Here is a 254,639-nt window from a genome sequence, read left to right as displayed (position 1 = left end):
TTTTAAACTCCTATTACTAAAAGTTAATGTGTTAAGGTCTGCATGAAATTTTTGAGTATTTATTGTTTTGTATTAAATCATTTTTATGAATAAATATTATTTATAATGTAATGCATGATAATTTAAAATAGTTCTAATATTATTTTTAAAATGATGCAAGTGTTTTAAATAGTAAATAAAAAAATACGTTAAATAAGTTTTATACGTTTTTTTAATCTATTTTATGGAATTTAGGTTTTCCAATACATCTTTGTTGAGAACTTGATATTATATTAATATCTACTTATTTGGATGAAAAAGTATAGTTGTGGTAGTATTTGTATTTATAGTATTTAACCATGTATCAAAATTATTCATAATATAATATATGCTGAATAAAAATATTACATTTATATAACCAATAATATTTAAATATATTGATGGTTTTAATTATTTCATAATAATAAATATTATTACAATCATTATAAATTACAGCAATTTTTACAGTATTTTGAGATGAGATTGATTTTCCTTAAAAAAAAATTGTGCAATTCAATATATATTAAATGTGATCTTGATACATTCTTGAGAGATTTCTTGAGATTCAGCTGAATAATGTTGCAACCACCTGAATATATACAAGTTGCAAATAAAACAAAGATTATTGGAATACATTTTACAAGAAAAAAAGTGTTTCGGTTGTTAACTTAAACACTTCACGTTTTAAATTCAGTGCATTACTTCCAGCTTCTTTGTAATTAATTGTGAAATTAACAAGCAATTTTTGAGTGAAATGTTTTTCTACACCAATTTTGCTGTTGTTGTTGTTGTTGTTGCTGTTGTTTTTTCACTGGAATATACTGTATATGTCTTTGTTTGTGTCAGTTTATGTGTGAGATTTCACTCACCAACAGCCACCAGGTTATTTATGAAGGTGCAGAGAATGAGAAAGAGCAATTTCAGTCTCTCCTGCTCTGACCTCCTCTTGAACACTGCTTTGAAAGACAGCTTGGCGTATTTTAGGACAAACAGCCAGGACTTGTCTGAATGAGAACCTTGCTCAACTGTATTCTCTTCATAGGGAGCTATACAAGTATTTCTTCCCATCGTAGGGTCTCTGAGCCAAAGCACAATATAAAGCACTACCAGGACGTGGCAGCCAATGTAGGCCCCGAATGCTGCCTTGAGTCCAAATTCTTGCTCCAAGAATCCACCCAATAAGAAGCCCACTGAGCCTCCAACGAAGATCATGGACTCGGCCACTGCCATACGTAAAGTGCGACTGGAGCTGGAGCCCATGGTCAGGTCGGCCAGGTAGCTGAATGAGCTGAGGAAAATGGAGACATGGCCACCTGTCAGGCCTGTTAGGGCAGCAGCCATCAGGGTCCAGTAAACGCTGATGTTTTCCAACAAGTCTACAGCCAAGAGCAACCCCCCACTCAACAGGGACAACACAGACGGGAGAGCCATGACCCAGCGACGGCCAGCGCGGTCAGACCAGGAGCCCAGCATTATGGCAGGAGGGATGGAGACCAAGCTGAGGGTGACGTTGAACAGAAGCAGGATGTAGGAGGCTGTAGCCTGAACCTCCTCGTCTCCTTTGTGGTGTTCAGGGTTACTGCAGATAGTAGCATTCTTGAGCAATTGTAGACACACCTACAAAAGACAGAAGTTATTTAAAGAAGTTCACAATAAGTTCAAATATACATTTCAACATTCAAAATAAAGCACCACAGCACTGTTGAGTAAATGCAACAAGAAGTTATATAATTTATTCTATTTATCACTTTATTGCACCAAAAATCAAATCAATTCACATTTATTTATATAGCATTTTTCACATTAAATGAAAGTTTCTACATTACATTCAGGAGTAGTTTATCAGTGGAGTCTACATCAAGGCAGAAATGTACAGTCAAAATCATGCAGTTAGTCAATGACGTATTCAAACAAAAATGTTGATGATGATGAGCAGCAATGATTCAAACTTAAGAAAATTTAGTTGTTTTGTATGTTGGTTCAGGGTTGCTGTCATGTGAGGTCCTCGGAGGTGTAGATGCAATCTCAAAATGGGTTTTATATGGGTTTGAGTAAAATCACATTTGCTTTATTCTGTAAAGGTCTGTTAACATTTCTTCCAAATTTAAAAAAAAAAAATATTGTAATTTAGAGCGTTTTTTTGTGTGTGCATAAAATAAAAAATTGGTCCACGTTTTCATTTGTTGTGATTTAAAAAAAATGGGTCATTCCACCAAATATTGATTTCTTAACACTTCTGAACTTAAAACATTGGTGTTGTGTTGTCTAAAAATGAACATAAACATGTCTGAACTTTACTGAATACAACAAAAATTTCATTTTACACATAATTCACATATTCAACACATCAATAGAACTATAAATATAAACTGAGAATTTTCAAGTGGTCTCTTCATTTTATTCCATAGCTGTAAAGTATTTTGTTGAAATATTACTTACAAGTACAAAAATAATTTTTGCAGATTTGCTAGTAATGATACAGTCCTTCAAAAATAATGTCAAGATGCAGTAGGCTAATATTTGTAGCTCAGTAAGTGGTCAGACTGAGTTCGTTCAGTAAATGATTCATCAGACTGATTTAAACTCTTCAGTTTGTGAGTCGTTTTTAACGAGTCTAGTTGTTTGATTGTTACTATGACTACACAGGGAAGACATTGCTAATGCTAACAATTTAATTTTAATCATTGGGATACTAATTTCTGGGGGACTGGAATGTACAGTATTGTGATTTTCATAAGCCAATACAAAAATGTCCTGTATGACAAAAAAAAAAAAAAAAAAAAAAGCATTGGAGGTTTATAACATTGGCATTAAATTACAGAAAACGGGTCTAGTTATTTATAATAATTTTTCCCCCACCTTAGTAAAGTCCTAGAAACATTATCATGTATTTTGTTATTGGAGCAATTATGATGACTTCTGTTTCTAAGAACCTGGAAATGTGAAAAGGGTTCATGGTCAATAGCACTCCTGCTCATATGATTACATAGATAAGGGAACATGATTGTTCATAACATGTATATGAGAAAACAGCAAAAGCTGGTCTTATAAAATGTTAGACGGTTAGGTCACTGGTATTTTTAAGGTGAGGCTTAACACTTTAGACAAAACTAGACACACTGACATCTTGACATTTAACAGTCCTTTTCTAGTTAGTGGAAATGTTATCAAACGATAGTCGGGTATTGTGTCTTATAGGTCAGCTTTGAAGATTTTATATTTCTCTAAATTTTTAATTTCTCTAGTTTTTTTTATTTAATGTCAGTAATAATGCTCTAAGGCATTATGGGAATGATGCACAACCCGAGCAGTAAGTCATCGCGCTGGGGGACGCCCTCAGTTATTGTAAGAACAAGCCTTGGGGAAGCTCACGAGCTGCCACCTCACAAATATGATGATATCAAGGAGTAAATGGCAGGAATCGAGGCCATTAAGAGTGTCGTAAATGAGCACTTTGCAATAAATGATTGGACCCTCTTTAATCTTTGAACAGTTTTCACTGCGTAGAGTTATGCTCATTCATATGATATATTCATCCACATATTTCTGAAAGCTGTGATGTGTGGAGCCGCAGAGTTCATTGGAAGGGTAAGAGAATTTAAAGGAGAGAGGAAAGCAAGGAGACTCGTTCAGGAAAATAAAATGCAGGAACTACTGTAAAAACTGCTGCATGTTTTGGAAAGCGTCAACCTTAAGGGGTTAGTTCACCCAAATATTAAAATTATGTCATTAATGACTCACCCTCATGTTGTTCCAAACCCGTGAGACCTCCGTTCATCTTCGGAACACAGTTTAAGATATTTTAGATTTAGTCCGAGAGTTTAAGATATTTTAGATTTCTGTCCCTCCATTGAAACTGTGTGAATGGTCTACTGTCCATGTCCAGAAAGGTAATAAAACATCATCAAAGTAGTCCATGTGACATCAGAGGGTCAGTTAGAATTTTTTAGAATTTTCATTTTTGGATGAACTAACCCTTTAAGCACATGCATATATTCACTGTATTATTTATATTAGAAATGTATATAAATATATATATATATATATATATATATATATATATTATTTTTCCTGCATTTTCCATTTTACATTGATGATTTGTATTTATTTTTAGACATTTATTATTCTATTATTAGACAAAAATTATTATTAATGTAAAAAAAAATGTTTTACAAAGAACTGAAAAAAATATATATTTATTTAAACTCTCAAGTCCTCTCTGTTTAAAATTCAACAGGATGTAAATCTATTTAAACAGTAAAAAAAAAAAATAATAATAAAAAAAAAAAAGGATTTTATTCTAAAAGAATATTAAAATGCTACAGTAAAACCTCAGCCTAAAATGACGTACATAATTATATTAGATTTAAGTAGATATGTACTTTTACTTTTAAAAAAATAATTAAAAATTAAATAGAAAATGTGATCAGGGTATTAGCCAGGATGGATTTATTTGCAATTTATTTATCATCTTTTTGCCTTCACTTGTTTGTTTTATAATTGAAAATTAATGAATTTTGAAAGTTGTCCTACAAATATTCCATGTAGTCTCACAATTATTTCAAATATAATATAATATAATATAATATAATATAATATAATATAATATAATATAATATAATATAATATAATATAATATAATATAATATAATATAATATAATATAATATAATAAATTACTGAAAGCCTTTCTTTATTTCTTTCTTCTTTGCTATTGGAGCAGAAATTTTAAATGCATAAATTTCCCATGCAGTCTTCCCATTATTTTAAATTATACTTTAATTTAATTATTCTATTTAATATTCTATTTAATTATTAAGATTTTGATGTTGCATGTCACATGGCAGAACACATGGACATCTTGACATTTAGCAGTCATTTTCTAGTTAGAGCAAATGTTATCAAACGGTAGTCGGGTATTGTGTCTTAGGTCAGCTTTGAAGATTTCTTTTTTTTTTTTTATTCAATGTCAGCAGTGAAGCTCATGAGAGTAAAATTCCATGTTATTGCACAAGGTTGAAACAAAGATACTGAAGTTTCTCAAGCATAGCCAATGTTAAGTTCAGCAACAGAATACAGACTAATAACTGTCAACGATTGTTTAATCTGGTGCATGAGTGATCACAACGCCTGTTGTTTTGCTCTGGGACTGTCATGGCCAGTTCGGCTTGATTAATGCCTGCTGTAGTTTTGGGTTTTGAGTACATCTCGAGCTCCACTGCTATTCTCCCAGCCCCCGTGGCTCTGCTTCCGGCATTTCCGTTTTGTGTACTAAAACTGGACCCTGCTGACCTGTTTTCCAGTTCAAAGAACAAAACTCTGACTCGCCGGACTGACTTGATTAATGTCTCTGCCTTTCACTCTCTCTCTCTCTTTACTTTTCCTGTTTTAAATCACAACAGTAGCAGCTCTCTTACCTTTGTGATAATCATCTGTTGATATGCAGGTGTTAAGATGAAAGTGCTGGTCATGTAGAGGAAAATCACCGGCTCCACTGTAACAACTCTCCTTACTTTCTCTTTCCATGTCGACATATTCGACTGTGCAGTAACACAACAAGGAAGGACAAAGGAAACAGTCTCTTAAAATATTAAAGTCGTATTAGGTAGAGTAAACCCATGTCAAGCGTTCATATGGTCCAAAGGGAATAGTGGACGAAGGGACTCTGTTTTCTTGTTAAAGAACACTCTCTAAACTTAGTCACATGCACGTCAGCTGGAACAGGAGGAAATTGTCTCTCTCAACATTCTGTTATCAGGAATTGTTCTACTTTGTGGTTGTAAAAGCAGTTGGCCTTTATTTGCCCTATGAACACATCCCCCACAGATTCACACTTCCCCAGAAAGAAAGTTGTGAGAATACCATTCTTTTTCTGCAGTATATGCGTTTTCAGAATGTTAAACGTGCAAAGCGAAATGTCCTTTGAACAGTGCAACCATTTCCTCCAAATGGTTTTACTGCAGTGAGTACGGAAGTGCACAATGAAAATATTAATTTGCAGTGCTTCAGTTATAGCCTGCCAAAGGTCACTTTTTTGTAAACTTTTGCAAAAGTGTAGCATAATATTTTTAGTCCAATCGTTTTCAAACTTTTTGATGTCAAGAAATGTTCAAAATATACTGTACGCAAATATTCAAAAGACTTCCTATCTAAGCTGAAATGGACCTAATGTTATATATATGATGTCAGTTTAATGTTGAATTGTTGATATTTTAATATTATACGTATCTGCTGATTTGCTTCATCACTCTATTCTCCTCTCCACCAATAAGTTGGAGTGAGGTGGGCTTTCTGGCGCAATATGGCACCCACCAGATCTTGCAGAGACTGCGAACGTGAACAGGAGCAAATTTTGTTAAGTATTCTGATTAATTATTTTGTCATTTTGCATAGTGTTTATTTATTTAAAAATGTAACGCCAGTACGCCATATTAAGTTACTGCATAATATTAAAAAGTTATGTAAAATTACGATCAATTATATTATATTCATTGTTTTTGTGTGGTGTGGTTGGGTGTTTGTTTTGTTTTTTCTGTATGGCGTTATCCAGATTCCCTGGCTGTTTGGACCGGTTCACTCCTCATTCTCCCAGCTGTTCTAGTCTGTTTATTTAGAATACCCTTGTCTGCTCATTTGAATTTGGGTCCCATTTCTTGCAGATCCCTGACTGGTTTCTATTTAAAGAAAGTGATGTTCTTCCACTCAGCTGATGTTTCGCTGCTGTAGCTTTAACACAGTAAGCCCCTCCCTTTCTGCTATGTAGGGAAGGTTAACTGTGAACTGATAAAATGCCCATTTTCAGGGATGTAAATTTATCTAAAGGTAGCGAGGGGGGGGGGGGCAATAAACACAAAGTTTCACATGAGTGATTTTTGAAGGGGACACAAATAATACTTAATAGTTAAAATTGTACTTATAAGGATATGTATACAAGGAGGAGAGCACATGCACATGTGTACACGGAGGTTCTCTCGCCTATGACCATTCTTTACACTAGCTGCAGTTTATTCATGTCTTGTGATATCCAAACATGTTATGTTATATCCAAACAAGAACAATCAGCATTCCTGTAGGTACAGTATCATGTTATACAATGAGTGACAAATTAACAGAAGTGTTAGCGCTTCCTCATGTCATAACGTCCATTCGATTGTATTCACCTAGCTGTTTTACACAGTATATTACTGTCAAGATACATTACATTAAGCGTTAGTCATACTACTCATTAAATATTGGGGTCAACCTTTAAGTTGAGTCTTAAAAATGTTATTTTTTCCAGTTATAGAAACATCCAGCAAAATAATTTAACTCAAGAAGCAAAACTGCATATTAAGAATATTTTAAGCACAAACCTTTATTATTAGAAGCACCAAAATCTATTATTTGTTATTGCATTACATAACATCATTTGGCAGTGCAGAGAGATCTAAATTTAATTAAGACGTATAACACACAAAAAATACTGCGCAAACTAAAATGCCGGGGTTAAAGTAAAAAAAATGTCATACGGTAAAAACATTTATGTTAAACATTTATGATATGATCCCTCAGAATTTACCCTTTTTTACAACAGTCATATCTGTAATTCAGTAACATACATTTTGCACAGCACCCCCAATGGTTTCATTCTGTTTATACACTTATTATACCTCCAATCCATATACAGAGCGTGAATACACAAGCCGTGGGGATGTGTGGGAATGAACCCTTTCTCACCTGAACTAGTGTCTTTCTCTCCAGAGGCCCTGATATCTGCTGGGTAGAGTTCAAATATTTACACATGCATGCAGGCTGAAGAGTCTTATTTGTGTCTGCGCACTGGCCTGGTCTATCATACAGCACTTTCATAGATCTATCTTCTTCAATACTGCCTCAGTTCCTGTTCAAATGTTTAATGATGTTTATCGTTAAACATTCTCCAGCTTGAAAAACACGATACTCTCAGATGTGAGTGTGCTGTGTCATTTTGTGTACGTACATAAAATATGCTTATACTGTGCATATTACATCTGTTCTGCATTCTACATGTATAACTAGGGATGTCCAGATCCGATCTCGTGATCGGAAATCGGGCCCGATCGCGTGGTTTCAGACTCGATCGGAATCGGATGTTACCTCCCAATCAGGACTCGGATATATATTCTCATTATCTTTTAACACATCTTTAGTTATGCGGTGGCATAGAGTTAGACCCTTTTGACTCCACACAGAAACAGCAACGCGTGCGGCATGACATCACTTTGTTTTCAAGAGATGGTGTGAATAAATATAGATTCAAACTCAAAGAAACAGGATAGTCTGTGCATGACCTGATATTTCATTCGGACCCAGAATACAGCGAGATGAACATCACAGAGTGCTAAACTCTCATGCAGTGTGTGTTTCATTCATAATAGAAGCCGGAGCGCGCTCTCACGCTGATAGTCATATCCTGAAACTCCTAATATGGACAAAAGCGTCCAGCTATCGCTGTGGTTTTCACAGGATAACAGAAACTTATGCAAACATGAAGACATTAATATACGAACAAGACAATAAATTGTTTTTCAAGTCATCTCCAGCAGGTGATAAATAAAGTATATGAACAATGCAGTGCTAATTGCCATAGCATTTATTACAGTATAGAAACTATTCTGCCTTATTATGTGATAAACAGTGTTTGTAGTATATAAACAAATAATTATTATTTGTTATTGTCCAGCATTTATAGATTTCTAAGCCAATTAAAAGCTAGAAAATAAGAGAAAAATTTTAATTGCCTATACTACCAGTCAGAAGTTTTTGAACAGTAAGCTTGTTAATGTTTTTTTTTTTAAAGAAGTCTCTTCTGTTCACCAAGCCTGCATTTATTTGATCAAAAGTACAGCGAAACAGTAAAATTTTGAAATATTTTTACTAGCCTATTTAAAATAGTTTTATATTTGAATATATTTCAAAATGTAATTTATTGAAGATCCTGGATCTGTTTTTTCGCTCTTCTTTATTCTTTTTTTAATGTATTATAGAAGTATCGGATCGGGACTCGGTATCGGCAGATACTCAAAATCAAATGACTCGGACTCGGACTCGAGGGCAAAAAAACCTGATCGGGACATCCCTATGTATAACCATAATCAACACTTTTTTAAAAACCTAGCGTGCATGATGGGTTTCAGCAGCTAGGTAGCATTATTATGTTGTCTTCTGAGATGACAAAATCTAATAGTCACAACTAAGAAATACAGTACGAAGTTGCAATTATGAGTCAAAATCGTCAGAAATAACATTGCAGTTATGAGATATGAAGGCACACTGTGAGATATAAATGTGCAGTCATGAGAAATAAAGTCACAATTACAAGAAACAAGGTATGAAGTTTTAATTATGAGTTGAAATTGTGAAATATTAAGTCGCACTCTGAGATATAAATGTGCAGTCGTGAGAAATAAAGTCATAAATACAGGCAGTAAAGCATATAGTAGAAATTATGGTATAAAGAGATATAAAGTCAAGATTTTGAGAGATTTTGAAACAATTGTGAGACGCTCAATCATGAGAAATAAAGTTACAATAAGTTGCAAGCATGAGAAATTAAATAACAGTTGTGCGATATGAAGTCAGTGAGATAGAAATGTGTAAATCATTAGTCACAATTACAATAAATAAAGTATGACTGCAGTTATGACTTACAGTTATGAGTCATAACTATTAAAAAATAACATTGCTATTGTGAGATATAAAGTCACACTGGGAGGCATAAATCTGCAATCGTGAAAAAAAAAGTGACATTTGGAAGAAAGTATGCCGCTGCAATTATGAGAAATGAACTCAAAATTATGAGATACAAAGTCAAATGAATTAAAAAATAAAGACAAAGCTTTATATTTTATATTTTCTAGACAGCTTACTAGATAAAAAAATTCTGTAGCTGTCCCCACTTTTGGAGAGAGAATCTGTGCCCCTGTCTAAATGTGTCCACCCCCACTTTCAAATTATTTCTACACCATTGCATAGAATGCATACGGTGGTGAGGATCTGACTAGACAGTCATGAATAATGAATGCATATTCTACTAGGTGAAAAACTTAACTGTTTCAGATTACCTCATAAAATAGCAAGCATAAAAGCTCTGTAAAGGGAAATATTTTTCTTTTTTTTTTGGACCTCAGCCACACTATACATTAGGGCCGTGTGCTCACGTGCGAAACGATCTACACTGTAGCTCTTCTGAAGGGTGAGATTAATGGTCTGACCTTCACTGAATGGCCGACATTTAGCACAAAGTTTGTAATAGTGCTAATGCTGCACTTCTGATGAAAATGTCTCGATGCTGTTGGATGAACCAGACCTAAAGATACAAATTTAAGTGCATAAGAGCCACACACAAAATAAAAGAAATAGGAAATACCTCCTTGTAAACAGACCACTAGAAACAGTGACGTATGTACCCTTTATGAGAGAAAATCATTTTTGTTTTAAAACCTCTCTCGCTCATTTTATTCTTTTCAGATGGGCAGTGAATCATCTCCTGGTCTTAGTTCACTAATTTTGTTAAGAATTTATTATGTTTCCCTTTCCACTGAGAAAATGGTGTTCTCAGAAGAACAGGTTTCATATCACGCTACAGCACGTTTTGAATGGTTTTCAGTTATATCGCCAATTCAGTTTTAAAACTTGATCTTGACTCTAACTATATTGCTTTCAATTTATAAGTGATTTAAAAAAAAAAAAAAAACCCTTCGGGTTAGCTTTAAATTTGTTAATCGTATCATATTATATGTGAATTAGATGAGTCCATCAGTTAGGGTCTCTGATCTGGCAATGATCTTTTCTGCTCAAATGCTTTCATACATTATCTCTATTTCTTTTTGCTGTATTAATTCAGACAGGGTGGTGGGGAGGAAACGACTTTTGAAGTGTTGATGTGGTAAGCATTGTACTAGGTCTTTCTCTCTTTTTCATCATAATTCCCTCTGATCTCTCTCGTGGGATTCTGCTTCAAATCTACATAAAACAGTTTTTGGTCTCTCACCTAACTGCATTGACTCTGAGGCTGATGAATCCAAGAGGTTCTGGCTGCAGACTTGCACTTGCCCTCTCAGACTTGCATCTCAGACTTGCACTCTCAGACACTTGCACTTCCGCTAGTGATATCACTTGCAGTCTTTATTTTTTATTTTGTTGAATTTTTTTTCATTACTTTTTGTTTGAATCTCTCAAAATTTTATAACAGTAGCCAGGTGGTGAAGACAAGAAAAAATAAAATAAATTACAATGTCACTTGCAATCGCTACTTGCACTCGCCGCTACCTGTGACGTCACTTGCAATCAACACAAATCTTGTTTGTTGCCAATGGAGACAAGACGCTGTGGTGGTGATTGAACGATTAAACCTAATTTAGTACTATAATGTACAGGGTCCTGCAAGAAAAAGACAAGACCGGCAAATCTGTGGCCAAAACGCCAGAATATGAACGCTTGCGCAAAGTCTCTCGCTAAGCGTAGAAAAACATAAACACTTAACATTGCTTAATGTATTAAGATGCTATTAAAATATCAAATTAAATATACAGTTCATTATTTTAATGAATATGTATATAGTATTTTCCTCACATACCGCAAAATGTGGCATAATGGACTAAGATGATGAAGGCCAAACTCAGTATGCTTCTCTAGGCAAGCAGGTGAGCAGAATAAACGCAACACGCAACGTTTCGCGTTAAGCATTTTTGCATATAGAATAAACTGTCTACAACTCGCTGTTTATATCGCTGTCTTTGTCCATTAAGATACATTATGTGTAAAATTCATTTAAAATGATTTTCTATAGGAGGAAAATGTCCAATTTAACGCACTGCGTTCTGTACTCGTCTGCTTGCCTGTACGGAGTTGATCCTTTTAAAATCATTTAATGCATTTCATAATGCACGTTCATAATTGCTGGTCTGTATATTCGTTGAGTCAACAACAAGACATATAGACTAGGCCTAATGAATTGTCTTTATCATCTTAGTCTGTTATTGGGCCACATTAAGCGTTTTGCTGTATGGGAGGACAAAGTTTGCCCATCTGCTTGCCTTGTAGTACATTAAATAATAACTATATATCGAATTTGGTCTTTTAATTGAACTGAATGTATCTTAATACATTATGCCATATTAAGTGTTTGTTTTTTTCTACAGGAGGAAAACGCTTAACGAAAGACATTGTGCATTGCGTTCATATTCTGGTGTTCTGGCCACGGATTTGCCGTTTAATTAATTTAATCTTTTAATCACCACCACAGCGTCTTATATCCATTGGCAACACGCACGATTTGTGTTGATTGCAAGTGACGTCACAGGTAGCGGAGAGTGCAAGTGGTGATTGCAAGTGACATTGTAATTTAGTTTCTTTTTTCTTGTCTTCACCACCTGGCTACTGTTGTAAAATGTTGAGAGATTCAAACAAAAAGTTATGAATAAATAGAACATAATAAAAAAAATAAAGAAGACTGCAAGTGACGTCGCTAGCGGAAGCACAAGTGTCTGAGAATGCAAGTCTGAGAGTGCAAGTGCAAGTCTGCAGCCAGACCCTTCTCGATGAATCAGGAATTAATGCATGTATGTGTACTCATTTGTAAGTGTGTTTTAGGTTAATACCAATAGGTGATGAATCCCGTGAGATGAGTCTCTGATGGAGCATGAAACTGTTGATTAGATCTGAAAGGCAATGGTAAATAAATCCCATTGTTTGAAACACGAGTGTCATTTTAGATTTTCTATCTATCTATCTATCTATCTATCTATCTATCTATCTATCTATCTATCTATCTATCTATCTGTCTGTCTCTCTTTCTATCTGTCTGTCTGTCTGTCTGTCTATCCATCTGTCTATCTGTCTGTCCATCCACCCGTCCGTCCGTCTGTCGGTTTGTCCATCTGTCTGTCTGTCCATCTGTATATATATTTGTCTGTCCATCCATCTGTCCATCTATGTCTGTCTGTCTGTCCATCCCTCTGTGTCTTATGTTTGTTATTTGTATATATATTTGTCTGTCCATTCTATTCTATGTGTAGCGTGCTTGGAAAAGCAAGAGGACGTCATGCTGCTGACTATGGCTCCCAGAAGAACGGGTCATCCGACCTTCATCTATCTAGTCCATCTGTATGTGTGTCTATCTATCTGTCTGTCTGTCTGTCTATCTACCTATCCGTCTGCCGTCTGTCTGTCTATCCATCCGTCATTGCATCCATGACTGTCTGTCAATCCATCCATCTATATTGTTTATCTCTATCCATCTGTTCCTCCATCCATCCATCTCTACAGTTTATCTTTATCCATCTATCTGTCTGTCCATCTGTCTATCCACTTGTATATATATTTGTCTGTCCATCCATCTGTCCATCTATGACTGTCTGTCAATTCATCCATCGATACTGTTTATCTGTATCCATCTGTCCGTCCATCCATCCATCTCTACAGTTAATCTATATCCATCTGTCTGTCTGTCTGTCTGTCTGTCTGTTAATCTGTCTATCTTTTTGACAGTCTGTCCGTGTAGTTGTAAAGTCATCCATCCATCTAATCATTAATTTTCTCTAGCATTCTAATTAAATTTAAATTTAAATTTAAGTTTATATGACCTCAAAGTGTTCTTTTTCAAACCTATAAAGAGTTTACAGCGACAAATAGATAATGATGAGCTTCAGCAGATGCACTTTGGATCAAGAAGTCTTTGCACTTTGTCTTGATTGTATTACACTATTTTCTAAGTACTTAGTGTTAAACTAAGAAGAAATGTGCCTTAATACCACCAAATTGATGTCTGATGGTTTGGCCTCATCTTCAAAGGCTTTCTACATTTTTATTATGCCATTAGCTTCCACCAGCATATATCACACTGTACCAACTGTAATTACTTTTACAAATGAAAATTTGGTAGATTTCCAAGTACCAGCTATTATTTTCCCTGCATACACTTTCTCAATTTATATCACTTTCTTGGCATGCAAGAAATGTTCAATCCTAGAATACCTAAAGACCGCGGCAGTGCATAAAGATTTGGATGCATTGGATTAAGCTTTATGTTGTTCAAATAAAGAATAATACAGCAAATGAGTGCTATGATAAAAACAACAAAGGATATGAAACAGATCTGCTTAATGTGCTCTAGTTTATTTGCAGCCACAACGACAATGTTGATGCGTTATCTATCAGAGTAATATCCAACAAATAATATGTCTAGTAGCTGTATTGTTTGGTAATGATGTCCAAAAGGACTGTAAGAGGGTGCATTTATGCATGAGCAAAGCCCAAATGCACTGCAAGGTCAGGCACGCAGCAAACAGCTTGCCATAGCAGCTCTTATTACATGTGCATCACGTCTCGACAGGGTTCGAAACCTTATACAAAGACATTATACAAAAAAATTAAAATATCAAAACACATTAGAGACCCACCTGAAAGGGAGAAAATGTGCAAAAAATTGCACTGGAAATTGAGGCTCGAATTATATTTTATAACTGAATGGACTTTACATGTATGAATATCCTAATATAAAAGACAATGATTGCAGAACTAATGGACACAAAGTCCAAGGTTTCTCATTTTCTTGCTGTTAAACGTTAATTAGTGTATGTATGTCAGGGGACCTTTATGCATCATGTGGTGAATACATCACGAACCCTGCTGTGCACACATGAAGGTCGGATGACCCCTTCTTCTGGGAGCCACAGTCAGCAGCATGACGTCCTCTTGCTTTTCCAAGCACGCTACACATAGAGAACATGAGGAGGACCGGTGTCAGGCACCTATTTTGTTTAAGGCCACAGAATAAAAAATAATGTTTGAGGGTGGGAAGATGATGAATGAATTTTTAGTTATAAATCAAATGAAATCTGGAAGTTTCAATTCAAATTTAGATATATTATTGTGAATGTTACACACTTAAAATATAATAATCATGCTGGGCTATTCCCAAAGGTATAGAAGTATGTTTTTCTTGTATGTTTTCTGTTTTTTGGAAATTGCAAAATTTGGCAGTCAACTTAAAATGTGACCCTGGACAACAAAACAAGTCATAAGAGTAAATTTTTCGAAATTGAGATTTATATATCATCTGAATAAACAAGCTTTCCATTGATGTAGGGTTTGTTAGGATCTGACAATATTTGGCTGAGATACAACTATTTGAAAATCTGGAATCTGAGGCTGCAAAAAAATCTAAATACTGAGAAAATCACCTTTAAAGTTGTCTGAACATAAACACTGAACATGATCTTTACTTAAAATCCTAATGATTTTTGGCATAAAAGAAAAATCAATATTTTTAACCCATACAATGTATTTGTATGTATTACTGCAAATGCAACCCAGAGACTGGTTTTGTGGTCCAGGGCCACGAATGTTCTTCATGTGGTCATCTAAGTTAACTAGTGTTATTCAAGTTATTTTATTTGAAACAATATTATGTGATACCAACTGTAAGTATTTCAAATGAAAATGCTTTTATGGGTCATTTTTTGTTATGTGATTTTTAAGACTCTAATCCATCTCACTGCTGAAAGAGACAGAATTATACAAAGACATGATGCTGAATTTATCAGCATTTACAAATGCATTATTAAAATCAAAAGTTGTGCTTGTAAACATTAGTTAATGCACTGTGAATTAACATGAACTAACAATGAAAAACTGTAATTTCATTAACTTACATTAACAAAGATGAATAACTATTGTAATAAATGTATTGTCCGTTGTTTGTACATTACATCAACTAACATTAACTAGTGGAACTTTATTGTAAACTGTTACCCATTATGCGGAATTTAAAATAAATAAATACATAAATACATACATATACTGCCATCATTACACATTTTAAAGTGGCCTCTCTCTTAAAAGCGTGCGTTATTTTATTATTCACTGATTACTTTTGAATGGCCATCTCTATAGCTTGATGGTGTAGTAATGACATCTGTCAGCAGGGGATAACTGCAAACTAATGCATTCAGGATATACATTTTGCTTTATGTGTATGTGAATGTGTGTTACCTGGGGCTTGAGTCTGTGACCTTGGTTGCTAGTTCCATACTTTACCATTTGAGATATGGGAACATTTTAAAATCCATTTTCATGGACGAGAAATAATGTACATTTATCAAGTTTGTTTTATTATTTGTAAGGATTATGCTAGCATAATTAGACATTCTTGGCGAGATGAGCTACTGTTAGTGTAATAGAAATATTAAAATGAACATAAACAAGACTAGAAAAATAGGAACTTAAATCCAAATAATGTCTGCATGTATATACATACATACATACATACATGCATATATATATATATATATATATATATATATATATATATATAGACATAAACCAAGACATGGCATGAAGACAACCCAAAAGAGACACTTTTAAGCTAAGAGACACAAAAGCATAACAAAACTATCCCTGTAAAGCCTGACATATAAAATAATAGTCAGAAAAATCAATATCTGCAGTATATATATTTTTGAACCCACTTTATATTAAGTGTCTTTAACTACTGTTTACTTACATTTAATAATTTGATACAACGTAATTATTGTGTACATGCATGTTTTTACATTGTACTTAATTAGATAAAGACAAAATCAGGTGGGACGAAATTTGTTAAAGGAATCAGTTTATTGAACCTTTTTAATATTAATGTATTTTATATTTTGTTTCATATTTAATACATCATAGCCCATATAGTATGATACAGTAAACATATTGAGGAAAAAAAAGAGCAACAATATACACACTGTAAAAAAAAACTGTAAAAAAACAGAGATTTTCCAACAGTAAAGCACTGTTATTCAAAAATACAGTTGAATACTGTGAATGCAAACCGTTTTTGGAAAAAAAACTTTTAATCGCAAACTGCTGTTTAATTCAACGGTACAGAACAGTATTTTTTAAGTCTAGTCACGTGTCCAAAGCTGTTTCGAATGCTCACAACTCCTCAGAAGAGAAACCTGCAGGTCTAATCTGAGCAAGATCATCAAATCTAGCCTCATCTTTTCACCTGGTGTACGTAAATATTGCAGAACGAAGGATAAAGAGTTTTAGAACACAACAATTTTGAGGTTTGTCCCGAGTCGACTATGAACTGAACGGCTGAAGCTGAACTGGTCGAGATAAACGGCATTCCCGCACTGGGTTTTCCCTCCTTGCTTGAGGTAAATGCAATTTTATCATTTTCAATGTTACACTGTACTAACCTTTATTATATTATTTGCTAATAACAAATCGATTTTTCTGAGTATTATGTACTGAATTAGCAACATGTTAGCTACGTTTGCATTCGACGTAAGTTTAGTTTATTTTAGCTCAAAGAGGGCTTGTGTTAAACTAGCATGGTTATTTTGCCGTTGATATTTGCTGACTGCATTATAAAATGTTAATCTGCAATATTTGCAATAAAACCTGCAGCAATTCCTTTACGCATGTCAGGCACATGCGGATGCATAGTTTTTTGCCTAATGCAACGTTTAAGTGCGGTTTCCCTCAGTGCACAAGAGTTTTTTCAAAATTTTCAGCCTTTAAGTGTCACACATATGGTCATAAATTTGGAAAGAATAAGACTAAACTGCATAAAACTGATGATTTAACGTGTCACGTTGACTTTTGTAGCTCGAAGTGTGAGGATATCCGGGGTCTAATCTTACACCTGAAAAACCACATTACTGAAGGTAAGACTGTTACATGCCCATTCAGAAAATGTAACCAAAAATTTACTGTCAAGTCTACATTCACATCACATGTCTCAAGAAAGCATAAACATTGTTCTAATGAAAGTCTACTTGACTCAGTTGCAAATCCTGCCAGTACTAGTGATGGTAATAATACAAGTTGTGATATGCAAACTGACGATTTCTGTCCTGAAGAAATGGATGTGTTCCCAGAAAAGGAAGATGAAGGAGAATTTATAAGACATTTGGCCTTGTTTTATCTGAAACTTCAATCTAAATTGCTCCTTCCATCTTCTACTATTCAAACCATCATTGAACACTATCAGGAAATACATGACATAAATCAGTCACATCTAATTTCCAAACTTGTGGATAAATTGACATTGCTTGGACTAACTAAAGATGACATAAACACTGTGATTGATACCATGAAAAGTGAGGATCTCCACAGGGCTTGTAATACTCATGCACTTAAATCTGACCATAAGAGAAAAAAATTTTTCAAAAATAACTTTAGTTATGTAGAGCCCGAATCCATTTGTCTTGGTAAAAATGAGTCGGGCAACGAATGTTTTGTGCAATATATTCCTGTGAAAAACACGATTGTGTCCCTTTTGTCCTCAGAGTCAGTGAGAGACCAGCTACAGCAAATACAAACTAGAGTCCAGACTGATAATATTTTTCAGGATTTGTGGGATGGCACAAACATTAAAAAGAACTTACTACTCAAGCACACAACATCTTCAATTGGCATAATCCTTTATCAGGATGCCTTTGAAGTAGTAAACCCCCTAGGGTCAGGGAGGAAAAAGCACAAGATTTTAGCCATGTATCTGACACTTGCAAACATTTTACCACACAACAGATTGAGTCTTGATCAGATGCAACTTGTACTGTTATGTCGAGAACAAGACTATAAGCATTTTGGACAGAATCTAGTGTTTGGCTCTCTGGTGAAAGATTTAAAGGATTTTGAGACAAATGGAGTAATACTGCCAGATGGCCAGCTCTGCAAAGGAACCCTTTATGCAATTTCAGGTGACAATTTGGGTTCACACAATATTGGGGGCTTCACTGAAAATTTTAGCAGAAGCTCATATTTTTGCAGGTATTGTGAGATTAATCGGGAAGCATTTCTGGCAGACCCTCTGGCCAAGGGCCCTGACCGCACACCACAGTCATTTCAGAAACATGTTGAGGATCTGAGTTGTAACGTAGAATCACGTGACTGTGGTGGTGTTAAATTTGACTCCATCTTCAATGAGCTCACATATTTTCATGTATGTCAGCCCGGATTACCTCCTTGCCTTGGTCATGACCTTTTTGAGGGCGTTGTCTCAACTGATTTGGTGTTATACCTCAACCACCTTGTGTCAAAAGATAAAAACTTTACTTATGTTCAGTTGAATCGGCGCATAAATCAATTTAAATATCTAGGCAATGATGCTAACAACAAACCTTCTGAGGTGAACCCAGGGGCTGGAAAACTCTCCGGACATGCAGTTCAAAATTGGTGTTTCCTGCGAATGTTGCCAGTGTTAATTGGTGATAAAATAAAATGTCCTGAAGATAGTGTAGCATGGCAACTTATCTTACAGCTGAGAGAAATTGTAGAGCTTGTTTGTGCACCAGCAATTTCCACAGGTCAGGTAGCCTATTTACGAGTTCTGATAGATGAATATTTGCATACCAGAACACAGAGTTTTGGGGAACATCCACTTAAGCCTAAGCATCACTACCTAAATCATTATCCAGAACTTATCATTCAGTTTGGGCCACTCATCCGTTTATGCACATTAAGGTTTGAAAGTAAGCATACTTACTTCAAACAATGTGCAAGGAAGCTTCATAACTTCAAAAACCTCTGCAAAACTCTTGCTGAAAGACATCAACTTTTACAATCTTTTCTAAGTACTGGGTCACTGTTCCCACCCTCTGTAGTAGTAGAGAAGGGAACTGAATTCATTGCTGGAGACTACAATGCCAAGATAATACAGTCAGTTGGTCATCTGAACTTTGATCCTCTTCATACACTTATAAGTCATAGTGTGACTGTAAAAGGGACAACTTATAAGAGCAACATGTTTGTGGTGATAGGCCATAATGATGACGGACTTATAGTAGGACAAATCAAAAAGGCTATCATTCATAACAATTCAGCTGTGTATTTTATCACTGAGGTATACCAGGCTGTTCGTCAACCTTACAGTAACAGTTATTGCACTACACCAATGCAGGAGGCCTATTACTGTGTCAGTCAATCAGAGCTTCTTGATTATTACCCACTGCCTAAATATTCAGTTTGTGGCATGTCTTTGGTAACTCTTCACCACTCTGTCCCCACATTTTAGATTCCTTTCCTACATGTCAATCCATAACGAGATAAAGGCTATCATCCTCAGGGCTTTGCCCAGTCTGACTGAGGAGATTCGAGAACATGTCATCACTTCACTTGAACGCTCAGGTGTGGAATCTATAGAAGACCTCGTATATGTACAACAGGAAGATCTCAAAGATGTCCTGCCTATTATACAGCAAAGGAAACTTTTGGAGGCATTCAAACTTGGTAAGGTTTTGTTTCTATTTGTAATAATTATTATTATTAATTGTTTTGTTTTACATGTATATGCTTTTTATTGTCAAAGGGATGCTAACCATTGATTTTCTATCATTCAATTTTCATTGTTATATTGAAAAAAAAAAATTAACCTACATCTTGGTAAGAAATTGGATTAGCTTTTAAAAAATTGTATTTTAATTGTATGTGTTTCAGAAACTACAAAAGTCACACTTGATCTCCAAATATTGCCAGATGAGTCAACAGATACAAGTATGTCTTCACTCTCCAGTCCACAGCCTTGCACATCTTCAAGCTCAAGCTCTTCACGAGCATCAACACCTTGTACTTTAAGCAAGGCAAGCCAATCACCCAACATATCCAGTAAGTGGTATGAAAATTTTGAGATTCCTTGGGATAAAATGCCTGTGGAAGTGCAGTCAGCTATTGCCAACAGCAAGCGCCCTGCTCCTGACAAGCGACGCCAGATGATACGTATCCTAGCTGATGAAATCAGGAAATGTGAGAATAACCCCACACGCAATGAATGTCTCATCATCTGCCGCAACATTGTTAAGCATTTCCCCAACAGTTTTGCAGATATGACACCAAGCGGTGTCATCATTGGTAGTGGATGTACTTCACTGCTTTGTCAATTAAAAACAAGAATTGAGAACATGAACCGTGCAGGGACAAAGAACAGACTCCGAACTTCAAAAGTGCCTGGACAACAGCATCAGAGGCCAAGTGATTCTTATGGATGCACACAATTTAACCCTGAACTGCCACCAGAAGAAACATATGAAACACTGGAGCAGAAGAGGCAACAGTTGGAGACCATTTATAGACAAGAAGGTATTCGCAGTGGTGAGAAGGGGGAAGTGATTAACCTTATGAAAACAACATTCTGTCTTCAGCGTAGACACATAAATCAGGCTCCATCACCGTCCATCGAAGATATGAGAATCCAGTGGCCTTACCTTTTTACACAAAGAGGTATCTTCATTCACTTCGAGTTACTAACTGACATTAACGTGTTACGTGTCTTGGACCTATCCATTAAGGAATGTGGACAGGGAATCAGGAAGTACCTGCAGACCAAATCAAAGAACAAAGATGTGCAGTCTATCGTCACCCAGGATGAAGATGGAGAGTTGACTCTAATACAGCTGCTGATGGCCTACTTCGATGAAGGGATAGAGGGACTAATACTCCGTGCTGATGTATGTTTGTTTACATTTACATAATACTTGCTATTACTGGGTTTGTTATTCTGTCATGTATAATTTTTATACAATTGTCTGTGTTCTGCAGATATCTGCCACGGCAGCAGATGTTGAGAGCACTCTGACCATCCCCGCCTCTCCACGACTGATACTGCTGTGTAAGTGTCAGATAAGCAAGGTTCTCACATCAGTCTACCTCATCAACATTGTTTTAGCCATCCCAGGCCATGACAACTTCTGATCTGCAAAAAATGTATTTAATTTACAATGAATAAAGTACTGATGACCATATTAGACACTGTTTTAGCTGCAATTTGTTGTCTTTATCAGTTGCCGGTGATGAAGCCACAATTGGAGGATGGATGATCACCATCGAAAATCATGTAATCTGTGAAGGTGTCGACCAAAGCATCATCACAGGGCTAGCTGCAGTTTTCTCTACTTACTACATCTTTAATCTACAGTACCAAGAAGAAGCTTCAAGGACCCTGGAGTTTGTACAAAGGTAAATATTGTTTTGGTATTGTGCCTTATTTCCCAGATCTGTTAAGAGCTTGTCATTTAAATGGCTAGTTCACTTTGAAATTAAATGTTGATGTGTTTTACCCCAAGGGCATCCAAGATGTAGGTGTCTTTGTTTCCGCAGTAGTTTCAATTTTGATGTTTTTAGGTCCAACCGTTCTTGTCTGTCAGTCATATAATACATGCCTATGGTCACCTCATAAAAGAAAATACACAGATTCAAATTAAACCGTAAGTACACATTTATGAATTAAGACACGAAACGAGCGGTTTGTGTGAGAAAACCAACAGTATTTATATCATTTTTTACCTCTTGAAAAACATAATGTCCATGTTGCAGTGAACGAGCTTCTTTGTGATTTGCGCGTACTGGCTTGTTGATGCGCCGGCGCGACTCCTGGCTGTATGTGCCTCTCGCGCGAGCATACGCAATTCTTTTCTTTTTAAACATCCCTAAACATATATTTTTTTAAAAAACATTTCTTGTTTAAAACATCCCGGATAAGCCGAACGCGCTCACACACCAAGAAGCTCATGCCCTCAACATGGATATGATGTTTTTCAAGAGGTAAAAAACTATATAAATACTGTTGGTTTTCTCACACAAACCGCTCGTTTCATGTCTTAGGTCATCAATGTGTACTTACGATGTGGAATTGTTTAATTTGGACTGTTTAATTTGAACCTGTGTATTTTCTTTTATGAGGTGACCATAGGCATGCATTATATGACTGACAGACAAGAACGGCTGGACCTAAAAACATCCAAATTGAAACTACTGTGGAAACAAAGACACCTACATCTTGGATGCCCTTGGGGTAAGCTAAAACATATCAAAATTTAATTTCAAAGTGAATTAGCCCTTTAATATAAATTGTGCAATGATTTAACAGAAAGCAGAGAACTGTCAATAACATAAACCATGCACCACCATAATTTAATGTTTGTTCTCATACATATTATGTTTGGAAAAAATATATTATCCATATTTAATACAAGTCTCTTTTATTTATGTAGTGCTTTATCAATACACATTGTTACACTCATATGGCAGAAATGTCCAAAATACAAATCATGCAGTTAGTTCATGCACATGTTGTGTGCACTTAATGTAAAATAATAAAGATATTAAATTAGTAGTTACATTACAGTTGAGAAAAAATATGTCAGTTTCATTTGATTCCGAGGTGGCTTTTTACATCCGTCACAGGTGTCAGTCAGGACTCTGAAATGAGATCATTCTTTCATAATGAATATACACAGAGGTTATTATCATGAGTAAACCTCTTCGAATAGTCTTATATAAAATTCATCATGACTTACCAAGCCTAATATATGTTATTTCTACATTGCTTTTTAGGCGCTTCATTGGTTTGAATCCAGAGAGAGGGACAAAGGCCAGCCAGGTGAAGGTGATCTCCAAAAAGACGGGGAAACTTGTCCATAAAAAGACTGCAACTGTGAATGTCCACGTAGCCAACCTGATAAAAAATCTTTTGGACTTTGAGTGGGGTTTTGTGCAGTAATACAAAGCCAGTACAGCTGATGTTCAACATCCTGTTTCAGAGCTGAAGTCGCTGCTGTGCTCTGCAGTTGAGTGTTAATGCAAAGTCAGTACATTGTTCTGCATTTGAGTGTTCAGTTGAAGTCAGTGCAGTATTCTGCGATTGAGTGTTAATGCAAAGTCAGTACATTGTTCTGCATTTGAGTGTTCAGTTGAAGTCAGTGCAGTATTCTGCGATTGAGTGTTAATGCAAAGTCAGTACATTGTTCTGCATTTGAGTGTTCAGTTGAAGTCAGTGCAGTATTCTGCGATTGAGTGTTAATGCAAAGTCAGTGCAGTGTTCTGCTGTTGAATTCTTATGTGAAATCTGAAATGACAGCACTTTTTGCAACAACATATTTAAATTCACAGGATTTCAGTATGCTGCTCTTCAGTGTGCATGTACATTGCAGAAAAAAGTATTGCTGTTTTACAGTACATGTTCAGAGAATTGTATTTTGTCCATTATTTTAATGTCCACATATTTGTTAAGTGGAAACAATGTTAAATGTATTTTATATATTGGCTTTAATAAAAGTCCAAAGTTTTAAGGCCATCTTTTGTGTTTAAGAAATTTTCTTTTTAGAATACAAATTTTAAATCATAAATAACAAACATTTTTAATATAAACTAATACATAAAAAACTGTATAATACCAACCAATAAATTACAGTATTACACTGTACATAATATTTTTTTTACAGTTCAGTACTGTAATATATTTTACAGTAATAAACTGTCATTCCATATTACAGTACATGCACTGTAAAATTACAGCTCAAAGCCGGAAAATTTAGCTGCCAGCTGTTTACTGTAAATTAACAGGATTTTTTTTTTACAGTGCAACTAGGTGCTGATGTTGTTAATTATACTGCAAAAGTAAGATGATATTCTGAGAGTTTGTACAGTAGAAGTTAACCTTAAATTCACTTTATTGATGATTTTACTGCAAAAAGACGTGTGCTACAACCTGAAAGACATTTTTAGAATTATACTCCGTTGTGTACATTTTGGGACTGATATAGACTTGTTCCCCATATCCCACATCACTATATCGAATGCAGAAACTTTGAAGCTCAATATCTCAAAACTGCTCAGAATGCAGATAGAACCTTATAATTCCAAGGTGACAATATGCTACAAAAGGCTTTATGGGATTAAAGACTAACAACTTCACAACCTTGGTTGATTGATAGAAAGAGCCCAAATATTTGAATAGAGACTGGTTTTTAAGCAGCAAAAGCAAATTCTGAGAAGACAAATAAGGTTGATTAGCTAAAGAAAATAGAGGGGCACAGAGCTGCCTCTGGCGCTTTGTTAAAGAGAACATATCTAATTATATCACTTTGACAATACACCATCCACAAAACAGGGAATTCTGTCTTCTGAAATGTGACAAGCAACACGACTTTTCATTATAAATAGCAAAGGATGTATATTACAACAGTATACAAGCTGAATAAAAATGTTATTGCCACAGCAATTCAGCGAGTTTATGAAGGTTTGTGATGTTATGGAGTGCCTTAAAAGACCTGAGATATATTGACTGCCTATCATAAAAGTACATTAGAGTGTAACACAGAAACAAAAATGTGTGATGTACAAATAGCTTTTATTATAGTTCTTTTTTTTTGTGATGGTTATTATAAGGTTATACTATCAGAGAAATAACTAAATAAATTGAGGAGACTTTCTGGTCTCTGTGAAGCAAAAGTCTTTGACTGATGGCACATTTGAATGTATTTTAGAAGGACGGGTGAAGTGAATCAAACTTGATGAAATGATCCTCTCTTTGACTTTACCAGGCCAGAAACAAACATCATCTATGTCCATATTGTTCCGATGTTGTGAAGCTTCACGTCTCCATGCACACGAAAAAGAGAGGGAAAAAGCATCATTACTGCATAGCTGCCCAGTCAAGCTTACTATGAGGTCCCAACACATTAGCAAATTATGGGTTTGTTTTTGGCTACTGTTATTCATTATGTGTCAAGAGAAGAATGAACCTGAGTGACTGTTCTAATAGCATCTCAGAATCTCCAGCGGAATGAGCACTTTGACTTATTTTAATTCTTTCAACTTTCAGAGCTGTTTCAGGATGAATCCGACCTCAAGCTATGAGTAAAGGTGGTGCAGCACTCCAATGTAACAAAGAAAGAAGCGCTGAGTGCTCTGCCTGCATTTCTTTTTTTACTGTCGTTTAAGGCTTTGTTGCTGTGCCGAGAGGTTCGGAGAAGGTTAACCCAGTAGGGCTAGAAAAAAAAAAAAGAGTAGGCATTAGTTCAGCAATTTCTTTATTTTGTTTTTTGCTTTGTTTAGTTTTTCCTGATGTGAAGGCACAGAATTTTATTATACATTAAAACTGCAAATATAAGAGTAAAATAATGCATTTACAATATACTAAATAATGCATACTAATATAATGCATTGTGTACAACATACTAAAGCTAAACCTAGAGAACATAAGTTTTATGAATAACACTGACTAGCTTTTTCAGGAAAATGAATTCAACACAGCGTGAAGGTTAAATAAATATTTATTTTTAATAATTAGATATAGGTAGACACAATATATCATGGCAGCAGTATATTCAGTATATATTCAGGCAAAAAGCTTATTAAAAAATTAACTGTTTTCAGTGCAAGGCTGCCTGAGCCGAAACATGTGGGAACTATATAATTTACTTTACATAAAAAAGTCTAAAATGCTGCACTAGATTGAATGAAGACTGAGGCAATGGTGAAAGATTACCTTTTTGCAAGAAAACACATTTTCCACATGGTGAATTTGAAAAGATCAAATAATGGCAAATATGCGATTTGAATTTTATCTGCACGGAATGTAAAATTCAATTTAATCTTCTTTTAGAGAATCTGAATGAACTGCCATCTATGACCAAGACTGAATGGCATGCATTACCAGAGGGGGAACCTTGGATTCATCACCCTGAACTTCACATAGGATAAAAGGCTGACCTACCCTAAAGCTGTTTATGAAATGGAGACCTTTGTTTGTGTTCCTCCATTTGATCTCAGACTCATTTTCACCCTGCAACATCTTTTGTTTTGGGTTTTAACAGACCACTAACTAATAGACAAATTGACTAAGAATATTGCAATGCTGTTTCTTTCCATAATATCAATTTAAAAATCACACATAAAATAATATGTTCAGTAAAGCATTCTTTTCTACATTTTTTATCATTCAAAATTCTAATAGAGCTCATGTTTTGTTTCAGAATGTGACCTCTATATGCACTTGAAGAAATGATGTCATACAGCTTGATGCTTTTACTGGTCTGATTCATAGACTTTTCCTGTAACTGCATACTTTCAAGTGATGTATACGTCCTGGATTTGGGGATGTGTTTCCCCTCTTCAGTTTTTATGTCTCTTTCCTAATGTCTTTAATCCTGTCTCTTTACAAAGTGAGAGGAGGTTTAGTTTGCCAGTCAGGCTGTGGAATGTACTACTTTATATGGAAAAAAGCAGTAATTTCCCCAAACACAGTAAAGAAAGCCCAGTCTCTAGGCTCAACCCCACCTTCCTCCTCGCAGTTCTCATCGGTCAGTGCTACTGGAAACATTGCTGGCGCCCCGCTCACTGGCATTCCATGCATTCTTTTATCATGTGCTCACAAAAAGACGAGGGAAAAAAGGTATGAGTCATAAGGGGAAAATTACAGTTAGGGTTAACCCATTCTGCTTTACAGTGTGTCAGAGTGTTTGCATGTGGATGGTGTTTCAAAGGAGAACCACATTTGAAATATAACCAAGGATGTGGTCATGTTTTTTAAGCAACCTTGAAATAAATATGTTTATGTTTATTGTACCTTTAAATCTGGGAGCATTTTTATTGTCTTTTATACATGTGAGTCTGCATCTTATCATGGGCTGTGAATAAAGAACAATGTGTTTAACTGTACAGTCTAAAATCATCAGATTCACAGTTATGTCGATAATTATCAGGCCCATTTTGCTTGCATTCCAGTGTATAAACATTGGACCGTTGGGAAATGGTTGAGATGTTTGGAATGCTCTGATGAGTGCAGATGAATGCTGGCTGTCATTTGAATGAAAGCCATTAGCCCAAGCTTTCTGTGCCTCACGGACAATGAGCCTTAAATTCAATTATGAAGTAATTGTTCTGTCATCACAAAACATTTATTCAGCGCAGATGCTTTCAAGACAGTTTCTGCAGGGGTTATTCTTAGTGTACTGCCTCATGGTTCACATGCTTGTGAAAGTGAGTCTAGATAAGAGGAGGCACAGCCATGTTTTGAATTAGTAAAATAGGGGCACAAGTTTACATGTAATATCTACCTTGTCAGGACTGTGAATGTACATGTTAAAAGGGAAACTGGACACAAAAAACAACCTCATGCTGTTCCAGATGTTTGACTTTCTTTTTTTCTGTGGAAGACGAGTTTTAGAATTTGAGAGAATCTATAGACCTTATGCATGAAGGTAAGGTCGTACAAATTCAAAAACCCCACAAAAACAAACACAGTGGTAACCCACACAACCCAATATGACAGCTGTCCAGAAGTGATATTTTATAGTTGAAAGTTTAAAATAGCAATATTTTTCTCTCTCTCTCTCACACACACACACACGAGTCGCTTCAGCAGACTCTGATTCACCAACTAGAAATTTATGGGCTGTCAGGTTTGTTTTGTGTGGTTTTTTTAAGCATCAACTTTGAGGGTGTCCACATAATGGAAGTTTGTGTTAGACAGACAGACAGATAGATAGATATTGTCTTTATTATCATCTAGAGTTCACACAGAACAATTGGAATTACATTTTGAGCCATTGAAATGGAAATATTTAATTGAGGAACTAAGACCATCTGAAGCAGGTTCCAGTACACCTTCCATTTAGAGATAAACACATGTTTTTTTATGCTGCTGTGTATTTGTGTGTGGGGGGGGGGGGGGTGAACAGGCCTGTGTGGATGATTAATGGAGCAGTTAGCCCAGCGGCTGCAGAGACATAGCTCCAGTCACAATGAGTCCACTGGCTGTCATCAGTGCTCCTCTGCACCCTCATGCTGCTCTCTGGCTCAACGTTTACAGCTTATGCATGTCTCAGCAGCCAGGGAATAAAACTGCTTCATGAATTGGAGCCATCACTCCTTTTGTAACATTAATTATTAGTTTTATTCTCTCTCTGTCTTTCATTTTGCCATATTCTGAGCAGATTGCACTTAGCTTTTTTTTATTTAATTTATGTCATTAATCTTAGCCATTGTTGTGATGCACAAGCAGAAAAAGCTAAGAAGTAAATTCCAAAGTAAAACACTTGCTGTGCAGAAAGACCATAGGAGGGGGAAATGAGAATAACAGCTATTAATGTAGTACTTGTCTAATCAACCGAAACATTGTTTGTGCACCTCAAACACACATTTGCACAAATGACACTGAAGGCTGTGCGAGAAAGAACGAGGCTGTTAAATATTTGGAAATGGACCTGATAGTAATAGTGGGATCAGCCACTGATTACACACAAACGGCTGCAAATCTCCATAAAACATCAGACGCTTCATTGCTTTATCCAACACTCCATCTCTCTTCTCCCACTGACCTCCATGAATTTGATACAGGCTTACAAGGTCCACCGCTGGGAGACAATATCAAATCATCTGCTTTAAATACAGAAGCACCAACAAAGGAGATGCCACAGAGATTATAATTAACATATAACACAATACATCCACTGACTGAAAAGCACTGTCCAGGGCATTGTCTGGCGTACAATAGCCAACAGTCATTCACTACCAGGAAACCACAAAGAGGCTGAGAGGTAAAAGAGAAAGCACTTAATGATTACTGAAAGAAGGCTGGTGAGTGCCGAGCCACTGCGTTGGTGAAATTTTGAGGAAGGTGGCGTTAATGGTGTTAGACAATGACGGACGTCTGTATTGCTGGGGGTAAACACTCAGAGTTAAATTTTGACATGACAGCCTAGACAGGTAAACATGTCAGTACTTTGCAGGAAAATTAGTTGAGTCTTGAGTTATGAAAGACAGTTTTATTAGTTTTAATGTAAAATCTAATCTTGTTCCTCAACAGGATTGCCACCTACATATTTGAGCTGTTGATGGCTACAGCTGTTAAATAACTGCTAAATGAGATCGGGTTGGTTTGACTAAAAACTAGCTGTTTCCCCAAGATGTTTGAGAGATTCTTCCCTCATTTGAACACGATACATGGGGGCTGATGACCAAGATTATGCTGAGCGCACAAGGGACCTTTCGATAGGAAGCATTCCTCACCGTCCTTGGCATATATAATGTTGTCAGTTACGAGAGAGGACTTCTGAGGGTCATATTCAGACTAAAAAGGAGATAGCCGATAAGACCTAGCTCATCAGGGCTAATTCAATGGGGTGCAGGAAAACCGGTGGCTGATTCCCTAGGAACTTTCACAACAAACAGTGGAACAGGAACAGTGGGTGTTCAATTAGCCAGCAACTAACATCATTAAACAATTAGACACATCCAAATTAAAACAACCAGGAGCATTGTGCCAGTTAACTCCTTCTAACAATGTCAGTGTCGTTTCCTAAAGAAAATCGTGCCCTAAGAAAACCTGTACAAACAAAACACTTCTTAAAAGTAATCAACAATAATAATAATAAAATTAGTGCTATTTTTCTTTCTAAAAAAGCCTATAAACTCAAACTGAACAAAATGAGTTTAAATTTAGAACCAACATTGTTCATCTGTCTCACTTTGGTTTAAAGAGAAATTGTTATAAGATTTCTCTTATTGTATACACTCTCGCAGTTCTGTGTCCATTGGCTCCAAGAACTGCTACCAATTTTATGCCTTTTGGGAAATAATGTCAAAGGCTAGGCCACATGTGCACGAACTGCGTGTTTAATACAGTTTGTAACATCCCGCCCCATCCCCGCCCATTTTTTAAAAAATACTCACATTGGGTTCTGCTGCATTCAAATAGTCTCTGAAACAAAAGTAAGGATCTTAAATCTCACTGAAAAGATCCAATTTGATTTTATAAGAGGAAGGAAAAAAGGTAAATAAAATTGAAGGTAGCCAAGACTATGGTTTATCGATCAATAAAAACATAATTTCCACATCAAAACGGCTTTTTGTCTTACGTTCAAGCCCCTCTGGAGCATGTCCTGCATAAAAGATAGAACTAACAGAGGCAATGTGTGTGCAATCATATCCATTTTGCAGCAACCAAACAGCCTAAAACTATATCGAAATGACAACTCCAGCCTCTCATCTTGGGCTTGGCGATGATTTTCATAGCTAACTTGTATAAAGGCTATTGCTAATTGGCTACCACCCAAAGCCATGACACCACTGAGGTAAAAAGAGAAGAGATGAAAGAACAGCAAATATAATCCAAAGATATCTGATTTCCTCAGAGATTGCTGTACAAATGGTTTCCCAAGGCAAGAAGAGAGGCCCTGTTCTTGGCTTTTACCACATATATCACTCATCATCTACAGGATTATGACATCTGATAGCACTGATGTAACTCTGCAGAGAAAAGCTTCAGTATGGGGTGTCAAATGTATGATAAAGCATACTGCAGATAACTGCAGTTGCACAATTGTGATTTTAAAATCACCACCAAATCAAAATATGCATTTTTTTTTCTTTAATCAAAAACATTAATGTCCCCCCCTCCTCCTCACAAAGACACGTCTTCTCTGATATTGTGTACACCGGCCGATAATCCATCCCCTCCAGCAACCTGTCATTCACATGAGATCAGCAAATTATCCAATAAGTTCCCGGTGGACAAAATTCCCAAAAAGTCCCACCCTACATTTTTTACTAACAATTTTTTTTTCTTTCTTTCTTTCTTTTTTTTTTTTACAGAGAAAGAGCAAGCTATTACATTTTTCTGAATGATTATGATGAAAACTTTTTTTTTTCTTCTATTTACTTATTTATTTTTTATTAAGAATAATATACACCCATGGATCGTTCCAGTGTTCGAATTGAGTCAAAGCTCTTGGGGGGTCCCCAACCCCCCCAACCCCCCCCCCCCCCCCCCCCCCAAAAAAAAACAACTAATAATATACATATTAGTATTTATTTATTTCATATAATAATATAATTTACTTTACTTTACTTGTGAATTTAATTTACTTTGTGTGTTTCATAACATGTTTTTGCAGCTGAGCATTTACTATGTAAAATTAAATAAAAATCTATGAAATAACAAGATGGCTCTTCTCTTCTTTCCCTTGTCCATATCTGAGAAAATAATGTAAGATGTAAGTTGTAATATTATATTTGTTGTCGTTACTGTGAATATATTTAAGAAAGCACTCCATGTTATTCATGCTACTTATTAAGGTTATTAATGGTGATATACTTTGAACAGTGCACATGTAGGCATTTTATTTCATTAAAAAAACTAATTTATCTTGAATGTAGTTACATAACCCTTTCATATTTTCAAGCAGAAGTTGTCATAGTTGGGTAAACTTCTATAGTGGTGAATGAGAGTATATGTTTAAATATATGTTTTGTCACAATAGTGTTTCTACAAGAGGGAAAAAATAGAAATAATTTGATACGATTACGATGCTGATGACCATTAATCAATTTTGATCTCTTGATTCACTATCAATTCACATGAATAGGCCTACTGTACTTACTTTTCTTGGGTTAAACTCAGTATTTTCTTGCATTAATTAATATTCACTTGTGTGTGCTTATACGAGTATCTTTTTAAAATGTATAATCTAGTGTTTGATCATGTCTAAATATTTATTTAAATGCAAAACCTAAAAATAAGTAAGCAGTTATGACCTGCAATACTCTTTTGAGCAACTAGAGTATGTATATTTATTAGAGTGGGTAAACAATGGCATTGCAAATGGAAATTATTATTTTTCTGGCCACAAAATGACTTTAATTTGCCTCTTTGCATTGAATTTAAAACCCTTTTCTCCACTTAACCTTAAATAATACACTAATTGTATTAGGCTATACATAATAATGGAAAATAGGATACAATTCATAACAAAAACGGTTGATCTGCATGTTTGTCTTCGGCGTAATAATCAATGCATGTGTGTCTCACGCACAATTCGTGAGAGTTAGCAACCCTGCTGTATCATCGTTGACACAAAAAAAGCCTTCACCTGATGAACATTTTCATCAGATTCAGTAATAATGTCCTTAATTAAATTAACACTGTTTTTGAGCAGTTAAGGTTACTAGATTTAAAATGATTTGTTTAATTCAGAATGGGTGCAATGCTAGCTCCAAACAAGATTCTATTTTTCTCAGAATTACGTTAGATGGCTAATTACAACTAACAAGCCGATAGTGAGCTAGCATCATAAGATAAAAAAAAACAACTATTGACAGACCAAGATTATAAGTGATTCTCTGATTCTAAGATAAACACTTATTCAGTAGCAATAAATTAGGTGTACCAAACAATCATAAAACAAAGAAATATTATCTTACCGTTATCGTGAGGTAAAATAATGACGAAGGATCACTCTGTCAGCCAATCACACAGCGACGTCGCGCCCGCAGTCTGTAAATTCCTTCAGAAAACAGCGTGTGGCGCACTTGAGCGTATTTTCAGATGCACATCTAATTTGAAGTAGCTTTTTATGGGAGCGGCACTTTTTACAGTCTATGGAGCGGCAGCGCAATACTTTGGTAAAAAATAGATAGATAGGGCTATGTCAAATATTGTTTCTATTTTAGTTTTAATGAAAAACCAGGGGACCCCCCAAGGTCATTTTTTTGGGCCTTATGGGGGGTCCCTTGATGCTTATGGGGGGTCCCGGACCCCCCCAGCCCCCCCTCAATTCGAACACTGGATCGTTCACAATATGACCAGGAACAAGTAATATTTATGAAAGTATATAAGGACGTTTTGTGTTCATGTTGACTTTAAATATTTACTTAACCATATAAAAATGACAAATTATATAATATTGTTGATGCTTGTTTCTAGTATAAACATGCAGGTTTATGGACACTTAGAGTACATTCAGCTGCCCAGTGTTCAATGAGTCAATGAGTGAGTTCACTGGCCACTACACATGTACAATGCCACATGAAAAAAATGTGCAAATTTTGTACCATTACAGGTACGACAGCTTATCTATGGGACAGTACTCTCAAGGGGACACCTTTGTACCTTCTCTATCCCTAAAGCTTGTATATTAGTACCTTAGAGTAATAATAAGCTATGTACCCTTAAGTTAATAATATATACTCTTATGATACTATAATGAATCCTTTAGGGGTAAAGAAGGTACAAAAACATCCCTTTGAGGGTATACTAGCCCCAAAGGACAGGCTGTTGTTCCCCCGAAGGATGTTTTTGCACTTTATTATTATTATTTATTAAAATAATAATAATGTACTAAGCCAATAAAAATTGCAATGGGCATAATATAGCAAAGGGCTTGTCCAAGACCTTGATAAGATTAAGAATTATTTTAAACCTAGGCTCCAGATTATGATCTCTGATAATATTTTGTCATATTTAGCCTACGTTTATGTTTATGTGAAGATTTGTTTTAGCATGGCTGTCTCACTGATATCATGTTTAAATATAAATACATATGTAAATAAAACTTTGTTTTTGGGAAACAATTGTAATCAAGCCATAACAATCCTTTTCACAAAACCGTACTAAAGGTCGAGATTCTTTCAAAGTTATGCGGGCCCCACATTCCACACGTGCACCTTCACCAGCGGGAACCATATCACAGAGTCCTGCGTCTGACCGCGCGTCGTGTTACTAGCATTTCCTGTGTCTCATATCTGGAAGCTACGAACTCTCCAATGGAGCGAAGTAATGCGAGATGGGAGTGGTTCCGTTATGAGGTCACGGCGAGGGAGCCGTACGCTCAGCAGCGAGCGCAAGCTGTAGACACGAGACGGACGCGATAGCTGGAAACGTTTATTCACACAGCTGAATGAATCTCAGTTGGCAACAGAAAAATAACAGGACCGCGTTTCCTTCGACAGGGAACTATTGAGAAAAATCAGGCGTTGGCTTTATATGCGCAGGACAGGCTTGCATACGAAAGACTCCAAGGAAGAAACGCGTGAGGAAAGTTTTCCTACGCGAAAACAAACTGGACGGAGCAGTGCAGAAATCGTGACGCATAAGCCATGCACTGGTTGTACAGCGTGGGATAGTTCTTCTGGTGTCGTTCGTTTGAAGGCGATGTCTTTTTGGTGGCTTTCATCAACAAAAGTTTGACGCCAGGAACGCTGTATTATTCTGTTCGACAAGAAAACGCGAAACATTTCTCGCGCTCGTCCAGGGTCGCTGTTTTCTTCTGTTATTTGTTGGTTTGGCTGGAGGATCTGTTCCTCGTCATTGTAGTTTGGGGGACAGGGGGTGGTTTGGATAACTATATTTTTTCACTTTTCCTTCATGGCCTCCTCCAGGATGTATCTTATAAAATGCATGCTGATTTCCCAACTTGTGGTGCTGATCGCGAAGAACAGTCGGGCGCTCATTTGTTTGCCCTGTGATAAGTCCAAATGCGAGGAGCCCAAGCACTGTACGGGAACCGTGGTGTTGGGGATCTGCGGCTGTTGCTCGGTTTGTGCCAAGCAGAAGAACGAGAGCTGCGGCGGCGTTTACGGTCTGTACGGGACCTGCGACCGCGGACTCCGGTGCGTGATCAGACCCCCGTTAAACGGCGGCTCCATCACGCAGTACGAGGTTGGAGTTTGTGAAGGTCTGTATACACATTTCATTTACTCTTTGAAAAGTGTTCATCGGTGTTCGTTGCTTTTATGGATCCTTATGATGGTGAAAGGAATTAAATAAATCACATCAGAATTCTGTCTCCGTCTGTATTTACTGGGGTAACTAAACCAAAGCGGATGTGTTATGGCAAGCCATTTTAACACACTGTTTCATAAAGCAGTTACATAAAGCAGTTTACTTATTTTGATTAGATGTAAGAATATGTATTCAAGTATACCTAGTCAATCAAATTCAACACCTAGAAAAGTTTTTAAATTTCATATTATTTCTAGTCATATCCCAATAGTGGCAAGTAGCCACTGTTCCACGTAGGTAGCCTACTGTTACTTCTAACAAATAACAAATCTGTGGTTCAGATATGAACTTTTCACTTCTATTCCCATTGGTGTTTACTAGTAGTAGTATAATCTATTATAGTTAGCTATCAGACATTCAAGTTTTACTATACATTATTTATTAGATGCTAGTACATATTTGTGTGACTTTAGAATAGGTATATCCCAGTTACTTACTAGTTTTGCATTCATCCCACTAGTTACAATTCTTACTAGTAAGATTACAATGTAATTCCAACTGTGTATTCCAATTGCAACAAGTTGGAATGAACGTTTTATCATCTAATTAGTAGTTACTAATAAAATGTAGTGAAATACAACAGTGGAATACATAGAAATACATACAATACACAGCTCCCTATAGAATACAACAAAATAAATTACCAGTAATGGTTAACTTGATGCTCACCTCTATATATATTGTATTTAGTAGATAGTATGTACTAGCGAAACTGAAAATCTTTCATTGTCACTATTGGAGTATTTACTTAATAGGTAGGGCTACTTACTATACACACTGCTCCGGGTGTGTGCTCACAGTGTGTGTGTGTGTTCACTGCTCTGTGTGTGTGCATTTCGGATGGGTTAAATGCAGAGCACAAATTCTGAGTATGGGTCACCATACTTGGCTGAATGTCACTTCACTTACTTGTAACATTTAATAGATTAGCTTTGAAAAAAATAATAATAAGTGTTAAAGCGGCTTGCCACAGTATCTGTCCAAATGGAAAGGAAAATAAAATAGTGTAAAGTAGGCGCTAAATTAGCGACGCAATGAGTTGTTCATGATTTTGACCTGGTTAACAGTACGTTAGCTTATCTTTGAGAGAAGACAAACTCCTGAACATTACGAGTCCACCTATTCTTATACCACCTAATTTGAGTAGAAATGAACCATTAATATGATTGTAAAGCCATTATGGAGGGGGAAGTGTCAGTGCTGTCTAGTGCACAATAACACATTTCTTCAAACATGAAGGTCGTATGGAGTGAACGAGAGGCACAGCATGTCGGTTTTCCTTTTCTAACGGACTCCGTGCTGTTTTTGTACGTGGTGCCAGCCTCGCTCTTTCGCCGAGGCTTGTTGGTTTTTCATCGGAATGTCTGCTATGCAACTTCACTTGCGCCTCAGCCAGTTTATTTGACATCGGGCCATTGAGGGACGTGCGCTTCTAATAGCCTACCTTCAGTCGTGAGGCTTTGCTTCTCATGGTGCGTTTTACTCCCCTCACCTTGATTCAGTTAACTTAATGGTGCTGTCAAGCGTTTGTCTTAGCTCGGGGACTTCTCTGTAGGGGGTTTATCTCTCTCTTAAACATTCTTTTTAAACCTGGCTTAGTATAGCCTAATTCAGTTTGCAAGGGTATTATTAAATCCTGGGTTATGAACCCCTACTCAAATGTATGTTTTCAGTTTGAAACCATATGGTCGTTTATAGATAGATGCACGTTGTTTCGCGTCATTGCCTACCTGATTAAGTATTCATGAGCTCTTGTACTGTCAAATAAACGTTCAATTACTGTTTGGTTCCTGCGTCTGAGATAAATTAATTGCAAAACGCCTTAACTGGAGCGAAGAAAAGATTATATTGTTTGTTCAAGTAGTATTTTTTGGAAACCTAGAAGAGCCAGAGCCGATTTTCCGTGACATTTCACAGATGGACAAACCTGTTTAAATCTATTTGTCCAGTAAATGTTACTGACCTCATAAATAAGCAAATGAAAAAGCAGATATTCTGCAGTAGTTGCTCAAATTTGAAAACTGTTGAAAACTGAAGTCGTTTCTATTTTCACAGTGATGTCAAATATCAGCCAATTTTTCGACCCATCACCATTTTTTAAGTCGTGTTTCTGCTCCTGAAGAAAGAATCAAAGCCATAAATCTTAACTGAAACTTTGCAGACCGTGTAAACTAATAAACCTTGTAAACAACTACCAGAATATGTTATCATCTCAGGACAATTGCCCTAGAGATCTAAAAACTGGCACAGCAATGATCAAAACTGTCATATTAACTATTTAGACAGACTTCGAACAGACAATGTATCAGTGTACTTTTTCTCTGAAGAGTCCCATTGCTTGTTAGGCCTAGTCCAAGTTGGAACAAGACTTGGTCGGAGGACAGAGGACATGCAATGTCATGGGTCAGGTTTCAGCATGGCTGGCTATGAAAATTGAAGAGGTCTCGACCATTTGACATGTAACTGCCGGGTTGACATCTGCTGTAATTCAGCCAAGAAAACATTGCTGCATTGAGTGCCACAGCTACGGCTGTCAGATAAATGAGTCAGATGAGAGAGCACAGAGAATGCCAGTATAGGCCATGTCCTCCTCACCTCCTAACAAACTAAGACCTCAGAGGGTCTTAGCAGTGAATTAGTTTCTAAAGTACATCTGCTGTGGACTGTGTCTGCCATGAGACATCAAAGATTTGTTCCGGCCTTTAAAGGAGAAGTTCACCCAAAAATGAAAATTCTGTCATCATTATTCATCATTGTGTTATTACAAACCTGTATGAATTGCTTCCCTTTTTCTGGGTAACACAAAAGGTACATTTCTGGAGAATATCCTGGCCGTGATTTCAGTTAAATTAGACTGATTGACAACTAGGCTGTCAGCCTTCAAAAAAGACCAGTAATGTGGCTCGTATCAGTTTTCTGAAGCTGAATAGACAAGATTTGAAGTTATATTATCATTATTAGTTATATAATTAATATAATTACTTTTGTGTTTCACAGAAGAAATAAATACATTCATTTAGGTGACACAGTGGGTGAGTAAATAACAAAATTTTCATTTTTGGGTGAACTGTTCCTTTAAATTGAGCACCACAGCACAGTGGTTAGAGGTGAAAACAACAAAAGCCTTTTTCTGTTCGAACTGACCGTACACTTCACATCCAAGTCCATAAATTCCTGTGCATTCCAAAGCATGAGATTACTTTGGACAGGCTGTTTACAGTGAACACATACATTCAATATGATGGTCTTGAAATGCCCTGCAGGCTTCTCTGGAGATGGGCTTACCAGGCACATCACATAGAACACCCAGGGGGTTTAGTGTCAGGACCTTCCAGGTGAGCTTTCCCTGGGAAGTGAAGTATGATGTCTTGCTTCTCTATTCAGAGAAAGCAGTCAGCGGTCCCTGTGTGAAGCTGTTTTACATCCACTGTTATACTTAACATAAATTATTTATTTGTTGGTTTGGCTGGAGGATCCGTTCCCCTAAAAATTATTTTTCAAGAGACATTCCAAATCGCATATGTTTAAAATCTATGAAACGCATTGATTATTTATGGTTTACTGTGGTTTTCTTGTAGAACTGCTTTATAGGTTTTGTTGACATTCATATGTTTTCTGATGATTCTAACCGATTTTACTAGTGTTAGAAAAAAAATGTGCCTTGTAAAGCACAGATTGAACTATTTTTATGAAGCCTGTCAACGGAAGACCTAGTATGGAGCCAGAAATCAACATCTAAATTGAACTTGATGGATCTGGAAATATAAAGACTTTGCATGCTGCTTTTTAGGGATGCTTTATGTATATATATATGTATATATATATGTGTGTGTGTGTGTGTGTGTGTGTGTATATATATGTATATTTTACTAATTAAAAAAGAAATAAAAAAATTCTTACTTTTTCAGATAACATAGTTGGTTCTATAGCAGTTTTAAATATACATCTGTCATATTGTATGCTGTAATATGTTGAAATGTGTGTACAATTTGTTTGTAGAATTTTTACATAAATTTGTGCCTACATATTTACTCTTACAACCAATATATAATCGCCATTGGCTAGTAAATAGTATGTATATATATATATTACATATATATATATATATGATTTCAATCATCTTATCTTTGTAAAATGGAACAGCTTTTTTAAATCTTAGCTTCTTAATCAGTCAGTCAAGCATTGTATTATGGTATTAACACTATTTAATGATATAACTTTAGTGATTAGAACTAAAACTTGAAAACCATGTATGAATGCATATTTGTCATTTTAACTGAACTTTAGACCGGTGGTGATGCTTAAAATATTTTTGGTCATTGAGGGTTTCGGTAAAAAAAAAAAAAAAATAGTAATAGATCATATTAATTATTATTAAAAGATAATACTACTACTAATTCTACTACCTTACTAATTTACAATGCACTATGGATTGATGGGCTGCTGGGTTCATGAATATTAATCACGTTGTCTTTGTTCGGTCGAACTGATTTGCTGAAATCAAAACAGGGACGGTAATAGATGAGCACCAGCCAATGAAATTGCCATTTGTGCATTAGCTCCGCCCACTACCGGAGAAACCGGCATATCTTCTGCTTGTTCGAAAAGGTTGAATAATTCTAATTGAACTCCATTATTTTGACAGGAAAATATATATCTGTGCTAATCTTATAATAGCCTCGAACACACACACTGGCGAGTAAAATCTAAGAATTTATTAGGCAATGGCTAACAATAGACATAATTTAGTCACCCAGAGTAAAATTTAGTCGCATATGCGAGTGATTTACTCGCAATGGAGAGGGTTGTCTTAGTTTTAGTTTTGTTGTTGTTGTTGTTTTAACATTGGAAATTACATTTACCTTGCTCTAGTTCTGTTGTGCTGTAAGAAAATAATTTGTTCATCTCTGCGGCTGACATCCTTCTACATGACAACATGGTTGAAATTTCTGACATACTCGAGTTGACCATTTATGCTGCAATATATTTTCTGAAGCTTCACCTTGTCCACCCATCTGGAATTGGAGCCCTGAGCTTGACAGTGTTAATATAGCACAGGGCTCAAATCATAATCTTCTGGACTAAGAGAAAAGCAGTGGTTTTTATCATTGAAATGGCTTCATACTGGGAAGAATGAAACTTGATTATACACAATCTGTTTGCAAAGAACACCTGGAGAATGAAGCGTGCCTGCCCTTATTAATGTCATCCATACAAACCCTGGACTCTGCCTGCTAACAAAGCAGCTCCACATTGGCCGTAATCACTGTCAGATGGAGTGCTTTTTGTCTAAGGCAATCCTCTGCCAAAACACTAAATGAGCCATCTAAATAAAGGTTATGTGATGATTGGCTAAACATAATACCATTTATGATACAAGTAAACTATGAAGATAATCCGAGTTAGAGAGATAGCAACAGTTCCAAACATTTTAACATGTATATATTTTTTATATAGATTATTTTTCATCAATAGCAGGCAGAGTTTTGTTATTAAAAAAGAAATGAGCTATCCCAGCCCAGATGTCAGAAAGTAACACAAAAGTAACGTAATGAATTACTTTCCATAAATTTAACTACTGTAAGAAGCACAATTAATTATTTTTTATCAAGCATACATTTACATTACATTTACATTTATTCATTTAGCAGACGCTTTTATCCAAAGTGACTTACAGATGAGGACAGTGGAAGCAATCAAAAACAACAAAAAGAGCAATGATATATAAGTGCTATAACAAGTCTCAGTTAGGTTAACACAGTACACCTAGCATGGGATTTTAAATAATATAATAAATAAAAAGAAAACAGATAGAATAGAAAAGAATAGAGCAAGCTAGTGTTAGAGATCTTTACGCACACACACACACACACACACACACACACACACACAATTGCATAATAAATGAAAAGAAAATAGAATACAAAAAGATTAGAAAGGTAGTTGGATTTTAAGTATAAACTGCTAGCAGGTGTACTTAGAATTTGCAGAACAGATTTGACTAGATTTTTTTTATTTATTTTTAAAGACCATTAGGGTGGTGGTGACCTGCAAAGGTTGTAATTATGCTAGGATGGTCGTCAGGGTGTTGCTATTAGGTTGCAAGGATCTTCTACATGGTTCATTCCTTCAAGATGTTCCAAACCTTCTCCTGTTTCATTTGCTAAACCCAAAAGGAGATATTCTGAAGAATGAACCAGTTGTTTCTGCAACAATTGAAGCTTCCAAGCTTTAAAAAGAATGCAAAAGCATTGTAAATATGTCATAATAATGTTTTACATGAAATGTGTGCTATATTCCAAGTTTTCTGAAAAACAGACTGAAATTAAAGTCATTATTTATTGATATTCTTCCCCTCCAGTGAGCTATTAACTGACGGATCGTAGAGTTAGTGAATTGAACAAACTCAATATCTGGATGACCGTTTTGAAGCTCTAGTCCCCATTCTTTGTAATTGCCTGGAATAAAAGACCAGAACAGTAATACAGGTTTAAAGTAACATGGAGAGGCTGAGTAAATTATGAACTAGAGACTAGAGTAGACTAGACTAGAGATCTAAATCAGGTGACTATTTTGAAGCTTTAGTCCCTATTCATTCTGCAATAAAAGTCTTTTATGCTTTCACTTTTCCTTAATCCCTCCCTGTTGTAGCCAGTATTATTCTAAATAATGTCTGAAACTTTGTATGAGTGTTTGGAATAACATGGTGAGGGTGTGTAAATGGTGACAACATTTTTGTTTGAAATATTTCTTCAAAGCAGAGCATTGCTGCCAGTTCACGTCTTTGCCTATGTTTTTCATTTTTTCACAAAAAGGCAGAGTGCAAGCAGGCTGAAATTTGTTGAGAGAAACCGCATGTCTGGTATAGTCAGTGAAGACAAGCAGAAATGTGTGCCCCCGCTTGGCAGCCTCCCTGAAGTCTCTCTTCAGCTCCTCGGAGTAGTAAGTGTCCTCAGGGAGTGCTGCGTAGGGGCCGGCAGGACTTTTCAGGGTTATAATTCAGAGACTGAAAAGTTGGTGTCACAAAGGGAACAATGAACAGATGACACAGATTTTAGTCATTTTTACAAAAAAAACAAAAAGTCCTCTATTGCTGAAGTCAACTCTGAATTGGCTTTGCAGCCCATTCACTTCTATAATGTAACATATTTCTGCTTGAACTGGGATATTCAATGAGGAAAAAGGAGCAGGAATTCACTGGATTGTGAAAGTGGGCAATACGTACATATACAAAAAGAGTTAGCTCTACACCTAATAACTATTTCAGCTCAATGTCATGAGAAAACATAGTTATTTTATATGTTGGTCATTTCTTATGAATGTGTACAACGTGACTCGTACAAAAATTTGGGATAAAATGTAAGCATAAAATTAATTTCAGAATCTCACCTTAAATCAAACCATTATTGGGTTGTAAGCATATCGTAAAAAAAAAATGTATGACTGAGATATATTTTAGTCACCAAATTGCCATGAGAGTTTGTTGGCTATTTTTACTTTTTGTTTTTATCCAGTGCAATAAATGGCTTAAATTGTTTTTATTATTTATACATTTATTATTTTATATCATGAAATAATAGATTATAGAGCTTAGATCGGGCCCAACAAATCAAGCCGGACCCTACCCGAGCCCGAGCACATATATATATGCGTGCCGCATTTAATGCACGAGACAAAGCCAACACATATGTTGTCACTCCCCACCACTAGTTTAAAATGTTTCCATACCTCCGATTTTCCTCCAAACTTGCTCAAAGTTAATTCTCCTGTTTTCATTTTTTTCTTTTCTTCTTCAAGCTCCATGTTGCACTTAAGCTACTGAATAGTACAGCACGCACAGCAGGTGTGATGCGTCACGCATGCGAGACTGCGAGTGGACGAGACGCTGCGCATGACACGTGACGTGCTTTATAAAGGGCCCAACCCGACCCAGCCTGAGGACGGTGGCGGGAAATATGCTGAGCTCAGGCAGAGAATCTAAGCTCTAATACATTATTTGTAATTTGTTATTTAATACATTATTTTAGTGTCTTCTAATATATATCAGTATTATTTGCCTTTTTTCCGACAGAGTAATTAATTGGTTTAGTTGCAAATTAGTAAGCATCTCTTGCTTCAGGAAGGACTCCTGCCTTGATAACAACTAGGTGCCACTGCAAAGTACAGCAGGGAGGCCATGTATCAGCCAGCAGAGGATGAGCAGCGATTTGATATCATGCCTTGATATCAGCAAAACAACACTTTTCACTGTGTTTGTTTATGAAGAACCGCTGTGTTTAATGTAGGCTCATTTTATTCTTCCAGTTTTTGTGATTTCATAAGCTTTTTTTTTGTGAGCTTGTTTTAGCTGCCTCTTCATCTACCAGACAGTCTATATTAGATATTGTGAGAGAATGGTGTTTTCTCTTAGTACAAGGTTATAATACAAATACTGAGTTGAATGGAATTCCGTAGATATTGTAATAAGAGCAGTCACACTTTCTAAAACTGTTATTGCTATAACACATCTCTGACTATATTAATCTTTTGCAGGCTTCGAACAGTGTGAAGATATTTTAAAATTTGCATGAAGTGGAAATTCACTGTCTATTTTCTTAATGATTTAATATAATTATTTTTGAGCTCGTTATTTAATCAAAATATCACAACTCATCCTTCCAGGAAAATTACAGACTTCTCTCTTGTGACTTCCTGTATTGGTCGGTCTTCACCAATAATTTAAGTCTGCTTAAATCCTGCCCTTATTTTACATTCAACCCCAAGCTTTTAATTCAGATCTGCCTTCATGTAATGAGCAAATGATAAATGAAATCAAGCCACTGCATTGCTTTTTTTTTTTTTTGATTACCTATGTGCACAAATGTACGTCATGGTACAGAAAAAAAAAGGTAACGCTTTAGATTAGAGAACACTTTTGCTATTAACTAAGAGTTTTTCCCTCATTAAGCTCATAATTTGCTGCTTATTAATAGTAAGGTAGTTGTTAAGTTTAAGGTTTGGGTTGGGTTAAAGGATCTAGAATATGGTCATGCAGAATAAGCCATTAATATATGACTAATACGTACTAATAAACAGCTTTTAAGACAGTAATATGCATGCTAATAAGCAATTAGTCAATATAGTAAGAACTGGTCCTTAAAGTGTTTTCAAAAAATCTGTCACTACTTCCATTACATCACGACTTAAAAGGATTTTTTGTCTGGTTTTAGTGAATGTAAAGTCTCTAAGATGGTTCTTACAAATCTAAAACAGTTTTAGATTTGTGACTTAAGTATAGTAATCCTGCTGTAAAGTTGTGTCCGACTGATTGTATTTTCAAAACATACATTGACGCCTTCACAATGTTGTAATATCCAGTGGGAAATTACGTTTTATAATGTTTTGGGGCGTGTCAATTACAGACTTATGATAGGGGTAAATTAGTCATGATAGAAGTTATAATTGTCAATCTTTGTTCTATAATTACATTGTAGGTTTATCAACTTAGCATAATAACTGACTGTGATTAATTATATTAAAATGATTGAATATGGAAAAAACTCCAGACTACATCTTTGGTCCTACATGATAAAAACTAAAGCCACAAATGGCGTTTTAAAAAAAAACCTGAACCTGCTTTTAACTGAAAGCATCCGTGATAACTAAGCTTACATTTATTATGAAAATACAACAAACAATATTGTTGTGATGTCGGTTTAATGACTTAGTAATGTCTATTTAATGATTACTATAATTTAATTAGATTAATCAATGAGCATATCGTTTAATTAGTGTGATTAACTTTTTAATTGATTTACACTTGTAGTATGCATTTTGCATACTGAATAAGGCTAAATACTGCTCATGTAGGTGGTTGGATTGGCATTTCTCTCTCAACATCATTGTGCATGGCAGCATAAGAATGATAAAAAAAAACATAGTCAACCAACATGCATTATGCATATTTGCACTTCATTTTGTTGCATTAGCACTAAAAACATTGTGTTTCTCAGAAAGTTAAAAAGAGAAAGAAATATGAAAGTGTGTTAGTTTTTCTCTAACTGAAATCACTTAAATGCACATAACGTCATAATTATGATTTCTAAACTCATAAGTGGGAACTTCCCAGGAGGTCTTCAAGGCGGTGCTGTATGTGAACATGCCAGGCTCAAACCCGGTGTGTGGGTCTGACTGCCACAGCGTGTTTATCATTTGACAGGACACTCAACCCTCCACGCCCAGCTAAACGACCCAGAGCTGGTCTGGAGAGCCATGCTTAGTTACTGAAGAATCAGCTGTTGACAGCAGCTATTTGGGGACTTCACCCCTGTGGATTTGGTGAAAACAACAAGCGTAGGGGCTTTGAAACATCAGCTTCCAGTCCTTGATTGTTACAAGATCACAGGCTTACACATACTCACAGTCCCCTATAGACAGCCATAGTGATAGGTTTGTGTTCTTTCAGGGTGTTGTGCCGTACAGCTGTAATCACACCCATCATATGCAGATGACCGAAACACTGCAACACAAGTGTGCAACTATGCAACAGTAACTAAACACATGACTGACCCTTCAACAAACAGACATGGGTTAGGTGAGAGAAGAGTGACTTGACTTGTTTATCCTCAGAGTATTTAATTTAACACACCAATGGGGCTGAGAAGTTATGGATAAAAAAAAGTCATATTGTAGATTATGTTGTAAGTTTGCTAAATCAAATTGTAGGTTGCTCGGCAGTACAAGGGCAGGATTCTGCAAAAACGGTTCTGGTTTAACAGCCGAATTGCTCATATATGTGCAAGGCCCATTATTTATTGGCAATTCATTCACACAGGCAGCATTTTTCAGAGAACAAAAGACACAAATTACATGCATGCTGATGGTGCTTACTATGCACTAAGGGGTGGTGGATGTATATGGGAATAAATCAGTGTTTTGGACTGATTCATTGAAACTCAGCTTGTCATTTATGTTACTGAGGTCTGTCATAGAAAATTAATGGCCTTAGGAAATGTACTAAAATAATTATCATAGTGTTTTTTATGGGTAAGTATTAATTTAATAATATAATATATAATGAAATTATATATATATGCCTCTGACGTTGTCTGTGGTTCAGCAAATTCCTTGACACGTCTGTGTGTGGTGGCTCTTGATGCCTTGACCCCAGCCTCAGTCCATTCCTTGTGAAGTTCACTCAAATTCTTGAATCAATTTTGCTTGACAATCCTCATAAGGCTGCGGTTCTCTCAATTGGTTGTGCATCTTTTCCTTCCACACTTTTTCCTTCCACTCAACTTTCTGTTAACATGCTTTGATACAGCACTCTGTGAACACCCAGCTTCTTTGGAAATGAATGTTTGTGGCTTGCTCTCCTTGTGAAGGGTGTCAAATGATTGTCTTCTGGACAGATCAGCAGTCTTCCCATGATTGTGTAGCCTAGTGAACCAAACTGAGAAACCATATTGAAGGCTCAGGAAACCTTTGCAGGAGTTTTGAGTTGATTAGCTAATTGGCATGTAGCCATATTCTAATTTGTTGAATTGGTGGGTTTTGGTTAAACGTGACCCAAAATCATCACAATTAAAAGAACCAAAGACTTAAACTACTTCAGTCTGTGTGCATTGAATTCATTGAATTTATTTAATTCATGAATTTCACAATTTGAGTTGAATTACTGAAATAAATTAACTTTTCCACGACATTCTAATTTATTGAAATGCACACGTGTGTGTGTGTGTGTATATATATATATATATATATATATATATATATATATATATATATATATACAGTCATGGCCAAAAATATTGGCACCCTTGGTAAATATGATCAAAAATGGCTGTGAAAATTCATTTGCATTGTTAATCCTTTTGATTTTTTATAAAGAAAATTCACAAAAATGTATCTTTTCATTGGATCATATGAATTTAAAATGAAGGGGAAATATCATTATGAAATGAATGTTTTTTCTCAAATACTTGTCGGACACAATTATTGGCACCCCTAGAAATTCTTATGAGATCTAATATCGAAAATAGAAAATATCTCTTAAGTATATTCCCATTCATATTCACAATTTTGAGCACTCCAGCATGATTATAAACATGAAATCGTCCAGCTCTGGCTTCCTGTTTCACATAAATATAAAGGGGAAGGAAAACAAAGCCCAAATTCCCTTAATCATCCATCACAATGAGAAAAACCAAAGAATATATTTCTGATGTGCAGCAAAAGATAGTTGAGCTTTCCACCATCAGGGCAATAATTAAGAATTTCCAACCAACAGAAAATGTTACGAAACTGCCTGGAAGAGGATGTGTCTCTATATCGTCCTAATGCATGGTTAGGAGGGTAAGTTTGAGTGGCTAAAGACTCTCCAAGGGTCACAGCTGGAGAATTGCAGAAAATAGTTGAGTTTCTGGTTCAGAAAACCTTAAAAAAATGTAAAACGGAACCTACATCAACAAGTGTCTTTTTTTGGAGGGTTACAAGAAAAATACTCCTAGCACATAAAACAAAAAACTCCAGCATATTCAGTTATCAGCCATGACTGTAACTTTAAATGGGAATGACTTCTATGATCAGATGAAACTAAAAAAAATGAGCTTTTTAGCAGCAAACACTCAAGATGGGTTTGGTGAACACAGAGGAAAAAAAGTACCCCATGTGTACAATTAAATATACTGCTGAATTTTTTATGTTGTGGGCCTTTATTTCTGCTGGAGGTCCTGGACATCTTGTTTAAACACATGGCATCTTTGATTCTATCAAATACCAACAGATAAAAAATCAAAAAGTGACTGACTCTGTTAGAAATCTTATAATGGGCCATGTTTGGATCTTCCAACCGCACAATGAGCCAAACACAAACCTCAAAAACGACACAGAAATGGGTCACTGAGCTCAAAACCAAGCTTCTGCTATAGCCATTCCAGTCCTCTGACCTGAACCCTGTAGAAAATGAGAGGAGTGAACTGAAGAGGAGAAGCACCAACATGAAGCTGGGAATCTAAAGGGTCTGGAGTGATTCTGGATGAAGGAATGGTCTCTGATATCTTGTCAGGTGTTCTCTAACCTCATCAGGCATTATAGGAGATAATTTACACCTGTTAAACTGGCAAATGGAGGTTTCAAAAAGTATAGAATAAAAGGGTGCCATTAATTGTGGCCAATGTGTATTAGTGAAAAACATTTATTTCATAATGATATTTCACCCCCATTTTAATTTTTTATTATCTAATGAAAGGATACATTTTTGTGAATTTTTAAAATAAGAAATCAAAAGTATTAACAATGCAAATGAATTTTCACAGCCTTTTTTATCATATTTACCAAGGGTGCCAATCATTTCTTATTTTATATATAAAATTATCAGTTCAATATACGTATTCAATATATCAGCAACCCCTGGTATTCATCCATCTTGAGTGTGTTCATCCTTCCCAAGCACACAAACATGCATGTGCGCAGATAAGGTGAACAAACAGTGGGCTGAAATACCAGCGCTTGTATCAGCAATGTGCATTTGCACTGAAAATAAGACTTCATAATGTTGCTGGCAGATAGAAGCATCTTTGGGGTCAGGTCATTCTTATTTTGAAAATGTGCTGCTCTCTGCCACCATTTATCTTTCGTTTAAGTAGTGAGAGTCTAGGAACGTAGGAACTGTATAATCCTTTATAACAAGACTATATTTCTCTCTTACTTCCGTTATTCCCGATACCCCTTGAACCTCAAATGCACATGTAATTGTCCATGTGCTCCTCTTTAGCATTCAGTAGCCTCATTACTTCGGCATTGCCAGACCTGTTGGCTTTGGGGTACCTGCAGTTTTAATGATACTGTGAAAATGTATCGGGATGATTCTGAAACCTGGTTACTTTGTTTGATATGGTAATTTATTAATATGAATTTCTGTTTCTGTGGTGTCTTCATTGATATGTGTCTCTTTCATTTTCGCTTAGATGAAAACTGGGATGACGACCAGCTCTTGGGCTTTGAGCCATGCAATGAAAACCTGGTTACGGGCTGTAACATCATTGATGGGAAGTGTGAATGTGACAGTGTACGAACATGCAACAACCCATTTGAGTTCGCTAGCCAGGAAGCCTGTCAGACAGCCCTGCAGAAGATTGAAGGTACCTCTTATTTTTCCATTATTATTATTTTTCTCTCTCTGTCTACTTCTAGTATAAAGCTTGTACCTGCCTGCGCATATCTTTCTGTAGTAGACATAATGTCATCATGATGTTTAATGCATTCTTGATGGGTTTCATCTTTAAAATATGTGTTTGAACTCTCGATAGCATGAGTTTGTGAGCATACTAGAAAAAAGGTTTTATGAGTCTCTATATAATTGTTGCAAGGTAAAACTAGCATAGTATTAAATATAGCACAAATTTTATGCATTCTTCTGCCATGCATTCTTTTTAATTATCTATAATTAGCTTTGTTAATAAGATTCCTCATTAGTTTTGAGAGTATCCAAAAATAATCAGTGTTAATTTTTGGCATCATTGAAGGGATGATTTAACCTGTGAACTAATTTAAATGAATGCATATTAATAAAACTGAGAATGTCAGTGACAGTCAATGCAGTTTCTTTTTTTTTGTGCAAATATGCAGTAGGTTATTTCCCAAGCTATTTTTGTGTACTAGTTCAAACTTCACCTTAAGTTAAAACCCCTAACAAATACTTGTTTAGTAATGGTTAGTAACGTAACCTCTGTTCCCTAAAATAAAGGAACGAGCGTTGTGTTTAACATGCTTACAGGCAAACTCCTGTTTACTCTGATACTGAAGCCTGATATGTTCACATTCGTATAACTGCACGAACAAAGGGCGTTTCAACCTGCCAAAAGGGGAGGAGCTGACTGATATAAGTCAGCTCAGAATGCCGTTCGTCAGAATCTTTTCTCCTCAGAAACGAAAAGGTTGTTTTTTGCCAAATGACCGGTTAGCCATAAGAGCAAGATTTGCAGAGATGGCTGCCACATAAACTTTGTGTGTGGAAGGGGTGCACCGCTTATCCAACAGCTCTTGCAGAAAGGTTAACACTCATGACATGCCACAGGAGGACAGGTCTTTTATCTTTGCAGCACAACAGTCAGAAAAGACTGACCATTTAAGGGCATAGAGGAGTCACATAAACAGGGATGTAGCCTCCAAAATTGTATTAGTCACACCTGTGGGGAGCTGTAAAGGTTTCCATTGAGGTGCCAAACATGAAGGCTCCACAGCTCAGGCCGGGCGGGGATGGTAAATCATGCCTCTTGCTTGAGAGAGGAGGTCTGTCCTCAATGGTAGCAGATGAATCATAGCAGATGAATCAACTCTGGAAACCACATCTGATTCCTTTTGAGTGTGGCCACCAGGAGGAAAAAGCATCTGACTTCCCTGACCCATCTAATGTGAGGAAGCAGGGCATCCAGGGGGAAGGCACACAAGAAAGCACTGAGCCATTCGTGGGCCAGGGCATCTCGCTGCTTCTAAAAGTAAATTTGGCAATGAAAGTTGTCTTCTGAGGCAAAGTGGTCTACCTCTGCCCTCCCAAAGACAGACCCTTTTTAGGGCTATAAAAACTGCCATCATCTCGAGGCATTTGATACACAAACTTTTCTCCAGGTTTGACCAGGAGCCAAACGCCAGTCTGCCCCATTACTGCGCTCCCCAACCCTAGTTGGAGGCATCTGTCATGACAACCTTCCTTCTGGAGGTCAGTTCCAGTTGGACACCTGACTAAAAGAGGTGAGCAGTTTCCAAGGGGCCACAGCTCTGATGCAGCTGTGGGTTACCCTGAGATAAAAACAAGCACCAAGAGTGGGACAGTACATGGGCTTTGAGCCAATATTGGAGGGACCACATGTGAAGCAGGCCCAGAAGAATCACAGAAGAAGTGGTTGACATAAGTCCGAGCATCATCTGAAAAAACTCTGAGGAAATTTAAAGTCCTGAGTTTGAATGGCGTTACTAGCCACTGAATTGTCAGGAAGCGTTCTGGCGTGATCCATGCCCGCATATGGGCTGAATCAATAATGGTCCCCAGGAAGATGACTCGCTGGCTATAAAAAAGACAGCTCTTGGATAAGTGATGTTTAGCCCAAGCTGCTCCATTTGGCAGAGTAACAGCATATATATATATATATATATATATATATATATATATATATATATATATATATATATATATATATATATATATATATATATATATATATATATATATTTGGACTATAAGTCGCACCTGAGTATAAGTCGCATCAGTCCAAAACTACGTCATGATGAGGAAAAAAAACATATATAAGTCGCACTGGATTATAAGTCGCATTTATTTAGAACCAAGCACCAAGAGAAAACATTACCGTCTTCAGCCGCGAGAGGGCGCTCTATGCTGCTCATTGGTAGACTACAGGAGCACTGAGAAGTATAGAGCGCCCTCTCGCGGCTGGAGATGGTAATGTTTTCTCTTGGTTCATTTCTCTCGGTTCATGTCAAATTAATTTTGATAAATAAGTCGCTAGGTACCTAGGCGATTCATGATGCAGATTCCCATCTATCTGAATTACAGGATTGCTACGCCACCCCTTCGAATGCAAATCTCAAGCAGTATGTGATAAGGGGCTATTTGTATGAGAAATTAAGGGTCGTTCAGATCCACCAATAAGAATCAGTCCCTGGGGCATATCTGTGCGAGGATCTGTTTCAAAGTAAGCATCTTGAACATCCATTTCATAAGCGCATAATTCAGATCCCTGACATCAAGAATGGGCCTGAGCCCACTATCTTTTTTGATAATAAGGAAGTAGGGGCTGTGAAAGCCTGACTTTCTGTTCGCCAGAGGAACCATTTCCACAGCTCCTTTTGCAAACAGAGTTTGTACTCATATGAGCATCGTTGTCTTCTACCGAAATTTGAATAATACCTCTGATGTGAGGCAGCCTGCAAGACAAATTGTAGTGAGAAACCTCATTCTATGAAGCTGGAGCAGTTAAGCAGGAAGTGGTTCATACCTGTGACAACTTCTGAGATGCAGTAAAGATCTTGCAAATCTGCCAGGCAAATGGTTAGAGGTGCTTGCCATACCCTTTTCTTCAGCACCATCAACAGAGATGAGGGCTACAAATCAGATCACTCTCTGCACTGGCCTGTGATAATTCACTGGGGAGAAGGGTGTCAGGATACTCTACGGAGCATGCCCAGTCCTCCTGTCTGAATCTGTCAGTGATATGAAATCAACATTTACATTTACAAGTCCAGGTTACAACTCTGACCATTAGGCCATGACTGCAGATCCTCATGAGACAAAACACAAACAAGTGGATCAAGGTACTACGAGCAGAGTGAAATCACACAGGACCTGTTTTGTCCTCCAATGCAGCTGGGAACGAAGAAAAGAGAGAGTGGGAGGCAATGAGAGCAGTCTTTATCAGTGTGCGCAGCCTCAGTGTGGATGTGGCCCAGGCTAGCAGCACGCTCACTGTGCCCATGTGAAGCACTTGCGGCATGACATTTGCAACAACGTTGAAGGAAATTTGCTCTTATGCTCACTGGATGGCTACAGGGGAAGGCATGCTTGGTGTTCTTCCTCTCCAAGGGCTCTTCTAAGGCAAGTGGCAGGCTGAGCTTCTTGCTCCAGCTTCTTTCTTCAGAGCCCAGCAAGGAGATGATCTTCAATGGAGAAAAAGTCTGACGAATGCCGCTCTCAGCCAACTTAGCACATTACACAAACATGAACAAATCAGGCTTCAGTATCAGAGTAAACAGGAGTTTCCCTATAACCCCTTATTTACACTGCACGTGTCTGTGGATTGTTACGGCTCAGACGCGGCCACAGGCTGATCGCTGCCACTCTATACAATGTTTGTGTTTACACCAGCTGTGCCACAGCATGTTTCATAAATGTCCCAGAAGTGGCTTTCCACACTGCTTCGCTAAAGATTTTTGATGGACATCAAAAGCCGCACAGTATATACAAAACAAAAGTAAAAAAAAATCTTGTCAATTTCAAAATATACACCCTGTACAGACTCCCTATCTTATTTCACAGCACTATATCCTTGTCAGGATGCTAGAAATGGTATGTGATATAAAGAGACAAGATAATTGATGATGTACAGCTGTGTATCTTTTATCCTTGTTGTTCTTTTAAGTGTATAAACTTAGTCGTAGTCTAAAGCAAAACGGTCGGACATAGCAAAAAACACAACAATAAACACAATTAAAACATTTTGACAACTTACCCATTATAGAACACATAAAATCAAGGAAAACAACGTAGGACAGGAAAATCACATGGTCTCGCGAATCCTGTCACTTCACTTCAGAAATGCTCCTGGTGTGAGTTGGCACTGCTTAGAGGTGGGACAATACCTCGTAAGAGCTGTTACACACTGTTTTTTTTACAAGGTTGTTTGTTCTAATTCCCTTTCTTTTATAAAGGGTAGGGTAGCAAAAGAGGCAATTTGCTTATTTGATAGTTTTTTTTAGAAGCCTGTGATTAAACAAACAAACAAGCTAATTTACAAAAGGCAGATAAGGCTACTTTTAAAGCTATCAGAATGCAAATGCTGCATTAAAAAATGCAATCCCTGATAGATACTTGCTTGCATTCTCTAAACCTTCCTGTGCATTGAATCTGAGCTGGTGGCACACTGGCAATTAAACATAAAAATACATGGTTGTTATCACAACAGTCCTAGCAACAGGTGCAGGGCCTTGTTGTTTTATTGCAGCAGGTGTGCTTTTCGTCATCCTTGAAGCAGGCGGTGGCTATTTTTGAAGGTTTACCCCGTTTTTTTTCACTAATAGGTCCTTGTCATGTTGTTTTGACTAGTGTTTCAGAGTTGTTTCAGTTGTCACTTGTTTATTGTGATGTTGTGTCTAGTCTGGGATGTTGTTTTGCTTGTCTATTTGTAGAGTTGTCAATTTGCTTGAAATGTTTTGTCTAATAGGTACTTATTTCTCTTGATGAGTAGCTTGCTGTTGCTGTCTATAAAACAGGCAAATAATCTCAGACTTACACTCAGCAAAACCCTGCTCAAAAAAAAAAAATATATATATATATATATATATATATATCAAAGAGAGTTGATGGTGTGCTCTTTTGACTTGGACCACCCTGGCAACACATTAAGAGCCACAGAAATGCAACCCCATACCAATTGGAAACAAAATTTCAGCAAAATGATATTACATTTCTCGTTGCAAGTTTTAAAGTGAAATGCCCAGAGAGTGGCACTAAAAATGTGTTCAATGTGACAAGATTCTAGATCAAGTTCAGTGCTGTAACAGGTGCGCTACCAAGCTATTTTACTATGCTATAAAAGCAATATATATGAAGCTGGTTATGTGATGCAAACATCAAAATGTAATAGTTTACAAATCATGCACTATGATAAAAGTGTTTTGAGGTCATAACATAGTATGTCAAAAGTACCGCCCAAAAAATGACTTTATTACTCAATAATTTACCTCATAATCATAAAAAGGAAAAAGGAATAAAAGTTGTTGGTATTTTACTGCCAATAATGTTAATTGCAGCTTGAAACTTTAGTGAATTTTATTTATAGGTATGTTTTTGCTTAAATTATGCCTATGTTGCAGAAATGGCCAAAAAACTACTTGGAACAACTTTTCACCCATTACATTTGCACAGGCAATCAGCACTCAAAATTTTTCTTATTCATTATATATTTATTATACATATATTATGTTTGTTTTAGTGTTTTTAGTGCTTTATATCTGAAGATTTGTCAGTTTTAATGCAATCACGGGAGTCAAAAGTCATTTGTTTTGCTTATGCTAGTCCAATTAAATCAGTTTTTACAGAACGTGTAGAGACACTACCCACCTAGTTGGTGTACATAATACACTTTTTGTTGCTTGAGAACATGATGCAATTTCTGGCTGTTCCGTAAAGTTGTTTTTTTCTCCAATCTCCTCATACATCTGTTTGCGTTCGGTGCTATGAGGAGCGTGGGCCAAAGCACATGTTTTGCAGTGTTGTAATGGTTTGCGCTCAGCAGTTGTCATTTGCATAAGAAAAACATTACTGTCGTTATTCATCAACCAGGCCATCTTTTGTCTCTAGAGTCAGCAGACATTGTAAGATTTTATTGATTTTACATGAAACAATTGGTTCTGTCACACAGAAGTGGAGTCATCATTGTAATATGATTAAATTCTATCTTGTACCTCCAGTTCCACTATTCTCTTTGCTCTGCTGGTGGAGGGAAGAGAAAGAAGTGTATTTAAACAACTGCACGTGCAACCGAATCAGAATCACCTGAAATATGGGCTTGTTCTTCGAGGTCATTCACCCTATTCAGCCCGATGGAAAAATGTCTTCCTCGTGAGGGAATGTTTTGTGTTTACGGGATGCTGGCTGACACAAGGGCGAATGCTAAATAGATAAGTGCTATTGATATTATCAGTAGTGCATCGCAACATGCACAATTTTGAACAGTGCTTTAATCTCTTGGATTTCTTCAGTACTGTGAGGAGTGGGGTCTTTTGAAAGAATAGTAAAGATTGATAATGCCATCACAGTGTCCTCTTCAAGGTTCTCTAATGACATCCATATTCTCTGCTACCGTTGGTACTACAGGAAATCAATCCCCAATAAAACCGTAATAATATGTTGACCTTTGGTGTCAAAGTAGATTTTCTCTCTGGGTAAAAAAAAAATAAATATTCCAGAGCAGTAAATCATCCCCAGACCTGATGGAAAGATGTTAGTTTTTGTATCCTGCTTCATCTGTTATTTTAGTATGATCTGTTTTAAATAAACCAAGTCCTAAATTGCACATAAAAAAGCAAGGGCGGTTCTTAGCAAGAATAATTAAAGAAATGGTAAAACGATTGATCTTTGAGGTTCTGAGACACTGGTCAAGGTTCTCAGAATTAATTAGTCACGTCCATTTGCTTGAGAAGTTAATATTTAAACTATGACATAATTTAGTCCCTCACAGAATATGTGCCCCTTGGTTATTTTCACATTTAAAAATAATAAAATATGATGATATAAAATATGTCACTGACAAATAGATTTTCCCATATTCAAGTAAGTGAAAGTGACATACAGCCAAGTATGGTAACTAGGGCTGAAACGATTCCTCGAGTAACTTGAGTAACTCGATTACAAAAAATTACCGAGGCAAATTCCTCTGCCTCGAAGCCTCTTTATATAATTTATTTTAAATTTCACGTCAGGTTCTTTCGCAATGATTTTTTTTTATGTGACACAACGCGTTTACGTCACCCACAAAGCGGAAGGAGACACAAGCGCTAATCGCATACTGCAAGGACTCAGCAGTGTTTTGATTTGAGGGCGCGGGCAAACGTTAAGAGAACGTCGTGGCATGTGTCCATTGCAAGATAGAGCTGGCATACCACAACTAGGACCCTATGATTTCCGCGATGCAGAAAAAGCGGAGGGAATCGCGGAATCCAGTCATAAAAACGGAATTTACAGTTTAACGTGGAATGGCACGGAATTTGCCAAATTTGAATTAATCAAAAATAGGTCATTGCACTTACATCAAATCACGAAATGGACTAATATCTGTGAATATTAAGCTGGAACAGTCTATTTAAATATGAATCCATGTTCTGCGTGTCTCTGTTAATGAATGGAGCAGAAGCGCTACTTCCTTTATCAGCGCGGTGACACACTGGATGCGTGGCGTAAGGCCGGCGACACACTGGATGCGTGGTGCAAGCGTCTCAGCTGCGTGGCGTGTCCGTTTTTAATTTGGCTCCCATGTTAACAGGTTAGAGCTTGCAGACTGCCTGCGTGAGACGCGCGTCTAAGGGGCGGCACGTGCGGCGCGGAAAACGCATGCATGCTAGAAATAGAACCAACGGCTATTTTTCACGCAACACGCATGCGTGTTGGAAGCATTGCCAGGCAAAATAGAATAGGAAAATATGTTTATATGTCATTTTGTACACAAATACATATTCATTCATGACATTTTGATGTTTAAAAGTCTATAGGTTGACATAAATTCAGATAAATGTAATTTAAAAAATAAATAAATAATTATCGATTTTCAAATATTGCACCTGTCAAACATAGTCAATTTTATCGTCAATATGTTGATAGTGTCCTTTATCAGTAGGCTTTATATTTAAGCTTAACATGAAGGTGTAGGTGTGTAAAAAAAAGTTGTTGTGAAGGCAAGAGCCTGGTCTGTCGGCGGCCTCCCTCTATGTCACCTACTGGTGTGTAAAGACAGAAAACGCGAAGCAGCCGCCACGCAACTGACACGCAGCAGAAACGCCAGGCTCACGCCACGCAGCCAGTGACCGGCACACACTGAAGCACACGTGACGCTCGCGGTAATTTCAGCGTCTGCTGTCTCACTAAATATGGACGTGAACACATGAACAACATCTCCAGAACTGCTCTGACAGTCACTTCATGAGCATTTGACTGTTTGATTTAAGTAAAACTAGCACATCACATGAACTGTAAAGGTATGTCAACCCGTCAAAATAAAAGTCCAGTGTCCTGACATTTTATCCTACCCGTCAGATTTTCCTACCCGTGTTTACTGCGCATGCGCACATCAATATCGCATCAATATAATTAAGCAAAAACACATTTTATCCGATTACTCGATGGAATTTTTGGTAGAATACTCGATTACTGAAATATTCGATAGCTACAGCCCTAATGGTAACCCATACTCAGAATTTGTGCTCTGCGTTTAACCCATCCAAAGTGCACATACACAGCAGTGAACACACACACAGAGCAGTGGACAGCAGTTGGGGGTTCGGTGCCTTGCTCAAGGGCACCTACTGTAAGTCGTGGTAATGCCAACAAGACTCGAACCCACAACCCTAGGGTAAGGAGTCAAACTCTCTTACCACTAGGCCACGACTTCCCTAGACAAGAAGACAGCAGCTGAACTTCCATGCTTGTTGTCAAGATGGCCATCAACTGAAATGAATTTAAAGGGACTTCAGAATGCAAGACAGTTTGTCATTCACATGTATTTGTGGCAGAGAGATACTTCTTCAAAATTATTTGTAAAGTTTTGAAGAAATACAGATGGGGATACTCAGAAGAGTCTAAGTGCTTGTTTCAGGGTATCAAGTGCTTGTTTTAACGGTAGAGTGCTTTTGACCATCAAACTTACAGGCTTCTCTAGATCAACGAGACTTCAGAGGACGCCGGTCCACGTTATTTAAAGCAATTTTACTGTCAGCGTGAAATGACTGGGCTAAACGGTGGTAAGGGAATGTAGTGGACCTCTTTTAGTGAGAGCCTGTATTTGAAATTAACATGGAGGTGAATGGTAGTCTTCCACTGATCCAGTTTAGACCCCTGACCTAGAGGTTGCAGTGGATGAATGCACTACTTTTAGAAACTGTCGCTTGAAAGATATAACTTGAAATTTTTGTGTGTTATAATATAATATAATATAATATACAACCAATAGAGAACAGAAGCAGGTATAAAGAATGAGGGTATGGAAATGCGTGTTCGAGAGAGAAAGTGAGCGTGACCAGGAAGTTTTGTTGTGTGGGACTCTGTTCTGCTGTTACTGTTGGTTTTCTCTGACCCAGCTCAGCTAAAGCACATTGAAGGAAATACCAAGCATTCTTGCAGTAGAGAGCTGTGTCTGTGCTGCCTTGGCAGGATTACAGTGAAGAATATTTGTTCTTGGGAGCCGGCCATGCTAATTGCAGACCCCGTTGTATGCAGGGAAAGAACAGCCTCCCATGCCAAAAGCAACATGTTTCTGTTTTAACAATGTCCTGTTTTCAAAGAGATTGTGGGGGGGGGGGGGGGGGGGGGGGGGGTTCTGCCAACCCCAAGAAAGGAATGCCTGAAAGTACTGTACTTTGACTTTCCCTGTTGTCCTGTGGAGGCAAACAGAAGGGAATCAACTGTTTGATGTGGAACATGGGTAGAGCTCCATGTGTGTGCACCATGGACAAACTGCTACTAATTTCAAATTTGTATTCAGTTCTAAAGATGTCTAGGTCTTGGTAATATTGATGAAAAATTAATAAAATATTTTTTCTCCCTTTGGACCATAATCAACATGCATAATACATATGCACAATATTAAGGCATTCGCTCTGAAATGACTCAGATGAAACATATATATATATATATATATATATATATATATATATATATATATATATATATATATATACATATATATATATAAATGTGTGATTATTTACATATAAATATATAACCTCATTTTTAGTGCTGTAAGCATTAATTCATTATTTGTGGGGTAAGCATTAATTCATTATTTGTGGGGCAGTGTAATTAATCTCTATGGTTTTTCAAAGGTCTTTAAAAATATCTACAGCATTCTTGCTGCATGTTATTTTATCCTCGCCTAACTTTGGCAGTCATAAATGTTTGAGGACAACTGTCTGTTCAGCAGGAATGTGTTCTTCCTCTCTACAGGAGCCAAGATTCAGAAGCAATGCAGTTTTCGAAACTCGCTCAAATCAGTCTGTCCATGGGTTTGGACATGCTAGATGTTGTGAGAACCAGAGTACCGCCACAATGCTAACAGGTGTTAATAGGATGCGACCCTGTCACATCTGCAGGGTCAGCTCTACTGCACAGCATGAGTAGTTTCCCTTCTTTCTCCTGAGGCGGAAAATTAGCTATGTTAATACCATTGATTCCGTTCCCTTTGCCATGTGCAGTTTTCTGCCAGAGACCTGTCTATGGAACTTCCTTTAGAGCTTATTGCCTTTAAAATCAAATCTTTTTAATTTACCTTGAAAATAAATCTTGTTTGGGAGTTCAGTGGCATGTGAGCTGCCGTGGCCTTGCTGGTGACCATGACATCTTATGCTACGGGCGCAGTATAAGCTTTGTAGGACTTAGACATTGACTTAGAACTAATTAATTGATAACAAGGTATCTGCAGTACGGTCACCATTTACTGACTACTGATGGACTGACTAGAAAGGTAAAAGGGTCATTTTGCATAATTTTATGCTAAAGATTTTTCTCCTGAGCAAATGTCAGTGTAATGTCATTTCTTCAAATATTGACATTTTTAATGTTTAGCATATTGATGTTTTATTGAAACTGACAGGCTATAAAGTGAGGTGTGACTCCCTGACTGTATATATATATACAGTACAGACCAAAAGTTTGGACACACCTTCTCATTCAAAGAGTTTTCTTTATTTTCATGACTATGAAAATTGTAGTCACAATGAAGGCATCAAGGGCTATTTGACCAAGAAGGAGAGTGATGGGGTGCTGCGCCAGATGACCTGGCCTCCACAGTCACCGGACCTGAACCCAATCGAGATGGTTTAGGGGTGAGCTGGACCGCAGACTGAAGGCACAAGGGCCAACAAGTGCTAAGTATCTCTCGGGGAACTCCTTCAAGACTGTTGGAAGACCATTATGAAATTTTTAAGGAAGCACAGAAAAAATTTCAGAGCACTATAAAATCAGCCAAATCAAGGTATTTTGTGGAGATAATAGAAAAGAACGCTAACAATCCTAGAACGTTATTTAATATAATAAATACAGTTATAAATCATCCTACATTAATCCTAGATCCGTCTCCATCGATGTGCAAGAATTTTATAGATTCATTTACAACTAAGATTGAGAATCTTAGAAGAATTATCCCACAAATGAGTGGTGACTCTTTGGGCCATGTTACACAAAATACAGTTTTAAATCAGTTTGAACTTATATCATTTCAGCAGCTGCTGGAAACGGTAAGCAGACTGAAACCTACTGGGTTAGCTATAGATATGGTTCCTCCGTGGTTTTTAAAAGAAAACACTTGGACCTAGTATTCTACAGATTGTAAATAAAAGCTTGAACACAGGTACTTTTCCAAGCATGTTGAAGCAGGCCCTGGTGCAACCTATTTTAAAAAACCTAACTTAGATCTAACTGACTTGACCAATTTTAGACCGGTCTCTCATCTTTCATTCATGTCAAAAATTTTAGAAAAAGTAGTGTTTAATCAATTACATGTATACTTAGAACAGAGTAATATTGGTGAAGTTTACCAGTCTGGTTTTAAGAAGCATCATTCCACGTAGACTGCTCTTGTAAAAGTGTTCAATGATTTGCTGATGACAGTGGATGCTGGTGATTCAGCAGTGTTAGTTTTATTGGACTTAACTTTTGACACAATAGATCACACGGTAATGCTTTCACGGCTAGAGGAATATGTAGGGATTCAGGGGAAGGCCCTAAATTGGTTTAAGCCTTACCTGACTGCCAGAACCATGGCAGTGAGACTGGGCCCGTACACATCGAAATCGACATCACTTAAATGTGGTGTGCCACAAGGCTCTATCCTAGCCCTTATGCTTTTTTCTCTTTACATGCTCCCATTAGGAGACATTTTTAAGAAGTACGACATCACATTTCATTGTTATGCAGATGACTTGCAGATATATTTACCATTACAAAATGGAAATAATGTGCAATCTCTAATGTCTGATCTTAAATCATGGCTTGCTTGTAATTTTTTATACCTCAATGAAAAAAAGACAGAGGTTGTAGTGTTTGGCCCTAGAGGAACCAAAGGCGCAGCAGAGTTCAATTTCGGATCACTGTCATTATATGTGAAAGACCGTGTTAAAAACTTGGGTGTTTATATTGATAGCGCACTGAAATTGAATGCACAGGTAAATTATGTGGTCAAGTCAAGTTTTTTTCACTTGAGAAATTTGGCAAAATGAAATCATCTTTGACACATAAGAGCCTTGAAATTGCAATCCATGCTTTTATATCCTCAAGACTTGACTATTTCAATTCTTTATATAAGGGTATTAGTCAAGCATCTATTCAACGGCTACAAAAGGTACAAAATGCTGCAGCGAGATTATTAACTAACACTAAAAAACGTGAACACATCACTCCGTTCTTGGTCCATTTACATTGGCTCCCAGTAGAATATAGAATTGATTTTAAACTCCTTTTATTAGTGTATAAATCTCTTCACGGCCTTGCACTGACTTATTTATCAGATTTGTTAATAGGGTACAAGACACATAGAACCTTGAGATCATCAACTCAAAACCTGTTAAAAGTTCCAAGGACCAAGCTAAGCCAGAAAGGGTATCGTGCCTTTGGGGTTTTTTATTTTTTATTTTTTTTAATCAGTTTGTCCTAATATTGTTGTATTCTTTTATTGAGATGGTGTAAAGCACATTGGTCAACATGTGTTGTTTGAATGGTGCTATACAAATAAAAGTGACATTGCCACTGACATTGACATTTCAGGTGACTACCTCTTGAAGCTCATCAAGAGAATGCCAAGAGTGTGCAAAGCAGTAATCAAAGCAAAAGGTGGCTACTTTGAAGAACCTAGAATATGACATATTTTCAGTTGTTTCACACTTTTTTGTTATGTATATAATTCCATATATAATTCCACATGTGTTAATTCATAGTTTTGATGCCTTCAGTGCGAATCTACAATTTTCATAGTCATGAAAATAAAGAAAACTCTTTGAATGAGAAGGTGTGTCCAAACTTTTGATCTGTACTGTATATATATATATATATATATATATATATATATATATATATATATATATATATATATATATATATAAAAATATAAATAATAAAAAGTAAAAATTCATGATATTCATGAAAAAAGAAAAATATATATATATATATATATAAAATATTATTAGCAAAGTAATATCTAATGTGAATACCTAATTTGTAAAAGGAAAGAAAAAAACAAAAACAAATAAATACTTGAACTTAAATATAATTAATAACTAACAATATGGAATGGAATTTATAAATTAATAACTAATTATGTTTGTAATAAATTAATTAATGAAATTAAAAATAAATAATATAATTAAAAACTTTTGTTAATTCAATTGTATTCAAGTATAAGAATACAAATATTACGTTTTATTTAATGGTTTAACCATGTGACATTTTTACAGTCATTAATTTAAACTAATATTGTTTTTATTTATACAGTAGTATATTTCTTTTCTTTTTAAACCATATTAATCAAACATGAATGCAAAAACTAAATTTCTAATATCTCAAAAGTCAGAAATGTGCACTCAAACAATTCTCATCAGATTCTCCCAAAACCAAATTATTTGAATTATGCTAGCAAAGTTAATTCTTACATTACAGTACATTAACCATTTTAGAATACGCTTGCATCAGCCGACAGTCAGCTGTTCCTGACGTGTACCAATCCAACCTTGACACCTATCACCTGCAGTCTATTTAAATTCCCATTCTTCAGTGTCTCTTCCATCGCATCGCTGCTTGCAATTAACTCCCTCCTCCAACCCCAACTCCACCAACTGAACCTGTAATCCGATCTAACTTTGTTCTTTCTTTACGGTCCCTTCATTGGAAGCAGTCTCTATCACATTTTGTTTACAACTCACATAATTGTGAATTGCAATTATGTATGCTTATAATGGTTCTGTTCTGTACCCCAGGGGGGTTTGTCTTGCTGCTCTCCCCGCTCTGTCCAAGCATGGCTGCATGGACAGGCGTGTGGAGTGTTGCCCAGAACATAACCATACCACCAACACTAACTGTATGCAATTATAATTGTCATAAATATACTTGACGGAAGTGGTCCTGATCGAACTATTAGAAATAAAAGTTTCATTTGGGTATAGTTGAACGTAAGCCACCCCCACAGTGTTGTGACCCAGTGAGAGCTTTGGTGAAGCCCAGTGAACTACATACCTCTACGATCCAACACTGCAAAAAAGGGCCATTGTGCCCTTTATGGTTGGAACAATGACAATCGAATTACATTATCCAAAATCACCATTAGAACAGTGGCCTTATTCCAATAATTAATCTGTTAACACCCTCACAGTCAGTCCCCAGAGGATATTAAACTGCTCTCTACATTCATAGTATTGACAGTTCTGCAGATATGGAAGATTTCAAGCCTCTGACACATGTAGGACAGGTCAGATGTTGACATGGGTCTCCCAGCCTGGTTCATCTCAGCTGATTGAAAGATTCTTGTCACATGCGGATAATCCTATCAACAGAGCTGCACATACATCGGTCAGTGCTGTTACTTCCCACTGATGGATTTCATGGGGCAGTGTTTGGAGTACAGCACAGCTAGGGCTTAACAAAAGTGCCACTTGTTAGAGCGTAACCCATTTGGTATGAAAGCCTATCAAATTCATGTAAAATTTCATGATTAATTTATATAACGTTGGGATTAATGTCTTGTTGGAGTTAAACCACCATAAGTAAAAAGTGTATGTCCACATTTTTAAATGATATTCTTGTGCTGAAAAATAGCAGGGGCCCCTAAGGGCCCACATAGTGCCTTAAGTACAAAGAGCCAACTTCAGTATATCTACCATATTTTAAGTAGGACACATGGACCCCGGGCGGGACTTCACTGTTCCCTGTGGACTTTTTGACTGTGGACACTGTTGAATTTTACAAGACATAAAGTCGCAGTTACCTTGTTATTATTATTATTATTATTATTATTATTATTATTTTAATATATAGTGAAAATGGGCCTCAACTACAGTAAGTCACAGATCAAATTAAAACGCGTTCATGCTGATATTTATGCAGAAATCCAGGTAAATCCAAAGGGGTTCACATACTTTTTCCATTGCATTTTTCATTTTATTTAACCATTTATTAATATTATTGTTATCCGTTATATAATTTATAGTTGTTTTATGTACAGTATTATTGACAATATGATTTGTTTGTTTGTTTTAAAGTGTATAAGTAAGAACGTGTGGCCTCTTGCAGCTCATTGCTTTAATTCCATCGGCAAAAAATTCATAAACTTTCCTTGACAGAAAAGGATAAAATTATGTGCACCTCGAACTGCTCTTTTAAAAGTTAGACATTTACACCGACACATTGCTTCCTTTACAGATAACATATTTAGTTTGGTCAGTTTCTTTCATTTCCTGTAAGAGCTTCAAAACTGCTGCGTTTGTGATAAGCTTATTTCCTCGTGATTTCCGCCTCAGGCCAGCAATTACTCAGTGCTGAGGTGGGATGCAATGGCTATAGACTTGAAATGGTAGATGTGATGATATTTTTGGGGGAAGTGAAGCGTTTTGTTTGTAAGTCAATTGTTGACATTCTGGTGTCCCTGTGGTGTCTGGCAGTAGATGCGTGGACTGAGGGTTTGGTGTGGTTCGCTGATAAAGATGAATCACACTGCGATCCGTTGAAGCATGCCACTCGTTTGTCCTTTAAATTGGTAAAGATAACACATAACCTTTAAAGGGGCTTTTTTTCCCACTCACAGTGGCTCGCAGTGTGGTGCTTGAGTGATTTTTGCTTGCTCTGTGTACTTTGAACATTCGGTCAGATGGTGTGAGGAAAATGTATATTTGGGCCAGAGCAACCATGTCAGTATAACTGAAAGGTTTCTGTATCTGCCTTTTTACAAAGACACTCTAATTGTTGCTTTTGGGAAGAGGCTACATTGTCAAAATGGCAGGAAAGAGGAATCGTGCACATCCTGTTGTCTTGAATCTGACTGGTTATAACAGATGAGACATGCAAGGCTTCAACTAACAATTCATTTTGAGTGCTTTATCAATTATTCTGACAGTTCATCAAATGATCAATTGGGGGGAAATGCAGAAGCTGTACTTTTTCAAATTGTCAAAGGACTGAAAAAATGTTCTATATTTAGTTACAGTCTTTTCTCAGCTTCTGTTGTATTTATAAGGATTACTAAAATATAGTAAATAATAAATCAGCACTGCCAACTTAGTTTCTGGTGGTTTTGAATATGTAGTTTCCTGGTCGTTATAAACAGTATGTATATTAGCAACTGTGAGAATTAATTTGATGTGTTAAAGCTTGTGAATTGTTGTTATCTAATGGTGCTATCATCTGCATGTACTTTGCGTTCCATCCTTGCTGTGAAGTATTGACAGTGGACATTTCCAATGAGCAATATTTTATAATCTAGTTACTGAACTTAAGTCTCAGGCCTGCAGGACTCAAAGTGATTTTTCAGGTGTCATTCTCTCAGAATCACTGAGCTGATCTGATTTGACCGAACATTTGTTTTAATGTGCCTTTTTTCACCGGTCTCAGCTGTTCAAATACTGGTGACTTTTTTGTGGTCTTTGACAGAGGTGACTGTAGATCAGAAAAGTACCTTGAATTGTTGTTCGAGTGTGGCCTCCACTAAACCATTTTAGCTTTAGAGAGGTCAGTGCTGCCTGTTTACAGAGTACACAGAAAACTGTGTGTGTGTGTGTGTGTGTGTGTGCTTGTTTTGACAAAAGTATGTGTGGGTTATGAGGAGAAGATTCAAGTTTTTTTTCTTTAGAGCACATATTTTACAACCAAAGTAGCTCTTAGGGGGGAAAACATGAAATGTGCAAAAACAAGAGCTTATTGTTTGCCAGTTGTGGAAAGATCAGTCTGGCTGAGAGAGAGAGTTTGTTGTGTCACTGTGACAAAAGTGAAAAGTATATCTTTTTCTCAGTGAGCTCATTCTGGAAGGAGGAAGGAAATAAGAGGTTTGAAGGGAAAATTGGGCCCCTGATACAGACGCAGAGTGGAACTTGACATGGTTCTCTTGAGGCTACATTTAGATGTAGCACGAGACAAGCTCAGTTTATCTACGCAGTCATTTACTTACATCAGTTACCCATCTTGGCACAGAGGTGAAGAACAAGATGCACATTACAGTAGGGAAAAACAAGCATAGGTCCTGCTGAAACATCTGAATGCCACATACATTTTGGAACCATGTTTGGAGCACAAATGAGGTTATCTGATAATTTTTTTCTGGCTGCTGTTCATTTCATGCAATTAAATGTGGCACAACAGGCTTGATGCCATTAATGTTAAATATGGCACAGTTTGTCTTGGCGGTCAATATTTTCACATAAACCTATGGCAGATGGGGAAATCTGTTAAAAATGATTTCATTTTGGTTGGCTTAGTCTCTTAAATATAGGACACATGGCATAATGATTACTTTGATGAACATTTATGGTCATTTTGGAGTTTGACAATCTATGTCCCATGGTAAAGAACAAGAACTACTTCCTGTGTTTCTTCTGTGTTCCACATGAGAAAGAAAGTCACACAGGTTTGGAATCACATGATCAGAAATAAATAATATAATATTATTTATAAATGAATTAATTCTTAAAAAGTGGTTTTCCTAATTATAAAAAAAAAATTAACACATTGGTCTTCACGATCTTCTTGTCAGAAGACAACATTAGCAGTCTAATGGTTATGTAAGTTTTTGTAAGCGAATATTTGTTGTGGATTTATCCTAGAAAGCGTGTTACGACTTATCGTTTGGAATGGGTAACATGCCACAGCTTCTTTAATTGAGTTCCTTTTCATCATCTCCTCTCTCTCTCAGTGCCTCAATTCAACTCTCTCTCTGTCCTCTCTTGGCTCATTGCCTCTTTACACAGAGACACACACCCCTCTCTGTATATTAGTATTGGACTTGAGGCTACACTTGAGTCTGGAAAGCCTGAACAGTCTGATGAAGGAATGTCACTGCAGGCCTATGAGAGAATGTCTTGCTTTAGGGAGGAATGGTGACGCTATTAAGAACAGGGAAGTGTGATCTTCACTCCACAAAATAATATTCAGCATCGCTCTGCTTTCTTTTTTTATCCCAACTTAAAAAGTAGCCATTCTTGCATACAGTTTTTTAATTGTTGGTCCCAGCAACTCAGTTTTTAAGCAGGATTTGACATAAACATCACAGAAATCATACTCAAAAATGTAGAACGGTTTATGGCGTCAAATTGGTATATCGCTTACCCCAACCCATACAATTGAAGCAGCCGGTAATTGACAACTGTATTGAATTTAAGACCGTTCTAGAGTTTGGAAAAGAGCCACTGGCTCCCTTAAGCCCTAGTAATGTTCCAAACCACTGTATATAAACCCTGAGGGAAAATAGTCTCCTTGTCTCTTTCAATATTCCAATACTTCTGTCTGTGTGTTTTCAAGCAAATGATGGCTTGGCTTTCAACATGACTGCCATCAGTAAAGGTCAACAATATTGATTCTCCACGAGACAGGCACGAATGCTAGAAATGCCACATAGCTAACTACAGATTTATCTGTCTTTGAAAAGCTTGTACATTAATGAGATCGACTGCTGAGAGACACTTTTTTTTCAGCTGGCATAGTATCCATCTCAAACTCTCCTCGTAACAGGTGAAATACGAGCGCTCTGAGAGTCTCATTTATCCTGGAGATGTTATTTTGTATTGTGAGGGGCCTTTTTGTGATCCTTATCCTTCCACTTAACCAGTGGTCTCCAAGGGAAATGCAAAATGGCTGCCATTCCTTTGCACCAGATTAAGGCACAAAAGGAACACATCAGATACTTTGAATTGAAATGTCAAATGTTTAATTTCATTGCTTTTATCACAAAAAGAAAATGTCAAAAGGCTTTGTGTAAACAGGTGAATGTAATGTCTTTCAGTACGACAGGCGAGGTGTCTATTGATTTATCTACGCAGAATCTAGAATTTTCCAATTGGTTTGCATTTTAAGAAATAGGTCACACATAGATTTGGTCATTATTTAATCACTTTCATCCCATTCCAAACCAAATGACGTTCTTTCTTCTAAAGAACACCAATGGATTTTTTTTTTTTTTTTTGCAATTTCTGTAATCTATATAGCCTACTAGTCTTTACAGTTTTTTAACAGTAAGATTTTTAATGTTTTGAAAGAAGTCTCTTCTGCTCACCAAGCCTGCATTTATTTGATCCAGAGTACAGCAAAATCAGTAATATTGTATAATATTTATACTATTTAAAATAACTGTTTTCTATTTGAATATATTTTAAATGTAATGTATTCCTGTGATCAGAGGTGACTTTTCAGCATCATACCTCCAGTCTTCAGTGTCACATTAATCAGAAATCATTCTTAAAATGCTGATTTGCTGATTATCAATATTTAATACAGATGAGTAATTTTTTTTCATCATTCTTTGATCCACAGAAGGATCCACAGATGAGCATTTATGTGAAAAAAAGCTTTTGCAACATTATAAACTATATCATTCAAAAGCTTAGTCAGTATATATATACTTTTATTTAGCAAGGATTCTTTAAATTGATCAAAAGTGATAATAAAGACATCATTTTACAAGAGGTTTCTATTTCAGATAAATGCTGCTCCTCTGAACTGTCTATTCATCAAAGAAACCTGAAAAAATTATACTCAGCCATTTTCAACATTATCATAATAAGAGTTTTTTTTTCTTTCTTCTTTTTTTAGCAGCAAATCAGTATATCAGAATTATTTCTGAAGGATCGTGTGACTTGAGTAATGATGCAAAAAAATTCAGCTTTGCAATCTCAATAAATTACATTTTGGAATATATTCAAATAGAAAACAGCTATTTTAAATAGGCTAGTAAAAATATTTCAAAATTAAATTTTTGGATGAAGTAAATGCAGGGTTGGTGAACAGAAGAGACTTTAACAAAACATTAACAAGCTTACTGTTCAAAAACTCTTGACTGGTAGTGGATTACTATAGGCAACTTTAATTTTTCTCTAATTTCTAGCTTTTAACTGGCTTAGAAATCTATAACTGCTGGACAATAACAAATAATGAAGATTTGTTTATATACTACAAACACTTTTTATCACATAATAAGGCAGAATAGTTTATATACTGTAATAAATGCTATGTCAATTAGCACTGCATTGTTCATATACTTTATTTATCCCCTGCTGGAGAATTTTTTGAACTTGGAAAAAACAAAACCGAAAACAACTTTTTCATACAGCGATAGCTGGATGCCTTTGCCCATATTAGGAGTTTCCTGATATGTCTTTCTTCGCGAAAGTGCCTCCGGCTTCGAGCATGAATGAAACACACACTGCAGGAGAGTTTATCGCTCCGTGATGTTCATCTCGCCTTCTCGGTCCGAAAAAACATCAGTTTAAACCTATATTTATTCACACCAGCTCTTGAAAACCTCTATACGAACACACTTGCCCGAAAAAGTGCGGGGGACGAATTTCCATGATGATAAAAGTGGGGGGGGGGGGGACACGTCCCCCGCTCCCCCCGCGTAATCTACGCCCCTGGGCTGAAGACATCACTGGACCCTTGCTGGATCCTCTTCAGTTTGCGTACAGAGCAAACAGGTCTGTGGATGATGCAGTCAACATGGAACAGCATTATATTCTGCACCAAATTGATAGACCTGGGACTTTTGCAAGGATTTAGTTTGTATACTTCAGTTTGGCCTTCAGTACCATCATGCCTGCCCATTCTCTCAGACAAACTGACCCAGCTCTCCGTACCCACCTTCATCTGTCAGTGGATCACCAGCTTCCTGTCAGACAGACTGCAGCTAGTGAGGTTGGGGAAACTCACATCCAGGACTCCTGGATCTTACATTCAGCGCTGGTGCCCCTTTACTGATGTGTTCTCTCCCCACCGCTCTTTGCCCTATATATACAAATGAATTCACTGCAAAAGATTCCTCTGACAAGCTCCTGAAATTTGCAGATGATACTATCATCATTGGCCTCATAGACAATGGAGCGGGGTCAGCTTACAGACAGGAGGTTAAAGAGCTTGCTGTCTGGTGCAGTCACAACAACCTGGTGCTCAACACACTCAAAACAGTAGAGCTCACCATTATGAGCAGCACTGTGGCTGCAGTACAGTCCTTCAGGTTCCTGGGCACCCCCATCTCTCAGGACCTGAACTGGGACACTCCCATTGACTCTGTTGCTAAAAAGGCCCAGCAGAGCCTGTACTTCCTTCACCAACTGATGAAATTCAACCTGAGATCAAGAGACTACAACTGTCAGTACTGCTGAGAAGATTATTGGTTCCCCCCTGACCAACTTCCAAGATCTTTACACATGTTGAGTGTTTGGACCCCTCACACTCAGCACACTCTCTCTTTCAACTGTTTCCCTCTGGATGGCGCTACAGAGCACCATCCACTAAAACAGCCAGGCACAAGAACAGTTATTTTTCTCGTAGGCTATATTCAGCCTAAACAATTGAAACGTTCATAACTGTACATTGTTCATTATAACTGACACATTTATAAATAGCATCTGAAAATTTTACATTTACATAAACTGCTCAGTGCACACTTCTAAATAACGCATCTGTACATTCGTAAAACAATAATATGTTTTTCTCTGTATTTCTACTTCTGTATATTGAATTATTGCATTTTCTATTTTTCTTATATTAGTGTAATATTTCATCTCTACTGTGTAATATGTATGTCTGCACTATCAAGTATGTTTGCACAATGTCTGTACTTTGTTCTGCACTGAAAGTTGTTGTCACCAAGACAAACTTCTAGTTTGGGCAAACATACTTGGCAATAAAGCTCTTTCTGACTTCTGTCTTCTAAAAAAAAAAAAAAAAAATTATTCCACAGTACAACAGTAAAATGACTACACATATTTATAGCTGTTTTAATATCTTTATTTTTAAACATTAAACCATTGAGCTTTTATTTTGGCAACCAAAAAGAAACATCATAAAAGTTTCTTAGAAGTGGTCAATATGCCTTATGGACTATTTCCAAGTTTTCTGATATTTTCTGATAAAACCAATTAACAAACTAAATAAAATAATTTTTCACTGAACATGTTGTCCTCTACAGTGGAGTAGCTTTTTTATTACAAGAAACATGAGAACCAGTGACGTTTGGCATCCATGCTGTATGTACATATATATATATGAATGCACAGATGTCCAGTCGTTTGAAAAAACAAACTTTAACATGACGAATAAAGACATGTGATAGATAGACCTGTCAGTGCCACGCTTATCGGCTTGTCAGCTCACTTCTCCTTTCCACCACGTCAGTTCCCGTTGATGTATGCATGCTGTGTTGCTGGCAGGTTTTTGACGACATGGGGCAGTACACGCTGGCTTGGCATGCTCTTGCATTCGCTTCTCTTCAGCCCAGACCTCACATGGACACATCAATCACCCTCCCATCTGCCCTGCCAGCAGAAAGAACACAAATGGAAAAATGAAATCTTTCCTACGTTCTTCCACAAGTGTCCTTCATTTATAATGCAAATCTGACAGGAAGTGGGTGGATTTATGTGGGACGTCAGTGCCTGTCAAGGCTAACGGCTTAAGCTGTAATACACCCAGATACAGGTTGAATGATCACATGGCCAATCGCACCACGTAGCTTCAGATCAGAGCTCCAACAGGCACCATCACAAGTGGAGGGTAAATTTCAGATGAGACAATGGATGAATGCCCAGGCCTAAAATTTGGAAAGGTTTAGTCTGACAGAGCCGGACTTTTGAGTATTGGCCTAAATCTGGTCCACTCTGCTTATTCTTATTATTAAGAACCGCCCACTTGGCCATCTGACCAACCATCTGTAAACTGAACAATCAGTTTGTTTGTTTCTGTCATTTTTGAGATGATATTTGAGGAGTAAATCTGAAATCAGTGTTACCAAAATATTAGTCTGATGCTATTGCACCAATGTGGAAGTTCTTTTACAATAATGGCACAGCAATCTTAGTGTACATTTTTACAGGTTAACGCTTTACAGTAATGTTCAATTAATTAATCTAGGTAAATGTTCATTTATAAATACATTTATTCTTTATTCATGTTCATTCAACATGTTTAAATGTTAAAAATTGATTAGTAAATGTATAAATTAACATGAATAAATACATTATTCCCATGCACAAATGTAACTTATGTTCGCAAACTTGATTTTAAATGAAGCCTTGTAAAGAGTTGAACATTTACAATGTGTAGTTTATAGAAAACAGAAGAAAATAGACATCAGTTATCATAAATAAGCATTACACATTTCTGTGGCAAAAGTAGTTCCATTTTGTGTGTGTGTCATGAAAATAATTGTTGCACTAGAAATTGCAAAACTATATATATATTGTATTGACAATTTACGATATAAAGTTTACAGAAAGTATTATTGTAAAGTGTTGAAAATTTACATTGTGACATTTATAGTAAACAGAAGAAAACAGACCTCAATTATATTAAACAAACAGCAAATTTCAGTGCATAGTAAACTTGTTCTTTTAGTTATAGTAGTGGTGGACTGCAATAATTTATGTAAGAATGGTTTTACAAACAACACATAAATTTACTCCGCCAGTGTATCATTAATTATCTAAAATTGAACCTTATTTTAAAGTGTTAATATTTTAAACTGTAAAATAAACAGAAAACAAATCAAATTGTTGTTCCTGTAGCTCAATTGGTAGAGCATTGCTTTATCAAGCGCAAGGTTGGGGGTTCGATTCCCCAGGAACACATGATAGGTAAGAATTGATAGCCTGAATGCACTGTAAGTCACTTTGGATAGAAGCATCTGCTAAATGCATACATTTCTGCTAAATGCAAACATTAGTATATAAACAGCATATTTCTATGGTAAATCTGTACTTTTTGTTTATATTATTTTACCCACAAATGGCTCTTCTTGTGTTTTATAAATGAGCATGCATAAAATGTGCTTAAACTGTGCAGTCAAAATTACTATTATCGATTTAATAGACAAAAAATAATAATAATAATCAGAATTGTACCACTAACTGTAGCAGTCAGGTAACTTGTAGACAAAACCTTGTTTTCCAGGTGAACTAATAAAAACCTGTGCATCTGTTAAGCAGCAATCAGCCAATCCAATCCGAAATTGATTTTTGTCAAAAGGCATGCCATCAAAAGTTGAGACTAGGAGTGCATAGTATAACATTTCTGTTGCCTTGGATCTGCTAGTCAGAAAGATGTGCTTTTCCTCTGAAGTGATTAGGAGTCTACAGCTGAGCTGTCCAGCTGGTTTAAGTGGGTGATCACATCCTGGACCATCACCTCAAGGGCCATGAGGAACATATCAGCATGGTTTCTTCAGGCAGAGCATCGTGTCTGCTGAGAAACTGATAATGATTGTTAATAATCGTTAATTCAGCTAGATCATTATGGTATGTTCTGCCTGCCCGCTCCGTAATCACCCTTTCAGCACAGCATCACAATCTGCCAAACACATTGATCATTTCACATCTGCAGTAAACTAATGACAAAAGTTTAATTATTGGGTGAACCATTCATTTAAAGCAGTAGATATTGCACTTATGCTGACTTCATTTTTAGTTACCGGGGGTCTAACGTTTTTAAGTTTAAGTTTTAAGTTTGAAACTGCTGGTTCGAAACCATTGCCTCATCAGCAAAGAGTTTTTTTGTTTTTTTGTACGATGGCATCTGTATGTCTTTATTTGAGGAAATGTTCAATTTGGGAGTGGATTTCATTGAACATGCAGAGCATTGAAGAAATATAGGACATTAAAGCAGAGAGTAGCCCCAGCCAGAAGCAAAATTAATTCCCATAGTGCAGTGCTTCTATTTTGTGCACAGCTTGTACAAACTACAACTGGCTAAGCTGTCAGTTGTATGGACTAGCTATATCGTTTACAATTCTCATTTATAATCAATAATAATATGGCTACTTTGGCTAATATGGCTGTTATCAAGATCTTTAGTCGATATGTTGTATTCTGATGATGCGTGAACTTCATATTATTTGTAGTGCGTTGCAGTCCAATAATCGCAATAAGCTTTGTGCTCTGTTACCTTTTAATAAACAATACCTTTTAAAATGTTTGACGCTCTTTAAAGTAAGTTAGCATGAGCGGTTGCTTTAGCGTAGGTCTGTGTGATATGGCCAAAAAATTATCACTACTAAAATTTTCATAGCCTTCTGACTGTATCGTTGTGCACAGCGTTTCTCCTGTTTTTCAGCGCTGTTTTATCTGCCTTTTAAACTAGTTTAAGAGTCATTTGTGTTCTTCGCTGAATTCAAGTGATTTACACTGAAATTCACAACTCTGTTTAGTGCTGCGCGATGCTATCGCAGCCTGTTTCTGCCACTAAATAAAACTTATTAAAAAGTTATCGCAATTTTGACTTTTTTCCCATACAATTCTGACTTTTTTTTCGCAGAAAAAATTGTGAGTTATAAAGACCAATTTTGAAGTGGCAAAAAGACTATATTCTAAGAATTGCGAGTTTAAATTTCACCATTCTGACTCAACTTGGAATTACGTGATATAAAGTCAGAATTGCGAGATATAAACTCACAATTCTGAGAAAAAAAGTCACTATTTTGATATTTAACTCGCAATTCAGAGAAAAAAGTAATTTCTCAGAAGTCAGAAGTATGTATTTGTATAACACAATTATGAGAAAAAAAAAGTCAGAATTGTGAGATAAAAAGTCGCACTTACCTTTTGATTTTATTTTTTATTCAGTGGCAGAAACGGGCTTCCATAGTCAAACTATTAAGTTGCGTTTTTGGAGCATAAACATTATGTCAAACTCTTGTTATATCTTGATAATTGTAAACAATGCTACGTTACAATCCTTTACCTCAGAATAACCATTCAGCATCCATAAGCTCATTAGTGTAATGGCACCTAATTTTGTTTCTTATAGTGATCTTAAGTGATTTATTTATTTATTTTTTCTGGAGCCCTGTTCATACTGGGGTTTAGCCATCTGAACTATTTCTCAACCATAACTATGGAACTTTGCCACACTGTTTATGATGTAGGCGTGATTGATCTGATTTGGTGGCATTACAATTTTTGACTTTAGGAAAAAAAACCCTAAGCTTCTCATTATTAGACTTATTTATAAACTATTTAAATTCAGTATTAGTTATGATAGTTATTTTTAAAGGGGGGGTGAAATGCTATTTCATGTATACTGAGTTTTTTAAACTGTTAAAGAGTTGGATTCCCATGCTAAACATGGACAAAGTTTCAAAAATTAAGTTGTACGTTTGAAGGAGTATTTTTGGAACAAAAATACTCCTTCCGGTTTGTCACAAGTTTCGGAAAGTTTTTTTTCGAGTATGGGTCTGTGTGACGTTAGATGGAGCGGAATTTCCTTATATGGGTCCTAAGGGCACTTCTGCCGGAAGAGCGCACGCTCCCGTAGAGCAGAGCGGAGCAGAGACATTCACTGATCAGAGCGAGAGCATCGCGAAATGTCACAAAAGAAGTGTGTTTTTGGTTGCGAGGGAAAGACAACCCTGCACAGATTACCAAAAAAAAAAAACATTAAGGGACCAGTGGACGGAGTTTATTTTTACAGAGCGTCGACGGAGTTGTGCAAGTGTTTTTGTTTGTTCCCTGCATTTCGAAGATGCTTGTTTTACAAACAAGGCCCAGTTTGACGCCGGATTTGCATATCGTTTATTTAAGGATGATGCAATCCCAACGAAAAAGGGTCACGATCGTGTGTTGGAACCGCAGGCGGTGAGTAAAACTGCTTCAAATATCTCTGTGTTGTTAACTTAGCTATCGGCGCGTAAGCACATCAAGTAAACCTTGTACACCTTTAAAGAAGAAAAAAAAGACGACAAAGTGGAACTTAGTCATTTTCCAAAACCACTAAGCAAATATATACAGTTTCAATACATAACACATAGAGATGTCCTGCTGTAGTCATTGCTGCTGCTGCTCTCGTTCAGTTTCAGCCTCGTGATCTGATTCTGGATCATAAATAAACGGCTGAATCTGACTGTTAGCCATGGTTTGTTTTGGATGATGGGTTTTTTTTTCCTCACGGTAATGTCACAACTTCCAAACGCTCTCAACGCAAAAGGCTACTCGCGCTCGTGATTCTTTAGCTCCGCCCACACGTCACGCCTCCAGACGCTCGTGTTTTTCCGAAAAAAATCGGCACAGACTATTTTTCTCTTATAAATATAATAAAACTAAAGACTTTTTGGAGATATGAAGGATGCAGTACTACTCTATAGGTACTCAAGATTAACAGGAGATTGAGTGAAAATGAGCATTTCACCCCCCCTTTAATATTTATTTATTTATTTATTAGTTAAGGGTTTTTGTCACTAGTTTTTGTTTTAAAGTTTAAAGTTTGTTTAATCTTATTTCACTTCATAATTGTAGTAGCTCTTTTGACTTAAGCCAGTTATCAGCCACCCCATAACACCCTAGCAACTGCACAACAACTCGTTACACTCAGAACACCTTATCAACCACATATGAATGTATTTGCACAGGCAAGCACTACTCAAATGTGTTCACTCACAGAAAATATAAAAAATCTACTTCTATGTTAAGAAATGAGCTTCACATTGTCAGAAAGTTTAGTTCCTTTTCAGGAACTCGAGCTGCGTCGAAACGCTTTTGGGGAACGTCCCTGACGAGACCGACTCTGAATATCGTGTGCAATCAGTCCATCGGAAAGGCGTGACGTCACGGGCGGGGTGACGTAGCGACCAGGAAGCTATAAAAGCACGTGCCGTGCAGCTGGCTTCAGCTTCGAATCTGTCAGCAAGCGCTCTGTGTGTGCATGTGCAAAAGTCTGTCTGTTGGTCCTATTTATTGTTGTCTGTCCCTTAGCTTAAAAAGATCGCTAAAACAGCTACAATATGCCTAAACAAAAGCAAAAGACCAAACATTTGAAGGGCGATTCCAAGCCGCGTTACAGACTGTGTGTTCCTCCCTGCACTCGCTACATTACGAGTGGGGATACACACATGCTGTGCGTGGCTTGCCTGGGATCGAAGCACGCTGAGTCGGCTCTCGAGGGGGCCGACTGCCCGCATTGTGAACGTTTGCCAATGCGGACGCTTCGATCCCGGAGGGCTCTCTTCGAGGAGGGAGCCTTTACCAGCGTTCCTCGCGGTGCTGGCCCCGCTTCTGCCGAGGCAGAGCGGCTGCTGCACTCGTGGGGCTCGCAGGTGGATCTGTCAGAAGGAATGGAGACGGGCCAGTCCTTATCTCCTTCCTCATCTGCCAGATCCGGCGCCCAAACCCTGGGTTCGGAAGCACGCTCGTCGGTTTCTTCCCCCCAGGGTGAGGGATCAGCTCTTCACCTCTCGTCCTCCGAGGAGGTCGATGTGGAGACTGTTGCTGGGGATTCGCCACCCCTGTCGCCCCAGTATGAGGAGCTGTTGGAGGTGGTCACGCGGGCAGTAGATAAATTAAAAATTGACTGGCCTGCTGAAAAACAGACTGAGCCGCAGAGAAGCAAATTAGATGAACGCTTCCTGCGGCCGCAGCAACCACCTCCACGTCGGAGCCTTCCATATTTTCCCGATCTCCATGACGAGTTATCGAGATCGTGGAAACACCCGTATTCGACCCGCCTCTTTGGCCCTGATTCACTATACTATGGCAACGTGATGGGGCTGGGAGAGCGTGGTTATAGAGCGATGCCACGGGCTGAACAGACGCTCGCGAGCTATCTGTCACCCGGTTCGGCCTCGTCTCTAAAGGCTCCGACATTGCCCACTAAGCCGCTTCGAGTTACATCATCGCTAGTGGGCAAAGGTTATGTGGCAGCAGGTCAGGCTGGGGCGTGCCTTCATACTATGGCAGTCCTGCAAGCTTATCAGGCTGACCTGCTGAGAGATGTCGATGAGGGGGAGGGGATTAAGTCTGAGGAGATTGAAGAACTCAGGAAGACCGCTGATCTCTCCCTCCGCGCCACTAAGGAGACCGCTCGCGCAATTGGGCGGTCTATGGCAGCTTTAGTGGCTGCGGAGAGGCATTTGTGGCTGACCCTGTCAGAAATTAAAGAACGGGACAGGGTCTGCCTCCTGGACGCCCCGCTTCAAGCCTCGGGCCTGTTCGGCGACACAGTTAATACTGTCGTCGACAGGTTCCAGGAGGCGCACAAGCAGGTGGCGGCGTTCCAGAGTTTCCTCCCTCGTCGCTCTCGTGGTACATCTGGGCGGGAGATGACCACGCCACATACCGGCTCCTCACACCGGGTAGCGCAAAAACAGAGCGTCGCCACTCGTGCTTCCCCACGTCGGGACCGAGGGCAACGACGCTCTGAGTCGGGGGCTTCTAGGGCGAAAGCCGATTTAAGATCTGTCATCGAAGCCCGGAAGTCCTCGACGAAACGATCCTGACGCCAGGATCCAGAGGGTAGCCCCTGCTGGGGTAGAGCGCGGTTCACCTCATTACACGGTGCCCGTCTCACCTCAGTACCCTCAGGAGGTCGGTCTGCCAACCCTGCCAGAGTTTCAGGGCGCAGCGGCCTCCAGCGAGCACCACTCCCAGTTACTTCCGCCCGTGACCGTAGCGGAGCTGGGATGCTCGCCGCCCCTTCGGGGGCCTCTTACACCAGAGGTCAGTCTCGAGAGACTGATTCCCTTAGTAGATTATTTAGCAGCGTGGAAGCTACTGCCAAATGTATCTCAATGGGTCCTGCGTACAATAGAAAGAGGCTATTGCATTCAGTTCGGTCATCCACCACCGAAGTTCAACGGGGTTACACCGACTGTGGTCGGCCCCCAGCAGGCTCTGGTTATGGAACAAGAAGTGAATACCCTATTAAGGAAGGAGGCCATCGAGGTGGTCCCTCCTCTAGACAGGGAATCCGGATTTTACAGCCGGTATTTCATAGTTCCAAAGAAGGATGGGGGGTTGCGTCCGATCCTGGACTTGCGTCTCCTGAACCGCTCAGTTATGTCACTGAAGTTCAAGATGCTCACTGTCAACCAGGTTGTAGCTCAAATCAGATCCGAGGACTGGTTTGTCACAATAGATCTCAAAGATGCATACTTCCACATATCCATCCTTCCACAACACAGGAAGTTTCTGAGGTTCGCTTTCGGGGGCAAAGCTTATCAATATCGAGTACTTCCCTTTGGCCTCGCACTCTCACCCCGCACGTTCACGAAATGTATGGATGCGGCTCTGGTATCCCTCCGTATGCAGGGCATCCGCATTTTAAATTATATCGACGATTGGTTGATCCTAGCTCAATCAGAGCAGATGGCGGCTCGACATCGAGATGTCGTTCTCGCACACATGGGGGAGCTGGGTTTGAGACTAAACGCCAAGAAGAGTGTACTTTCTCCAGTTCAGAGAACCACCTATCTAGGCGTAGTGTGGAATTCGACCACGATGCAGGCACGCTTGTCTCCTGCTCGGATCGAGTCGATCCTCACATCAGTCGAGAGAGTCAAAGAAGGCCAGTCACTCACTGTCAAACAATTCCAGAGATTGTTAGGGCTGATGGCAGCTGCGTCCAACGTGATACCTTTTGGCCTGCTGTACATGAGACCCCTACAGTGGTGGCTCAAGTCCAAGGGTTTTTCCCCGAGGGGAAATCCACGTCGAGTTATCAAGGTCACGCGGCGGTGCCTTCGTGCCTTAGACATGTGGAGGAAACCTTGGTTCTTGAATCAGGGCCCGGTGCTGGGAGTTCCTTGTCGCCGTGTAACGCTAGCGACAGATGCGTCCCTCACCGGTTGGGGTGCGGTCATGAGTGGCCACCCTGCCCGCGGTCTGTGGAGTGGTCGCCATCTAACATGGCACATCAAATGCCTAGAGATACTAGCGGTCTATCGAGCATTGAAATATTTCCTCCCGGACCTGAGAGGTCACCATGTGTTGGTGCGCACCGACAACACATCAGTGGTCTCTTATATCAATCACCAGGGGGGTCTGCGTTCGCGCCCCTTGTACAAGCTGGCACACCAGATCCTTCTGTGGTCCCATTTTACGATCTTGACATGCGAGCCACGCCGGGCTCTTCTGTCCTCTCGTCTTAGCTGTGCTCTTTTGACTACACACTAGGCAGGGATTTGGAAGTCTGGCAGCGTTGGCACATCGTTCCCCAAAAGCGTTTCGACGCAGCTCGAGTTCCTGAAAAGGAACGTCCCAAGGTTACGTATGTAACCCTAGTTCCTTGAAGGAACGAGACGCTGCGTCGCAGAGCCATACTCCCCTGCCGGCGCTTGCTTCCCTACTCGAAGCTGAAGCCAGCTGCACGGCACGTGCTTTTATAGCTTCCTGGTCGCTACGTCACCCCGCCCGTGACGTCACGCCTTTCCGATGGACTGATTGCACACGATATTCAGAGTCGGTCTCGTCAGGGACGTTCCCCAAAAGCGTTTCGACGCAGCGTCTCGTTCCTTCAAGGAACTAGGGTTACATACGTAACCTTGGGACGTTATTGCACAAGATCTTACGTGTTACCAGGGGACACAAGGAAATCCATTTATGAGAGAAGGGAGATGGAGACCTCATGAATATTTCTTGTCTCCCCTAGTTTTACATATGCTGTTTCATATTCTTACTGTTATTATGCATATATAATGTTCTCATAGTTGTTCTCATAGGGTGAATGTAGGTTGTGTGTTCAGCATTTTTTGATGTTATGAATAGTGATTGAGCAAAGGCACGTGAATAACATATTGTTTGCACAAGCATGTTAGATTAATGGTTTGTCAGAATGTGTTTAGGAACCACATGTGGTTTACAGCATTATGCAAGATTTTTTTTTCATTATGCAGAGTTCCAAACGAAAAGTTGTGTTCCTCTAATCCTGTCAATCATGGTTCAAGGACATGTATGTGGTTCTTACCTCACTTCTGAGACAATTATCCCTGCAATCCTCCACCTCTCCAACTCCAAACTATTTTTAGTAAAGTAAAAACTGACAGAGATCCGTCAATATGAAGGCCAGTGGTGGAGAATCGACTCCAGAATCGTTTAGTGAGCGTTTAGTGAGCAAGTTTATAACAGGCCCCAATTAGTGCCTTTTTCTTCTACTGTAGAATATGATACTGCTGCAGAATGACATACAGCTGTGAATATATGTGATAATGTGATAATCTATGTACATGCCAAAAAGAGACAGGCTGTGTGACTGACTTTACGAGATTAATCTTTTGGAAAGCTTTATAGTTTGTTTTAACGTAACAGCTGTAGTATTACGTGGCAAACAAAATATCCAAATAAATGGATGCCAGTTTTACTTTTCATCGTTAATGTGCATATCTCTCTCGCTCTTTCTCCCCTGTATGCTGTAGGCAATTTGTTTTTGGCTTAAGGGGCATAAGTTTCTCAAATCATTTACATTTCTCTAGTTTCTACTTGAGAATAATTTTTTTTTCCAACACATCCTGTTTACTGTGACTTTTCCCCCTTAAAACTTGGTAAAAGTGGTGAAATACATTTCTTTAAAGGTCTCTTGTGGGAGTTTATGTCTGCCACTCTTAGGCCATGTCCACACGTACATTGGTACTTTTATAAACAGAGTTTTTCCTTCTTCCATTTTAAAAAAAAAATCTCCATCCATATGAAGACACTAACTCATGCTATGAAGCACTGACAATAGCATGCCAAGCCAGCAGGTGGTGATATAATCTCAATCTCAATTTATCGTATTTAATAAAATAAAGTAACAAACAGGTTCATGTTATTGAAATGTTTTTTTTCCAAATCATGCTAAAGTTTTCAGACTATGAGCCATTCACACATTTAAAGACTGATTATGGAAATGAAATTTTTATTACAAACATGATACTTGACTCTTGAACTGCTGTTAATCATTATTCTTTTGTCTATAATATTCTGACCACTGGTAGCCATCTTACACCTAAATACACCATCATTGCATCTTTATTGTGTTTAAGGTATACAAGCGAGCATCGCGACATGTTTACATTAAAAGGGTCATATGATGCTTTTTTAAAGATCATTTATTTTGTGTATTTGGTGTAACAGAATATGTTGACATCCTTTAATGTTTAAAAAACACATTATTTTTCCTATAATGTACATTATTGTAGGTCCTCTATGCCCTTCTATCAAACGCATTGTTTTCTACAAAGTCCCTGCTTCCGACAAGTGCAGTCTGCTCTGATTGGACAACTGTCCCAGTGCATTGTGATTGGCCGAACACCGCAAGCACACATCGGAAATGTAACGCCTCTTTCCATAATAGCAAGCTTCATCTTTCAAAATAAATGTAAAGACAGTTAATAATGTCCTTAGTTTTGCCATCAGTTCAAGCCCGAAATGAGAATAGAGTCATGTGACAGACACGGCGATGAAGCTCATATGTGTTTGCAGTACACAAGCCACAGACAGTTAGGATAGCTGACTCCACTGTGTGACCGTCTCTCTCTCTCTCTCTCTCTCTCTCTCTCTCTCTCTCTCTCTCTCTCTCTCTCTCTTACACACACACACAGACACACACACACAACACGCAAAACTCTGCATTCGAAAATTCAATAGCAAATACTTATAACAAAATATACTTACAGTAGAAACCACGCCTTCTTTCTTTGTGTGAACATTTGGATAGCATTATTTAAATATTTCCACATAGTGACATAGACATGTGGGGGCGGGTTTGAAAGAGCCGTTTTAGGGGAGCATGGCAGAGTCTTAACTTTGATAAAGAATATCTCTTTGGATTTGAGACTTTAGTCTTTGCAACTTTACAAATCTTCTTCATGTACCAAGAGCTAGTAACACTCCAAAGAGAAAGGAAAAATTCAAACCGCATCATATGACCTCTTTAATCTACACCCTGCCTCCAGCAGCATGGAGGTGTTGGAAAGTTCGAAAACAGTATACTGTTGCTCAGCCTTTTCAAACTTCTTTTTGTCCCAAAACGAAGAGCAAAAACAAACTTTGTTTGAAGTATATCAGGGCCTTAACACTGTAACAAGAGTTTTTAAAAATCTTCACCCTTGCAGGAATTTTAAAAAATGTTTAGTTTCAGTGACCTAGTGCTGCGCTTGCATGTGGACGGCCAAACGGCGTCAAAAAAGCTGCGGTTTTAAAAATAACTGCGTTCGTGTGGATACCAACTGCAATCTTGAAGGGATAGTTCACCCAAAAAAATACAATTCTGTCATTTATTTATCCTCATGTCATTCCCAAACCTATTTTTTTTGCTAATTTTATTGTAAACAAAAATAAGAATTTATTAATTTCAACAAATTTACCTCCAATACAGATGCTATGTCCACCATGTTTTCTCACTGACATGCTTCCAACTTGCAAACAGTGGGCACAAATAAAAAAAGAGTTTCCAGCTTGTTATTACCGCTGTGTAGTGCTTCTTATGTTTGTTCGGCTCAAAAATACGCTCTTTCCAACATGACTTGAATGCACCACATACTGCACAATCTCAAGCAGCAATCTAGAAGCTGTATTCTGAAAACAGCTCAGATATTCTTCTGTCTCAAATGGAATTGTGGGGGAAATTATATAATTTGCATAACAGCTGCAGTCTTTAAAAATCCAACAGAATTAGTACAACATCCAAAACCTTTGACATACTATTTTAAGCATACTCTGATTTGGGACACACTTAATCTTAATCTTAAATTCTAATTATAATAGCTAGCATCCTAATTGGGTAACAGCATTGCATGTGTGGTTGTCAGTGATGTAGAGCCCTCGTAACCACAAAACGACTCAAGTTTATCATCCAACACAGCACTGAAAGGGTTAAGTTCACTGGTTATTTGTAGGCTACACTGAATTATGTGTGGCCATATTGGTCTAAACAGGGTGATTGAGAGCAGGTATCTATGCTTGCGCCTTTGTTGGTCATACAGTGATTCAGATCTGACATGGCAATTAGAAGAATATTTTATTAAATAGATTCAATTAGAGAGCCACTGAGGGAGAAAGATTACGAAGGGGCGCCCTGCCAAAAAGCAAGAGGAAAGTGGCAAAGAAAACAGAAAGCCGTCGACGATGACAGTCAGCTGACCTGCCTCCGCTGAGCCATTCACTGGCTTCTTATTGAAATTATTAATTCACTCAGTGTGTTGGTTTGTTTTTTCAGCCACAGCATTTTTTTTTATTTTATATTTTGGTGCGTGTCTGTCTATGTGTGTGTGCAAGAGATCGCATGCTGTGTCTCTGAAAAATTATTTGAGAGGGATTTCTTTCCATGTGACTTTCTGCATGCTGTGATCGCACACATGAGTCAAGGATAAAATAAGATTTGATGAATAGATGAACGCGGGGCATTTATTTTTGATTATTAAGGTTAGCTATTTATTTGTTTATAGTTTGGTGGTTTTTACGCCCCCTACTCTGAAGGAATGCAGTGTCTGCTTTGCTGCACTTAGTATGTCCCTGACAGGAGCAATTTGTATGAATCTGTTGAAATTTATGGCATTATGATAGCTGGAAATTATTTTGGGTAAGGTCAGGCTCAGTTTAAATCTGCAGACTTGTTTTGTATTTTCTGTGCAGGTTCTAGGGGTAAAGTTGGAATAAATTTTGCGGATTAGATTTAAACCAGTTACCATTATCCAAATTCATTATCACAAAAAGAAAAGAAAACATTAAAAAGTTGGGGGATGTGTAGATTTGATTTTGAATGAGATGCATCCCACTTTTCATATTTCTGCTGCTACATATTCCGTATGGTCCGTTCCTGATTTTATACTGTATTATAAATTAGATATTTTCAATATGTTTTGCCTGTGCTTAAAACGTTCCAAAAATAAAGTGAATAGTTTCACATCCATACATCAAGATAAGCTTTTATTTTTTTCTGTAACTGGTAGAACATGGCGATGGGTTTCATGGTATGTAAATAGTGAAAAGCACTGACACTTTAAAATGAATAAATGCACAGTTGTAAACGAATTGAGTCATTAAAATGTTAAAATTCACATTAAAAAAAGACAACTAACTTTTAATAATTATTAGCTACTAAATTCATTCTTATGTTGGTCATTTAAAACTCCTGACGCTTGTCAATATTATACATTCTTCATAACAATGTCATGAAGATGCTGGTGATATTGTGTGCTTCCCAAGGGAAACTGTACTCAGAGAGAACATAAAGGCAGTGAATGAGGGCGAAGGAGGAAAGTGGCTGCGTGTCATTCTTTTTATACTTCTCTTTAGAGGAGCGCCCTGGCCTGAACCTTTAATGTAATAGCATGTGCTAATGGCCCATCAAACTCAGATGGCCACAGCTAGCTGAGTCTTGTTTCCAGAGGCAAGAATGGTGAATAGATCCATGTTGTTGTTGTTTAATGGCAAAGCACTATGCCATATGGTCTTATATTCTTCCAGGGGCATGTCCCCTAATATACAGTAACCCACATTTCCCGTAACACTCATAGGAGGCGAAGATATCACACAACACACACAGATGCTCTTCTGTTCGGGACCTGTTGATTTCCAGTCCGTGTAAGTTTTTTTAGTGCCATTCCTGCCCAGAACTGGGCCTTGCTTCATGCCACCGCATTTATTAATAACCCAGCAGAACACATGTTGGGAAATCATTTGAAAAACACAGAGAGCAATGGGGCCAACAAGTGTCAGAACAGAGTGAAAGAGAGAAAAACGTGTAGGACGGAGTAGACAGCAGAGTCAACTCTCTGTCCTGAAGCATTGTTACAAAGCTGCTAGCAGTGTATTTGTTATCTTCGCAGTGTTTGAGGTTATTGGGGAGTGTTTTGCATCATGTAATACCACTGTCGGAGTATTTGGATGTTCGAGCAGATGGCTTATCAGACAGAGTCGCTCCTTGTAATTGGGTCCTGTATTAAAAGCATCTCTTATCAGCCTATAATAATGTGGAGATGAGATGTCTAGAGCTTGCGGTGTTTCTTTTGTCACTTTGGTAATGAATCATACTTTGCATCACATATTTTTCTGTCAGCTTACAGAATTGTTTCGTTTCCTTCCTTACATGAACTGTTTTATATCAAAGTTTGCATTTCGAAGCATAGGAAGGCTGCCGAGATGTGTGAGAATCATGTAAAAACAGTTTTAAGTTAGCTAACAACTGATTATTTTGCTAATTAAATACTCTGCCATTTACAGCTAGGTCTTTAAAAAAATACGTTTACCTTAATATTTTATGAATTTGTGAATGTTTTTAAAAGTGTCAAAGCCCCTTCATTTTTAAAATATTAACTGTCATTTTTACAGTTGTGGTTTATTTATTTATTTATTTATTTTGTGAGGTGGCTGATACAACTGTCCTGATATCATAATGATGTATCATAATTAATTAAAATTTGAAATTCTTGAAAGAAATGTAGTTTGGAATATTTAACTCAATTTATTTGTTAATTTAATTACTGTATGATTCACTGCACAGTAATACAGTATTTTGTTTTAATTGTCCTTCATCTCAATGTTGTGCAGCCCACAAATTCATGTAGAAACATGATCAAATAAAACAAAACATAACTAGGAAAAATCATAAAGGGGACTTCTTCAGACCTGCATGACATTTTATGACAAGCCACGGTTAGTTTTTGTAAAGATGTCGTGGTAGGACTCTCCAAAAATGCAGTGATATGGCTTGGTCTCTAGGTTTAATGAAATAGAAATACACAAGATTGTTTTTCAACGTTTTATCATCCATCGGGCAAAAAAAAAGGGGAAACAAACACTCAAAAGCTGCTCACATTATAGTGCACCTCTCCTCAAATAAACCACTGGATATAAGATATCATTCTGTTCTTCATTGAGATTAGTTACACACCCAAGTTTGATGTTTAACTTTCTGGGTTTCTTCAAACTCTACGTATGAGCAATGGTAATAGTGATGCTTGCGTTACAAGAAAAAAAGACCAGAAAAAGTAGTTATCCATAATCAAGTTTAATGCACTGGGAGATCTGGGACTCAAGCGACCTGATCATAGAAATTAAGCCATTGCAGCCAAGAAGCTTAAGCTTCACGTTTCATTTTTAACCCAGTGTTGTGCAGCCTCTCAAGTCATTTTCTCACACAGGGTGCCGATTTCATTCTGAACAGAACCTTTTTAAATCAAACTCTCGGCTGAGCTGCTATTCCATCTGAACCACTCATATAATGCTCCAGCTCCCTTTAACCCAAGACGACTCATTCACTTACTCAGTCCTACTTTTGATGAATATTGGTGCAGCAGACCCAAGGACTGACTGGTTACAATGAGTGAAGAGAGTTAGACTGGCATAAACGTGCGTGCGTGCGTTGTCCAAGATGGACTATTAGGTTGACTTTGTGGCCAACCCTGCTAAACCATATGATCGACCGAGCAGATTTTCATTGGTTTGTCAGATGGAAACCCTGTCAACCATATGATGTGATGCACATTTTGTGTCATGTCTAATAATTTATTTAACAGTACATAAAAAATTCAGTTCATACATACACAGATTTAAAACACTTCTTCTAAGTTGAGTGTGTATTTATTTCGGCCATAAAGTCAAAGTATATTGGTATAATTTTTTGAAAATGATTCAGATGTGTACACTACCTGATGGTTAATTTATTACTTTTTTTGTGTCATTAATTTAAAAAAATCTTGAAAATGTATCATAGTTATATCTTTTTTTCATTTTTGACTATATGAAACCTACATGAACACACAGAGTACATTCAATTTGAACAAATATTTGAAAGTTTCCTTTTATTTATTGTGGACACTGTTTGAACACTGTTTGCTACAAACCATGGACTGTAAAGCTACCTTCGATAAAAATCTGATGTTTTAGCTGTGTTTTCCCAGAAGGAAACAGCCTGTAGTATATAAACTGCTGTTTTGCAGCTTCAGTCTTATCCTTTTTTTCGTCTTTTGTAAGAGCGACATCCTATGATTTGTTTCTCTATGAGGTTCATCAATAATCTATCAGTGTACAGGTGTTTGCTGTATTAGACAGTTGTCTGCGAAGTTTCTCTAAATCTGGTGCTGTGACCCGACTGTTGCGATCGATACATATGTAGACTTGACAGTCGAGAAAGCTGTAGAAAATCAATGATGTTTATTAAGATACTCTGTATGCAGTCAGAACAGGCAAAGCAAATGATGAACTGATTTTTAACAATGACTAGCTGCAGTGTTTGAAAAGCTAAGATTCAAGGTTTGCGTGTTCATTTTTAGAGGGACACTTAATCTATGGAGGAATTCGTTTGGGAAATCTCATTTTACATCTCAAAGAACTAACATGGTTAGCCATGTAGCTCAGTGGATGGAGGTTTTTGAAAGGTCTGTTCTTTCCTTTTCGTTGAACTCTTTGCATTTTACTCTTATCTGGTGTCTTAACCTGAAAAACAAAACAAAAAAAACGTGGGGAGGTTTTTGCTATGAAACAAAGGTTCTCTTTTTTCTGGAGGAGTGGAATGTTTGAAACAGTTTTAGGCGATAATGAAATCACTCATTTTGCATTCCAGGCCAAATCCAGTGGCTATGCATTAAAAGTGTTTTTTATATATATAAGAAACATACTAGTCTATCTGGCTCATGAAGTTCTACAGCTTTCAAACACAGACAGAAATACTGACAAACAGACACACTCACTCTCACACACACAGTAAACCTGGCAGGTAGGGAAGGAGAAACTGAGACACTATCTGTGTTTTCCAGGTGTTGTTCTCACTCTTTGGTGCGTTTCACAGAGCAGAAAGCAGATGAGTAGAGTATGTGTACTTTTTGCTACACCTGAGCTCCCAGGTTTTAAGAGACTTAATCTTCTGAAAAAATGTAAAATATGACAAACTTTCTCCTAAGCCAGCTAAACTGTGCTATCACTGTAAATAGCATTGTTTATTTTCTGCACTGAAACATAGCTAAAGGACTGCTATAGTGCACAAAATAGCAGTCTGTTTGAGTAAGAAAAATGTGTGTGTGTTTAGCATTCTTAAATTTATATTAGGTGTTTTTTTATTATTATTATTAATACTTTTAGTTAGCCAGGACACATTAAATTAATGAAAGTGACAATAAAGACATTTATAATGTTACTTAAATCGTATTTCAAATAATGCTGTTCTTTTGAACTCTCTATTCAGTAATAAGTATACATTTTTCCACAAAATTTATATATTAAAATGATTGAAAATACACATCAGCATTAATAGTAACTACTGTATTGTGAATCGCAAAGAAATCCGCTAATTTTATATAAATACATTTTAATTTATGTACATTTTAATAAAAAAGAAAAATCATGGAATCATGGAAATTTGGCTGTGCAAAATATACAATATAATCTCAATGGATTTAAAGACTAAAATTTTTTATGCTGAATATCATTTCACATTGTTTTCGTTTTAAAACAAAGGACATTTCTTTATGAGACAGTTCAGTTTCAGTATCTTTTCTATTTTAATGCACACACAGAAAGAATAAACGGAGAAATGAGAGTTAGCCCTCCTTGTAATTCATCAGTGCCTCATGTCCACGCAGCACGGGGAGCTCAGCCGTCAGGAAATGACTGTGATCTTACGGTGAACTAAAGTAAATAAATAAATGAACAAAGGCCAGCAGTGATTGTGCGGAGCAGCAACCGGGGGGTAAAATTGTTCCCGCTATTCAGATTACAGGCAGGACTACGTTTAGGAATAAGGCTGCATTATTCATAAAGACTTCTGGCAAAGTCAGAGACCGATTACCCTGCCTGGCTATGGGCCAGAGAGCTGCAGATTTATTTCTGTCTGTCTGTCTTCTTTCTCTCTTTTGTGACACCGCACTCCATCTATTTTTCCCTTCTTTTTTCCTTGCTATCTTTGTGGTGTTGTACATCTATCTCGCTCTATCCTCTGCCTCTGTTTTGCTGCAGTTTCCTATCTCCTGCCTCCCACTGTGTCTTGAGTCTTTTCCTTTTTTTTTTTTTAGTCTGTCCACAGCTTGCTCTCTCTTCCACTTGCTATGGTGTCAAGCTCCTAACAGACAATGGTCTGGCTGTCAGTGAGATGATGGTGTTTGCCGGAGGAGTGCTCAGCTTTTACCTGCAATGAAAAGTGCACCACATGCTAGGCCTTCAAGGCACATGCATGCATCTCAAGAGCCGTTCAGCTTTGAATTAGTTACAGACCAGTCAAGTGTATTTAAATCCTGGGGTTGTTCTCAAGTGAAGAGAACAACTGTGTGGACTTTGATTTTAGTACCTTTTAAGTGGTTTTCTTTTTCCCAGGCTTCTGTTTAGATTCTGCCCAGTATGCAACAGTTAGCTAATACAGTGAGATACAAAAGTTTGAGTGAGATTCATCAGAACTTTTATTATTATTATTTTAACCATTAAAATTAATACACTTTTTTTTTATCAATTTACAGTGTAAAACATGTATTTATTTATTTATTTACTTACTTTTTAACATCTTGTGTCATGATTTAAGGCAGCTTGGCACATTAAAATTAGTTCAACATTGAAAAACACATTTGCAGACTGCTGTTCTATTTCATTCCATTGTGCTCACCGAGTATCATTACCATACTATTATAGTTTTTATTGAATTTGTTTTAATTTTTTCTATTTTAAATGTACATATTAGTAAAACAAATGTGTAATATTTTGTGAGTTTGTCATCTTTTTTATGTCAGGTTTTTTAACTTTATTTGTTTTTTAATTTATAAATTTTTAGTGGATATATAAGGGAAATATTTTTCAATTTACAATTTTGAATCCCAGATTTTCAGTATGGTCACATTTTTGCCAGATTCATTGAAACTTTAAAGAGTTTTGTTTCAGTCACATGTGTCTAAGTGGCATTTAAAGTGACCAAAATGTACATTTTTGAAAGTGGCATATCTGAAATTTGATAGAATTTTGAGAGCAAAGTAGAATAAACAGGTGTTCTCTAGGAAATCGAGTTTACTCACTACTTAAGATCTTAAACAAAACTGTTCAAAGATTTAGTACCATGAACCTCACAAACTTTGTCAAATCCAGTCAACATTTCTTCTTTGGAAGCAATTGGTAGTAGCATTTTGTGTGCAGTAAACATAAAATGTTCCATGAATGGTTTGTGGATGGTGACTAACTCATTATTTCTTAGTAAGATTTTCTTTAAATAGCTACTGCACCTTGATAGTATTTGGTCATAAAGAAAAAAATAATGGTAAAGAAATTAAATTTGTATTATTCCCACTGTAGCATCCCTTTGCGGCAATGCTAAAGCTCAAAGTATACATCCTTGTCCAGTTTGCGGACAGTTGTGAGACATCATTCTTGTCATCAGCATAGTGTACTGATACATGCAAACACCATCCGAATGCAGCCGGTTTTTGTTTGCTTGTTTTTTGTTTGTATTGGAGCTATAATATTTAAAGTGTCAGGTAGGCTAGTAATTAGTACATGAACAAAAATCCCATTGGTGATACCAAATAATCCCAATTTGTGCGCCTTGACTGGGTCAAGATCGGTCTTTATTCTAGTTTGTAGGGCATTTGACAACACAGCGTAACGCAGTCACCTCCTAAGACCCAAAATTTTAGCTGCTGATAGGGCTAATGGGAGCTCAGCATTGACAGACATACATGCTGTTGTTTCAGACACTCCCTGCACTGGGCATTATTCGTCAACGGTGACCAGATTGTCACAGAATAGAGCTTGTGTGGAGACGCAAAGACACACCTGGCGGCACTCCCTTATCCTCCTTGTGTCATCGCAGCATTATTCCTCAACACTGCCTGTTCCAAAACAGGATCTATTTTGATGTGCTTTTGGTGTGGCTTTCTTATTTGAACGCTCAGATCCCAAAGAGTAGGTACTTTCAGGATAACCGCAATAATCCTTTCAATGGCACTTAGCTGACTGATTCCCCATCAGTGGACTGTAATGTTGAGCTTATTGTCTGGTAAAGAAGCCTGTATTGTGAGAGAAACCAGGCACTGGGTCAGTGTTTGTGTCATTTAATGGAGAGTAAAGTGCTCACTGGGGTTTGTGGCTTACACAGCGAAGGCAAGTTATCTGGCTGTAAAACCGGTCCCTGAACTCCCCTCGCTCTCACTCTCACCTCGTTTTCTCATTATCTGCTCAACCAAACCATCTTTCAGCCTGCCATAGGGGAACTGAACTATAGCCTTGTAGAAAATTAACTTTTCACCAGACTTGTTATTGAGCGGTAAATTGAGAATTTACTACACATAAACATTTCTTACGAAACTGTATTTAACATTATTCTATTAAGTATTTTTTTTCTTTTTTTTACATTTTAAAAGCATTTGCTTATAAGCACCAAACAAAGCATGTCACCATTGTCAATGGAGGTTTGCTAACAATTGCCAGCTATAATAAATCTGTGGTTGGTACTGTTAAACTGTTGGCATTCATGTTTCTTGTTTACAGCAAAATGCCAAAACGTGTCTGTACAAACACTAAATGATAGTTTAAAGTACTCGTACCACACTGTAAACCCGGATAAGTTGAATTTACTTAAAAAAACTGAGGTAACTCATTGCCTTTAAAAATGTTAAAGGAACACTCCGACTTTTTGGGACTTTAGCTTATTCACAGTATTATTATTTATGTAAGTGTTATTTGACGCACCCATCGCTAGCCTAGCTTAGCACAAAGACTGGATGTAAATGGATAATGGTAGCATAGTAATCCCAATAAGTGACAAAATAATGCAAACATTTTCCTATTTACATGTTGTGATCTGTATAGTCACAGCGTGTACAAATAACAAGGCTATTTGAGACAGAGACCATTTTTATTTGTATAAATACTGGGAACTATATTCTCACTAGGTGTAGGAGCACAGCTAACGTTACTTGGGCGGAGTGATTAGCGCAGCACACGAGACGCCCTGTTGATGGTTCCGTAAACAAAACAAACGTGACTAACTAGCTAGACGGGACTCGTGATCATGGCTGACTTTGAGGAATTGTCAGACTCAGAGGAATTTTACTGTGTATAAAACCAAGAATCAGAACCATATAGTTTTGAGCCAGAATACACAGACGAGGAGTTACAAACTTTGGAAGCTGTAAGACAAGATTCCGAACACTGTTACAGTATGGCTAATGTTAGTCATCTCAAAACATAACGGAACACTTACCGCAGCAACAGGTGATCCAATTTGTCCTGTCTTTATCGATGGGATGGCTGTATCCTTTAGCACACGTTTCACCGCGGCAGAGGATTACGGTGAGGCCGGGAGCCCCGAAGCCATCCTAGGAAAGCCATCTATGCATGCTGCATGATGCTGCGTCGGCACTACACACGATGGCTGCTTCATCGAAGCGCCGCTGTACGAGTTCCGCTGTGGCCGGGCTCTCACCTAAGCGCGCCACTGTTTCAGTTCCAGAGATTGTGACTGTTTCAGCGTTTTTTGCAATGCGCAAGCCTGTACGGTTGCCCGCTTGCCTGCACACAAAAACCGTTATCACGGCTACCCAGATATTTCCCGAGAAAGGTGTAATTTCTTGTGTCCCGGCCACGGCCGATGGTGCTATAAATGTAGTGACGATGCCCACTGCTCAGTGCCCATCTCCACATATAAGCACAGCCCTTCACACAGGGCTCGCGTTCATAAAAGCGACTCAAGTCGATCACGCGCACTACATAGTAGACGTGCCCACCCCTCAGTGCCCACAATTACTATGTCACACGCGTCATGTGGTTTCTGTAAAAACAAAACCCGTGCACGCTCGTCCGGCCACGGCCGATGGTGCTATAAATGCAGTGACGATGCCCACTCCTCAGTGCCCATCTCCACATGTAAGCACAGCCCTGCACACAGGGCTCGCGCACATAAGATCGACACAGATCGGTCGAGCGCGCCGCATAGTAAACGTGCCCACTCCCCAGTGCCCACATACACTATGTCACATACGGCGCGTGGCTTCTGTAAAAACGAGGCCCGTGCACGTACGCTCTGCACAGGCAGACAGCGAGTTGAAAGTGGTAAATGTGCACATATGCAGCCCACAGTTACTCGCAGACATATCGAGTCCCACGGGACCTGCTCAGCCTTCCCCCAGTCGGTTAAGCGCCGGGACGGGGTCGAGGAGGAGCGATCTGCCCGCTGTGATCAGCGCGCTCCCCGCCTCAAATGCGCAGCACACCCGAGCGCCGCCGTTGCCCGGTCAACAGAGCGCGATTCGCATCCAGCCCTTAGCCATTCATGCAGATGCATGGTCAGCGCTTCCAGGGGTGTCGGATTGGGTGCTAGGCATTATAAAGAGAGGCTACTCGCTACAGTTTTTTCGACGCCCTCCGCGCTTTTCAGCGTGCGTCGAAACTACGGTCAAAACAGAAGTAGCACACATACTTCGGGCCGAAATATCAAAACTTTTGAGCAAAGGGGCTGTAGAGCCTGTGTCTCAAGCTCAAAGCGAGGGGGGGGGGCTGTACAGCAGATACTTTCTGGTGCCAAAGAGAGACGGGGGTCTCAGGCCCATACTGAATCTAAGACAGCTGAACAAGGCATTGATGAAACGCAGTTTCAAAATGCTTACGACCAGGAAACTCCTCGCGCAGATTCGCAGAGGGGACTGGTTCATGTCAATAGATCTGAGGGACGCGTATTTTCAAATACAGATGGCGTCAAACCACAGGCGATATTTGAGATTCGCCTTCGAGGGCCAGGCATACCAGTTTACAGTCCTCCGTGGCTCCTCGTACGTTTACGAGGTGCATGGATGCAGCGCTCGCTCCTCTCAGACTCAGAGACATGCGAGTGCTGGATTATTTGGACGACTGGCTGGTTCTGGCCCGATCACGAGCGGAGCTCGTGGACCAGAGGGCCGTTTTACTCGATCACCTCGAGAAGCTCGGCCTCAGTGTCAATTGGGCGAAGAGTTCGCTGAACCCCAGTCAGACGATTCCGTTCTCTGCCGTGCGCACGATTCACTCTGGTTCGCTTCGGGGATGAAATAAATCAGGTGAGTCAGCCTTTTCGAGCTCCTTTTATAGGTTGGGCCACACCCGTTTCGGTCTGATTGGTCTGATGTTGCATCAGCCCGCGCTCGATAGGCTGTGCAGTTGCCGCAGAACAAGCCAATGAGCGAACGAGCCGTCTCGCCTATGGCTGTGTACTGCTGCAAATGCGCTTTACAAAAATACAAAATTAAGGATAATTTTTTGCTTCAGTATTTCGTGAAAAGAGACTCTTCCCGTAGCGTCTTAGCTAAGACGCAGTACTCGTTCGCTCTTCTAGAGAGAACCGAGGTTACGTTTAGTAACCGAGTACGTTTCCTCAGTGATGGCACACAACAAATTTGAAATCGGAAATTTAACACCAATAGTAAAATTTAACACTTTCTCAGTGTATATATGAATACCACCACACGAGTGTTAAATCAACACTTTCAAAAGTGTTGAGACTTGCAACACCAATACAGTGTTAAAATGTAACACTATTGGAGTTAAATAACAACACTGTAATAAGTAGTTGATATTGCCAACACTATTATGGTGTTACAATGTAACACTATTAAGAGTTAAATAACAACACTGTAATAAGTGTTTTAAACACAACAACAACAAAAAAACATTGTGTGTGTATATATATATATATATATATATATATATATATATATATATAATGTATATATGTATATATGTATATATATATATATATATATATATATATATGTATATATGTATATATATATATATATATATATATATATATATATATATGTATATATATGTATATATATATATATATATATATATATATATATATATATATATATGTATATATATACGTATATATATGTATATATATATATATATATATGTATATATATATGTATATATATATATATATATATATGTGTGTGTGTATATATATTATATAACACACACATATATATATATATATAGAGAGAGAGAGAGATACATTAATACACAAAACAATGTATGTTTACACTTATTTATTTATTTTAACTGAAATATTGTAATTCTTTTTCCCTGCACCAAAATGTCTTCACATTCAGTGTTTTCAATTCATATAAAGAACATACTTTACAACAATTAAAACAATGTCAAAGCAAATCAGTGCAAAGGCACAAAAAAACATATTTGGTCCATATGTATTCTCAATTTAATCAGGTTTATAGTGCTTACATTTATCTGCTTAAACCACAGCATCTCAGTCATTACCATTAACTATGAATGCAGGCCCATACTTAGCTGATTTGGGACCCGGTGCGAAGTAGGAAGCATTCCCGGGGGGTGGGGGCTCTCATTCAGTCCGTTTACCCCTCAAGTGTGGAGTCCGGTGCGACCGCATCAGTTGCACCCCCTAAGGACGGCCCTGGCTGAATGTATGTTACTGATCACTGAACAAAGTCTGTGCCAATGGCGTTTGGACCTCCTTGGAGAAAGTAGTCTCTTTCTTTTTTTCAGGATGACAGAATGTGGTTCTCTGCAGTTTCCATCTAAGCAAGAAATCCACTCCCACTTGCAGCATCACAAAAGTGCTTCTGTAAAATTGGGGAGAAAAAAACAATCATTTTACATCCATTTATCAAAAATATTATTAACAGGTGAAATATCAGACAATAATAGTTCACTCAAAGCATTTACCCAAAAATTCTGTCATAATTTTTGTTCATCCTCATGTGGTTCCAAACCTGTATGACATACATGTCTTACATGGTGTCTGTAGAACGGCATGAGTATAAGTGAATAACTCTGTGCATGAATATGTGTTCATGAGAATCTATTAGCAAAGCAATTCAATCCAACTCAACTAGGAAAAGCACACAAGTTGTGAAAAATGAAGATTAATAAAAACAAAGCATGAAATACAACATATGTGCTTTTTTTTCTCTGAGGTAAATACATCTGCTGTGCTCGTTGCAACAGGAAGTTATCACGTTCATCTGTCAGCTGTCATTTTGACAGTCATAACAACCGAAGCTCTGGTCAGGAGTCAGTAAAAAAGATTCAACTCAGTGAAGAAAGTACACAGTGTTTTTTTTTCTTGATTTTTTTTCACAACTTTTGTGCAATTCAGAGTGAACTAAACTAATAGTGTCTCATGAACACACAGTCATGCACAGAGACCAACAATCTAGTCAGGATATTTGTTAAATAATATGAAAAAGTTCAGTATGTTTCTGATTCTTTCTACGATTCCTGAATTCCATGCTGATCTCACTGCGCTGAGGGCTCTATCAAAATGTATGCGCATAAATGGGACAGCACATAAATAAATGACAGTACCAAAAAAATCATATCTAATCTGTAGTTCATGCTACCCATGTGTCATACTCCAAGTCTTGTGAGGGCACAAATTCACTTTGAAGGGTGAACAATTTAACTCAATATACAAATGAACATATATATATATATTCATATGAAATCTGAAACATACACATACATACATATATATAGAAAAAATAACTCAAATAGAATATACTGAAACTCAACATTATGAAAACTCATTAAATTAATGCTTAGTATAATGACAAAAATGACAACATTTGGTCAAGACACATGCAAGAAACAATTAACATTACTGATATTGCTATTTTGACATCAAATTTAATCTGTGAGAAATGTTTCAGATCGTCTAGGCACGTACAGCATACAAATAGCATTAACGTTACTAAATAATATTATTTTATGAAATAACGTACATATAGTAAATGAAGTAAAACACTTACTTTCCGTGTTTTCCTTGTTAAAACCAACTTCCCCGTCTGCTCCGCTTTGTGAGTGAAAGAAAATATCTCTCTGAGGAAAGTGTAGGAGCGCACAACATATTAATGTTATAATGCTGTTATAAAATAGATATTTTAAATGAGGTAAAACGCTTACTTCTGGTCTTTTCCGCGTGTGCACCATCATGGTCTGCCTGCACAGCAGTTCAAATCTGTGAGGAACCGTTAGGCTCGTTTAGGCGCGCAGAGCATTTAAATATCACCATAAAGTAATATCATCTTATAAAATACATGTAAACGAGGTAAATCACTTACTTATGGTGTTTTCCTTTGATAAAAAAAACTAATTCCCCGTCTTCTCCCCATCGCGAGTAGAAGAAACGATCTCTCTTGAGAAAAAGTTTTGGAGTAAAGCACATAAATATCGCTAAAAACCAATATGATGTTATTAAACACATTTTAAATGAGATAAAAACACTTACTTTTTAGATTTCCCATTTATAAATTAAAAGACGTCCTCGTCTGTTCCACATCGTGAGTGAAAGGAAATGTCCTTGAGAAAAGTTTATGTGCACACAACAAATAAATGTCATTATAAAACGATATGATATTACTAACCCCATTTTATGAGTAAGATTATACACTTTATTTCGCCGTATTTCCGTCCTCATACGAGCCGCGTCGGGAGCAAAGAAAATGGCGTCTGTGAAAAGTATTTCAGATGGGTCAGGTGCGTGCACACGAGCAAATGTCCCGGATGTGACTATTAACATTCAAAGGTAACTGATATTTACACCGGCCAGAGGGGGCTGTTTACACTAGCTAAAATTCAACACCACAACTTTAACACTTTACTCTAAAAGTCACCAACACTAGGATTTCAACACTGGATAATTTGCTGTGATGAAAAAAAAAAATCTTCCTCTTTACCTCCAATCATTACAATATTGTACAGCACCTCTTCAAGTTTTCATCAATTTTACGTTAACATCAGGGACACAACAATAAAATCTGGAAATCACAAATTTACCCGTGACTCCATGGAAAATAATTCGCGATTTCATATTTTGTTTTTGACCCTATGAACCGTTGGACACGCTTCGGCATGAGACGGGAAGCGCCAGGCTGCAGCCAGTCTTGTTAGTAACAGGCAAAACCTGATGATATTGAGTTGTTTGAGCTCAAACACATAATTACAATAAGATAGGCCAATAAAAAGTACAGTTTACTCAGAATTCTTAAGTAATGTAAAGAAATGACACGTTTAAGTAATACAAACTCAATGTGTTTGAGTAGAAACTACTGATTGGACTTAAAAAAGTCAACAAGTAAAATAAGATAGGACATGAAAACGTTCAGCTTACTCAGAATTAACAAGTAATGTCAATAAATTAGAAACATTTAAGTAATATGAACTCAATTTCTTGAGTTGAATTAAAATCTGGGTTTACAGTGCACATTTAATGCCAAAATGTTGAAGTTTTTAAGTGAAAGGGTGCCATCTGTTATGAAAACCTTCCATCAAGTTTGTTCCTCAAAAATTGGTTTTGGTGTTGTAATGCCACAAATATGTCAATATTATACATTTTTAGATAAACTTGGTCAAAACAAAGTGACTTCATTTACAAAATTGAGTGTAAACCTTCACAAAAGTCTGGAAAACTGGCTAGAACCTGTTTAATTCACTCGCCATTCTTGTATATTACCCGAACATTAAATGTACAGCCTGCTTTGAAAGCCCAAAGTAAACTTACATTTTGACGCAAACTCTTAAAGGTTTTTTTTTTTCTTTTGACTAGATAAACTTGACAACAGAATGACTAATTTACAACATGCAATGTAAATCAACACATAAATCTTGGAAATTAATTTAACTTACTCGCTTAATCAAACGTTAAATCAAGAGCCTTTTAAAGATCAACAATATGCTACTATTTAATAGCATCCACAAAAACATGTACACTACTTGACAAATACATACTAGAAAGCTTCATCTTTATCGAGTGCGCTTTTTATCTTCAGAGATTATTAGCGATAAAACGTGCTTTTATTCTTGTTTAAACTAGCGTTTAACCAACTCTTCTAACCCCCTTATGCAAGTGCTCGTCAATGCAGGCGTCTATTGTTTTTGTGGTCTCCAGTGGTTTGTTGTTTCATCTCCTCTGTTTCTTCTTTGACTATGAAAGGACTGGTCAGTCCACCTTGTGGACTAACTTATTAGTACAAAGAAAAATTGTAAAGAATTTGCGTATTTAGAAAAATGTGTCTGTGCATGTACAGTATGTGTGTAGCATACTGATGATGAAACTTACATCATGTGCACTGCACATAAGCTAGAAAAACATCTCTCCCTCTTACAGCAACCATTTTAATCCCACCTAATGTTTTTACAGGGTCATATTGAAAATGTGTTAAGATGTTTCTCACCTCACTGTGTGAGGGCTCACCAAACACTCTTGTAAATGGTTGCCAAAGAAACAAGGCACAGGGACAAAGTGTTGCCGTGCCCATATGGATGCTCGATGATGATGATGTGCTAACAACACCTCTGAGCATGGAAATGATTTACACAGCAAATGTGGACCGTGGCACAACGCGTGTGTGTGCTGGTGCATAGTTGCTCTTCAATCACCCTCGCTGCTGGGCATGCACGCTCTACAGATGTGGACCATTACAGGCTCTCCAAAACCAGATGTGTGTAATGGGTTGGTTGGAGTGTGTCAGTGGTGTTCTCCAGGGACAGGGTGTTGTGGAGTGGATAGTTGTTGGACTGTAAAATGCTCTCTCTGACTGTCTCAATTAACCAGTACCCGTAATGAGTCATCGGAGGGCCATATTCATGTATGCTCATTTTGATTCATTTCTCTTTATGTGTACTCTCTGCTGGTTTGGTCTGGATCCAGTTTGAAAATTTGAAGGGGAATGCATTTGAGTGTGTGTCACGGCTGGGAGTAAGGACAGGAAGCAGTTGCGAGTAATGGATATTTATTGAACAGAGTAATGGTAAGTAGATGATGGTGGGTGACGCAGGGACCTCGACGGCAGCACAGACAGGTGAGGAGGTGTTTGAGTGCGCTGGTGGAGATGGTGGTGGTGAGTAATCCATGGCGATGACTGATTAATCCAAGAGTGACTGAACTGGAACAAGACACGATGAAGTAGAGCTGGTGGAAGACAGACATGTAGCACGGAGGACCTCAAACAACGATCTGACAAACAAGAGACGAAAGACCGGGCATTAAATAGGCTGGTGGAATGAGCTGCAGCTGCCGCTGATCAGATGATCAGATGACCAATCAACATGACGTAACATGAGACTAGCAGGAGACGGTGCATTCATGAACTGTGACAGTACCCCTCCTCCTAAGGACGCCTCCTGGCGTCCCCAGATTCCCTTACCTGTCGATTGGAATCATCGATAAGAGAGTGATCCAGGATGTCTCTAGCAGGCACCCAACTTCTGTCCTCCGGACCGTAACCTTCCCAGTCCACCAAGTACTGAAATCCGTGTCCCCTCCGTCTAGAGTCCAGAATACGATTGACCGAATACGTCGGTAATAAAATCTAGTGCGATGTGGGACCAGGGTCTCAAAGGGACCGGCAGCGGTTTAAGTAACCCATCAGGGGGTCGATTGGAAGTCTTACCAGTGGCACAAACCGAGCAAGCCAAAACAAAACTGTGAATGTCGCGAGCCATAAGTGGCCACCAGAATCGTTGCTTGACTAAGAATTTAGTACGGTTAACTCCTGGATGACAAGCCACATTAGAGCAATGCCCCCACTGGATGACGTTGGACCGTAATCCCCCCGGCACAAATAATCGATTCGGTGGGCACCCGGGCGGAGGCGTTACCCCTTCTAAGGCTGTCTTGACCTTCGATTCGATCTCCCATGTGAGTGTGGAGACCACTAATGTCTCAGGTAAAATGCACTCGGGAGTGGACGGGCGTTCGGAACGGTCAAAAATAAGTGACAAAGAATCGGGTTTGATATTCTTGGAACCCGGGCGGTACGAGAGAGTAAAGTCAAAACGTCCGAAAAAAAGTGCCCACCGAGCCTGCCTGGAGTTCAATCTTTTGGCAGTACTAATATATTCTAAATTCTTTTGGTTGGTCCATACTATAAAAGGAACCCCGATCCTTCTAACCAGTGGCGCCATTCCTTCAATGCCATCTTGACTGCCAACAATTCTCGGTTACCAATATCATAATTGCGTTCAGCAGGGGATAATCGATAAGAGAAAAATGCGCATGGGTGCACCTTGTCGTCAGAGGGAGATGTTGATTGGTTCATGTGGGTGTTACCGCTGATCATCTGATCAGCGGTAACACCCACATGAACCAATCAACGTGACTTAACATGAAACGAGCAGGAGACGGTGCATTCATGAACTGTGACAGTGTGTTTATGGGAGCGATTAAAAATAAAGGTTCCAAAAGGAGGTGTTTGCAGTGAATATCAAAGAATGAATGTCATACTATTATGGTTTTCCTAAAAGAACATTTTGATTGTGAAGTGTAAAGAACATTTCGATAACTTAAAGATCCTTTTATCCACTATAATGAACCTTTTTTACAATGGATGTGAAAAGTAGACGCCAATAAAGGAACTTTATTATAAGATTTCATTTGCATTTAAATCCAATATACCCTTCCCTCGCAGTGTTGGGTGTAATGCATTACTAAATAATTCATTACTGTAATTTAATTACATTTGCCTTGAAAAAGTAAAGCAAGGCATTACTCTTTCTGTCATTTAACTTAAAGATTTGACATTTAAATGGAGTTTGACTGATGTTCTGAATACAATTTTTTATGATAAATTGAAATTATTTTTATATTTTTTTGCACTATGATCCATGGATGGAGCTTTTCAAATTGTAATGCATGCACAAGGGAAAACCTGGGTTTGGTTCAGGTTCCAGGTATTGCATTAATCCATATTAAATAAAATTAGTGTAACAAAGTGTTACAACGTGATAGAACATATTTTACTGTTTTCTTGGCATTCTTATTAAGGAAATTAAAGATAAAAGTTGTTTTTTATGTAAGCCTGTCATGTAATGTTGTTGTGGGTTGTCTTAGCTGACATTTGTGATGTAGGTGGAGAGTAATAGAGGTCCACAACAAGATTACAGTTATCACAAATGAAGGCATGAGGCTTTCTGGTTTTAATTCTCTGCTTGTTTACTTGCAGTTTGTTGGGTTTTCCATATTTTCCATGCTTTTCTTTTCTCTGCCACTTTCTCCCTTGTCTCCCTTGCCACGCAGGACTTTGCTGCCTACACTGGCTCTGTGGAATATCAAGTAATGACTTTACAGTGTCAAGCCAACCTGCTTCTCTCAGCCAGAGCCCTGTCTCCATCAATGAAAACTGATTTGATGATATGCTTGAAAGAACAGCTTTTCTATAGGCAATAATAATTATGCACAGTGGGTCTTTTCAGTGGTTGGAATTATGCGCTCCATGTGAACAAGATGTCTAAACTTCATTTCTCTGTGTTTTGGTCATAGATGTGAACCATATAGATTTCCAGCTTGTATTGGACATTACTGTTCTTTTGTGCCCTCGCACCATGCAAGGTGTTTCTGTACTTCATTATGGTGAGAGGCTGGAGATGTGTGTTCCATAGGAACTGTCCTCAGGAGGTGGAAGTATGATAAACCCAGGGGTCGAGGCTGCTCCCAGATTGAATTTATATGTAACAATCTTTTTCCATCTCAGCAGCAGATGCCTGGCAACCACGTCCATGCGATCAGTGGTGAACAGCTGTCATTGTCAAAAGAGAAATCACAGTGAAGACTGTGAAAAAAAAAGTGGTAGCTCTCATCATAGCAAAGGAGGGGGTCATTGTGAAGAAGTGTTTTCCTCACCTTTCGCAGTTAATAAGAGAGCAAACAGTACAGTTCTGCAAACAGATGGGTCATCATGATGGTTGACTACTGACTAGTAGTCAGTAGACTAGTTTGTCTGAATTATTTCTATATATTTTCATAATCGTGGTATCATAAGAAGTTTTGTTTTTGTTAAAATATATATTGGTATCCTATTGTTGATTGGCAAATATGATACTTTTTTTAATTCATATTAGTTGGTACCTTTTTTATATGTATTGGCCACTGTCAAAGGTAATATTTAGCAATCCTTAAAATCAATATTCATTTTTATTATTATTTTTTTCACGTTCCATTTGGATATTTATATTTATATACAGTGTTTTCATACTGTACATTATAATGTTATAACAATTTGGAGAATTAAATACACTTGATTTAGTTTTTTATTAATAATAATAATAATAATATTAATTATGGAGAAATGTGGGTAAAAAAAAATGCTCTACTTGTACCAATACCAATGTCCAATAGAAAAGTGTAATTTAATGTTATATACTGACTTTTTTTTCTGCTTTAAGTAATGGAAGATTTATTTATCATGACACTCCCAATCCTCCACAATTTTATTCCCTATAATACAATGTATGTATTTTGTTTTTAATAACGCAGTATTCATATTTTTTTGTATTTCTAGCAATATCAGGGTATCATACAAATAAGTTATGGTAAATTCATCTCTTTTATAGCTCCTACATATTTAGACAGATGTTTGGTTTACTAAGAAACATAAAGTTTACCAAAACCAGCCCTGTTATACAGTACATTGCTTCCTTAAGTAGTAAATAAGGCACTCTACCAACTCTACTCTACACTCTACTGTAGTGAGTTTTAGATGCGTTTTTTTCACACCGTAGTTGATATCAGTGAGTGTTGATATCAGTGTGTTTTGTGGTTACATTAAGTTCTTAAAAGTTTCAGCACACAACAGTTAGAGGGTATTCAATTGAGGCATTTCCCACAATTCTTTTGCGGTAAAAAATATTCCCAAGTAAGATCTATGTATAGTACACAGCAAAGCTTTTGTGGATCAACACTGGGTTGTGCTCCAAGTATAAAACCAAATTAAAGGCTGTTTATCTACAGCAGTGCACTCTTGAGAGAGAGAGAACACATATACTATAGCTGAAGGATAGATTTGTTGATGTGTCTGGGATTGTTGAATATTTTGAGAGAAGAGAGGAAGTACTGAAGATGAACGGGGATGGAGGAGCTTTCATTTGTGGTGGTTTCTTGGAAAATGTTTAAACTGCAACTTGGAGACCCATATAAACATATGAACTTTAAATGAACTCCTGCAGTTTTATTCACTATGAAGTCATATAGACTATGAAAATGCAAAATTGTTAAGAGCCATAGATGAAACAAATACACATTATTCTGTATGAACTGTAATAACAAGAACAAGTATGTAAAATCATAAGACATAAGTTTCTGTCTCATGTTGCTCAACTGGTAAAGCATTGCTCTAGGAACACCAAGGTCATGGGTTCAATTACCAGTCAGCACACAAAATGATGAAAGTTACTTTCCTTAAAAGTATCTAATACATACATTACATTTTTAAATGAAATGTCAAATCCATCACTGCAAGGTGTTGTGATATTCTTTCTCATTTGGTGACTGCTACATGTCTCATTTGATATTTAATCATGTCACTTATTCACTCTCGTCTCATTTTCACCTATCACATCTTCGTGTATCAAGTCATTTTACATTCAAGTTGCATTTGCTAGCAAACAAAAAATAATGCTGTCATAATTGTCCTTAAGTCCTTGGTGAGAATAAAAAGCCTGGGCGCTTTTATAATGACACATAAACACAGTGCTTAAATATGAGGAGCTTTTTAAAGAGGTATCTATCTTCACTGCTTTTATTGTGAATTCACAAGCATTATGTTCTCTCTCTGTCGATCATTTGAGGTAATTACACCCACTCAAAAGAGGAGTACGTCTATGGAGGACTCTCATTTCCTAACACATCATAATACATCAAAAGGCAATGATAGGCCATGGCCTCTTTGTAAGACATGCATTTCATACATCAGATATCATTTTGCTACATGATCAAACAAAGCAGTGAACAGTGTGTTTAATGGCTTGGGTACATCACCTTTAATAGGTTTAGCAGTTAATTAATCAAGTAATGCTTGCGTAGTATGTAACCTCAGTCAACAAAGTCAGTGGTTTTGCCCTGCAGTGCATTTTTTTCTTGCTATTGATCATTTCAGAGTAATTGTTTGATCCTTATATACTTGCGTCTTTTAAAGGGATAGATCACCTGAAAATGAAAACTGTCATTATTTACTCACACTTATGTTGGTCCAAATATGTATGACTTACTTACTTCCATGGAAGGCAAAAGGAGAAATTTTGAAGACTGTGAAGAGCTCTCTTTTAAATTCACATTGAATGAATTGAATATTGAATACATTGAATATATATATATATATAATGGTGAACTTTTACATTTCAAAATGGGCATTAAACACATAAAAGTGCCATGAAAGTGTCTATGAAGCTCATGTAACATTCTCCAAGTCTTTAGAAACCATAAATCCTCGGCACATTAATAGGTAAAATAGTATTATCCTTAAAGGCCAATCTTTTCAATGATTTGGTTGATAAAACCAAACTTGAATCAGACTGATTTGTTCTGACTCAGTGATTCATTGCAGCATTTAATAGCTCACTGGAAGAAAATGTTTACAGTGAATATATATTGAAATTTCTATATCTTTTCACATAAAACTAAAACTTATTTAATCTACTCACCCTTGTGTCTAAAACAAGCATTTTTGTTTCCAATGTAAGACAAAATTACATAAAAATAAAAAGTTATTTAGCAGAATGGTGACAAGAGTGGATGTAATGCTTCAAAAAGTATTATGAAGTAACCATGCCTTGCATATTAATGCAGAATACATAATATGGCCCAGACCAGTCTACTTTGTTAACATAAACCAGACATTGTGGACGTATTAATATTGACGCCTGTGTTTTAACACTAGTGCCACACAGTTGTTACACACCCCTGCGCCCAGTGTAATCAAACAGCACACATGCAACAGGAGCATTACAGCATGCCAGCCGTTTCTTTCCTGCTGACATTTGCCATTCATTCAAATTCATCAACATGAGTTTTATTTTCTGTGGTTCTTTTTATGTCTCTCACTCTCTTTTCAATTTCCCTGCCTTCCTTCTTTGTTAGCTTGTTCTTTTCTTGTGAAAGGAAACAATGCCTTGAATGATGGAAGGTCAGATAGAGTGTGTTCATAAAACTTTGACCTGCAAGGTCAATATTCGGTTCAAAATATTCGGTGAGTGAAGCAGCCGCTCCTCATCTGTCTGCTAAAGGTAGTGAAATATAAGTCAGCTCTTCTTTTATAATGCCTTTTTAGGAAGAAATTGAGAAAATATATCTACACAGGGTTTATTTACTTTTTTAACGCCTGCTATTACCAAAAGAATGGAGAATTAATTGCCATTAAATAGTATATATATATATATATATATATATATATATATATATATATATATATATATATATATATATATATATATATATATATATATATATATATATATAATGTATACATACAGTACAGACCAAAAGTTTGGAAACATTACTTTTTTTTAATGTTTTTGAAAGAAATTTCTTCTGCTCATCAAGCCTGCATTTATTTGATCAAAAATACAGAAAAAACAGTAATATTGTGAAATATTATTTCAACTTAAAATAATAGTTTTCTATTTGAATGTACTTTAAAAAAAAATTTATTCCTGTGATGCAAAGCTGAATTTTCAGCATCATTACTCCAGCCTTCAGTGTCACATGTAACATCGAGTCTATCACATGATCATTTATAAATCATTCTAATATTCTGATTTATTATGAGTGTTGGAAACAGTTCATGCAGCTGTCTAATATATTTGATGAATAAAAGGTTAAAAAGAACTGCATTTATTAAAAAAAAAATTCTAATAATATATATTCTAATAATATATTTTCTTTACTATAACTTTTTATCAATTTAACACATCCTTGCTGAATAAAAGTATTGATTTTATTTTTAAACAAAAGAAAGAAAAAAAATTACTGACCCCAAATTACTGACCAGTAGTGTATATTGTTATTGCAAAATATTTATATTTTATATAAATCCAAAAAAATATTCAGCAGCACAACTTTTTTCAACTTATAATAATAAATAAGCATATTAGAATTATTTCTGAAGGATCATGTGAAGCCTGGAGTAATGACTGCTAAACATTCAGCTTTGCGTCACATGAATAAATTACAATTTTTAATATATAAAAGTAGAACAGCATTATTTTAAATTGCAATAATATTTCACAATATTTACTGTATTTTTGCTCAAATAAATGCAGCCTTGTTGAGCACAAGAGTCTTTTAGAAATTATTATTGACCATGACATTTTTATTAATTATATTATTTTTGTTCTCATGACAATGGGGTTATTATTATTATTATTAGTATTCATTCATATATGACAAACAGCATGCCAGTGTGTCACAGCTCATATACATGACAAACATGTCTTGTCTCTTGGTGAAACGCTACCTGTCACAAAAAACATGAAGACAAACACCTCATATATTTGATTTGGAGGCTTAATACGAGGAATTCTACGAGGATTCTGCATATGTATAACCACATGGAGTTTTGAGTTAAAAAATGCGTGGTGTGAGTCCTGACAGATGTTTTCTTTAATAGATCATTTTGGTTTGTGATTTGAATTGTGTATGTCACTTACATCAGCAACAGTCTGACTACCGCTCTTACAATTCAATTTAAACCATATTGCAGTTCTTAATAATGTTGCTGGTGAGTAACTCAGAGTATGTTTATTTACTTGCCAATTTTACTCACAAGAAAAGAATAACTATTAAGCATAGCTGAGCATCAGAAATGACAAAAATGTGTTCTTTTTCTCTGTAGAGGAAAGGCCGGACTGCTCCAAGGCGAGATGTGAGGTACAGTTTTCTCCACGCTGCCCTGAGGACTCTATATTGATCGAGGGCTATGCTCCTCCAGGTGAATGTTGCCCCCTGCCCAGCCGCTGCGTGTGTAGCCCAGCCGGGTGTCTGAGGAAAGTTTGCCAGCCCGGGCACCTAAACATCCTTGTATCCAAGAGCTCAGGCAAACCTGGCGAGTGTTGTGATCTCTACGAATGCAAACCAGGTAATAAAGTCCAGCATTATGTTAACTGTGGTGATTCATCATGTAGGTCAACAAGCTCCCTTAGTCTAGTTTTGTTGGAGAACAGCAACCAAACCAGTTTGAACCAGCCTACGCTAGTATGGTATAAAGGAATATCTCACCAAAGCACACCATTTATATCCATCATGTCCATTTTTTACATTCGTAACTGTATGGAAATTACTGTGTAAATGTTCTTTTAAAGAGCTTCAACTTTTGTGTTCTGTGAAAAACAAGCACCATACATATTTGGAATGACATGAGGGTGAGTGTATATTGACAGAATTTTCATTTTTGGGTAAAATATTCCTCTATGTTGGTTTTTCTCAAATAAAAAAGCATGCAGTCAACTTTTATTGCAATATCAGATTCTTTTCCTGCTAAAGCAATAGATGGATTGTTGTAGAGTCTTGGGAATCCACACCAGAAACCGGATAGTGATAGATTTGAATTCTTTGCAGGTTATCTCATGATGCTGTCATAGTGCCTTAATTTGAATATATCTTCTTCTGTCATGCTGTATTTTGCTGCAATATGGCAGCCTTGATCAGAGATAGTCTCTTGGCTTCAACACAACATAAAAAAGCAACTGTAATTCATTTCCCAATACACCAAAGAGAGCGATTTTGGGATTTGGGAGTTTGCCAAAGCCTTTGAGACGCGCTAAAGCCATGGGCTGTTGAAGATGCATGAGCGGTTCTGCTTGCAGAGACAGTTTAGTAGATAGGACACATGTGTTGGGGTTGTTTTTGTAAAAGAGAATTTCTTGAAAAAAAAAAAAGTTTACAAGAATTGGTTTTATTGGGAAGAATTCACCTCTGAAACTGTCTATTGATTGATCTGTTGTTTGATGTTAACCTGCTGTAAATGCCTTTTCATTTGTTTCATTTTTTATATTTAACATTAAACCTTTAAGCAGTTTATAATAACCTTAATTTATAAATCATTAACAAACATCAAAAGTGCTTAACAGACCATTAGTTAATATATATTCACTAGAAATATGTTCTTGTTAATGTTTACTAATGAACTTACTAATGACTAGCATGATTATTAAATGTAAATTGACATGCTTACAAATATGAGTAAACTTCCAGTTCATATGATCTTCACATGTTGGTCTTTGTTTGTTGTGTAGACCTCTATTTACACATCTTAACAAATAATCTATTAATTATTTGTTCATGTGTTTGCAGTACCCAGTCTAAAGTGGGAACTATTCATCATCTGCATATGTTTATAAATGTTTACTAATCATTAGTACCTTTATGAGCCATCTCAATGGAAAAAAGTGTCCCGAAAGACCTTAATTTTCCCCATTTACACATCTTAACAAATAATCTATTAATCATTTGTTCATGAATTTGCAGTAGCCAATCTAAAGTTTAAACTATTCATAATTTGTAAATGATTACTAATCATTTAGTATCTTTATGGGCATTGGACTTTTAGCTAATGTAACAAATTTTGTGTAAAGGATGGCAGTTTAAGTTTAGCTAAAGGCTGGCTAAAGACAATGTTTTCAAATGTTTTTATTGCCTCAACACTCACATTAGTATACTACTCTTCAGTATGTCATTAAACAGGATATTCCTTGAATCATAAATAAACGTGGGGGGGGTCATTTTTTTTTTTAAAGAAAATACTTGTTCATTTATCAAAACAATATAATATAGAAAGATTGAACAATTTGCCCTTGTAATAATCAAATTGATGCTTGTAGATTTTTAATAAGTGCTTCATCGTATGGAATTTAAGGTTAATGACATTTGTAAGTATTTTAACTTACATGAAATAATTATTTGTTTGAATGTTATCTGAGCATTATATAATGTTTAATAATGATTTATTAATTGAAGTAATTATAAAGTGTTACCAAACCTTAGCCTATATTATATAATGGCTTTAGCACTGTAAAAGTTTATAGTGTGATATAACAGGTAAATCATGTGCTTGGATGAGAGTTTGATGAGGTGTGTTAATTACAGGCTTTGATGAGAAGTGATACATGTTTTATGTCTTGTTTTGTGTTCAGTGTTCAGTGTAGACTGCAGCACAGTAGACTGTCCACCGGTGAAGCCCGTCCAGTGTCCGGCGGACAGCTATGAAACTCAGGTCAGACTAACAGCAGATGGTTGCTGCACCCTTCCTACCAGGTTAGATCTTATAACTGTCTCACACACACTCAAGGTTAGATTGTTACATCTGTCTAATGCATACACTTCAAATTAGATGTTACACCTGTCTCATGCTAATAATCCAGGTTAGAGCAAAACAATTGTCATATTTGTCAGTAGTTTAGAACTGGTTCTTAAGTCCCAGTGTGTCTCAGAGTATTCATATTGTATTATTTTAGCACTGAAAGTTAATAACTTCAGCGTGACAGAAGAGACTGTTCTGTCTCCAGCATCGCTTTCTATTTCTCTCTGTTTCTCTCCCTCTTTTACTCAGATGTGAGTGTTTGCCTGGCTTATGTACCTTCCCACAGTGCTCAGCAGGGACTTCCCCACAGGTCGTGTCCCGTAGCGATGGAACACCTGGAAGGTGCTGCGATGTGTTTGAGTGCGTCAACGGTAGGTTCTGTTTTATGTGTGTCTTAGTTAGTGTTTGTGCAGGTGCTTTGGCAAGGTCGTCTAGTCAGTGGGCAGAACCCTGTCGCTGCTGCCATAGTGACTGGCCATTAGCTCAGATAGAACATTACTGGAAATACACACTTTTACTACATCAGTTTCTCTTCTTTTAAAATCAATTTGCAGTGTTTTTTAATGTTAATTGGCTGGCATTTTAATTCATTTTACATTTAATGGTTTGAAAACCCCAAAAAGCCATGCCTTTTTATATTATTGTTGCCCAAATTACTCTTTCTGTGTGTCTGCAAGGCATAAGTGAATGTTGGCTGAGTATTGTAGTTAGAGCTACATTAACAGCAATTTTCTGATCATTTAAGAAAATAGCTTTAGCTATGTTAAATTGTATCATGAAATCATGAAAAATTTCATATTTAAGATAGGATGCCTTTTTATACTATCTTCAAGTTAATATTATTCAGTTTGATATTTGTGGGGGTTTTTTTTAGCTGTTATTTATACTGTATTCTTAAATTCTAGGTTGCAAATCTTTGTTCTGTTATTTATTTATTTATTTATGTATTTATTTATTTATTTGGAGTGCAAACACTCAAAATATAGAAGCACAATCTGGAAAGTATATTTATGTGTGCCCTTTTCAAACAAACTTCCAAGTTTAAGTGTGGAAGGAAAATGGAAACTCTCAAGGCGAGAGACACACGTAAGAGAGGACGATATAACAATAGGTTTAAGACTGATTGCTTTAAGACTGAACAGAAAATGTGTTGCATTTATACAAGTGTGTATATATATTTTTTTTTTAACAATTTCAGTCAATTAATTTTTTTTTATCTACTTCTTATTGCATGAGGTGATGATTAATTAAATTAAAATGGCTGTGAAAATACCCCCAAAAGATAATTTAAAGCCATTATTGTGTTAAATGAGTAAAGTATCAAGTAGACATTACAGCAACTTGCGTTCGAAAAAATATATAATTTGATTTAACATTTATTACACATAAACATTTAGGCTATAACGACGCAACATAAATTATGGAACATAAAAAAATATGAGTTGATAAACATCTCTGTATTTTTTTGTTCACACATTAAAAGCCACTGGAAACCATATCCGCCATATATTCTTGTTTTTCTTCTGGTTACCTTCATTCTTCATTATTTTATTTTATGTTCCATAAAAGAAAGTAAGTTAAACAGGTTTTAAACAACATGGGGGTGAGTAAATGATGACAGAGTTTTTATTTTTAGGTGAAGTATCACTTATACACACACACACACACACACACACTAAAACTGCCAGTAAGTTGGGTTAAATGTCTTTATGAGAAAGTCATTAAGTCATTCATTCATTCGATCAATTCAAACTGCTGATTCATTCAGAAATGAAATAAACTGCTCGCTTTATTAAAGGGTCATTGAATCGTTGTTTCAGTCGATTCAAACAAATCAACGCTACATTTCTTAGAGACCCACATCAGTTCTGCTGTCGCTTAATTGGTTATATTTTCATTGACAGAATTGAGCAAAAACAGACAATAATGTAGCCTTATTGTAATGTAGCCTTATGTATCTAAAATATAACACAACATTTACTTCTTATATATTAAGCTGCTGCATAAATTCACATTTGCAAACCTGCTATTTGGGACACAAAAAGCACTCGTTTAATAACCTATTACAATTGATGCTAGTGTGATGTCACCTGTGAGCAGGATAGGGTTGGTGAGATGGAAAAGGAGAAAAGACAACAGCTTTAAGGGGGAGCTGTAATATTGCCACATATTTATAGCCTAATAAAATATATCAAAAGCTAAATGTACATACTGTTTACATACATATTATTATTATTATAGCCCATAATAATTAATATATAAAAACATTGTTTGTCAGATCTTCCTAATAAGCAACATAAAGGCCTAAAATAAGCCCTTTTCCATATCACCAATCCTATTCTGATAGGATATTGATGATAATAAATATACAAAGTATGTATGTATATATATATATATATATATATATATATATATATATATATATATATATACACACGCATACACACAAATATATTGTTATTCAGAAGTGCTAAGTTGAAAAGCTGAGTTGTGCCTCCTGTGCACAAACATACACATTAAACTGTGCTCCTTAACTAATAAGGCTTGAATTGAGGGTTGGGACAGAAAGAGAGAGTTTAACCCCATAGTCACTGTGGGCAGAGCTGTGTGCAGGTGGTGGAGAACTCTTTTAGATGAAGAGCCACAGGAAATCAGCACCAAATCAAAGCTGTAAACATCAGCGAGCACCAGGCCGTATGTCATGCTTTGGACTTTTTCCATATTTGTGGATAGACAACCACCAAGAGTAAGAACAGAATCAAGGCTCCATCCAAACACAAAGGCTCAAGAGTGGTGATTTGAATAAAGGGACTCATGAAAACAATCCCACTTCCCCTATAGTTGTTTTTTTCCCTTTCTGCTTCAACTATAGCCAGGCCTAGGGCACACAATAGATGAAAGACATACCAACAAAGGGAAAGCGAGTGCAAACCAAGGACTCGCTTTTCCATATTCGTTATTTTGCAAATCACCTTCCTTCCAAGCACGTATGTATATAAACAAGCCAGCATAAATGTCGGTGTGGTGTGAGGTGCCAGGTTGTGTGTCGTCTTCACAGCGGGCAGTAAAATTAGCCTTAGGCTGATTAGAGAACAAAGCGCTGAGGCCGGAGTGCAGTTTGGGGAGCATCAAAGCTCAGAACAGAAATACAGGCTAATTGAACATCTGGCCACTGGTGGGTGTGTACATTGTAGAGGCTGATTTCATATTCCACAGCTGAGGTGGTGGAAGAGAACATGAAGGAGCGACGAAAAGGGAAAATGAACTCATCCCCTTGGATGGACAGAAACTGATTAATATTCAAAAGATATCACACTGACGTCATTAGATGAGTGACCTTCTCGAGACTGTCGTGGCATAAATAAATTGACGCAACAGATGAATACACTGCAGAAGGAGAAAACCACAAATGGTCACGTTTCTCTGTAGAACAAAATGACAAAATTTTAAATGGCTTATTAGTGTGTCTTTTTTGGAATGGAATTGAGTGGAGACAAAAATGCAGTGAGTGGAGAAAAAAACAACAACATGAAAGTATCAAAATTAGAGACAATAGCATTGTGTGATGTACATATCGTATTTTTCGGACTATAAGTCATACCTGAGTATAAGTCGCATCAGTCCAAAAATACGTCATGACGAGGAAAAAAACATATATAAGTCGCACTGGACTATAAGTCGCATTTATTTAGAACAGAGCACCAAGAGACAACATTACCGTTTACAGCCGCGAGAGGGCGCTCTATGCTGCTCAGTGGTAGACTACAGGAGCACTGAGCAGCATAGAGCGCCCTCTCGCGGCTGTAGATGGTAATGTTTTCTCTCGGTTCATTTCTTTCGGTTCATGTCAAATTCATTTTGATAAATAAGTCACACCTGACTTTAAGTCGCAGGACCAGCCAAACTATGAAAAAAAGTGTGACTTATAGTCCGGAAAATACGGTACTGAAATTTAAAGGGATATTTGGCCTAAAAAAAAAAAGCAAATTCTGTCATAATAAAAAAAACTAAGTTGTAACCAGAATCAGAATCAGAAACCGCTTAATTGCCAGGTATGTTTACACATAAGAGAATTTTGTTATGGTGCAGGGGGTTTCTCCTGAAGTCCACTGTCATCTCTACTATTTTGAGCATGTTCAGATCCAGGTCGCTGTGACTGCACCAGACAGCCAGCTCTTGAACCTCTTGTCTGTAAGCAGACTCGTCAGCATCTAGTATGAGGCCAATAAGTGTGGTGTCATCTGCAAACTTCAGGAGCTTGACAGAGAGGTCGTTTGTAGTGCACTGGGTGGTGCCAATGCTAATGGTGCGAGTGGTCTATGAGAATATTCCCAGCCTTACTAGCTGCAGCCTGTCTGTCAGTGATTATCCACAGACAGATGGAGGTGGGCACAGAGAGCTTGATTTATTTGAACAGGAGTAGGTTTGGGATGATAATGTTGAAGGCCGAGCTGAAGTCCACAAACTGGATCCTCACCAAGTCCCTGGTTTGTCCAGATGTTGTAGGATACAATGCAGTCTGTTGACTGCATCATCCACAGACCAGTTTGCTTGTTAAGAAAACTTCAGTGATGTCATTCAGGTGGACCAGTACCAGTCTTTCAAATGACTTCATGACCACAGATGTTAAAACAACAGGTCTGTAATCATTTAGTCCTGTAATTTTGTGTTTCTTTGGAATGGGGATGTTGGTGGAGTGTTTGAAACTGGAAGGGACTTTGCACAGCTCCAGTGAACTGTTAAAAATGTGTGTGAAGAAAGGCCAGCTGGTCAGCAAAGGATTTCAGAAAGTAACACCGTCTGGGCCTGGTGCTTTTCTTGTCTTCTTTTTCTGGGAGACCTGATGCACATCATCACACTAATCTGAAGTGCAGGAGGAGGGTGTGGGGTGAGAGACAGGGTTTTTCAAACCTGCAATAGAACTCATTCGAATTGTCAGCCAGTTGCTGATTCAACACAGCACTGGGGGATAGTGTCTTGTAGTTGGTGATGTCTTTCAGTCCTACCCACACCGAAGAAGGGTAACTGACTGAAAACTGGATTCTCAGCTTTTCGGAGTAGCTTCTATTAGCCACTCTGAACTCCTTTTTTCAGCCCGTTTTTACAGGACTCTGTCCCCATTCCAGTAAGTATCTTCGTTGAGTATTGCAGTGAACGTCTCTAGGTTACGAATGTAACCCTAGTTCCTCGAAGGAACGAGACGCTGCGTCAAGCGCTTTGGGGAAATGCCTTTGGAAAGATCAACTCTGAATATTGTGTGCAGTCTGTTCAATGGAAGGGCGTGACGTCACAGGCAGGGTGACGTAGCGACCAGAAAGCTATAAAGGCACCTGCCACGCAGCTGACTTCAGCTTCGAGTAGGGAAGCAAGCGACGGCAGGGGTGCCGGGAGTATGGCTCTGCGACGCAGCGTCTCGTTCCTTCGAGGAACTAGGGTTACATTCGTAACCTAGAGACTTTCTTCTTCAGGAACTCGAGCTGCGTCAAGCAATTTGGGTAACGATGTGCCAACGCTGCCAGACTACCAATCCCCTGCCTAGTGTGTATCTGAAGAGCACAGCTAAGGCAAGAGGACAGAAGAGCCAGGAGCGACTCGCATATCGAGATTGTTAAATCTGGCAAATGTAGAGGGCGTGGACCATCCCGCAGCGTTGCAGATGTCCAAGAGGGACACACCTGCTAGAAAGGCCTTAGAGGCAGCCATACCCCGAGTAGAATGAGCCTTGGCTCCCAAAGAAAGGGGAAGACCAGAGGACTCATAGGAGACGTTGATAGCCTCGACTATCCAACGACAAAGGGTCTGCTTAAAGGCAGGGGAACCCTTCTTAGGAGGACCGTAGTAAACAAGCAATTGGTCAGATTTTCTCCACAGGGCAGCTCTGTGGACGTATGCGTCCAGTCCTCGAACTGGACACATTCATTTTAGCTTCTCCTGGTCTGGCTCCCGAAAGGGAGGAGGGCAGAAGGCCTGCAGTACTATGGGTTGTGGCGTTACAGAGGGAACTTTAGAAACATAACCCACTTGAGGGTATAAAAATGCTTTGGCCATACCAGGAGCAAAGTCTAAGTAGGTAGGGACCACCGAGGGGGCCTGAAGGTCTCCAACTCTCTTTAGAGAAGTAATAGCCAGTTATAGTCATGAATCGGCTCAAATGGAGCTTTACAAAGAGCCTCTAACACCACAACCAAGTCCAAGGGAGGAACACGGGACCGTACTGAAGGTCTTAGCCTCACTGCACCGTGGAGGAAACGTGTAACTAGGGGGTGTCTACCCACTGACTGACCGTTGAAAGGGACGTGGTAAGCAGCTATGGCCGCCACGTACACCTTTAAGGTGGAGTGAGTTAACTCTGCAGAGAGCCTAGCTTGGAGAAACTCCAGAACTGTACCAACTGGGCAGTTAACAGGGTCAAGCTGGCAGTCTCTGCACCGTGAGGTGAAGAGCTTCCACCTCAGGGCGTACAGTTTCCTCGTAGAGAGAGCTCCGGATTGGAGGAGGGTCTCAACAACCTCGGTTGAAGAGACCGGAAGCTATGAACTGTGCCCCCTCAGGGGCCACACCGACAACTTCCACAACTCCGGGCGAGGGTGAATTATTTTGCCCTGTGCCTGAGAGAGTAGATCTGTCCTGATCAAAATCTCCCATGGAGAGCCGTCGAGGAGAGAGATCAGATCTGCGAGCCATTACGGGCCCGGCCGGAACGGGGCTACTAATAGAAGATGGACCCCGTCCCGGCATACTCTCAACAGAACTCCCGGTAGCAGAGCGATAGTGGGAAAGGCGTACAGATGAAGCCTCAGCCTGGTCTGTAACATAGCGTCCAGTCCCAGAGGAGCTGGATGAACTAGAGAGAAACCGAGGAGACACTGCGATATCTCTTGAGTCGCAAAGAGGTCCAAAAACTCTCCATATCTACTTCACCACCTCGGGGTGAAGCCCCCCTGGGCCTCGGCCCCTGTCTCAACAGTATGTCTGCTCCCACAGTCAATCTCCCAGGAATATACACTGCTCCAACGAGAGGAGTTTCTCCTGGGACCACAGAAGGAACTGGTGTGCCAGCTTGTACAAGGGGCACGAATGCAGATCTCTCTGGTGACTGATATAAGAGATCGCCAATGTATTGTCAGTGCGCACCAACACATGGTGACCTCTCAGGTCTGGTAGGAAATATTTCAATGCTCGATGCACAGCTAGCATCTCTAGACAACTGGTATGCCATGTCAGATGGCGACCGCTCCACAGACCGCGGGCAGGGTGGCCACTCATGACTGCACCCCAACCGGTGAGGGACGCGTCTGTCACTAGCGTTACACGGTGACCAAGAGCTCCCAGCAGCTGGCGCTGATTCAAGAACCAAGGTTTCTTTCACATGTTTAAGGCACGAAGGCATCGCTGCGTGACCTTGATAGTTCGTAATGGATTCCCTCTTGGGGAAAATCCCTTGGTCTTGAGCCACCACTGTAGGGGTCTCATGTGCAGGAGGCCAAAAGGTATCCCATTGGATGCAGCTGCCATAAGCCCTAACAGTCTTTGAAACTGCTTGACAGTGAGTGACTGGCCTTCTCTGACTCTCTTAACTGAGGTAAGGATTGACTCGATCCGAGCAGGAGACAAATGTGCCTGCATCGCGGACGAATCCCACACTACGCCTAGATAGGTGGTTCTCTGAACTGGAGAAAGTACACTCTTCTTGGCGTTCAGTCTCAGACCCAGCTCCCCCATATGTGCGAGAACGACATCTCGATGTTGAACCGCCATTTGCTCTGATTGAGCTTAAATCAACCAATCGTCGATATAGTTCAGAATGCGGATGCCCTGCATACGGAGGGATACCAGAGCCGCATCTACACATTTCGTGAATGTGCGTGGTGAGAGTGCAAGGCCAAAGGGAAGTACTCGATATTGGTAGGCTTTGCCCCCGAAATCGAACCTCAGAAACTTCCTGTGTTGTGGAAGGATGGATATATGGAAGTATACGTCTTTGAGATCTATTGTTACAAACCAGTCCTCGGATCTGATTTGAGCTACAACCGGTTTGACAGTGAGCATTTTGAACTTCAGTAACAATACTGAGAGGTTTAGATGACATAAGTCTAAGATCGGATGCAACCCCCCATCCTTCTTTGGAACTATGGAATACCGGCTGTAAAACCCGGACTCCCTGTCTAGAGGAGGGACCACCTCGATGGCCGCCTTCCTTAATAGGGTATTCACTTCTTGTTCCATCACCAGAGCTTGCTGGGGTCCGACTACTGTCGGTGTAACCCCATTGAATGTTGGCGGTGGATGGCCCACGATAGCCTCTTTCTATTGTGTGCAGGACCCATTGAGATACATTTGGCAGTAGTTTCCACGCTGCTAACTAATGTACTAAGGGAATCAGTCTCTCGAGACTGACCTCTGGTGTAAGAGGCCCCCAAAGGGGCGGCGAGCGTCTCATCTCTGCTACACTCACGGGCGGAAATAACTGAGAGCAGTGCTCGCTGGAAGCCGCTGCACCCTGAAACTCTGGCAGGGTTGGCAGACCCACCTCCTGAGGGCACTGAGGTGAGACGGGCACCATGTAATGAGGTGGACACCGCTCTACCCCAGTAGGGGCCGCCCTCTGTAGTCTTGACCGAAATGCGTCATGACTTCTTGGCCGTGGACCTCCCAGCCTAACACTGTTTATTGTATACTGGTGCTTATGCAACTTTATGTTTGTGCAACTACAAGCTCGCCGACGCCCTCCGTGTCAATCTCTTCTGAGAAAGAAAGGCGGAGCGTCAAGCCCGATGCTCGGGGGGAAGAACCGAAGCTCGGGCTTCTGAACCCAGGAATCGGGCAGATCTGATGGGTAAGGTAGGAGATAAGGACGTGCCTGTCTCCATTCCCTCCATCAGATCGATCTGCGAACCCAACCAATGCCGGCGCCCGCTCCGCCTCGACGAAAGTGGGACCGGTATCGCGAGGAACGCTGGCGAAGGCTCCCTCCTTGAAGAGAGCCTCGATCCCAGGCAAACCACGCATAGATTGTGTGTATCCCCATCCGTGATGTAGCGTGGGCAGGGAGGAACGCACAATCTATAGCGCGATCTGGAATCGCCCTTCAAATGTCGTGTCTTTGCTTTGCTCTTTGGCATTATGTTGTTTATTGGGACAGACAACAATAAACAAGACTCACAAGACAGACTTTAGACATGCACGCACAGAGCGCTTGCTGAAAGACGCGAAGCTGAAGTCAGCTGCGTGGCAGGTGCCTTTATAGCTTCCTGGTCGCTACGTCACCCCGCCCGTGACGTCACACCCTTCCATTGAATAGATTGCACACAATATTCAGAGTTGATCTTGCCAAAGGCGTTTCCCCAAAGCGCTTGACGCAGCTCGAGTTCCTGAAGAGGAACTGTGGTTTGTTATTGTTGTTAGTTAAATGAGTCCAGGTAGGGATTCACATATCCGCACTCAGCAAACACCAAAATCCAGAATGGCATCTGACAAGTTGATACACTTCTTCTCACTGCACAAAGGAACGGTATAGGTCCTTGCACATTGAGTTCTCAGAAATTATTGGCCTTCTTTTTAATACATGGCTGGAGTATCACTAGCAAAGCATAAAATGAGCCACTGACATCCTCAAGAAAACTTTGATTCACCCGGAATAATCCTGCAGCTCCTTGATAATGGAACTCTCTGGGGGGAAGTTGTGGCCTAATGGTTAGAGATTCAGACTCATAATCCAAAGGTTGCAGGTTCGAGTCTCGGGCCGGCAGGAATTGTAGGTGGGGGGTAAATGTACAGCTCACTCTCCACCCTCAATTCTATGACTAAGTTGCCCTTGAGCAAGGCACCAAACCCCCAACTGCTCCCCGTGTACCACAGCATACAAAGCTGTCCACTGCTCCAGGTGTGTGTTCACGGTTTGTGTGTGTGTTCACTGCTGTGTGTGTGCACTTTGGATGGGTTAAATGCAGAGCATTAATTCTATGTATAAGGATGGGTCAACATACTTGGCTGTATGTCACATCACTTTCACTTTTTCACTTTCCTTGGATTGGATCAAAGATCCAATATTTCCTCTTACTTTTTCTCTTTTTAAGAAGAGAGGACAACAAAATCATCCTCTGTTCAAAAAGAAACCTTCTTCCACTCCATTTTGTATTGTTTTGCTATTTTTTCCGCAACAGATTAATTGATACACGTTGGACTCCGTGTGCAAGGTTTCTGTGCATGACAAATTTTTAGGATGACAAATCCGAAAAAAACGCATACGAAAATTTCAGACTCAGTTTGCAAGGACCTTAGGTTAAACTTCAAAACAAATTGAAGTCCAATTCATAAACACATATTTTTTTCACAATAATAAAGATTATTGTGAACTGAATTAAATTATTTACTGTATTAAAAAAGATCTAACTCTAAAGAATTATTACAAATCGGACACCGTTACTGTTCTCAAGAATGTGCCTACAGAGAGCATTTTTAGTAAATAATTAGATTTCTCTGGCCTGTTTCTTCTTTTTTATGAATTTTTAAAAGCTTTTGTATGATTTGAGAAGTATTTGAATATAGTCCTCAAGTTATATTAACCATCATTTTGGAGTGCAACAGCTCAAGTCCTCATTTATTTTCATTATGCTTTAATATAATGAGTGGCCAGGATAGTCTTAATTTGTGTGTGTGTGTGTGTGTGTGTGTGTTTCACTAAAGAAGTAAAGTCATATGGGACTGGAACGACATGAATGTGAACAGATAATGACAGAATATTCATTTTGTGGTGAACTATCCCTTTAATTTGATTTATATAATGCTGGGTTCCTGAAAACTGTCTCTATGAATCTTTAATTGGAAGAAGGAGTCGGCATCTTTCACTTTTGTCCTCTGTAATGTGTGATAAGGTTTATTCAATGTGGCATGCCTTAATGAGGATTTGAAGCTTATTAAATTCAGTTTATACTGCGTTTATTTGAAGTTTTTCCCTGTAGATTTGTCACATTGACACTTCATGGACGTATTGCAAGCTGGTCATTAGCTGGTACAAGATGGTCTAGATTAGGCTTGTGTAGCCAGATGTTTGAATGTAAGCATAAGCTCATGTCCACGTTGCAGCTAAACAAAGAACCTGCCTGTTTAGACAGAAGGAGACCATGTGACTGAAATGTAAATTGACCGACCACAATAAAAGGCTAACATGAAAAAGCTGATCATATATTGATAAGTCTGTTACATACATATTTACATAATACTTCTTTAATGGCATTTCTTTACCAAGTAATATTGAGGTCAGAACTGATCCAGTTATCTGAACGTTTAATAGACCTAAAGTGTAAATTGTCAAACTACTTTTAAGCTTTCGTTTTTCATTCAGTGTTATTCCTGAAACCATCTTGACCACCTAAATCTGTTATTCAGCAGGGCAGTCTAAATACAAGAATCGTTATCTACATAAAGAATCAAAACTTTGAATTTAAGTATATCAGCTGTGCCATTTCTGAACAAATTCATGGCTTGATGATTCTAGAAACAGCAGATGTCAGACCGAAAGAATGCCATCTTTCTCTGCCAGTCACTTACTCGCTCGCTCTACAAGGCGCCCACACACACTTCCAAAGGCAAGTATTTAGGATGGCAAGGGAGTGAGCATTCTCAGACAGTGTTTGTGCACCACATTTTTCTCTCAGACAGTGATGTCACCCTTTTGGGGAGTAGATAAGAAGAAGGTCTGATTAGTGAGTGTATGTGTGCATCTAATCTAGAACATTCCCACCCTGAGCTAATCGCAACTCCTTTCCGAAAGTTTAAAAAATGTGAACTAACGTAGTTTTGTGGTAATCTCGTAATGTACCAAGCAAATTGATCAACAAGTGAATATGCGAACATGTTGTTTGACTGCAGTAAAATGGCAGCCACATTTGCGCATGGTAGATTTGCTTTGTCATTAGCAGTTTTTTTGTTTCATAATTTGTGCATCTTCACACAAGAACTGGCACACCTGTCAGTCCCCATTTACACAGCCCCACTGCTACAAGCCCCATCATTACGTTAATGTTTACCCAGAGGGGGGTTGTCATGGAGAAGGGCACGATTGGCGGTTTGCACAAGTTGTTTAACCTAGGGATTGAAGGGCGATGTATTAAAGTTTATGAGTGCTGATTTTGATCCTCTTCTCGGCGACAAGAAAAAGTGTTTTGTGATTGTGATTGTGTCAACATCTAAGCGGTTAGCATTAGGATAAGTTCTGTACACAGTAGCACATTGTTCTGTCTCAAATGACGTATGAAAGAACAATGCACACTCTTTCAGAGGACAAGTGAGGATTAGGACACATGTCACTTTGAAGTGTGACACTTCAGAGTGACATGCTTAAACAGCTGTTCATTCTTTCAGGAGATTCAAAGTCTTGAAAACTTCATTTTTACAAGTCATCCAGTAAATGACATAACAATTCACAAGTTTAACCGCTAGCGTAAACATAACTCTGTGGCCCGGCGTGAAGCAAAGGCATCTTTTTTTTTTTTTTTTTTGCAGAGAGTCATCAGAAGAGGAAAGTAATTTAAAGGTAGGGCTCGAATATGAGTCACCAAGGGGCCATTCACTTAACATGTGCACTGTGAATCCTACAATGATTGACGGGCCCCGCAGGCACTATGCTCTCCCTTTTATACTCTACTCTTATTTATGTCTGCTCCAACACAGCGACCGCTATCTTTCACTGATAAAAAATAGGAAAACATGCACACAAAGGCGCCGTCTTTTTTTGTTTTGTTTCTCGACAACTTAGCCTTGATTTGCAGGTGTTGTGTGGTTGTAGTGATTTACATGTCCATAGCAGTGGCGGTTCTTGGCAGCACAAGGCACAACTGTGGAGCGGTGCGTTATCACATTATTTAGTCTGCCTCTTAGCAGCTGCAGCCAAAACAAGCTAGCCTGCAGCATGAGGGAGGGCTGAAAAACACCGGGAAGGCAGCTCCTGTTGGGCTGTAGGACAAGAAGAGAAAAGAAATGCTGGACTGAGTCCTTCTAGAGAAGCATTCTTCTACCTAACACAGAAAAAAAGAGGCATCTCAAGCATCTGAGAGGATGATAACTGCAATCTCCTCAGCCTTCAGAAATCCATTTCTTCTTCATGGTTTCAGATTGTTTTCTTCCCTTTCCTTAGGGTGAAACTAACCTTACATCTGAATGTGTCTACTTCCCTGCTCTATAGAAGGTGAAAAACAGTATTCATAAAAGTACTTAAATCTAAAGGTTCTTTATTGGCATATATGGTTCTATGTAAAAACGTATTGTCCATGAAACCTTTCCATTCCACTAAAGGTTCTTTATGAAAAAAGATTCTGTAAAACCTTCTTCACACTAAGAACAAAAGTATATTTTAAGAACCTTTTTTCTACTTTAAAGTAGTTCAGTTACAGTTAAGCTATACCTTAGAAAAAGTATCTATGTTGCAAGCTAATGTTATGTTTTGTTGACTAATTCGTATGAATTAATACAATCTCATTTGTATGTTTTTGTGCGTTTTATGATCTGCTTATGCTAGAGTGATGGTTAGGCTTAGATTTGAGGTTGGGGTGTACCTTCATCAACTTCTTAAAATCATATCCTATTTGGTTGGACTTTCTACTAGAGATCATTTGATATTGCCCCAGCTTCCTCGGTTGCAAGGCTTTGTGTGCAAAATAATGTGACTTAACTTACATTGCTACTTGTTTGGAAAAAATAGCATATTACTAAAGTTGCAACATTTTGAAAACAGCTGTATTTGCTGTGGGTTTTGTATTTATTTATTTATTTTACAATCCATAGCTTTTTTTACGCCATCAGCATATTAGCATGCTAACATTTATACATCAAGCAGTTTGGCCCACCCTGATGAGCAGCACTGTGAACAAGGTCTCATTTCACATGCAAAGAGCAGGTTAGCCAATCATAAAAAGGGTCATTTGCATAAACATCCTTTACCCAAAGACCTCCACAGATGTCCTACCAATAGATGTAATTTCAAAAGATATAAACAACCCCAGCACGCAAAATAGATCACAGGCTAGTTGTCTGGCCAAAAAGCTTGGGCTGTCCCCTTTGACTCGTTTTGTTGTTTACAGAGCCACTGGCAGTCACAGAGACAAGCATGAATGCTCAAGATGCCTATTTCATTGGTATCAATCAGGTAGTAGGGCAGTAATTTATGTGTAGAATTCCAAAACATAACACTTTTAATTCTAAAGGACTGAAATCAAGAGGAAAATGGTCATATAAAACTAAGTTACAACTGTTTTTGGTACATGAAAGCTAAATTAACGATATAAGTGGACTTCAGGGGGAAATATAATATGCTACTAAAGTATACAATATGGCTCCTTTAAAAACCCAAACGACAGTCACGTTTGTGGTTCCTGGATCGACACTGAAAGACTCCCACGCGATTCTTTTGTTATGTTACATTTAGTGCACACCAGTCCGTGTTTAACCATGACCTCAAGCAGGAGAAATCTGAACAAGTGCAAGTTTGCGACTGGAGATAGGTGATTATGTAAATCCTCCACGTTAAGGTTAGCAGCTTTTGAACGGTAATAGATGTTGTTATTTTAGGTCGCACCTCAGTGCTTAGTTCAGGAACTTTGAGACTGAGATGTGGAGGTGTTTTAATCTCCAGATGGAGAATTTCATTACTGCCTCTTCACAATCCTGTCAAACTCTTAGAGTTAAATATAAATGGGGTCTTTTTCCTCCTGCTTCAGATGGCCTTTGTGTAATAAGAAACACTTTGTGAGTATGTGTGTGTGTGTTGTGGTCCCGATGCTATTTCTCTATTTTCAGAAAGCCATATGAGAACACAGGTAGTAGCCATTCTTAATTTGTATTCGTACAGATGTGTGAAGGGTTGGGCATTCATACAGATTACATAGTTGGCTTCTGTCACTTTCCTCAGCTCGAACAGACCCTGCTAGTGCCGTCATACACTCTAATAATTCAGGTGGGGCCAGTTAACAGCTGCTGGCCTCAAAGCCTCAGAGGGGAGGGGACCTGTTGGATCCTGAGGCAGAGAAAACTAGGCTTTGGCGTCTCAGGGTGGTGTTTCCATGGTTACCATTCTCTTCCACTAATTTACACTGAGGTGTGGTGTTTCATACAAGAGGAAGAATCTCCTCCACTCCAAATTTTTGTTTTAATGATGCTTATATATGATGCTGTACATTATAGCATCATATATTATGCTCTGCACTGATTGGAGGAACATCTAAAGAAATCTTGACACATCAATGACAATGTACAGATTTTTTTATTATTTGGTTTTTTTTCTCTGTATATTTTTGCACATTGGTTGTGCCACATGACTTTGCGTGTTGCACCACATGCAACCAAAGACAAACGCTGCTTCACTGCTTGTAATTATGCAAAACTACTTATGGTATTATTTTGATTTTCAATTTAAAATGTGCTAAGAAAAAAATCTTCAGAACAGAACGGAAGAAAAGAAACTGTCAAATCAAGTTTTATTTTTTTACCTTTTCATAGTTCTTCTTGTCTGAATGTGTCGCAGGGAGACAAAAAGAGAGAAATGTTCCCACTTTTGACACAAAAGGCCAAACAGTGTGACTTTTACTAGAGAAGACTACACTGATGTAAAGTAGATTTTAAAGGTGATTTTAATTTTTTTTTGTCATATTTAATTAAATCTGTTCCAGTCAGAAATTGCTAGAGTGGTATTGAACTGCTGTTTTTGGACTGAGTGGGTTTACAACACTGGATCTGAGCGCCTTGGTGACTTTGTTCTCAGTATCATTCATCTTTGTGCTTCTAAAGGTGTCAATAAAGACTTGCGAGGAACTGACACAGATACTAGAGTCTCCAAATGGTATTTAACTAACTGGCATTTTTGTGTTAGTTATACATTTTTCTTGTGCTAATACAACTCCTGCACCCTTCACCTTTTTAGAACACAACAGTATAGCTGTTTGGCAATGAAGAACGTGGAAATGAGCCCCACCCCATGCTAGGACAGCTCTGGCCATCTCCAGATTTTTTTCAAAAAGTTTACTCCGCAGTTTCTTTCCTGACAGAGTCATTACAGGATTACAGCTCTGGGAGGAAATTCCATATATTAAACAGAATTCATTCAAGTGTGTTCTCCCTACATGACGCCCAATCCCTAATGGCAGAGGATTCGGGAATAAGTCCAAGTCAAACCAGCTCTCCATGAGCCTCGGCCAGCTGTTTACGCACTAGCATTTATTGCTTGCCCTTCAAAAACAGAAATGCGACAGGAAAGCCAGATTCCCCCTTTTACAATTTCTCTGCAGGATTTTTTTCTTTTTCTGTAAGGTCATAACAGCTAGCAAAAACAAGTGGGTGCAAGTATGCTATCTGCTCTCCTACAAATCTTTCGTTGCATCCAGACGGCTTAGGTCAGGCTTTATCTTGAAAACTTACGAGATGCAGCAGGAGCTTAAAGCAGCCGTTTTACATAAACACTAACATTCAGTGAGACAAAACAAAGAAACAGGTTGTTCCTTGCTGTTACCATGTCCCCTCTAAAAGACTCGATGCTGAGTCTAACTGTGATGTGGCCACTTGTGTCATTTTTAAAGAATGAGATCCATTTGGGCGAGGCCCCTGCATTGAACAACTGGGTAGGTCAAGATGCTGACATAACTATCACTCATGCTTCCTCTAATTATTCACCTCTGCCACAACTGGTTGTAGTTGTGGCGGCACCATCGTGCCTGTGGGATGAGGCTCATTAGTCATTAAAATAATTGAAAAATGTTAATTGCATTTAAAACAAAAAAAGCGTAAGATGTTGCGTTCCAGGTTGTCTCTTCAAATGGAACTTCTTCCCGCAAAATGCAGCAAACAGTATGTAAGAAGTGTGTTCATATATCCTTGCAATCAGAACACAAAACATATATGAACAGTTGTTTCACTCTTTCCACCTCAGCACTATTTATTTCTATAATTAGGTCCAGAGGGGTGTTTTAGAGCTTGAGTCAATTCTCAAGCGTGAGCCCCTTAATTGCAGAGATCAAGCCAATCCTGTTTACTCTTATTCCTTGCATAGACTGTAGAAATGTGAACTTAAGTATTTTGATTTTTGAATGATATTGTTTGTAAGTCTTAACTAATTGAGTAGGGAATATGTAGGATAGGGGAAATTGGATAGTGAATGGGCAGGATAGAGTGGATAATTGAGTTAGAATTGGGAAAAATAACATTAGTAGGATATGGGTTAAGGGAAAGCGAGTTTGTAGGAAATGAGTAGAACAGGTTAGTGTAGAGAACTGGCTGGGGAATTGATAGTATAGTTTGGAGGAAACTACTTAGGAACTGTAGCTGGCAGATTTACAAGCTACTTAAAGTCTAAAGTAGTTAAAAGGGATGGTTAGATTTAGTTAAATATTTTTTTTTTGACATAATTCTGTTTTTGGTTGAGCTATTCATTTAAACCGCTGTGCTATCCTTAAAAAAGTACAACTAACTATACTAAAGCTATCTAGGAGGGGAATATGTTTTTAAAATATAAAATTTGCATTATTTTTTGGCACAGAATATGTGCAGAATAATTACTAAAAGAATACGTTTTTGGGCTAATTAACTGTTTTATCAAATTCACCATACACAAGAACTTAAAACTATACTTGTTCATTTTTTATTTGGTTCACCATTTGCAAGTACTCAGAAAAGTTTTTCACATTTGGATATTCCATGAACTTATTCACATAAAAATCTTGAACTTCCAAACATATATTTTGGAAGTTCAGATATTTTTTGTGATATTTAACTTGTGTTCAAATACTTATTTGATTATTAGTTTTATTTAGTTGCTTTCCAACACATGTGGGAATATTGATGTATTGCTGTTGCTGGTGTAATAAGTAATTACTCTTCATCATCTTGTATTTCACACTAAAAACTAATGACCTCTTGATGACCTTCTGTTCCTTAGCTAATTGCCCACATAGCACACATCTAATGCCTTCTGTTCCTGAAAATTGTGTGATAAACAATTAAACCTGTTATATTTCAGCTCTGAATCCTTCTGCTCATCCTTCTGGCATACTGTAACATTACAATCATACAACACGGGCTACACTTTAGCACAAGACACTTGACATATTACACTCATAGAGAGCAGTCCTTTAATAGACATCTCAACTCCACCTGTACAACTCCTTTTAGCATCTGAATCCTGTCTAATGGTGGGGTTATTCAGTCACCCAGAGGCTGATGGAACAAAAAAAAAGATGATAAATCTGAGCAAATTCACACAGTCATCTGTGAAACCTGTCTATTATGACAACCTCACAGTTGCCACACCAGATTATTGGGTAATTCACTGAGCCTGTACTAATTGACAAAATGATTCACTGGAATTAAAAACGCTGTGCACCGCATTTGGCTGATCTTTGAACAAGTGTGCAGAGATCAATTCCCACTTGGCTCTGGGTGCTTTTTGTTGGCTCCAGGTTTCTAATAATTCCTCTTTTAATGGATTGCTTTGATATTCTGCCAATGTTCCGTTTGATAGGATTTTATGGAATGTTCCAAGGCCTCTTGTTTGTCACAGGCAGAGTTCCTTCAGATGACTTGGGTACATCGAATATGTTGTGATCAGAGGTTTTCAAGGACGTGTTTGGCGTCATTCAACATAAGCAAATGAGGAAGTGACACAGATTTCCGGAATCAAACATGTCTTGGTGTTGAAAACAAAGAATTATTGTCACTGGTTAAAAAATAAGAAAGAATACAATTTAAATGTAATTTTTTATAAAACTAAGCAATAGTTGTCCATTTTTGTTTGGCTACCTTATATAAAGAAAAAACTAATGATTTAACCCCTAATTTATCATCAGAAGAAATACCTAGAAAAATTTGAATCTTAATTTTTCTTCATAATTTACCTTGTTTGAAGGACAATATGAAGAACAGTCCATTTTTTATTCTTTTTTTTATATGTGTGTGTGTGTGTGGCGGGGGGGAGTATGTATTAACCGTAAATTATGGAAAAAGACAATCTATATGATATTATTCATGTATAAATCAAACTCATGAGTCGTTTGGCAAAAGTATGTCATTTACAATTCTTTTTATATTTTATTTTAAGATGCAATGTAATCATCATCGTAGCTCAACACAACAAAATATCACTGTATGAAACTAAAGTGTGTTGTTTTGGTATTTATTGCAGATTTGCAATGAGGGCTGTGTGTGTTTTTCAGTTCTATTTGTGTACAAAAGCTGTAATTGTTAATTTACCGCGAAAAAAAAAAAAACTGACAGAGATGACAATTTTTTTTGCAGTTCAGTGTTTTTTTTGGAGGTATTAATTCTTTGTTTGGAATTCTCTTTCACAGCCACCATAATTGTTCTTTTATTTTAACTTTTTTTATCTAAATATAACTGCATTAACATAAGTCCTCAGAGTTTGAATACATATAAAGAGACCTTCATTAAGCTTCATTTTGGAACAAAAACAGGTTATTCTTATGTACACAAGTGTGGGCATCGTAATGCATGAGCTGAAAGGGGAATTTGGAACCTGAGGGTTGTCAAACTCGGCTGCTAAAAGCTCTCTCAGATACAAATGCACACCGTTTAGGTCCCTGCATACCCCATAACTAACTACTCTTCCTGGCCCTATCATCAAGACCCTGTTTGTTTTGTCGTGCTGTCAGTCATACACGAGACAGCCTCTAATGCACTGCATCTGGATTACTGTGTTTTTCAGAGACAAAGCTTGCCTGCACTTTCAACGGAGTGGAGTACCATGACGGTGACATGTTCAGGATGGACGCCTGCCGCTTCTGCCGCTGTCAGGGCGGGGTGTCCGTGTGCTTTACTGCCCAGTGTGGCGTCCTCCACTGCGAACGCTACTACGTCCCTGACGGAGAGTGCTGTCCTGTCTGTGAAGGTTAGATGACCCTTGAAGTAGCAGTTCTTCATAAACTGTTTGTCAAGAGTGTAAGCAGGCACATGTGCACCTTTCTCCAAATGATATCAAGCTGTCTTTAGCATTAGCTTTGTGCCTTAGAGCCTGTTTTGCATTTGTTGTTGATGTTCTGCCTGTGAATTTTGTGAATTTTAATGAACAGTGTCATGACATTGTGCATTTTACATTACAAGATGGGGAAGATTCTGTAGATTGGACATAGATTTGCAGGATGAATTCTTTGTGTGCTTGCATCCAATTCAGCGAGCATCCAGGGCTAATTAGTTCAGGGAAACTGTTCATTGTTTTATTTTGTAGACAACCTTTTAATAGGCTGCCAGGGAGCATGTATATTCAATTGCTATGCTTCTCTTGTGGGTAGGTTTTGTTGTCCAATATATTAATGCTTGTAATTACCATGCTACATTTTCTGCTCATGTTATATTTATCAGATTGTGGTCATGTTGAAATTAGTTTGCGAATGATTTTGCTGTTATGTAGTTAATTAAAAAGAAACTCTCTCAGTCCCCTGTAGCTTTCCTCCTGAGAGTTTTACTGCCATGAATTAAACAAATGAAATTGGCCAACTAAAGTTAGATGGCTCACGGTAAATATAAGCCAGTATGACTCTGTATGTTGACTCATAGGCAGTCTTGACTTATGAAGGAGGTAAATCATTTTACTCACCAATATAAACCAGTGGTTCTCAACGTTTTTGGAGGCCTCATTGTCCACAACAGTATTGAAAGCCCCCATGTTATTTCTAGTTGTTCATAATGTTCAGGATAATAGTTTTAAAATATATTTTACACACAATTTTTACCTGATGAAAATGTTTAGACTTTGGCATCTACATGACTTTCCAGTTCTAGAAATCAAAATTTTACAATTAGACTTAAATATATCCATGTTTTCTGGGAATGTGGGAATCCTATTTTTTTTTTTTTAATGAAAATAGTTTTTGAGAAGATTGATTAAAATATGACATATGTTTAATGTTGTTTACACTTATTTTAATGTTGGTTTTGTCTTATCAAATTATTTGATACGTCCCAAATTTGCTGAGTTGGTCAAAATGTGTCCCACCTGGTCATTAGCTGGTCCTAATAAATTATTTCTTGACCTAAATTGGTCATTGGCTGGTAATTAGCTGGTGCAAACTTGTAGACCATCTTGAGCCAGCAACAAACCAGCCACCAGTTGTACAAATTTAAGGTGCTCAGAAACCATCTGTCATGTTCTTAAACGGCTTAAACCAATTTTCTGGTCCTCAAGGTTCACTTTCCTAAAGAGTTTAGCTAAAACCCTAATCAAACACACCTGAACAAGCTAATCATGGACTTCAGGATTGCTAGAATGTTACCAGCAAGTAAGTTTGATCAAGGTTGGAGCTAAACTCTGGAGGAAAGTTGAGAAGCACTGGCTTAAACTGACTTTTCCAGCAGGGTACATTTTGCAGGATGTCAGTACTGATGTGTTTCAGCTTATCTTTCTGTTCTCTTAACTTCTTCCATATAGACCCTATCTACCCAATGCTCAATTTAGCCGGCTGTTATGTGAATGGGCAGATCCTGGCACACGGAGACCATTGGCGTGAAGATGACTGTACCTTCTGCCAGTGTGTGAGTGGAGAGGCCCGCTGTGTGGCAGCGGCCTGCGGCCACAGCTGTCTCAATCCCGTCACTGTGCCCGGAGAGTGCTGCCCTGTGTGTGAGGGTAAGAATAGATGCACTTTATGGATGCGGGTTGGGATTGTATTGGGTTGAGCGTATCATTATTGAACATAAACACACTCTATGCAATATGCAAGCACATGAACACCAATGTTTATGGTTATTTGTAGTTCGCAATCATAACAGTTGTATTATGCATCGCAATTTCAGCATCACACAAACATCACATTTGCATTTAGTCATTTAGCAGACGCTTTTTTCCAAAGTGACTTACAAATGAAGACAATGGAAGCAATCAAAAACAACAAAAGAGCAATGATATGCAAGTGCTCAAGTACAGTCCAACCCTCTCCATCCACTTTCTATTGCAGGAAGCTGCCACCTTGTATTTTCTGACTTATAACAAAAAACAGAGCAATGCCTAAAAGCTGCTATGTGACAAGGTGTACATTAAATAAGTAAAAAAAAAAAAAAAAAAAAAAAAAACATGGCTACAGCCAGTATAAGCTATCTTCTTCCATAGTCAGTTTCACTTTCTGAATTAGCTACTGTCATGGCAAAGTTACACTTTAAATTGAGCAAAATGACATGTTTCATGTTATTTTTACAAAAGTAGATATGTTTACCTAGCTATTGTGATATGATATAACATGACATGATATGACATTTCATAGTGACTAAGGCTAGTTATCCATACACATGGCAGTAAACTTCATTTTTTAATTGCTAGATAACAAACTAGACATTCCACTCGGATGTGATCTTGTACTCAGACTTATCAGTTTCTATTGCAACACTATTAACAGCAAAATACAGTTCTGTTATTGACTCTTCACCGGGAGCTTGATTGACAGGCGATCCAACCAATCACAATTGAAACAAGATCTTCTGATGTTGGTTCATGTTTATTTCATGGTAAAACTAGTGAAGAGGAAGAAATGATCAGTTCACGAGGCCACAAAATGGTATTTATTGTTTGAATGTATGACAAAAATGACAAAGTTTGAAAGTTGAGACTTTGTTTCATACCTAAAATAACCTGCTCTGTCTTGTCTGTCAGCGTGTGGTCAGTTTCCTCTTTACTCCGCGATGTATTTTTTACTATGTGAGAAAATGATGTGTGGTGTGAGGGTGCGATGGCTTATTGGATGTAGCAACAGTTACTAAAGGGGGCGGGTCTTTTTAAAAGGGTCATTTGGAGTAACCAGTAGACAAACCACAATATAACATGTAAAAGTCGTTATGCAAATGCTTTATTAATAAATTAGCTTTTTAGCAGAACGTTAGACATTATTTACCCAAAACTCTCAGAAACTGTTACTTTACAAGTGGTGATTATGAGCTCTACAAGGGCATAAATGCTTTTTACAAGATGGAAACTTAACATTGCTGTAATATCAACATGGCATGAATGCAGTTGCTAGGTTGTTCTGGGTGTTTGCTAGAGTGTTGTACCGTAGGTGGTCAGTAGATTGTAAATTGTTGCTTACTGGCTTAAATCAAGTGGTCTCTATGATATTTGGGCCATTAGAAATGGTTTTGAGTCTTTTAAATGTGATTTTTTTTTTTTGTTACACCCAATTACACAACCAGGCGACAGACCCTTAACGCTAAATATGAGCATGATTCAGTGTTGTAGTCAAAACCAGCTCATTCAAGTCCAAGTCTAGGCTGAGACTAGAGTGGGTTGAGTCCGATATAAGATTGAGTCCAAATGATTCTGAGTTCAAATGGCATATTTTATGTAAATTGATATCTTGTGGCTGATGCATAATCAGCTAATCAGACTTCAGGCTGACTAGAAACGTCAAGGCAAGAGTGTTGGAGCTGGTTGGAGCTCAACTCTGCAGGACGTTGGCCCTCCAGGAGCATACATGCACACCTCTACCGCAGGGTCTCCCATCATCATTTTCGGTTTCAGAAGTGTGCTCATGTGTGCCCCCTTTTTATGCACTATGCTCCCTTGGTGTGCACTTCGCCAGATCTGAGGACAGTTCCATAGCAGACTTCTCCCTGATAGTAAAAGCAGCATTATATCACAAAAGTGTGAAATCATAAGATGGCCACAAGTGGCTTAGGATGCCATTTGGGACAGGGCCTAAATATGCATTTATTTGTCTACAATGATGAGGACATCACCGTGACTTCTTTAATGAAACTAATCACCCTCAGACTAATATAAACTGGAATGCTCAAGACTAGTATCTATGTTTGTGAGTAAATGCGAGTTTCCATTCCATTCACATACTCTATGTGTGAATAATCTGCTAGACTGAGAGCAATGCAGGCAGCTGCTTACCTGGATTCCCCAGCAACCCACTTCTAGCACAACCCAAACATCTCCATGGCCTCAAATCTCAGGTCTATCGTGTCATGTTCTTTACTGTCATGCAACACTGCACCAAAACCCTTCCTGTGGATTTCCCTCCATTAGACCTTGCTCCCTACTCTCACCGGCAGGGGAATATCATATCCCGCCTGCCAGTGTATTTTTCATACTGCTCACAGATCTGTAGCAGTTGCCCCTGGGACTTGCACTCCCACTGCAGCTGGCTGGGTTTCCCCCTCCATGTTTGTTATGAGTGGGAGCTTCACATCATTTTGTATCTCATCATAAGTTTGATTAAGCACCGCGAGGTATGGACGTGCACCTTGGTATGCAGGAGCATGGACTACATTCTTGTAGAGAGGGTTTCTAAAGGTTATTTCACACGAGCGAGTGATAGATGAGTGGCAGGTATGTCGGGTAATGAATTTCTCCCAGGACTGGCTGTGTGTAGACCAATGACATCATCCTTTAAAAAAGAGCTGAAGAATATAGATTTTCTCACATCGCTGCTTGCCGTCCAGATTTTTAAATCACAAAAGCAACATGATGGTTTTTTTTTTCACTCTTCCTGTTACTTGTAGTCTCAGGATCGCCGAGAATGGAAAGCTTGTTCAGAGCAATTAACAATCTTATCAGGCCATCCTAAATGCCAGACTGACAATATGTGTGGAGGAGGATATAAAAAATCATACTAAACAACAACGCTTTTTTGTGGCTTTGGGGGTGGGGGTTGAGGCTCCACCAACTGTCGTGTTGGTTATGATCAATGCTGTTCAGTGGAATTGAGTCACACCGGGGGTAATAGGATTCCTGTCTGTCTCATCTAACCTCTGCACCTTCACCCTCCATCCAATTAAAGATCCAAGCAAATGAAGCATCCTTCTCTTGCTCCGACTCAGTATATTGAGAGAAAACAATGCCTGAAGTGCTTTGTCTCATAATGGTGCTTGATAATAGTGAAGGCAAGCATTACGATTACTATGGCTCTCATTCAGGGTTAGGGATGTCAACAAATGTGCTACGGACATGAGTGATGCCTCAAATTGTGTAGCTTCTTGAGAAGCAATTTCTTAGCAGTAACACTGAATGTGATTTTCAGCTTGACTGCTGGCAGCATTATCTACTATTGTAAGATGGTCATTTACAATATATACAGTGTAATGATATAAATAAAATTGTTTGTGCGGCAGGCTGAAATATGTCTCAAATAAGAAATATTTGTTACATATACAGGTACAGTATGTTACATTCTAAATGATGAAAGCTGACTCCACTGTGATGTGACCCTGTCTCTCTCTCTCTCTCTCTCTCTCTCACACACACACACACACACACGTTCGTGATGCTCTACACGGCGCATTTTCCCTGACATGGAAAAAATTTTAATCGCATTATATGACCCCTTTATGTTTAAAAAAAATCAAATGCATTTCAAATGTAGTGTGTTGTTGTTAGCTTTAGCATGTTCAACTTAGAACGGTTTGCATCCATACATTTTTAAATACAAAATTTTATGCAAATGTGATGACATGCAATTTATTTAATTAAAAAGTATTTCATTATCCAATAAATAGGCCTTAACACATTATTTAATAATAATAATAAAAAACAGTAACACTTTATAATAAGGTTAATTAGTTAACAATAATTAACTACTTTGGTTAACATGAACTAAGCATGAACAGTACTTCTACAGCTTTTAATAATCTTAGCTAATGTAATTTTTTTAACATTTACTAATGCATTTGTAAATTATAAGTTCATTAGTAAAAATCAAAAGTTGTACTTGTTAACATTAGTTAATGCACTGTGAATTAACATGAACTAAGAATGAACAACTGTATTTTCATTAACATTAACAAAGATTAATAAATACTGTAATAAATGTATTATTCATGTCAACTTTAACAAATGGAACCTTAGTGTAAAGTGTTAACAATATATATATATATATATATATATATATATATATATATATATATATATATATATATATATATATATATATATATATATATATATATATATATATATATAATATATTATTTATTTACTTATTTCAATCTAATATCACAACATAAGTTATTTTATAAAATGGTGACAGTATATATTAATAATAATAAGTATTAGTAAATAATAAGATTATGCACACATAGTGATGTAAAATTTTGATAGTACTGCCACCCTCTATAATAGTAATAATTATTATTTTTATAATAATAGTAATAATGATAGTTATTGTTGTTATTATTGTTGTTAGTAGTAGTATAATTTGTATTAGCACAACACTTTATTATTGTGACGTGAGTTTGTGTCAAACAAAAAAAGTTAATGCGGTGCACCTAAATCAAGATGCAAAGATGATTAGACTTGAGGTTGTTTAAGCTAGTTGAGGTAGTGAGGGAGAGAGGAAAAGAGAGAAGTGGATTGACAGAGAGGGACAGCAGCATGTCTGCAGACCTGCTCAGAGCAGCAAGCTCACATTCACCCCTTTTCAATTAATCTTTCATACGCCTTTCGGCCTGTGAAGCAATTAGAGGTGTAGATGGGTCTGCCTGACCGTGGAGAGCACTCACTTCAGTATGGAGGTGAAGTGAGGGGGTTCTGCACTATGGCTTTCCATACAAAGTTCTATATACACAATACCGCTGCTGCATCGCAAACCACATCTCAAATACAGTGCTCTCTCTTTATTTGAATTCTCTCTCTCTCTCTCGCTCTTTCTCCGGGCAGTGCAGAGGTAGATCAAAGGCACCATGTGTGCATGCTTATCATCACGGACTGCAGTGAAAGGTTAAAGCATAGATAGACTATGTAAATGTGAAATTATTCAAATGGTTTCTGAATCCTCCCACTGTGACAGCAAGGTGACTAACCGCTTAGTGTTTCATATGAATTAATTACTCCATATTTTGCCAGTTGGATGGTGCAGCTGAGTGGTTCAAAAGGATTGTTCAAGTGTCATTGAGACCGGTATGGTAATCTTACTTCCAAGGAGCATAATTTCTTAAAAGAAGTTTAGCAGATTGTCTAACATCATAAAAGCAGTCCATGGGCATATTTACACTTTCTACCACAGTGCACAAAAGAGTTATTTGAAGAGTAAAATAATTATTCAACAAAAGAGATATATATATATATATATATATATTAGGGGTGTCCCCGACTAAGGATTTTCATAGTTAAATCGGAATTTTCGAATCTTGCCTATAGTCGACTGATAGTCGAATCATATGTTTGGGGGCGGGGCGAAATACATTAACAAGAGTCAAGTCAGACATTCGACTAACATAATTACTGATGTTAACACAGAGAAAATGTGTAATGAACACCTTGCAGATATAAATGGGGTAAATAATGTTTTATAATTTGATTAACAGCTAACACTTAAAGTGTCGGTCACGGATTATGGAAAGTGAAACATAAATCTATAGGGGTGGTTGGATTTATTCACACACTTTAAAATATTAATTAATTAATTTGAAGCTTCTTTCTTTTCAGATTCTTACTGCTTTATCATAATAGGCTATATATTAACTTATTGGGAGAAAACCGGTAGTTCTATGTGAAATCACACATTTGAGCTCCCCCATATAGTCAAAATGGCATAATCAATAACACCCCGCTAATATTCGACTGTTAGATTGGTAGTCGAATCAGGCTCCTCGAATCAAAGCATCGATTCATCGACTATTCTTGGTCACCCCTAATAAATATATATATATATATATATATATATATATATATATATATATTAGGGGTGACCCCGAATAGTCATAATATATATATTTCGCAGTATAACTCTTTTACTGAGTTTTTGATCAAACAAAAGCAACCATAATGATGTGTATGAGGCAAATTTCACAAAGCTTTTCTTAATTAATTCTACTGGCACTGGCTTTGAAAATTTTATGGTCTAGGCCAGTTAGTACAGTTAGTAAGTACATATTTTTATATTATTTGAATATTATCAGGCCAGAAGTAACTGTTGTGTAACATATTGTATATATTCAGTATAGCCGCAGCACAGGTGCTGGTTTGTTTGTCCTCTTCTGTGAACAGATGTGCCCACTCCAGTGGTGTCTTTTGGCAGTGAAACCATCCCACCGCTACTGGTGTGTGTCCATGTCCCGCCTCAGTCCTGCAACTGTCCTCTGGGCCCTGTTGGACAGAGCCATGACTCTGTCCCCCGGTCCCAGGACAGCTTAATTTAGCTTATTTGCCAGCTGCCCTGCACTCTGTGCATTTCATTTCCTAATTATTATTTGTTAGAACCTCATTTCCTCAAGGTGACATCCTCTGCCTGTCAGAGGCAAGTTATTGTACCGGACACAGCATGTGTAATTAAGCAAATGAAAGCTGTCAGGTTGGGTTGAACCCCCAAAGATCGCACATCACGTTTGGAGCAAACCCCACAGCCATTAGCGTTTTGCACCAAAATTATTCCACATTTAAATATGTGCCTTAATTTTCAGATACAATGCACTTGTTTATTTCTAAAAGTCTCTGAATATGAGCCTGCTCTGTCGTTGTGTGGCCACATAGGAAGAAACAAAATAAGACACCAATGCCAACATGGCTTCAAATGTTACAGCAGTGTTAATAAAACAGCGCTCTTTAATGAATACAGAAAAAAGGATTCGCCTCAGGTTTTGATTTAATTATTGCTGAGAGCTTGTTTTTAATTTAATAACAATATGTCTTTACGTTTGAGAAAAGTTGAGGAGAGAGATGTAGCAAACATCTCACAATTTGCCGCCATTTTGATAAGGTTTAATACAAAATATAGGCTTATGGGAAGCATAGACTACAAATCAAAATCCTTATATCTGGTCCAAACTACATTTATTTGAAATTGTGTAATCATTTATATTTTTTTGTACTTTACTGTTTTATATTTTGGAGTCGAATAAAACTTTTTAGTTTTTTAAAGAAATCTTTCATGTTCACCAGGGCTTCATTTATTTAAACAAACAAAACAAAAAAACACATTAAAAACAGTAATATTGTGACATATTATTACAATTTAAAATACCTATTTTATATTTTAATATATTTAAAACAGATTTAAGTTTCACAATTCAAACCTGTAGCTTTATATTTATATAACTTCATGTAATAAGTATTAAAAGGATAGTTTTCTTAATCATTTTCTTTCTTTCCTTGAAACACAAAAATGGAAGCTTCTTGTTTACACTTACATTTTCCATACAAAAAAATGACACTGTCGAGCTCTACAACCAAATGTACTTCTTAAATGCAGGCCATGACAACTGTATATTCATTCAGTCCGAGTAGTGTGTACTAAACTGAACTGAACAACTAGTTATTAATGCAGTGATGGCACTCTCTTTTGGCCACTGACAGCTCATGTCTCTCTCTTCCCCATGTGTGGTGCAAGCGAATCAAAAGAGGTACGTGTCTTGACTCGTTTGCAAATTCTGACACAAGTCTGTCTCTCTCCACTGCAGTGTCTCCCACCAACCGTGCGGTCTGGGGTCAGCCCACCAGAGACAGCATGCTGTTCAAAAGAGCAGCTTAATGAGCATAAACAAAACACAATGCGTCTGCTCACTAATAATTGCGTACAAGCCGCGCACGCACATTCATCCGTTTTCAACCTTGTTGTCATGTTAATAATTCCCGATTATTCTTCATGAGGAAGCATGCACCCACAGTGCTAATAAGCATAATACACAGCAAACCATCTTCATATAGTTCACTTTGAGAACACACACACTGAAAAATCTTTGTGTAAAGGACATGACAGTAAATTTAAATTTTTGTGTGAATTGTCATTTTAAAGGGTTAGTTCACCCAAAAATCTAAATTATGTCATTAATAACTCACCCTCATGTCGTTCCAAACCCGTGAGACCTCTGTTCATCTTCAGAACACAGTTTAAGATATTTTACATTTAGTCCGAGAGCTCTCAGTCCCTCCATTGAAGCTGTGTGTACGGTATACTGTCCATGTCCATAAAGGTAATAAAAACATCATCAAAGTAGTCTATGTGACATCAGAGGGTCAGTTAGAATTTGTTGAAGCATCAAAAATACATTTTGGTCCAAAAATAGCAAAAACTATGACTTTATTCAGCATTGTCTTCTCTTCCGTGTCTGTTGTGAGAGAGAGTTCAAAACAAAGCAGTCTGGTTATCCGGTTTGCGAACGAATCATTCAGTTCACCAAATCGAACTGAATCGTTTTAAACGGTTCGCGTCTCCAATACGCATTAATCCACAAATGACTTAAGCTGTTAACTTTTTTAATGTGGCTGACACTCCCTCTGAGTTCAAACAAACCAGTATCCTGGAGTAATTCATGTACTCAAACAGTGCACTGACTGAACTGCTGTGAAGAGAGAACTGAAGATGAACGCCGAGCCGAGCCAGATACGAAGAATCGAAAAATTCTAACTGACCCTCTGATGTCACATGGACTACTTTGATGATGTTTTTATCACCTTTCTGGACATGGACAGTATACCGTACACACAGTTTAAACGGAGGTCTCAGGCGTTTGGAACGACATGAGGGTGAGTCATTAATGACATAATTTAGATTTTTGGGTGAACTAACCCTTTAAAGGGACAATTGGTCATTGGGACATTGTTGGTCGAGATAAATTGAAAGCATACTCGTGTTTACTTATGTACTTCATAACGAAATTGATTCCCTGCTGCAGAACAGTACTGCATTCAAAGCTAAATGTGGAGAAAAAGAAAAAACTGAGAAGCAAGAGGGAAGCTTATTGGATGAGCTGTTTGACAGGCACAAACCAATCAATTCAATTGGTAATTTCAGCATGTACTACAAGCATTCAGGTTTTGCAGGGGTGGTGAAATATAGATTTCACTGCTATGATGGTTAATTTTTGGACTGCTGCCATTAACTGTATTTGTAGTCATGAAGACATTCATCCATTTCAGACCTTGACACTTTATCTATCCACCTCTCTATCTTTCTGTCTGTCCATCTGACTATCCATTTCAGACCTTGACACTTTATCTATCCACCTCTCTATCTTTCTGTCTGTCCATCTGACTGTTTCTTATCTTCATCAGAGCGTGGTACAGCATTCGATCGGATCAAATAGAAACTTGTCAGAGGTGTTAAAACCTAAATGAAAAAATGGTTTGCGTGTCATCAATACATGGTGAGATTCAATATTAAGCGGCTCTATAATCTGATAATCGATTCAGCCAAATCAGTTATAACCAATGCAAACAGAGAAATAAGATTTGTTGTTTTTTTCGTTTATTGAAGGGATAGTTCACCCAAAATTCAATTTGATTCAGTGTTTTGGCTAACAAAAATACTTTAAAATTATTATAAAAAAAAAAAATAGATTAAATAGAAAATAGAAAAATTGAATAATAATAATAAAATTCTGGGCAACTAACTGAAATAAAAAAGTTGCAAAGGTAAATAAACTAAGGAAGCATAAATAAAAATGTAAAACCACATAACAAACTTAAAACAAAAGCTCATTTAAAATATAACCAATATTAATAGCGTATAAATAATACTAATATAACACAAGTTATATTATATTGAAAAGAATGGCCAGGGTATTCTTCAAAAATGTCTGATTTTGCCTTCCACAAAACAACATGAGGATGAGTAATTGATGGCAGGATTTTTGTTTTTGTGTGAACAGAAACTTAAAGTCTGTGTAAAATTGTTTGCCTCCTATGACTCATAAGTGTAGTCCCGTTTGAGCCCCAAAGATCCCATATTCTTTCTCTGTCTGTTTAACTATCTGACTTAGTCAGGAATGACTCACATCCTCTGGGGGAATTGTTTTGTTTTTTTAGAGCCCACCTACATCACGATGGCGCCCCCTGCCTGCGGCTCACTGGACAACTGCACACTGGTGGAAAAGAGCTGCCTGTACGGCTTTCGGCAGGACTCCAACGGCTGCAGGACGTGCAGCTGCAAGACACGTAAGTGAGCTGTGACGTCGCTAGAGAAGTGCTTCATCTTCCTCACCCCACACAGACGCTGTCAGGTGGTTTTAATGTCTCCAGACACTGACTGGCTTTAGCAGAGAAGTTTATGAGGATAAACACTGAAGGGCAGATGGATTAGGGGATTGTTTTATACTAAGATAGGCTGAGTGAATTTAAGGCTGACAAATGTCACAGGAAAAGGATAATAATGCTGATTTTAATGATTAAGGATTGGACCATAAGCGTAGTCGTGGATCATAAACTTACTATTTTTAGATATACACTACTTGCCAAATGTTCAGACACACTTTTGATTTGAAAGTATACATCTAAATGTAAATATATACTTACATTTGTTTTTAAGCAAACATAAATTTTGTCTGTGTAAGAATTTCTTCACAAAACACATTTTTTGTATTATTTGCACAGTAAATATAATGCATAAGAAATATTATATAAATTTACAAATATAGTATAATGTTATAATACACAAATATTACACATGTAATATACTGTATAATAAATCTTTAAAACAAATAGGGCACAATACAGGTATTTTACTTATTTTATTTTATTTTTTGCACTTCATTGCTTTGTAATTTAGTGTTTACATTGTTTTTTGTTTGTTTGTTTGTTTTTTATAAAAAATATTATAATATACCAAGTATTTATTGGTATATTATATTGGTATGTAAGATAATATAATTGGCTGCTTCTCAAACTTAAGTAAAATAAAATAAAAATAAATTAATATTAAAACTTTCAATTAAAAACATAACCTAAAACTGAATTTAATTCAATTTAATATGAAAGTTAAAAAATAACGATGGATGACTTGAAGAAAGTTAAGGAAACACAGCATTTATTATATTATATTATATTATATTATATTATATTATATTATATTATATTATATTATATTATATTATATTATATTATATTATATTATATTATTTCTTTATGTGTTAGTGTACGTTGGATATATTTTGTTTTTGCCTCCCTGTCTTTGTGTTGATCTTAAAGGGTTAGTTCACCCAGATAGCAAAATTATGTCATTAATAACTTAACCTCATGTTGTTTCAAACCCGTAAGACCTCCGTTTAGCTTTGGAACACAGTTTAAGATATTTTAGATTTAGTCGGAGAGCTCTCAGTCCCTCCATTGAAACTGTGTGTACGGTCTACTGTCCATGTCCAGAAAGGTAAGAAAAACATCATCAAAGTAGTCCATGTGACATCAGAGGGTCAGTTAGAATTTTTTGAAGCATCGAAAATACATTTTGGTCCAAAAATAGCAAAAACTATGACTTTATTCAGCATTGTCTTCTCTTCCGTGTCTGTTGTGTGAGAGAGTTCAAAACAAAGCAGTCTGGATATCGGGTTCGCGAACGAATCATTCAGTTCACCGAATCGAACTGAATCGTTTTAAACGGTTCGCATCTCTAATACGCATTAATCCACAAATGACTTAAGCTGTTAACTGTCAGACTTAAGCTGTCAGAATCAATCACCAAAAGAATCTGAATCACACATGCGCAGTATCATCAGCTCCTCGGTTCTTCTTATCTGGCTCGGCTCGGTGTTCATCTTCAGTTCTCTCTTCACAGCAGTTCAGTCAGTGCACTGTTTGAGTAAATGAATTACTCCGGGATATTGCTTTGTTTGAACTCATAGGGAGTGTCAGCCACATTAAAAAAGTTAACAGCTTAAGTCATTTGTGGATTAATGCGTATTAGAGATGCGAACCGTTTAAAACGATTCAGTTCGATTCGGTGAACTGAATGATTCGTTCGCGAACCCGATATCCAGACTGCTTTGTTTTGAACTCTCTCACACAACAGACACGGAAGAGAAGACAATGCTGAATAAAGTCGTAGTTTTTGCTATTTTTGGACCAAAATGTATTTTCGATGCTTCAAAAAATTCTAACTGACCCTCTGATGTCACATGGACTACTTTGATGATGTTTTTCTTACCTTTCTGGACATGGACAGTATACCGTACACACAGCTTCAATGGAGGGACTGAGAGCTCTCGGACTAAATCTAAAATATCTTAAACTGTTCCAAAGATAAACGGAGGTCTCACGGGTTTGGAACGACATGAGGTTAAGTTATTAATTACATAATTTTGCTATCTGGGTGAACTAACCCTTTAAAGCGTGTATATGAAGGTAATTAATGTCTAAAGCTGTAATTAATTAGTCTCTTCTGTTTTCTTGTAACCTTCAGAAGAAGAGTTGTGCAGTGCTCTAATTGCCAGCTGCACTCTGAAATGCCCTTTTGGCTTCCAGACTGAGATTCACGGCTGTGATGTTTGCCAGTGTCGCCCACGTCACAAGAAGTGCAAAGCTGTGGCCTGTGCCAAGGACTGCCCATTCGGCTATATGTAAGAAAACAATAATCTGATTCACAGAGGTAACAATAACAAGAAGTGCAGTTTCTGTTAAACGTCCATTGTTAGTGGTACAGTATGTGATCAAATCTCTAATGACTTAATGAAAACCCATAAAGCTCTTCCTGACATTGTTTCCTTGAGCCAGGCTGGTCCAGGGGGACAATAACACTAGTTTCACTTTAAGGCAATTTGGATTTAAGTTCAAATACATGACGTGTTAGTTTTTTTTTAGCTTTAAGGATTAGTAAAATAAGGTCTTTCTTCTCCTCCAGCTTAAGTAGTAATATGGTTCTGAAAAATTCCAGACCATTTTGTCCTTCTTTTTATATCATTCTTACCCCAATGATTTTCTATACTATCAGGAATGGCAGTAGTCTTTAGTTGTCACAAACTGAAGCGAATCCCACACTGTACTGGAGAAATTGTGAATGACAAAATGATCCCCTGCGCTGCGTTGTGCTTAGCTTGTTTGTGCCTGACTGCAAATTTAGAGCTGACAGCTAATTAGGGCCGGCTCAGATCAGTGCTTCTGATTGTGCCGCGTTAAGGATGAGCTGCGATAGTGAAGCTGAACGCCTAATCTACACAACACCATGTGTTGATGCAACTATGAATAAACACTGCTGCTCTACATCTACAAAAAAAAAAAAAAACTGCTGCAATTATGCAGGCAGCTCGCCGAGCCAATTTGTACAAACTTTTGTGGAGCTGTGCAGTCGACAGGTTAAAGAGACACCTTGTGACAAATGTGGAGAAAAGTGCAAGAAAGTACACACGACTACTTTCAGTGACTGATGCCTAATTGTTGGTTGTTGTTTTTTTTTTCACTTTCTATTCATACAAGAGCACAGGGAGATGGGGAACAGGATTGGGAACTTTAATTTGTTGCAAGCCAGATTTAAATCCAAAAAACCCATTTGAGTACCACAAGTCAACGTCTCAATGAGGTGTCGAGCGCTAAACACCAAGTTGTGGCTCCAACGATTATTTTGTCAGTAAACCTTGCTTTGCGGAAGCCTTTTATTTTGGTAAAATGATGAAGGATGTTGTTAAAAAGTTCTGTTGTAAGCAACATAGTTTAATGATTTGGTAATCCCAAAATAGTTCCAGCAAACATTTGACAAAGTTCAACATTTGACAAAGTTCAACAAAGTTTGCAACGGATTCTGGAAACAGTCCTGACAAGCTAGTTAATTTCTGCAACAATGTGTCATACTACGGTGGTTAACAGCTAGTTACAGTGTGGTGAAACACACTCAAGGTCCAACACAAGTTTCCATCATGAAGTCATTTGTCTATCACACTGAGAACAAAACGCTCTGCAATATAATACTATCACATCTGTGGAGTGAGATTTGGACCCAATCTGATTTCACTGTAGGCCAAGCAATCCATCAATTGATTTCTAATTACAGTAAAGCTGATTTTAAGGGTAGCACAACCAATTCCCCTTCAGATCAAATATGGGCAGGGGTGTACATAAATTTTTCAGTCTGGTTCTCATGAGAGCACACAGAGATTTGGTTTGGTGCTCACACTGCAGATAGTGTGACTCATTAAATATAATTATAAAAATAAAACAACAATAGGGAAGATAGTATTATTGTACTTTATTTAGCATTTTTTTATAAAATAATAACAATAATAAAAACAGTGACAATGCTATTATATTTTAAAATAAAAAGTGAATATTAAAAATACAATTATTTTATGGAAAACTTGAAAATACAATGCTAATATTTACATTTTCTTTTTTTCTCTTTATTTTTATATAAATTTTAATCATTTTCAAACCTAAAATAAGCAAGCTTTTATTTTGGCGGGTTGCCAACAAGTCATTATATGCATATTTCTGTTTTAGCTGTGCCAAGTGAAGCACAACATTTTGCTTTAAAACTGGCAGATTTATGCTTTCAGCTGGAATGGATATTTTATACAGTATTACAGTTAGTCGATCTAAAATAGTGATTGTACATTAACAGCTGTCAACCATGTCAGTGTGCAACTGAACAGTCTGAACTTATTTTGGTCACACATGCCCACCTGCGCACCACTTACAGAATGTGCACCCCTGAGTATAGGTCTCTGCAGTACGCTAGAGGTTGTTTCCCAGTCTGTGGGCATATTTGAACTGCTTTACCCAATTTGCTCCATCCCACTGGGTGCTAGATTTCAGGGTGGGGTTACATGTGGACCTTCTTGATTTTATCCAGCTGGATTAAGCAGTTGATACATGTGCACTTATTGGGGAATGCCCTTTTTGTTCTGCAGAGTTTCCCTTTTCCTTTAGGCTCAAGTTGTGATGTAGTAGGTGCAAATATTCTGGACATGTGCTGTGCCACAAATGGGAAATGTAGGTTCGAATTTGGGTCATGACCCAAACCCGTTCCCCCTCATCTGCCCCATGATTGCCTCCTAATACTGTCTCTATATTTAAAAAGTGGAGAAACAACTCCCAAAATGTAAAAGGAAAACTTTGTTATTAGGTGTACTGTTCCTTTAAAATATTATAAAGACTGTTATGACAAGTGCAGAGCATGAGGCAGCAGCTTGCCTGGTCTTGCATCTCTATAGTGTCCTATCTGAGACCCATTCCCTCAGGTGGGATTGAATAAAGAGGAGTCTTTTTTTATCAGACTTTAGGCCCCTGGCCCATCATTGTCTCTTCCCACCTCAATTCTGCCGTCATGAATGAGCACACAAGTGCAAATGCTTGCATCTGAGATTTTAATTTTAGATATCTATTTATGCCCTCTCAAAGTTATGGTCAAGGATCAAGCTTGTGGCTTGAATAATGCATGCAGCTTAGCGCAGACTTCCTCCTCTTGCACAAAGAATATTGATATTCTTTGTTGCTGACATCATAGCTGATAGCTTCTTATCACCAAACCAAATACGCACTGCACATGGCTGCTTCTCAGGACTATTATTCATCCGATAATAGTGGAAAGAGGGATGAGGGATGGAAAGAAGCATGTGTGTGTGTGTATGAGATGGGCAATTGGTGGTTCAAGCCACTGTGCCCTGGATGAGTTTGTTCCCCAAGGAATGTGCCTTAGCCATCAGGGAGCATTTTGATTGGTCGTTTTGGTTAGTCGTCTTTAATGTACCATCTGCTGACAGGACTCCAAGTAAGGTCAACAAAGACTCTCTCTCTCCTCTCTCTCTCCTTCTCGCTCTGTTCCGGTGTTAACAGATGACATTGGACCATCTCTTTGGCACCTGGTGTATAATGCCAAGCTTTGATGTGCCAATGACAAAGTGTGCTGAGAGTGTGCACTGTCTCTGTATTAAGTCCATATGTCTTGAAGAGTTATTTTGAAAAGTGCACTCTATATATATGTGTATACGTACACACAGAGATCTGGCATGGAACTCTGGATGTTGCAGTCTGATAGGTCTAACTCAATCTGACCTAATGACATCATTATCACATGCCACAGCGGATTGGTTCTCTCCTGTGTTGGTAGCCAATGAGCTCGCTGCTCAACCTTCAAATATATGAATAGTCCTTGCCATAGCAGTTGCAGCTTGCTTCAGAAACCCTCCACCTTCCCCAGTGTCCAGTAACCACATGTACATGTAAAGGTGGATAAAGTTTTTGACTGATCATGTGATCTCCGCATGGCAGCCTCCATGAGGCAACCCATTCCAAAACAAATAAGCCTTTTAGGGGCCATTTACACAGGATATTTTTTTTTTTTTTTTAGTTTGACTGTATTTTCATTTTAGATCTGTATTCTTTTTTTTTTTTTTTTTTTGCCATGTCATGCGCATGACGATGCATAAGACATGAGTGCAGAGGTCAAAGACATCCATCTGGTGTCTGTTTACATGATAATCAGTGGAAAAGTAGCTAAGTGCAAAAATGTGTTCTGTGTGAATGGTAACTAATAGTACAGATATGTCTTGAGTCTTCATTTCTACATTGTTTGCATGTTCATCATTTATAAAAAAATATATTTTTGCAAGTATGATGTTATCTAAATGTATTTTTTTGTAAGGAAAAAACTTACTGGAATATGTATGTATTTATGTATGTATGTCTCTTTTAAGATTTCTTGTTCTTTTTCCCATCTGGTTTTCTGTCATCAGTAAGAACAAGCATGGCTGTGACACCTGCCGTTGTAAGAAATGCCCTGAACTGCCATGTGACATGTCCTGTCCAATGGGCTTCCAACATGATGAGTTGGGCTGTCTGATTTGCCAGTGTAAAGGTAAGTCACTTTTTGTCTTTTATAGAGCTAGTGATTTTGTTTTATCCAGTTTAACTACAGCATTACTATTACATTTGTCATACATCTCTTTTTTTTCAGCTTAATTTCAATTAACGAAAACAATTTTTACTAGATTTACTTTTCATTATCAACACCACAAAGAACTATATGAGTGTATTCAAATTAATATAATTTAAAACTATAATTTTTTATTACCGATTGGTGACTTTTTTCATGTTACTGTTGTAATAACTTTATAAATACAATAAGAAGATCAAGGCTATGCGTTATTTTTTTATATAGATCATGGCTTGTTGCTTTAATACATAAGTGAAATCTGTTTTAGAGTCCTTGAAATAGACAGCTAACACAGATCAAATTGTTTTTTTCCCCATTTAAATTTGTCATGGCCAGAGGTGATCTAGTGCTACATTGGCCTCATACAGCTGAATCAATATGCTGAGGTGTTATTCCTTTAATTTCCAAGTGTGAGCCATGTGCACACAGAGGACTGCTGGGTCTCCAATTCAAGAGACCAGGGTCTCCAGCATGACTCATCCCCCCCTCCCCATATTTTCCATTCATTTTGAAGACCACCTGTTGTATATACAAAAGCCAGTCCCACAGTTACTCACAGCCCTCCATTATTTATACGACTCTTGTGTTCTAGTTTGATCTTCAATAATGAAGCTGGCATGTGAAATATTCACAAGCTCGGTTCGTTTAATGTGACGAGAGAGCAAGGAAAAAGACCCTTTTTAATCTCCCTCGCGTTGAATTTTTGAAAGCGTGCATCCTCCACATATCATCCAAACAGGATTTTAATCAATGTGAAATGGTTCTGAGATATTGACTGGGGCCTGGCCGGACCCATGCTGCTGTTATGGGGAGGCAGTGAGAGGTGATGCTCTTGGCAGATAGAATGAGATTTGAGAATGTTTTGTGCTCTGGGGTTTGGGGTGCGCGAGGCATCACTTGCATATTTTGTCATTTCACGCTGTCTGTGGAGAAAATGTTTCACTGAAGAGGTCAAATGTCTGGAATATAAATGTAAATATGATTCAGGGAATCCTCTGGCTTTCACGTTTAGCTATTGATAAGCCAAAAAAATCCATCAGGACCAGACTATATAAACACACTTTTGTTCTGTGTCTTAAATAAAAAACAGTTGGGTCATTTCAAATTGTAGTCTGCTTTTATTACAAAGCAGTTATTTTCTTGTTTTGTTTGAAAAAAAAAAAAAACAGATTTTGCTTCTCATATTGCAATATTGCTTACCGTACAAAAATGTCTTTAAATTGGAACACTTTTTTTTTTTTTTTTTTTAATCACTATGTATTAACTGCATGGGTCCATCAGTATATAAAATACTATGACATAGGACAACTGGCAATTTTGTAAATGCATCAAGAAGAGAAAATGAGTATGCAGTGTTAAATGGCTATTGAATTTCAACGGTTTCACATTCTCAGCAGACAATAATAATTCTAATACTGTTTATTTTCATGGTTTTCATTGTTGGCTGGTTCATTCAAAGTACATCGGTCTTAATACTGCCACTGTGAAGGCAGAAAGTCAGTTGATGCATTATATTGTTAATTCATTTGTTTCTCTGTGCAGATCAGAGCTCATCGTCTGTGGCTCCAGCAGTGAAATTGGGCTCCTGCCTGTCTATGGACGGCCGCAGGCACGAGAACGGGCAGAGCTGGCATGACGGATGCAGAGACTGTTACTGCCATGCCGGGAGAGAAATGTGTGCCCTTATTTCTTGCCCGGTTCCCCCCTGTGATAACCCCACCATCCGACCCGGCCACTGCTGCCCTACCTGTCCAGGTGAGCCAACACTGCAACATGCTTACATAAGATCTCCATTGATACTTCAAGATGGATTTTACATGTTAAAATATTTATTATGTCCCTCAGAAGAGTCCAGTTCCCATAAACCGGAGCTGAGTGAGGCGTCCGTGTGTTTGGCTCCGGGTGGAGAGTACTTTGTGGAGGGAGAGACGTGGAACATTGACTCCTGCACTCAGTGCACCTGCCACAGCGGCCGTGTGCTCTGTGAGACGGAGGTTTGCCCGCCCCTGCTCTGCCACAGTCCAATCAGAACGCAGGATTCCTGCTGCCCTCACTGTCCAGGTGCGCTGTCACGCGAAAACTGCTGTGTTTGAAAAGGATTGACAGGTCTGCTCTAACTCACCAAAACTTTAGTTTTGAAGCTTTTTGCGAACACTTGGAGGTAATGGAGAAGTCAAAGTAGCTGTGATGTTTGGATCTTGTATGAGCAGAGTCAAGGGAGGCGCAAAAGCATCATTTTTTGAAAGATTCATTATTGTAAGGGCTTTTAGAGCGTAGAGGCGTGAGACACCTTTGACGCGAGAAAAGTGAACAAAATGTGAATGTGCATAATGCATGTGTTTGGTGGAAATGATGAATACTGCATAGGCGCAGGAGTACATGATCAACAGTCTGAGCCGAAAGGATGACGGAGGAATAGAGTGGATGCACATTTCAGAGATTTGTTTCAGCAACTCTGCTCTTTAAAATGTTCTTAATGCCGCTGAAATAATTTTCAGCTTTCTAAATGAAAGGGGGAAATGAAGGCTTGTTTTGAGATTGGATTGTTTGAGTTGCTATGAATATTCATGATTTGAGTCATTTGTGTTTTAGTCGAAGCATGCTGACATTTCTTTCTTTAGTTGCAAGAGAAACTGTTTCACTCTCATTATAATATGGAGCAAATACAGCCCCAGAGAAATATGGTGAACTTGTAAATATTAGCAAATTTCAGAGCTTGAATTCAAAGATGTAGTGTCACATGCTTAATTGGAGACTATTAGAAATTTGTAGACTGTCAGTTTCATTTATGGCTTGTAAACTGGATGTCACTGAAGTCGACATCAAAACTGTTTACTTCCTTAATACGTTTCTGGTCTTATTGTGAAGGACCTATAAGGTTTTTATAATTTTTATTTTATATTTATAATCATGCATCACAATAATAATTTCTAAAACAACTTTCATGTTCTACAAATGTCATCTAAGCAGTGTTGTTAAATAAATCTAAATGTATTAAAAATCTTTTTTGCCAAGTGATTGCACAAATTAGATTTAAAAAAAAATTAGATGTTGCATTGGCAACAAAATCAAATTATAAATAAATATAACTAAAACTGATCATTTGTAAAAAGTAAAAATTCAAATAAAATCTGAAAGCTAATTCATAATATTAATAAGTACTAAAATAGTACATAAATAATAATAATGAATAATAATAATAATAACACTGCACCTAAGCTGTGTGGACTGTTGGATAACATTATCAAAACAGACAAATTTATATTTAACTATGATAAAAACTTTGAACTAAAAGACCATATTTTAGCAAAGTCCAGCTCCATTTTTGGTACAGAACGCCGACTTTTCATAGCCAATTCCTAAAGAACAAAATAAAGTTCTAGTTCAGGATATTTCACATTATGTTAAATGACTGCACAGTAAATAAGTCTGTTTATATGTATCTCTTTCTTCAGATGATCCAGTCACCCCTCAGGCGTCCAGTAACGACAGCATGCCCAGCTACTGCAGGAATGAGGATGGTGATATCTTCTTGGCTGCTGAGTCCTGGAAGCCCAATGTCTGCTCCAGCTGTGTGTGTCTAGATGGAGCCATCAGCTGCTTCTCTGAGTCCTGCCCACCGGTCACCTGCGTCCGGCCCATGCTCAGGAAGGGCCAGTGTTGCCCATACTGTCTAGGTATGTAAATCTGTGCACAGTTCAGACAGCCAAGTTTAGTTGCCTTCTGATCATATGTGTGTGTTAATGACACGACTGTGACTGAGATGTTTCTCCCACCTTTTCACCAGATGCCACGCCGAGGGCCGTGTGTTATTTCAATGGGAAGACTTACATGGACGAGGAGCGATGGGACATTGACAGCTGCACTCACTGCTACTGCCTACAAGGCCAGACCCTCTGCTCGACTGTCAGCTGTCCCATCTTACCCTGCCATCAGCCGGTCACCGTGGAGGGCAGCTGCTGCCCCATGTGTCCAGGTCTGGATTTATATGCTGTGGGTTCAGATAGAGATTAGATCAGAGTGAACAAAATGAGGGACAGTAAATCTGCATGGTAAATACATCATACATATGCTATACAGAGCCTCCCAGAAGCAGTTTCATTACATGGATAAAATATTTAGCCAAGTGGCATCACAAACAATGCACAACCTTTCTCAAAACAAGCGTCAATTTTCGTCTGCTAGCAAAAGTGTTTTAGAGAAATATTTAGCTTTTTGTGACATTTTACAATTTGTCTTTCTTTAAAAGAAATCCAAATACTTTTTGGATCTTTATTTGTGTTGGGCAGCAGTTTTAAGCGGACACTGAACTTTAAATGTCCAAATGAGCTTAATAATAATAATAATAAAAATAAATATAAATATTACATGAAAAACAAATGAAAATGAGAAATGTTGCCTTGACAAGCAACTGAAATAAGTACTAGAATTAAAAAAAATACATTTAAACCTTGATGGAAATAAAACACAAAAAATAATAAAAAAAAAATGTCAAAAGTACACAAATTACTAAAACCTGAAAATAAAAAATAAAAGCTCATTTAAAATGTAAATAAATACTATAATAGTATCTAAATAACACTAAAATACTGATGTCTTAAAAAAAGGGAATTTGTCAAATTTGTAATAATTAATTAGCATTATTAGTTAAATATTAGAATTATTATGAGATAATATATTTGTAATAATTAAAAATTTGACTATGCGTGTATTAAAATATATATAATTGTTATTATTAAAAACATCAGTTTGTTTCATGTAAAAGTCAAAATGAAATAAAATGGGTTTGTTTTTGTAAAATGTAAAAAGAAAATGAAGCAGAGAAACTATTTTGTCTGGCCCTAAAACAATTGTACTTCTCTGCTGATGTAATCAAGGCCCCGGGGGCGGGGAAAATAAGCTTAACAAATAAAAGCCCTTTCCCCCTAACCAGTTAATTCCTGATGGATAAAATCAAACTGTGTCCTACTCTTTCCCATTCAATATTCTGTTTAATTCTAATATACAGCACATTACTGGAGTTCAATTCTGCTTCATTTGGAAATTGGTTTGCAAATTTTTTCCCCACATAAATTAAAGTGGATGGAAACGGAGCTATATACTACTTCACAGTGACTAGAATACATGGAAGTACCACTGATCCAAGTACCCTGCAGTTTTCCTTTTTGTAGTTCTGTCACACGTCTCTCTCTCTCTCTCTCTCTCTCTCTCTCTCTCTCTCTTTCACACTCTCTCTTAATCTTGTTGACTCTCTCTCTCTGTCTCGCTCTCATATAGCAATGTTTACTTAGAACCTTCTCTCTAATTGAATGGGTCTTTCGTCTAAATACGCACTCGTTGAGATGAATCATTTAAAAGGATTGATTAAGTCGAAGCCGGACAGAGGCTAAATTGGCTCTCTTTGCAATTGGGAGATAATGTCATTGATCATGGTCCTCTTTATTGCTGTATCACTTGGCTCTGGATCAGTCAGGGGGTTGAGAGTGGTGTTGTGTGCACTCTGGGTAATCACTCACCCTTTGGTGCTTTCCCACTCAAAGACACAGCTCTGAAAATGAGCTTTTAATTAGCCTGCGGCCCACAATTTCACGCTGACCTGAATCTTGTTTGTTCTGAGTGAGCACTTCTTAACTTCTTTTAATGTAGTTACGATTTGTATTATATGCTTTGGTGTGTGTTTTTCCGTAATACACTCTTATTCTCGCTTTGTTTCTTACTTTATGTCCCCATGTCTCTGACGTTTAAATTACAGAGAGTTACGCTCCCACAAACGTGCCCATCGAGAAGACAGACCAACGAGGAGACAAGCTGAGACATCAACCAGCCTGGCCGACTCATAGCGAAAACGATATTATGCCACAGTTCAGAGGTTTGTACAAAAGTACGAGACGATATATACAGTAGACAGCAAGTCTTTGTAGTCTTGTCTTAGCTTGACACACATAAAAGACACAGCACAACCAGTGTAGTCTGATTCATAATCAAATTACTTTTATGAGCCGATTCTTTAAATGAAGTGGTCAAAAAGTCAAATTCCTAATGGCGTATGAATATGTATTGCATGCTTAGCATTGGCACAAGGGGTGCAATAACGAGATTTAGCATAAGCTGTCTTCTTCTACGGTCAGTATTCAGGACTAATAAGCTGCATACGAAATTGCATACACTCTAGTAGGTACTACAGTTGGTTTGAAAATTACTTCACAACCATTAAAAACTATGTTTCAAATAGTGTGAATATGGGTAGTATGAATGAAATCAGTAGTGTCGCTAAACTGCCATTCACAATTCCTCTCCCATGGTCTCAAGGGATAGTAAAGGATCTATTGAATGCACACTCCAGAATCTTGATGGAAGAAGTAGGTCATCAGGATGGTTTTTCGAATACTATGAATTTGGACATACTTCTCTTTTCACATAATGTTTTTTGAATGCTATACTGTATACTATGGAAGTAGGCATATTCAGACACAGCACTAATCTCATGGAAGGGCAACATTTTTAAGATAATTTTCTTGAAAAGTTCCTTAACCTAGTTAGGCTGTTTTAAGATAATAACTTGCAAGCTTAAGCTTAAGTTAAGCTGTTAGCATGTCTATAGCTAACTATGATGTCTCCTGATTTATTTCCATTGAGTAATTTCATGTGCTTGTGCTACAGAGTTAGCAAGAAAATTCTGTAACTTCTGAAGTAATTTAATCAAGCTTCACTCAGAGTTTCACAAAGCTGGCTTTTTGTTTCTTTTTGATTTTCTCTGTTAGCAATCTGTAATTTCTTGATTTTTCATGTTTTGCTTTTGTTACCACTGATGTGAGTGAGTGAGTGAGTGAGTGAGTGAGTGAGTGAGTGAGTGAGTGATTGAGTGAGTGAGTGAGTGAGTGAGTGGGTGTCTGTCTGTCAAGACTCTGGCATTTGCCTTAATTGCTGACATGGATGTCTGACATTACCTGCTTTTACAATCAAGCCGTATTTGCATTTCATACAACATGATTAAATTCTGAATTGTTCTACATCGCCCCAGTCAGTCGTTGCTTAATAAATCACTGCTGTCAAGTGCAAAATGTGACAACAGGTGTGTTGTGGGTTGTTCCAGGTGACTTCGGAAGTCTGCAGTTGCCCTACCTAGACGGCAAGGCACCAATACCCAGTGAGGATGCTGGTCTGCACTGGGCCTGGGTGGCACTGCCCATCCTAATGATGATGCTCACTATCGCCGCCCTGCTGTTGGTCAACCAGCGTAAGCAGTGGATCCCTGTGCCTTGCTACCACACTCCCAATAAGGTGCCTGTCTATATGTCACAGATCACTGCATGGATACAATCTCATTTTGAATTATCGTACCAAATTACAGTACGATAACGCTTTTGTAAGTTTATAATATTTTTTGTCAACTTTATTTTAATTACCAAAAATGGTACTTAAAGTCCCCATGAAATCAAAATTAAATTTCTTCAGCTTTTAGTATTAATATGTTAGCCTTAAGGTTATGAATAAGCTGGTGTGTCGCATTTAAGAGATATAAGCATTCAAAACTTACTGTCTCACTTCCGCTAAAATGGATCAAGGATTTTCATGACATGACATCACATCTTCTCACCGCACCCCACACACTCAATAGCACGGAGTGGATAACATGTGCGCGTCAGTGCAGACCACAAAACTTATCGGACCTATTTGAATTCTACACAGAATGCCATATTTTATAGCAATATGGATGTGATTGTGGCTGTCACACGCTGTCATATGTGGCTTTTCGGAGCTCAACGGCTCTAAACTGTTTAAATAACCAACACTATTGGCTATTTAAAAAAGGGGCGGGGCTGCTTGATTTTACCTTGATTTGTTTCCATTAAAATGATGTCAACACAGAATAACGCTGAGTGTTTCAAAGCATTTCAGGGGACCTTTAAGGCTAGAAAACACTACACAACTTTTAATATAGGAACAGATTTTTAAAGCTCTTGGCATCATACTTTTGCTGAATTTGTAAATTGTTACAGAGAAACACTGGTCTTCTTTCAAGTTGGTCCGAACACAACAAATGAAAAAACATGCTCCTCATTGCCAGTAGACACAATAAATGAAAAAATGTCTGTGCCCTTGATACACTATGTGATTTTGTGATGAATCTGTCACCCAGCATTGACTCCACAAGACTGCAAATCGGAACAAAAATCTGGGCAAACGTTGTGTAGTGTATTCCAGCCTTTAGCTGTATAAGTGTGAGAAAACTTTCACCATTGTCCAAGACTCACTGTGTTTTTTTTGTTTTTTTTTGGCGGGGGGTTATCCTGTATAGCCCACATGTCTCAATAACCAGCTGGTGTATGTGGACTGCCAGAAGGGGACGAAGGTCCAGGTGGACAGCTCCCAACGCATGCTCCGCATTGCAGACCCTGACTCAAGATACAGCGGTTACTACAGCATGCAGAAACACAACAACCTGCAAGCTGACAACTTCTACCAGACTGCGTGAGACACTGGAGAGAGAGATAGAGTGAGTGAACTGGAAAGAGAGAGACTGAGCCCGTGTTCAACTGCCAAACCTTTGCGGCACATGGACACCTACTAAAAAAATTGTAGAGACGGACAAAGCCACCAAACCATGTGGTCAGAGAAGAGACCCTGATACCGAACAACAATTATAATATTCACATAAGTCACTCGGAACAAATCGAAAAAATATATCACGCGTCGACACCCGAAAGTCTCAGCAGGAGATGGAAGCCGTACCTATGTAACCGAACCATTACGGAGTGTGATTGTTAAATTGGAGAGGACTCTTCCAGAATATTTTTGTGAATCAGAGGTATGGTAGGTTGAGCATCTTTTGTGTGTAAGCGTGAGATTTCGTGGATGTTCAGGCACAAGTTGAAAATAGTCAAATGCAAGTTTTTGGGATTAGTACAACTGGGGTGTTGTTTTGGTTTGTTTTCAACAATATTTTTTCCTGCATTCCTAACTTTTTCTGTTGGAAAAGAGAGAAATTATTTTAGGAGTGATAACTTTTGACACAAGTGCTTGTGTGAACACTTAATGCTGAACCAAAGCTCCTCTGTCTACGAAACCAGACCGGGCGAGAGGCCGAGAAAGGGACGTTCACTTCCCTGAGACAGAGGAGATGCTGGACTGTGTATGAAGCACAGCAGAGACAAGGGTAGAGGGAAAAAAGAGGGAAAATCAGATGTTGTTTTTGCAACAAATGCATTTTTGTAGAAGTTGCTACTGTAAGATTGTGATTTCCCCAGTTGCTGTGGGTGAGTTTGTCCGTTTTTGTTTTGTTTGTTCTCTTTAAAAGACAAAAGGAGGAAAACAGAGTAAGCTGCCCTGTGGATATGAGCTCTTCCTGTTAATGGATGTATGGGGTCTATATGTTGTATTTCTGCTTACATGTACAAGCATTTTCCCATTTAATCATACAAACACCATTTGCTTTTTCTCCCACAACTAAGGGCAGATTGACACTCCTAGCAAATCTATATTTTCCTGAAATGAATCAGAAGATTTCAAAATGAGAAGCAGGAACATAGTGATAGTGGATTGGATTTGAGGCTATGCTTTACAAGTGCTGCTTTTTTTGCTTTGATTTTTTTAAACCTCATTTTGTAGGGATGAAAACCAGTAGTGAGGATTGTTTGCGTCTTTTAGAAACATTTACCAAGAAAACAGAATCAAAGGGCCTTATTCCTGAAATCCGAGCAGAATGGATTTTTGTGTAAATCGCTCCAAAAAAAACATTCCTAAGTTAAAAAATGTTGTAATGTTCGTGTACATTTCTAACTGGGGTGTAAGAGTACACATATTCACACCAAAACAAAAACGTTGCTTCAGGACACATTTTAACAACTGCATGTGTGTGTGGAACGCATACAGTATAGAAATCGTAAGGCATATCAATATATTTTCAAATGATATATAGGAGATTTAGGACAGTACTGTTTATATCAATTTACTTTGTTGTGAACACATTTGAAAATTAACGCAGAACAAAAAGTGAGCTGCTGCGGGGGGAAAAAATTCCTAAACATGAGACATGCTTTATACATTAAGAGTTTTAAACTAATTATGCCGTTTTCCCTCTTTTCAGATGTGTGATTCCTAATGCACTTAAGATGTGTTTTCATCAGCACATGGAATCTTAGTTTTATATTTATCTGTTAACGTTAAAAGTCATGTCAGTGTTTCCATTTTGCAAGAAGGCTCGCCCTGACAGTCAATGAGTATCCATCAGACTTAAAGGGATAGTTCACCCAAAAATGAAAATTTGATGTTTATCTGCTTACCCCCAGGGCATCCAAGATGTAGGTGACTTTGTTTCTTCAGTAGGACACAAACAGAGATTTTTAACTGAAACTGTTGTAGTCTTTCAGTCTTATAATATAAGTAGATGTGAATCATGACTAAAACATACAATGAAACATAAACAAAACCAAATTAAACCCTGCGGCTCGTGACGATACATTGATGTGTAAAAATACAAAACGATCAGTCTGTGCAAGAAACTGAACAGTATTTATATAGTTTTTTACCTCTGATTCACGCAATGTCCGACCTGTTAGAACTCTCCTAAGCGCGTCCTCCTGAGCGTGTTCTCAAGCAGGCACGTGAGGAAGCTTCTTCTTCTTGCTCAATTAGGAGTTTCAATGATGCACTTGAGAGATAGATGGTGGTAATGCACTTATAAGTCTGAGAGTTGCCTTAAAGCAAGAAGAAGAAAAAGCCTCCTCTTGCACCTACTGCTGAGAACACGCCCAGGAGGACGCATTTTATTATATGTTTTAGCCGTGATTCCCATCCACTTACATTATAAGACTAATAGACTGCAACGGTTTGACTTAAAAATATCAGTTTGTGTTCTACTCAAGAAACAAGGTCACCTGCATCTTGGATGCACGGGGGGTAAAGCCCAATTTATACTTCTGCCACGAACCTACGCCATAGGCGATGTGTAGTACGCCATAGCCTGACGTGCCCCTCTCCAAAAATCTAACAGACTGCAAACGCTGTGATTGGTCTGCTAGAACCCCTACCTCCTTATGTACTTGACATTTGTGTGTGTTTATGTGCACTTTAATATATTTTAATGTTACATGTTCTTATATAAAATAAAAGAAAGCAAAGATCAAGTGTCTTATCATTTATTATACTACATAGCATTATACATCAGTAGTTGTCCACATCCAACAATGTTGATCTGCCGTAGTACAAGTCCTTGCGCAGTTTGAAAGAATGCCATATTCTCCTGTTCCGTTGTTGTCTCCTTTTGTACTTTTAAATAATGATTTGATATTTATTTTCCACTGTCGCGCCTATAATGCTTCTCTGATGAGCCGCTTCTTCTTTGGCTTTTGTCATAGTCTGCGGGTTACACCAGCAACATGCCCGTGGACACTGCAGACTAGCGGTTTGCATGTTTACTGCATGTAAATGCGGACAATGACGCAGAAATATAAATGAAAACTGAAACGCTAAGAAAAGCTAATTTAAAAAAAATGTAAATTAACATTTTTGGGTGAACTATCCTTTTAACAGACTTTACTGAAGGAGCAGCAATGCATCTATGCACATCAAACAGTCAGAGCACATAAATTTTGAATAAAATATTAAGTTAATATATTTTACATCCAAAAGTGGGAACACTTCAAATCTCTGATGGAAAACTAGTTCTAACTAGTTGTAGTTCTAAAACTGTGTTCTATTTACACAAGTTTTTTTTTTTTACTATCAATTTACACCAATATTAAACTGTCTGAAAATTACATTGGTAATGACCTTACAAATTATTATTAGTAGTTCTATGAAGAATTGACAAAAAGTTGCAATTTGTTTACAGTTTATAATAGAATGGTTCTACGAGCAATTTACACAGAAATTGTGCCAGTGTTTCATTAATGAGGTCCAAAGAATGATCAAATTACTTTTAGTAGGGGAACTGAGAGAAACGCATACTATTTTTGGATAAATGTTTCGCGTTTTCTTAATTTGTACTGTTCACGAAACTGCCTCCATTTCTGGAAGCTTTGAAGCATTACTGAGGCACCTTTGTGTTCTGGTTTTCTAGCTGCGAACGAATTTGGCTTCAAAAATCCAAAGCTATTATAGGAAACATTTATGTACATATTATTGCTAAAGTGAAAAGACCTGAAATATTATGTGAGTGTATATGTATGTGTGTATGTATATGTGTTCGCATGTACGTACGAGTGCGCACACACAAATGCACATGTACGCACACGTGAATTCTCTTCATCGGTAAGGTTCTTTTTCCTAATGAATGTATTTATGATTGAACAAAAAGAGATTTATATAATGGCAAACTGATGATGACAGGCTTTCCATTGCCTTTCTTGTTTAATGGTAATTAAAAAAGCACAGACGATGATGATACAGAAAGAAAGACAAACATCTCATTCTATCTTTATTTTTGTGTGTATTTTTTCCCCTCGTTTTCTCGTAGAGTTTTGCTCAGTTGAACGTTTTAGGGCCCATACTTTGGCTTTGTTTAAACAGGCAAAACTCTAATGTTTTTGCTTATCCAACTTAAAATAGTTTTTGTAGTGTGAAATATAAGACCACAAGAATTCAATTTTTTACTAATTACAGTGTGGACAGATCCAATTCTAAAGATCAAATTCGTAATTCTGAGAATTGTGATCTCACAGCTGACAATGACGCTCTCTTTCCATTGTTTCCTGTCAGGAGTCCCTTCAGGTGTCAGAACTACTGGAATGTTGATGGACATAAGCTGTTGAAGTGAGGGGGCGGGGTCAGGTGAGGGGCGGGGCAGTGGGAGGGGAGAACGGGTGGGGCTGGTTATTTGTGATTGTTTGTCTTGGGGTGTATCTTTATCTGTGTGATATTGTTTGTAGAGCTATACAACTTGGCACTTTTATATAGAGAGAAGTAACCTATGTGTTTATTTCTTATCTTGCTTTTGTTTGATTACTAATCTTTTTAGTATAACGAGTTGCCCTTCTTTTTTTCCCTAAACTCTTGTGGGACCCTGTCAAGCAGTAATCTGGTAAATCTCTTGAAAACACTTCCAAAGCACATTTCACCCTTAAATCAAATATTATATTTTGAAGAAAGAAAGTCAAGGCTTTTTTAAGACAACTGACAATTTGCATTGTGGCATTATTTTTTATAACAATTAAGCACATTTTCTCTGGGGCATTTTTTCCATTTATAATTATTATTTTTTTATTAAATGCAGAGTCGAGTGGATAATTGGTCTGTGGCCTGCTTCAAATGAGTGGCATTGTAACCAATAATCATTTTATCAAACATTTATCGAACTCTTGTTAACGTTTTATCGTTTAAAATTGTATAATGATAATTATCATTATTGATTTATCGCCCAGCCCTAATTACAGTGATAGGAATTTTCTGTATTGCAGTAATGATAGTTGTTATAAAGAATGTGCTTAATTGTCATGAAAACTGTCATGAATTAATCACAATGTAAAAATTTATAATTTTCTTTTATTTAAGAAAATTATTTTACTTTTTTTTTCTTCTTTTTCTTTTGATGATGGGCTGAAATGACCCAGATGTCGGTTTTGTGGGATTCACCCACTTATACATTTGTTTTAGAACTTTTTAATTGCAGCATTCAGTTCTGTCATAAATAATAGCCATGTGTTCACAGTATCACTTACTGTATTATGATCACAATGCTATAAAGTCGCGGTTTAGTCCTAATTCAAGCACATAAATGTGTAGATGTAACCGATATGTACGTTTTAACTCGCAAGGCTTGCTCTTGAGGATTTAAGACTAATTACAAAGATCTGGACCTTCGTTCCTGTTTATTCTTTACCACGTTTCTGTTTTGTGGAAGTTAAACAATTGATTGGTAGTCCTGGCTTCCAGTCATGGCCAATCTAAAAGCATCGGAAAGACAATAAACAAGAATTATTAATGGATCACTGGAGAGAGCGTTGTTCTGGAGGACCCGGCTACCTTTACAAAAATTTCAGCAAGATGTCATCCATATTTAATGAGCCATGTGAAATCTGTGCATAGCCCATTTTCAAGTTGAAATGCAATTTTCAAACACGAAACAACATTTCCTCCTCATTGCCTCTGAACACACTGTGCTTGCGTTCATGGATGAAAGCCAATGAACACTACTGACTGGATTTGATTAGGGCAGACCTGCACATTTATTTGGGTCTTACAGGAGGAGTCTTTTTTTTTAGTGCATTCTCTAAGTATTGTTGTAAATACTTGAGTGTCACTCGCCAAAGCTTACAAAAAAAGTTGAATAAAAAAAAATACAAAAAAGGTTTGGAGAGAATAAAAATGTAATATATAATATACTTTATTGTTGAGCAGAAAAACCGAACTTAGTGGAAGACACAGCTCAAATCACAAATGTTTGTGTTGTGTTGATCTCTCAAAGAGCATTTAAAAGTTCAAGACTTCATAGAGTGTCCGTCTTCTTCTTATTTAGGTTCTTCTGAGAGCACACCAATGTCCGTTTTTCAAAAATATGCTAAGCAAATTTATTTGATCCAAGAAATTGAAGCCCAAGAAGCTTCTAGAAATGTGTGCCCCCCCACCCCGCTGACCCCCACCCTTTCTTGCTTTCTTTCTACATTAAATACCAACCCTTCTTGAGTTTGTATACTACTGGTGTTTAATGTTCATGTAAAAAAAAATTAATGTCAACATGGGTCATGATACTACAGATTTATTAAAAAAAAAAAGGGTAGATGATTCAGAATTCCTGTAGCACAGCAATTATTTCCAGTTTCTCATATAATTTTGTTTCTTTGCAGCACAATAAATACTTTTTAAACAAATTAACAGTCTTGTCATGTTTTTATGAAGATATACAGTTGCTTTGTGATTTGTGTGACAACTATCTAGTATTAATGATTAACAACATAAAAATATACCTAAAATTGACTTTGCAGGCAGCATTTTTGCATGAAGGCACCTCGTGAAACTGATTTCGGACAGGTAGCACAACGGTTTAATGATTTATTACAAAAGATAAAGAGCTTTGGTGATAATAAAGTGGATATTTCATAACTGCAATGTTAGTTTCTCGCTAGAAATGACATCAAGAGTGGAAAACCTTGATCAAAAATGTAAGTTTTCACACAAACTGACCACCGTCCGCAACTTTTTTGAGATTGAGATTTGTACATCATCTGAAAGCTGAATAAATAAGCTTTCCATTGATGTATGGTTTATTAGGATCAGACAATATTTGAAAATCTGGAATCTGAGGGTTCCAAAAAATCTAAATACTGAGAAAATTGCCTTTGAAGTTGTTCAAATGAATTCTTAGTAATGCGTTACTAATCAAAAATTAAGTTTTGATATATTTACAGTAGGAAATTGACAAAATATAATCATGGAAAATTATCTATACTTAATATCCTAATGATTTTTTTTTTGTTTTTGTTTGTTTTTTTGGCTAAAAATATACCCCAGCAACTTAAGACTGGTTTTGTGGTCCAGGGTCACATATGGGGATGATTAGGAGGTCACGGTGGTCAGAGGGCAATGTGGTAATTTGGCCAGGATGGCGAGGTCACACCTCCACTCTTTTCGAAAAACATCCTGGTGTTTTTAATGACCACAGAGAGTCAGGACCTTGGTTTAACATCTCATCTTAAGGACGGTGCTTTTTGATAATATAGTGTCCCTATCGATATACTTGGGGCACTAGGACCCACACAGAGCACAGGGTGAGCACCCCCAGCTGGCCTCACTAACACCTCTTCCAGCAGCAACCTAGATTTCCCAGGAGATGTCCCATCCAGGTACTGACCAGGCTCAGCCCTGCTTAGCTTCAGTGGGCAACCAGATGAGAGCTGCAGAGCAGGACAAGTAAGTAGGGGGAGCTCCAAGGACTCTTGCTGGGTACAGTGATTCCATGATGCAGCATATAGTCAACATCTGTCTGCATGTTCACACGAGTCTGGGGATGAACTCTGTAGGGAGGTTGTTTTATGGGGACAGCATAACCAACATCAATGTAATGAACACACAGTAGTTCTACCTGGCACATCACTAAATAGAGTAATTCCATGGTAATTCAAAGTGCTTTAAATAAAAGAAAATAATAATAGAAAATAATCACAACAATAAAACAAGAAATTTAAAAACGTTGAAAAAGGTTTAAAACTTGATTTAAAATGTTTAAAATGAATTTAAAACAGTTACAAATATAATAAGATTATACATTAAATGAAGTGAACGTTAGTTCGGACATGGCACAGTGCTCATTCAGTAAATGCACAGCTAAACAGTGTCTGCATTTAAATGTGACTAATGTTTTAGCACATCTGATCTCTTCTGGAAGTTGGTTCCAACTGCAGGCGGCATAATAGCTAAAAGCAGACTCCCCTTGTTTTGTGTGAACCCTTGGTATTTCTAACTGACTTGATCCTAATGATCTGAGTGGTCTGTTAGGTTTACATTCAGTAAGCATATCTGCAATGTATTCAGGTCCTAGGCCATTGAGTGATTTATAAATGAGTAAAAGTACTTTAAAATCAATCCTAAATGTAACTGGAAGCCAGTGTAAGGACCTGAGGACTGGTGTGATATGCTCAGATTTTCTGGTTCTAGTCAGAATCCTAGCAGCAGCGTTCTGGATGAGCTGAAGCTGTCTAACGGTCTTTTTGGGAAGGCCGGTGAGGAACCCATTACAATAGTCCACCCAGCTGGTGATAAAGGCATGAACAAGTTTCTCCAAGTCTTGACTGGAAACAAAACATCTCATTCTTGCAATGTTTTTGAGATGATAGTATGCTGATTTAGTTACTGCGTTGACATGACTACTGAAACTAAGGTCTGTCTCCAGAATCACACCAAGATTCCTGACTTGATTTTTAGTTCTTAGACCACTAGAGTCAAGGTATGCATTCATCTTGAAACTCCATCTTTTTTTCCAAATGCAATGACTTCAGTTTTCTCCTTGTTTAACTAAAGAAAGTTCTGGCACATCCAACTGTTAATTTGATGTGCCAGTAAAGGAGTAATTTGCTACTACACCCACAGTGGCAAAGACAAGTTCAGAGAGGCTAAAGCTAAGGGATTCTTGCACTGCTTCTCTTAATGCAAACATCAGGATAGGAAGACCCTAAAACCAGGCTTTCCCAGTTTCCACACAGTAATGACACAGCAGGGTTTTGAGAGTTTGATTGAACCATTCGAGTTCACCTTTGGACTCAGGGAGATATGAAGCGGACATTTTGGTGACATATCAAGCGTTTCTTAAAAACCCTAGAAGTAAAGTTTGACCCTTGGTCACTCTGAATTACTTTATACAATCCAAAAGTGGTACAGAATTTGAGCAGTTATTTTGCAACGACCTTAGTTTTTAATGTGCATAGTGGAACAGCCTCATACATGATGGTCAAAATGTATTGGTGTCCTGAAATAGCTTTGGGCAATGGTCCAACACAATCATCAGTTAAGTGTTCAAACAGGTCATCTACAGCTGGCACAGGGCAGAGGGGATTTTCTGATTGGGTTTACCTGCCAACTGGCATGTATGACATGATTTACAGAATTTAGAAAATGATAACTTAAGACCAGGCCAGAGGGGAAAAAAACTGTAGTAACGAATTGGTAGGTATTTTTTTATACCTACCTGTAGTTTACATGTCCAGACAATGCGTTTTCAGCAGGCAGGACAATATGCTGCACTTCCTGCCAACCTAACTTTTTTTTACTGGGGCTTCCACCTATGTATGTATTAACAATCCACATTCCCAGAAGTAAACCTACCCCGAGTTAGGCGCATGGGTAGAACGTCCTGCAGCTATTATACACTTGGCGAGGGAAGGGTCTGCTTTTTGTGCTGCAGATAAGTGTTCTCTGTCTGTCTTCAGATGGGTTTAAGAGGTTAACTCCTCGAAGGTTACATTAGTGTCAGGAGTTATAGACATGGTACACTCCAGAGTCAGGATTATTAATCAGAAAGGAGTTTGAAAGATCAAATTTCTTTGATTGGGTATGGGTAATTGCACAGGTGGGAAAAGCAAAGGGGAAATTCTCAGCCAGATCAGATTTATGTGTAGCACTAGGTTTATAGGAAAGGACCAGCCTAGGAAAGACTTTTCCACCCGCTAAGTCATTTCCCAGAATCAGATCAACTCCCTCAATAGGTAACTGTGGATGCACAGCTAAACTGACTGGGTAAGTCGTGACTTCTAACCCTAAGTTTGTGGGTTTGAGTCTCGGGCCGGCAATACCACGACTTGCCCTTGAGCAAGGCACTGAACCCCCAACAGCTCCCCGGGCGCCGCAGCATAAATGGCTGCCCACTGCTCCAGGTGTGTGTTCATGGTGTGTGTGTGCACTTGGGATGGGTTAAATGCAGAGCACGAATTCTGAGTATGGGTCACCATATGTCTTTATGTATGTCAACAGTGTGAAATGGCACGTTCACACAGTGCATATCAATTCTACAAATTAACATGTAGTTACTGTTAAGAGTTACTGTTACTGTAGTTACTGTTAAGAGAGTCAGCAAAAAAGCAATACTCTAGCAAGATTAGTTCCTTCAAGTCTTCCAGGGTAGTAACCATAAACTCACAAACCTGCAGATTTAACAATCTCATAGTCTAGAGAGCTTTCTACGGGAAGAGCAGAGCAAATCTCTTGAGCTTTCCCTGTAAAGCTATGGAAAATGATGTTTTTTTAACCTTAAACTGCATAAATGCATTTCATTACACCAAATACACAAAATATTGCCAAATTCTGCTTAAGTGTGCTCTTGTAAGTGTTCCTAAAATGCGTAACTACGCGAGTACAGGTCTGCTCATGTCTGAAAATAATATATGAAAAACTTTATTTTAAGTATTTAAATGAAAACATCATAGCTTTTATGTTTAGTAGGCTACATTTTTTAATTAATGTAAAACTAAAGTGAATTGTAAAACTGAAATTGTTCAACATGGTGGGCTGCATGTGAATTCGTGACGGACCACATGCGGGGTTAAGAACCACTGCTCTAAATGAAGGCACAAGTCTTATATACTTACTGACGTCAAAACGATCATTAGAGGGTGTATGAGAAAAATCCTCTATGACTGTACTGCCAGCAGTGGTTAAGGGTGACGAGGCCATGTAAACAGGATTAGATTGCATCTTTTTAAGTGGAACTGATATTTAAAATCTATCCCAGCCACTGCTACTCTATTACAAGAGTACCCTACTAATCCAGGGACAATAATTTAAAAAATAATTTGAGAATAATATTATAATGTTGTGTAATCTGGAATACTTTAGACAAAGCCAGTTTTACTCATTGAAAGATTTATTTGTTATAAAATGATAACTCCTGAGTCGTGCATTTTGAGTTGTGACAGCGATCATGGGAGTAGCTTGATGGAGTGCAGGAGATGCAGATAACTTGATCTTGACCCTTAAGAAACTTTAATTAATGATGTCACATATATTAAAGGGGTCCTATTATGCTCTTTTACAAAGTCTTGATTTTGTTTTGGAGGTGTACTAGAACATGCTCTTATGCTTGGTGGTTTTTCACATAATTTACATTATTACAATACATTTCTCTTCTCCCTGCCACAAATGACTCGATTAGTTCCGGGTTTGATGAAGAAAAAAAGCTGAAAGTTCCGTCTGCTCTGGTTTAGTTAAGGATGGTGTCAATATATTATCATATCAGTTTGAGCCGGTTTCAGACCCATGAGAATATTGAACAAGAGGATCACGCAGAACTTTTGCACGCACGGATATTGCAAGACATATAAGAGTGGTAACTAGGGTTGGACTGATAGACAATGAATGGCATCATCCATCGCCGATGGCTTATAGGCATCACGATGTTGAGCCAGACACAAACCCCTAAAGGGAATAAATACAAGATGGGAGGAAAATATATATTTCGATACTTTCTCTCACAGTTATATCATTGGGTAATTATACTGAAGGCCTATATAAATGGCGGTCACCGAGGAGCCACTATTATGCCTAGCAATGAAACTGCTTTTGAGTGCATGATCGCTTTTTAGTTTCACTTTAACTTTCGAGATTTGCGATCACACGTACTCTGTTTATACTATGGAGCAGCAGTACTTACAACACATTTTACAAGATTAGATGTTTTGTCCGTGATGCTCAGAATCTACAAATCATTTGCCATCATCCTCAGTCATCTCTCCTACTTACTCTGTTTATGTGGTAAGTGAAATTTTATGTACTGTAGCTAATGTTAAAGGCAACCATTAGCAAATGTTATTTGTTTTCCGTGCCTTTCTGGATACGGATTTACACTTCGGGCACAGCCACTCTCTGAAAAATAACTGCATTTACTATGTACAGATAAATTCAATGGTAATATGTATCATGTTTATTTCAAAAACTCAAAAATTCAAAAGGGACTGTAAATATGCATTGCCGTCAATTTTAATAGTTATTTATGAATACTTTATTTATTACAAAAAGTGAAGCACTTCGAAGTAGTTGTCTTGTCTGATGTACTCAACCAAGCCTTCTAACCACGACCTCGCCCCTCTCCACCCCCACCCATTCGAATTTCAGGGGGAATTATTTTAATGATATTCTATTTGGCCGCTTTGTGACATCACAAAGCCCAGAAAACAACGCTGTAGTCCAAACAAGCCATTCGTTGTACTTCTTGAAGAGTAAATATATTCCTTTGGAGTGGACTGATATTGTATCTTTGTAAATTTATTTTATCCCAAACATACACACTACACACAGACTAAAATTAAAAAAAAAAAAAAATGAAAAAGCATAATAGGACCCCTTTACGACCCCTTTAGTACTTAAGGTACGGCCCCCTGATTTGTGTATGTAAAGACTATGTAACTTTTTCAAAATTTGCTAAATGTATATAATGAGCGAATCCAGCATAAATTCATCTACCAAACCGCCTTTTTGTCTTATCACAAATCACTACGGTACATTTACAATAAATTATTATTTTTGGACTATAGTAGCTTGTTCGGGTCGTCAACGCTGCGGAGTAACACATATCTGCGTGAATCGTCATAGACATAAACTACGTATGTCACTCCTAGGTCTCTAGGAGAAGTAGCTCTGGTTAGAATGTTCTTCCGCGGGATGCGTGCACTTCTGTTTTTTAACCGCTAAAACGACTAAATTTACAGCGTTGCTGAAATGGTTGAGCTTGCTGCCGTTTAAAATTTTGAATGAAGATAAACATAAAAATATACGTGAAATTTAAGTTTGTCCATCTCAAAGAGCTGTTGTGATCACTTCAGACTTGGAAATGAACACACGTGGAACTGCTTTTATAATATTTTATGATACTTTTTTGAAAGAAAAGTTCAACTTTGTTTTCAACGGAAGCAATTTAAAACGAAAAAGGGTGAGTAATGACCACTTTTCAAGTATTTCTTTAACACGTTCAATAAAACATCAACATGCACTAAACATCATGTTAAAGTAGGCTACAGTGATAAATGACCAAACACCTACAGAGAAGATGCTAGCGTTTTAAACTGACTACAGTTACACGATCAAGACCACAGAGGGGCGACAGAGAGCTGCGAAACTATTTCAGTTCTACTGCGCCGTAAAAGATGCTGAGACTGCTTTGTCAACCGCAGTTTTGCTCTGAACAGTCACATGAATGCCACTAAAGCGAAAATAAAAAACAAAAAATGTAGTGGTAAACAGAATTGGAGTATGGTGATGATGGGATGTGACGGCCGTGACAGGATATGTTGTCAGCACTCCCAGTTAGTGGCTGTCCTGTTTTCCACACTATATCACGATTGTCCACAAGCAGAGAATCATCAGGGATGAAATGACTCGCAAGCATTTTAACTTCTGTAGTGCCCTTTGAAGGGCCAGTTCACCTTGAAATCAGTCCCAAAAACCATCCCAAACTATAATGTAGTGTATTATTAATAATAATACAGTTTCTTTATCTTTAATGTTTGACACTTTTGTTATTAAAAACAATATATTATTGTAACAATAATACTGATAAATATTTATTATTTTAATATTTGATAATTTTCAATAAACAACTGCAAAATATTTGTTTGAAAGTATCAAAGGGGAAGTTTTAAAGATTTGCATGCAACTTTTCGCCATTCATTTCTTATTAATAATCATTTAATGTACTCACTCTCATGTCATCCCAAACCCATATGTTATTATTTTTACTGTGGAACACGAAAGAATAAGTTTTGAAGATTTTTATGCACCTTTTTGCTATTTGTTATTTGAACACTTTCAACTGAAGCAGAATGAATGATGATAGAGTTTGAATATTTCCTTTTAAATAATCATTTATGCAATAACAATAACATTTATTTATTTGATAATTATCGATAGACTACTGCAAACAATCTGTCTGATGCCCCTACTGCACACATCAATTACAGTAAACTAATTGTAACTTTCTGACCATGTTTGCCATTACAAAGGATACATTTTGAAGATTTTATGCAGCTTTTTTTTTTTTTTTCATTTACACTGAAACTGTTGAACAATTGTCAATGAAGGTGAATAAATCATGTTCAGATTTTAATCTTTCACATGCTGGCAAAGTTTGCCATTACAAAGTCTAACAGCGTTTATTAAATATTTGCTTTAAGGTCATGAGAATGATCTGTACACTTTTGGAGGCAACACAGACACATGATGTTAATCTGTATCATTTGTGCATGCTATATGGAAGACTTGATTGATTTCAGAGGACGTCAGATGACATTTACCATCGTAATGATCTATAGACATTTATACGGTTATATAATCAAGGTGCATGTTGATAAAAGAAGGGCTGTGTTACAAGACGAAGCTTGACTCCATAAATGCATAACATTTCTGCCGGTGTGCACTAATGTTGATGTTCAGACTTTATTTCATGCTTCATTTCTCACTATTATACTGTGCTGACAGAGGTACGAATACAAGACACAAACAGTTGGCTTCAGGAATGAGAACACAGTACATGACCGAAGAAAAAGAAAACCAAGAAACCACCCTGTCCGAGGAAAACTGATGTACTATGGTTTAGTATGTCACACTCAATCCTTTTTTCCCATGTGGTGGGTGGCCTACAATAACCATCTTTGTTTGCCACCATGTGTGTGTGGGCATTTGCGTAGCGGGGTGAAGAGTTTTTGTGATATGGAGTGTATGTCAACTCTGACCTTTTGTCCATTTTTCATTTTCATAATTGACCAGGCATGGCAGAAATGTCCATCAGCTAATCCTCTTACAGTGACTCTAATGCCAGTTCTGTCAGAGGAGTGGAACAAGCTGCTACAGACCAGCAAGGTGGAGAACGGCCAAGTCCTGATGGTCCCCGCTGGCAAACAGCATGTGGCAAGTGCCGTTCCCTCTATTAAGCCCCATTAAATTAGTATTAATTTTTATATTAATTGTACTCTTTAATTATTGATCATTATAAAATGACTGGATAATATGGATTTATTTCTGATTATTACAGTTCATGCCTGAGGGAACAGTTTGAGGCTGAGGTGCACATGGCAGCTATTTATTATTAGAATAATAATGAACGCTAAGCTATACTGTCCAGACCAGTCATGACCCAAAACGCACCTCATAAGGTTGCAAAAATAATGCAAATTCTCAGTGCAGATGAAAAAATACGACTATATCTATAGAACTGTGCATGCTATTAAAAAGAATAATACGCTTTAAAAAGAAAGGAGAAAATTGTTACAATGTTGTCTGTTGTTATAATTTTCTGAAATGGAATCCGATGACATTTCCTACTTTTATAGTCAAAGTATCATTGAAATATCATTTATGGATATATATATATATAAAAAAAATAATAATAAAAATAAAAAAACGGGGACAAATTTTTTGGTTTGTTTTTTGTGACATAAGCCTGTATTAACAAACGACATAAGCGTTGCTTGTTTAATATAGGCCTGCTATTATTGTAATTAATATTTACTTGAATGTTTACTGATCCTAACTGGACTTAATAAATTCACCAAAAATCACAGTATGAAAAATAATGAATATAGCAAACAGATTAAATCAGTATTGTATTATATTATAACAAAATTATTCATTCACAATACAAAAATAAAACGATAACATTGTATTATATATACATTTTGTATTTAATATTTTTGTATTTAATTATAATTTGATTTAATACTTTCATTTTCACAATCTATGAATATACTGTATGTAATTACAACTTTTAAAATGTTTATGGTTGTGCTTTTGGAAATGGATCTACAGTGGAGATCAAAATTAAAGAACAATCTATAAATACTTTAGATTTTTTCTGAAATATTGTTAATCTTTATCGCTCAAAATTTGAAACAATATTAGCTGTGGGTATATCACTGTTATACTAATACCATTTGACAAAATAAGAAATCAAGGCATTTCAACAAAAAAACTTTATTTTGTGGATCAAAATTAGAGAACAGTTACCACTGTAGCATGAAAGAAGATTTCTACAAAAACTTGGGAGGGTTAAAGCTGTAAGAAATTAGTAGAGAGTGTAGAGGCCCTGGTAATTATGTAGTCAAGGATTTTCCAGCGATTTTCAGTCGGGTTTAGATCAGGACTCTGTGCAGCCATTTCATTATTTCATTGTTCTTAGCTTCAACGGACTGCTTTACCTGTTTTGCATTGTGACAGGAACATTGTCTTGAATGAAAATTGCTGGTTGATTGGGAGATGCTTGCAGGGAAGGAACCGCATATTGCTCAAGGAGTGTGTGTACATGAATGTGTGACATCAGTGGTGAACAGCCAATCACATGCCTTGCAACACAGAGCAAGTATGTTTTACTTCTTGTGAGAGACCAGTCAGATTCAATACTCTTTTGCTAAAGGTTTAGAGATGGAAGAATATGAGGAATTTAAATGAATTTACACTGAAGAAAGTACTTGTCCATAACAGAGGACAAATGAAAGAAATGATCTTGCTCTATCAGTGCAGTCACAAGTGAAACTTGTGAAGTTAGTATACTCTAGTATACTGATAAAGAGCGATAGAGACTCAAACATGTAATGTCACATGTAAGATTCTACAGTTTATTTATACTACATATGATATATGATATATATATATATAATTATCAATAAAACCAGACAATGATGTGGTAATTTTTTTAACTATATAGTGACCTTCACTGGAGTAAGAGAGACTGGGGGAGTGACTTTTCTGTGTCAGACATGTCATTTGCTCACAATTTCAGTTTCAGAGATATCTTACCCAGAATATAACCTGCCCTGGAGCAGGCTAGCTGTGGAGGCTAGCTGTGTAAGCAAGTATGGCAATGAATGCTGCCAAAAGCCAAGCACTTTCATGGTACTAAAAAACCCAGGACTGGCACAACCTAAACTGAAGCTTACCTGGCTAACCAGCTAATCCGGTTTCATGGTACAGGCCCCCAGTCTGTAATTTAGTACATACAAACATTATTTGATTTTATTTGCTTTGATTTAAAGGATCACTTTACCCATTTGCATTTAGCTTTGTATTGTTAGAAACCCAGTCATATATTATAATGATCATGGATTTTTCCTTTGTTTTTCCCTGAGATGGGAGAAATAAGGATTTAAGTGTTTTACTTCCTGCTTATTATGACGTAAAAATCGTCATTTTGCGTCATAATAAGCAGGAAGTCAAAATTCATTGAAAAGTGTAGAGACTACAGACACTAGCTTATTATTATTCCAGGGGATGGGACCCACTCACCCTACAGGCCTATTACAGATCAGTGGGTGGGACTAAACTTACAGAAACGAAAATGAAGTCAGATTTACGAGAATGGCTGGAGGAACAACTCATGATACGGAAGAGGAGGATTTTCAAAGTCTGTTGTTCGAAACAGATGTTCGTGGCTATCTATACGAGCCACAATATAGCGCAGAGCAGCTGAGGCTGATGGAGGAACAGGAGGCGGCTGCTGCAGCCGAGGCCGGAGACCTGCCTGTCGCGTCCGAGGAGCCCGGGCGTGCTCGAGCTGGTGCGGACTGGTGGTGCCTGTGCTCTCGTTGTGCACCTACGGACACAGAGCTCGAGTCCGTCTGCTGCAAGAATTTGAAAGATGCCAATTTCTCCTCGAAGAAATGTCTGAGGCAGACAAGGACACGGATGTTTGCGTTGTGAACCATCCTAGTTTCACCCCGCATATGGACAGAGGTGTCCTGGAGACATACTTCAGAATTCCGAAGGTAAACTGGAAACGCCAGCCGAAGCCTGCAGGGACAAATGGACGTCTAACTGTAAAATAAGTGTTTCAATTTTATTTATTATTCATTTTGTGAAATGTACACAATTTCTTCAAGCATTATTATCACGAAATGATTCCCGGTTAATAAGTTACGTAACGTCAACTGTATACTGTTTGTGCAGTACCTTTTTTAATGCACAAAAAGCTTACTGTGGCATTGTTTACTACTGTGGCACGTAAATACTATACATCGCTAACTGTGTCCTCAATGTCTTGTAGACAATATCGCATAACAGCCTAACAGCGGTGTTCTGGATTAGTGGGAGTGGCTTATGGAGCTGTGCAAATGTGTTGCATTGTGGGAGTTGTGGTTTTACATACAAATGAGCCCTAAAGTTACTTTCTGTAATAACTCGGTCAAAAAGGCACCAAATTCGAAAGTTTTAATAGATTTCGACTACATATATGACCCACTTTCAATGAAGATCAATGTTCCCACGGGTGAAATGCTCCTTTAACATGAATAGTTAGTATGTGCCTACCTTAAAAGTGATAACAGTGTCTCTTTTGGTAACTGACGATAATAATGCTCTGCTCTCGTCCAGGTTCAGTTCTTCATAGGTAAAGTAGGAGCGCGTCGCCAAATAATTACTATTGCTCGCTGCCCCCTCTGTTGTTGAAAAGGACATTTTCATGCAGTACCGGAGAAGACACCAAAAACAAAAAACTTGAGCATTTGGTAACAATATATTATATGGACAATAGTCTGTAATGACACCAACTCAAATGTTGCTTTATTTCTGATATAGGCATCACTAAAAAAGAATTATCAGTTGATGTTCATTTGTTAACTGCTCTGAATAATCATTATTAATTGTATTAATTCATTCTGGAACAAATTCTTAATCCGTAAATGTAATGTGTATGCTCTGTTTCAGTGTGTTTTTGAATCTGTCATGTTTGTCCCTTTGTATAACCTAGTTCCCTTTTGAACATTCATTAAGTAATGTATGGGAAAACTCCTTTTCTCCATTCTGCTGAAGCCAGATTTGTTCACGTTTGTGTAGCTGCACAAACCAATGGCGCTTCAGCCCTCCAGAAGGGGTGGGGCAGACTGCTTTATAAGTCAGCCCGTATCACCATTCATCAGATAATTAAACTGAAGAGACGATCATCGATTCGTGCAGCTTGTAGTGCAGCAAGTGACATAACGCTCATTCTCTTATCTCAGGGAACCAAGATTACGTTAAGTAAATGAAAGCGTTCCCTTTCGAATGTTCACTCTCAATCACAAACACTTATACGAATGTAGATTCCCCGCTTTTACAAGGCAAGCTCTCATTCAAGAAAATAAAACCTTTCACCTCCCATTACACGGCCTGGGCAGCTATTCCGGGAATCTCGAGATGGGTTTTGGAAACAATTCAATGAGGCTACTCGCTACAGCTTGCTCACAGACCGCCCCGCTTCAGAGGTGATGTTCAAACCTGTGTCCCAGTCAACAAAGCTATTGTTCTCCAGCAGGAGGTGCAACCACGGCTTGCAAAGGCACTGTGAAAAGATGCTTACTTTCACATCCACATAGCCCCCCGTCACAGACCGTTCTTGAGATTCACGTTCGAGGGAGTGGCCAATCGGTATGCAGTCCTTCAAATTGGACTGTCCCTGGCACCTCGCACTTTTACAAAGTGCATAGATGCGGCTCTGTCCCCTCACAAGCATATGGGAATCCGCGTATTGAACTAATATTGGCTTGTTCTAGCCAGATCAGAACGGGAACTGACCGCTCACAAAGAGCTTGTAACAATGGCCCCGTGGCCCATCCTGTTGAGGAGCGACCTTCTCTCACAGGTGAAAGGCATGATTTGGCATCCCCGCCCAGAGCTGTGTAGCCTTCATGTCTGGTGCCTCGACGGTAGTCTGTTCCCAGCGAGAGTAAGCAACGCCATTCTTGAGCCAAGGGTGCCATCTACGAGACGGCTCTATGGCCAGAAATGGTCAGTATTCCTCAATTGGTGCTCTGCATGGCAATTGGACCCGTTTTCATGTGATGTGTCCTGCGTGCTGACTTTGCTGCAAGAGCTGCTGGATAAGGGGTGTGCCCCATCCACACTCAAAGAATATGTGGCAGCCATCACAGCAAATCATTCTCTCGAGGCCGGCCATTCAATAGGCAGAAACGACTGAAGAGACTGAATCCTCCTCGCCTTAAAAAGGCCTCCATTTGAGCCACTCAGTTCAGCTGACTTGCAGCCCTTTTCGATAAAAACAGCCCTTCTCCTTGCTTTGGCATTAGATCAGCGTGTGGATGACTTGCAAGTGTTGTCAGTCAGCACTTCATGTCTTGAGTTTAGTCTTAATGAATTCAAGGTCATTTTGAAACCGAGACACGACTATGTTCCTAAAGTGTGCTCTACTCCCTTTAGAGCGCAAGTAATATCCCTATTGGCGCTCCCCACTGCAGACGGCAAGCAGGGACCAAACACTCTCTGCCCTGTTAGAGCTCTGAGAGTCTATGTGGAATGTTCTAATCTGTTCAGGCAGTCTGAACAACTGTTTTTTTGCTTTGGAATCTCAATCTCGCTGGATTGTTGATGCAATAGATTTGGCTTACGCATCGGAAAGACTGCAATGCCTTATTGGTGTGAGAGTCCACTCCACAAGGGGAATGGCATCCTCATGGGCGTGGTCCAGCGGCGTACTGTATCTATCAGTGAGATCTGTGCGGCCACCAGCTGGTCGTCGCCGTCCACCATGCCAGATTCTATAACTTAGACACCCCCGCTCGCAGGTGCAGATTCTATCTCTCTAACCTCCTGTGTAGGTAGTGGTTTCTCATGCCCTCAGCTAAACTTTGGACGAGATAATGCCTAAGTCCCTTAGGGCCCTTATTAGTGCTCTAACACTGGGCTCACAGAGTAGCATGTGATTGTTGCTTGTAGTGCGCGGTGATTGGATTCGTTCCCATAACAAGAGTGAACATTCGAAAGGGAACACTTTTGGTTACTTACTCAGTTCCCTGAGATAAGGGAACTTGCGTTATGTCACTTGCCGCACTACAAGCTGCACGAATCAATGATCATCACTTCAGTCGAATGATCTGATGAATGGTGCTATGGGCTGACCTTCTGGCAGGCTGAAATGCCATTGGTTTGTGCAGCTACACAATCGTGAACAAATCAGGCTTCAGCAGAATAGAAAAAATTAGTTTTCCCATACTTGGTTCCTTATCTCAGGGAACCAAGGTTACGTTAAGTAACTGAAAGCGTTTTCCTTGTGTTTTTCTGATTTGTCATTATGTTCACCTGCCGTCTCATTAATTATCTCATTAGTCCCTGGCTGCATCCGAAAACTTAGGCAGCTGACTTGCTGCCGTATGAGGCAATGACTTTGCAGGCAGCGTTTTGCACGAAGGCATTTCATGAAATGGATTTCGGACAGAATTCTAAAGCAGCATATCGGTTTAATGATCAACAACAAAATAGAACAAGTTTTTGTGATAACTAAATTAATATTTTAATACTATAATATTGATTTCCCTCTAGAACTAACATCAAAAGTGCAAAAAGTTAGTCAGAAATATACATTTACACACAAACTGTCCACCAAATGCAACTTTCAGAAACCATCTTTTTTTTTTAGCTCAACCATCAAGGAGTGGAACGCACATGATTGTGGGATATCAAAGGTAGTGAAAGATACATCTATGCTGCCTTCAAAATTCGATCAGAAGAAGATACATTCAGAGACAGGAAGTAAAACAGAATTTGTATTCCAACGAGCCTGGATGCCTTCCGGCCTTGGAATGCTGCCTCTGAAGGCAGCATTTTAGAGTTTTTGGATGCAGTACTTGTTTTTAAAAGCCCATCAATTCTCAGAGTTGGTTCTGTCATTTTACTTTCATGCCTGCCAGAGTTAGGGTACGTGGGTCTGGCATCACTCGAAAAAAATCCCTGGAGCTCAGCTTTCAACGTTATGGAGAACAGTCAATTCCCAGAGAAGAGGGGATATGTAGGGTCACACCAGGGTGTTGGGTGGTCCTAGCATCACTCGAAAAAAACCCATGGAGTGCAGCTTTTTTTGTTATGGAGAAACAGTGGGGGGGGGCCGTCATCTTACTCTCACGCCCACAAGAGCAAAGGTAAATTAGGTAAATTATGAAGACCTGTCAATTCCGAGTTCTCCTTTTGGTTTCTGTTTGTTTCTCATCTATGTATCATCCTGCAGCTTTTCACTTAAGACATACGTCACTGATAATCAGAATGAAAAACATAGTTCCCCACAGCATTTGAGCCCTCGGCTGACAGTCCTGCCTGGTGCCTCAAACCCCAAATTCACGTCAGCTGACCAGTCCTTAAAGCTTGAGCCTGAGGCGTGCACTCACACACTACTGTATTCAGACCATTCACATGATTGCAGGCAGGAAGGCAACATGACTGCTGAGCTCTACACTAGGACATAATACATAATGCATACAACCTCTGTGTTTACTAAGGATTATAGTCAACTTAAAATCATAATGCACGATATTTTTCTTAGTAAGATTTTCTTGTCACTTTTTTCTTTGTGTATTTGTCTGTGCCACTTATTCTAAAGAAAAAAAAGGTTGTCTTCTTAATCTCCCAGCAAATGTCTTGCTATGTCTTTGAGACTCTTCTGTTGATGTCACTTAGGCTAGAGATATATAAAAATGTTTTTAGAGTGAACTTGACGTCCAGCCCCTATGTGCTGATCAATGCTTAACAATAAAACCACATGGACAGCAGTTACTGATAGTGTAAATATGATTGATTATTGTCACACATGAATAAGAATGAGGTGTAAAGAGGTGTTTACCTCAGAGGGGAAGGTACTGTATACTAATGCATTGGAGAAATAATTTATCTGTGCAAAAGAAAGGTTGGCCGTGGAGGGGGTTTTCTTCTGGGGTAAACAGGCTTACTTGGGGCAGCTGGAACTCTGTTTGAAATGGGGCTATGTGTTTCTGTATGCCAGTGGGGAGCTGCGGCTACCAGAGCAGACATCCCAGGAGCAATTTTGTTCCCTTTTTAATAGCTTGTCAGCTAGCCCTTTGAACTCCTATAGCTGGGAAGTTCAGATGCCATGAAGAAATTTTGAGTTTTAGTTACTGTTTTGGAGCTGGTCTACCAGATTAATTTCATTCAAAAACATTTCAACACTATTAACTTCGGTTTGTACAACCAACAAGTCTATTTAAATGCCTTTAGCGAACAAATAAAAAAAGGAAGTTGTGTTAGATAATTCGCAATATGCATGTAGCAGATTCACTTTTCACCTTTTATTCAACTTGAATAAATTTTACAAATTTATGTGGATTAAATGCAATTAACACTTATCAGCATTTATGGTTCCTTTAACATCCTTGAAACCTGCACAAAAGTTTATTTATAGTGCTAAATGGTTCTTCACACTAAGAAAAATAACTTTCTAGAACTGTTCACTGGGAAACCCATGGAATTGCTGAAAAAGCTTTTGAGTTTTGAAGAAGTTTTGAGTTTGTTGCATGCTAGTGCTTTGTTGTTGGAAGGAATGGGATTCATAGAGGGACCAGGTTCATTCTTGCCTATTTCTTAGGGAAATCTTATTAAAGCCAAAATGTATTAATGGTATTTAGTCAATATATTTTGAATAAAATAGCATTGCATTCATTGACCAGCATATAAACATTACCTGTGTCATTTTATACAGTCTTTCAACATAATCAGCTCGATGAGGATTCTGGAATTTCAGGCAAATAAATGCTGTTTTTGCTTTGTAAAATACATACAATATGCATCAAATGTTTATTTATATGTAAACACATAAGTAAACACACTGTAATGACAAGGGAAAGCAATACAGATGAGGTGGGGGAAACTAATAAAACCTTTTCACCCAATTTATGATAATTAATGAATTTTCAAAGACAGCATAAAGCTGAAAATGCTCAAGAATTGTGTTTGTTTGTGTCTGTTTTGTCAGTGTAGAGCCTTCCACTGCTCAGTCAAAGTCAGGTAGTCGGGTCTACAGTTTGACATGATAGAGTTCAACAAACCGTCATCAAGTTCAAGTTCCTGAATTCTCCTTAAAAGAAGTCTTGATTCTGGATGCTTAACTTCCACAATGAGGTTTGGCTATACTCCAGTTTAATTTACATCTAGAGCACGATTACAGCTGATGTAAACGACTGTGAAGGTTTTGAGTGACAGCATTAAATCTTGCTTAATCATCCCTGCCTAAGGAGTCATCATTATGATCCCTGAGCCAGCAGAGCGGTAAGGAAAATCTCACATTATTTCAGTCCAAGTTGGCTTTAGTCAGAATGGTTTTGCCAGTCTACAACAAATGTATATTTGAAAGTTGACAGTTAACATATAGTACAACAACATTGCTGATTCCTCACCGTTCTGCTCTTAAATGCATTATGTATTTAGCAGACTTTACATAGGAGAGAAACAAATTGCCATGCTCATCACATACTGTAAATATTATATCTCTGAAAAGCACAGGAAGTAGAGAGCTTCTTTAACATCCAAAACACAATACAACATTTGTAACTTCAGCATCTAACCAGTTAGTGTTGGTTAGTTAAACAGACATAGTCTTTCTTCAAGATGGAAAAAGGCTCAAGTCTATTGTCATTATTGTCTAGGGAAGCAAGTCATCTGAACTGAACACATGATTCAATGGAATGAGAGCGCAAGAGAGAGAGAGAGAGGTTGACAGCATGAATCCTTCTTTATACCATTTGGTTACTGGAACACTTTCTGTAGAAAAAAAATGTGCTAGGAAAAAATATATAAATGCAATGTGATTAACAGCCCTACATAATAAATTACATTCTCCTGCTGGAGGACATAATTCTCCTGGGCATACTAAGTAATGACCGTAACCTCACCAAATTCAAACATTGTTTTAGCATCACACAAGTATATGTCATTAAATGATCCATTTAAGGTTAATTACCCTGTTATATAATTGAACATTTCAACTGCATATTTACTGAGAATGAAAATTATGCCAAAGTACTTAGAAGCAGACCAAGGCTGGCTGTCTCACTTTGTACTCCAATGTATTTCTGGGAGTTTTTGGAAAGTTTATTGTATATACACTTACTTTGAAAGACGGTATAGACTCTAGAACTTGTTTTAGAATTTTTTTACACTAACTATATCCTTCCTGTTAGGCCATTACATAATTTATTTTTACAAATATTAACAAAATGTTCTATTAAAAAATATACACACACATTTATCACAAAACGTTTAGGACATTTTTGAATTATCATTAATAACCTGAGAGTCAATGTATAATAATTTTTAATTAACAGTTTTAATGAAAGTTGTGATAAAATGTTGAGATATTCTAGCTTTTTTATATTGGGCTTGAAAACCACTGTCTTAAACAAACATAATACTGTCTCTCAGTATTATAACAAGTCACCAAAGCATCGAGCACCTCACTTCTCAGCTGGAACCTCAATTCTCACTAGTTGACCTTTAAAACTTTAGAGAGTTACACTCATACAGTACACTCTCTCACACACACAAACACACACACGCACACTCATACTTACACACCGCTGGAGAATTCAGACCACATGATTACAAGAAGGCAGCGTGACTTCTGAGCTATTCCACACTGTCTTTTGGCAGACTTACCCACCATGCACTGCAGGGGGCACACCGGTAGCATCGGTGGCCAGTAAATCGTGCTTACCGGTCACACAGTCCTGTTCTTTTAGCCTAAAGAATGGTTCGAAAAAACTGACATTAAAAAGCACTGACATCAGCCAGTGTAGGCTGTAGCTGGTGAAAACAGATTTGCGAGCATATAACCTCCTCTTGCTTCATCTTTTGTGTAGCGATGCATTAAGTTCAGGCAATTGAACGATGGCCCAGAAAAAAGGCCACATTAACACTCAACCCTGAGGCTGATTCGTGGTGTTAAGCGTTAACACGCACAAACTGATGTGCTGCATGGGGTTAGTTGTTACAAATTTGTTTAGCTTTGCACCATAGTTTCACAAAACTTTGTTTAATTTGCTTCATGTTTCTTTGAAATTGTTTGTGAAATTTGCTTGCACCCAAAGTTCACCCAAAAATGAACATTTGTAGAAAATGTACTCACTCTTAGGACATCCAATATGTAGAGTTTGTACCTTGTGATTTGGAGAAATTCAGCATGATAAAAACATCATAATAATCCACACGACTTCAGTTCCTCAAATAATGTTTTGTGAAAGTGAAAAGCTGCATATTTGTAAGAAACAACTCCCTCATCAAGATGTTTTTTACAATATTGCTGTCTCCAGTGAAAATGTTGTGTCATCTGAATCAGGAGAGAAATATGCAGAGATCTAACACCGGTGAGAAGTATAAGTGAGAACTGTCCAAAATATGTTGGTGGATTTTTGATGTGAGTGGACAACAGGGAATGGACCTTTCCTCTGGATGAAGTGGTATAATGGATTGTGGACTTTTGGCCAGAAGTCATGGTCAAAAGTTAAAATGCCTTCATGACAGATTTGATTCTTACAAACATTCAACTTTTCACTTCACAGTATTGCCTGACGGTGACATATTCAGTCAATTTTCATTTTTGTCTGAAGTATTCCTTTAAATGATGTTTGAGTAAAATAAAAACAGGATGACTGCCGCATGAAAACACTTTTCATTGGTCAGTCAGTTGCTGTTTTTGCTGAAATGCTAAGCCCCAGGGAGGCTAATTGCTTTTACTGGGCACACAAAGGGAGGAGGAGAGAGATACAGCAAAGAGAAAGAGAGAAAAACAGATGCAGATCCACTACATCAAATCTCACCCTCTGTGAAGGATCCTTGGTGACTGTCGTGATGATTTTCAGTCCTGACCATCAATTCGACTTACTGCCTCAGACAAGTGTATCAGATTCAGTAAGTAATCCAAAAGACTAATGGGCATAACTTTGCCCTAGATGTTAAGACAGTCAGGAAGTGCAGTAGTCTACCCTGTTGAAAAAAAAACTGCATATGCTGGTTAGGTACTGTATGTTTTGAAGCATGGCTGATGGTTTAAGGTGGTCTTTAGCTGTTCATGAGATGGTTTAAGCTTGACCTGAGGAGGAGCTCAGGACCAGCACATGACCAGCTTAAACCAGCTAAGGACCAGGTTAAACCAAACCAGCACCCATGCGTCAAAACGAAACTAACAGCATATGCTGTTTTTTTCAACAGGGTAACCTTAAACATACTTTTGACTACCTGCATACAGGTTCACCGACTGAGGTTTAGACTATAGGAAGGAAGTTGCTTCTGTTCTCGGAAAAGAATATTGATGCAGTAAAGTGACCCAGACAACAACTAGAAGTCGAGAACAGTATTTTTATCGAAAAGGTAGAAATAAAAACACCCAAACTGCATTTTATGCTGGTGAAAAATCTATAATTCTTGAAAATGTGAATGAATTTGAGGAAAGTCATTAGGTCAAATCTCAGACAGAATTAAAAATGGATATTGAAGACTGAAATTGACAAGATCAGCTATTCAGGCTGATGATTATTTTATTTATTTATAATTTTTTTCTTACCATTGCAGACATATTATTTGGAACTTCATGATGAATAATAGTCGCAAAAAGTAATTACATTTTTATTTCAATATACTGTATATGTGTTACTAGATTATATATCCATAACATTTTTGAGATGTATCTTTTCACAGGAATTAAGTCAGATGAATAAAAAGCTATATTTCAGATGAATAGCTTTGGTTGTCCAGCATCCTCAGGAAAAGGAAAACTTGTGTTGGCAATCAAATATCACACATTTCTCAAGTTTTTATTATTCATTTTAGAGAACATTTGGACCTTAACCTGACATTTTCTAAAATATTATTCCAAAAGGATAAAACATGCATTTCCTCTTCAGGAACTCGAGCTGCGTCAAATGCGCTTTGGGGAACGCGCTTAGCGTGAGCGACTATGAATATCGTGTACGGCTGCTTCGTTCCCGGAGGGCCCTCTTTGAGGAGGGGGCCTTCGCCAGCGTTCCCCACGGTGCTGGTCCCGCTTCTGCCGAGGCAGAACGGCGGCTGCATTCGTGGGGTTCGCAAGTGGATTTGGTGGAGGGAATGGAGACGGGCCAGTCCCTATCTCCTTCCACCTCCGCCAGATCCGGCGCCCAATCTCTGGAGTCGGAAGCACGCTCTGTGGTTCCTTCCACCCAGGGAGAGGGATCGACGCTCCGCCTCTCTTCCTTCGAGGAGGTCGATGTGGAGTCTGTCAACAGGGATTTGCCACCCCATTCGCCGCAATATGAGGAGCTCTTGGAGGTGGTTACTCGCGCGGTGGCCAAACTAAGCATTGAGTGCCCGCCGAAAAAACGACCGAACTGCAGCGAAGCAAGCTCGATGAACGCTTCCTGCGCGCGAGTCAGCCACCTCCCAGCCGGGGCTTTCCATTATTTCCCGACCTGCATGTTGAGATCGCCAGGTCGTGGAAACACCCATTTTCAGCCCGCCTCTACATCCCCTCCTCTGACTACTACGGCAACGTGGTGGGGATGGGAGAGCACAGCTATAGAGCGATGCCCCGGGTGGAACAGATGCTCGCGAGCTATCTGTCTCCCGGTGCGGCATCGTCTCTGAAGGCCCTGGCATTGCCCTCAAAGCCACTCAGAACAACATCGGCTTTGGTGGGCAAAGGGTATGCGTGTCTGCACACCATGGCGGTGTTACAGGCGTACCAAGCCGACCTGCTTAAAGAGCTAGATGAGGGAGAGGAGATCAAGTCCCATGATATTTCAGAGCTAAGAAGGACCGCTGATCCCTCCCTCTGCGCCACCAAGGAGACCGCCCGAGCGATTGGGCGGTCCATGTCAGCTATGGTGGCCGCGGAGAGGCACTTATGGTTGACCCTGTCCGATATGAAAGAGCGGGACAGGGTCTGCCTCATGGACGCCCCGATTCAGCCGACTGGCCTGTTCGGCGACGCAGTCAATTCTGTCGTCAACAGGTTTCAGGAGGCCCGCAAACAAGCGGCGGCGTTCCATAAGTTCCTCCCTCATCGCTCCCTCTGGGCATCTGGGCGGGAGATGCCCCAGCCGCACTCTAGCTCCTCATACCGTGAGGCACAGAAACAGGGTCTTCTAGGCCCAAACAAGATCTCAGGGCAGTCATAGAAGCTAAGAAGTCCTCGGCCAAGAAACCCTGACGCCAGAAGCCCAGGGTTTCAGAGGGCAGCTTCTGCTGGGGTAGAGTGGTACACACCGCAGTACACGGTGCCCGTCTCGCCTCAGCGCCCTCTGGGGGCCGGTCTGCCAACCCTGCTAGTGTTCCAGGGTGCAGCGGTCCCCAGCGAGCATCGGTCTCAGTATCTTCCGCCCGTGCGCGTAGCGGGGCTGAGACGCTCGCCGCCCCTGCAGGGGCCTCTTACACCTGAAGTCAGTCTCGAGAGACTGATTCCCTTAGTAGATTATTTAGCAGCATGGAAACTACTGCCAAATGTATCTCAATGGGTCCTGCACATAGTAGAAAAAGGCTACCATATTCAGTTCGGCTCTGCGCCGCCAATGTTCAACTGGGTCCTCCCGACGATAGTCGGCCCCAGGCAGGGTCTGGTTATGGAACAGGAAGTGAAAACCCTATTAGAGAAGGAGGCCATCGAGGTGGTCTCTCCTCAAGACAGGGAGTCCGGATTTTACAGCCGGTATTTCATAGTTCCAAAGAATGATGGGGGGTTGCGTCCGATTATAGACTTGAGGGTCTTAAATCGTTCAGTTATGAGATTGAAGTTCAGAATGCTCACAATCAAGCATATTGTAGCTCAGATCAGGTCCGAGGACTGGTTTGTCACAATAGATCTCAAAGATGCATACTTCCACATATCCATCCTTCCACAACACAGGAAGTTTCTGAGGTTCGCTTTCAGGGGCGAAGCTTACCAATATCGAGTACTTCCCTTCGGCCTTGCACTCTCACCCCGCACGTTCACAAAATGTGTAGACGCGGCTCTGGTCCCCCTGCGCATGCAGGGCATCCGCATTCTCAACTATATCGACGATTGGTTGATTTTAGCTCAGTCAGAGCAGGTTGCGGCTCGGCATCGAGATGTCGTTCTCGAACATATGGGGGAACTGGGTTTGAGACTGAACGCCAAGAAGAGTGTACTTTCTCCGGTTCAGAGAACCACCTATCTAGGCGTAGTATGGGATTCGACCTCGATGCAGGCACGATTTTCCCCTGCTCGTATCGAGTCGATCCTCATCTCAGTCGAGAGAGTCAGAGAAGGCCAGTCACTTACTGTCAAACAATTTCAGAGATTGTTGGGTCTGATGGCAGCTGCGTCCAACGTGATACCTCTTGGCCTGAGCTTAAGACCAAGGGATTTTCCCCGAGGGGCAATCTACTTTGCACTATCAAGGTCACGCGGCACTGCCTCCGTGCCTTGGACATGTGGAAGAAACCTTGGTTCTTGAATCAGGGCCCGGTGCTGGGAGCTCCTTGTCGCCGTGTAGTACTAGCGACAGACGCATCTCTCACTGGATGGGGTGCAGTCATGAGTGGCCACCCTGCCCGTGGTCTGTGGAGCGGTCGTCATCTATCATGGCATATCAATTGTCTAGAAAATGCTAGCAGTTTATCGTGCACTGAAGCACTTCCTCCCAGACCTAAGGGGTCACCATGTGTTTGTGCGCACCGACAACACATCGGTGGTCTCTTACATCAACCACCAGGGAGGTCTGCGTTCGCGCCCTTTGTACAAGCTGGCGCACCAGATCCTGGTAGAAACTCGTTCCTGAGGTGGAAACTCTTCACCTCATGGTGCAGAGACCGCCAGCTAGACCCAGCAAACTGCCCAGTTGGTACAGTTCTGGAGTTTCTACAGGCTAGGCTCTTTGCAGGGTTGACCCACTCCACGCTGAAGGTCTACGTGGCGGCCATTGCGGCCCACCACGCCCTTCTCGATGGCCAGTCTCTGGGAAGACACCCCCTAGTTACACGTTTCCTCCGCGGTGCGCTGAGGCTGAGACCTCCAGTACGGTCCCGTATTCCCCTGTGGGACTTGGTTGAGGTGTTAGAGGGAATGTGCAAAACCCCGTTTGAACCCATTCAAGATATTTCAGACAGACATCTTACACGTGAGACCTCCTTTCTGTTGGCTATCACCTCTCTGCGGAGAGTAGGAGATCTTCAGGCCCTCTCTGTGGCCCCCACTTATCTTGAGTTTGAACCTGGCATGACCAAAGCGTTCATATACCCTCGAGCGGGATATGTTCCCAAGGTTCCCTCTGTTACACCACGACCCATAGTGCTGCAGGCCTTCTGTCCTCCTCCCTTCCGGGAGCCCGACCAAGTGAAGCTAAAGTGTATGTGTCCAGTTCGAGCGCTGGACGCATACGTCCACAGAGCTGCCCTGTGGAGAAAAACTGACCAATTGCTTGTATGCTACGGTCCCCCCAAGAGGGGTTCTCCTGCTTCTAAGTAGACTATTATTCGTTGGATTGTCGAGGCTATCAATGCCACCTATGGAGTCCTCTGGTCGTCCCCCACTGTCGGGAGCCAAGGCTCACTCTACTCGGGGTATGGCGGCCTCCAAGGCCTTCCTAGCAGGTGTATCCATGCTGGACATCTGCAATGCTGCGGGGTGGTCCACGCCCTCTACGTTTGTTAAATTCTACTCGCAGCTCGAGTTCCTGAAGAGGAACGTCTCTAGGTTACGTATGTAATCCCAAGTTCCTCCAGGGAACGAGACGCTGTGTCTCGGAGCCATACCCCCGGCACCCCTGCCGGCGCTTGCTGGTACTAGAAGTTGATGCCAGCACGTGCTTTTATAGCTTCCTGGTCGCTTACGTCACCCCGCCTGTGTCCATTGTCCATTGGACTGATTACACACGATATTCAGAGTCGCCCACGCTAAGCGCGTTCCCCAAAGCGCATTTGACGCAGCGTCTCGTTCCCTCGAGGAACTAGGGTTACATAGGGTCCCCTTTAGAAAATACAACCATTGCATCCTGTGGTCAATGCATTACTAAGTTTTTCGAACCACTTTTTGTTTGTAATTTGTAAATCTAGGGCCTCACACAATAAGAACCCATGGAAAAAAATTTGCCCAGCCATTCGTCACCATATAAGCTGCTTTCTACCTAAGTCTGTCAAAGGGACTCACCAAGGATTAATTAACAACAACCCATAATTTTTAATGAAGCAATTTTAAAGAAAATGTAAGAAAGAAACTTGAAACAAATGCGCAATTGACAAACAGAAGCAGTCAGTTAAGAAAAACCATCAAACAGAAGACATTACATTAAAATTTTTGTTACACTTGGTCAATGGTATTGAGCTGAAAACATCCATGCAAATCTAAAACTTGGCTATAACTGTCTATTTTAATTTATTTTAAAACTTAATTTGTATTTGTGAAGGCAAAGCTTAATTTCAGACAGCATTACTCCAGTCTAGTCACATGATCCTTCAGAAATCATTTTAATGCTGTTTCGCTGCTCAAGAAACATTATTATTGTTCTCACAGTCAAGCAGCTTAATATTTTTTTTGTGGAAACCATGACACTTTTCCAAGATTATTTGATGAATATGAAGTTCAGAAGAAAGGCATTTGAAATCGAAATCTTTTCTTACACTATTAATGTGTTCACTGTCAATTTAATGCATCCTTAATAAGCATAACATATTTAAAGTATCAATTCTTACTGGACATAGTAGTCTAAATCATAAGAAAATAACACATTGCATGCTATAATTAAACCCCTACCTAAAAATAGAACATTTAAAGAATGATATGATATGATCCCCTGACACCACATGATAAAACGATTATTTCTGAATTTACTATTAATATCATTAGTGTGATATACAGTATTTTACATGACATTGAGTGGCTTTATTAGGAATAGCCTACACTATTTGCATTGTATAAACCATGCATTTTCCAAGGATTATAGTAGTCTAGTAGGCTCAGGGTGCATACTGTACGTCATCAGTGTCACGTGAATGCGCGTAACAGTCTCTCACATGTAGAAGTCACAGCAGCTGCATGAGAGGGAGATGAAACCTTAACTTGAGAGGACTGATCCTACACGGCATAGATCCTTAAGACGTTTACTGACAGGGTCGCTTATATATTTTCTTAAAATAAAAGGACAGCTAGCTCGCATTGTATATTTCTTATGTCAAATATATGAATAGATTTGGGCTTTAGTCTTAGTATAACTAGACAACTGTAAAGCCCGACAGCATACCGTTCAAAATATATCCAGTGATTAATTTCAGCTGATTATAAATAGTTGTATTTATTTTTTATTTTTTATTTTTTCCGGGTTGCTTTAATAATACAAGATCAGAAGGAGCGCGACTGGGACTCACGCTCACATGCACGCCAGGCGCTTCACCGCGCGCTGGACATGAGGAAGACCTCATCCCGAGCCTGATTTCCCGCGGTCCCATTCATCTGTGTGGCTTCAATCCGGAGATGAATTACACTAGCGAAATGACCCAGCCACAGACGAACATGGAGCTGGACCAGAGCTGCAGTATATCTAAAAAGAGCATCATTAACACAATGTTTAAAGTTCGCAAAAGGAGAGAGATGCTGTTCGTGCAGGTGTGCTTCATCTGCAGCGTCCTGTTCTTGGCGTGGTGTATGTCGGCGTTGCTCACGAAAACAGGTGAGTAACGTTAAGTGATTGCCCCATTGTGTTTTACTGGGGCTACACATCGCTATTTACACGTGTGTGTCGTCCTCTTATATTAATAATGCACCGACAAGGCAGCAGTGCTTGTCCTTTTTTGGGACGTCAGACGTTGAATTATACATAGTATAGGGGCTGCTGTGAGAACATCCCTTCTCTCGGGATTCACATGGATAAATACACGAGCGGTTTACAGCATCTTTACAACGTTCGTTATTTTTTGGGGATCATTTGTGTCGGTTGACACGGTTACGTTGTACTGTAATCTCATGTGTTTGTACGTTAAGTCCACAATCAAAAAGAAACGACGATTCCAAGCTATTTATGTCCAAAATATGTCATGTACAGTCTCTGTTTGTTTATCTGTGTACGGTATGATAATTCAATGCACGTTCCATTTTTATTCGAAGATTAAAGGTGCTGTAATTTTTTTTACTATACTAAAGCATAAAAATACCATGTTTGCAGCTATTTAAGAAACATGCCCTGTTAACACGTGTTTATCTGAAAAACAATGCTACAGTCAGTTAGTTATTCTCCTTCGAAAACGTGCGCTGTTGTGCCCAATTTCGACCCCCTGTCGAATTATTACCCACCTTGTTTAAATTGCTACCTGATTGCCTAATCCTAACCCCACCCCTAATCTACTCCTAAACCTACCAACACTAGGGGGGTAATAATTCGGCAGGGGGTCGAAATTGGGCACAACACCTGGAAGAGAATTGATTAGTTCATCTAAATAGTCTTAGGGTTTTTCGAGTCGTTCGTTCATCACGTGACAGACACATACGCTTTAACCTTTGCAGTTTGAGTCGGAGATTTGATAATAATAATAATAATAATAATAACCAACTCTTTATTACCTTTGTTACAACAGTCAGTATATGGAAAATAACCTTGACAGAAATTCACACATTTATAAACTGTAAAAAGTTACAATTTGAGACCAGAAATGGAGTAACTGTAAGATTAAATAATAATTATAATGATTTATATAATTAATGTATTGTTTGTAGTGTGATCAACGTTTGTGTAAGTACTAGTAGACATGTTAGGGAACACGAAACATTTTAATTATATTTTGATAAAAATGAACAAAATTAACTCGAAAAAAAGATTCGTTCATTTTGCTGAACGAGACTCAAAGGTCTGAGGCGGTAAAATGATCTTAACTTCCCATCACTGCTGTTTTGGTAGGTGAAACCCGCCTACTGCCAGTTTACTCAATTGTATTTCGGCACCCGGGTTGTGGTTAAGTCTGAGGAGGAGGGGCCAGATAAAAAAATAAAAAAAACATCTCCAATATTTAGAATTTGGACTGCAATACCTAGTTCAACCACTCGGCCAATCCTACATACAACACCTTTAAAGGGTTAGTTCATCCAAAAATGAAAATTATGTCATTAATAACTTACCCTCATGTCGTTCCAAACCCGTGAGACCTCTGTTCATCTTCGGAACACAGTTTAAGATATTTTAGATTTAGTCCGAGAGCTTTCTGTCCCTCAATTGAAACTGTGTGTACGGTATACTGTCCATGTCCAGAAAGGTAAGTAAAACATCATCAAAGTAGTCAGTTAGAGGGTCAGTTAGAATTTGTTGAAGCATCGAAAATAAATTTTGGTCCAAAAAAATTAACAAAAATTACAACTTTATTCAGCATTGTCTTCTATTCCGGGTCTGTTGTGAGCGCGTTCACGATGCAGCGTTGTACGTCAGCAGCGTCACTGCAGTGTTGTGAACGTGCTCAAAACAGACCCGGAAGAGAAGACAATGCCGAATTGATGGCTTTCTTTTTTTTTCAAATCACAACATACTTTTTTTTCTCGTAAGTAAATTAGCTTTATCTCTACATTTTATTTTGACTGTTTCTCAAAATTCAACGAGTTTAATCTTGCATTATAATGACTTGAATTTCGAGATGGTTTTATTTTTTTATTATCGTTCAGCCATAATCCTCTTCCATACATTTCTCTCTCTCAAAACCCCCCCACGCACAAATTTATTAAACCAATTTTCATAAGAAGTAAATAAATATTTTAATTATCTGTCAAACTTTTTCAAAAATTAATTGTATTGTCATTTATTGGGCAAATAAAATCTGAAACAACTAAATAGTCTATATTCACACATAAAAAAAAGTAGATATTTTTTAAAACCTATATTTTATTTTTATTTTGTATGGCCTCCTTAGGCCTTGATAACAGCTTGCATTTTTGCGTACATTGTTTTTATGTCTCTGTTATTGACTTACAGATAGTTTCTAGTTGTTCCCTTTTTTGATTAAACTTTTGTGCTATCTTATCTTATCCAACAATTATTTTATTTTTTTAGCATTAGAAATACAACTGTGACTAAAGAGCTTAATCTAATCTAACAATCTAATCTTTCATTTTAAGTCACTGTCATCCATTGACTGAAAATAATTTCTTCTCCCTCTTCATCATTCGGATATTTTCTCCTCTGCTAAAGAATCTTTTAAGCCTCTTAAAAGTCCTCCTCTCTACTCCACTAACACTTTTTTACTTTAAGAGCTCTTTTAAGGGTTAAGATGCTTTGTGAATAATACTGCTGTGTTCAATACATTGATACGACAATGGATCATCACAGAGACTTGACAATATGGGTATCTATACAGCTGTCTCTTTATCGATATTGTGGCACGTGTGAAGCAGTGGACTGCACAAGAACAGCATTTACAATGGAGTAGAAAAGTGCGAGGTTTGTAAAAAATAATGAATGGAGCATAATATTTAGGCTAACAAGGTTTAATCTGGCCACAGAGGAACACAACCAGGGTTGCCTGATATAAAGAGACTTAATCCCCGAGACAGAGCTCTCCACTTCCGCAATATAGAAATATCTGCTAAGTGTGCTACTTATCTTTGTCAACCTGGCAACCACGTGCTCGCACTCTCTCTCCAAAACGCGCTGACTTTCTGAAAACACCAGTAAAATTGCAGTTTAGCAATCTCCACTTCAATATTCTATTCTCAAAAAAGTGTAATTCAATCTAGTGTTCATTAATTAGAGAGAGAGAGAGAGAGAGAGAGAGAGAGAGGTGGTGTGTGTATTAATTACCACTGTTTTGCCACTTCAGCTCCTTGAGAAAGATAATGTAGCTCTTAAGCGATTAAGCTATTTTATTGATAAAATTGTGGGGCAGAGCTAAAATGTAAGTTTTGCTGAATGTCTATGTGTGTGTGCATGTGTGCAACATGATCTATTTTAGTGACTGAACATGTTTGAGTGTGAAAGAGAAAGTGTGTTAATTTGTGCAAAGATAACCTACCAGCAATGTTAAGATTATTAGTTTTTATTAAATTAGTAAGAGTACATTACAATATAATTTTATTAGAATGAGTACATTATTATTTATAGGCTTAAAAACAAGATGCAAACAATCAGAATATTGTAGTACCTGATGGGGAGTGCCCAATGTAAACATGAAACATAAGCCATTACCTATATTGTACTGTGGTAGAGTTATGGAAGACCTTTATAATGCAGAGGTCAGCTGCCTGCTCTGTAGGAATGTAACAAGTCAACTCAAGATTCGATTCATGATTTTGATTTCACAATTCGAATCACAATTATTTATTTATTATTATTTATTTTTTTACAAAATAAGATTTAAGACAAATTATAAATGAAATGAGTCATTTTATTATTGCTGGGACAAATGTTGCACATTTCTTTGTGAAATTGAAATATAACACTATAATAATATACCAGTATAGCATTTGCATATTATTGCTCATTTGTTGGTTTTGATTGCTTCGGTTGTCCTCATTTGTAAGTCATTTTGGATTAAAGCATCTGCTAAATGACTAAATTTAAATATAATGTACATTTAAAACAAGCCCTAAATCAAATAAATAACACAAATAAAATAAATCTCTTCATATAATCGAAATAAGGCTTTGTCTGTGCTCTTTCCATTTAAAATTAGAGCCAACCAATGCATTTTAATCATGATCCAAACAAAGATGCTGCATACATGCAACATGAGCAGTTTATATCTAAACGAGACTATGTAATTTCAACATTTGAAGCAAAAACAGAATGGTTTGACTTCAGTTTTGTGAAACTATACATAAAAATATCTGCATAACTGAAAGAGCAGACGAGCTGAATGACACACAGATTCAATCTCTGCCAGCAGGTGGCACTTAAAGCGTTTCCTTGGTTTCCACTGTGAATAAAGCAGCGCTGCACTTATTAAATTTAATATGCATTATACAGGGGCAAGATAAAAAGAAAAAATACCATCTAAACTTTTCTTAACACAGTTCCACTCAGACATACATTCATATAAACTCCTACCCCTAAATGAATCACAATTTGTCTCAACCGATTTGAATCGTCACATATTTGAATAAGTTTTCAACCGTCTTGAGGTTAATCATTACATATCTACTGCTCTGCCAATAGTTAGAAATGGCCCTATATCATGCAGTGTTTAATAAACGGTTGTTTTAGTAAATTCTGCTGAGGTGAAAATCAGTGCAGTACTGTATCATAATACGTATCATATCATGACTTGGCTGGTGATACACAGGCCTAGTGAATTTTTTTTTTTTTTTTTTTTTAAACTAGGATCTTCTCTTTCATTTAAGGGTTGGTGTTTTTTTTTTGGTCACTTTTCTAGAATTTTGTCACTAGGAGCAACTCTGTGCACTAAATGGAGTTAATGAAATGAAGTAAAGTTCCGAAACAAGGCCACGCCTCAACCAATCAGCTCGTCCCCCGTCAGCTATTTATGCTAGACCAACCTTCTCTGAACTGTTGACTCAGTTTCTCGTTGGTCCCACTCGCCATGGATCCGGAACTGCAGATCAACCCCTCCGACGCAGATGACGATCTTTTCAAGGGCAATTCCCCTCCACCCAGCAAATCTTCTCACCGGTCCTCTCGCAGCCAATCTTCCCACCGGTCCTATCTTCTTCCGCCATTCGAATCCCTCGGTCCCGCGAGCCTTCTCGTGCAGGTTCGCCATCTGGGATTTCTCTGGCCCGGGCTCGGTCACGTGTCCGCTCTCCGCCACCCTCGAGGGATTCTGTCCGCGATCGCTATGGATCTCTCGGGCACGGAAGTCGGCGCGACCGCTCGCCTCGCCAACAGCATCGACAACCATCCACAGGTAATCCTCGACCAAACACTCTCGGCAAGTCTGCCGGATCAGAGTTTGATATCAAGCACTGGACCGTAGCTCGCCTCCAGCACGCTCTCAAGGATAAAGGCATTTATTTCAGCCGCACTGATAATAAATTAAGGCTATTTCAACTTTACACTGCACCCACCAACACCGTTCCAAATGCAAACTCGGAGGCCTCAGCTGTTCCGGTATCCTCACGGAATTCCTCCGTCGTCGCTTGTGACGTCACCACACAGCCTCGTGAACGACCTCAAGCCGCAGCCGCGCCACCTAGTGGCGACCAAAGGCAAACTGCATCATCTCCAAGTTTCTCCGCCATCACTCGTGATGTCACCACTCAGTCTCGTCAGCAACCTCAGTAAGCAGCATCGGCGCCACCTAGCGGCGGCCAAATGCAACTGCCACTCACCCCATCTCCTTCTACCTCTGACCTATCTCAGATGATTACATCATTTCTCCCATCTTTGGGTTCACAAACTGCCACAAATCCTAACACTCATTCATCCTCTCATCCCATCATCCATTCCTCTACCCGTTCTTCAGCCGCCACGGCCTCTGTTACTTCTGGTTCCGAATTCATTCCCACCAGTGGACCTTTTCAACCTCCCTTGGTACCTTCTCCTTTTCCAACTAACCTATCCTATTTCTCCTCCCTCACCTACCCTTACTCATCCCTCACTTCCCCTAGCCCCTCCCCTTCCATATACCCTCATATCGTGCCATCTAACAGCAGCACATATACCCTGGCCACAGCAGTACCTCCTCCCCGGCCAGCTTCATCAGTTATTCGGCCTTCCCCCGTCTCCCTAGCCTTACGTCTTTAGATTCTATCTGGTAACTACACTGATCTAGCCCACCTTCTCCAGCCATCGCTCATAAATTTTAGCCAGCCCAGAGAGCTTCAAACCAGCCAAGGGATCATGCAGCTTAGCCATACCTTAAATCATAGTTCAAAAGATCTTACCCCTACCGAATTCTCTTTAGCTTTCTCGATCTTCAGAGACATAATTTGTTCCGTTTACCCGGACCGAAGGTCTGAGCTAGACGATTATCTGTCTATCATTCTAGATATGGCCGTCCGCTTTGGAGGGACAGGCTTCTATAACTACCATGTTTTATTTGCTACCCAAGCAGCAGGTCGGTTACAGCAGTTTTACCAAGGAACATACTGGGGCACTCTCGATGCGGAGCTTTACTGCCGCATCTTCGCAGCCCGTTCTTCACTTTCCTGCGAGATTTGCGGAGCCCCGCCTCCACGTGCACGGTTATAACCCCCTTTAAGTCACAGCTGCCGTCCTCACGCAGAACACCCATATTCATAAGACTGTCTCCAGCTGCTCCACCACCTCCTTTAACCCTCTTGGCGCCACGGTCGAGTTTACTCGACAAGATGCGGCACTGAATAAAACGGCCGATTTTGTCAAATAGGGTGTCAAATTTCATGCAACCTCCCCTTTATCAGATAGCAGACATGTAATACTTCATCTCTGACTCAAAAAAACGTCATGCTCCTATACAAAATCTTCGAGCTAGAGCGCATTGAATCAGTGCGGAAAAAAAGCGGAGCTAGTGTGAGAGTGAGCCATTTTATCTGACCAATATTGTCAACGTCAGCGAGTATTGGCATTAGATTATTATTATTATGATTATTATTATTATCTAATGGCATCAATAAAGCTTCAATAAAGCCGCAATGAGGTGTTGGAACTTCTATTCGCGGACACTGATTCTGAAGGGGAATAGCTGCATTCAGAAGATGCCGGTGATACTGAAAGTGAAAGTATAGCCCTTCACCAAGCACAAACGGTGAATCCTTTGCCTAATGTAAATGGTCCTTTGCCAAATGTCAGAGGTGTGAACAATGTTTGCAGGGGTCGGAGTGTTCATCGCGAAATTAGCAGGCGTGTTAGTGTTGCGGGGACGAGGCGAGAGATTTTTACCGCGCTAGGCATGTATATTTGTCTTCCTGACCATATTCTCCGAAATCGCGGCGACAGTATTGTAGTGGAGACTTTGTCTAATGCCACTGGGTATGTTAGACGAGGTCGAAGTATTCATAGGACAGTTAGGAGGCAAGGTGGGGAGTCGCAATGACACTGACAGTAGTCCGAGCTGTGCACTCTTGGTGCACGCGCGAGGCAGATCTGGCCGCACAGCTCATTGCAGGAGCAGAGGCGATGTGACACGGGGCATAGCTTTTGAACTTAACAGGTCTTGTCTACTTGTGTTTGTGTGTCATATGAATAATATATATGTGCCCCATACATGGAATCAGAGTGCCTGCTGCATGTAGTAAATTGAAAATCCCAACTGCTACATGCATTTGGTTTGTTTCTACCATTTATTAGTAATGATTTACACAGTTTGTTTACTACTTACTATTTACCTGAGCATTCAGTATTTTGCAATATAGCACACAGAAGGTGAGGGACATTTTTTGGGGGAAAGAAGTGCTGCATTTTATTATTTAAACATGTGACTTTTCATGAAAATTCTATAATTCAAGATGGCCACCCCCATATGACGTCATAATATGCAAATTAGATGGGAAAATAAAATCCCTACATAAACATTGGGTCATCCTTAATATTTGTATAATTGACAGAAAGTCTCTATCTTTTATACATTTTAAGATATAGCCTTCTGAAATTAAGATGTCAAAATCGAACATTTTAGGAAAAAAACTCTGGCGCCTAAAGGGTTAATTCCAAAGCCCCTCGACGTGCGTCCCACAGTCAACGTCCCAATTCCCAAAAGTATAGATAAAAGGGGACTACCGGTTCTATACCAAGGAGGCAGAATGATCTGCAATAATTTCAACAACCTCGGCTGTTCGCTCTCCAGCTGCAGACTCCTTCACGTCTGCTCCTTCTGTGTCGGCGCTCATGCCAGGAATTCCTGCCCCCACAGCCCAACCGCCTTACCTCAATGACTACTAAAGTACCTCAGCACTCCGATTAAGGTTAAAGCCCTAACCTCCGCTTTATTAAACCACCCCGATAAAGAGTTTGTAGATTTTCTTACCAATGGCTTACAAAATGGTTTCCATCCAGGTTTAGATATTACGCCAAACACTTCTCATATCTCCAACAACCTTCAGTCCGCTCTCTCCGAGCCAGACACTGTAGATGCACTAATAGCGAAGGAAGTTCAAGAAGGATTTATGATTGGTCCGTTCAAAGAACCTCCTTTCAGAATCAGTCCTATAGGAATCGCCACCAGGAAATACTCTGGGGAAAAAGAGATTAATCATCGACCTTTCTTCCCCTCACGGCTCATTTATTCCTAGCATCAATAGCATCATCCCTGCCCCAGATTTCTCCATGAAATGCAGCTTTTGGTCCTCCTCGGTCACCTCAACTATGCCATCAGAATAAATCCTCAAGGGAAATCTTTTCTCTCCTACCTTCTATCAAAAACAGGTTCAATTCCTTCCCTCCATGACAAAGTCAATCTGGATGAAGGCTGTAAGATGGAGATGCACCTTTGGCAGAAATTCTTGTCTTCTTGGAATGGTATATCCTTCTATAACGACTACATCACTCAACCTGAAGACATCCAGCTGTATACTGATGCAGCACCTTCCACTGGATTTGGCGGGTACAATGGCGGTCGTTGGTTCACTTCCGAATGGCCTCCTAAGTTTAGCCATCTCGTTCAGCAATCAGTCTCGCCCTCATCCACTCTTCATGAAATATATCCAGTCATTATTGCAGCCATCCTTTGGGGGCATGAATGGTCTAAACACACTATACTTATCCACTCTGACAACTCCGCAGTAGTCGAAATCATTAATAAAAGCAGATCTTGTTCCCCAGCCATCATGCAATTCGTCCGCAGACTGACTCTAATATCTGCTCAACACCAGTTCGTAATACGAGCCGCCCACATTCCGGGCTACCGCAATAACATAGCTGATTATTTGTCTCGTCTTTCTTTTCAGAAGTTCAGAATCTTGGCTCCAGAGTCAGACATCCATCCCACGCCAGTCCCACCGTTTTCAGCTACGATCTTCAACTAAATCCACACCTGGAAGACCTTTCACGTGCTTTGCGAGAAGCTATCCTCAACGGTCTCACCCATAGGACTCTCCACCTACCTAACCGGATGGAACTGCTTTAAGGCTTACCACTCATACTACCAACTTCCATTTCCTCTAATAGACGCTTGGTCAATCTGCAACTTTGTCTCGCATGCTAATTTAAATAAAAAAATCAGAACCTCCACCATCAAGTCTTACTTATCAGGAATCAACTTCATCCACAAACTTACGACCGGCGAGCAATGCCACTCAATTTCCCATTCCCACGTTTCCATGTTAATTAAAGGGCTACAGAAACAAGAACCAGCCACCAAAGCTAATCGCTTGCCATTAACTGCCGATCTTCTGAGCCAATGTATCCTCACATTACGCTCCGGCTACTCGAGTCCTTTAATAGACCGAACATTAGAGTGCATGTTTCTTCTCAGATTCTTTGGCTTCTTGAGGTGCTAAGAAATTGCCCCTTCGACTTCTGCTTTCAATCCAGTCATTCATCCCAGCCTCTTCGACATCTCAGCTCACACTCCAGAGTCTCTCATATTCACTCTGAAGAAAAGCAAAACCGACCCATTCTGAGAGTCATTTCCCATCTACATATTTTGCTTCAACTCCTTCATCAGCCCTTTTGAGCCACTTTCGGAGTATGTTGCTTCCAGATATGCCAATAATTTGTCTCCTCAAGAACCTCTCTTTCTTAACGAAAAGGGGAAAATGGCCACAAGATCTTGGTTTAACAAGCACTTTCAAAAGGTTCTCAGCGCCTTAGGCATATCTCCCGAACACTACTCAATACACTCCTTTCGGATCGGAGCAGCCACAACGGCCGCCAGCACAGGCATCTCGGACGAAACCATAAGAATCATGGGCCGCTGGTCATCGGAAGCATATCGTCTTTACATCCGCAACAGTCTCAACGATCTCTATCAAGCCCAAGCCCACATCAGTTCATTCAAACCTTTGGGGGTCTTCTAGTAACCTATCGCATTATCTATAGAGACGAAGCCCCCACTCTGAGTCTCCCTAACAAGACACCCTGGTCAGCCAGTTCAGAAGGATCATAACCCCCTTTCTCATCCTATTTCCTCTAACCCTGACTTGATCCTAATAAAGTTTTATCTGCATAGTTGTGGTGTGACCTGTAGTTAGTGAAATGGAGTTAATGAAGTTAACTAAAGTTCGGGAACAAGGCCACGCCTCAACCAATCAGCTCGTCCCCCGTCAGCTATTTATGCTAGACCAACCTTCTCTGAACTGTTGACTCAGTTTCCCTCATATCCTTACATCCCGCACTGCATTACCCGGCTGCATCCAGGGGGGTCTTCTAGTAACCTATCGCATTATCTACAGAGACGAAGCCCCCACTCTGAGTCTCACTAACAAGACACCCTGGTCAGCCAGTTCAGAAGGATCATAACCCCCTTTCTCATCCTATTTCCTCTAACCCTGACTTGATCCTAATAAAGTTTTATCTGCATAGTTGTGGTGTGGCCTGTTGTTAGTAAATACCCTTCAACCAATGGTCCGTGGGTGTGACATCTGAGGCTAAGACTATGTTGACATATTCTGACCCTTATGTTCTAACAACAACTGTGAAAATGTACTCTAATATGGTAAAAAATTGCTTTAGAAACAATTTTCACTCAAAATGTGCTAGTAAATTTCTCAATTAATTGCAATGAAACAAGGAACACTTTGAATGTACTGTATAAATATTTTTTTTTTCTCATAAAACATAGTCTATAAAAACAGTGTATAGTTTACCTTTGGAAAAACTTTCTTGGTAGCTTTAGCTCATAACGTTGAGATGAAATGGAAGTAGTAACAGATAATTTCTTCTGTATCACGAAGTACATCCGAGTGTACTGAATTTTCGAAAAATAAAAAATGTCCAATCGATTCTACTACTCCCCAGCTCAATTTAAATGTGTGTGGAAATATGCAGCCGGAATATTTAGTTGACATCTCTGTTTGTGTTCCAAGGAAGAAACAAGGTCATACAGGTTTGGAACAACATTAGATCTCAAAAAAAGCATAGCTCTCTGAGACCCCCATTGATCATTAGCTGGCAGACAGTCTGATATCCAAAGAGTCTGATGTTTTCTTTTTCTCTCCACAAGAGTACTGTGAAGGGAAGGTGAAGGGAGATTAGACGGAAAGCAGTTTTATCAATTGGATAAAAAAAAAATCACATCTGTAATATAGAGGGTATAACAAACTAATGTGTAATTTAAGTATGGAGATGAAAAGCATTCTAGAGGACACAGGAAAAGGAATCAGTGCCAGGCAAAGAGCCACACATAGTCAGCGCAGTATCCAAACTATGATAACATTATAGACCAACAGAGGCTTGTTGAGAAAAAAAAATGCCTGTGGTGACATTTCAGAAAAATATACATTCCTTCTTGCATGTTTCGCAACACTTTCAATGTGAGATGCCAAATGAGTGGCTTTAAAAGTTTAATGCTATGTCACATTTGAAAATAACATCGCATCACCAAACCCAAACCTAACCAATTGTGGTAACAAAAGGAAACTTAGAATAAAAATGCTTTTGCTGAAGTAATTGTGTAATTTACGCCTAAATTTTCAGTCAGATTACTTTTTTTTCAGTTAAAAGTTGGTTTAAATGCATAAAAAAGATGACACACACATACATATATATTTATTGTGATGGGAGGAGCAAATGACAGACACAGTGGGCGTGGCATCAGGCCACGGAGAGGCTTTTATTAACAGAAAATAAAACAAATGAGGCAATGAAACTGGCGAAAAGGGAAAAGTGTCCAAAATAAACAGGGGATCTGGTGTCCTCGTCATGCTGCGGGGTTCGTGTGGGTCGGGCCGTGTTCATGGAGGAAGGGTCCAGGTAAGGGGCGGAGTCCAGGCAGCCGCACGCGCTCCCCTCTCTGGTCCGGGGTGCGAGGAGCGGCGGCTTCTTCTAGCCCCATTAGTTATTTGTAAATAACCAAAAAAAATCATTAGTTATTTGTAATTTTTCTGGTATTCAAAGTGTCAAAATATCATTTGGTGCGACTGTCTGGTCCTGACTTATTTATTTATTACTATTTTTGTAAACATCTTTGAAATTACCCTAAATTTATCCAAATCAATTTTATGCACTATTTGGCATTATTTTCAAGTGTTTTGTAATCCAAGTGTTTTGTTATCCATTGCAAAGCATTTGTACTTATATTCCCATCATAATATACAAACAAACTTTGTCCCATGATTTCCATTTTATGAAATATCATGTATTATTTATATAAATGAGTATTTATAATCTGCTCCTGTATTAAGGCTATTAAAAAGGGAATAAAAGTTGGTGTTTTATTGCCACTACTATTAATTTCAGATGGAAACTGTATTCATTTTCCAGCTGAAATGAATATGAATTATCTACACATACAGTTGACTGCAGTTTCCATCTAAAATTAATACCCAATGAATACCCAACTCAAACCCCTGTGGTACAAGCACATCTCAGACACAAATGATGTCTCATTATAGAGGATTTTGCATCAAGCTTTTCCCACTTACTCTTGTCTACAAAGTGTACACCGTTGCCTGCCTGCCTGAGTGATACTAGTGGGTGCAGTTGAGTTTAATTACACCAAAATTACAAGCGGCTTAAGGGATTACCTGCACATGATATTGTAATGATGAGTATGCTGAATATCTGCTTTCTGCTTTAATGGCTCTGCGGATACTGGCATTTCTGATAAGCCTCTCAGGAGTCCATCTGGTGTGCATTCCTGCTGTGATTTACAGAACATCACACCTAATATGGGCCAGCTTCCCATCTCTTCCCATCTTCCCATCTCATTCCTATTATTCGGCACCTTCTCATTTTCCTCCATCCATAACTGTAGGGAAGTTAATGCAGGCTGAAAATGAACTTTTTATTGCTGTCGAGTTCATTATTCTGTCCTCCTGTGATTCTTTGTTACACAACTTTACTGCTCCTTTTTTCTGCTTCTCATAAGCTGTAAGTAGGTCATTCTGTTCTTGATTTAGGAGCAGTTGGAATATTTTAGACCAGTTTTGCTGCAGCAGATTTCAGAGTGTGGAATATTTTTGTTTTTGTTTCCGTCTGGCTACTCCTAATGTAATAGGGAATATTTATAGAATCAGCAGTGGCCATTATAAAGGTATTTTTTGTGCATTAAAAGAATAGTTAAAAAATTGTCATCACCCTTATCTTTTGTTTAGAGTCCTTTTTGAGCATTAAAAGAATAGTTAAAAAATTGTCATCACCCTTATCTTTTGTTTGGAGTCCTTTTTGTGCGTTAAAAGAATAGTTAAAAAATTGTCATCACCCTTATCTTTTGTTTGGAGTCCTTTTTTTCATTAAATAAGTGGCAACTAGGGATGGGAACTGTCTGGAAGTTAGCAAGTTTGTTTCTTTACTTAAAAAAGGGGGGGGGGCAGTATTTTTAACAGTTATACTGGATATATATACAGTACTGTGCAAAAGTCTTAGGCCACTAGTATTTTCACCAACAAAAAATTGTCAGTTATATCTGTCTTTTGCTGTAGTGTGTCAGTAGTAAATATCAGTTTACATTTCCAAACATTATTTTTGCAATTAATTGTAATAATCCAGTGAGATTTTTGTTTGCACAAGTAGTCTGACAGGTTTCTTGAAGCGTTTTGGAGACATTGCCACAGTTCTTTTGGATTTAGTCTGTCTCAGTTTGTTCTGTTTCTTCATGTTATTCCAGACAGACTGGATGATAGTGAGATCAGATCTCTGTGTGGAGCACTGGCTACTGTCAGACTCCTACAAATCTCACTGGATTATTACATTTAATGGCAAAAATAATGTTTGGAAATGTAAACTGATATTTACTACTGACACACTACAGCAAAAGACAGAAATAACTGACTTAAAACCATTTTTTGTTGGTGAAAATACTAGTGGCCTAAGACTTTTGCACAGTATGGAATATATACATAAATAGTATATTGTATAATATATATATATATATATATATATATATATATATATATATATATACAGTCGTGGCCAAAGGTTTTGAGAATTACATAAATATTAGTTTTCAAAAAGTTTGCTGCTAAACTGCTTTTAGATCTTTGTTTCAGTTGTTTCTATGATGTACCAAAATATAATTACAAGCACTTCATACGTTTCAAAGGCTTTTATCGACAATTACATGACATTTATGCAAAGAGTCAGTATTTGCAGTGTTGGCCCTTCTTTTTCAAGACCTCTGCAATTCCACTGGGCATGCTCTCAATCAACTTCTGGGCCAAATCCTGACTAATAGCAACCCATTCTTTCATAATCACTTCTTGGAGTTTGTCAGAATTAGTGGGTTTTTGTTTGTCCACCCGCCTCTTGAGGATTGACCACAAGTTCTCAATGGGATTAAGATCTGAGGAGTTTCCAGGCCATGGACCCAAAATTTCAACATTCTGGCCACTTAGTTATCAATTTTGCCTTATGGCACGGTGCTCCATCATGCTGGAAAATGCATTGTTCTTCACCAAACTGTTGTTAGATTGTTGGAGGAAGTTGCTGTTGGAGGGTGTTTTGGTACCATTCTTTATTCATGGCTGTGTTTTTGGGCAGAATTGTGAGTGAGCCCACTCCCTTGGATGAGAAGCAACCCCACACATGAATGGTGTCAGGATGCTTTACTGTTGGCATGACACAGGACTGATGGTAGCGCTCACCTTTTCTTCTCCGGACAAGCCTTTTTCCAGATGCCCCAGAAAATCGGAAAGGGGCTTCATCGGAGAATATGACTTTGCCCCAGTCCTCAGCAGTCCATTCACTATACTTTCTTCAGAAGATCAATCTGTCCCTGATGTTTTTTTGGAGAGAAGTGGCTTCTTTGCTGCCCTTCTTGACACCAGGCCATCTTCCAAAAGTCTTGGCCTCACTGTGCGTGCAGATGCGCTCACACCTGCCTGCTGCCATTCCTGAGCAAGCTCTGCACTGGTGGCACTCCGATCCCGCAGCTGAATCCTCTTTAGGAGAAGATCCTGGCGCTTGCTGGACTTTCTTGGACACCCTGAAGCCTTCTATACAAGAATTGAACCTCTTTCCTTGAAGTTCTTGATGATCCTATAAATTGTTGATTTAGGTGCAATCTTAGTAGCCACAATATCCTTGCCTGTGAAGCCATTTTTATGCAATGCAATGATGGCTGCACGCGTTTCTTTGCAGGTCACCATGGTTAACAATGGAAGAACAATGATTTCAAGCATCACCCTCCTTTTAACATGTCAAGTCTGCCATTCTAACCCAATCAGCCTGACATAATGATCTCCAGCCTTGTGCTCGTCAACATTCTCACCTGAGTTAACAAGACGATTACTGAAATGATCTCAGCAGGTCCTTTAATGACAGCAATGAAATGCAGTGGAAAGGTTTTTTTGGGATTAAGTTAATTTTCATGGCAAAGAAGGGCTATGCAATTCATCTGATCACTCTTCATAACATTCTGGAGTATATGCAAATTGCTATTATAAAAACTTAAGCAGCAACTTTTCCAATTTCCAATATTTATGTAATTCTCAAAACTTTTGGCCACGACTGTGTATATATATATATATATATATATACAGGTAGTGGTCATATAATTAGATTATCATCAAAAAGTTCCATTCCATTCAAAAAGTGAACCATTGTATATTATATTCATTCATTACACACAGGCTGATATATTTGAAATGTTTATTTCTTTTAATTTTGATGATTATAACTGACAACTAAGGAAAATCCCAAATTCAGTATCTCAGAAAATTTGAATATTGTGAAAAGGTTCAATATTGAAGACACCTGGTGCCACACTCTAATCAGCTAATCAACTCAAAACACCTGCAAAGGCCTTTAATTGGTCTCTCAGTCTAGTTCTGTAGGCTACACAATCATGGGGAAGACTGCTGACTTAACAGTTGTCCAAAAGACAACCACTGACACCTTGCACAAGGAGGGCAAGACACAAAATTTCATTGCAAAAGAGCTGGCTGTTCACAGAACTCTGTGTCCAAGCACATTAATAGAGAGGCAAAGGGAAGGAAAAGATGTGGTAGAAAAAAAGTGTACAAGCAATAGGGATAACCGCATCCTGGAGACAGGCCCGGCTGCAGGATGAAATGACTGAGGGGGCATGTGAAATTGTTAACGGGGCTTAACTTTATTACACCATCAATGATTAATACACACTGAGATCTCGCTTTGCAACGATAGATTTTTAAATACAGCGCTCCCTAAAACACTCCATATGCAACTGCAGGTAAGTTAACCAGAGACTAGCAAATTTTAAACAGCGTAATGATGATAGATCATGTCCTATACCTTTTTAGAAGAGCTGCAGTCTCCTTGATTTGGCACTGAATGTCCTTAGTAACAACTGTATTTTCAGGAAATCACACAGTCGACAAAAGATAAGCCAGCGTCATTTATTATGAATAATTAACCATTTCACACTTAAGTTTAAAATATTCTAACTGACTCCCGAGAGTAAGATTTTTCAAGGCGACAGTTATTTTAGAACGTTCCCCCTTAATGTTTCCATGGCAACGCGTCATATTTGTCACGTGAAACACCGCAGCCACAATAATAACACTGTATAACAGATGTCGGCTATCCTTTATTTCGTTCTTCCTTTTTTATTCGAAATATTCACAAACTTACTTACCATGTCATCAACTATCTGATAATCCGATTCTCAAATATGTTTAAGTGAGTGTGTTTGGTCGTTTAAAAACCTTTATAACAATAGAGTAAACTTTATAGTTAGCCTCCTTCCACTGTGTTCGTCTGATATGAAAAACACACGTCAGCAAATTATATTTGAATAGATTGTTATTGCTCCTTTCACAGACTCCAAATGTAGGCTATTGTTTTACCAGTGCTTATGTGTAGCCTATTTAAATGTATGAAATCTAAAATAAACATTATGAGGTTGAAAACACTGCATAGTTGTGATATGACAGTGCTGATGCTCGTCCGTCTCTGGCTCAGCGCCAACCAACGCGACACTAGCACTTGCTTCCACAGACATCAGTGTGTATTTTACAAACTCCAAATGTAGGCTGTTGTTTTACCAGTGCTTGAGTGTATTTAAATGTATGAAATCTAAAATAAACATTATGAGGTTGAAAACACTGCATAGTTGTGATATATGACAGCGTTGAGCTCGTCAGTATCTGGCTCAGCGCCAACCAACGCGAAAGACGTTTGAATCTGGCAGTAATGTCACGAGTCACAACACTGAACATTCTAAATCCCATGGGGATAAGGTTCAATTATTATTTAACTCAAAAGGTTGAGCATTTTATTTTTAACCATGAATACAAAAATGAAACGGAGGGGGCACAAGTCAGATCTGAGGGGGCATTGCCCCCTTTTGCCCCCTTTTGCCCCCTTGTGGCGCCGGGCCTACCTGGAGAGGATGGTGAAACAAAACCCATTCAAAAATGTGGGGGAGATTCACAAAAAGTGGACTGCAGCTGGAGTCAGTGCTTCAAGAACCACTACGCTCAGACGTATGCAAGACATGGGTTTCAGCTGTCGCATTCCTTGTGTCAAGCCACTCTTGTAAAACAGACAGCGTCAGAAGCATCTAAAGACAAAAAGGACTGGACCGCTGCTGAGTGGTCCAAAGTTATGTCCTCTGATGAAAGTAAATTTAGCATTTTCCTTTGAAAATCAGGCTTCCAGAGTCTGAAGGAAGAGAGGAGAGGCACACAATCCATGTTGCTTGAGGTCCAGTGTAAAGTTTCCACAGTCAATGATGGTTTGGGGTGCCATGTCATCTGCTGGTGTTGGTCCACTGTGTTTTCTGAGGTCCAAGGTCAACACAGCCGTATACCAGGAAGTTTTAGAGCACTTCATGCTTCCTGCTGCTGACCAACTTTATGGAGATGCAGATTTCATTTTCCAACAGGACTTGGCACCTGCACACAGTGCCAAAGCTACCAGTACCTGGTTTAAGAACCATGGTATCCCTGTTCTTAATTGGCCAGCAAACTCGCCTGACCTTAACCCCATAGAAAATCTATGGGGTATTGTGAAGAGGAAGATGCGATATGCCAGACCCAAGAAAGAAGAAGAGCTGAAGGCCACTATCAGAGCAACCTGGGCTCTCATAACACCTGACCAGTGACACAGACTGATCGACTTCATGCCACGCCGCATTGCTGCAGTAATTCAGGCAAAAGGAGCCCCAAGTATTGAGTGCTGTACATGCTCATACTTTTCATGTTCATACTTTTCAGTTGGCCAAGATTTCTAAAAATCCTTTCTTTGTATTGGTCTTAAGTTATACTCAAATTTTCTGAGATACTGAATTTGGGATTCAAATCCCAAATTAACTGACAACTTCCTTAGTTGTCAGTTATAATCATCAAAATTAAAAGAAATAAACATTTGAAATATATCAGTCCATGTGTAATGAATGAATATAATATATAATATAATGTATAATATACTATTTTTGATAACCCTTTTTGTAAGTTAAATACTTTTTGTTATTTTAGGGGAATTAATATATAAAGTTCTAGCTGATTGCATATTAAACTGGGATAGAAAATAATTTGACATTTAAAAAAACCTATTTCACACGCAAACAGTTTAGCTGGACGTACCAAATTTAACCAGCCAAGAACCACTAATTCAACCACTCATTCAACCATTTTACTTAGTAAGGGAGTGATTAAAACTGATGGTCTGAGAGTCACTTTTGAACAGATTTATTAAAGTATCTGCTCATAATCGTCGTTTGTTTGTAAATTGGACCACATCGGTCATGCTATTTGTTGTTGTATGTAACAAGTAAAGACATTTGTAGTTTTTAGATTTATTCAGTCATTGTAGTTATTAGTTATTGTTTTGTGGTGTTTAGTGAACCCTAATTGCAATGTAATCTTAATGTGAAGAACCTAGATGTTGAACAAGTTTAACATCACGAAAATCCTTACAAATATTACTGAGCAATGACTACAGCTACCTAGTCATTCTACTTTTCTAGTTAATAGCTTTCATATTGCACAAAAGGTACCGTTGTTTTATTATTTTTGTCAGAATTTGCATTTTTGGGTGATCTTTTTATATATGAGCTATATATATAATTTGAATAAACAAAATGTGTTCAGTGATTAACAACTGTAATGCCAACTCTTCAATAAACAGGTTCCACTAAATGTGTTCCATAGTTTCAGAAAAAGATAAGTGTGATTATCCTTTTTTTTTTTTTTGACCTTCCTGCATATCCTCATAAAAAAATTTTTTTTTTAAACATATGCTGAAATTGACTGCTGAAATATATAAATGCAGGCAAATGCATGAAATTTTAATTCAGGCCCTGGCTGTTTGGACAGTATGCATGGTTGAATCTTCACACCATTTTCTTTCTAGGATTTCTCAAAATAAATAACCCCATGGTGTTGCTAACCTTGATACAATGCACATCCAGTAGGAATATTAAAACGAAAAGCCAGGCAAATATAGGGCCCAGTATCGCACACTAACCCCAAGCCTAACCGACAAGTAATTTGGCTGAAATAGCTCTAAGTTGTTAACTATTTCTTGATGACGGTAAGTATTTGGATAGTTGACATGGAAGTGTAATGCAAGGTGACACACTAAACTTATAAAACCATTTTAAATGGTAAGGTATTTGTCTGAAGTTATATTAAACCACATTTGACTTTTAAGTGAACACATTCATGGAATTATATTAGGTTAATGAATTGAGTACTAACATTTATTAAATAATTAAAAATGTTATGTAATTGTTGCAGGGGGGAGCAGTCCATATAAGCTGCACAAACTCTGCATACCCAAGCCATTTGAGGGAATGAGTCCACAGACGGGCTAATTAATATTAATATTTCTATAAATTCCCTTGTCTTATGAGGTGCAACATAAGAGTATGTATTCAATAGCTGGGATTATGTATGTAACTATGTAAATTATTATCTGCCAAATGATGGTAATTTTCTGCAAATATGGATGGATCTGGGTAAGCGGATTCACAACAGCTTTGGAGCCTATGCTCTGAATTTGGACGTTTAAATGATGTTAGTATATCTTTATTCACAGGTCATGGGCTGGTGCTTCAGGAGGGGTTTGCTCTTCCCAGATATCATCTGGGCCGAAGGCTTATGGCCACAGCCGGAGACAATGAGACAGAGAAGAACTGCACAGAACCAGGTAATTCATACATCACTTCATATTGATGAATGACTTTTCCCCAGTTGAGTGATCACTTGCCTTAGGATGAACTTCATACTGAGAACAGACAAAAGACATAACAATTCCCAGGTACCCCAGGCGGCTGAAAATTTATTGAAAATCCTCCAACATGGTTTGATTATTGTAATTTATAGCGTTTTACAAAGTTTTTATTGTATTAAGATTGTTACATATCTATACCACCCTGCTCTTTAAGAGTTTTCTGCATTTTGATATCTGGCTGTGTATTGGAGATTAGGCTCAATATTCCCTACTCACTCAAAACAGATAGCCAGCTAAGACTGCACCTCGAAACCTACCAATTGCGAGAATCTGTTCCATTCAAGATTTGACTATTGATTTCAAAGTTTTCCTCCTTATATAATTTCAATGTCTTTGATTTATTGTGTGCATCTCTTGGTCCACACTTTGGGAAATGCTACTTGCTTCACACATCATTCCCTTTTGTCTGTTGTCACTGATATTGTCAAGACAATGCTGATAAAGACATAAATCTTGATCGAAATGTAACATATGCATGAAAACGTCAATGGAATGGGGCCCGGTCCTGCCAACTTATTGAAATGAATTGTTCCAACAGTAAATTAAGCTTCTCTGACTGGAAATCTTTATCACTCTTATCGCTCTGGGCAGCTTTGTGGAAAGACAAAAGAATTGTAAGGGAAGATTTGTGATTATGAGAGAAATGGATCTGTGGCGTTGCCTTGTGCATTCTATAAATGGAAGCAGGAAGGCTATATTTAGATGTTTGTCCCCTCGACATCCCTGTGACCACAGGAGATGCTGGGGAAGATAAGGCCAGATCTTTTGATGTATCTCGGGAGTCCTTGGCATCTCAGCACCCGAGGGCTTTCTCATCAAGCGGCTCTTATTTGCCGAACTCCGCAGTTCGGTGCACGTGATCCCACGTTTCAGGGGATGTGTCTCTATTAGAGTTGTGAGCTGAGGAATTTTGTTATCGTGGGCTGATAGAATCTGCCCTTTCACTTTTTTCTCTGCCTGTAATGAGTGTTTCGGTGTCTCAGGGAGTGTGGAAGAGCACAGCTTTAAGGCAGATTTGCTCAGCGGTATGCCACGCGCCATTGTCAAGTGCTGACATTGTGAATCTTAGCATTGCTGCTCCCAGCCAGAATGTGAGCAGGCAGTGATCTGAGGTCTTTGCCAGCTACATGAGCGAGAAGGGAGAAGAAAGATGAGATCTGTCCATCTCTGTCAGCAACCCTCCGAGCTGAAGGCCAGGTAGAGGTCACGTCAACTGTCACAACTGTGAAACATTCACTCATGCATTTACATTCTGCTGCGTGTGAGAACTTGCTAAGAGCACTTCTTTCTCGCTGTTGTAATGTTGTTTATTCTTTTTAGGAACTGAAGCTGTCAGTGTTGTTAGCCATTATGAAATTCACACAGAAGAAGCAGCTGAATTAAATACTCCTTTTTCTCTCCCCAAAAACTCCACCCTACAAAGATTGAGAACCCTGTAATCAGATATGGAGAAGGAGAGTGGCAGCACATCACCTTGGTATTGTCAAATGTATCAAAATCAACGTTAGCAAAATAGTGCCTCTTATGACAATCCTATCCTAATAAGATATTGGTATAGAGCTTGGCAACTAAAGAAATGTATATTCTTTTTTTTCTTTTCAATTCAATTAAATTCAAGTTTGTTTGTATAGCGCTTTTTACAATACAAATCATTACAAAGCAACTTTACAGAAAATTATGTTTCTACAATATTTAGTAGTAGCTTATAAGTGGTGACTGTCAGTTTGTGCACGTATGACAGGATTTTTAGAAAAAATAAATACAAGACATAGTCAGCCAGATTATGAATGTTATTAATAATTAATAATTATTATATGATGCAGTCACACTTGTAGCAATATTAGTTAGTTCTTTTTTACTTAAGACTTTTGTAAGGCCCATATGTACCCTACTTCATTAATATCTTTCTGGTAATAAAGGTCTATTCTGAGTGCCATTCTCTAAAAATCAAACCTGATGGAAAATTTGGAGTTTATTTTGCAAGACTCATCTCCCTGTGGTAAAACTGCTGATATTTTTGTACAGCTCTTAGTTTCATTTGAGCTTCAGCCCAGATCTCTTGTGGCTTGTTTCCAAAATGCATCAGCGCAGCAGTCCAGCAACATCTTATGTTTTCCTTAAACCATTGTTCGTCCTTTGATGTAGACATCAACACAGTGCCCACTCATAACTATAGCTATAACGGAAAGAAGGCGAGTAATTGTTTATTTATTCGGCTTCTCTTGAGAGGTATAGTGTCTGCCGTCAGATTATTAAATCAAGATGCTGTGGTGCAAAGCAGCATCAGTAAATTATACTACAGATTGTTTTGCAGAAATTTGCCACAATATGGGTTGTTTTTGCCAGTAATAACCCACTTAGAGATGGAAAGCCGATCTGATTGACATTAAAAAGCAACCAACCAGAGTTTCCTGTTTTATGTGATGTTAAGAGGCGGGTAAATGTGAAATCGATGATGCCAAAATAATCAGTAAATGTGCAAAGTGGTAGTGCATTCAAGAACTGAAACAGCAATCCCTGTGAAAGCTTACACAGTCAACACTTAAGCAATTTGTTTATAATGTTTTTCGACTTTGTGGTCAGAAATATTATCCATCTAAAAGAAATAAGTAGCAATTATTACACCTATTACAGTCCTGACTATAGAATAACATGTTTACTTGCTACTAATTGCCACTCAAATACCTTTTAAAGATTTTATGCCATTCATCTGGTTATTCCTCTAAAATGCTCATTGTAGCAGCCTGGGAACGTTGGACGATGCATAGCTGTCAACCAATCAAATTGGAGCTGGCCTGATCCTGTCATTTTTGCATGCAACATGCATCAGACAGTCCCTAATGGGTCCATGGACATACTTTCTGGAGCTTGTCATCAAAGATGTTCCTCCATTGTCATGTGGTGTGAAATGAGATTATTTAATTTGATGTGATGAGGGCATCTCTTCAGGTCAGGAACGGCATGAAACATAACTAATAAAAACACTCAAACAACACAATTAAGTTAGCATACAAAATATTTTTTAGGGCTGGTAAGCGATTAAAATTTTTCATCTAATTAATTACATGATGTGGTGATAAATTAATCTAATTAATCGCACATCAAAATTTGAAGAAATTGAGAAATTGCTCTGAAAAGATAATTTAAAGTAATTGTTGTGCAAAGCATCAAACAGAGATTACAAAAAGTAGGTTCATCAAGAAATATTTTGTTTGATAAAATTGATTACATGTACTCTTTTGGACCATGTGAGTAAATGATGACAGAATTGTCATTTTTGGTTGGGTGAACTATAACTTTAATAATTTATTTTCTTAATTTTATAATTATTACTATGAAAATATGAAATTATTTCTTTAATGAAATGATACTCTAAATAATAAACTAAACTACCAGTAGGTGGTGGTAATGTCTTAATGATTAAGTCACCGAGTCATTTATTAAATTGTTTGATTCGTTCAAATGGCTTTATTCATTTAGGAGTGAAGTAAATGGTTCTTATGAATGGTTCAGTGAATCATTAGGCTTGTTTAACTTGAAGCGGATCATCACCATCAGACCGATCAGTGTGTGACATCAAAGAACTGCAAGGGCTTAGAGAGCATACAGCTACTTATACTTTTGAATCGCTCTCGCGGTACTTTGATGTCATACACCGAGCGGTCTGTGCAGCGCCACTTAAAAGCCAACGCGACTATGGCCAACGGTTCAACCGAGCGCCAACCTCCCGCTCTCTGGCCCTGTCCCAAATCGCGCACTTCATGTGGACTTTCGGTCTCGTGGACTTGAAATGCGCGTGCTCGCCGAGTCTACGAGTCCGTAGGCCGTCCCATTCAGCATTTTAACGCTCCGAAGTGTGCTCAGCAGCGCCCCCTTTGTACCCTTGAAGCGGTCTTCCGCGAAGCCCGCATAGAAGCAGGCTCCACGCACTTCAACTACCCAGGAATCCTTGCGAAAGACCAATCAGACAACAGATGGGAGGATATTTCGCTCACGGACTGTAAACATGGCTGAGAAGAGAATATTTAAGTGTAAAAGTATCAATGTTTTTTATGACATAGGCGTACATTTTACCAGTTGTTACTTACAGTTATACAAACATTATCGACCAGTTGATATCTCAAACATAATAATAGCGCGTTAAATAATACGATCGCATTATGATTCATTACATAAATAGAACCGAATGTCATGGCTTTATGAGTCATATAAACGTAGTATGAATATTGAAACCTATACATTTTTCTTAAACTCATTTTAATTTTGTGTTAAAATTTAACATTATGTATTATTATGTACAAATGTATTTATCATTTAAATAACCATGACATCTATTCTAATGCCCAGGTGGCATTTACAATTATAGAACTGTAAAAGCAGGCCCTAACCCTAAAGAACAAAAACAATCGGCAGCATATCGACCTGCAGCTCCAACAACAACAACCAGACCTTCTTCCTGTTTCCGGCGTGACGATCGAGTCTGTCCCAAAATACCTCTCAATGCACCCTCGCGGACTCGCGCTAAGGGCCCTATAGGTCTGCACTACATGACGTCACCGAAGTGTGGACTCTGAGGAAGTCCACAAGTCCGGAGTGTGCCATTCGGGACAGGGCCTCTCTCGTGAAGCCAACAAGGAAGTGACTAAAACTGTAATTCATCGACTGGCCACTAGAGGCTGGCTGGAAAAGGGAGTCAATCTCATACACTCCCCATGTTAAAATGCCCAACTTTACAGCAGAAAAAACCTGTTTACAGCCTGGTTAAAAAAATTATTTTGGTCTATATAGTTAATTTTACCCTTCATGACAACTGTGAGGGGGGTGAATTTTTTTTTTATAACTCATCCGTTTATATTAAGCCTTAAAGTTCTGCATAATTAAGGGCGTGGTCACTTGAGTGACAGGTGGATTGCCGCTGCTGACAGTGCCTTCAAGCTTGCCCTGCCTCATATTAGTCATCAACCGACTGTATGAAATGGCAGATGATCCACATATGTCTGGGGCGGGGCAAGTGTGATAAATGCGTTAATAATTTTAACGCGTTATTTTTCTCTTAACTAATTAATCTAATTAAACGCATTAAATTACCAGCCATAATTTTTCTAGCTTTAAAGAGAAGATATTTTGTGTGTTTATATGGTTTTGTAACTGGAGAATCGCATTGAACAGGCATCCACATAGGCAAACAACCAGGTGATTTGATGAGAGCAGCCTTCATTATGTTGGTGCTCCTTAGAAGCTGCTCAAATCAATAAGTAATCTGAGAAGAGAGAGTGCTCAGACAGTCTGGGTTGGATGCCAGCTTGTTGACTTAAATTTGAATAAGCATAATGCTCCTGTGCCTGAAGAAGGGTTATTTTAGGAACTTGCAATTTTTAGAGACTGGAACAGATTGATCGAACGGTTCATAAGAGAGAATGTGATGGGGTGGACACGTTGGGTGTGCACTTTTTAAGATGTGACATAACTGCAAGCTCAGGCACTGACAAATAGGTTAATACACTATTCAACTGCTTTACAGTTATGCAGCATCTCTCATAAAGAAAACATAATACTGTTACAGCAGGAGGCTTGTCACATAGAGATGGAGCTGGAAGCGGCATTGTATTTCACCCTCTATGAACGGAGCTCTTTCCGGATTGCTGCTGTTTATGAACTACGCAGTTTATTCTATAAAAGGCTTGTGACTATTTATTGACATTTAAATCCTTACAATGCCTCGACTAGTGTAATTCTGCTCATAAATCAAGCAGACAATCCATCATATCTTATGCTCTAGGTTATATTTACTGGTAAGAACCACACACTTAACCCACAGTTAAACATGAAATTGCTTTCGCAAAAAGACTACCTTCACAAGAGGGCTAGCTTGGCCCATTCCAGCAATCACCAATAGCTGCTTTTCCACTGTTGGGCCAATGTGAACCAATGCTTTAAACGGGCCGGATGGGGCTAATAGCCTGTAGCCTGTAGCCTGAAGCACCGAGGCCAAAATAGCACTGCTTTTCCAGCACCGGGCCAGAAGCTCCACTGCGCTTCACTAAAACCCGCCCTTTACACGCCTCTTAGGAACAACGTCATGCAACCCCATCATTTCACCAACAAAGAGAAGTTATCAGAAAATGTATAAGAAATAAGTCACTGGAACTAGTGCGATCACAAAACGAACATGATGAAAGCGACCGTTTTTTTGCATGCTTTGATAAATACTTAAATCCAAAAGCATCTATGTTTTACAATAATAAGTGATACATTGATCATAATGAATTAATTTGATTGAATTAATTGATTGATTGAATAGGATTTAAAATTAGTCACACAGAAATAAAGCATTATGAACATAATGTCGAGTCTGTTTCTGTTTATTTGTAGTCACAGTAGCCTATATACATCACATTTAGAAAGAATAATTATTCCTGTATTTTTATAAAAGCTCCTGAACAAAAAACATTATTTTTTTTATGACATAGGCTACGTGGAGCTAAACTCTCGAGACAGCTTATGACAGCTTATGTTACTAAATAAATACACGACTGTGATAGACAATAAGAAGCTGACGTCTGATTTCAAGTGGTCGCAGTTACCATGTTTACTATAGTAACGTTAATGCCTAGCGTGCATAGTCTTTTGCATCGCTTATAAATATTTCTGCCTTTTATGGTGATTATAATCCACATCAAGTTATTTCAAGTTATTTCAAACACTCGCTGCCGACTGAAAGTGAGTTTTGAGCTCACTTTTTTAATGCTAGTGTTATAGCTGTTATCTTTATGAAATGATCCGCCGCGCCGATGCTCTCCAGATGCGGAGAAACTCCGTCTTTGATCATAACCACTCCTCTTGCCCCAGCTGGCCCGCTTTGACCCAAGGTTTTCATTGGGCCATAAATCCTGGGCCGTTGGCCACAAGGAAGCACTGAAAACGTTCTGAAAAGCGAGGTGTGCTCTGATTGGCCAGCTATCCAGTGCATTGTGATTGGCCGAATGCCTCAAGTGTGTGACTGAAATATTACGCCCCTTGCCATACTGTGATGCATGTCTTACAGAACACCAGCGCGACAAGACAAAAACAATAAAACCCATTACAAACGACCCATTTGTTGCATCCAGTGGGGACATAATTACGGTTTATAATGACTTGTACTGTCTTTTTAGGAGTTGGGTTGCATCACGCCACATAAACATAAAACCATGTCTGCATTTGTGATCAGAGAAACGACAAACAACAACCACTACTCTACACTACTCAAAAGTCGTGTTTGAATTATCAGTGGCAAATTCTTTAGATATGAAAATGTACTTACAGGCTCTGTGTCATAACAGCTGGCATTGTAGGCTACTCTCACAGGTTCAGGAAACAGTCCTCCATAAAATGTGCTGCACACGTCTGAATATTTGAGTTGAACTGTTCTGGAACAGTGTTGTTAATACAACTTAACCACTGACTTTTAGTTGTGTCCTCTCTTGGAAGTCCAATCAAAGTAGCTTCGCTTTCACAATGAAACACAGCATCTCCACAACATGGTGTCGTGGCAACAGCATGAATAAAATTTTTGTATTGAAGGATTCTACAAACTATTTTATTCATTAAACATACCACTGCATAGTTTTTAAATTATAAAACAATAGACAGAAACTTAGACAGCATATAAGTGATTTATTTGAGCACTTGAAAAATACAATAAGAATAATTTGAGTAAGAAAACTAAATAAATAAACTAAAAAAGATTTAACTTTGTATGCCAATTACAGTACATCCTGAGATTGCTAGAAATGCAGCATTTACAATGATTTCTGTTCATATAGTCAATTATTACGTGCTGATGTGCTGATGTGCTGATGGCCAGTTATAGAGATGGTAATACTACACACTAAAAAATGTTGCGTTAAAAATAACCCAACCTGTAACCCAACTATGGGTTGGTATAGCACCTTCCCATCTATGGGTTATTTCGTCCCAACCCATTGGGTTAAAATCCTGTTGGGTTAAAAGTTACCCAAAGTTGAGTTAATTATTTATATTAATTAACATCAGTATTTTTATTAAAAATTACTTAATACAACCATATTTTGAAGCTACTTTGTTGTAAATTACAGATTTTATTTTAATATGCAAATAACACATTTACAAATATATTTTAAAATATTTTATTTAAATTTACAAAAATGTGTAAAAATACAACTGACATTTTCAAGATGTACAAATGTGTCAATTCATATTCATATCAAAACACACAAATGTGCGAATACAGTTCACAGCTGTAGCCTAATGGTTAGAGAGTTGGACCTGTAACCCGAAGGTCGCAGGTTCGAGTCTCTGTGCTGGCAGGAGTTGTAGGTGGAGGGAGTGAATGAACAGCACTCTCTTCCACCCTCAATACTCATGGCTAAAGGGTCCTTGAGCAAGGTACTGAACCCCCAGTTGCTCCCCAGGCGCTGGATATGGCTGCACACTGCTCCGGGTGTGTGTTCACTTCTCACTGCTGTGTGTGTGCACTTGGACGGGTTAAATGCAGACCACCAATTCAGAATATGGGTTACCATACTTGGCAAATATTACGACTTTCAAATAAAATGAACCTAACATATAATAATAAAACAAAAAATAATCATAAAATCAAGTAATAAAAATATACCAGCTGCTGGACCTACTGATGATCAATAAAATAAAAACGTTTTTTACTGATTACTAAATACAAAGTTTTTAAGGAGGAGACAGTGTGCAGAAGAAACTATTAAAGACTGTGTGTTACAAAAACTCTCATATATGAGCAGAGGGCTTTGGGTAGTAGATTTCATATACAAAGAAATGTTTGAAACACAAATTGACTGCTTGTAGTATCGTCTCCTGTTCCATCACCTCCCTGTTTAAAATAATAAAAACTTGGGAGGAGTTTTTCTTGTCACCAAGCACCAGGACATGTGGATTCTGGCTTGTCTCATGATTCAAGTACAGCACTAATAAGTGCCAACCTTAAAATAATTGATAATTCACCCATAAATTAAAATTCTGTCATCATTTTTTTTTTTTTCAAAATATCTTCTTGGAACGATTTGTATTGTACAACGTGTGTCTTATACAAAATAAATAAAGGTGACTTGACTACACCGGGCACTGTAATTTTAAGTGTTGCTTTTACTTACAGGTTGAATGTCAATGAAGGACCGCTTCATTTCCGTGTATGATGTGCACACCATTTTTCCATTTTTGTGGTATGGTGCAGACAGCAGGAAGGGTTTTAAAGACAATTTCTGCATGAAGGCCTTTTCAAAAGTACAGAGAAAGCACAAGTAAAAAAAAAAAAAACTAAGCTCACAGTTTAAATTTTTACAGTCTTTGTGGGAATCTACTACTAAGAGACAGACTAAATCAGTTTTCACTCCTTCCAGAAAATTTGTGGCAATTTTTGCGGCTAATGTGAGTAAATATTACCACCCTTTGACTGATTTGGACTTGTAGGGAGGAACAAAAGTACACTGTAAATGAAAGGAAGCTTTGTTGGACGGAATGCAACAATACACTTATTTCACCTCATTTGTCTTTTTTCATAATTTTTGGAAGTCATAGGTCTAAGTAAAATTGAAAACTTATGTATCATTAATTTAAATAGGTTACTAACCTTGAAATGTTTCAATTAACAGGCAGAAATTCTATTGTTGCAATTTTTCCTTCACGAAAAAGTCCATTGTCTAAAACATAAGTATAAACACATTTAGTACAACACATTTAAAAAACATGTCAATCAATCTAGCTTCATAAGAGAAACTGCTGTAATTATAGGGTATTCTGATAGATGCATAACAACATTCAATATGAATAAACCATAAAAACACTATTACTGTACAATTAATTAGTGCTGGTGCGCTAAGACGAATATGGCTTCTGTTTTATGTTCCCCTCTTAAAGGTTGGTTGGTTTTTGTGGATCATCTCTTTCTGTTTGTGACACTATACGCTGCAAAACCATGCCGTTTTTTTACTACCAAAACGCAGTTTCTGAGCATGAGTTATTCCATAACGAACACAAACTATAACGTAAACAAAGGAATTTTCATCCATATTTCAACATTATTGCTTCGTTGGACTAAACGTGCTCCATGAGATGTCATTCAGTGGACCCTTACCTTTCTAACTAAACAGTCAATTGGTCAGTACTTGTCTTTTGAATATCTAGGGATTGTGCTGAAAGGTGCTCCACGCATTCTGTTTATTATTATTTACAGGCCTCCAAAATACTCTCCAGCCTTTGTTGAAGAGGTCACAGAAATGTTATCAATGATTTCCTCAGAGTTTGACTGTTTTGCTATTGCAGGGGATTTTAATTTTCACACAGATAATTCAGAAAACAAAACTACAAAAGAAATGATAACGGTTCTAAACACTTTTGACTTGACTCAGCATGTGCATGGACCCACACACAAAGGTGGACACACTCTAGACTTAATCATCAGTAGGGGTCTAAACATTTCATCCATTGTTATTAAGGACATAGCACTACCTGATCACTTCTGTATTTTCTTTGATATTTTGATGTCTGCTACAACTGAATCTAGATCGGTCTCTGTCAGAAGGAGATGCATTAACGAGAACACAAGTGTACTATTTATGGAGGCTATATCTTTAACACCAAGCATTTCTGCAGACTCTGTTGATACTCTCCTTGATTCATTCAACTCAAAAGTTAAGAATGTTATTGATGATATTGCTCCAAAAATAATCAGTAAGAAAACAAACAGACAGAAATCAGTTTGGAGAAGATCAACAGCAGTTCAGAATATGAAAAGACAATGCAGAAAAGCAGAGCGGATGTGGCGGAAGACAAAACTTGAAATTCACTATAGCATCTACAAAGACAGCCTTCATGCTTTTAATGTGAAACTAGCCACAGCTAGACAGAATTTCTTCTCAAACCTTATAAACAGTAACTTAAATAACACTCGTACTCTTTTTGCCACTGTTGAGAGACTGACAAACCCCCCAAGTCAGATTCCCAGTGAAATGCTCTCAGACAGCAAATGCAATGAGTTTGCATCCTTCTTTTCTGAGAAGATTATCAATATCAGGAAGGCGATTAGCACATCCTCAAGTAATGCAGAGGTCAGACAGATTAGGCCACAATATAAAAAAGATACTATGTCGATTTTTGAAGCAATTGATAGCAAAATTCTGGAAGACAGTGCAGCACCTAAAATCGTCAACCTGCTATCTTGACACACTTCCCACATCTTTTTTCAAAAATGTGTTTAACTGCTTAGAAGCAGATCTTTTAGAAGTGGTGAACGCCTCACTTCTTTCTGGGACATTTCCAAACTCCTTAAAAAATGCAGTTGTTAAGCCCCTCCTGAAAAAGAGCAATCTTGATAACACCATTTTGAGCAATTTTAGACCAATATCTAATCTTCCTTTTATAGGTAAAATTATAGAAAAGGTCGTTTTTAATCAGCTGAACAAATACTTAAACTCAAATGGATACCTGGACAATTTTCAATCTGGTTTTTGACCGCATCACAGCACAGAGACAGCACTTAAGATAATAAATGATATTCGCCGGTTATTGCTAGATCTCAGTGCTGCGTTTGACACTGTCGATCATAACATACTACTAGAGAGACTGGAAAACTGGGTCGGGCTTTCTGAGATGGTACTCAAATGGTTCAGGTCATACTTAGAAGGGAGATGTTATTATGTGAGTCTAGGAGAGCATAAGTCTAAGTGGACGTCCATGACATGCGGAGTCCCACAAGGGTCAATTCTTGCACCGCTCTTGTTTAGCCTGTATATGCTTCCCCTAAGTCAAATAATGAGAAAGAACCAAATTGCCTATCACAGCTATGCTGATGATACCCAGATTTACCTAGCCTTATCTCCAAATGACTACAGCCCAATTGACTCCCTCTGCCAATGCATTGATGAAATTAATAGTTGGATGTGCCAGAACTTTCTTCAGTTAAACAAGGAAAAAACTGAAGTCATTGCATTTGGAAACAAAGATGAAGTGTTCAAGGTGAATGCATACCTTAACTCTAGGGGTCAAACAACTAAAAATCAAGTCAGGAATCTTGGTGTGATTCTGGAGACAGACTTTAGCTTCAATAGTCATGTCAAAGCTGTAACTAAATCAGCATACTATCATTTAAAAAACATTGCAAGAATTAGATCTTTTGTTTCCAGCCAAGACTTGGAGAAACTTGTTCATGCCTTTATCACCAGCTGGGTGGACTATTGTAATGGGCTCCTCACCGGCCTTCCCAAAAAGACCGTTAGACAGCTGCAGCTCATCCAGAACGCTGCTGCTAGGATTCTGACTAGAACCAGAAAATCTGAGCATATCACACCAGTCCTCAGGTCCTTACACTGGCTTTCAGTTACATTTAGGATTGATTTTAAAGTACTTTTACTCGTATATAAGTCACTAAATGACCTAGGACCTGAATACATTGCAGATATGCTCACTGAATATAAACCTAACAGAGCACTCAGATCATTAGGATCGAGTCAGTTAGAAATACCAAGGGTTCACACAAAACAAGGGGAGTCCTCCTTTAGTTATATGCCGCCCGCAGCTGGAATCAGCTTCCAGAAGAGATCAGATCTGCTAAAACATTGGTTCACATTTAAATCTAGACTTAATACTCATCTGTTTAGCTGTGCATTTATTGAATGAGCACTGTGCAATGTCCGAACTGATAGCAATATATATTTTCACTGTTTTTTTTTAATTTTACGTAAAATCATTTTCTAACTGTTTTAAATTCATTTTAAATAAGTACAGTTTTAATAATTTTAAAAGTTTTAAAATTGCTTATTTTATTCTTGTTATTATTTTTCTTCATTACTATTTTACTTTCTTTTATGTAAAGCACTTTGAATTACCATTGTGTATGAAATGTGCTATATAAATAAACTTGCCTTGCCTTGCCTTGCCTTGTCTTGCCTTGCCTAAACTGGGATTTACAGCTGTGGATGTGTTTATGACTCGCTATTAAGACGAATCTGGTATGTAATGCGTTTTCATTCTTCATGTTTTGATGTGTACTGCTTACACAAATCTAGAAAGTAAATTCTTCATAAGCTTTCCACTAAAAAACAGCGATCTGTTGTCGATGCTTGAGGTTTAGATCTTTATAATGATATATAGTATAACAATGTAAAAACTTCACAATCATCGGGAAGTAGGAGATGGGAACCGGCGGACATTCAAATGAACTTTAATAACCAAAATAACCACAAACAGCGCGACAGCCCCTCGCGGACGACTGTCGCGCACAAACCAAAACCAAACACAAAATAAAGCCCAGGCCTGGTCCTCTCTCGTCCTTCACTGTCATCGCTCCTCTTTTGTATCCTTCTGATCTCCTCCGTGGGACTCGAGACTGGTGAATCGAGCAGGTGTCACTCATTTCCAATCACTCCACCGGTCTCGCTCCGTTCCCACGGCTCTCGGCCCCGCCCCACTCGTCACATATAGTTTGTCAAGATTAAATTTGTCCCGTTTCATTTCATCTATTTGTAATTATTGACATGTGCAAACAAGGGGAGTTCAGGACGCTGGCGTCGGGGTGCAGGTTAAGAGGTTTTAACAAAATGAGAGGGATCATACAAAATGCATGTTATTATTTTTTTTTTTATTACTGTCCATAGTAATATGTTTTAAATTAAATGTCTACATTTAGTCCACAAGAAGAAATAGCTGAAATTATCAAAATAACCACATTCAAAATTTGATAACCCCTGGTTCTTAATACTGGATGTTTCACATGTGTAAACAGGCCTAAACTCTTATATTTGGTGGTGTTTTATAGACATCATAGCAAATCCAAAAGGCTGTTTGATAACATCTAAATACCCTTTGACTTTCTTTTCTGTGACAAGCAATTTACATGTGGCTATATTTTTCTTGCTGGGGACAGTTGAGGGACAACTGTGACAAAAGGTACAAACATTTATTGCTCATTAATGCTCGATAAGGCAGTGCATTATATAGTAAAAACCATAGGGAAGTAAAATTAACAGCAATGTATTATGCTATTCTGTACACATGCCACTCCGTTTTTTTTCTAGCTCCGCTTAGTATATCCAACTGCGATGCACTGATCCTGCCATGTGTGTTCATATCAGAACAGACTCTGATGGATAAGGTCATAAGATGACAAGACACAACAAATCTTATACTCTCTCACTCTACCTGAGATGCTTCTCCACAGAAGCCCAGATTATACGCTGTTCATACAGCAGATACAAACCCAAAGTACATACATGCTTGGTTTGTATGTTGTTCATGATTTGTTTGCAGACAACGACAAAGCCTTCACCTGAAAATACTGTCATGATGCCCACAGAGGCAGAGAGAGTTTGTTTTTAATGGTACAATCATTAATAATTGATGCAGTGGGCCGGAGCTACTAAGGACTTTAATGGATTTACCTGCAAGAGACTGCGATGCCTCGAACAAGTGCATCAACCTGGAGAAAAACAACATCCAATGTCAACAAACAGTAGGTCCTGATGAATACCACATGATCTCCTGTCCTCCAGAAACAACGCTACAATATATGTTTTTCATAAATCTAATATGTTCTCATGTGTCTAGCAAACATGGTTGCATTTCCTTGTGTACGGTATTTGATGAGCTTTCTGTATGTCTGCTGATTAATGTTTATATATAAATGAAAGCCTAAATTAAATCTGTTTATCACGTAAAAAGACTTTTTCATCTTATTTGGATAACTTATACAGTGTCTTTTTGTAGTTTTTGATGTATGAAACTTTGGGTTGCATGGACTTTTAATGAATATAGTATGGCTCTAGCAACCCCAAAGTCATAGGTTAGATTCCCAAGGAATATATAAACTGAAAAAAGTATATATGAAAGCAGTGTAAACTGCTTTGGATGAAAGTGTCTGCTCAGTGAATGTAAATTAATGGACAAAAATGATCATAGAATGTTAAAAAAGAAATAATTAAAATGTTTTGACATGAATGAGAGAGAGAGCATCCCTTAAAATTCTGTCATCATTTACTCATCCATATGTCATTCCAATGAATGAAATTAATAGAAAACTATTTTGGACCCCATTTACTTTAGTTGTCTGTTTCATTGTTTAAAATAAATAAATAAATACAAATTGTTAAAACCTTTTCAAATTGTCATCTGTTTTGTTCCACCCATTTTATGATACTTGAAATCATGTAGCTTCTTGAGGAAAGGTGTGCTTTTTTTTTTTTTAGGATATTTGGTGGACTAAACCGTATATTGGCTTAATTATTTAGGCTTGCATTGAAGGAAAGGACGACCTGAGCCATGTTTAGGAAAGAGAACAGACTCTTTGATTCGGACCACCTTCTTTCCATCAGCCCCAGTGAAATTAACCTAATCAGTAGTACAAAGCAGTTTGGTTCTTATATGTGGCTTCTTTGAAACTAGTGTGTGAATGTGTATTTTGTTTCTGAGTGTGTGGTATTCTGTGGATTACACTCAGTATGTCTGCTTGTGCTCTGTGGCTTCTCTCAGGAGATGACCTTGAGGCTGTCCTCTCCTCCTTCTCATGTGTTATGGGAGGGGCGAGCTGTGGGAAGGGAAATGTGATCGGGGCACCAGCAACTCTCTTCCACTTGATGGTTAAAACCTTTTGGAATTCTTCGTTTTTCTCAACACTTCAGATAACAGCCATGGAAATTACGCTGGTGGTTGTGATGATAAAACATCATGGCACAATTGCTGTCATTTAAAACCGATCGCTTCTTAATGCGAATAGCTATTAGTGTCATGAGTTTTAATGAACTTTTCAGACAGAAAACTGAGTCTGCAGGAGAAGATTAAGCCGTTTTTGATGCTTTTACACAGCAGATGCTTTCGTTAGCAGTATGTGCTCTAAAGGACAGTAATATAAGCAGAAAAGTAAGTTTTACATTTAAAGGAGGGTACCGGGCCATATTTAGGGCTTGGAATATGAAGACTTGGGGGTGGCAAGTCTCCACCTGAAAGTGTCAGAAAACCTCATTAGCTTTAGAGTGGATGGTGACTGTATAGATTATGCCATGATGTTGATTTATATTGTACGCTTCATTAGTGTGGCACTGAGAGGCAACATCTTGTGTCATTGGGGATTATTTGACCTACAGGGCTGCCAAGGTCACAAACAGGGCTGCCGTGACAGAATGTACTGACGTGTGACCTACCCCGCCATGTGTTTGTGGGGGTTTTGACGTTTAGTGAGATTGCACTAACAGAAGGCCTTGGAGGCGTATAACCCAGATTTAAAGGAATGTTCTGGGTTCCATATGAAGCTCTGTCAATAGCATTTTTGGCATAAAATCAGTCATCACAGAAAAGGATTTAGGACTCATCACTTCACTTTTTGTCAAATACATAAAAATCACAGTTAAAGTGAGACATTTACAGTGTAAGTACACGGACCTTGTGTTATAGTGCAAATGACCCTAAAAAGCCAGTGTACCATATAAGAACAATTTATTTTAACTTTGAAATATGAACAAAAGAAAATCTCCTTTCCTATAAATATATTGAGTGTACCCTTGGCTGTGATGAATGTCAAAGTGTGAAATAATAATATGTCGTCCCATGCACTGGTTTGAACATGTGTACTACATATACAATAAAAATTTTTTCCTGCATTATGATGAAGTTGCTTGTCCCTAGGGCATGATTTATATTTTGTTGCCAATACATTCCAGTCGTTCTTTGGAATCTCATGCGGATCTGGTTTTATTAAGTGTACCACCTTTTTTTCTGGATAACTTTTATGGAAAGTGACAACTTGCGCCAAAGTGACTTTTTATTTTTCATTTTCAATGCAGCCATCCACGAGTTCCCTGAGGATATATTCACCAACAGACAGCGTGCGCAAGGAGCTGTACTGCTACACATATTTGGGGTAGGAGAACTTTGTGCACGTCATTCAACATTTAACTTGCTCACCAGTTGACCTTGCCATCCATGATAAATGGTGCTTGTCTGAGAATTTTATTGCAATTAGAAATAGTTTGTCAGTTCTCGTCATCATTTATGAGTTCGCCATTAGGTTCACAGTGCTGAAACCACCCTGTCAACAACTGCTTATAGAACTGAAGACCATTTAGACATGCAACTTATTATTTCTGCACATCAAGCCCATTATGGTGCATTTCTTTCTTGTCTTTCTTCCCATTTCAGGCTCTATATATGTTTCTGGCCCTTGCTATTGTCTGTGATGACTACTTTGTGACCACTCTAGAGAAGATCTGTGAGGTGAGAATAAATGTTCAGTGGCAACAATGAACTTCCAGTTCCCAGAATCACTTCAACCTGTACGTCTAAACCCAGAGTTTCCAACATCTTCCTGTAATGCTGGGTACTGGATCATGTAATACTAATATTCAACACTATTAGGTATAGGTAAGGGTGGTTTGTTTAAGTTATTTTTTATTTTATTTAAACTTTATATTTTTAAAAAGGCAGTGCTTTTAAGGGGATTAAATTAGAGATGCAATTTCTCAGAGAAGTTTTTAGCATGATGCTGTGTTTCATTCATCAAAGCACTGTCTTTGTGACAGTGACTGTTACTGTTTTGGCTCCTTTAAGGACCAAAAAACATTGAAATGTTTGGAGTCAGCAAGGTTTTTTTTTTTTTTTTTTTACAAAAAATTAGGGCTGGGCAAGTTAACGCATTATTATCGCTTTAATGCATTTATTGATTAATGCCAATAATTATTTTATCGTGCATTAAGACAGTTTTCTTTATTGTTATGTAAGTCTGTTGCTCACTGGCTCTGAAGACACATAAAGACAAATCATGGGTCACAGGAGAGGATGCTCCCGATCAAATAAAACTTTACAAATGGGAAATAGGATGTTTCTAATAGCACGTGAAGACAGCAGAGAAGTGCTTGCTCAGCACAATGGAGTGCATTGTTTTGTTAACTTTGTGGTTTATTATTTTGAAGCGGTAACACACGTCCCTCTCACAATAGATTGCTTTACAGATCTATCGATTTTGCCTCTCTGAAAAATATTCACCAGTGGTGTATAAAAAGCCTGAAAGTCATACTCGGTAAAAGTACAGATATCTTATCAGAAAATTATTTGGTTGAAGTTGAAATCACCATAGAGTAATATTACTTGAGTAAAAGTCTTAAAATATGTGATATTTATTGTACTTAGGAGTGTAGTCTCAGTCTCAGAAGTCACGCCCACGGACCGTTGGCTAAACGTCTGATGCATATGGGATACAAAAGAGGAAACACTTCAGGAGTGTCGAAGTCATCATCGGATTGGATGAATTCTACAGGATTTTCGGGAGACGTGTGTGTTGCATTCTTTAACATTCGTAACAACGAGCGCTTATCAGGATCAACTAATCACAGGAGTTTCAAAAGTCTGCAAAATATTTAAAGTTTGCGGTATAGAATATTCTACACCGAAACGTGATGCTGAATGAAACGAACTGTGATTGGTTGTTTGACATGTCAGTCAAATGGCCTCATGGGCGGGCCTTGGTCAATGAAAGCTGCCATGAATTCTAGACCTTAGCCGTCTGAAGGTCTGGCCACTCGAGACTATGATTCGACCACTGATTCGACAAACCTGCTTTCCTGCAGTCTGTGTTCTTCTGACTATTTTGTAGTAAGTAACGAGTATACTTAGGGGAAATGTATCGGAGTAAAAGTATACATTTTAATCAGGAAATGTAGTGGAGTAAAAGTAAACGTTGGGTGAAATATAAAAACTCAAGTAAAGTACAGATACTCCCAAAAAATACTTAAGTACTGTAAGTATTTTTAATTTGTTACATTGCACCACTGATATTCACACAATCATGCAGCATGTATCAGAAGATCTGCCTTCCAGTGCAGTTAGCGCTCACACTCACTTATCAGTTTATAACTGAACTGCGCTCTGGCCCACCTCTTCCAACTGAGCCAGGGACTGCTAAACAAAACGATCACACTATTCAAACGAACCAGGCTTTAGGGATTAAAATTGCCTAGTGTGAGCACAGTCTAATTATTCTCTCGCATCCCGCACACACACGAGTCTCTGCACGCCCATCAAGTGTTGTCCCTCACCGCACTCTGCTGCAATGGGTCCCGTGATCGTGCAGGTCTCTACTCGGAAAATGCCTGTTGTAATGTTATGATTGAGGCTCTGGACTCTGAGTAAAACTTCTTTTTCTATATTAAATATTTTCTATAAAAATGTTAATGTCCTGGCACTGACAAATAGCTTGTTTATATTTAATTTAATTTAATTACATGAATGTTATAAGTTAAGATTCACAAGAAATATTTTAACTGCTACTATGTAAAAGGAATACTGCTCTAAAAAGCACCTTATTTATGTTTTTGTGTTCGCAAAACCAAATGATATTGCACTAGCAGTACTTTTAAATGAAAAAACTGCACAGTATACTACTTCTGAATGCATTAGTTTTGCAGCAATAAATTACTATTGAAAAATATTAAAATATAAAACCATTATCTTCATGCTGCTCTTTTCCAATTTATAGTATAAAAAAGAAATGACAAACTGTTCCTTTAAGAGCTGCTAGTCATACAGATAATCTGATGACTGGCCAGACTTATGGTCGCTGTTGGACAGTGTTTTCTCTACTTCCTGTTGGCCTTCTGTAGCAAATTGTAGCTCCGTGTAGCTGTTTTTATTTTATTTTTTTCTCTAGAATCTTTATCTTACTATCACTCTCTGTTTTTTAAAGTGTTTTTCACAAGTTCATCAAACAACCGCAGTAAGAATTTTCATCAAGCACGGTGAGTAATGGCTTCTCCTATCATTGTTTCTTGCACCTCTTGCCACATTTACAGTTTATCTATCTCTGTCGCTGATGAGGGATTCACATGTGATAAATGCAGGGAAATAGTTAGGCTGACAGAGAAGATTTCAGAATTAGAGACACGCATCCAAACTTTAATTGAGGACAGTAAGAATGTTAGGGCTCTAGATACGGCTTTGGATGCGTCTAGCTCAGGGATTCCTGTACATTGTTCGGTTCCGGAAACAGAGCCCCAGCAGCAGGGCAACTGGGTGACGGTGAGGCAGCGTAGTCGTGGGTCAAAACACCGCTCTTCTGTTCCGATCAAAACATTAAACAGGTTCTCCCCACTCAGTGATGCACCCACTGAGAAACCTGATGAAAGTGCTCTAGTTATTGGTGATTCTATTGTACGGAACGTGAATATAGAGACACCAGCCACCATAGTCAAATGTTTACCGGGAGCCAGAGCGCCTGACATCTTGGCAAATTTAAAAGTGCTGGCTAATGCTAAACGTAAATACAGTAAGATTGTTATTCATGCCGGCGCTAATGATGTTCGACTTCGCCAGTCGGAGATCACTAAAAATAACATTAAAGAGGTGTGTGAACTTGCAAGCACGATGTCAGACACTGTAATATGCTCTGGTCCCCTCCCTGCTTACCGTGGTGCTGAGATGCATAGCAGATTGTCATCACTCAATGGCTGGATGTCTAAGTGGTGCCCACAGAATAACATAGGTTTCATAGACAATTGGACGAGCTTTTGGGGCAGACCTGACCTGTTGAAAAGAGATGGTCTTCATCCCTCCTGGGGTGGCGCCACTCTTCTCTCTAGAAATATGGCAAATAGTCTTAGTGTTTATACTTGACTAACTGGGGCCCAGGTCAGGAAGCAGACAGACTGGCTAAACCGACTGTCTGCTAGCTGCCTCCCGTCACAGAGGTCAGTTAATTCTCAGCACATAGAGACTTTTTCACCTAGATATCACACTATAGAGACTGTGTCTGTTCCCCGAACTAGAAAATACAAAAAACGTCCAAACCAAGTTAAGATTAACAATTTAATTGAGGTTCAACAAATAAAAAACAGAAGCAATATGGATAAACAAATGATAAAGCTTGGCTTATTGAATATCAGATCCCTTTCTACGAAAACACTTTTTGTAAATAATATGATCACTGATCATAATATAGATGTACTCTGTTTGACAGAAACCTGGCTAAAACCTGATGATTACATTATTTTAAATGAGTCCACCCCCCAAGATTACTGTTATAAACATGAGCCACGTCTAAAAGGCAAAGGTGGAGGTCTTGCTTCAATTTATAACAACGTTTTCAGGATTTCTCAGTGGGCAGGCTTCAAGTATAACTCATTTGAAGTAATGGTACTTCATATAACATTATCCAAAGAAACAAATGTTAATGATAAATCCCCTGTTATGTTTGTACTGGCTACTGTATACAGGCCACCAGGGCACCATACAGACTTTATTAAAGAGTTTGGTGATTTTACATCCGAGTTAGTTCTGGCTGCAGATAAAGTTTTAATAGTTGGTGATTTTAATATCCATGTTGATAATGAAAACGATGCATTGGGATCAGCATTTATAGACATTCTGAACTCTATTGGTGTGAGACAACACGTTTCAGGACCTACTCATTGTCGAAATCATACTCTAGATTTAATACTGTCACATGGAATTGATGTTGATGGTGTTGAAATTATTCAGCCAAGTGATGATATCTCAGATCATTATTTAGTTCTTTGCAAAATTCATATAGCCAAAATTGTAAATTCTACTTCTTGTTACAAGTATGGAAGAACCATCACTTCTACCACAAAAGACTGCTTTTTAAGTTATCTTCCTGATGTATCCAAATTCCTTAGCATATCCAAAACCTCAGAACAACTTGATGATGTAACAGAAACTATGGACTCTCTCTTTTCTAGCACTTTAAATAAAGTTGCTCCTTTACGCTTAAGGAAGGTTAAGGAAAACAGTTTGACACCATGGTATAATTAGCATACTCGCACCCTAAAGAGAGCAGCCCGAAAAATAGAGCGCAGCTGGAGGAAAACAAAACTAGAGGTATTTCGTATTGCTTGGCGGGAAAGTAACATATCCTACAGAAAAGCATTAAAAACTGCTAGATCCGATTACTTTTCTTCTCTTTTAGAAGAAAACAAACATAACCCCAGGTATTTATTCAATACAGTGGCTAAATTAACGAAAAATAAAGCCTCAACAAGTGTTGACATTTCCCAACACCACAGCAGTAATGACTTTATGAACTACTTTACTTCTAAAATCAATACTATTAGAGATAAAATTGCAACCATTCAGCCGTCAGCTACAGTATCACATCAGACAGTGCACTATAGATCCCCTGAGGAACAGTTCCACTCATTCTCTACTATAGGAGAGGAAGAATTGTATAAACTTGTTAAATCATCTAAACCAACAACATGTATGTTAGACCCTATACCATCTAAGCTCCTGAAAGAGGTGCTTCCAGAGGTCATAGATCCTCTTCTGACTATTATTAATTCCTCATTGTCATTAGGACATGTCCCCAAAACCTTCAAACTGGCTGTTATTAAGCCTCTCATCAAAAAACCACAACTTGACCCCAAAGAACTAGTTAATTATAGACCAATCTCAAATCTCCCTTTTCTGTCCAAGATACTAGAAAAGGTGGTATCCACACAATTATATTCCTTCTTAGAGAAAAATGGTATATGTGAGTATTTCCAGTCAGGATTTAGACCGTATCATAGTACTGAGACTGCTCTTAGAGTTACAAATGATCTGCTCTTATCATCTGATCGTGGGTGTATCTCTCTATTAGTTTTATTGGATCTTAGTGCTGCGTTTGACACAATTGACCACAACATTCTTTTGCATAGACTTGAATACTTTGTTGGCATCAGTGGAAGTGCATTAGCATGGTTTAAATCGTACTTATATGACCGCCATCAGTTCGTAGCAGTGAATGAAGATGTATCCTATCGATCACAAGTGCAGTATGGAGTACCTCAAGGCTCAGTACTAGGGCCGCTACTCTTCACGCTTTATATGTTACCCTTGGGAGATATCATCAGGAAACATGGTGTTAGCTTTCACTGTTATGCTGATGATACTCAGCTCTATATTTCTTCGCAGCCCGGTGAAACACACCAATTTGAAAAACTAATGTATTGCATAGTCGATATAAAAAACTGGATGACAAGTAATTTCTTACTGCTAAATTCTGAAAAAACAGAGGTGTTAATTATAGGACCTAAAAACTCTGCTTGTAATAACCTGGAACACTGTCTAAGACTTGATGGTTGCTCTGTCAATTCTTCATCATCAGTTAGGAACCTAGGTGTGCTACTTGATCGCAATCTTTCCTTAGAAAGCCACGTTTCTAGCATTTGTAAAACTGCATTTTTCCATCTCAAAAATATATCTAAATTACGGCCTATGCTCTCAATGTCAAATGCAGAAATGTTAATCCATGCATTTATGACCTCAAGGTTAGATTATTGTAATGCTTTATTGGGTGGTTGTTCTGCACGCTTAGTAAACAAACTACAGCTAGTCCAAAATGCAGCAGCAAGAGTTCTTACTAGAACCAGGAAGTATGACCATATTAGCCCGGTCCTGTCAACACTGCACTGGCTCCCTATCAAGCATCGCATAGATTTTAAAATATTGCTTATTACTTATAAAGCCCTGAATGGTTTAGCACCTAAGTATTTGAATGAGCTCCTTTTACATTATAATCCTCTACGTCCGCTACGTTCTCAAAACTCGGGCAATTTGATAATACCTAGAATATCAAAATCAACTGCAGGCGGCAGATCCTTTTCCTATTTGGCGCCCAAACTCTGGAATAACCTACCTAACATTGTTCGGGAGGCAGACACACTCTTGCAGTTTAAATCTAGATTAAAGACCCATCTCTTTAACCTGGCATACACATAACATACTAATATGCTTTTATTATCCAAATCCGTTGAAGGATTTTTAGGCTGCATTAATTAGGTAAACCGGAACCGGAAACACTTCCCATAACAACCTATGTACTTGCTACATCATTAGAAGAATGGCATCTACGCTAATATTTGTCTGTTTCTCTCTTGTTCCGAGGTCACCGTGGCCACCAGATCCAGTCTGTGTCCAGATCAGAGGGTCACTGCAGTCACCCGGATCCAGTACGTATCCAGACCAGATGGTGGATCAGCACCTAGAAAGGACCTCTACATCCCTGAAAGACAGCGGAGACCAGGACAACTAGAGCCCCAGATACAGATCCCCTGTAAAGACCTTGTCTCAGAGGAGCACCAGGACAAGACCACAGGAAACAGATGATTCTTCTGCACAATCTGACTTTGCTGCAGCCTGGAATTGAACTACTGGTTTCGTCTGGTCAGAGGAGAACTGGCCCCCCAACTGAGCCTGGTTTCTCCCAAGGTTTTTTTCTCCATTCTGTCACCGATGGAGTTTCGGTTCCTTGCCGCTGTCGCCTCTGGCTTGCTTAGTTGGGGACACTTCATCTACAGCGATATCGTTGACTTGATTGCAAATAAATGCACAGACACTATTTAACTGAACAGAGATGACATAACTGAATCCAATGATGAACTGCCTTTAACTCTCATTTTTGCATTATTGACACTGTTTTCCTAATGAATGTTGTTCAGTTGCTTTGACGCAATGTATTTTGTTTAAAGCGCTATATAAATAAAGGTGACATTGACATTGACATAATCCACTTACAGTTTTGCACATCTCCGGTATCTATTTAGACTTTTTAATTATTCCCTCTGCACATCCTGTGTGTGATTCTGTATGTTCATCCCATCCATCAGAAACTGCACATGAGTGAAGATGTAGCAGGAGCGACCTTCATGGCAGCTGGAAGCTCCGCCCCCGAGCTGTTTGCCTCTATAATTGGTAAACCACACATACAGGTGCTTCTATGTGCATTAGTCATGTGTTAACAGATGCTGTGGATCAGAACCCTCTTGCTTTGTTTTCAGGTGTGTTCATAACTCATGGAGACGTGGGGGTGGGTACCATAGTAGGCTCAGCTGTGTTCAACATCCTGTGCATCATCGGTGTGTGTGGGATATTTGCGGGGCAGGTTAGAAACTCTCTCTGCTCTATATTACAGCTAGCCTCCTTTGAAGCTGCTGCCACTCTTGACCTTTCCATGTTTTCATCTGGCAATTGCAACGTGGAAATTACTCTTCAGGCTTGCTTTTCCTCCTTTTACACTCATTTCAAACAATGGTTTATTTTTTAAATATTCCATTTAAATCGGAGCACACCTTTTTGAGGCTTTTTCAGAATTATGAGCTTTGTAAAAGTCTATGAGTTTCAGAAAGGCTGGGCATAGAGGAGAAACAATAATGTACAGTATGTGGAAAATAATGTTTTTTTTTTTTACCTTAAACCACATAAAAACATTGAATTAAACCAAATACACAAAATAATGTTCTTTTTAGCAACATCATATGACCCCTTTAAAAGCACATTGCTGTGATATTTTTGTCTTTTGAGAAATAAAACGTTTTTTGTTTATGGCTTATGGCATAACTTGAGGGTGCAGTATACATGAGAAATTTAACGGTTGCACTTTATTTTACAGTACATGTACTAACATGTACTTATAGTGTACTTACAGTGTATTTATCTAAGAAAGTTCTGGTAATAAAAGGTAACTACATGGGGTGGGGTAGGTGTAGGGGTAGGTTCAGGGTTAGTACCTAGTTATTACATAGTTATTGTAATTACTATAATAAGTACATAGTATGTACATGAGGAACAGGACTGTAAAATAAAGTGCTACCAATTTAACAAAGCAAAAAATAGTTGCTTTTGTTGACTTCTGTTTTCTCTCTAGGTTGTTTTTCTCACCAAGTTTGCCGTGTTCAGAGACTCAATCTACTACATTTTATCCGTGGTTGCCCTTATTGCAGTAAGTGTCATTAATCTAATGAGCTCTGGTAATTAAGTGGCAAAACAGAGTAGGTTCTGGAAGTAAAAATTCCATTAACATTCTCTTAAAAGGAACTGATAGTTAGCAGTAACATAAAAACAACCTATCAAGACCAATGTACCATGAGCTTTGAGGTTGTTAAACAATGGTTTAGAAGCTTTTATGAAGAAAAGTCAGTAATACTTGTAGAAGTTGCTGCCATTATGGAGTAAAGTATTTCTAAATGGACCAGTAACCACCAAGAACACTCCAGCAACCAAGTCAAAAGTTCAAACTTTATGAAAAAGTACTTGGTTGTCACTGATAAGCTCTATAGATTGATCATGTAGTAAAGACATGCACTGAAATTCACTCATTGAATATTTACACAGACTCTTATCTTTTTTTTCCAGTTTATTTATGATGAAAAGATTTTGTGGTAAGTGTAAATCTGTATATACATTATTCTGATTGGTTGAAGGCAGACACCTGATTGTCTTCCTCCTCCTTGGTCTCTGCAGGTGGGAGAGTCTAATACTGATTCTCATGTATGTTGGCTACATTATCATCATGAAGTGAGTCCACATTCATTTTGTATACTCATTTATTTAAACATCTGATTCTTTAAAATGAAACCATTGAGGCTAAGTATTTTAAATGTATATTTTTTGCATTATTATTATTATTTTTGTTTTAATGCTTGTTGGTGTGGTATTAATAGAATTGAATAAGGCTGCACAATTAATCACATTTCTAAATGCAATTACAATTACGGATGCCACAAAGCGGCAATTAATCATTAAAGAAAAGTCCACTTATGTTATTTTGCATGCTTAATATGCCTTTTTTTCTTTGTACATGTTATCTTAAGGGTTTTTCCCATTATTTTAATTTTAGATTTAGTATAACATTGTAATACCATTAATATTTTCACTTTTTTATAATTTAAAGAAGAAACCAATTTGATGTATAGTTGAAATTTGAGGCTTAATACTATACAGGTCCTTCTCAAAAAATTATTATATTGTGATAAAGTTCATTATTTTCCATAATGTAATGATAAAAATTAAACTTTCATATATTTTAGATTCATTGCACACCAACTGAAATATTTCAGGTCTTTTATTGTTTTAATACTGATGATTTTGGCATACAGCTCATGAAAACCCAAAATTCCTATCTCAAAAAATTAGCATATCATGAAAAGGTTCTCTAAACGAGCTATTAACCTAATCATCTGAATCAACTAATTAACTCTAAACACCTGCAAAAGATTCCTGAGGCTTTTAAAAACTCCCAGCCTGGTTCATTACTCAAAACCGCAATCATGGGTAAGACTGCCGACCTGACTGCTGTCCAGAAGGCCATCATTGACACCCTCAAGCAAGAGGGTAAGACACAGAAAGAAATTTCTGAACGAATAGGCTGTTCCCAGAGTGCTGTATCAAGGCACCTCAGTGGGAAGTCTGTGGGAAGGAAAAAGTGTGGCAAAAAACGCTGCACAACGAGAAGAGGTGACCGGACCCTGAGGAAGATTGTGGAGAAGGACCGATTCCAGACCTTGGGGGACCTGCGGAAGCAGTGGACTGAGTCTGGAGTAGAAACATCCAGAGCCACCGTGCACAGGCGTGTGCAGGAAATGGGCTACAGAGAAGCAGCACTGGACTGTTGCTCAGTGGTCCAAAGTACTTTTTTCGGATGAAAGCAAATTTTGCATGTCATTCGGAAATCAAGGTGCCAGAGTCTGGAGGAAGACTGGGGAGAAGGAAATGCCAAAATACCTGAAGTCCAGTGTCAAGTACCCACAGTCAGTGATGGTCTGGGGTGCCATGTCAGCTGTTGGTGTTGGTCCACTGTATTTTATCAAGGGCAGGGTCAATGCAGCTAGTTATCAGGAGATTTTGGAGCACTTCATGCTTCCATCTGCTGAAAAGCTTTATGGAGATGAAGATTTCGTTTTTCAGCACGACCTGGCACCTGCTCACAGTGCCAAAACCACTGGTAAATGGTTTACTGACCATGGTATTACTGTGCTCAATTGGCCTGCCAACTCTCCTGACCTGAACCCCATAGAGAATCTGTGGGATATTGTGAAGAGAAAGTTGAGAGACGCAAGACCCAACACTCTGGATGAGCTTAAGGCCGCTATCGAAGCATCCTGGGCCTCCATAACACCTCAGCAGTGCCACAGGCTGATTGCCTCCATGCCACGCCGCATTGAAGCAGTCATTTCTGCAAAAGGATTCCCGACCAAGTATTGAGTGCATAACTGAACATAATTATTTGAAGGTTGACTTTTTTTGTATTAAAAACACTTTTCTTTTATTGGTTGGATGAAATATGCAAATTTTTTGAGATAGGAATTTTGGGTTTTCATGAGCTGTATGCCAAAATCATCAGTATTAAAACAATAAAAGACCTGAAATATTTCAGTTGGTGTGCAATGAATCTAAAATATATGAAAGTTTAATTTTTATCATTACATTATGGAAAATAATGAACTTTATCACAATATGCTAATTTTTTGAGAAGGACCTGTAGAAGAGCACTAAAAGTTTTCCAGTTTTCCTGTTTTCAGCTTGCTTATTTTTCTATAAAAATATGGCATGCAATTGCATCAAATAATGGTATAAACATCATTCAGTGTAAATTGTGATAATCATAATTAATAATCACAATTATTATTTTTGTCATAAGCATGCAGCCTTAGAATTGAATATTACATTTTTGCTGGTTTCACTACAGTATAATGACTACTGAAATTTCTGTAAAATTACAACATAGAACCATAGAACATAGAACCAAATGTTATTTCAATGAGCTGAATTAAGTTGTGGTTACAGTTACCGCTGTTCAGCAAATTGTCGTGGCAAAATCTAGTCATTTCAATAGGATTTTTTGTGATGAGCAAAAGATTTTGTTCAAGTTGGTCATTTGTCATGTCGACCAACAGAAACCTGCTTATATGGCAGTAGACAATTGACCTTTTTTGTGTGAGAAACATTTCACAATTTTGTATTTAGTTTAAATCAGTGTATTTTTTTTAGGTTTAACACTAGCATCCAGAACTACTTTTCAGGAAAGGAAGACAAGGGAGTTGCCAATGGTAATTCGGTCATGAGCGAGATGGAGCATGGTAATGAATATGATTCGTTATGGGATGATCCATCATGGCCATTACTCAGACCAGGTATGGGTAACTAGACAGGCTTCCTCATGGGCTAGCAACTAACCCTCTGCTGCTTGCAACAAAGTCACATTTTGTTCTCTTTAAATTAATTAAACTCTACTGTCTATATTTCTGCTGTTTGCAAAACCTACGCCAACAGCACTTACTGAAAGCGTAGCCATCTGACATCTCTTATGAGAGGCTGACACTTTGCTTCCTTGCTGAATAACTGCAGTGCGCTTTCTGTTTCAGAGCGTGATGTCCTGTAGTGTGGCTCTAACCGTTGTGCTGCGTGGTGGTCTCTGTCACCCCACCGCTGAAGCCTGTCTGTTTAGCCTTACTAAATCTGCCCTGTCTCATCCTGCAGTGCTCTGTGTGTGTGTGTGTGTGTGTGTGTGTGTGTGTTCATGTCTTACTCCCAGTACCAATGATACATCCTTCCACTCATTTACAAAATCTATCATTGTGTCTGAATGCATTTTTTTTGTTTTCATTCTTTTATTTATTAGCACTAAAAAATTGTACCTACAAGTGTACCTACATATAGACAAATGTTTGTCTATATGTAGTTATTAGTGTATTGGAAGAAGAGCTCGTCCTGTGGTGTCCAGCAGTAATCTGCGGGATGGTTGGGGATTTAATTTCTTGTCAGTTTTCTGTGTGTCAATGGTTTCTGACAGTGTCCTGAGGCACTCAGAGGTGGCCCTACAGTCGGTCCCAGCAGGAATCAGTCTCTCACTGACAAACAGGACTTTAGATTGAAAATTGTGACATCCTTTTTCTTTTGAGTGTGCATGTTTATGGTCCTGCTGGTTTCTGTGCGCATTTGTTGTGCGGATTTATTTATTTTTGGTCTCTTTGGGCAGGTTTGACAGTTATGTTGTGTGTGTTTTATGAACAAATACTGTTCATGCTGTGTGTATTGAGCATGAGTACAATGTATAGGTGCAGTTACAAAAAAATTTCCTCCGTGTCTGCAGTAAAGACCAGTAAAGGGTACACTAGGGGCTCTGTTGTGATGGTAGATGAGATGATAAATTCAAGCCCTCCACATTATCGGTTCCCCGAGGCCGGCCTCAGGGTCATGATCACCAACCACTTTGGTCCCAAGACACGTCTGCGCATGGCAAGCCGACTTATCATCAATGAGGTAAGAGTGAACAGTAATACATACAGATTTTTTGGTCTTTACATTGAAAGTCAATTGAGTTTGGTGTCGTTTTGAACCCTGCTGAGTTCCATTATATGGACAAAAACGCATTCCCTTCACAACCCAACTATCTAGAGAACTTTTTACAATGCATTCAATTCCTGATGGATAAAATTTGAATCCCCATCTTTCCCTTGGAAAATGCCCCAATGCAAACGTTAAATGGTTTGTGAACGCTGAATTCAACAGATTAGAGGTGCAGATGTGCTCAGCTATTTTACAAGCTCTTCAAATGCGGCTCATCCATTCATAATTCCACGTCTGCAATATATGGTTTATAATAGAGCATATTTAAAACTGGGAAACCAGAGACTGGATTATAAACCGGAGTTCAGAAGTGCTTATGGGTCGGTCTTTGTCGGCTAACTGTGGAGTTCTCACGTCAGGTAGCCCAGTTGTGGGTATGAGGCTGATTAAACTGTTTCTATAAATATCCACACGCTGGCGTTCAAAGAATTGTGTTAGAAATTCAAACCCTCTGCTACAAAGACTGCTGAGGAATTTAATAGAGACATGTCACCTAGTTAAGAATAGAGTTTGTTGAGAGTCTTGTCAGTATAACATTTTAAGGGAAAATATACCCATAAATGAAAAACAAATCTGTCTTTATTTACTCCTTCTCATGTTAATTCTAATGCCTAAGCATTATACTAGTGGAGACAAATTCAAATGAGCTTATTTAAAAGCATGGGTTTGAGAAGAAATGGACAAGAGTGAATCATGTAGCAGTTTTTGCTCTGTGCCCCTTATACATGCAGCAGCAGCGGCTGGGGAAGATGGCCAATGGGGTGGATGCGGTGCTGGTGGCTGATAAGAAAGCTGACACCATGGAAAATGGCAGCATAGTGGAGGACAAACTCACTGAGGAGCCGGAGAGTGAGATGTCATCTCCCTTCATCTTGCCTGGTGAGGAGGTTTCACTTTCTCACACGTTAACACTTTATTTGTGACTCTGTGACATCTGAAATCATAGAATACTGTACCTGTTCACAGTTCTTCTGCTGCGTCCTAACCAGCAAGGTCCCTGTGATGATAGATAAACTGGAAATGTCAGGGTATCTTAAAATTGGGATTTCTAGATCGGGAAAAATCATGGAATTTAATTAAAAATAAAAAGTAACAATTAACATTATGTATCATGCAGGCAATGAACAACTGTTTTCTTACTGCATTTATTGATCTAGTTTGATGTTCATTTATTAATCTACTATTGTTCACTAACAAATTGAACCTTATAGAAAAGTGTTATCTAAATATTGGTTAAAATAAAAATTAATAAATGGAAAAATTATATATAAAAATCTGTGTGTGTGTGTTTGTACACCACCGTTCAAATGTTTGGGCTCAGTGCGATTTGTATGCGATTTGTATATGATTAGGATGCAATAAATCGATCAAAATGACATTGTTTAAAAAGATTCCCATTTCAAATAAAACTTGAACTTTCTGAAAAAATGTAGCATGGTTTCCATGAAAATATTAAGCAGCACAACTGTTTTCAACATTGATAATAAGAAATGTTTCTTGAGAACCAAATTGGCCTGTTAGAATGATTTCTAAAGGAACCACAAAAGTAAAATACATGTTCAAAATATTCAAATAGAATGCTATTTTAAATTGTAATAATATTTGACAACATTTCTGAGTTATCTTTATTTCTGAGCATATAAATGTAGCCTTAGTTAAGTATAAAGGCTGGAATGCACTACACAACTTTTGACCCCATTTACATTTTTGATAGTCAGCGCTAGTTGCAGAAGGTCAGAGCCAGTCTGCAGATTTGAGTTGACAGATTTCATAGAAAATTGCATAGTGTATGATGGTCATGATTTTTTTTTTTTTTTTGCTTCAGACTTTGATTCCATCCAATTGGAGGATATCAAACGTGTTTGATTTTTTTCAGCCAGTTTTAGAACATACATTGCTTCTCCTACCAACCAGGGCGAGTTCCTTGTGATCAGAATAAGTCTAGTAGTGTATGAGACCTTATGTGTAAAAATATGTGCAGATTTTAAATCTCATGTAGTTTATTCCAGCCTTAAGACTACTTTCAAATATTTCACTCTTTGTGGGTGCAAGCTCTGGAAATGGAAAAACTGGAAGAGTCTTAGAAATGTTGAACTTCTGTGTTAATCTGTTTTTGTCTTCAGTTATGCGTGTAATAAGTTCAGCCAACAGTTAAATCACATTCACAAAAAATTTTTGTGAGTGTGAATGTGCTTGGTACTGTAGGAAAACAGTGAGTGTGAGCGCAATGCATTGTTCAGTCAGAGTAAACTATTGTGAGAAAATCACATGATAAAGGAGCTCTTATGTTGAGATTATAACTATTTTTATTATTAACTGCCTGTGTTTAGAGTGCCTTATTATTATGCATAGCATGGGGCATTTCTCATGTGTTTTTTTTGTGAGCTGTGCTTTCATCTGAGTAATGTGCTGTACTGCCCACCCAGTAAACCTCTAAGTCACCATAAATACAATGATCGGATGGTAAAATGAATGCTGTAAAGAGAAACTTTTTTTGGTGAAGGCTTAATTGGTGACTTAATGTCCCATGTGACTGTAGGGGGTGCTATGGATAAAGTGAAGTTTTTCATTTCCTGGCCCATTTTGGTGTTGCTGTACTTTACCATACCCAACTGTGCAAAGCCACGGTGGGAGCGCTGCTTCATGCTGTCCTTCTTTCTCTCTACGCTGTGGATAGCCGTCTTCTCCTACTTCATGGTGTGGATGGTGAGTTTCAGTTTCTATGTGTATGTAAGCATTTTTTATGTCTTTTTTCCGGTATTATTCCATTTAAATAATTTTTTTATGTAATAATTATTAAAGAATTGTGTTAATGCAACATATAATGCAACAAGATTTAAAATCTTAACTGTGACTGTCGTAGTTAATTTAAAAATATTAGTTTAATTTTTCCTCAAGTTTTCTTACACCCCTTGCAGCCCCTTGGGGTCCTTGGACAGTCTTTGGTTTGACAGTATTTATTTGAATTTTGGCATATATTAGGTCATTGTTCTTGCAGGCATGTTACATCACTCATTCGTGTGGGTTGCTGTGTGCAGGTCACAATTGTTGGATACACACTTGGAATCCCAGATGTCATTATGGGTATAACTTTCCTGGCTGCTGGCACTAGTGTTCCCGACTGCATAGCGAGTCTCATTGTCGCACGGCAAGGTAGAGCTCTCCTTTGTTTAATTTTCTTGGTTTTTCTACCTTCACTTATCTTTCATCCATGTTGAGCTGACTTTCCAGCTTTGGCTTTGTTTCTGTGTGCTCAGGCCTGGGGGACATGGCTGTCTCCAACACGATTGGCAGTAACGTCTTTGATATCCTGGTTGGACTCGGTGTTCCCTGGGGCATCCAGACAATGGCTGTCAACTACGGCTCTGTGGTATCTGTCTTTGTCACTCCTCAAACATACACGCATACACAATTCCACAAAGATGGTAAAATTACCTTTTTTGTGTGTGTGTCCTATTTAGGTTAAAATCAACAGTAGAGGACTGATTTACTCCGTTGTTCTGCTGCTGGGTTCAGTGGCTTTAACTGTGAGTCAATGTTAAGGACAATTCACTTTAGAAATACAATGCATGGTCAAATATATTATATGTGGACACCCTCTTTTTAGTTTTAGTTATATACCACACTTCTTTACATTTACATTTCTTACATTTCATCTCTGTATCTGATTGAAGTGGGCAGAATGCTAGATCTAATGAGCCGTAACTGAAAGAATAACCATCAATTTTACCCTTACAATTAAATATTGCTCTGCAAACATCATTAACAGCGTCGGGGGGGTCCTTGGCCTCGACGTTGTGTATTAAAATAGTTTAATGCACAGCTAGCCATGCATTATCCCTTACTTATTGGTTGACCTCTAGTCCAAACTATGCAATTGAGTAGACTGAGTAGAACACAGCAGGACTGGAAGCTCTTTACAAATACATTTTTAAACAGCCAATGAGTATAGAGTATAAGATCAATCTTGAGTTTTTTAAAAATCCATATTTAAATGAAGATCATAATAAACTGGAAACTAGCATTTTTTTTTCATCCCTACGTAATGCTATAAGGAAGAGCTCTTTTCTGTTCCAGTATAACATTGTTTAGATGTCCATACAGTGTGTAGAAGATTGTTTTCTCTGGCTGTTTACGAATAATTTTATTTGTCCACCTTCAGGTGCTGGGGATCCATGTGAACAAGTGGAGGTTAGACTTTAAGCTGGGCATGTACGTGCTTGTTCTGTATGCCATCTTCCTCTGCTTTTCCATCTTGATCGAATACAATGTCTTCACTTTTGTCAACCTGCCCATGTGCCAAGAGGGTGTCTAGGCTAGAAGATTTCCATGGGCTTTGAACCGAAATACCTCCGGGATAATCCTGCAACCAAAACCATCAATGATTCTGCTGTTTCCTCTGTTTAATATCCTTATTGAGTTGCTACTGTTGAAGAAAACCACTGTCTCCCGCTGCACATTCGCACCACTGTGTCTCAGATGGAAGCACTGCATTTCCCAGAAGACTGTTGACTCGCAACTTTCTCCATCAATTCCAGGAAATGAAATTTTCCTTGGCAGCTCTCTTTATAACTGGATACTCTTCCACTTCTGAACCTTGGACAATCACAATGCAGCCCGTAAATGTCTTGTTCAGAGCAGAAGGATTCAAACTGTACACTTTGCATCACAAACTGCACACACATAGCAATGACAAAGAATGCTTGCTCATTCCTGTCTGCATTAGCAATCTACATTTTCTAATTTCTGTCTTCCATTGAGACACCATATGGCATGAACATGAACATAATGCACTTTATATGTGGCATAAAACATCTATATCATATTAATTTATTTCCTCCGGTATGGAAAAATGAAAGTATGTCCTTGATGTGGCACAAAAAGAAGACAAAAGTGACATGGAACGACTGCCTTCAGGCAAGAAAATGATTCTCACAGCTTGTTACACAGAAGAAAACTGTTGAAAAAAGTTGTGTATGGATCACGCGGCAGGGGGCGAGCTGTTATGAAATCCTCATGAGCTGGACGATAGATTTCCTGCTGAGAGCTTCAGGCAGGTGCTCATCTGAGAGGTCAGCTCCTGACACACAGAAACAGAAGCTCTAATATTAGACACATTTCGGTTCCCCTTTATTATTCCAAACCTGCAATAACCAGTGAATGGAACCAATCATAAAGCACACATCAAAAGCTGCTCCTTACCTCTCATTCAGACCAGAACAGACGACCCTCAGGACCGCTCTTTGCTTGTTTTACAGTAAGGACAATGAGACTGAGACAGCTGTGGATGCTTTGATATTTCATACACATACTGATGATATCGCAAACAAAGATCCTAGATTTTGCAAAGATGCTACAAATCGATGCGTTTTTTTGTTTATATGTAAATATAACCTCACTGATCCTGTCTGAACCAGTGCTTCCTTACAGATGATGGGAGGTGAGGGTGAATTTACATTTGTGACCAAAGCGGCCACTTTTTCTTTATTTCCAATGCACCCTAACCTCCCTCTCTGGATCTTTATTACCGTGTGTCTGTATTGCATGATTTGACACAAAGAAGCCATTTTTAAAACAGGGCAAAAGCTTTGTGAGCTCACATCAATGTCCCTACAAGGATGAATCTCAAGAACATGTGGCCAGGTCATATTTCATCCCATGTGCAAAGAAATTAAGTTTTAAAGTTAAGCCCATTTTCAACCCTGGATTCTCTTCGCTGTAATACATGTGGACTTGATAATGTAAGATGTGCATACTGTAATAAAATATATTTAAATTAGCATTAATTAAAATAAATTAACGTATTAATATTACTCTGATTTATAAATGCTAAAAGTAATTTAGATGTCATTTAATTTGTGTGTGTGTGTGTGTGTGTGTGTGTGTGTGTGTGTGTGTGTGTGTGTGTGTGTGTGTGTGTGTGTGATGGTGTGTGTGTGATGGTGTGTGATGGTAATTATTATTATTTTTTGTAATTATTTTTTGCATTTCAGTAATCGGAGTGAGATTTTTGTTATGCAGTAAAGGAAATGTTTTGATTGTATTATTTTAATGAGATTTTTATTTTGCATTGTGGTGATTTTTATTAGTTTTTTTTTGCGTTACGGTAATGAGATTTTATTTTCCATTGCAGTAATGAAAATTACGGTAATGTTGTTGGAGGTTGAAAATGTGTTTACTGTGATATCACAATACAATAATAATAATAATAGTAATCATAGACTTTATTTTCTTTTATCTATATTCATTTATTTATTTATTTATTTTTTTTGTGGTAAAATATGACCTAAACTTGTTTCCTGAGGTTCACCCATAAATGGCAGCTACCGGACCCCCATTCACTCAGCTGTTATAGTGGGCTCAGGAGATGTGAAGTTGAGTGTAGAGGAACGTGTCTTTGTCGTTGTTAAGTGCTAGGAGGTGGTGTCGCTGTTGTCTGTGCAAAAGACAGGTGTTGCAGTGTTTGATGTACACATTATACAGTCATGGCCAAAAGTTTTGGCAGTGACATAAATTTCATGTTTTGCAAAGTTTGCTGCTTCAGCTGTTGTGGTGTTCATTCAAATTGTTTCTAGTTTATTGGGTGGAGTGATCAGATGCATTTTAAATAATTGCTAAAAGCTTCAATGGCAAAAAAAAAATGAACTTTTCACAACAACAAAAAATCTGTTTTTTGACCCTGACACAAAATGACCAGCTAACATTAGTTGACTAATCACATCACAAGTGTGAATGAGTACTAGTCAGGTGAAATCAATTTCAAATCGATTACATACAGATTCGATTGTAAGCGCAGACTGATCGGGGGAAGAAGTGCTTCCAATCATTGTGTTCTTGTTAGAAATGTTTACCTCCAAGGAAACACACGCACCCATCATGGCTTTGGCTCAAAATGGCCTCACATGCAAGGTAACTGCTACAAAGAATATTGCACCTGAAAGAACCATTTACTGGGTCATAAAGAACTTCAAGGAAAGAGGTTCGACTGCAGTGATCCTGAGACCATCCAAGTGGAGGGTTACTCTTCAACCAAGGGAGTGTGCTCTGTCATTAATCTTCCCAAAAACACTGCCATGAATAAAGAATGGTATCAAAACGTCCTGCAAGAGTGACTTCTTCCAATGATCCATGAGCAATTGGGTGATGATCTGTGCATTTTCCAGCATGATGGAGCACCATGTCACAAAGCAGGAGTGATACAGAAGTGGCTCGAAGATAATTACATTGAAATTTTGGATCAGACAATGGATCGCCGTCAGTCAGGATTTGGCCCAAAAGCTAATATCCAGCATGCCAGCGTGAACTGCACTGTAAATATTGACTAATATTTTTTTGCCAATAAAAGCCTTGTGATATGCTTATCATTGTTTTTCAGTATACCATAGACACATGGAAAAACAATCTACAAATACTGAAACAGCAAACTTCGCAAAACACAAAATGTATGTCACTGCAAAATCATTTGGCCAAGACTGTAGATGATATATGCAATCTCAGTCACTGAGGGCTGAGTACGGGGATTATATCTTCATAGATGAGCCATGTTTGTGAAAGCTGCTGAAGTCGCCCACCACTGTAACACATGCATGCAGACTCTGTCATGTAATCTCAATCATTGCTTAATTGCCATTCTGTAGAATGTCTGCTTTAGTTTATTGTGGCGATGTGCTGTGCGGAATGACGGTGGTGTCATGTGGTGATTGTCTTTCGTTCTTTGTTCTGTGGTGTTTCTCAGTGGTGATCTGTACGATTACATTCATCAGATGAAATTGATACGCCCATACGCACACTGTTGGAGGAGCTTCAAAAGCTTTTTCCTTTGCTGGTTGCCACGTTTAATAACCTAGCTATTTTTTTTTTTTTTCAGCATTTAATTAATTATTTGGTGCCAGTTTTGATAATTTCTCCCTGATTGTTTTGGGAAATCTCTTTGCCAGGGCATTCATATAGGCTACTTTATTTGAATCCGTTTGTAAGCACACTATACTTTAATGTTGGCTTTGTTGCAGATAATTTGTGCCATGCTTGATGTAAATGCTATCGTTATATTTGAACTAAGAGGAGTATTTTTTTCCATTTAATTGTATTTTATAAACTTAGGACCTCCGGAGCAGTTTGATTAATGTTTCATCAGGTCACTTCAGACGAGATGTCTTTGTTGCCAGTTGTAAAGCACTCTAACATAAATAGGCTTATATGCACTCTCCATTGTGTGCCTCTTAAGAGGCTTCAAAATGCTTCAAATGACTCTGTCACGCATGAATATGCACAAAACTAGGCTATGAGAACTTCTCAGGCGGGATCTTGATTTATTAAACACACATGCACAGATACATGTGCAACTGCTCCACGAGTGGCCTCCTTCACTGTGAGTGGACCGGCATATAGGAAACCTGCAAGGTACAGATTTAATGATTTTCAACTTAAGATGTTGGTGTGTAACTTGAATGTATTGTCTTGCAATGGATGTATCCAGCCAATGCATTTTACTGTAAAGCAATAATCTAAAAAGAATATTAAAAACAATATATAAAGCATACGAGTATTGTATTGAATTCTACAGTTTATAAATGTGTTTCTTGTTACTGTCTTGCATTTGGTCAGTGAATTAGTTTGTAGCGCCCCCGCATGTATAAAGCAGTAACTGCATGTGGGGTAAGTTGTCAGACGGAACCTGTCATTAACCTGGTCTTTTATAGGCTTTTGTAACCATACAACTTTAAATGCAGAACAATTCATAAAACAGCAAATAAATAAAGGTAAGGCCTATTATACAAACATAAAACCATAATTTTGACTAATAAAAGTAATAATTTAGTAACTGCTAAATTACTATACATGCATACTGTACATGTGTATGCAGACATTTATGTCTCTCTCTCTCTCTCTCTCTCTATATATATATATATATATATAGGTTATATATATATATATATATATATATATATAAAATATGCACACACAAATAAATGGCTGTTCCTGGCCTTGGAAAAGTCAACATTTTCAGTTTCTCTATATTTCCAGTTCAGTTTCCTGCAGTGCTTTTGAATTGTGCAAGAAATTTTTTTCGTCCTGCAAGCACGAACATGATTTGGTTCTATGCACCATCATGTATTAACGTTTACAACAGTGGTTTACATCAGCTTAAAATCATTAACCAACTGGACTTTAAAGTGTAAGGCTGTCATAGCACAGGATTTAGCATGTGGTAGTCAGAGGGTCTGTCTCCAAGTGCTCTACGGAGCATTATTCGGCTGCAGAATCACAATATTAAGAACCCCTATGGTATCGCAGCAGGTATGAAGGGTTAAATTATGATTAGATGCCATGGTATCTATAGTAAATGTACAGTAATTCTTTTAATTGCAGTATATTGGTCAGCAAATGCATTGACGGAATTTACAGTATTCACTTTCTGTAAACAAAAGAAATTAAATAAATACAAATAAAAAAAATATTTGTGACTACTGCATTATAACACAATGAACCTTCACTCATAAGTTTTCACTTTCAGACTTTGGCATCTAGATGACTTTCTCCAAAATCCCTAAAGGAATGCATCTAATGCAATTTTGAACCAACACTAAATAAATAAAACATGAGTGATGTAAGTGTCAAATATAATTGTACAGTATAACTGAAAGCTGAAATGCAGGTCCAGTTGGATCTTTTTATGGGACTCTTGAAGACTAGAATTGGTCAACATTTTTGATACCATTCAGGACATTTTTTTACATACCAAATTGTATATCCTTAATCTGCAAAACATTGTTAAGGATTGTGTTTAAGTCTGCAAGCATGCCACGGAAACAACTGCAGGATTTCATAGAGAATATTACTGTATGTTTGCTGACAGGATATCAACAGGCTAACGAGGTGATCTTGCACAAGGATCTAGCTGATGTCTTTGAGGGGTTTTGCCGAGCTAACAGCAGTCCCCTACCGCTGCTGTACAGGAGCAAATGTGGAGAATGGAGCTGCAGTCATCTCGCCACAGGATCTGACATAAGGTATTTTCACATGAGAATATTCACACCCTGGGTGCCGCCTTGGGATCTAGCACTGGTTCTGAAAGCTCTTCACCCCTGTTTGAGCCCTTGGCATCAGCTGCGATGAGGGAGCTCTCCCTCAAAACTGCTCTGCTCCTTACCCTTGCCTTGGCTAAGCTCATAGGAGAGTTGCATGCACTCTTGGTGGATGACGATTTTATTCACTTTGGGCCTGGGGACTGCAGTGTTACTCTCCGGCCGAGACCAGGCTACGTGACTATATCTCTTTCTACCCCTTTTAAAGCGCAGGTCATTTCTTTCCCCCCTTTGTCTTCCGAGCCGTTGACCTTGCGTGACGTTGAGGCTCAGAGCGCCATTTGCCCTGTCAGGGCATTAAGGAGTTATATCGTCCGCCTGGCCATCTTTCGATGGTCTTCCCAGCTTTTCGTCTGCTTTGGTGGCTGTACTAAGGGATGAGCAGTATCTAAGCAGAGGCTTTCTCACTGGATGGTGTATGCTGACTTATGCAAGCCAGGGATGCCCTCTCAATATCAAAGCTCATACGACAAGGGCTATTGCCTCTTCATGATTATAGCTCTTCATAAAATGTATGAGTTTTGTTAATATAAGAATTATTGCACAGAAAACATCTTTAAGATGATTATTTAGAATGCATGCAAAATGAGGTCGATTAGATGCTTGCACACGTCTTTCCAGGTGAAGCGATTTTTAACAGACTTCGATATGTGCATGTGATTTCACAAAGTTGTCTATTTGAAGTGCATTAATCTGAAGGATAGGCTAGACATAAAAAACATCTTTAAGATGATTAAGAAGATATTTAGTCATTTAAGATGTTTTTAGTCTTTTAAAATGAGAATGTTTCTCATTACTGTGACTTTCAGAGTCATATTTTTTACCGATCATAAATAAAAAGTTTGTAAAAACTGTGTTTGCATTTTCTTTTTCACTGTTGCCTTTTCATTTTAGTAATGGCAGTCTTGCCTCGAGATAGCAGTGCAAATGAAATGACAAATAACCAGTGTTGGGGGTAATGCATTACAAGTAACGCGAGTTACGTAATCAGATTACTTTTTTCAAGTAACTAGTAAAGTAACGCATTACTTTTTAATTTACAAGAAAATATCTGAGTTACTTTTTCAAAAAAGTAACGCCAGTTACTTTGTATTCCCATTTTTTGACTGACAAGCCTCCTGTTCCCATATTGGGAGAAATCGGAAGTATGGAGGCATTGTGTGCGCTGTGTGAACATGATGTTACTGTAGTTCTAGACTAAATGTGAATGTGCATTAAAACAAAAAACAAAACCGATTTAGCATTCATCAAAATTTATCAAAACAGTGAAATGCAAACTCAGAATATGACGCAAACCTGCAATAACTAAATATATTAAATAACACAAATGTATCTATTCCCATTTTATTAACAGTGTCTTTGCTGCTGACCTTTAATGATCCAGTTCAACCATACTAATAATTAAAAAATGACTTTAGATAAACTAACAATTGTGCTTCATTGTTTTTTTTATTGCTGAAGAGTGTTGAACCTTCTTCTCCTGTGTTCTACTGTACAGACGTGAATTTACTTTTCCTTCAGCCTGAGGTTTATTCATTACACTTTTTGGTGTGAAAGGGCTTTTACATTTGCTATAAATAGAACTTCTTATATTAAAAACAATCAAGCCCTGCTCATATTTAAAAAGTAACGTGAAAGTAACGCAAAAGTAATGTAACACATTACTTTCCATAAAAAGTAACGTATTTAGTTACTTTTTTAGGGAGTAAC

At 38.2% G+C, this 254,639-nt stretch overlaps 4 protein-coding genes and 1 long non-coding RNA gene across 8 annotated transcripts in view; 3 read left to right on the top strand and 2 right to left on the bottom strand.

Moving 5' to 3' along the window:
• Positions 1-5,765, bottom strand: part of zgc:174356 (uncharacterized protein LOC100137120 homolog) — a 37,799-nt gene extending 32,034 nt beyond the window's left edge. The window contains exons 1-2 of the mRNA XM_059519544.1: positions 5,435-5,765; positions 888-1,635 (exon numbers count right to left, since the gene is read on the bottom strand). Coding sequence (XP_059375527.1) covers positions 888-1,635; positions 5,435-5,551 — 865 coding nt within the window. The 5' untranslated portion in view covers positions 5,552-5,765. The remainder of the gene's footprint in view (positions 1-887; positions 1,636-5,434) is intronic.
• An 11,285-nt stretch (positions 5,766-17,050) lies between these two features.
• Positions 17,051-23,701, top strand: LOC132111716 (uncharacterized). 2 transcript variants are annotated; one of them, XR_009424846.1, is made up of 8 exons: positions 17,051-17,188; positions 17,643-17,701; positions 20,053-20,267; positions 20,475-21,481; positions 21,573-21,642; positions 21,815-21,989; positions 22,713-22,824; positions 23,367-23,500. XR_009424846.1 is itself a non-coding variant. In XM_059519277.1 (7 exons), the coding sequence occupies exons 3-7, from the start codon at positions 20,066-20,068 to the stop codon at positions 23,530-23,532; spliced, it is 1,620 nt and encodes a 539-aa protein (XP_059375260.1). In that variant the 5' UTR covers positions 17,051-17,188; positions 17,643-17,701; positions 20,053-20,065; the 3' UTR covers positions 23,533-23,701. The 2 variants fall into 2 exon arrangements, 1 of the variants encoding a protein (XP_059375260.1); XM_059519277.1 differs by lacking the exon at positions 22,713-22,824 and having other exon boundaries at positions 23,367-23,701.
• Positions 23,702-34,249: 10,548 nt separating this feature from the next.
• Positions 34,250-162,032, top strand: LOC132111715 (cysteine-rich motor neuron 1 protein-like). Its single transcript, XM_059519276.1, has 17 exons — positions 34,250-35,269; positions 49,323-49,496; positions 109,362-109,604; positions 111,658-111,778; positions 112,074-112,195; positions 131,527-131,709; positions 133,246-133,443; positions 143,548-143,676; positions 145,913-146,069; positions 150,174-150,295; positions 151,916-152,128; positions 152,219-152,434; positions 153,829-154,050; positions 154,161-154,349; positions 156,126-156,242; positions 157,467-157,654; positions 158,673-162,032. The coding sequence occupies exons 1-17, from the start codon at positions 34,960-34,962 to the stop codon at positions 158,847-158,849; spliced, it is 3,081 nt and encodes a 1,026-aa protein (XP_059375259.1). The 5' UTR covers positions 34,250-34,959; the 3' UTR covers positions 158,850-162,032.
• Positions 96,809-98,731, bottom strand: LOC132112114 (uncharacterized). Its single transcript, XR_009424895.1, has 3 exons — positions 98,662-98,731; positions 98,508-98,577; positions 96,809-97,274 (listed from the first exon to the last, which is right to left on the bottom strand). It is a non-coding gene; the product is annotated as an uncharacterized LOC132112114 (long non-coding RNA).
• A 29,535-nt stretch (positions 162,033-191,567) lies between the features above and the next one.
• On the top strand, positions 191,568-248,519 carry slc24a4a (solute carrier family 24 member 4a). 3 transcript variants are annotated; one of them, XM_059519274.1, is made up of 17 exons: positions 191,568-192,201; positions 212,503-212,613; positions 229,515-229,591; positions 229,870-229,944; positions 237,327-237,411; positions 237,498-237,601; positions 238,364-238,438; positions 238,852-238,877; positions 238,960-239,013; positions 241,486-241,628; positions 242,588-242,757; positions 243,579-243,723; positions 245,384-245,550; positions 245,883-245,997; positions 246,102-246,214; positions 246,306-246,371; positions 247,007-248,519. In XM_059519274.1, exons 1-17 carry the CDS (start codon positions 192,006-192,008, stop codon positions 247,157-247,159), a joined length of 1,875 nt encoding a protein of 624 aa, XP_059375257.1. In that variant the 5' UTR covers positions 191,568-192,005; the 3' UTR covers positions 247,160-248,519. The 3 variants fall into 3 exon arrangements, with proteins under 3 accessions (XP_059375257.1, XP_059375256.1, XP_059375258.1); XM_059519273.1 differs by having other exon boundaries at positions 191,570-192,201; positions 243,576-243,723; XM_059519275.1 differs by having other exon boundaries at positions 191,571-192,201; positions 241,486-241,574; positions 243,576-243,723.
• Positions 248,520-254,639: the final 6,120 nt, after the last annotated feature.

Source organism: Carassius carassius, chromosome 31, assembly GCF_963082965.1.
Source record: "Carassius carassius chromosome 31, fCarCar2.1, whole genome shotgun sequence".
In the NCBI taxonomy this organism is placed as follows: Eukaryota; Metazoa; Chordata; class Actinopteri; order Cypriniformes; family Cyprinidae; genus Carassius; species Carassius carassius.
This window is presented reverse-complemented; position numbering and strand designations above follow the sequence as displayed.

Coding starts and splice junctions, on each gene's coding strand:
- LOC132111716 (XM_059519277.1), top strand. CDS start 20,066: ATGTCAATCCATAACGAGATAAAGGCTATCATCCTCAGGGCTTTGCCC. Junction 20,268..20,474: donor TTTGGAGGCATTCAAACTTG/GTAAGGTTTTGT, acceptor TATGTGTTTCAG/AAACTACAAAAGTCACACTT. Junction 21,482..21,572: donor GACTAATACTCCGTGCTGAT/GTATGTTTGTTT, acceptor TGTGTTCTGCAG/ATATCTGCCACGGCAGCAGA.
- LOC132111715 (XM_059519276.1), top strand. CDS start 34,960: ATGGCCTCCTCCAGGATGTATCTTATAAAATGCATGCTGATTTCCCAA. Junction 131,710..133,245: donor GTGCTGTCCTGTCTGTGAAG/GTTAGATGACCC, acceptor TCTTCCATATAG/ACCCTATCTACCCAATGCTC. Junction 154,350..156,125: donor CTGCTGCCCCATGTGTCCAG/GTCTGGATTTAT, acceptor TTTAAATTACAG/AGAGTTACGCTCCCACAAAC.
- slc24a4a (XM_059519273.1), top strand. CDS start 192,006: ATGAATTACACTAGCGAAATGACCCAGCCACAGACGAACATGGAGCTG. Junction 192,202..212,502: donor GGCGTTGCTCACGAAAACAG/GTGAGTAACGTT, acceptor CTTTATTCACAG/GTCATGGGCTGGTGCTTCAG. Junction 246,372..247,006: donor TGGGTTCAGTGGCTTTAACT/GTGAGTCAATGT, acceptor GTCCACCTTCAG/GTGCTGGGGATCCATGTGAA.